The sequence below is a fragment of the Mesoplodon densirostris genome, chromosome 1 (genome assembly GCF_025265405.1).
Source record: "Mesoplodon densirostris isolate mMesDen1 chromosome 1, mMesDen1 primary haplotype, whole genome shotgun sequence".
NCBI lineage: Eukaryota > Metazoa > Chordata > Mammalia > Artiodactyla > Ziphiidae > Mesoplodon > Mesoplodon densirostris.
The window spans coordinates 107,290,307-107,496,169 of record NC_082661.1 but is presented as its reverse complement, the minus strand read 5'-3'; the positions used below and the strand labels follow the sequence as shown (position 1 = coordinate 107,496,169).

The 205,863-nt window shown below is 57.2% G+C and overlaps 7 protein-coding genes across 28 annotated transcripts in view; 3 read left to right on the top strand and 4 right to left on the bottom strand.

The window, feature by feature from the left end:
* Positions 1 to 17,209: 17,209 nt before the first annotated feature.
* Positions 17,210 to 54,804, bottom strand: CPLX1 (complexin 1). Of its 2 annotated transcripts, none has more exons than XM_060089639.1 (4): positions 54,667 to 54,804; positions 53,235 to 53,339; positions 24,483 to 24,658; positions 17,210 to 17,500 (listed from the first exon to the last, which is right to left on the bottom strand). In XM_060089639.1, the coding sequence occupies exons 2-4, from the start codon at positions 53,263 to 53,265 to the stop codon at positions 17,303 to 17,305; spliced, it is 405 nt and encodes a 134-aa protein (XP_059945622.1). In that variant the 5' UTR covers positions 53,266 to 53,339; positions 54,667 to 54,804; the 3' UTR covers positions 17,210 to 17,302. The 2 variants fall into 2 exon arrangements, with proteins under 2 accessions (XP_059945622.1, XP_059945630.1); XM_060089647.1 differs by having other exon boundaries at positions 53,235 to 53,336.
* Positions 54,805 to 66,183: 11,379 nt separating this feature from the next.
* Positions 66,184 to 119,458, bottom strand: GAK (cyclin G associated kinase). Of its 3 annotated transcripts, XM_060107449.1 has the most exons (28): positions 119,223 to 119,458; positions 108,356 to 108,417; positions 107,563 to 107,622; positions 106,544 to 106,658; positions 103,446 to 103,588; positions 99,543 to 99,668; positions 98,401 to 98,490; positions 96,939 to 97,074; positions 96,595 to 96,707; positions 95,025 to 95,097; positions 93,373 to 93,496; positions 86,136 to 86,185; positions 85,454 to 85,602; positions 84,956 to 85,078; positions 84,110 to 84,243; positions 80,856 to 81,050; positions 80,421 to 80,538; positions 80,041 to 80,120; positions 76,370 to 76,563; positions 75,549 to 75,692; positions 75,064 to 75,456; positions 74,653 to 74,826; positions 73,922 to 74,032; positions 72,840 to 72,956; positions 67,905 to 68,129; positions 67,247 to 67,395; positions 66,463 to 66,639; positions 66,184 to 66,371 (listed from the first exon to the last, which is right to left on the bottom strand). In XM_060107449.1, the coding sequence occupies exons 1-28, from the start codon at positions 119,365 to 119,367 to the stop codon at positions 66,270 to 66,272; spliced, it is 3,822 nt and encodes a 1,273-aa protein (XP_059963432.1). In that variant the 5' UTR covers positions 119,368 to 119,458; the 3' UTR covers positions 66,184 to 66,269. The 3 variants fall into 3 exon arrangements, with proteins under 3 accessions (XP_059963432.1, XP_059963433.1, XP_059963434.1); XM_060107450.1 differs by lacking the exon at positions 72,840 to 72,956; XM_060107451.1 differs by lacking the exon at positions 75,549 to 75,692.
* A 138-nt stretch (positions 119,459 to 119,596) lies between these two features.
* Positions 119,597 to 145,745, top strand: TMEM175 (transmembrane protein 175). Of its 4 annotated transcripts, XM_060107389.1 has the most exons (11): positions 119,597 to 119,964; positions 134,455 to 134,615; positions 134,789 to 134,827; positions 136,440 to 136,537; positions 137,934 to 137,985; positions 138,116 to 138,151; positions 138,814 to 138,897; positions 139,256 to 139,420; positions 142,910 to 142,988; positions 143,127 to 143,262; positions 144,923 to 145,745. In XM_060107389.1, exons 2-11 carry the CDS (start codon positions 134,463 to 134,465, stop codon positions 145,593 to 145,595), a joined length of 1,515 nt encoding a protein of 504 aa, XP_059963372.1. In that variant the 5' UTR covers positions 119,597 to 119,964; positions 134,455 to 134,462; the 3' UTR covers positions 145,596 to 145,745. The 4 variants fall into 4 exon arrangements, with proteins under 4 accessions (XP_059963372.1, XP_059963398.1, XP_059963378.1 ...); XM_060107415.1 differs by lacking the exon at positions 134,455 to 134,615; XM_060107395.1 differs by lacking the exon at positions 138,814 to 138,897.
* Positions 145,746 to 146,024: 279 nt separating this feature from the next.
* DGKQ (diacylglycerol kinase theta) lies at positions 146,025 to 159,045 on the bottom strand. Of its 6 annotated transcripts, XM_060107364.1 has the most exons (25): positions 157,253 to 157,801; positions 157,016 to 157,165; positions 155,916 to 155,995; positions 155,097 to 155,196; positions 154,596 to 154,681; positions 154,390 to 154,515; positions 153,866 to 154,019; positions 153,717 to 153,788; positions 153,517 to 153,617; positions 153,161 to 153,414; positions 152,984 to 153,074; positions 152,810 to 152,864; positions 152,621 to 152,682; positions 152,175 to 152,325; positions 151,705 to 151,743; positions 150,992 to 151,107; positions 150,334 to 150,453; positions 149,453 to 149,604; positions 149,104 to 149,252; positions 148,831 to 149,009; positions 148,450 to 148,550; positions 148,212 to 148,358; positions 148,008 to 148,119; positions 147,773 to 147,925; positions 146,025 to 147,466 (listed from the first exon to the last, which is right to left on the bottom strand). In XM_060107364.1, exons 1-25 carry the CDS (start codon positions 157,296 to 157,298, stop codon positions 147,365 to 147,367), a joined length of 2,898 nt encoding a protein of 965 aa, XP_059963347.1. In that variant the 5' UTR covers positions 157,299 to 157,801; the 3' UTR covers positions 146,025 to 147,364. The 6 variants fall into 6 exon arrangements, with proteins under 6 accessions (XP_059963347.1, XP_059963328.1, XP_059963335.1 ...); XM_060107345.1 differs by lacking the exons at positions 157,016 to 157,165; positions 157,253 to 157,801 and adding an exon at positions 157,810 to 159,045; XM_060107352.1 differs by having other exon boundaries at positions 157,016 to 157,801.
* Positions 159,046 to 168,277: 9,232 nt separating this feature from the next.
* On the top strand, positions 168,278 to 185,183 carry IDUA (alpha-L-iduronidase). Of its 10 annotated transcripts, none has more exons than XM_060107295.1 (14): positions 168,281 to 168,331; positions 168,435 to 168,535; positions 169,304 to 169,444; positions 180,028 to 180,113; positions 180,271 to 180,378; positions 180,648 to 180,743; positions 180,841 to 181,043; positions 181,208 to 181,387; positions 181,494 to 181,710; positions 182,014 to 182,455; positions 182,568 to 182,658; positions 182,736 to 182,812; positions 183,221 to 183,321; positions 183,443 to 185,183. In XM_060107295.1, exons 2-14 carry the CDS (start codon positions 168,495 to 168,497, stop codon positions 183,547 to 183,549), a joined length of 1,890 nt encoding a protein of 629 aa, XP_059963278.1. In that variant the 5' UTR covers positions 168,281 to 168,331; positions 168,435 to 168,494; the 3' UTR covers positions 183,550 to 185,183. The 10 variants fall into 10 exon arrangements, 9 of the variants coding, with proteins under 9 accessions (XP_059963313.1, XP_059963278.1, XP_059963273.1 ...); XM_060107290.1 differs by having other exon boundaries at positions 168,281 to 168,535; positions 182,014 to 182,226; positions 182,334 to 182,455; positions 182,533 to 182,658; XM_060107330.1 differs by lacking the exon at positions 168,435 to 168,535 and having other exon boundaries at positions 168,278 to 168,331.
* Positions 170,285 to 173,101, bottom strand: SLC26A1 (solute carrier family 26 member 1). The gene is made up of 2 exons (XM_060107256.1): positions 172,511 to 173,101; positions 170,285 to 171,814 (listed from the first exon to the last, which is right to left on the bottom strand). The coding sequence occupies exons 1-2, from the start codon at positions 173,099 to 173,101 to the stop codon at positions 170,285 to 170,287; spliced, it is 2,121 nt and encodes a 706-aa protein (XP_059963239.1).
* A 12,311-nt stretch (positions 185,184 to 197,494) lies between the features above and the next one.
* Positions 197,495 to 205,863, top strand: part of FGFRL1 (fibroblast growth factor receptor like 1) — a 13,337-nt gene continuing 4,968 nt past the window's right edge. Inside the window, exons 1-2 of one of the 2 annotated variants that reach the window (XM_060089616.1) lie at positions 197,495 to 197,563; positions 198,125 to 198,222. In XM_060089616.1, the coding sequence (XP_059945599.1) occupies positions 198,141 to 198,222 (82 nt within the window). In that variant the 5' untranslated portion in view covers positions 197,495 to 197,563; positions 198,125 to 198,140. Of the gene's footprint in view, positions 197,564 to 198,099; positions 198,223 to 205,863 lie in introns of both variants that reach the window. The other variant, XM_060089627.1, reaches the window with a different exon arrangement.

Sequence of the window (205,863 nt, the reverse complement as noted above, 5' to 3'; positions counted from 1 at the left end):
TGGCCAAAAAAAAGAAAAAGAGAAAAGAAACCTCTGAGCAACAGTTTCCAGACTGGCTGCCCGACTTTGCATTTCCAACTGCAAGGCCTGAGCCATTCCAGGCACCCCACATCCCAAACTGCCAGTGTTCTCTTTGATTTTAGATGAGTTTTTTTTGGTGTGTAGTGGTATGTCATTGTGGTTTGAATTTGCAGTTCCCTAATGGCTTTGATGTTGATCATCTTTTCGTGTGCTTATCTGTCATTATATCATCTTTGGTGGAGTGTCTATTCATGTCTTTTGCCTACTTTTTAACTGAGTTATTTTCTTACTGAGTTTTGAGAGTTTTTATATATTCTGGATACAAGTCCTAAGTTTGATATGTGATTTGCAAATATTTCTCCCAGTATTTATCTTGTGTTTTCATTTTCTTTACACTGCCTTTGGCAGAGCAAATGTTTTTAATTTTGATGAAGTCCAATTGATTTCTTCGTTTATGAATTATTTTATGGATTATGCTCTTGGTATCATGTCTAAGAACTCTTTGACAAAGGCCAGGTCATGAAGGTATTTTTCTGTTTTCTTACAAACATTTCATAGTTCTGTGTTTTACACTGATGTGTGATTCATTTTGAATTAATTGTAAGATGTGAGGCTTCAGTTGAGGTTCGATTATTTGCATGTGGACAATCAACCGATCAACTTTTCATCACCGTTGAAAAGGCTGTCCTTTCTCCACTGGATTCACTTGCACTGTTGTCAAAGGTCAAATGGCCATATTTATGTGGATCTGTTTCTGGACTCCTTACCATTAATTTCTGATCATTGACTGTGTATTTGTCCTTTGCTGATACGATACTGTTTGGATTGTTGTTGCTTTATGGAAAGCATTCAAATTGAGTAGAGTGATTTATCCAACTTTGTTCTTCTTTGTAAAAATTATTTTAGCTACCCTGGCTCATTTACCCTGCCATATAAATTTTATACTCTTCTTATCTATATCTAAAAAATGTTCTGCTGGGAGTTTTGGAATTGTGTTAATTCTGTAGATCACTTTGTGGGAGATTGACATCTTGACTATGTTGGTAACCGAGCAGGACCCTGGGCGGCCTTCCCGGGCCAAACATCCCCCACCATGTCCTCCACCTGCCTCTTGTTTGTAGAAAACCTTTAGCCTCCTAGGCCTTCCCTGAGTTCCAAAGAATACATTTAATCAGGGAAGTGAGAAAATGCAGAAACAAAGGAAAGCAGTCAAGCAAGACAAAATAATAATAGTTTAGTCATTAAATAGTCAAGGACCTTTAGTTCCTCCTCGAGGGCTATAGATACTATTCTGAGCCATATTCTTTTTTTTTTTTTTTTTTTTTTTTTTGCGGTATGCGGGCCTCTCACTGTTGTGGCCTCCCCCGTTGCGGAGCACAGGCTCCGGACGCGCAGGCTCCGGACGCGCAGGCTCAGCGGCCATGGCTCACGGGCCCAGCCGCTCCGCGGCATATGGGATCCTCCCAGACCGGGGCACGAACCCGTATCCCCTGCATCGGCAGGCGGACTCTCAACCACTTGTGCCACCAGGGAGGCCCCTGAGCCATATTCTTGAGCTGTCTTGCAGATTCTGAAACCCCCCACCAGGTGGAAGAATTTAACTGTATGCTGCCCACAAACACATAGACTCGAGACTGGCTGAAACCAGAAGGTTGATGATGTTGACTCCTAATTACCTCACCACAAACCAATCAGAAGAATGTCCACAAGCTGATCACACACCCCACGACCCCCCTCCCTCACCCTGTCTTTAAAACCCTTTCCCTGAAAGCCATCGGGGAGTTTGGGTCTTTTGAGCACTGGCTGCCCCGGACTCCTTGCTTGATGCCTGCAATAAATGCTGCACTTTCCTTCACCACAACCCAGTGTCAGAAGATTGGCATTACTGTGTGCTGGTGAGTGGACCCAAGTTTGGTTCAATAACATGTTGAGTCTTTCAGTCTATGAGCATGTTATGTCTCTTCATTTATGTAGGTCTTCTTTCATGTCTTTTATCAGGATTTTGTGCATACAGATCCTGTGCATGCTTGGTTAGATTTATACCTAAGTCTCTCTGTCTGCTTTTCTCTCTCTCTGTCTCTCTCTCTCTTTCTGTCTCTCTCTCTCCCTCACACATGCATTCTTTCTTTCAAGGCTGCTGTTTTTTTCAATTGCAGTTTTTAATATTTTATTGCTTTTTATTGCCTGTACATAGTAATAGGATTGATTTTTTGTGTTATCCTGTGACCATATTGTTTTAGATTAGTCTGGGATTTTCTACATAGACAGTCATGTAGTTTGTGAATAGGAAAAGTTTTGTATCTCCTTTTCCAATCTATATTACCTTTATTTCCTTTTCTTGCCTTATTGCACTGGCTGGATCCTCCAACAATGAGTAGGAGTGGTGAGAGAGGACATCTTTACCTTGTTTCTTATCTTAGGGGGAAATCATTCAGTATTTCAACGTTTAGTGTTACACAATTACACAATTCTATACATCACAATTCATAGAATTGTATACTAAAGGAAAAAGGTCTTAGTGTATCATAATTTTAAAAATAAATTTAAAAAACAGCAACTACCATCAGTAAACAATTAGAATTTGAAATTAAAAACACAATACCATTTACATTAGTACCAAAAAGAAATTAAATACATAGGTATAAATCTAACTAAATATGTATAAGATCTGCATAAGGAACTATAAAGTTCTGATGTAAGAAATCAAAGATCTAAATAGATGGAGACAGATTCCATGTTCATGGGTAGGAAGACTTAATACTGTCAAAATGTCAGTTCTTCCCAAATGGATTTATAGGTTCCATGTAGTCCCAATTAAAATCCCAGCAAGTTATCTTGCTGATATTGACAAACTCATTCTGAGGTTTATATGGAGAGGCAAAGACCCACAAAAGTCAACACAATATTGAAAGAAAAGAACAAAGTTGGAGGATTCACACTACCCTACTTCAAGACCTACTATAAAGCTACAATAACCAAGACAGTGTGGTATCAGTGAAAAAAGAGACAAACAGATCAGTGAAACAGAATAGACCAGAAACAGACCCATGCAAATATAGTCAACTGTTGACAAAGGAGCAAAGGCAATTCAATGGAGAAAAGGTAGTCTTTCCAACAAGTGGTGCTGGAGCAACTGGACACTGACATGCAAAAAAAAAAAAAAAAAAGAAAAAAGAAAAAGAAAAAAGAAACGAAACAGAGAATTTAAGCCCTTCACAGTAATTAACTTGAAATGCATCATAGCCCTACATGTAAAATTAAAAACTATAAAATTCCTAAAAAATAACATGAGAAAATCTAGATAATCCTGGATTTGGCAGCAACTTCTTAGATACAACACCAAAAAGCATGAAAGAAAAAACTCGTAAGTTGGTCTTCATTAAAATTAACAACTTATGCTTTGTGAAAGATCCCATTAAGAGAATGAAAAGACGAGCCTCAGACTGGCAGAAAATCTTTGCAAAGCACAAAACACAACACAGCTGATAAAGGATTGTTGTCTAAAATATACAAGGAACTCTTAAAACTCAACAATAAGAAAGCAACTCAAAAAATTGGCAAAAGTCCTAACAGACACATCACAAAAAACTATATACAAATGGCAAATAAGCATGTGAATAGACACTCAAAATCACATGTCATTTGAGAATTGCAAATTAAAATAATAATGAGACACCTATTAGAATGTCCAAAATCCAGGACACTGACAACACCGAATGCTGGTGAGGTTGTGGAGCAACAGGAACTCTCATCACTGCCGGTGGGAACGCCGAATGGTGCAGCCACGTTGGAAGATAGTTTGGTGGTTTCTCACAAAACTAAACATACTCTCACCATACAACCCAGCAGTCGGGCTCCTTGGTATTTTTACCCAGATGAGCTGAAAACTTTCATCCACACAAACTTCACAAATGTTTATAGCAGCTTTATTCATAGGTACCAAAACACAGAAACAACCAAGGTGTCCTTCAGAAGGTGAATGGATAAATAAACTGTGGTCCATCCAGACAGTGGAATATTATTCAGTGCTATAAAGAAATGAGCTTTCAACCCATGAAAAGACAAAGAGGAACCTTAAATGCATATGACTGAGTGAAAGAGGCCAATCTGAAAATGCTACCTACTGTATGATTCCAGCTATATGAAACTCTAGGAAAGGCAACACTATGGATACAGTAAAAAAGATCAGTGATTGGAAGGATTTGGAAGGAGGGATGAATAGGGGGAGCACAGAGGAATTTTAGGGCAGTGAAACTATTTTATATGATAATAGTGGACATGTGTCATTATGCGTTTGTCAAAACCTGTAGAATGTACAACACAAAGAATGAACCCTAATGTAAACTATGGACTTTAGTTAATAACAGTGTATCAACATAGGTTCACTGTTGTAACAAATGTACCACACTAATGCAAGATAAAAATAATAGGGGAGGGGGCTTCCCTGGTGGCGCAGTGGTTGAGAGTCCGCCTGCCGATGCAGGGGACACGGGTTCGTGCCCCTATCCCGGAAGATCCCACATGCCGCGGAGCGGCTGGGCCCGCGAGCCATGGCCGCGGAGCCTGTGTGTCCGGAGCCTGTGCTCCGCAACGGGAGAGGCCACAGCAGTGAGAGGCCCGCGTACAGCAAAAAAAAATAATAATAATAATAGGGGAAACTGGAGGGGACCTGAGGGGATGTATGGAAATTCTCTGTACTTGCCACTCAATTTTTTTGTAACTCTAAAACTGCTCCAAAAAATAAAGTCTATTAAGTTTTTAAATAGACAGCAACTGAATTTTTATTGAAATATAGTTAATTTACAATGTGTTAGTTTCAAGTGTATAGCAAAGTGATTCAGATATATAGGTATATCCTTTTTCAGATTATTTTCCATTACAGGTTATTACAAGATATTGAATATAGTTCCGTGTGCTATACAGTAGGTCCTTGTTGCTTATCTATTTTATATGTAGTATTGTGTATCTGTTAATCCTAAACTCCTAATTTATCCCTCCCCTCCTTTCCCTTTGGTAACCATAAGTTTGTTTTCTATGTCTGAGAGTCTGTTTTGTAAATAAGTTCATTTGTATCGTTTTTGTAGATTCCACATATAAGTGATATCATAGGATATTTGTCTCTCTCTGTCTGACTTACCTCACCTAGTATGATCATCTCTAGGTCTATCCGTGTTTCTGAAAATGGCATTATTTTATTTTATTTTATAGCTGAGTACATTACATTGTGTGTGTGTGTGTGTGTGCGTGTGTATCACATCTTCTTTATCCATTCATCTGTCGATAGACACTTAGGTTGTTTCCATGCCTTGCCTATTGTAAATAGTGCTGCTATGAACATTAGGGTGCATGAACCTTTCCCATTTTTAAAAATCTTTATTGGAGTATAATTGCTTCACAATACTGTGTTAGTTTCTGTTGTACACCAAAGTGAATCAGCCATATGCATACATATGTCCCCATATCTGCTCCCTCTTGAGCCTCCCTCCCACCCTCCCTATCCCACCCCTCTAGGTGGTCACAGAGCACCGAGCTGATCTCCCTGTGCTATGCGGCTGCTTCCCACTAGCTATCTATTTTACATTTGGTAGTATATATATGTCGATGCCACTCTCAATTTGCCCCAGCTTCCCCCTCCCACCCTGTGTCCTCCAGTCCATTCTCTATGTCTACTTTATTCCTGTCCTGCAACTAGGTTCATCAGTACCATTTTTTTCTAGAGAGGCACATGAAAAGACGCTCAACATCACTAATTATTAGAGAAACGCAAATCAAAACTACAATGAGGTATCACCTCACGCCAGTCAGAATGGCTATTGTCAAAAAATCTAGAAACAATAAATGCTGGAGAGGGTGTGGAGAAAAGGGAACCCTCCTGCACTGTTGGTGGGAATGTAAATTGATACAGCCACTATGGAGAACAGTATGGAGTTTCCTTAAAAAACTAAAAATAGAACTACCATATGACCGAATTTTTTTTAATGGACAAAAGATTTGATCAGAGACTTCTCAAAGGAAGATAGACAATGGCCAACAGGCACATGAGAAGTGCTCACCGTGAGCTTCAGGCAAGCAAGTTAAAGCCAAGATGAGACACCATTACACACCCACCAAAACGACTAAAACTTTAGACTGTTACAGACTGAATGTTTGTGTCACCCCCAGATTCATGAGTTGAAATCCTAAACACCAGTGTGATGATGTTAGGAGGTGGGGCCTTTCGGAGGCGATTCAATTGTGGATGGGATTAGTGTCCTTTTAGAAGAGCCCCCGTCCACCCTTCTGTCACATGAGGACACAGGGAGAAGTTGCCCTCACCAGACACCGAATCTGCTGGCACTTTGATATCGGAATTCCAGCCTCCAGAACCGTGAGAAGTAACTGTGTGTTGTTAAAGCTCCCGGTCTGCAGTGCTTTTTGAAAGCAGCTCGAACGGACTGAGAGGCTGACAGGCCAGTTGACGAAGACGTGGGACTGGTTCTCCAGGCATCGCTGGCTCCACTGACCGCCCCCAGAACAGCTCGGGTGTTTCTTCTCAGTTGGACCGGACCTGCCCACAGCCCAGCACTCCCACTCATGGGAATTTACCAAAGAGAAGCAGAGGCGGACGTCCATAAAGGGGTTCTGCTGCAGCTCTTTACGACTGAAGTGCACACGACGCCATGGTCATCCGTGGGGACACAGCGAGCGTGGGGCCTCCACATGCCCGGCTCCGCCAGGTGGGCACACCTGCCTCCAAGACACGCGGCAGTGCTGGAATCTACCACACGATCCCACTCATGTCCGGGTGAGGAACAGACAAACCAAGAGCTGGTGGTGGGAAGAAGCCCAGCAGTTGCTTCTGTCAGGGAGGATTGCGGCTGTGTGGGAAGGGGCATGGGGGAACTTTCTGGGGTGACGGACAGATCCTGCATCTTAACCAGAGGAACAGGTAACCTAGAGTTTGTCAAAAATCATTAAACTGTGCACTTAAGGTCTGTGCATATTTCTGTATGTGAATTCTTCCACGATTTAAAAAAAGAACACAAAAGGAGACTTTGGTGTCGGCGGCCCCTGGATCCCTGGGGTTTTCTCCACCCTCTCAAGCTTCCGTGCCCTGTTCTTCCCGCCTTGATGCCATGGGTCAGTGGGATGTCCTGCAGGGTGTCCAGGGGACCTGGGCACTCTTCAGACAACATGGCCACCAGGAGGAGGGTCCGCGCTGAGTGCACACTGCTGGCTGTTACAGGGAGTGCAGGCTGCCCACCCCGAGACACACTGACCAACGGCTGCGCAGCCGGTGCGGGGGCCTCGCTGACCCCTGGGGAGGAGGCCTCCTCCAGCACGGCGGCCGCTCAGCTTAAACTGTTGGTGCCTCCGGCACCTGTGAGGTCACAGGCTTGGTGAGGGTCCGGTGAAGTAAAGGGCCGTTGGGGACCACCGGCCGCATCATTCTGGAATCTGTTCTGGAATCCGCACCCTGCAGCTTGGGGTTGGGAGGGGCCCTTGCGGTGTTTGCTGGGGGCAGCTGCAGCGTCTCCATCCCATCCACGGAAGGGCACTGGTTTCCTCCACACTGCACTTTAGGACCAGCTCCAGAGTCCTTGCTGGGACTCAAATCTCAGCGCCGCAGGAGAGCACCCGCCTTGTGCCCTGCCCGCTGCCAGGCACCCTCAGACCCAGATGGCAGAGCTCGGAGTCCTGTGGCCCTGCCCCTCCAACCCAGCCCAGTCTGGCTGAGGCAGGACCCTACTCTCTGGGCCGCAGCTGCAAGAGGAGGGCGACAGCTTGAGGGGAGGTCGCCCTTCACACTCTGGCCTCCAAGGGAATGGGGTTCAAGATGGCCCCGGGCTCCCTCCGGGCACTTCCGCCCAGTGAGCTTCGTCCCCAGCAAGGCCCAACTCAGCACGGGAGAACTGGTGGCCTGCCACCATCATAGCCCTGTCCTGGGCAGCTGTAGCCGGACAAACAGGGTCTCTGGATAGGCTGCCCGAGGCCCCTTGAGTCAGGGTGTCAATGCCCTTTAGGATCCTGGTGGCACCAACAGTGACCAGCTGCCTTGCATCCTTGCCGTGGCTGTTATGGCCTTGGTGCTGGGCACATCACTAGGTGACAGGTGTGGTCACTGGGTGTAACCCTCCCCACTGGCCAAAAGCCACCCCTTCTGATCTCATCCTGAGGGCCTGCTTTCTCAGTCCACTTTTGGTGTGGACAGTTCACCCAGAAGTCATCGCCCTGGTCGTGTTTAGCAATCACAGTGTCACCCGCTAGCCCTCTCCCCTCCAGATAAGATGTACTGAGAAGCCCCATCACAGAAAGTCCCCCAGTTCCTGACAGCACCTGAGCCAGGACGAAGCCCGCTTCCTCAAACTCTCCACCCAAATCACCCACCGTCCCCCAAATCCTAGAGGTCCCTTCTCACCGAAACGCTCATCGTGTGTTTTCTCTCCCTAACTTGTTCTGCTGCAGGGCACTGCTGGAGGATTTTGGCTGCAGGACGTTGGCACAGAAGAGGCTGCTTCTTGAGCCAGCCTCATGGTGACCAAAGGTTACTCCTGTGGGGGGAGCTTGGGACTTGGGGGACACATGTGCCTTGGAGATGTTCCCTGTGTGGTTCCAGGTGGAAGGAGCTGGGGTAGCTCACCCGCATCCCCCCGCCACCCCCCAGCCGGTGCTACAGTGTCAGCTCCCTGGGACTTCTGGCTGCACACAAAGGCGGAGCCGCCGTCTGGAAAAAGGTGTCAGACGAAGCAGCAGATGCGGGCAGCTGGGAGGTGACCAGAGTGACCAGCAGAGATTCCCGGGACACAGGCGGCCACCCCGTCAGCTGCTCTGATGGCTGATGTAACTGGATATATTGGGACTTGGATTTGCCACCTTTTTTGTACTTTCTACTTGCTTCTCTCCCCACCTTGTTTCTATCGCTATTAGATTAATCAAGGTTTTTTCCATTTATTCTTCTACAAGTTGGTGAGTTAAATATACATATTTATATTCTATTCTTTCAGTTTTCTAACCAATTTATAATGACATACTAAAAACACAACGATCTATTTTTATGTCTTCTCTGTCCTATGGATAATTTAGAAGTTTAATTTCCAAACATGGGGTTTCTGAATCTCTCTTTCTTGTTAATCTCTAGACTAGCTGCCCTGAGGCTAGACCACATGTTTGGATTTTGGGGTTTTTTTTTTTTTCATTTTGCCATGCTGAGCGGCTTGTGGGATCTTAATTGCCCGACCAAAGATTGAACCCGGGCCGCCGGCAGTGAAAGCGTGGAGTCCTAACCACTGGACCACCAGGGAATTCCCCCATGTGTTCTGCTTTATGCCAGTTCCATGATTTGTTGGGACTAGCTTTATGGCCCGGTCAGCAGTTAATTTTTGTAAATATTCATGGAACTTGAAAAGAGTATGTATTTTTCTGTAGTTTTCAGTTGAGTGCAAAGTTCTAGTATGTTCAAGACGCCATTTGCTAATTGCACTCTGAATCTTCTGTATCTCTTCCTGATTTCAGCTGCTTGTTCTGTGTTCTATTTGTTACTGAAGGGATGTGTGAAGTGCTTTCCTACAGAACTTGATGGTGATTGAATTCACGTTCTTACCTTGTGTTTCCTGAGTTATTTTTCTTCGAAGGGAGGCCCGGGTGGCCGCTTGTTTGTAGCCTGGCTGCTCCTGGCCCTGCGGGCTCCCTCCGTTTTGCTCCTGCTGGGCCGGCTCTGTCGGGAATTGGGTTCCAGCTTAGACGCAGGCGAGGTTCTGCTCTCTCCCCGTCTCTGAGGCCGGTTTGCTTTTCCATCTGCGTTGGGAAGGAGGGCTGCTGGGCTTTCAAGGACCCTGCACACCTCAGTGGCCTGAGAGGTTGGCAGGGGCCAGGCCGATCAGGCGAACCTGTGCTGGACCAGGACAGCGTCAGGCCACCTGGCCCGGTTCACCCCACGGGGCGGGGCTGGGGGGCGTCATCCAGAGCCGGGAAGGAGCCAGGACTGCCCTGTGGCTTCAGGCTGTGCGGGTGCATGAACTGGCTCGGGGCTGAACCCGCGCTTCCCTCTCCTGGGTCAGTCTTTCATTCAGGGGCTGGTTTTAAATTTTAACTGAATTGGATTATGCCTTTTTCAGTAAACTTTTAGAACAGTTTTAGATTTACAGGAAAATTATGAAGATAGTGTGGAGTGTTCCCCACACCCCACCCCCAGTCTCCCCTCCTCTTAACGTCTTGTCACAACGAATGAACCAACACTGATACATTTGTATTAACTAAAGTCCATTCTGTGTTCAGATTCTCTTAGTTGTTTTACTTGATGTCCTTTTTCTGTTCCAGGATATTGTTAAGGAGCTAAACCTGGGTCCACTCGCCTGCACACAGTGAAGCCGGTCTGCTGACACCAGGCCGCGGTGAAGGGATGTGCAGCGTTCGTTGCAGGCGCCAAGCAAGGAGTCCAGGGCAGCTAGTGCTCAGAAGACCCAAATTCCCTGGTGGCTTTCAGGGAAGGGTTTTTGAAGACAGGGTGATCGAGGGGGCGTTGTCGGGTTCCTGATCAGCGGGTGGACATTCTTCTGATTGTCTGGTGGTGAGGTAACTGGGAGGCAACATCATCAGCCTCTGGTTCTAACTGATCTGGAGTCTATGTGCTTGTGGGCAGCATACATAGCTTCTCCCACCTGGTGGAGGTTTCAGTATCACCCAAACAGGTCAAAGACGTGGCTCAGAGTATTATCGATAGCCCTTGAGGAGGAACTACAGGTGCCTGACTTTGTTTAATGGCTAAACTATTATTACTTTGCCTTGATTGACTATTTTTGTTTGTCTCTGCATTTTCTCACTTCTCTGATTAAATGTATTCTTTGGAATTTAGGGAAGGCCTAGGAGGCTAAAGTTTTTCTACAAACAAGAGGCAGGTGGAGGACATGTTGGGGGGAGGTGTCTGTCCCAGGAAGGCCCCACAGGGTCCTGCTCGTTACAATGTCACATTGCATTAGTCGTCATGTCCCCTCTGGTTCCTCTGGGCTGTGAGTTTCTCAGACACTCTTTGTTTTTGGTGACCTTGACAGTATTGAGGAGCGCCGGTCAGGTGTTGTATAATGGCCCTCAGTTGGGGTCAGTCTGATGTTCTCCTCAGGGTTAGACTGGGGTTACGGGTTTGGGGAGGAGGACCCCAGAGGTAGGCTTCCTCTCTCATCACATCATGGGCACCTGCTACCAACTCGACCTGTTGCTGCTGAAAGTGACCTCGATTCCCTGGGACCTCCATCCCCTGGAGGTGGTGGTGTCAGTCAGCCTTCCCCACTGCACTTACTCTTTTAACTCCTGCTCCATACTGTGTTCTTCGACAGGAAGTCACTAGGTGGAGGCCACACCGAAGGGGCGGGGCGTTTGCTCCATCTCCTTACATGGACCCCTCTGCGTGGGAGATTTGTCTCTTCCCCCCCCCCCACTTACTTACGTGTTTAAACCATGTACCCTAGCGTGGACTCATGGGTTATTCTCCAGCACGACTTTATTTCATTGCTCACGTTGGGCCAGGTTTGGGAGCTCAGTCAGTGGCTGCTACGTCCCTTTCTCATGCCCCATCATTGTGGGTTCAGTTTGTTATTTAGCATTTCCTTATTTCCAGGCTCATCTTGTATATTTCCTGCCCCAGCCATCGGTGAATTCCTCCTGATTGGTGAATTTTGCTTACTTATTGAACTTTATTTCCGCTCACTGTATGAGGAATTAACTGCAGGAGAGAGAACCTGTACAGTGTCAGTCTCCCATCTGAGCCTGGAAGTTCTGGCCAGGTGCAGCCCCTACTATCTGGCCCCAGTCCTGGGCGGGTGAGGGAGGGGGCCAGGAGGTGTGATGGGGAGTGTCTGCCCCCCCCTTCTTGGGCCCCACGGCCCGTGCCTGGTGGACATGTGTGGACAGAGGCTGACTTCTGGCTGACAGACCCTAGAATCTAGGACTCCTTTGAGAGAATCAGGGGTTTGGCCTCCTGGACACAGAGTCCAGGGCCCTCCTGCAGGCAAGCTCTCTCTGCAGCAGCTCTGCTCAGCTGCCGGTGGAACCCACAGACTGAAGCAAATTAAAGGTCAGCACTTGGGCAGGGCTTGAAAGCCAGTGGACAACACATTAACATTTGCCTTTCCAAGAAGCCATCTTTGCACTGGGCACTTGGGAGAGAGCCAGGGAGAGGGAAAGGCAGGAGGCGTGCACAGGATCCCCCAGCCCCCGGGTCTCCCGCTGCAGCAGGGAGGCAGCCAGGAGCTTCTGCCAGGGCCTCACCCTGTCCCCTCCCAGCCTCAGGCCTTTCCCCAGCCAGGCCGGGCCCTCCTCTCTTTCCTGGCATCGTCCTTTGCCCTCTCTGCAGCATAAATCTCAATGCACTCACTCAAGGGTGCAAGAAACATTGTTTATTTTGTAGATATCAAATTAAACGTCACCTCCCATGCCTCATCTTCGGAGCTGAGAAAAATCATCCTGGGCACCATTGGAGCCTGGGGGCTGGTGCTCGGCCCTGAGTGGGGACCCTGGGGCACAGCCAGGCCCCACCCTCAGGGACAAGCTATGCGATAGCGCAGGATTCTGGGTGCCCAGGACTCTGGTTCTTCCCCAAGCCTCAAGCAGCAGAGTGAAGACCCACTAACGGCCAGCACTGCCGCTGGAGCCTACTCCACCCCCGAGCCCCCTCCTCAGCTCCAGCTCCCACGGTGCTGCAGGGACCACTGTGTGGTCCTCCCCCAGCTCTGTCCTTAGACAGGCATAAACCTCTGCTTAGCCAGCTTGGGACCACCCGGGCCTCACACCCTCACCGCCTCACCTCGGGGGGCCAGTCTGGGGGCAGGGCCCGCGGGCGGGAGGGATGACCCCACCGGGAGCTGGCTTCAGCTCCCCGGGCGAGGGTGGAGACCCTCTGCTGTCCGTTCCAGGACAAGCTGTGCGCACCAGGCTGGGCGCGTATCCTCTCCAGCGCTGGGCCTCCTAAGCACTGGGTCAGTGCCCCGCCTGGATCTCGCTGCCCTCCACCCCACCGGGCGGTCCTCTGGGACACGGGCGTCCCTCGTTTTGCCGCAGCTCAGCCTGGCCCGGGGAGGGCTCGGAGGACGCGCGGGGGGTGGGGGGTCAACAGAGAGGACACTCTGGTATCGAGGCCGAGGACAGTCCCAGACCTGCCGCAGACCACCCCTCCTGCTTTGGCGTCTCCCGGGCTCCGATTAAACAGGCTCCTGCCACGTGACCCTCTCGGAGCCAATCGCAGCGACCTGATCCGGCACGCGCTGATTGGCTCAGGCCGTCCAGGGCGGGGGCGGGGCCGGGACGGGGGCGGGGGACACAAGGGTCAGCGCGTGGCCCCGACGCCTCGACTCAGCACCCAGGTCTAGTGGCACTGGGCTGGGTCCTGCCTTGAGGCCCTTCCATCCTCCGGGCCACGTAGATGTTAACCGACACTGGCAGGCATTGCAGCAGCCCGAGCCCATCCCCAGTCCCGCCCCCAGCTCGGCCTCTCATCCTGGCTTCCCGCATCCCGCCTCCGATCCCGCCCCCAGCCGAGCCCCACCCCAAATCCCGCCTCCAGTCCCAGCCCAGCCCGCCACCCCCCAATCCCGTCTCCGATCCCGCCCCAGGTCCCGCCACCCAACCTGTCTCCCACCCCCGCCCCAGTCCTGTCCAAGCCAGGCTCCCCAGTTCGACCCCCTCAACCCCGCCCCTCGGCCCGAGGGCGAGCCCGGCTCCAAGAGACCCACCCTTCACCCGAGACGCTACCCCTCCTTTCGGACCTGACGGGAACCGGCTGAGGCGGGAGTGGAGCAGGTTCTCAATTGTGTGGACAGGTGGCCCAGACCCAGGGCTCACCGAGCCCCGCTGGCTGCGATTGTGGACGGCAGGATTGTCTAGCTGCGGATTAGCACAACTAGACAAAATGGTCCTTTATTGCCAGATCTTTAAAAATGTGTCCTGACAGCCTTGATGGTTAAGTGGCTGGTGACTCGTACAGCTGGGCGAGTGCAGGGCGCCTGAGAGGAGAGACAACAAATCCAAGCAGAGTGCTGCCCCGGGCTGGCTGCCCACAGGGACCAGGGCGAGGACCTGCCTGCCTGAGCAGTGGAGGACGTCTCTGGGGGGCCAAGTATCAAAGCGTTCTCTGCTTTGTCAAAATAAGAGTTAACTGTTCTGAAAGGAAGGAGACTCTGTGAAGAGGCAGTGTGGTCCTAAAGCAAGCCCAGGGGCAAGGGCACGGTCGGCGGAGTCCCAGTGCCACTCTGAAGTGCTCAGCTGGCTCCTGCCTCAGGGCCCTGGCGCTGCTGTTCCCTGCCTGGAATGCTCTCCCACCAGAGGCCCACGGGGCTCCCTCCTTTCTTCGTTGGGGCCTGTCTGCACATGTCACCTCTTCGGGGGTGAAATAGCTACCCTACCATCCTCTCTGCCCCCTTATCCTGCTCAATTTCCTATACGGAAGAAACCACCACCTGACTTATTATGTGTTTATCATCTGGCCACTGGAGCAATCAGTCCCTGGAGGAAGGGACCTCAATTACCCCCGGTGCCTAGAACAGAGCTCTGCACAGCATGGGGGCTCAGCAAGCCTGAAGTGAACGAGTGCCTCTCCCTAGAGTCCTGGGACCTGGCACCCAAGGGGTCTGCCCCACCAGGCACTGAGGAAGGGCTGGCTGGGGTCCCAAGGGAAGGTGATCCAGGTCACCGGCACACCTGGCTCACTGCTCAAGACTGAGATGAGTCCAGGCCAGGCTGGGGGTGGGGGGTGGGGGTGGAGACTGATGATGGGGCCTGTTTGGGGTGCCCTCCTAAGAGCAGCTATGCTGGGGACGGTGGCTCGCAGATCCCAAAACCAGAATTGGCTACAAAGGCTTCTGTCCACGTTCTGAGGCAGAGGCAAAGGGGCAATGGGTCCAGGGCAGTATTCTGGGCACAGCTCGGTGGGGAGGGGAAGAGGAATGGGGGTGGGGAGGGGGACAAGTGTGTCCTTTCTGTTTGCTGAGACTGTGCAGGTTCTACTGGAAGGCTCCCGTGCATTCTCAGCCAGCAGTGTGAGGAAGGTCACAGATACCACTTTCCAGGAGAGAGGCCCCCAGAAATGGAGGTCCAACAGAGCCTTTCTGGGGACACACGTGGCCGTGGCATCTCGGGGTGGAGTCGGGGTATCCCGGGCCAGGCTTCAGAGCCAGCAGGTCCCACGGGCACCTCGTCAGGCCTCAGCCTCGACAGGCAGGCGTGGGACACAGAGGCCTCCCTGAGGGCACAGGGAGGAGGGATGGCACCACCAGACCGACGACGGGCAGGACCCCAGGGCTGAGCCTCAGTCCCCCGCTGAGCCCAAGGTGTGGCCAGCACAGTGGGACCTGGGCCCCAGGGACCGGTATAGCCGTGGGGCGGAAAGGCCTGGGATGGGGCCTGTGCTGCAGGTGGGAGACTTGGGGGGAGGGGGCGCTGAGGAAGGGGCCGGGCTGCATTTCTGGGGGCGATGACTCTGGCCGGGACTACCTTAATGAGAAAGGGCGGTGGGGAGCCCCTGCAGCAGCGGCCCCAGCGAAAGGGGAAGGTGTTCCCATCTGGCCGGGTGCGGGGGCTAGTGGGGGTCGTCCAACAGGGCCCAAAGGGTGTGCATCCCGGCGGGCTCTGGCCCTCCCGCCATGACCCCGGCTGCACCCTCCACCCCCATCGCCTCCCAGGGAAATCAGGGCTCCGGAGGGAATGGCCACACGCATTAAATCACTGTGGTGTTTATTGGCTGTGATTCCATCCAGAGAGAACACACGCAGCGGCCCCCGACATGCAGGAGGAAGCGCAGGCGCGGGGACAGACGGACAGAGGACATCCACGGTCTACACTAAGCTCGGCTGCTCAGGCGCCCCACGCGCTGGGGACGGGATGCGGGGTTTCTACGAGACGACGCCCTGTCTGCTCAGAGCTGGCTTTTTAAAGTGTGAAAACGGGCATTTAAAAAAGACGAGGAAGCGGGAGGTGTCGGGGCGCAGCGCGGACGGCGGGGAATGGTGGGGGTGGGCGCCAGGGGTCGGTATTGCCGTCTAGTCGTTATGGCTTCTCTAAGGAGCTGGGGAAGGCTGCGCCCCGGGCCCGCAACACTGGACACGATGAACTTTTGATGTGGACAGAAAGGGCCCCAGGGACCGAGGTGATGGGCTTTCTGTCGAGATAAAACTCCTCAAACACAGAAGACCTCATTTACCTGAGATTCGACATATTGTGATGCAAATTACACAAGGGCAGAGGCCACGGGGGCACTGGGAGGTCCGCGGTCGTTTCCGTCCAACCGGGCGGGCTCTGCGGCTGGGACGACCCCCTCGAGGGCCTGCAGGGAGCGGGGCCGGCCTTCCGCGCCACACCCTCCTGCACAGCGCTCGACCCACAGGGCTCTGGGCCTCCTCTCCGGTTCTGGGTGAAGGCGTGGGTGTTCGGAGGGTGAGGGCAGGGCGTCCTCCGAGCAGCCTCGGAGGGGACAGGAGGTGCCAACCAGGGAGGGGAGTGTGCCGGGCTCAGCTGGTCTCACGGACGCCGAAGAGCTTGAGCGACAGGGGTGTATGAGGGACGGGGGTCTGAGAGTGTCCCCCTAAGCCTATCGCTTTCTCTCCCTTCTTGGAGAAGAGAACGGGCCACAGCAGTCCTAAGAAGCAAAGCCTTCCCGAGGAGGGGGCCGAGGAGGGAGCGGGCAGACACACACAGGTGGACGAAGAAGGGAAGGGGTGCAGATGGAAAGCGGTGGACGGCAGATTCAGCAACCCGGGCGTCGGTGCGGGGTAGGGCCTGGGGTCCAGGCTGACCCCGGGGGTTGAGCCTCAGGCGCCAGCTGCTCGCCTCTCCCAGCCCCCACCCCGGCCTCACGACCGCGCCCCCTACTATGGCTGTGATCCCGAGCGTGGGCCCGACAGGCGCCCACCAACGCAGGGCCGGCCCTTTTGGTGTCCCTGGCCACGGGCCCTGCTGGGTGGGCGGTGAAGGGAGGAGCGAGAAGGGGCTTCCCAGGCTCTGGGGCAGGTCCAATCCACCCGCTGCCGGAGGACGCCGTGGGCTAGTCCCCGGGGCCTGCAGCCCGGACCGCGGGGGCCGCGGGGGGCCAGGCGCCCCTCCCTCGGAGGCGGTGGCGATGGCGGTGCGGGGATGGGGTGAGAGGCGGGCGGAGGCTCCCCAGGCTTGCGGGGGCCAGGCGCGGATAGACCTAGGGCTATGGCTTATATTGGCGTTGGGGGGCTGCACTCTGCTCCCGACATCCCTTCAGGCGCCTCCGCGGAGGGCAGGACGGGGGTGGGCGAGGGGCGGGGCTCCGGGCTCCTGTCCAGCTCCAGGGGCGTTACTTCTTGAATATGTCCTGCAGCGGCCCGGGCAGGTACTTGATCACCGTGTCCAGGATGCTCTCCTCCTCTGCCTCCGGCTCGTCCCCGCAGCCCGGCGGGATGGCCTTCTTGGGCCGCGTCAGGCTGCCCTCCGCGCTGGCCTCCATGGCGGCCTGGGCCTCGGCCTCGCGCTCCTCCTTCTTCTTGATGCCGTACTGCGGGGGACAGGGCGGGAGGGCTCAGGCGGGCAGGTCCCGGCCCCGGGTCCCGGCCCCGGGAGGGGCGCTCTCGGGACCCGGGCAGGCTACACCCACCCTGCGCTTGCGCGATCGGCCGAGGGGCCTCTGGAGGCAGCACCTGCGGCTGAGAAAGGCGTGTGCGGGAGCGGACGACCACCAAGACCCCTGGCAGGGGCGGTCCCCACCCCGGAGGCTGCCGGGAGGGGCGGGGAGACCCCATCGGAGAAGGCGGGGGCGACGGGCGGGAGCCTGGACGGGGGACCCCGCTGAGGGTGGAACTGCGGGAGAGGGAGCGGGGGAGGGGGAGGACGAAAGTCGAGTTTTTCCATGGGGTCGGGGAGCTGAGGCCGTGACCCCGCCCCACCCCTGGCCCCGCCCTCCCGCGGTCCCGCCTTCCGGGGAAGTGGGCGCAGTCCTCAGCCCGCCTTGGCATGCGGTCCCGGAGCGCAGGGAGCCGGGGCAGAATGCCTGCCCACAGCGGTGGAGAACCCGCTGTTCTGTGGCTGGCGGGCCCCAGGCAGCCCAGATCCTCCGTCCGGCGACATGTGGCCACACCCTCCTGCCTGGCCAAGTATCCCCGGATGCCACCAAGACCCCAGTCCCTGGAGGGTCACTCTGCATTCTCCGTGTCCAGCGGTCACTGCCAGGTGGATGTCCTGGAACCCCATCTAGGTGTGCCCTCAGCAACACCCCTGGGCACTGCTGAGAGCCCCCAATTCTGGTTTCCCGCGTGTGTCTCTGCCCTGAACCCTCGCCCAAATCTCCCCTCCTCAGTGGATTGAATGGTGTCCCCCCCAAAATTCATGTCACCTGGAACCTCAGAATGTGACCTTATTTGGAAATAGGGTCTTTGCAATTAAGGTAAGAATAGAGATGAGCTCTTCCTGGGCCCTAAATCCAAAGCGAGTTTCCCTGTAAGAGAAAGAAGAGGATGCACAGAGTAGAAGATGAAAACGGAGAAAGGGTTCGGAACGACGTTGTCACAAGCCAAGGACACATGCATTGCTGGAAGCCCCCAGAAGCTCGAAGAGAGAAGAATTCTCCCCCTCAGGTTTCAGAGGGAGCACAGCCCTGCTGACATCTTGATTTTGGACTTCTAGCCTCCAGAACTGAGGAAGTAAATTTCTAGGAGACGAGCCCCCACCTCCGCCAGGCCCATCAGCATCCTCACCAGCCCTCCCGGATGAACAGAGCACTGATGCGTGTGCGCCTGCGGTCATGTGGCCACGAGACCAGGAAACACCTCCTGCCTTAGGGCTGGTGGGAACCAGGTGGGACCAAGCTGGCCTGGTGCGTTGGGGGGCAGATTGCCCATCTGATGGGCAGAGCTCAGGACCCGCCCAGGCTCGGGAGAAGGGTGCCCCGTGGCCAGGTCTGAGGTCCTGGCTTACACATTAGGGAATGTCTGGGAGCAGAAGCATTGATGAGGGTAAAGAGGAAGCACTGGGGAGCACGTGTGGGTGTCAGCGATGGTCGATTATCAGTTATTGACAGGCTGCAGAATCCTCCTGGGGAGCACACAGTGCAGGATTGCTGGCCCTGGGGAGGATCTCCCATGCCCGGTCATCTCTCCTCACCAGCCCCTCCTGAAAGAAGCGGTGGGCTCTGCTTCTGGTGCTCATGGCGGGTGTGTGGAGGGGAAGGGCACCCTGGCACTCCAAGAAGACCCTTCCCTCTGTTTCCAGATTGGGGGGGTGGGGGCTGGCTGTGTCCCACTCCCCAGCTTACTGAGGGAAACCTCTGCACCCACCTCCTCCCTCGAGGCTGAGGATGGCTTCAGGCATGGGGGAGGCAAGGCCCACGTTCAGCAGAGTCTGAGAGAGGGAGGCCATGCTCTTGGCCCACCGGTGACCAGAGCGCAGCCTGGGTCCCCTCAGCCACTGAGGAGGGAGGGATGAGGGGTTTGTCTACCCTTCTTCAGCAGGGGCTCTAGGCAGCCTGAAGGCACCTCTGCACCGTGAACAAGAGCCAGGAGCGGGGAAAGGGTCTCCATGCGGGGTGGGGGGTGTACGGCACCAGAGTATATTCTGAGCAGCGGCACGCTACCCAGAGGGCCTCCCCACTGAGCACCGTCAGGTCAGCTCAGGGCAGAGAGTGCGACAAGCCGACCACACTGCAGCCACTCGGGTGGACTGGCCCTAGAAGCATGGCCCTCCTCCTGGGTCACCACACCTGCCGCGACCTCCTCACCACGGGGCGCTGTGGTGGCTGAAGCCCACACACACTCACAGCAAAGGTGCACATGCTCAGGGGAACACACGGTGCTGGCAGAACGGGCGGGTGACAATGGCACACACGTAAGAGCGGGAACATGCGGTATGTGGTCGAGCAGAGGGACCTCCCTGACTCGGGGTTGGGAAGGGACCTGTGTTCCCCTCTAGGGTCCAGGAAGGAGACTCCAGGCCCCAACCCAGTTGCTCCACTGAGGCTCAAGGTCATTCCAAGGCTAACGCCACTCTGGGCGAACCTGAGGGCCACCTTACTCTCTGGGGTCCCTCCCAGAGCCTGGCTCTGATGTGGTCTGGCTGAGAGCCGGTTTGGACACCCACTATTCTCCTCAACCACTGGGACAGCAGGGCCCCACCGCACACCCTGTGGCCGGGAGGGAGCCCAGGGCGGCCAGCACCCTGGGCAATGCGGTGCTCCTTACCAGTGAGAATCCGTATGTGCCCACACCTGTTATTCTCAGCACAAACCTGGGATGTGGGGGCTGGATCGACTCGGACCCACCAGCTCAGCGCTGGCTTAAGGGTGGTTGTGGCTCGAGGCTGCGGAACGCGGGCAGCTGGAAGCACCAAACCTGGCAGTGCGGCGCAAACCAGAAGGTGGGTATGCAAATCAGGAAGAGTGTATGCAAATGACGCAGGTGGGCCAGCCTCCCCTCCGACCTGGACCCACGCAGCGCAGCGCCAGCCGGCGCGTGAGATGGTAAGTCCCGAATGCAGATGAGGTCGCCTGGGGAGCGGGGCGCCCAGACGACGCGTGACCCCGGCCTGGCCCCTCGGCCCCCATCTGATGGAGCCCTGCCGACCCGATGGGGCCCTGTACTGCGCAGCTCGATGGGATCCCGTGCCATGCAGCTCTGCACCCTCTTCTCTGACCAGCCATGAGGTCTGGGAGTGGGTGGGGAGACAGGGCACCAGGAGATGGCTGGAGGAAGTGGGTCTGGAGCCCCGGGGCCAGCGGGGGCCACTGGGGGAGCCACACCTGAAGGCCAGGGTTCCCACCTGTGGGGAGCAGGAGGGTAGTAGGGGGTTGCCTAAGCATGCCGGGTGGAGAAGGGCTCTGAGGACACGGGTGTCTGGTGGACTTCGCGGTGGCAGGGCCTGGGGGCGTGGGGAGGGGGACGGGTTGGTGGGCAGGGGCGCCAGGCACTGAGCTCCCCTCAGAGTCAGGACAGCCGGGGCTAGGGGTGTGCTCTGGCCTGCACCCTGCACCGCCAGGGGGGCCCTGGGGCTCCTGGGGCTCCAGCGTCCAGAATGCGGCAGGCCTGTCCTGAGCTGCCTCTGACCCACGAGTGGGGGCAGCTCACCATCACCCTCTTCCCTGCACACCCCCAGGCCTGGCCCAGTGGCCACCGCCTTGGTTAGCTCTGCAGTCACCCAGGAAAGGCCCCCACCCGGCGGACTCAGCTCTGGTGGTCGGGGGGCCTCGGCAGGCGTCTATGCGCTCCCCAGCACACCCCACACCGTCCCTGCAGGCCGCCCTCCAGGAACGGGCCCAGGCACACTAGTCCCGCCTCACCCCCGACAGCAGGAGAACTGCTCTGGCAGGGCCGGTGAGGAAACCTGGGCCCAGCCAGTGCGCGGGGCGGGGGCCAGCTCTGACCCCTGCCCTGGCCACTGGACTCAGCGAACACCACCCCGGCCCCTGGGTGGCTCAGATCAAACCCCGGATGTGCGCACGAAGCAGGCCCGGGCACGGTGGGATGAGGCCTGCCGCTGCGGCTGGTGGAGCCGTGGCGGGTCCGGGGGTTGGCGGGGGTTAGGAGCAGCCCGGGGCCTGTGCAGGCGGTTCAGAAGCGAAGGCGCTCACCCGCCCAACGTGGGCCCCAGATGGCGGGGTGCTCGTCTGGGAAAGCAGGACCCCTGCCCAGGGGACCCACGGGGCACAGGCTGGAGGGCCCTGGGGCTCTGCCAAGGGGTGCAGCCTTCCATGTGGCCGCCCCAGAAGCTGGGGTCCTGAGGACAGGGGAGCACATGATCCATCGCCCGTCCCTGGCTGGGGGATGGGGGTGGGTGAGGGTCACCCGGCCCCCTGGCCTCACATGGAGCTGCAGGACCTCAGCTGCCCTCAGGGTGGGGCACATCCCCACGTCCACTGGGACTCACTCTGTGACCTTTAAGTCCCACTACATGTCCCAAAGGACGAAGAGGACCCTGGAGCTGATGCCTATTCACTCACTCATTCACTCATTCATTCATTCACACACTCATTCACTCATTCATTCATTCACTCATTCATTCATTCACTCACTCATCACTCACTCACTCATTCATTCATTAACTCACTGCTAGCTTAGCATCCAAGCACCAAGTGCAAGCAGTCAAAGCTCCTGCCCTCCCCGTGAGGGAAGGACAATGAACAGCATACAAGTAAAAAGTATGAGTGCGTCAGATGAAGGCAGGTGCAGAGCAAAATAAAACAGGAAAGGAGTGGGGAAGGGGAGGGGAGGGAAGAGCCTCAGGGAGCTCCAGAGAGAAGCAGTCAGTCATGCAAAGGCCCTGGGGCAGTGGGAGCCCCGTTGCGGTTGGGGGGGAGGAAGAGGTCACTGCACACGTAGGGCTGGGGCCCTGGGAGAAATGGGGGCCACTGGCGGGTCTAGAGAGGAGGGTCAGAAGGGCCTTTCCTATTAAAGGCAAAATGAGCAGAGTGTGTTATGAACAGAAACCCACACTGTCAGCACCCGCCCCCACCCACACCCTGGCTGAGCCTTGGCCCCAACCTACGTGCATACCTGAGCCCCTGGATAGTTCCCGAGGCTTGGGGCAGGGGCTCACTGGGCACCTGGCTCACAAGGGGGGAGGCTGGAGAAGCCATGCCCAGAGCGCCACACCCCCAGGGGGCTCCGACCTGGCCACACATTGTGACCTGTTTTGGGGGCTCGAGGGCTGGGACGAATAAGTTCACCCCCCAGGATTCCCCACTAGATGTCCACCTGGGGCAAAGCCATGGCTGGCAGGCTGGCTGAACACAGATGGACAGTGGACAGATGGACCTCCCCTTCCCCCCCATCTCTCAGTCTCTGTCCCACCCTCGGGGCTACCCCCATTACTCCCCTCTCAGAAGACACTCTGCCTGGGCGGCTCCCACTCTGTCTCTGTCTCTGTCTCTCTTTCTCTCTGTCTCTCTGTTTCTGTCTGTATCTCTGTCTCTGTCTCTCTATCCTCTGACTCCCCCCAGCCCTGTCCTCCATTTCCCGATGGCTACGCTGATGTCCCCCAGCACAGCCTGAGTGGGGTCTGGCTGTCTCTGCTGTCTGATCCATGGTGCGCACTTCCTGGCTCTTCTGCAAACAGCTCAAAAAGCCTTGAGTCCTCAACTCAGGATGCAGCAGGGCTGGTCCTGGGGGTGGGGGGCTCATGAGCTGCCATCCCAGCAAAATTAACTCGAACTTTCTGCAGGTCCCAGGAAAGGTGTCCAGTGACCAGTGGGGGGACATCAGGGTGAGTGGCCCCCATGCCCCTGTCAATGTGGGGGACCCCTTGTGGGCTCAGAGACCTGCACGCGCCCCGCCTGTGTCCCCGCCTCAGCTTCTGCATCAGGCTGAGGTGCTGAGACACCAAGTAGGTGGGAGGGTTCTGCGGTCTGAGCCGTCCCGCCCCAAAGCCCGGGTACCTTGGCTGGTCCCCCTAGGGCTGGGGACTGTGGAGATGCCCTCGGGAGGCCCCCACCGCCCCCCACCTGGCCTCCTACCCACAGATTTCATCCCCAATGTCTGGGAGCGTTTCCCTAGGGCCCAGAGACGGGGGTGTAGGGGTGAGGGGCCAGGACAGAAGCAAGCGAAGCAGCACCCCCCAAACTGAGTTCCCCACCTGGGCCCCAGGATCCAGTGACTGGAATCGAGCACCTTCAACGGAGGGGCCTGGCCTGTGCGGGGCCAAGGGTGGCGGGCGAGCCCCGAGATGGTGTGGACCTTGGGAGGCCACATGGCTCAGGGACGCCCTGGGCTCCTAGGGAGGGCTCCTGTCCTCCACCTGACGCCCAGCCCAGCCCACCCCGGACAAGGCCAGAGCTGCTGCCCCACACTTGCCCTCTCCCGGCCTTTCCAGCCCTTCTGACCCAGGCGCTGGATGGGCAACTGAGGCTGGGTGGTGGACATGCCCCTGGGGCACAGCCCACCTGTGGCCTAGCTGCCGACTCAGCCTCATACACCCGCCCCTGCTCTGGGCCTCGGTTTCCGCACCTGGGACGATGCTCTCACTGCCCTTACGCACAGGGAAAGGTCACCCAGATGGTTCTGGAAAAGGTCGTGGCCTCCAGCTTGCAGCCAGCCCCCAGCCAGACCTCACAGCTCACAGACCCACTCCCCCAACACCCTGAGGCCCACCCAGGGGTGGTGAGGTGCCTCCCCCGCCCATGACGACTCACCCACCAGGGCCTGCCTGTGGGCCAGCCCCTGACTGCCCTGCCCTCCCTCTGGCGGCCCCCCGCCGGGTCCTCTGGGGCAGCCCCGGGGGTCAGCAACAGGAAGAGCTGGGTTAGGGTTGACCCCGTGTGCGGAGCCCAGGAGCATGCGAGCGGGTCCCTGCCATCAGGGCCAGGAAGGACTCGGGGCCGCACAGAGTGACCCCTGTCCCGGTAAGCCCGTGTGGCAGGTGTGCACCCTGGGGTGCGGTGACCCCAGCTGCCTGTGCCCCTCCCGCTGGCCCACCCCCCAGGTCTGTCCTAGCGCTGCAAAGAAGGGGGGCAAGGAGGTCCTCGTGCCGCAGCACCGCGTCCCCGTCCCCGCGCACACCTTGTCGCGGATGCCCTGGCGCATGGCCTCGCGCTCGGCCTCCATCTTGGCGTACTTGGCCTTGCGCTCCTCCTCCTCCTGTCGCAGCGCCTCCTGCCGCTCCTCCTCCTTCTTGGCGGCGTCAGGGTCCTTCTCCTCGTCGCCCCCGAGCATCTTGCCCATGTCCTTGGTGGCCCCTGGGCACAGGGAGGCGGCAGTCAGGCCGGGCCCACCCTCTCCCTGCCCCACTCCCGTCCAGCAGGGCGGTGGCCTCAGGCCTCTGGGCCGTGGCTGCGTGTGTGGCGCTGAGTGTGTGAGCTCCTGGGGTGCAGCGTGTGCGTCTGTCGGTGTCTGTGGGCGGCTGTGTGTGTGTGTGTGTGTGTGTGTCTTCTCTGGGCCCGAGTGCAGCAGAGGCTCAGCCTCCCCAAGGTGGCAGCGTGGCTGAGTGCACGGCTGTGTGGGCTGAGGCGCCGGGGACAGGCGACAGGCGTCTGGCGGGCTCTCGGCCACTGTGCAGGGCTGGGGGCCGGCCTTGGCCCAGAACTGCTGGCAGCTGCATGTGGCAGCACCAAGGCCATAATTTCTCTGCCTCGCCAGCCCCACTTTCCTCGTGAGCTCCTGACTCACAGGCGACAACAAACACCTCCCTGGATGCCCTCTCCAGTTCGGCCCCTGGGACAGAGATGCGTAATTACTGCCTCAGAGCGTGGTCCTGGCCCGCGGCGGCCCCAGCCCCCACTGCACCCGGATGCATGGGCGTCATGGGGAGGGGAATGCAGTGGTTAGCGCTGCGGGTCAGCTGACCTCAGCCCCTGAGGCCAGTCCCCCAGAAGCGCCCCGCACACACCCACACACGGCCGATAGGCGTGAGGCCAGCGCCCCGTCACCCCTGCACACCCCCTGGGAATCAGCCACGCTCCCGAGTGGACCCCGGGCTGGGTTGCTGCCCTGTGCCTGCCGTCCTGTCCCCCGCCTCTCCAGCCACCGGTCTCTGCAGGCCCTGCCTCTGCCCTCTCATCCCGTGATGGTCCCTCCCAAGCGCGGCCCAAGGCTAGCTGAGTCCGCACCTCGGGAACAAGCCGCGAGGTGGGTGTGTGGCTGCTGACACCACCACCCCTCTATGCCCATATCCAGGGGTGCCCCCTTCCCTGCCCTGGCTTTGAGGCCCGGCTCTGTCCTGCCCGCTTCTCTCGGAGTCTCCACTGCGCTGTTCTCAGCGCTCCAGGGACTCCTGTTCTGTTCTGAGGCTGCACAGGTCCGTGCAGCAGGGAACCTGGAGAGACTCCCTGCCCTGCAGACACCTGCACCAATGCTGTATCTGCCGGTTCCTCGGGAGTGACACCCCTCCCCCGTGTGGGCAGAGGGAGCCATTTGGTGGGAAGACGGCAACTTCTGGTCGACTGCTCTGAGCTGAAAACTATACCTCCGTCGGGCCGGGCCACGCCTGCACCACGTGGGCCTTCCTAGCTGCCGAAACTACTACAGGGTCACAGGGTAGTTGACACCACAGTCACTGCAGGGACGGGGAGCCCGCCTGGATGGGGCTCGGCCGATGGCACAGATACAGACGCTAACAGAAAACCAAGAGCCTCGCGTCAGTTTCCACCCACATCTGCAGAATTCTGCAAAGGAGATTTCAAGCCAGTGGCTCAAGGAAACTGGTCATGAACAGGGCTGCTGATACACTGTCTCATCGCTCCCTGGACGAGGGGCCGGCATCTCCCCAACTCTGGGGCCGCCATTCCTGGCAGGTGGTGGGGGAAGCAGGGGCAAGCCCCAGTCCATGAGCAGCTGCAACCTTCCCAGCCTCCCTGGCCTGGGGGCCAGCTTCTACGCAAATCTCCCCCTTGAACAAGCTTGTTCACGCTAAAGTGAGAGTGACCGACAGCTCTTTCTGCCCCCTGGAAAGTACTGGCATCTTAAGGCAGAGGTGGGTGAACCAGTCTCGTCTACATCTCTCTCCCAAGAGGGAAAGTGGGTGGAGGCTGGGGTGGGGGCTGGAGGGGCCTCCCTGCCTGGGTGGTCTGGGGCCCCAGACCTGCTCCTCCAACGTGCTGTGTGGGCTCTGGGCCTAGTGGTCCAACAGGCGTTTACTGAGCACCTGCTGTGTGCTGAGCTCTGCACACCAGGAGCCCCACCCCAGACCAGGGGTCTGGCCCTGCCCCAACTGGAGCACCAGGCTGGCCCCCCGGAAGCAGAGAGGGCCCCGGGGGAGCTACCCCAGCACGCGGAGGGGACTCTGGAGGCCGATGGTCTCTCCACGGCCAGGGCAGGGCACCAATGCTCACTCTACCTTGGTGTGGATGCCCCGGCACCAAGATCAGCACTGACACTGCAGGCCCTCCCCCGCAGCCCCCGCCTTTCACCCGACCCCGCCTCCGCACGTGGCCCCCGCCCCGTCCCCACACGGGGCGCAAGGCTGGACCGAGAGCCGCAGCCCAAGTCTCCCAAATCCCAGGCGGGGGTCCCGCAGCCGGCCGCGCCGGCCACGTAGAGGTGTGGGCACAGGGGCTGACTCCACCCCTGCCCTGGCTCTTCTCGGAGCATCAGCTTGCCAGTGACTACCAGGGAGGTGGGCGTCGGGGCGGAGGCGGCGGGTCCCAGCCCTCCTTGACAGTCAAACAAAGCCCTGGGGATAACCTCAGTGCAGGATGAGGTGGCGGCACCTTTCTAACCCTGGAGCAGGTCCCATACTTGGGTGTGGGTTACACAGAAACCCAACAGCTAGAGAGAGCTTTCTAGAACAGCGTTCGCGGGGTGCCCGCACAGGAGAAGATGGGGTCTGCCCACACCCCGGCCTGTGGATGGTGGACAGGAGCTGGCCCGGGCCTGCCCTGGCCTCCGCCTGCCGCAGCTCTGCCCCGTCCCTCAGTCCACGGCCCCCAGGCCCTCCTCCCTCCCTGACATAATACCCACCCCGACTCTGTAAGAGATGAAGATGCTAAGATTTCTCTGCAGGCCTGCAGGGGTGGGGGCGACGTAGAGTGAGGGCTGCGACGTTCCTACCTCGGGGCCTTTGCACCTGCCGTTCTGCCTTGCGCTGAATTCCCGAGCCTCCTCCTACTTGCTCCCAACCCAGGGTCTTTCCAGACAGGTTTTCCTGGGACTCCTTGTGTGCACTGGTGGCCCCTGTGGTCAAAACCCTTCTCAGCATTCACCACCTTGGCTGCATCCTATTACGCTACCTCATACATGATGGAAATGATGTCTATTTAAACAGTACGTAAATTAAAGCTGATCTCTAAAACTTCATTTTGAAATAATTTTAGGTTTACAGAAGAGTCACGCAGGTAGTCCAAGGGCTCCTGAACGCCAATGGCCAGCATCACCCCGTGTTAACCCTGGTACATTCATCAAGGCGAAAATAACCTACACTGTGCTGTCAACCAAACCACAGGCTGCATTCAGATGTCACCACTTTTTCCACTAATGTCCTTTTTCTGTTCCAGGATCCAAACCGGGGTACCATGCTGCATTTAGACTAAAGTCAATTTTTTAAAAGAGAAAAATACTTTTTAAACTTGAAATAAAACTATGGGAAAAATTATGAAATTTAATGAAAAACTAAAAAACACCTAAATAAAGAAAGATACTTGTCATGCTTATGGATGGGGAGATTCCATAATGTAATTTCTGTTCTCCACAAACTGAGTCACAGATCTGTGCAATCACACTCAGACTCTTCAAGAGCTAGAAAGGGGGGCTTCCCTGATGGCGCAGTTGTTGAGAATCTGCCTGCCAATGCAGGGGACATGGGTTCGAGCCCTGGTCTGAGAGGATCCCACATGCCGCGGAGCAACTAAGCCCATGCACCACAACTACTGAGCCTGCGCGTCTGGAGCCTGTGCTCCGCAACAAGAGAGGCCACGACAGTGAGAGGCCCGCGCACCACGATGAAGAGTGGCCCCCCTCTTGCCGCAACTGGAGAAAGCCCTCGCACAGAAACAAAGACCCAACACAGCCAAAAAAAAAAAAAAAAAAAAAAAAAAAGAGCTAGAAAGGAAATTCTGTGACAATTGGCAAGTGAAGACTGTTGCATAAAGAAATGCGAAGGCCCCTGGTCAGGAGACACCGCAGGGAGAAGCAGAGGAGGTGAGCCCGCCAGGGGCTGCCATGAGTGGGACACAGCGTGCAGGTCTGCAGGGGAGGGAGGCAGAGTGACCTAGTGGACAGACTGCCTGCAGACCCACAGACACACAGACATGGGGCTCGGACACGTGGCCAGTGACAGGAGGGGCCTCAGAACCCTGGAGAAGAGAGCCATATTTCCCTGGGGTGATTGAGCTCCTTGTGAGAAGCATGAAACTAGACGCTCACATAACGCCACGAATTTTTATTGATTATCAATCTGAATATGACCCCAAAATAAAGTGGGCAAAGAAAAACAGCCCTCACCACCTGCCGTCCCATCACCCAGCTTTATGGTCCTACATAGCCCGTCTCATTACCTGAAGTAATGTGTGTGTCAGTCTCTGCCAACAGAAGGTAAGCGCCTTGAGAGCAGGGACCCTGACTAGTGCATGGCTGTCCTCCCAACACCTGCAACAGTGCCTGGCACATAGTAGGTGCTCAGTGAATATTTGGCAAATAATGAGTTTTAAACATTTAACAGCTATGTATTATGTACTCAGCCACAAACAAAACCTTAGCAAACCCTTCAGCTAACATCATAGTCTGTGAAATACTGAACACTTTCCTCAACTCAGTGACGAGCAAAGGATGCTCCCAATCCCCTTGTACTGGAGAGTCTGGCCATTGCACTAAGACAAGAAAAGAAACAGAAGGCATGAAGACTGAAAAGGAAGAAGTAAAACTGTCTTTGTTAACAAACAACATATCATCTGTGCAGAAAAGTCAAAGGAATCTATAAAACCACTACTAGAACAAATAAGTCAATCTAGCAAGGTCACAAGATTAATAAACAAACAAATGGATTGTTATATATTAGCAGCTAACAATTGGAAAATGAAATTTAAAAACAATTCCAGGGCTTCCCTGGTGGCGCAGTGGTTGAGAGTCTGCCTGCCAATGCAGGGGATGCAGGTTCAGTCCCTGGTCAGGGAGGATCCCACAAGCTGCGGAGTGGCAGGGCCTGTGCACCACAACTACGCTCTGGAGCCTGAGAGCCACAGCTGCTGAGGCCCACGTGCCTGGAGCCCGTGCTTCGCAGTGGGAGAGGCGACCGCAATGAGTGGTCCCCACTCACCGCAACTAGAGGGGGCCCGCACACAGCAGCGAAGACCCAACGCAGACAAAAATAAATAAATAAATAAATAAATTTACTAAAAAGAAAAGTAATAAAAAATAAAAACAATTCCATTAGCAATGCTGACAAAAACATAAAAATCTCTGACTATATTATTAATAGATGTGCATGCCTGTTTTACCTAAGACTATAGAATTGTTGAGAGAAATGTGAAATGACCTCAACGAATAGAGAGATACACCATGTTCACGGGAGCAGCACTGCTGTGAGATCAGTTTTCCCGAACACTGGATTCAGTGCAACCCCAAACAAAATGCAAATAGGATTTTTTGAACAAATTTACCAGCTGATTCTAAAGTTTATATGGAAATGGCAAAAGACCTAGAATAGACAAAACAATTTTGCAAAAGGAGAACAACTTTAGAAGACTTACCCTACTTGCTTCCAAGGTCTACTATATTCCAGACAGTATGGTACTGACAGGAGAATTGACATGTGGACCCATGGAATGGAATAGACAGTCCAGAAATAGGCCCACCCATATATGGTCAAGTGAGTTTTTGACAAAGTTGCAAAGATTATTCAGTGAAGAAAGGATAGCCTTTTCACAAGAGGTACTAAAACAATGAGATATTCCTACACAAACGCACAAACAAACTCATAAATGTCTTCCCTAACCTCACACCTTATACAAAGCTCAGAAATAGACCTAATGGAAAAGCTAAAATTATAAAACTTCTAGAAGAAAGCATAAAAGAAAAATCTCTGTGACCTTGACCTAGGCAAAGATTCCTTACATAGGTGACAAAAAGCATGAGCCTTAAAAGAAAAACTGATAAATTGGACTTCATCAACAAAAAACTTTTGTTCTTCAAAAGACACTGTTAAAAAAAAAAAGAAAAAGAAAAGGCAAGACTGTGAGAATATATCTGCAGACCATACGTCTGATAAACTCTTATATCCAGAATACATAATGAACTCTTACAACTCAAGGACAAGAACACAAACCACCTGATTTTAAAAACAGAAGATGTGAATAGACATTTTACCAGAGAAGAGATACAGATGGCAAGTAAGAACCTGGAAAGATGTGCCTGCTCTTACAAGAAGCTGTCAACACGCTCGGTCGTTAGGGTGCAAACTGAACTCACAAAGCGAGACCACCAGGCGCCCACACGAGTGTCTACGATGAGAAGCACAGCATGTGCTCGGAAGCTGGGGAGGACCCAGGACTTGCGCCCATGGCTGGCAGGACGGCGGGGGTGTAGCCGCTTGGGACGGCAGTTTGACAGTTTCCTATAATTAAACGTGCACCTCCACTGCATCCCACTCCTCAGCATCTACCCAGAGAAATGGAGACGCAGTGGGAACGGCATGTGCAGCCCAATCTGTAAGAGCCCAAAAGAGAGGCCCCTCAACACCCGTCAGGAGGTGAACGGACACACGAAGGCTGGTCCGTCCACCCGAGGGCACTGATGCTCTCGGCAGTGTGGAGGAATCTCAAAACCTTTATGCTGAGTGAAAAAAGCCAGGCACAAATTCTATGACTTCACTTATGTAAACAGAAGTGCAAATCCGTGTATGGTGACTGCAAACACGTCAGGGCTGCCTGGGGCCCAGGGCAGGTGGGGGGCTGCGGGTTGCCAAGGGGCCATGCAACAGTCAGAACCCAGGGAAATGCACTTTACCCAGGCAGTGCTCACCCGGCGTCACTCACATCACAACCAAACTGATCTAAAACCCTAACAAACGAGCAATGAGATATGTTATACAGGCCATCTTCCCCAGTCATCACCCGGTCAAATCACAAATAATGAAAAGATGACCAAACCCATAACTTTACAAGTTTTAGTTTTAGAAACATGTCCCTAATTAACCCTTAAGTTGAAGGGGAAATAAAAACTGAAATTGTAAAAACTCTAGAAAGCAAAGAAAAATAAGGACGTTCTGTCTAAACTTAGGATCCATGGCTAAAACTGTTTGTGGAGGAAAAATTATAGCCTTTAATTTTAAAGAAGAAAAAGAGAAAGTTTAGGAACTTCATTATTACCTTTAAAAAATTGTTTTGCAGGGTCTACTGAATTTCATAAGGAGAAAAATTAAGGGGTATTATACTATAAAAGGAGATATCAAATTCTCTCTCTCTCCGCACCCACCTCTTTTGCCAGTGACATGATCATATACCTAAAAAACTCATGACACTCCAGTGAAAACCAACCAGAACCAATGATGGAATGTGGCAGAATGACTAAGTGCAATAGTTATAGATAAATATTAATTTTTAAAATTTGCCTCATACTATTAATAACAAGCTAGAAACATAAATGGAAACAATGGTCCATTTACAATAATTATAAATGTAGAAAATAGGAATACGTTTAACAAAGAGACCTACGGCACCTGCATGTAGAAAATATCATCTCCTTAAATGTGATGCCTTTGCACAGACTCTTGAGGTTCCTGACGGGCTGGCTCAGTGTCATGAAGATGCCAGTTCCTCCAAAGTTAATATATGATTGTACACAACCTGGGTTACGCTTCCAACGGAAACTCCAACAATTCTTTCTTTTTTCTTTTTTGGGGGTTTAGATAAAGTTAGGGTTCACATGGCAGAATAAATGTCAGAGGAGATCTGATCCAAGGTGCCTTACGGATGGGAAATGGCATCCCTGCTGTGGGTCCCGGAAACACCTGGAGAGTAACAGTGAGAAGGTCATTGATTGGAGATTTTTTTTTTTTAATTTAAAAATTTTTTATTTTATTTATTTATTTTTGGCTGCGTTGGGTCTCCGTTGCTGTGCGCGGGCTTTCTCTAGTTGCGGCGAGCAGGGGGCTACTCTTTGTTGTGGTGCGCGGGCTTCTCATTGCAGTGGCTTCTCTTGTTGTGGAGCACGGGCTCTAGGTGCGCGGGCTTCAGTAGTTGTGGCACGTGGGCTCAGTAGTTGTGGCCCGCGGGCTGTAGAGCACAGGCTCAGTAGCTGTGGTGCACGGGCTTAGCTGCTCCGTGGCATGTGGGATCTTCCCAGACCAGGGCTCAAACCCGTGTCCCCTGCACTGGCAGGTGGATTCTTAACCACTGCGCCACCGGGGAAGCCCTGGAGATGTTTTAAATGCGACCATGTCTATTGCTGGGGAGCCCAGGAAGGTGCCCCCAGAGTCTGGGTGGGGGTGTGCTCCCAGTGGGTTGGGCCGCAGTCACACTCAAGCGCATTCAGAATCCACTCACCCACCCACCCCGCCGGCCCCTCCCTACATCCATCCCAATAAACCACACCCGTCCCTGGAGGAGCCCGTGCTGAGGCCGCTGACTTGGCCTGTTTGTTTCGGTTGCGGCCCCTGCAAATGGCTGGAGACGAGCTGACCTCTAGGGCACAGGGCCATGCGGCCACGATGCCCCCATGTTAGGGAGTCCCAGGCGGCCGCGTGTGGGAGGCTCCACCATACGCTACGAGGGCCAAGTGCAGACAAGGAGAAAAAAAATCCCTGTGTACGTTTTTATGATTATCTAAAGACAGAAAACAGATTGGCAGGTTACAAACCAGGTTCATACCAAACCTAGATCCTAAAAAACACAGCCCATGATTTTTCAGACTCATGGAACATTCACAAAGAGCGATCAAATGTTCGTCACCACGAAGAGGCTCAGCTCACAGCCATCATCACGGCCGTTACTTAAAGCCCAAACAAACCAAAACCAATCCAGGGAACAAGTGTCGGCCAGGATGTGGAGAAACTGGAGGCCTGTGCACTGCTGGCGGGAACTTAAAATGGTGCAGCTGCGTGGAAAGCAGTATGGAGGTTCCTCAAAAAATTAAATATAGAATTACCATAGGATCCAGTAAATCCACTTTTGGGTATAAACTCAAAAGAACTGAAAGCAGGAACATTGAGAGAATTGAAAGTAGATGCATGTACCCCGTGCTCACAGCAGCAGCATCACAATAACGCAAAGGTGGAAACAACCCAAATGCCCACCGACAGATGACGGATAAACAAAATGTGGTCCATCCATACAATGGAATACTATGCAGCCTTTAAAAGGAATGCAGGGGGCCTCCCTGGTGGCGCAGTGGTTGAGAGTCCGCCTGCCGATGCAGGGGATACGGGTTCGTGCCCCGGTCTGGGAGGATCCCATATGCCGCGGAGCGGCTGGGCCCATGAGCCATGGCCACTGAGCCTGCGCGTCCGGAGCCTGTGCTCCGCAATGGGAGAGGCCACAACAGTGAGAGGCCCGCGTACCGCAAAAAAAAAAAAAAAAAAAAAGGAATGCAATTCTGACACATGCTACAACGCGGGTGAACTTTAAAAATATCATGCTAGGGCCTCCCTGGTGGCGCAAGTGGTTGAGAGTCCGCCTGCCGATGCAGGGGATACGGGTTCGTGCCCTGGTCTGGGAGGATCCCATATGCCGCGGAGCGGCTGGGCCCGTGAGCCATGGCCGCTGAGCCTGCGCGTCCGGAGCCTGTGCTCCGCAACGGGGGAGGCCACAACAGTGAGAGGCCCGCATACCGCAAAAAAAAAAAAAAAAAAAAAAAAAAAAATCATGCTAAATGAAACAAGCCAGACACAAAAGAACAAATACTGTACGATTCCACTTACATGAGGTCCCTAAAGTAGGCAAAATCAAAGAGACAGAAAGTAGATGGTGGGAGCCAGGGGTGGGGGAGTCAGTGCTTCATGGGGACAGAGTCTCAGTTTGGGAAGATTGAAAAGTTCTGGAAACAGATGTTGATGGCTGCACAGCAACGTGAGTGTACTTAATGCCACTGAACTGTACACTTAAGAATAGTTAAGGGACTTCCCTGGTGGCGCAGTAGTTAAGAATCCGCCTGCCAGTGCAGGGGACATGGGTTCGAGCCCTGGTCCAGGAAGAACCCACATGCCACAGAGCAACTAAGCCCGTGCACCACAACTACCCAGCCTGCGCACCTAGAGCCCGTGCTCCGCAACAAGAGAAGCCACCACAATGAGAAGCCCGCACATGGCAACAAAGAGTCGCCCCTGCTCGCCCCAACTAGAGAAAGCCCGCGCACAGCAATGAAGCCCAATGCAGCCCCACTCCCCCCAAAAATAGTTAGAATAGTAAAAATAGTTAAAACGGCAAGTTTTATGTCATGTACGTTTTATCACAATAAGAAAAGAGAAAATTTAAATCGATTTATAATCCCATGTCTCAAAAAAACATGTCAGGCTGCAGAGACAACCTCAACATGTTTTCAAAGTAGGAATGAGACCGAGTGTCTGATGGCGTCAGGAAAGCAGACAGCACGACAAACAGGGAAACTGGGAACAAGAGCCCTCCTCCCAACCCTACAGACGTGAAGTTTCTCTTATGCGTTAGAAAACACGGGTGAAACTACAGTCAGTGCATTTCTGGGAGCTTGAGTACCATGCGATGCAAGATCTAGTGAGATCTTCGGGGCAGCCAGCCTGCAAAACCCCTGGGGCCATAGGGCCTCACACATGGGCTCCAGCCTGGGGGGGGGGCGGGGGGAGGGCGAGCTCAGCCAACAGCAAGGGCACCGCCCTAAAGAGGTGGAGCTTCAAACACCGTGGACGTGGACAGGCAGGCTGCTCGGGTCGAGGGGACGGGAAAAGGGCACAAAGATACGCAAATTCAGGAAAAAATGAGGGAGAAACAGCTGCATTAGACATTAGACGTTAGAATGATCAAGTAACACCTTTACACCCTATCCATACACTTGAAAACCTGCATGAAGTAGATTTTCTAAAAAATGTTGTCAAAAACTAAGAACTATGTCTAAGAATTCACAGATGCATTCTTTCAAACAGTCAAGAAACAGATAATTCCTACGATATTTAGAACGTTCTTGGAAGGGAGGAAAAGAAGGAAATCCTCCTGGTTATTTCTGTGAAATCAGCACAAGAACGATGCCAAAACTCGGCTGGGGTGGGCCAGGCTCCCACGGAAACAGCAGTGCCAAATGCTAAGCCAGAGATGGGACTGAAGGTTGGCATTTCTTACAGAATTCTACAGAAAAGGTTCATTTTAGGGAGGCAAAGGTGGCCCGATCAGAAAGCAGTTATGTGCCGACGCTGTCGGGGCCCCCAGCCCGCCTGGTGCGGCAGGGACCGTGTGCCTGTTCCCAGCCCCCGCCTAGGGTCCCGGCTCGGCCTCTCACTTCCTCTCCTGTGGAGGGTGTTGAGCTGAGGGGGCCGCCCCGCAGGCACGAGGGCAGGGGATGAAGCTCTCATTGTCCCCGGCCCGCCTGGAAACCGGCCTCAGGCACCGTGGTCCACACACTTGACCATCCCAACGGCAGGCGTCCTCGGTAACACAACCCCTCTTAAAGCAGCTTAATGGAGGTGTAGCGGCCATACTATAAATCACGCAATTAGACAAACATGCACATCCGTGAAGCCATCACCACAGTCAGGGTACTGGACACATCTGTCCTCCCAAAGTTCCTGGTGGCCCCGTGTAATTCCTCCCACCAAACCACGTGCAGACGACCTCTGATCTCCTTTCTGTGCATGCAGGTCACTCCCCAGAATCTTATATAAATGCAGTCACAACACAGGCGGCCATCACGGGAAGGGGCTGGCTGTTCACCGAGGTGGTGCTTTGCTGAGTGCCCACCGTTCCTGCCCCTTTAGGGCTGAGAGGGTGAGCACCGAGGGTGTGTCCCGTCACCAGTAACAGACACGGGGTTGCTTCCAGTTTGGTCTTTGTGGATAAAGCCGCACAGACAAGTCTTTGTGTGCGTGCCTGCTTCATTTGTTGTGGGGGGATACCCACGTGTGGACACCGAGTCGTATGGCAAACCGAGGTTCCACTTTTCAGGAACTGTCAGTTTTCCAAAGTAGTTGTACCGTTTTAAACTCCCACCAGCGTGTACGGGGCCCCCATTGCTCCGCATTCCCGCCAACACATGCTCCTCAGTGGCCCTGAAGTTCTAACCACCACGGCGGGTGTGAAGCAGCCGCTGCCTTTCTCTCCTGAACAGGGATGTGAAGCATCTTTTTATGTGCTTAGTAGCTATTTTTATATCTTTTTTGATGGAATCCCTATTCAAATCGTTTGCACACTTTCAAAAATGCACTTTTTATTTTAGAACAATCTTAGATTTACAGAAAAAGTATGAAGAGAGGCAGTACAGAGTTCCCGCGTGCCCCGCAAACACGTAACGTTAGAGTAGCACAACTGTCACAGTCGAGGAGCCCACGTCAAGAACGTTATTACTAACTGATTTCCACAGTGTCTGCCTGAGGTTCCCTCTCTGTTCCGGGATCCTGTCCAGGGACCATATACGTCAGTCATCACACCTCCTTAGGCACCTCTGGGCTGTGACAATTTCTCAAACTTTCCTTGTTTTTGATGACCTGGCCAGCTTTGAGGAGTGCTTTTCGGGAATTTTGTATGTCTCTCAAGTAGGATTTGTCTGATGTTTTTCTCTTGATTAGACTGGGTGATGGGTTTGGGGAGGACGACCCCAGAGGATGCAATGCCCTTCTCATCCCTTCCCATCCCATCTAGGTCATGCTCTCGTTGTGACCTGCCACCCCGATCTCCCAATTTGAGCTGAGGGCTATGGTCCACCTCCTTGAGCTTCTGCCCATTTCTTTCTTTCTTTTTTTTTTTTAAAAGTCATGTGCATGATATATATATATATATTTAATAGATTTATTTATTTATTTATTTATTTATTGGCTGTGTTGGGTCTTCATTGCTGCGCGCAGGCTTTCTCTAGTTGCGGTGAGCAGGGGCTACCCTTCGTTGTGGTGCACAGGCTTCTCATTGTGGTGGCTTCTCTTGTTGCAGAGCACGGGCTCTAGGCACGCAGGCTTCAGTAGTTGTGGCATGCGGGCTTCAGTAGTTGTGGCTCGAGGGCTCTATAACACAGGCTCAGTAGTTGTAGTGCATGGGCTTAGTTGCTCTGTGGCATGTGGGATCTTCCTGGACCAGGGCTTGAACCCGTGTCCCCTGCATTGGCAGGCGGATTCTTAACCACTGCACCACTAGGGAAGCCCCTTCTGCCCATTTCTTGATTGGGTTGTTGATCTTATTATTGAATGGTAATTGGTATTCTGGATACAAGTCCAATTTTATTAATCTTCTTAACTTTTTTCATCCCCACCCCCCATTTCATTAATTTCTATTTTGATCTTTATTTCCTTTCTTCTACTTATTTTGGGTTTCACTTGATTTTCTTTTCCTAGTTTCAGATGTTAGAAGTTGAAGTTAAGGGACTTTCCTGGTGGTCCAGTGGCTGGGACTCCGCACTCCTAGTGCAGGGGGCCTGGGTTCAATCCTTGGTTGGGGAACTAGATCCCACATGCCACAACTAAGACCCGACACAGCCAAATAAAATATAAATAAATAAATATTTTTTAAAAAAGAAGTTGAAGTTAATCATTTGAGACTTTTCTTCATTTCTATTGAGGTGTTTAGTGATATAAATTTCCCTTTAAACAAGACTTTCCTGAATCCCACAAATTACCTTTTTAAAATTTCCATTCAGTTTACAACAATTTCTAATTTCCCTGTTAATCCCTTCTTGGCCCCATGGGTTGTTTAGAAGTGTGTTGTTTAGTTTCCAAATATTTGGGGGGATTTCCCAGATATCTTTCTGTTATGTATTTCTTGTTTCATCCCAATGTGGACACAGAACACATTCTGCATGACTGGAATCTTTTACGTTTATTGAGACTGGTTTTGTGGCCAAGAATAAGGTCTATCTTGGTAAATGCTCTGTGAGCTGTCATCTGAAGTGTCTGTAGAATCAGTCGGCCAGGTCAGTTGGCAGTTTGCTCAGGTCTGTGCGTCCTTCTGAGTGTCACCACCCGAACCTGCAGGTTGTCTGCTTCTCTTCTAAGTTCTACCGGTTTTTGCTCACATGTCTTGAAGCTCAGTTATTACTTGTAGAAATGGTCGGGACTGTGGTGTCCTCTTGATTAACTGGCTCCTTTCTCACTAGGATAGGGCTGTCTTCACCCTAGGTCACAATCTTTGCTCTGAAATCTACTCTGTCTGACACTGATGTGGCCCCTCCAGGCTTCTTTTGATTAATATTAACATGGCTTCTCTTTTTCCATCTTTTTACTTTTCCCTTATTTGTGTCTTTATATTTCAGGTGGGTTTCTTATAGGCCTCATAAAGTTGGGTCTTGATTTTCTACTCAATCCAACGTCTCCACCTTTTACGAGAATGCTCCCAAGAGGAAGAGCAGAAAAAGCCACAGATCACCAGGCATCCCTGAGAATAAGAAGGGACAACCTCGGTTGTGGGGAAAATTATCTTGACCCCACCTAACAAAGCTTAAAGACAAGAGAGGAAAGAATCAAACTGTCTCTAAGTAACCTGATTCCATACTGAACAAAGTGAGTATATTTAGGAAAACAAAAATATCCAGCAGCGACAGGGTGAACTAACTCACAATGTGTGGCATCCAGTGAAAATTTTCCAGGCATGCAAAGAAGTGGGAAATCACAAACCATAACGAGGAAGCACTGACAGAGATGACTATATAAATACGTATGGTGAAAATATCTAGAACATCACAGAGTTAAATGGCAAATGACAAACATGGAATGGTAAATAACAGAAAATTCACCTAAAATATATAAATCATAAATAATGGCAAATACTGGGTATTCAAAAATTTTGCTGAGTGAATTAAAGATGCTAAATCACACTGTTATCCCCAAAATGTAATTAAAAACGAGATCAACTTTATCCATCCAATCAGCAATAGTTTGACAAAACCCCATGTTGGGGAGCGTGTGTGTGATCTGCATGATGGAGCCTGGCTGTGGCATATTTTAGCAAGATCTACTTAGAGGGCAGTTTGGAAAAGTGTGGCAGAAGATTAGCCGTGCACATCCTTCTGCCGTATTGTATTCATGTCAACAAAGATATTGCGTGCTATTGATACCATGTATCAAATAGATAACTAATGAGGACCTACTGTATAGCTCAGGGAACTCTACTCAGTGCTCTGCAGTGACCTAAATGGGAAGGAAATCCAAAAAAGAGGGGATAAGGACTTGCCTGCTGGTGCAGTGACTAAGAATCCGCCTGCCAATGCAGGGGACATGGGTTCGATCCCTGGTCCGGGAAGATCCTACACTCTGCGGAGCAGCTAAGCCCGTGCGCCACAACTACTGAGCCCGCGTGCCACAACAACTGGAGTCCGTGCACCTAGAGCCTGTGCTCCACAACAAGAGAAGCCACTGCAATGAGATGCCCACGCACCACAAGGAAGAATAGCCCCCTCTCGCCACAACTAGAGAAAGCCCACGCGCAGCAACAAAGACCCAACACAGCCAAAAATAAAGAAATAAAATAAAGAAATTTTTTTAAAAAATAGGGGATATATGTATATGTATGGCTGATTCACTTTGCTGTACAGCAGAAACTAATACAACATTGTAAAGCAACTACACTCCAATGAAAATTAATTAAAAAAACCAAAACACAAGGATATCATGGTTTCCTGAAGGCCACCCTCTGCAACCACAGCACTGCTGCCTGAACACAAGAACACTCCTGAAAGACAAAGCTCCTGCTTGACTTCTCTCCCACGCGGCGCCTGAGGCCTCACGTTTAGTGTTTATTTACCTGGGTTTTGTTTATCTGTTTCCGACACTAGAATGTATGCTTCATCAGATAGAGACTCTCTGTCTGTGTGTCTGGCTTATGGTTAAGAACTCAATAAATATATATTGATTGACAGGATGTAAGTGCAGGAGCTCCCACTGCAACATTGTTTTTAAGTGCAAACAGGCTGGATGTGTGATGCATAACATTAGGTACTGGTTAAGTCAATGGTAGTGAATTCATTCAAGTGCAACGACAGGCATCTTAATACCAGACGTCCCAATGCCAGGCATCCCAATACCAGGCGTTCCAATGGCAGGCATCCTAACACCAGGCATCCTAACACCAGGCATCCTAATACCAGACATCCTAATGCCAGGCATCCCAACACTAGATGCTGAATACTACTTATCCTAATACCAAGCATCCTAACCAGGTGTCCTAATACCAGGCATCCCAATGCCATATGCCGTAATACTACTTGTCCTAATATCACCGCACCTCGTTTTACTGTGATTTGCTTTATTGTGCTTTACAGATACTGTGTTTTTCATAAATTGAAGGTCTGTGGCAACCCCGCATCAAGCAAGACTATTGGCACCATGTTTTCAATAGCATGTACTCACTTCATGTCTCTGTCACATTTTGGTAATTCTCACAATGTTTCAGACCCTCTACCAGCAAAAAAGATTATGGCTCACTGAAGGCTCGGATGATGGTTAGCAGTTTTTAGCAGTAAAAATTTTTATTCAAGATATGTGCACTTGATGTATCTCTTTTTAGACATAACGTGGGTCTCTCACTGTTGTGGCCTCTCCTGTTGCGGAGCACAGGCTCCGGACGCGCAGGCTCAGCGGCCATGGCTCACGGGCCCAGCCGCTCCGCGGCATGTGGGATCTTCCCGGCCCGGGGGACGAACCCGTGTCCCCTGCATCGGCAGGCGGACTCTCAACCACTGCGCCACCAGGGAAGCCCTAAACACATCTTTTATTTGTACTGGGAGACCAAAAAATTCACATGACTCACTTTATTGTGATATTCTTTATTGCGGTGGTCTGCAACCAAATCCGCAATATCTCTGAGGTCTGCCTGCACTGGTCTTCCCGACCCCTGGCGGGCTCACTCCAGCTAACCCTGTGCTCCGTGTCCTAATTCCAGGAGGTCTAACAACTGATGGTACCGAGTTCTAGTTAAACATGCTGGATCGAACGCATGTGCTTATCTAAACCACTTTCCACAACCCCACTAAAACTGGAGCAAGGAAATGTAAAAGTATAATCCCACAAGGACAAACAGAACAGGAGAGGACAGAACAAGGTAGCCGAGGTATCCAATTTGGGGAAATGGAGAGCAGGCGTGCAGGTGGCACCCAAGCAAGAACAGGGGGAGAGGCCACTGAGCAGCTGATGTGCTGGCAGAACCCAGGATGACTCTGGTATCAGAGGTGCTAGGTTCTGGGGGAGGTGGAGCACAAGGGAGGGGCTGAGGTCTGCATGAGGGGCACCTACACTCCACACCCTGGGGACCCACCACCCAAGTGGCAAGGGGAAATCAAAAACCCGTTTCGCTGGAGAAACTGAACCAGAGCCCCTCCAGGCTCAGACCAGTCTCAGGCACTGTGGGGGCAGAGGTGACGCATCCACCTGCAGACAGGGGTCAAGGGGATATTTATTTCCCGAAATTGGGTACCTTGCCAAGCCCCCACCTGCTGCCCTGCTCACGGAACCCACCATCCAGCCATGCAGAATCTGTTTCTGGAGAAATGGAGCCACGCCCCCCAACAAGACCGAAAGATGCTACCATCTGGGGCTCTCCAAACATAAAAGCCAGCTTCCCACATGTTTCTCCCACAGGTAAGCCAGAAGTCCCCCACAGCATGCAGGACCTCAGCCAGGCTTTCAGAACTCACCCAGAGAGCCCCTAGCATGAAGATGGCACCCAGACAGGCAAGGGTGCTCAGAGGAGACAGTACAAGGGCCAGGGGAACCCTTGAAAGGGAGGGCATTCAGAATGCATGGGAACAGATTTTGAAAGTTAAAAATATAAAATTTTTAAAAACTGAAATTTTAAAAAATTTCAGTTAAAAACTGAAATGAAAAATTCAGTTGAAGAATTAGAAAATGAAATTAAGGAAATATCCCAGAAAGTAGAACAAAAGATAAGGAGATGAACAACGGGAAAGAAAACAGAAGGAGACAGAGAATCAGAGCAGAGTGGCCCAGAGCTGAGAGGGTCAGGTGAGGGATCAGCAAGGAGGCAGCCAGAGCCCTGTCCCCGGGCTGAGTAAGTGCACCCGCAGGGGGATGAAAGAAGACCCACAGCAAGGTCCTGAGAGTTTGAAATTTCAAAATGCCAAGTCAAAGAGGAAACTGTAAAAGCCTCCAGAGAGAAAAGCAAACTGGTCATGTAAAAAGTACTGGAAGTGAGAACAGCTTGTGACTTAATAGCAACTTTAGAACCTGCAAGACAACTGAAAAAAGGCTTCAAAATTCCAAGGAGGAAATTCTTTAAAATCTACAGTTTTATACCCAGCCCAACTGGCAGTTATGCCCCAAGGCAGAATAGACTCCATGGCCCTCCCGCGCGCCCTCTGTTGGAAAGTTCCCGAAGGCCCAGCAGGAGAGGAGCGAGGAGAGGGGCCTCGTCCATGAGGTGGGGACAGTGCACAGTGCTGATGGGGTGGAATGTGCCCGAGTCCTGGGGCAGCAGCTCCAGCAGTTTCTCTGGGACCTTTAACCACGTGGGAATATTGTGAGGGGGTGGGGCTGCTGGAGCATGGGAAGAGTTAGAACACAGAAAAACAGACAAACAGGAAACGAGATACGTTAACTCAGGGCAAACCACAGGTTCAGGAGAAAAGAGTGTCGTCAAGGCGCCTGTGGCCGAGGGGACATGGGGGGAGGGGCAGGAGGTCTGTCCCAGCTCAGGGCCCCCACCCATTCCAGGAAACTAGCAGAATGTCTGAGATGATCCACGAGCGCATTACTGAGGAACAGCGGGGAGGCGTCCACAAGGACCTTTCCTTGCTGGTACTTTCCGTTCCAATGGGCTCCTTGGGTCTGGATTGGAGTTATACCTGCAGCCCCACCTCTGCCAGGAAGATGGGAGGAAGGTGGGCAAATATTTACAAACTGTTCCTGGAACTTGGAGTTAAGTCTGTACTGATTCTATAGCTCATCACCCAAAGGGCAAGTTTCGTCTAAACCTGTCTACACAGCAGACGGAAACTTCCCTGAAACACGCACTGTTCAAAGAGCTGCTGTCAGGAAATGACGCTGTCCAGCGATTTCTGTCTAAAGCTGTTTTAAACCACAGTCACCATGGCAGGCTGATCCTTCTCCCCCAGCTTTGGAATAGCCAGCTGACCCCTGAACTAGTTCTAATAAATGGACAGCATAAAGAACTTTGCAGAGTCTTTTTAAATTAGAAATAGATCTGAAGGCATTTCTCCTGGAAAAAATAATATTATTTCAAATAAGTAATGAGTGATTCTAGCAGATGAGTTTGAAAGCAACGTGGTGTCTCAATTTTCCATATCACTTCTTTATGTTTTCTGTATTATTTCAATTCCTTACATTGAACATTTATTAGTTTCATGGTAGTTAAAAAAACACACTTTCATTGTAAAAAATAAATGTGGATAAATACCTCATCAAATTGAATGCAAAGATAAAAATATGTTTATGTATTAAGAAAACATTGACTGTAATACCAAGCCTCCAGATCAAAATCACAAAGAACAGAGGTGGGTGTGGGTGAAGGCCAGACAGAGGAGCTCACAGAACTGCTGGAAGGACTTGGCAAGAGCTCGAAACACACAGCGTCGCTCACGACAGCAACAATTAGAGCTTGAATCATGTTTTCAAAGGGCGTGCGGGTTCCAAAACACTGCAGAAGGTTTTTAAAAAGAAAATTTAGTCCATGTATTAAGATTAAATAAGTGAAATAGCAAGGAAGCATTTAAAAAAGGTGAAAGTTAAGGTGACACAAGTTAGATCAGATGTTAATTGTGAAGATACACATTCAACAGTTAATGTTCTTGCAAAGCGAAACATAAAGCAAAGCCCCTCAAAGACGCCCACCCCGCTGCCCTGTGGAGGGTGCTTGGCCTGAGGGGCCTGTGGCCGGGGTCCGCGGGCACCGCCTGCCTGGCCTGCATCAGAGTCTCCTCGACACCCCGGGCCAAGGAGTAGACCAGCGTCCAAGGAGCAGCCAAATCTGTCTCGCCACCATCCACTGTCCATCATCCACCGCCCCGGGGCCCGGCTTCCAAACGCCTGTCCAGCCGCACTCCCACCCGCTGGCCAAGCTCCGAAGGAACCGGAGGAGGGTGAGTGGACTTTCTGCCTCATCCTAGCCGGCAGACAGAGCCCACCCCCTCCTGAGTGTCTCTGCCCAGCCCTCGGGGAGGGGAGGCCCAAGACATGCGGCCTGTCTCACCCTGCTGACCACCATGATCTGGCCCCAGGCCTGGCGGCCTCGCCTCCTGAAGCCGGCCCAGGGGCACGGCTCGGGGGCTGGCCGGCTAGCTGGTCATGTGGGAGGCCCCCGCTCTAGTCTTGACTAAATCAGACCCCGGCCTGCGCTGCCCCCATCTTCTGTGATGCTCCTCCTGCTTCTGTGGCCTGGAAAACCTCTTTTGCTGGTCTGGGGCACTGGTCAGATGTTCCATACCCGTTGGGGAGAGGCCCCAGGCTGCCGCTGTCCCTGCCTGCTGAGCCAGGTGCCAGGTGGCACGTCTGGCCTTGGCTTCAGGAGGGGACACGTGGAGACAGAGGCGAGATGAAAATGTCGATTAGCGAGTCCAAACAGAACTAGGATCTGAGACAGGTGGCGCGGCCGCTGGCTTCCTCGCGCCTGGACCCCAGCTCCCCTGCGCTGACCCGCTGCCCAGTCTGCCAGGGGAGGGCCCCGGGCCCTGAGGCCACCTGAGGCGGGAGCAGAGGCTCGCGAGCTTCTGCCCCCCAGCAGCCCCTCCTAGCCACCTCCACGCAGGCTCGGTGCCAGGTGCACAGACCCCCTTGACCACAGCCTGATGCACAGCTGGGGTGGGACAGCGAGGCACGGGGGCATCGGGGTGTTACTGTGTGGGGACTCAGGGACCTGGCCGTGTCTGCTCCTGCGCAGGGTGGGCTCCACCAGCAGGGTGTTGGCAGACAGCAGCCCGTGGACCAGGCGCAGAGAAGACCCATTTCCAGAGGCTTCCTTCTGAAGGATGCTAAGCGCAAGATGGTCCTCGCCCCCAAACACCCTCCAGGGCCTGAGGCTGGCAGTTTGCTGGGGCTCCGCCCTCACCTTCTGTTAAACTGTTTCTATTCTCCCTGCTTCCTCCTCCTGCCTGCAGTCCTTGCCCTTCTTCCTCTCCCAAGAGGCCCCCCACCTGTGGCCTTCCCGCCAGTTCTTGGGCCGCAGGGGGCCAGAGGGTGAAGGCAGAGGCCTGGGGCTGAGGCGGCCTGGGGTGCACGTGGTGGGCAGCACCCTCCTGGTGAAGCCCACCTCCCAGCCTAGGAAGCAAAGCTCAGCAGGCAGTTCTGACGTTTCCAGTCGGACAAGGCCACAGCTTTCCCAGGGAAATGTTAGGAGCAGCCATTAGCACCAAAAGATGCAGACCCGGGGCTGCTCTAGCCAGCTGCCCGACCCCAGGAGTCCTTGACCTTCTGAGTCTCAGTCTGCACTGGTACCCAGCACCCAGCACTAGCACTCAGAATCCAACCCACAGTACCCTCAGCACACAACACACAGCACCCTCAGAACTCAGAACATAGCACTCAGCACCTGGCACTCAGTACCCAGTACCCTAAGCCTTCCACTGGCCCCCAAGGAGGGGCCTGGCCTCAGACACTACAGTTCATGGTCTAGTCGGGACCAAAAAGGACCCATAGGGTGGGACGGGGGCTCTCCCCGACCCTGCCGGGCTGCCCCCCTAAGAAGCAGCCAGAGGTCCTGACTGACCCCGGCAGGGGTGAGAGAAGCCACATTCTACCCTCTCCAGGAGATGAAAAAAGTGAGGGCAAAGCTGGAAAACAGTGATTTGTACAGAGACCAAGCACAGGCAGGCCAGGAAGAGGTTCTGGAGGGACCCCAGCCAGAGTCCCCCGCCCTCCACCCAGACAGGATCCGGGGGCTCTGAGCAGCCGACAGCCAATGGCAGGAGCCTCAGAAGGACCCCATTCTCCTCTCCTCTGCCACGTGGGGCAGGAGCCCCGAGGGGGCTGCCTTAGGGAGGGGCCGCTCGGAGCTGCCAGGAGCCCCCTCCCCTGATCTGTTTCGACCTGGGTTTGGGTTCACGAGGCTGAGGTCTCTGAGACTTGTCAGCATTGGGATTTGCCTTGACTTGATGCTGGCTCTGAGGTTTTCATTAAGTCCCTGCCTGCTCTGTAAAATGTCCCAGCATCAGATGCAGGGCGACCCGGAGCCAGCCTGGCAGCCTCCGACGTCAGCACAAGGTTATTGAGAGCTCATCACGCAGGAACTATTCAAACAAGTGCTTTAATCCCAACCAGACGTCCTCGCCAACCAAGGCAAAAAATAAATGAGTTTATGCGTTGAAGTGCATTATATGCAGTTTATTCCCTGGTTGGGGCTAAAGCATTTATAACCTTGTGGCACCTGAATCACCAGGAGTGCTCTCTCCTGAGGGAAGGGCTGTCCAGGGCTTCGGGAGAAAAGGCAGTTTCTCTGAAGTGCCCTTTCAGCCTCTACGAAGACAAGGGGTAAGAAACGTCTTCACTGAGCCCCATGAAGTAAGCTAGCACTTTCTCGATCCAACATGGCACCTGGGAAGCCCATTCTGAATGAAAATTGGTATTTTATCTTCAAGTATTTGCCAGCCGCCTGTGGAGGAGGAGCCCGGCTCTCAGGAGTGAGCAGGGGAAGGAGAAGGCACCTCTGCCCTCTGAGAGCTCGTGGTCTTGGGGCTCCTGCACCTGGAAATCCAGGTTTCCCAAGCTGATGCAAGCTGCCTTGTTTGGAGGGTAATGTGCCTCCTTGGCCCTCACCTTCCCAGACCTTCTTGCCCATGACACGTAAATGGAAACCATCTACGAGATTCCAAAGACACACTCGCCAAGCAGACAAAGGGACTGTCTCCTTCTTCCTCCCCTAACTGTATATGTGACGCTGGAGCAGCAGCAGCCACTTTGTGACGGTGAGGAGCAAGCTGACTGCTCCACTAGGATGACAGTAGCACAATGAAAGCCAGAGCCAGGTCCCTGATGGCACCGCGAGCAGCTGAACCATTTCCTGACACCTCACCATGTGAAAAAAACAAACTTCGATTCAAATCACTCTCTGTCTGGTTCTCTGTAATGAGTCAAAAGCATTTTCCCCAGCGCAGAATTCTAGAGTTTCCCCTCCCAACCGGCTCCTTTCCCTGCAGTACAGCTCAGCTTGTGATGCTCATCCTACCAGATGCCAGAGAACCTGGCCTCCCCTGGCCAGTGTCCCAGCAGAGCAGCCCTGGGCATGTGGGAGGCCCCTGATAAGCAGAGTGAACCCTGAAACAGACAGATAGGGCAGAGGAGCCTGTGGGACCAGCCCAGGCCTCAGAACCTGGGTCTGGGACAGGATGGGGATGCCTGGCCTCGTCCTCGATGTAGAGTCCCATGGGTGGACACAGGGGGCCGGGACAGGACTGCTTCTGCGGCCCTGACCTGAGGTCTCTGGAGGCGAGGCAAGGGAGGGTCTGGGGAAGAGCCACGTCTGACTGGCAGAGACCTCGGGAGCCCCAGTTCTGGGCCCCCCAGGCAGCTGCAGACAGGCCTCAGCTGGGCGCTGCGGAGTTGGCAGCAGGGAAGGGGGGCTCTGGCTGCTGCACAGAAGAGGAAGGAGGCCCCCAACCCAGAGGTGGGGGAGGTGCTGGCCCTGAGGGAGGGGCTCCCCTGCCAGGGCTTCTGGCTCACAGAGGGGGCTTTCCCTCATGTGAGCCCCGAGGTAGGCGCTGCCCTCCCTTCTCCTGGATCTGATCCCCGTGGCCCCTACACATCTGGGAACTGATCCCCACGAGACCCCCTAGGTGTCCCGGCCGAGAGTGCATAGCCCACCACCAGCAAAGTGTGGAGGCCCCCGGCCCAGGCTCTCCCTGGGGGGTGTCAGTAGAGCACTTACCCTCCCTCCGCACAGGTCTGGGTGATAGAGCTCCTGCCGCCCGCACACGCGCAGACATGCTGGCCTCAGGACAGCGGCTGGTCATTCCCTCGTCCCCCCCACGCACTAGGCACAGGCCCCCTGCCCTCCCACACCTCAAGAGAGGGCAGCCTCTCAGCCGAGCCGAGCCCAGACCAGCCTCCCTTCCCGCAGGACGGGCCCAGGGCCGACTCACCGCAGGACACCATCCACACTGACTGAGCCCCTGGATGTGGCCAGGGCAGACCTGAGCTCGGGGAGAAGACCCCTTAGGCTTGGGCACTGGGCTGCCTTCCAAGCCCATCCCAGCCCCTACGGCCCCTGGACCTTTGCATGTACTGTGTCCCAGTCTGTCTACTCCTCCTTGGAGCCCACCTCGGACATGCCCTCCTCCATGAAATCCCCTACCCCTCACCATCCCTGAGGACCTAAGCATGTTCCAGACACAGAACATGCCACACTGAGCAGAACAATGGGACAGACAGCCACGAACCGGGTCACTTGGGCCAAAATAGACACACTGCTCCTGATTTAGTCTGATGAGCGTCTACAGGGACCACGTTAACCCGACAACTGCCCACGCTCTTGTCCACGAGGTAAATATAGCTCCAGGGCCATTCGCCACTTCCTGGTCTTGGGGGAAAACAGTTTCTTCAAATTATACCCTTGAGGACCCTGAGTCTCAGATCTGTGCAGATGCGGCCGGAGCGCCTGGCCCTGGCTCAAGGCCACTTTGCCGCAGACAAGCTCCCAAGCCATCATGTGACTGTGCATCAGTGTTTTCTTCTCTTGGGGACGGAACGCTGGCTCATTTAAATGTGGGGGTGTGTTGATGGACCTCAGGAGGCCCAACACCTGTCAAGTCCTCCAGGACGTTTCTCTCGGGGAGAACAAGTTTGCCAATAGCTGCTCACTTTCCTCGACTACTTGGCCCCAGAAGAATGCTCCCTGGCCAGCCCTGAGTGCCCCCAGCTCCCCGGGCTCAGGGCAGATGCCGGCAGAGCCACGTCCCAGGGATCACGTCTTCTGAGTCTGAAGGACCCCAGGCGCCCCGTCAGTCCACGGAGAACTCAGGCCCTAAGAGCAGACACTCCAGGGGCCCCGCCCAGTCCCATGCGGGCTGCGTTGAGAGGGAGAGAGAGAGGTGGGCCCTGAGCAGAGCCCTCCAATGTCCACTCCAGGGGCCCAGAGGCCGGGCGTCTGCGCAGACCCTGCCATCTCACCTGTCCCTTCCTCTGTGGCCCACGCCACCCACCTGCCCTCAGAGGAACAGCTCGAAGCCGGGAATCTGTGTGAAGTCACGGTTTGGGCACATTGGCCTTGCTGAGACGTGACAGGCAGGACAGCTGATGTGTCAGCACCTGAGTCCCACTGTTCACCACCCACAGCCAGGCCGCGGACAGCCCCCGCCCCCATGCCCGCAGCTTGCAGCCCGCCTGCCGGCCCCTCCCAGCGGCCCTCCCCAGCCTGCCCGCACTGCCCCCCGCGGCCCCTCATCACCACGACGTTGACACCTCCTCATCAACCCCCGCTTCCCTTCCCTCCAGCAGTAGGTGCCCCCGAGGTCTGTGCCGGCTCTGACGTGACCTGTGGTCCCCAGAGAGGTGGGCTCTGTGTCTGACCAGACAGGCCAGTGGAGGAGAGGGCCCTCAGCAAGGCCCCGCGGCAGCCACAGCGGCAGAGCCAGAAGCCCGCCGGCAGGGCAGGGGCCCCAGTACGGGCCGGGCCGCAGACACAGGGCAGGCAGGTGTCTACAGAGGGTCATGGGCAGGGCTCGCCTGGGATTCACGGCCATCCGAGTGTGAACTGGCTCTCCCTGACCCCGCGCCATCACTGTCTGTCCCGCAGCACCGGCACGCGGCCGGCTCGCCCGCGGCCCAACCCCGCCTCATGGTGCCCAGGTCATGCCGACAAGCAGGATGGATGGGGCAGAGACTGCTGGTAGAGCGGAGACCAGACGACTGAGGGAGTGAGAGGCGTGTGTGCCCTGGACAAGCCCCGTCAGTCCTCCCTGGAACGCTCAGCGCTCGAGGGCGCTGGAGGGAGGGGTGAACACGTCAGGGCCAGACGGGTGGGGGCCAGAGGTGTGGAGGGCGTGCACCTGTCCACGGCCCTGCAGGTCCCAGGCAGGTCCCAGACTGGGCTCCTCCTAAGAGCCCCAGAGTGGACAAGGCTGGGCAGACACAGGCATGCGTCTGGGGGGCTGTGGGCGCCCCATCTGTCTGTCTGTGTGATGTGGGATTCCTGAGTCCTGCAGCTGCTATCCCCACCAGGCAGTCACCTGGAAATCTCTGCCCCAACAAAGGGCTTGCCTGAGATGCAGGGCCAGGCAGATGGCCCAGCTTAATTAGGCCACACGGAGTCTTGTCCCCAGTGCAGCAAGCAAGGCCTGCCCGGGGCTCCCTCCAGGCCCGTCTCTCCCCTCATTTCCGCTGTGAGCCTTTCTCTGAGTGTGCATGTGTGTGTATGGATGTGTCTCTGCTTCTGGCCCTGACTCTATTTCTCAGTTTGTTTCTAATACATCCCTGTCTCTGTGCCTCTCTGTCTGCCTGTCTCTCTGCTTGCCTCTGTCTGTCCCTCTGTGTCTATGTCTGTCACTGTCTGTCTCCCTGTGTCTGTTTCTTGGTCTGTTTGTCTTTCTCTGTCTCCCTCTGTTTCTGTCTGTCCCTCTATGTCTCTCTGTGTCAATCTGTCTCTGTCTTCATCTCTTTGTCTGTCTGCCTCTCTGTCCTGCATTTACACTTCCTGACCTGATTCCTCGGGTTCCCCAGTCTCCGTCTCGGCCACCCGGTCTTTTCCATGATGTTTTCCTCGGCTGTCCTGTTCTGAGCCTCTAATCCCCCAGCCGCCTTCCCTGCCTGATTCCCGCAGCCTGGCTCCCGCTGCCCCACTCCTGCATCCATCTCCCTCCAGTCCCGTTTCCCCACATCTCTGTGTCTCCAGCGTCCGAGGCATTTCCCTTCGTCTTTTTCTCGGTCTGTCTCTGGCCGTATCCCCTCTGAGTTAGCGTCTCTGGACTGCGTCCGGGGTTCATCCCGCCTCTGTGTCCGGGGCTCTGGCCTGTCTCTCTTAGAATCATCTCCTGGTCTCCATCTGTCTGTCTCTCACCCACACTCATCCCGAGAGACCAAAATGACGCCCGCCAAGGGGAGAGAAAACACGGCAACAGAAAGCATGGCCTCACCTGGAGCAGCCCCTGTCCCCAGCAGCACTGGGGTGCGAACGGGGTGGGAGTTCGGGGGAACACCGGGTCTGGGGCCCCAGGGAGTAGCTGCTGCCCAAGGGGCCTCCGCTGGCAGCGCTCAGGCTCCCACACCGCTGGTGAAGCCACCCTGTCACTGTCGCAGGAGAAACTTTGGGCTGACACAGAACAAAGGGAATCCAGGCTGGCAATTACCCAGCTAATTTCAGCCATGCAGAAAGCGAAATCAGATATTTCAGTTTTCTTGCAAGCCCACCTCAGGGCCTGAATTAGCCACCTAATTAATTATCTGTAACAGCCTGGGGCTGGCTGGGTGGAACGTGGATCCCTCCTGGTGCCAGGATGCTGCTCGTCCCTGCATCACGTTCCAGTGACGTAACCATTATGATTAGACTCAACCTGCAGCCTATCCTTGACCATGAAGTCTCAGGAAATGTGGCCCCAGGCCAGGCCCAGACGTCTTTCCATTTAATTTGTGTTGAGTGGAAATGCAGTCACTCTCCAGGAGACAAGCCCACCCGTGGGGTTCCTGTCCTGGGCACGGTGGCACTGGCCCCTCTATCCTGCCTCTCGTTCCTAGCACCAGAGCCCCCATGGTGCCCCACCTCTGGTGAAGAGCTCTCCATCACTCCTGCCAAGAGGTGGCCTTGTCATGCATCACCTGACACGTGCCCGGCTGTGAAAGGTATCAGGTCAGGGTGTGACCCACAGAGGCCACGTATGGTCCCAGGGTGGTCCCGTCACACGAGGAAGACATCTCTAATGGCAGAATCAGGCAGCGGCCGCCGGCTCCCATCACAGGGAGCTCCCAGAGCTGGTGCTGCACCAGGGTAGCCAGGGTGCACAGGGCCGGCCCCGTGGGCCAGGCTGACCAGGATGCAACTATGTCAGTGTGGACCTCGATCCACTCCCCCGCCCACCTCCTGGGCCAGGGTCTCAGCTCACTGTCCTACATCATCTTCCTCTCCTGGGCCAGGCTCTCCAGCTGTGGTGATGGCCTTGACCCTAGGAGGCACAGGATTCCTTTCAAAAGCATCAGCAGGGTTGGAGGGGGGTCCCCTCCCCCAACACACAAAGAGGCTGCACTGCCTTCACGGGGACGGGGAGGTGGGGACGCAGGTGGGTACACACAAGCTACCCGGGGCCTCTTCTCTTATCCCCGTGCTCAGCCAGCCCCGGCTCCCTGTGCACGCTGGTGGCCCCTCCCTCGTGACACTGCAAAGTCCTTGCTGGATGCCACAGGTCCAGCTCTGCTCCTTACCCCCACTCTGCCTGCTGTGGCCACTCTGAGGCCTCCTGCACCTCTGCTCGTCAGAAGCAAAGTCCCCGTGGGGGGCCACCGGATCTGACCAGTGAGACTGACCCCTGATGCCCCCTGGGGTGTCCTCCCAAGGCCGACGGAGCTGCTGCTGCTCAGGACCATCTGGGGGGCTCCGCCCGGCCACAGTGCACTGGCATGCATCCTCCCCCACCCCCAAAGCTGGCCAAGGGGATTCAGGATGCACTGCTTTTGGCCCCTCCCTGTTAGTCCCCCCGCCCCACCCCCCATCCCCGGTCCAGAGGGAGCCGGCAGGCGTGAGTGCAGTGACTGTGTGGTGAAGTCCGACGGTGACCATGTGCTGCGTGGGACCCCGTGTGTCTGCGTGCTGCTGGGTGTGCGGGGTGCCCCCCTCTCCCTACCTCCCAGGGCCTGTTTCATCACGAACTCCATGGTGATGGCTTTGAGTTTTCAGCGGCTCCTCGGAGGGTCACAGCTCACATGCGACTGTGGCCAGGAGTTCTCTGCTTGGGGAGAGGAAATGGTCACAGGTCACCAACGGGGCTGGGGGAGGACTTCTTCCTTGTCCCCTCCCAACTTCCCCTAGAAGCGGGTCTGGGGTGTGAGAGAGCATCATTCGTGGTCCCCCCAACACCTGGAGGCTGGACCTCAACATGGGACAGGCACCTGGGTCTGGGAAGGTCCCTGCAAAGTGGTCTCTCTGGGCCCCTGGGGTTTGTGAAGCCGGTGTCCGGCTGCTAGCGCAGGGATGGGGGCGTGCAGCTCCGAGGAGCCTGCCTGTGAGAAGCGGGGGCAGGCCCAGGGGCGTCTGGAGGGGACTGGCACTGCTGCCTCCTTGGTGGAGCCCTGGGCCACGGGGGCGGAGACCCATCTAAAGGATGGGAAAGGTCCGTGTGGGTGGGACCTGGGTGGGAGCTCCCTTTGGCTTCGGATGGAAGTCTTGGGAGACCAGGTTTCATCCAGGGGAGAGGCCAGCACCCACTGCCCCCTGCACACAGCAGAGACTGGGGTGGAAGGAAGAAATTGCAGGGACCCCAGCCTTCGGGGGAACAAATGAAATGGCGGGCAGACCACCCCTCCACCTGCATCTGCATGGGTGGGGACCTCCAGGGTCCAGGCCAGCTGCAAGTCTGGTGAGGAGGTGCTTCCTTGTAAAATCAGCAGCTGCAGTGCCCACCCCCCCCACCCCTGTCTGGTGAGGTCTCTCCTGGCAAGGAAACCCAGGTCCCTGGAGATCCACTGTTTTATGGGGTTTTTTTTCCTTTTCAGATGAAGGAGACCCGCGTGTGTGCAGGCTGGGGAGAGATGGGGGGGCGGGCGTCCCCCTGCCTCTCCGCAAAGCGCTGGCGCGCAGGGGCGCCTTTGCCGCAAAGCAGATTCTCTTCCAAACTTCTCCCCTGCCTCCTGGTGGGGAGGGAGTCTCAGGGCCCAGCCCTGAGAGGCCGGGGCGCTGCTGGAGCTCCCCCAGTGCTCCCACCGCCCCACCGCACGGCTCAGGGCTCCCGCGGCCGCCGCACCCCTTGGCTTTGAGGGCGAGCGAGTTGCCCGGCTCTGCCAAGCGGCCCTCAGGCGGGAGAGCGCCAGGAGAAAGAAAGAAAAAGACAGAGGACGAGGGAGGGGAAGGGGAGACGCGAGAGGCAGGAGACTCGGAGAAGGAGCAAGAACGAGGGAGGGCGCGGGCCGGGACCCCTGGGCCGCTTCAGCACCGCGCCGGCGGACAGCGCCCGCCGGGGGCCGACTGAGCGCCCAGCCCGGGCCGGGTAGGGGGCATCTGGGGCCGAGTGCCCGCCCTGCGGGTCCTGAGAAGGAGCTGCGCGCGGGGACGCCGGTTACCTTCCTGGGGCCGGGGCCGGGGCGCGGGCGGGCGGGCGGTCAGTGGCAGAGCGCGCTCGGGCCGGCCAGGTCCATGTGGCGCCCCTGGAACTGCGGCTGAAGCTGAAGGGCACCGCGAGGAGGGCGCATCACATGTAGGCGCTCCCCGCCCCCCGCCCGCGTCCGAGCGTGACGAGGTGGGCGGGGCCGCGGCGGCTGGGCGGGCGCCCGCGGGAGGCGGGGACCGGAGGGGCGGAGCCGCGCCCCCCTTTCCCCTCCGAAACGCTGCCCCCGGGCCGGATTCGGGGGGATCCCAGGGCGCGAGCTCCCGAGCCAGCGCGCACGACCCCGGCCCACCCCTCAGTCCAGAGCCCCAGATACTGGCCCCAGTCCCCGCCATCCGATCCCCTCTGTGTGGACCGGGCGGGGGCCGCCCCCCCCCAACGGCGAGACAAGGTCCCGCACTCCCATCCGCTTCCGCCCGTTTGGGGCACCTAGCGTGCGGACGGATACGTGCGCAGCGCCAGGGAGCGAAGTCCTTTCTAGTCCAGCCGCTGTCGGAGGGAGCTGGGCGTCGCGGCTCTAGTCGCCATCCCACTCTCCGCCGACGCGCGCGGGAAGGGGTTCCCCGGCGCGGCCGGTGACAGCGGTCCCGACCGGGCCGAGTGCCCCTGAGCGCTGTCCTGGCCCCCGACCCCCGCCGTTCCCGGGCCTCCCGCACCGCTGGGCGTGAGAAGGGAGCTCCCAGACGCCAGAAAACCCATCCAGCCGTTGGAGGAGAGCAGCCCGCAGACCGACCAGGACCTATTTTTCTGCGTAATAGAGTCGCAGAGAAGGAGCCACGCCGTTTCATTTTAGTGGGACAGAGGCCGAGAGACCCTCGCCCCCTCGGCTGGCGGCCCCACGCCGGGCAGGAACGCGCAGAGGTCACTGCGGACCGGCCGCTCCGCTCCGTGTCCCCGCAGCCCCGCCCCCGCCGCGGTCGCCCCCTCCCCGGGGCCTCCGGGATTTCCTCTGCGCTGTTAACCGCGCTTCGGGGAGACTGGGGTCGCCGCAAGGTCGGCGGCTCGGCCTCCAGTCCCACCGCCCCTCCTGGGGTCGCAAGAGTGTTGTGGGAGGGGTCCGGGTCTCCGCTGGCCTCCTGGTTGGTGGGCGGACACCCCTGGTGGCCGCTGCATTAGCTTTCACTCTCCCCTCTCAGCTGAGGCATCAGGACTCCCTGGGCCTGGGGTGGAAGGGGCAGATCCTGGAAACCCCACCCCGGGGAGCACTCCTCATGCCGCTCCCCCAGGACAGTCCGCCTGAACTCCAGAGGGCGTGCCTGTTTCCCCCCATCTGCTTGGAGCCTGGGCTCCCAGCGCCCACCCCTCGCTGACCGTCTGCAGGCCCAACTGTGCGCATCGGTGGCCCGGCAGGGCCCCCCCAGCCGGCAGGAGTGAGGAAGGGGAGGGGGTGGAGGAGGCCAGCACAGCTTTCTGGGAGTTGGCAGGGGCACAGCCACTCTGCAGCTACTCTGGCCAGCGAGGGCCCTGCTGGCCCTGGGGGAGGCTCACATCCCAGGACGCACGGAGCTGCAGCCTCCCTGGACGCAGGGGCTGTGGGAGCTGGCCTCAGCTCTGTCCATTCCCCCTGCCGATAGCTCTTGTCACCCGAATCTGGGCAAGGAGGTGCGAGGTGGGTGCAGTGGGGCTGCTCAGAAGGGTGGCCTGGGGACCGAACACAGTGCTCAAGGCTGCAGGGAGTGCCTCTTGCTAGCCTGTGCTGGCTGACCCCTAGGAATGTTATTTCACCTCTACCGCCACCCTTCACGTGACGGGGGTCGAAGCCCCAGGCCTTTTGCAGGTCTGGGGACAGGTGCTCTGTGGAGGGAGTGGTTGCCTGTTTCCAGGTGTCTGGGGGTCTGAGGGTCCAGCCTGAGCCCTCAGAGTCTGCTCAGCCTGGCCCTTTAGTGTCCTCAGAACCTGGGTGTGGACGCCGGAGGGAGAGGTGTGGGTCCAGGAAAGAGAAGCCCCTTCTCCCCACTGAAGCCTCTGCCCTCCGCCCCTGCCACCACGTGGACCTGGGGGATGACCCACAGCTGAGTCCAGAGCAGCCCCACGACCCATGAGCCCAGCTGCCCTTACAAGCCACAGAGACTCCCTGTTGACCTTGGGGCATCCAGGCTGGGTGTGACTGGGTGTGCCCATCACCAAGACAGGAGTGTAGGGGTCCGTGCTTGGCCCACAGTTTCCATGACCCCACTGACCCTGTGACCCAGGCCTGTGCCACGTCGGAGGACAGAGGACAGGGGCCCTCCACTGGCCTCGCTGCCTGGCCCTCCATCCCTCTTTCTCTTTCTCCTCCCCTCCTTCTCCCTCCCTGTGGGGTCACCATTCAGAGGTCACCTGTGGGGTCATCACCTATCTTTCTGTCTCTGTCTCTGTGTCTCTGTGTTGTTACCCCTTTTAGACCCACCACACACATAGCTGCCTCTTCAGTTCTCACATTTGTCTAGGCCCTGGGCTGGGGTTAGGGGACCCAGCAGGGTCTCAGACCCTCCTATGGAGAAACAGACAAGGTTGGTGACAGTCCCAGGTCAGGATGACCAGCACTCTGGGAGAGGGAGAGGCCAGGTGGCTGTGGGACCTGAGGAGGACTGGAGGGTGGGGGACCAGCTCTGGGCAGGAGATGAGGGGAACGGCCTGGAACTGCCCACCAGCCAGGCCAGCCCCCATGGCAGGGAGGCAACTCAGCTCACGGCCTCTGCCCGGCCTCAGGGCCACATCCCATGTGGGCACTCACGGCCCCGTGAGCACCCAGAAGAGGACCTGGGTTCCGGTGACCAGTGCCCCAGCCTGCAGCGGCCAGAGAGACAGGAGCTGAGCGGGAGACGTCCATAACAGCAAGAAAGGCCAAGCCAAGGGCATCCGTCGGCGTCAGCGGGCTGAAGACCCAGGAGGGTGTCAGGGTGGGGGAGCTGGGTGGCGGCAGGCTGGGCTGGGCAGCAGGTGCCAGGAGCTAGAGGGGGGAGGGGTTGCGACCAAGGGGTCAGCTTCGGGGCGTGTGTGTTTGGCCACGGCCACGTCTGGGCTCTGGGACCTTGGCCGGCCGGCAGGACAGGGATAGAGCCCTGAGCTCAGTGCTCTGCGGGCTCTTCAAATGCGGAAGTCAGCCCCTGAAGGCTAGGAACCCCTGACCCAAAGCAGGGTTATGCCGAAGCCCAGGAGCATGTGGTGCTGGGTTTGAGACGCCACACCACCACCTAGAGTCCCCTCTGCAGCCCCCACAGGGTCACTCCAGGTGTCAAGAAGGGGAGGCGGCCGCCTTGCTCCAGCAACTCCCCCACCCACTCACCCCCAGCGTCCTGGAAGCCCCTGCCTGGCTCCCTGCACTCCCTCCAGGGAGGCCTGGCGCCTGCTGGTACCCTCTGTCCCGGGAGGGCCCAGGATCACTTGAAGTCCTTCTTCAATCCTGGCATGGGGTCTGGCAAGGGGGTCGCAGACCCCGCAGGAAGGGCTGGGACGGGCTCTTGGCACACATGGGCTCACCAGCAACTTCAAATACAAACTTAATAATTTAACATGATGAATAATTCAGTCCCCAGCACCAGCACCATCTGTGTTGCCATTTTCCTGCTGGATTTCATCATTATTTGCCAGGTAATATAACAGGTGAAAAGCAGAAGCAAAGCAAGCTGGAAAATCATCACTGCTGTTCCTCAGAGCTGGGCCACAACGTCTCGGCTGTGTGTGGAGGAGACCCTGTGTGCTCCCCGACTCCAAGACCCCTTCCCTGGCCACGTGGGCTCCTGAGGGCACAGGGGCAGGTGCTGGCCCGGCCTGGGGTGGCCTGCTTGTTCCTCGGACTCCTGCCCCGTCCTGGGTCAGGGTTGTGTGTCGAGATGCACTCTTCCTCATCCCCACAGAGGCTGCTCCTCGAGTTCCAGAGACACGGGGGCCCCTCGGTCACCACCCGGGAGCCCTGAGGACCAACCCCCTTGCTGAGGAGCTGGCCCAGGATCTGGGCTCAGAGCACAGTGGTGGCTCCTGTCCCCTCAATTTGCCCCTGTTCACCCCAGGCCCCAGGCCCCTGATCCTTCCACCCCTCCCCACAGGGAGAGTGTTGGAAAGGGGGAGCAGTGACTTCCAGAGATGCTCGGGGAGGGGGGCGACCACGAGGGGCTGTGGCTCCCATGCCCCCCTGTCCTTCCTGGCTGCTGCCTGGAGCCACCCCCCACCCCTCTGCTCCAAGGTAAAACTAGCAGAGTTCACAGGCCTGAAAGTGGGATTCTGCTTCTCACCGCTCTGCTGGGACGGTGACAGCCGTGGTGGTGCAGGGCTGCACAGAAGCACCAGGGTGGCCTGAGCAAGTGGGGGTCCTCGGGCACCAACAGGAGGCACGGGGGACGATGTGGGAGAAGCCATGCTTCTGAAGGCCTCTGCCTGGTGGGAGCCCAGGCCACCAGACGCCCTTGCCCCAGCCGCAGGGTCGGCTCACCCAAGCCTCACATCGGGGTCTCCATAGGCGAAAGGAAAGGGGTGTCCAGCGGAACAAGCATCCATACCCAGGATCTGGGCCCCTCTCTGTCCAGCGGTTGCTCCCTCTAACGCGTCGTGTGACCCTCCTGGGGAGAGTTCCCTGAACTGCAGACCAGGTGTCCCTGCTCTGTGAATGCCCCCCACCCATCAGCTCTGCCATCACCCCCATCCTACTCCAGAGGCCTCCTCCACCCACCATGGGCTGCCCGGACCAGCCTCGGGGACCTTTCACAGGACACTCCGTCAGAGGCCTGGCTCAGGGCCCGGACAGAGGGCGGCTGGCCTGTGCAGGTACAGGACCAAGGGAGGGTCTAGGGCCCCCGGGGTGTGCACAGGGCTCCTGCTCCGGCTGAGTGAGGCCTGGGCTGTGCCACCAGGCAGCTTCAGGTGGACGCAGTGTTCAGAGCTTCCTGCACCCCGTGTCCCTCGAGGTCCCGAGTTGGCTGCACTCTGTGTGGGTCAGGCCTGGACTCCCTCAGTCAGTGACCTGGATCCAGCAAGGACTGAGTTGGTGGACAACAGAGTTGGCCCTTGGGGGGAGTGGGCTTCAGGCTCAAGAAACCCTTCCCAGAAAGGCAGGCCATAGAGAGAAGCCACCACCCAGGAGCGCCACCCCCCTGGCCCCCCTCCTCCCTCCAGTGGCACCCAGAGTGAGGCCAGGCCTGTGTGGGTCCCACTGGAGGGTTTCACACCCAGGAGGCATGGGGAGATGCCTGTCTGCTCAGTTGGGGAAGGGTGTTCCTTTGGTCCCGGGTCGTGGCCCTCTCCTGGCTGTGCTTGTGTCTGGGGGCCTGGCAGCCCTGGTCAAGCATCGAGGGGTGGCGGTGAGGGACGGGCAGCTGAATCCAGGCCCTGTTCCGCTAGGCCCGGCATAGGGTAGGGCCCCAGGCCTGCCCCAGGGGGCAGGGAGGCCGCAGCAGCCAGGCCTGTGCAGGCCAGGGGACTGTCCAGCTGAAGAGGGCAGCATCCAGTGACTTCATAGTGGCAGCCTGGAGCGTCCGGAGAACCCCATCGGGCTTTCTCTCCTCTTTCTTCAGAAAGCCTGCCGCTAGCTCACCAGCACACCTGGAGTGGTCAGCCTGCAGCCCCGGGAGGGGAGAGGAGTCCGGGGCCCGGGCCAGCTTCTCTGGATCACGTCCACCACCTCGGAGGGGCCGACGAGGTGATGCAGGATGGCGACCCCTCATCCACTGCAGAGTCCAAGCCCCTATTGTCCCTGTCACCCACCGGTCCACCGCCGGCCAGGGGGCTGTCCTGGCGCTGTGGGGGCCGCTGAGAAAGGCAGGCGAGGCGGCGCCCTCAAAGCTTTTGCTCTCAGACGCCACTGGGTAAGCGCCATGAAGAGAATCACAGAATCAAAACAGTGGAGCCAGAGAGACTTGGAGTCTGTTAGCGCGGGTGGCCAAGCTGGGCCTCGGGCTGAGTGACCCAGTGTCCCGCGCTCCAGGCAGCAGCCCTGCAGGCGGGAAGGAGGTCGTGAGCCAGGTTGGGGAGGGCTCGTTCGTACCTCCCAGGGCCAGGCTGCCCCTCACCTGGCCCCGTACCCAGGGGTTCAGAAGGGCCTGCGTCCCACGCTGCCTCTCGGGGGTGAGAAACACCCGGAAGGTGTGATTTCCACACCTGTGCTACAGGTGCGGATGCCATGGCCCAGATGGGTGAGACCTGTGTCCGCCTTACGCGGGTGGGAGCCCTGGAGGCCCCGGGGGCATCCCCCTCCCCAGGAGAAGGAAGAGGCTGGGTAAAAGATTCCATCCCTGAAGGATGAGGAAGTGCCAGGCATCACATCGGAATTACAGCATCGCATGCAGAAAAGGAAAAATGATAGAAATGGAAGGCGTCTCAGACCACAGGGAGGAGTTCCCCGCCCCCCGCCCCCAGAGGAGCCCAGGCAGTTGCTGAATAAAGACAACTGTCAGCTGGGGAGCCGGGCTGCACCATTCCAGGCTGGTGCTTCTCGGGCCAGATAAGCAGGGGCACCGGGGCGGACCACACATTTGGGGGGATGGGCTGCTCCCCCAGACGCCATGGAAAAGGCGAAGGGGGGTCTCCCTTGATCCGGGTTGTGCCATAGATGGTCGACGCCTTGTCTTGGCCAGTGGGATGGCCTGGCAGCCTTGGGGCCGGCCCTGGTGCGGGCCGGGAGGCTCTCAAGGCCCTGGGCCTGGTGCCTGGCCTGCTGTCTGCCCAGGCCTGGCTAAGGGTCTGGAACCACTTCCTCCCCTCCCCCAGGCATCAGGGAGCCAGCCCTCCTACCCCTTCTTCCTGGCCTGGGGGCCTGGGTGTGGGAGATTCTCTGACCCAGGCCTTGCCCGAACCCGAGGTGGCCAGTGGACACGATCCCAGTTCAGGGCCAGGTGCCAGGTGTCCTCCATGAGAAGCAGGACCCTCCACCAGTGGCCCTTTAGCTGCCCACTGCCCCACCCTGTGTCTGGGCTCTGCCCCCCACACCTACGTACCCTCCCCCTGGTGAGACTCCTGGAGGACCCCAGCCCAAGTCCCCCCAAATCTACCTGTCCCCCCCACATGCTCACCCACAAGCAACACACCTGCTGGCCTCATCATGCCACCCAAGGGGCCCCTCCTGCCCCCATAACGTCCCCTTCCTGTCTCCCTCTCTCCTATCCTGATGTCGCTTTCTCCTCCTAACACCCCCCGCCAGGTTGCCCATGGGGGACACCCAAGGGTGTCCCCGGACTCTGCTGGTTGGAGGTCTATAAATGTCCACAGCTGTGTCCTTGCCCTCAGGCCAGCTGCTCCCCAGTCTGGCAGACCCAGGCCCACCCCTCCCTGGTAGCCGTGTTCTAAAGGCTCCTGGGAAAGTCAAGGCTGGCCCCCGGGAGCAGGGGGAGGTTCTGACCCCAAAATTGGGCCGTGGGGTCTGAGGGGGGCTCCCTGGTCCTGAAACATCGCTCTCAGGGACGAGGGTGCGTCCTGGGAGCACGAAGGCAGGTGGCGGGAGTGGGCAGCACATCCACGGCAGCTATAGAGACACAGATGCTTCTCCAAACCATGGATGTCACCCAGTGAGTCCTGAGGCAGTTCTGCGTGGATGAGCCTTGAAAACCTCCTGCCAATTGAAAGCAGCACCCTCCCCCACCCCCGCAAACCTCTCCTTACTCTAGGGATCCCCGCACCCCCGCCCTGCCCAGTGGGTGCTGTCCTACCCTCACACCAGGCCAGGAAGGGCCCTGCCCAGCGCAAGCAGGCAGGGTGACGTCAGGCCCCAGGGTTCCCTTCATATGAGACACTGTGCCCAGGTCTCATCCACCGCCCAGCAGGTACTCTGGCTGGACAGGGGCCGTGTCTGTAACAGAGAAAACAGCAGATGCGTGTGTCTGTCTGTGTCCTCTCTGTGCCCTCCTGGCAGCTGAGGGCCCCCCACTCCCACAGCCCGTCACTCTGGCACAGAAACCACCACACTGGGGAGAGATCTGTCACAGCACCGCAGCCCAGACAGCCACCATCACCAAGACAGGCCCGGGCTGGACCACCGGGCACAAGGCGGGGCTTGGCCAGCTCCTGGCAGGGCCCAGAGCACCTGGGGGCTGGGTGGCTGCAGAGCAAGGCGCCCGGGGGTCTGCCCAACCCCTCTGGGGGTCTGAGCTGGCTTCATACTGGACAGAGGGTCTCTCGGGCCAGGATTCCCACCCCCGCACTCCACCTTGATCCCCCAGGATCGTTCACAGGCCTGGTGACCCAGAGCTGGCCCGAGTCCCCTACACTCATCCCACGGTGCTGGGACGGGGTGATTCCTGAGGGTCTCTGTGGGGACCAGCAGCTGCCAGGCTGCCTGGGGCTTGGCCCTGAAGGGAGTGGGCTTGGCCCCAAACTGGGCAGGAAGGGAGGCCTGGTGGTGGAACCGCCACAGAGCAGGGGTCCCACATCACTTCAGTGCCCCACATGGCCTGAGGGTATCTAACCCTGGGTCCCCCCAAGGCAGAGCCTGGACTAGGGCCCGGAGCAGCAATTTGTTTCTAAGGACTCAGAGTGACCTGGGCAGGCGAGAAAGCCCTTGGAGGCTCGAGGCCGAGCTGGCCGCTCCTCGGGAGTCTTCCTGGGCCTGCTCAGTGGGCGCCGGGAAATACTCACTGAGCAGATGAGTCCTTCCCACAAAGGGGCCTTTGCCGGGAATCCGGCGGGGGCGGGAGTCCAGTCCGTCTCCGGTGCTGGAGCCAAGCGCACGGGCCTCCTGTGCTTCCCACACTGCCCAAGGACCCCCAGCCCACGAAGGGGTCCCTGCGGCAGGGAGACGCGGAAGCTTCCTCAGACCCGCGCTGCCCTGGGGGGAGGGGACCGCCCCCAGGAGCGGCGAGAACCACGCAGCAGGAACACAGCAAGGACCCACCATCGGAGTGCTTCCTGATCACAAGGACACGGCTTGATGGGCGAGGACTCACGGAGACACAGGACCCAATACCCCGGCCAGGACTCCAGGGAGGGGCGCACTCACTGCCTCTGGGAGCAGGAGGGGAGGGGCGGGGGGCTGAGGGAGGTGGGCAGGAGGGAGGTACTGCTGAGAACAGGGTCTTGTCCCTTGGTGACACCAGTCACCCAGGCTGTCCGGCACGTGCTGGGTGGGGTCCTCCACAGAACAGGGGGCGGCCGGACTAGGGGGTCCTGGGGTAACTGATGGGTGGGCAGCACCGGGAGGCATGTACTGTGCTGGGTCCCTAATCTGAGCCAGTCTCCAGACCCGACCTCTGCTGAGGAGCAAACCACCCCCAGGACCACACCCGCTTCGAGTGGGGATGGGGCCAGCAGCAGCCCAGCGCAGGGAATGCCCTGGGCCCCGAGGGGCTCACTGGAGGGGACACACGTGGTCCTTGGAGCAGCCCTGCTCGGGGTCTGTGGCCTGTAGGGATGGGGCCACCGGGGCCATCACCTCACCAAGACAGTAAATCAGAGCTGGCAGGGACGGCAGAGGGAGTGCCACACCGGAGACTCAGGGGCGGGCGGGCCCTGCAGGACCTGCGAGGGCTGCTGGCCAGTGCCCCAGAGCCACCTGGCCCTGAGCCGTGATCCAGAGCAACTTTGATGTGCAATCTTGGGCCTATTTAGGTCGTTCATTGTTTTGTTTTGCTTTTTAATAAATTTATTTATTTATTTTTGGCTGCAATGGATCTTCGCTGCCGTGCACAGGCTTTCTCTAGTTGCAGCAAGCGGGTGCCACTCTTCGTTGCGGTGCACGGGCTTCTCATCGCAGTGGCTTCTCTTGTTGTGGAGCACGGGCTCCAGGCGTGCGGGCTCAGTAGTTGCGGCACGCAGGCTCGGTAGTTGTGGCGCACAGGCCCAGATGCTCCGCAGCATGTGGGATCCTCCCAGACCAGGGCTCGAACCTGTGTCCCCTGCATCAGCAGGCAGATTCTTAATGACTGCGCCACCAGGGAAGTCCCACTGTTACTTAAAAGAGTGAGTATTCTTTGAAAAGAGGCCTCAGCCTGGGAAGAGCCAGGTTTAACCCTCCTGCCCACCCGCAGCAGCAGCCCCAACCCAGGTGGCTGGCTCACCTCATTGAGGGGACAGTGCAGAGGTCCAGGTGGCCCTCGGCCTCCTCTCCTGCTCTCTGCTCAGACCCCTGGCTGGGGCGGGGCTGGGGAGCAGCCCTAGGGGCAGAGGCCGTAGGGTTCTGGGGCCTCAGGACACAAAGCCAGAGCCCCTTCCTCCTCTGAACTTTCAGGAGGTGCAGGCCCACCCTCTGCCAGACCAACGAGGTCACTGGAGGTGGAAGGCGGGGCTCCAAGCTTCAAGTCAGAGCGTTCAGCTAACCGCTGTCCTACCTCCCAGGTGAGGCCTTGATGTGAGGATGGGTGCCTAGGAGCCTGGCACAGGGAGGGTCCTGACCCGGGTGACCCAACTCGCAAGCCCACCTGAGGGGCAGGTGGCGCACTCTTGAATCCCTGACTTGGCATCACATCTGACTCAATAACTCACATTTTGGCTAAAGAAGAGATCGCACACAGTTCTCAGAGGCCAGCCCACAGCGCTGACTGGGCTGAGGGGCAGCTTTGGCAGGGCCTGACCAAGACTGCTGTCACCACGGGGATGAGGGTCGAGGCCCACCCCATCTCCAGGGCCTGGCCAGAAGTGCCAGGCAGCCAGGAGTAGGACGAGCCCTGGGGACGGTGGACAGACACACAGGAGGCTGGGAACGTCACTTCCGACCCAAACCTCGAGTCGTGTAACTGCTGTCGTTTGTCCTGACGTGTTGTCCCCCAGAGCATGGGGCGGCTGGGGCTTCTCTAACAGGCCGTGACTCAAGGCCATTGCTTTTGCTTTGAATTCCCGGAACGAGAATCCAAAGCCCCCCACATCCTCCTGCTGTGAGGAGGAAGGACCCGGGGGACCCAGGGGGAGGGCCAGCCTCTGTGCACCTGCACCAAGACCATCTGCCTCTGCCACGTTGCAGTGGCCACAGGGCATGCCCAGCACCCGACGAGGGCCAGCCCCCAGACCAAAGCCGCAGCTCATCTGATCACTCCCCACACCTCCCGGTCCTCCTGCCTTCCTGTCATGCCTGACCACGCAGCTTGGGCTGCTGGCCGAGGCCAGACTGGGGGCCCGCAGGGGCTCAGACCAGCAGTGGTGAGGAGCCCAACTTCGCCAGGCGGGGGTCCCTGCGATTCATCTTCACGGTCAGAGCCAAGGTCAACCAGGTGACAGCAAAAGTGCAGGGAGGTGGTGTGCAGCCCCGGAGACGAGGGTCGTCAGAAAATAGTTTAATTATGTACAGGTGGTCACCAGGCTGATTACGAGGGGAGACGTGAATGTTCAGGAACGGATTCTGGAGGACAGCTGAGCAGCGCGATCTACCCAGTGGACACGCCACGGATAAAACAAATCACAGACTGTGACACGTGTGGGAGGAGTGCAAATCGTCACCTTTCCTTCAGGAGCAGAAGAGATAAAGAAAGAACTCGGAGGCTTTGGAATGCTTTCTCTTCCTGTGAAGGGAGTGGCGCTGGCTCTGGATCCGCTGAGCGTGGCGGGCGTGACGTGATGCCAGCTGCAGCCGCGCCAGCCCATGCCGCCCCGGCCCACTCACAACCCTCCAGGCCAGCCAGCAGCTTCCAGCTCCACAAGCCGCACGTGCAGCCACGACCCGTGGGCTCAGAAGAGCGGCCGGGAGCCCTGGCTCTCGAACTCGGCCCAGGCGTCGTTGAGCTCCATGAAGATCATCCGGGCATACTGCTCGTAGGGCTGCCCCCGGGCCTGCGGGCAGGCAGGACGGCAGTGGTGAGGGCCTGGCCTGCTCCCAGAACCCCGCCCCAACCCCGGCCCAGAGCCCACACCCCGTGCCCACCTTGTCCGGGTGGACCACCAGCACGGCGCGGCGGTAGTGCTTCTTCACCTGCGCAGGCGTCACCAGGTCGGCCATGCCCACGGGCGTCCAGCGGCTCTCGTCGTCCCACAGCGCCGTGTGCAGTGTGGACAGCAGGGCACGGATGTTCCTCTCCTTGCCCTCCGTCCAGTCCAGGAGCTGAAGGAGACGCCGTGCTGCTGAGGGCATGCCAGGCCCCGGCCTCTACCCACCGAGCAGCCGGCGGTCGCCCCACGGAGCAGGGATCTGACTGTGAGATGTGTGGCCCCGACGTGGACCCCCACCCCAGTTTCTGCACTGACCCCACCCAGGCATGGCCAATTCCATTCCCTAGGTCTGGCTGGACAGGACACGGAATAGACGGTGCGTGGAATCCAGGGACCCTTTCCTCCGTGGAACATTCACAGATGACCCGCCGTCACAGCCTTGCCCTGTCCGTCCTGGGGTCCAGGCACACAGACGTCCTTGTCACCCCAGGGGTCTCTGCGGCCCATGCCCCCCGACTGGGGTCACGCCTGGCTGGTGTCCAGAAGAGCAAGGAGCTTAATGAGCATGAAGCCACACGTCCCAGCCACAAGGGGACAGTTGATCTTTCACCCCAAAACTTTCAGGAGAGCAAATAAGCGTAGATGGAAGCCACTGTCCCTGCAAGCATGTCGGACAGAGGTCCTCGTGTGTGAGAGTCGGGGCCGCGTCGGCTGTGTCCCTCTCCACACGCTCCTGCCCAGGATGCCCCCCACCCTGCCCCGGCCCGAGTGCCCTGCACCTTCAGCTTGAGGGGGTCTGAGTCCCGCGCCTGGTCCTGCCTCCTCATCTCGGCGATCGTCCTCGGCCCCTTCCTGTCGGCCCGGGAGGAGAAGCCCTGGTTGGACAACAGGTCTTCGAAATCGTTCTCCGACACCCTTGGCTTTGGACCTGGAGGAGAGCAAAGGCTTCAGGGGCCACGCTAAGTGCCCACCCAACAGCCTGCCTGCTGCCTCTGTGCTGCATGGCCAGCTCGAGCACCCTCGGGGATGGCAGGATGGCCGAGAAGATGGGAAACGTCCAAAAGAGCTGCCCCGAGGCATGAGCGCACAGAGTGTGGGCGGGGTCACGGCAGGCATCGGGACCACCCCCCTCCCCCGACAAGCGAGGCAGCCAGGCCTGGGCTGACCACCCAGCTACCCGGCCAGCAGAGGCCGAGAAGTTTCCCGGACAGTGTGGCCTGGCCCACTGGGGGCAAGAGGGTCACCCACAGACATGCATCTGAAATCATTAACTTCCATCCAAAGCGGCTCCCGCTGGGTGGAAACAGACTCTGGGTCTCTTTAAACACCCTTTCCCGGGACTGGGCTCTGATCTGGACAAGGCAAAACGGGATTCACTGTAACCACTTCACAGCAAGCTCGAAAAACCACACACGCGGCGAGAGAGGAAGGACTCACCAAAGCCAGGGGCACGGACCCCCCTCTCCTCCCGGCTGCCGATCACACTGAAGCTGGAGCTGTAGTTTGGCCGTGGCTGCACACTGGCTATGGGGGTTGGCTTGGCCTGGGGGGGCCACGGGGTGCCCTGGGCTGGGGGCCGACTCATCTGCCAGGAGCCACTGGCCTTGGGAGGGGGGACTGTTTTGGGAACGAAGCCCCCAGGAGTAGGTGCAGCGGGCGAGCCTGGGGAGACAGTTCACGTGGGGGTGTCACCGACAGCCTGAGGGCGGGGCGCTGCCCCGTGGGTGCTCAGCCCTCGCAGGCAGAGGACACACCCTCGCGAAATGAACGTGTCAGGTCAGCCGCCAGGATGGGTGGCCTCTAGGTAGCCCCACAGCTGGCCCATCTGCAGGGGCTGAGCCGGGTGGGCTCCCCTCCCCACTCGCTCAAATGCAGGGCTGAGTGCAGGAAGCTCAAAACCAGCACCCAGAGCCCACAGGGCCCCCGACCAGCACCATGCAGGCTGCTGCTCCGTGAACGCAGGCATGTGCCGTGTCACGTGTGTGGTTCTGTGCCACTTCACATGCGTACATATTCACAGAAGCACTGGGTCAAGATGCCCCCTTTCTCTGTCCTGTGACCTTCACCTCAAGAACATTCTAGACGTAGAATCACAGGGCAGGCGGCCCTTGCAATGGGCTCTTCTCACCCAGGACCCACCCACCTACCCGCTTGTCGCCAGCAGCCTGGCAGGTGGACGCGCCACAGAAGGACTCCGGTGGGTTCCAGTCTGTGGTGATTACCAACAGGGTCGCCCTGAGCACTGCTGCGGAGGCTCCCTGCTCAGCCCACATGCGCCTCTGGGATAGAAAGCGGTTGCGGGTTCAGTTTTGTGAGAACCGACGCCCGCCTCGAGTAGCCGGCCTGCACGCCCGCCAGCTCTGCGCCTGGCACTGCACCCCATCGAGGCCCCCCGCGCCTCCAGGGCCGCCAGTGACACTAGACCTCTCCCCAGGCTGCCTTTCTCTTCACCACTCACCCGTTTTCAAGTTGGATGTGTTTTGCTCTGTTTTTACTGTTCTTACATATCCTAGATAGTTGTCAGATACGTGGTTCAAAGATATTTTTCCCACCCTGTAGCTTTTCATCCTGTTGAGAGTCTTTAGCAGGGCAACAGATTTCTTTTTGATCAAGTCCAATTTATCCATTTTTTGCTGATGGATCATGGTCCAGGTGACACTAAAGGCTACGTCCCCCCAATTTTCTCTTTTCTTCTGAAAGCTTTACAAATCTATGGCCAATTCTGAGTAATGGTCATCTACCTGCTGTTTAAGGTGTAAAGTTCAGGGTGAGGCCACTTTCTTGCTGCCCCAGCACCGTCATGAATGGTTTTGCACCTCTGGCAAAAGTCAGTTGGTCTTACTGGTGTGGGGCTACTTCCAGGTCGGTGATCTACGTGTCTGTCCTGCCCACAGCACGCAGGCATGGAGGAGGCCAGAGGCCTGGTGGGCTGAGTCTTAACCATCCCATTTCCCCTGACTCTCCAAATAAAGTCTACAATAAGCTCGTCTGTGTCTGCAGGAACCCTCACTGGCATTTCTGGTGAGGACTGTGCTGACCCCACTGATCACTGAAAGAGAACCTTCCTGATGTGGGTCGCCGGGCTGTGAGCTCATCTGTTTACTGAAGTCTTCCCTGACTTCTTTCCCCGTTTGGTTTTGTAGCTTCACGAGTCCTGTACGTGCTTTTTAAGAGTAATATGTTATGTTTCTTTTTTTCTTCTTTTGCAGGGATTGTAAACGGTGCTGTTCTAAATTTTGGGTTCGTTGTGCGTGTTGCTAGCAAACAGAAATACCCTCGTGGTGTCTGTTTGTTGATCCTGTGTCCTGCGACCCTCCTGAACTCACTCTGGGACCTGAAATACTTTCATAGACCCCCTGAGATTTCCCACACAGACAGCACATCGTCCACACATGACAACACTGCCTGTGTCCCTTCTGTCCCTTTCTTGCCTGCCTGCACCACCTGGGCTAACCCTGGGGAGCATGTGGTCTTCTGAAATCCAGCGCAAGCCTGGCGGCAGGACTCTGCAGGTGCTCCCTATCAAGTCCACGGGCTTCGCATTACTGGTTTGTTGAGTGTTTACCACAAGTAGGTGTTGAACTCCGGGGAATGCCTCTTCTGCACCATCGATGTGATCACACGACTTCCCTTCCTAGGCCAGTTAACGTTGTGTATACATATATATATATGTACATATATAATTTTTTAAAAAATTATTTATTTTGACTGCGTCGGGTCTTAGTTGCAGCACACGGAGTCTTCTCTAGTTGTGGTGCTCGGGCTCCAGAGCATGTGGGCTCTCTAGCTGTGTCGCGTGGGCTCCAGAGCACATGCGGGCTCAGCAGTTGTGGTAAGCGGGCTTAGTTGCCCCGCGGCATGTGGGATCTTAGTTCCCTGACCAGGGATTGAACCCACGTCCCCTGCATTGGAAGGCAGATTCTTAACCACTGGGTCACCAGGGAAGTCCCAATGTGCCGCATTCTGTTCATAGGCTTGGGGATGTTGAACCCTGCCTTGCTTCCTGGAATAAACCCTACTTGGTTGTGGTGTGTGATTGTTGTTTTTTTTTTTTTAAGATTTTTTTTGATGTGAACCATTTTTAAAGTCTCTATTGAATATGTTACAATATTGCTTCTTTGGCCACAAGGCCTGTGGGATCTTAGCTCCCTGATCAGGGATCGAACCCGCACCCCCTCCATTGGAAGGCAAAGTCTTAACCACTGGACCGCCAGGGAAGTCCCCTGTGTGATTCTTTTTATACACTGATGAGCTCTCTGTGCTGATGACTGGCTTTGATTTTTGTGTCTGTGTTCATGAGGGATGCTGCCCTGTGGTCTGTAATTTCCTTTTGTATCATCTCCATCTGGTTTTGGTATCAGAGTAATACCAGATTCATAAAATCAACTGGAAAATATTCCCTCCTCTTCCTATTTCTTGGAAAAGACTGTGCGGAATTGGTATGAATTCTTTAAACATTTGGTAAAATTCTCCTGTGAACCCAGATGGGACTGGAGATTTCCTTTATGGGAGGTTTCTAACTATGAATTCATTTTCTTTATGATTACAGACCCACTCAAACACTCTACCTCACACGGGGCACACCTGAAGAACTTGTCCACCTCACCTCAGTCCCAGGACTGGTGCTGAAACCGTAAGTCCATTTCCCTTCAGAGCCTCTGGGGTCTGTGGACATCTTGGGTTAACCTCTCTTTTTTAATCCATCTTAGCAGAGATTTGTCAACTTTACTGATCTTCTCAGAGAACTAACTTTTTGATCAACCCATTTTCTCTAGTTTTCATTTTCTATTTCATTGATTTGGGCTATTTATCATTTCCTTCCATTTGCTTTGAGCTTATTTTGCTTTTCTTTTCAAATGTCTTCAGGTGATAACTCACAATATTGACAAGTCATTTCCTCTTTTCCAAACTACACACTTAATGCTATGTGTTTCCCTCTTGGCACTGCTTTAGCTGCATAACCGAAGTTTAGACACGTCACGTTTTCATTTTCATTCTCTTCGACACGCTGTTTTATTTTCCTTGAGACTGCCTAAATAACCCGTGTTATTTAAAACTGTGTCATTCAGGACTTCCCTGGTGGCACAGTAGTTAAGAATCTGCCTGCCAATGCAGGGGACACGGGTTCAAGCCCTGGTCTAGGAAGATCCCACATGCTGCGGAGCAACTAAGCCCATGAGCCACAACTACTGAGCCTGTGCTCTAGAGCCCGTGCTCTGCAACAAGAGAAGCCACCTCAGTGAGAAGCCCGCGCACCACAACGAAGAGTAGCCCCCGCTCGCCGCAACCAGAGAAAAGCCCATGTGCAGCCTTGAAGACCTAATGCAGCCAAAAATAAATTTTTTAAAAAATTTAAAAAAAAAGTGTATCAATTTCCAAGAGTTTGAAGATTTTTCAGTTATCTCGCTGTTACCAATTTCTAGTTTGATTCCATTTGGTCACAGAATGATACGGTCTGTATGATTTCAGTTCTTTTAAATTTGTTGATGACTGTTTATGGCCCAATACATGGCCTTTCTTGGTGGTTGCTTGGGTGCAGGAGGACGTGTGTCCTGCTGCTGTCAGGCACAGTGTCCTGTGAATGTCCCACAGCTTTGCTGACTTTCTGTCTGGTGGCTCTATCTTTGTTGACAGAGGGATGCTGAGGTCTCCAACTAGAATGTGAGTTTGTCCATTTCTCCTTTCGGCTCCATCAGCTTCATGCAGGACTCTGTTTTCTGAGGGGGTGTGACAGAGGTCTGGGGTCACAGTGCAGAGCTGAGGGCTGGGCTCCATCCTGAGGACAGGCGCCCCAGATCCCGAGAATTCCTTTTCACCACAGGCAGCCCCCGAGAGGCTCTGAGTGACCCCGCCCTGTGATAGCCCAAGATAGAGGCAAAAAGCCCAGGGCAAACCCAAACTTCCAGGAATGCTCTCAGGGAGACACCAAAACCTGAAATGCCAGGAAGCGTCTGGGGAGATGTTATTTTCACCTAAAATTCCACATGCCTCCCGACTGCCAAGGGACGAGAGACACTCCTGGCCTCCAAACAATTAACGTCCCTAAAAGTTTTCTCAGAAAAATTACTGGCAGTGAATTCTGCTCCCTGGGGAGCGGGGCAGGCACTCTCCACACTCCTGTGCTGAGACCGCTCCTAGATGACCCCCAAACACTGCTATGCCTGTGGAGGGCCAGACCCCAGCACCAATTTTGGCAATTCCTGGTGTTATCTTGGTAACAAGCTCCTGGGATGAAGCAGATTGGGCCTTTCCTGGTGTCGCTGTGCCCTGGGCCTTGGTGGACAGGGTGAGGCCCCACCTCGGGTAGGTGGACACAACACCCCAGAGAGAGGCCTGGCGCTTTCCACGTGCCCGACACGGCCCTCAGGTTACCTTGGAGGCCGGAACTGAGGTCGCCGAGGTCCGCAAATGGGTCCTGGCTCTGAGACTTGGTCTGGCTGGCTGGGGGGCCAGGAGGTGCCGGCTGGCCTCCAGGAGAGATGAAGGGGCCTGGAGGAGGGCAGGGGCATTAGATCCAGCACACTGGAGTAGATGCAGCCTCTGCCCTCCTATCTCACGCTCCTGAAGGCCTCGCTCGGCGTTGTCACTGCACCTGCGACATGGCCACACTCGCAGCCCAAGCTGCCCACATTGCTCCGTGTGGGAGGTCACCTGACAGCTTGTATAAACTGTCCTGGGTTTGTCCTACCGCCTCCCGGAATCCATCTAAAGTGTGAGTGCACTCTACGACATTCGTTCATTCTAAGTACAAGGTACTGAAACGTCTAAGTAAATCACTGTCCTGCTCCTAATTCCCGTGTCATTCAAGAGTCAACTGTGAGGTCATTACAAACGATGGCAACTCATATATAAAGAGCTCTTACGAGTTAATACAAAAAAGGTGAATTTCCCGTGCAAAAAAATGATTAGAAAATGTGAAACAGTTCTCAGAAAAAATATAACCAAAAACATACAAAATAATAAACAACCTCACACATAATGAAGAAAAACAAATCGAAAAGAACTGACAGCCTATCAAACTGGCAGAATAGTATGTTTACAATTACAGCCCATAAATTAACAAACAGGACTTAAGAGAGAAGCATGTCACAGGCATCACAAACACCACTGCCTTTGAAAACAATTCACTACCGGAAACTTCCCCACGGGACAGAATCCCAACGTATGGAAAGAAGGACAGACATGATGAAAGTGAGACGCCAGAAGCACTCTTGTCCCCACAGACAGGGGACAGACCAGGATAGCCTGCAGCTTCTCGAGGGCCCTGCAGGGCACAAGGAAGCACTAAGGAACATTCTGGGTGAAAACTTCAGACAAGCCGTATGAGCGCCCACAGGAGCCGCACGGAGGGACTCGGGACAGTGGCAGGAGGCCCGGCCAGAGTGCCCCTAGGGCGCTGTTCCTGCCTCCTCCTCTTCTGGGGGCTGGGGTCACAGTTACGCCACGTGCCGTACCTTCTGCAGCTGGTACGGGGGCCGGAGCCTCAGCCCAGGCGTCCCATCCTCCCAGCAGGTCTGGGTGGCTGGTAGAGGCTGCCATCTTGCTGGGCTCTGCTGGCAGGTCACCTGGGAAGACAGCAGCGCTATCAGGTGTGTCCCCGGTGGGGGCGGGCACATGGCCTTCCCATGGCCTCCTGGGGGCCCTAGGGGACAGGCTGGCTGCAAGCCCCATCTGCGGCAGCCTTGGGGGCCGCCCTCCATACCCCCCTCCACGTGTGGGCAGGAGGCAGGATGCACACCTGACAGCCGCCCATGTGGGAGGTGGGGGGCCGAGGTGCTGGGCAGCAGCCCCTGCGGTGCTCCTGGCCTAGCAAGGCCCCAGGCAGGGCTGTGCTCACGCACCTCTGGGGCCTCCAACCGGCCTCCCTCCGCACGGGCAGAGGACACATCACACGGTCACTGCACTGACCAAGTGGATGCAGGGGGGCAGAAAGAGGAGAAGCCCACAGGGCGATGCTGAGACTAGCGTCCGCGGTCCCTCATCTGAAAGGGTCTTCAGAGAGACATCCTCCCACCATGGCTGGCCACATGCCAGTGCCCCAGAGCCTGCCTTCCCACCTCCCCTGAAACCCAGCAGGGCATACAGAGTGGACACTGGCTACGCCCCCTTTCTGGGGGAGGGAGGATCGTACTGCCCATCTCCCCCGGCCCTGTGGCCCCATCCCTGGTGTGGAGACCGCACTTACCCAGATGCAGGAAGTTGGTGCCAAGGGCCAGGGGTGGAGCGCTGTGGGTGGCAGGGAAGGATGCAGGCAGGGCGGCTGCGGAGTCCGAATTAAGAAATTCGCCGAAGAGGTCGGGCTGGGAGTGGGGCTGGGCGTCCGGGTCAGATGGCAGCAGGAGAGGGTCAAATGGGTCCGCTGTGGCAGGACACCAGGAAGCAGGTGGACGTGAGTGCAGGCACCACAGCGCATGCCCTCAGCCCAGAGGATCGGCTCCAGGATGGCCCTCCCACGACCCCATGGCCCCGAGAGGGAGGGGCAAGGCGCTGACCCCGCTGACCCCCGCCTGTCTCAGGAGGTCCTCTGGGGGCTCACGGTCTCCCTGAATGGCAGACTGCCGTGACCTCTGGGCCCACTTCTGTCGGCAGCACCTACCGGCTGGGACCGTGGTCCGTGAGCTCGGGGCAGAGGCTGGGCTGGTGAAGAGTAGGGCCGCTTCCCCGCCGAGCAGACCGCCTGCGGCACCCTCTGTATCAGCCGCAGGGGCCCCCAGGAGGCGGCTGAGCAGGTCCGCGTTGCTGGGGGGGCCCCCGCGGGCCTGCATGGGGGGCACCGGCCCTGCCTCGGAGTGCAGCCCCAGGAGGTCCACACCGTCCTCCTGCGGCAGGTCCGGGCCTGGCGTGTCCTCGTCGGCCACGTCCCCGCTCTCAGCTGAGAGCGTTGGGGCTTCCTCATCAGATGGCTCGCTCACACGTCCGTCCTCAGCCGCGGCAGACGGACCCTCCTCGGCAAGGTGACCCTCTGGGGCTGTTGCGCAGTCCCCGTCCTCTGAAAAGAAGACAACGGTGGGGCGGCTGCGGCTCAGTGCGAGAAGTCAGCACGGGCAGGCCCACGGGGCAGCGCCAGGCCCGCCTACCCACCCCGCCAGTCCAGCGTGTGCACAAAGTGGTCGGTGTCCCCGCTGCTGTGTGGCGAGTCCAACTCTGGGGGCTCGGCATCCGCAGGCCCGGCCTCGGCGTCATACTGCGCGGAGGAGCCCGGCTGCCTGGGGAGTTCTGGTTTTCCTGCAGGAAGGGGGATGTCAGGCCACCCGGCCCAGGGCAGCAGCCGGTGTGGGGCTCCAGGGCCCAGGCCCAGAGCCAGGAAGGGCTCACCACCACCAGAAACCCACACGACAACCAACCATCAGTGAATGAATCCCAGCATCGCCCAGATGCTGCCCCGGGACATGTGTGCATACGCGTACACTGGAAAGCATACATGCATGCACACACGTGCACACACGCTATTCAGGGACACTTAGCCGTCCTCACATAACAGAAAAAAATGCAAACCAAGAACATGAAGAGAATTGTTATGTGGCAAAGGAAGTCCTAAGTCCCACCCACCAGCGTGCTCCTGATGCTACTTTCAGTAAATGCTATGAAATAAGCCGACACAACCCTGCTGAGTTGCAGGGGGTTGAGGGGGTGGGGGTTGGCCAGGAACAAACTCTGCTGTGGGGCAGCCCTGCCAGCTGGTCCCAATCGAAGCCTCGACTTCTTCCAGGTCATGTTCAAAGTTGACACATGTCCAGAAAAGTGCACCCCCCCCGAAACAGCGAGTGACTCAAAGCTGACCCTCCCAGGGGTCCGACCAGCCCCGCCCAATGACCCCGGCAGGGACTGCAGGCCACGTGGCTTGGGATCCAAAAACAGACACTGGGCCACCTGCAGGCGTGCCCAGAAAACAAGGATCTCACCAAATTTAGACAGAATGTCTTGCTGCTCCTCCCGGCTGGAAAACAGGATCTTGGGGTTCAGCCCCCGCATGCTTGCACTCTCCCAGGGTGGGGCCTCGTGGCCAGGCCTATCTCTGGGCTCCACCTCCACCTCCAGGTTCACTTGGAATAAATCGGGGTATTTCTCCTGAATGTCACAAGCGTCCAGGTCATACCTGCATTTGGGAGGCGAGAAGCAGGTTAGGCACGACCATGGGCACTGCGGGTACCAGCCCAACGTTCACCGGGAGATGAGTGGGGGCGGGGCCGCATGCTCCACAGGCACCCTGGCCCTGCACTCATGCTCGGGACGTTCGAGCCGCCACCGAGCAAAGGGTCAGAGGGACCTGCAGGGCTCTGTGCGTGGTGGGGCCCGTCCACACCCGCAGAGCAGGACTCCCGCTCCTCCGTCAGGGGAGCGCTCAGCCCTCACTCCTCAGGCTCTGGAGTTCAAATCAGAGCTTAAATGCAGGTTCCCATAAAACAATGCCATCCACGCTGGCAAAATCCCCCAACTATTAACAGATGCCCATAAACCAATGCCTCTGGAATCTGGCTGCAGGGGTGGAGAGGCACTAACCTGTTCCCACTGGGTGGAACAGGGAGGGAGGTGACCTGGGGCGGCAGCCGGGGGGGCCCGGGCACGGGCGGGAGACTGGTAACAGGGCAGCCTGGCAGTGGTGACTGTGGCTGCCATGTCACTGAACTGCCCTCATGCTGTGACTCCGCATCTTTCGAGGGAATTCCTAAGATCATCTCTGGTGACAATATCGATAAACCCTAGTTCCTCAGCTAGACAACAGGTTCCAACTGCTCTTATTTTATGCTAACCTCTGTTTGCATTACTTACTGCTTTGTGCCTATAAGAAGAGTATAGCAACAAAAAGAGAAACACAGAAAAGAACGCTGGGTCCCTGAAGGTCTGAGGAGTCGAGGGAGGGGCCCTGCAATGTCCAGGAACAGCCTCCGGGCAGAGGAGGGGCCGCAGGAGTGGTCAGGGGTGGTGGTGAGGCCACAGCAAGTTTTAGTTCTTACTTCCCTGGATTCAACAAAATGGGACGAGCGAGCACGCGTGACCCAAAATCCTTCCCACTCCTCACGGACACACCCGCCCCTGTGCAAGGAGGGGAATGAGGGGTCTCTGCAGGGGCGAGGCCGGGCCTACGTGGGCGCAGGGACAGTGGCTGCACTGCCGTGTGGCCCTCTCAGGCTCCCGGCCCAGAGGCCGCCACGGGCTTCCTTCCTGTCCAGGCCAGGTGCCCATAAGAAGAAGACTACAAGAGCGACGGCTCAGCCGGGCAGGAACAGCTGGCGCGGGGACCGCAGGTGGAAAACCCGGACAGCGATGTTGGCAAAGGGGATCTGGTGGCCAGCGAGGGCCCAGGGAGGGGCCCATCCACAAGGAGCAGAGGCCAAGAAGCAAAGCAGGGAGAAGGCGCGCGGCCTCTATGAGCTCAGCTCCAGGGCAGCAGGGCCTCAGGGGCCACTCGGGGCACCATGCTGGTGGCCACCCACCCCCGCCTCCCTGCCCGGCCCAGCCCCAGGGACAGCACCCCCCAGGCCAGGGTCTGCCCACCCGTCCAGGCCAGTGAGGAAACAATGAGGTCTGTGAGCAGAGGCGCAGCCCTGCTGCCCCCAAGGGCCCGGGGTCTCAGAGGGCAGAGGGCCAGGCCCCGCTGGACAGGCCCTAAGGGGGAGCCTGCCACGCTCAGCCGGGAACAAATGCATCGGCTTTCGTCCTGGACTGTCACCCTGCCCACTCACAGGAGGCACCCGAGGAATTTCAGGTTTCTTCTGCAAAGTGTCCTCTTTCAACCGCCTGCGGGGCACCCCTTGCCTTTCTCCTATTAAACCGACGAGTCCACTTCTGGAGGCACGACATGCACAGCGAAGCACAAGCCTACGCAAGCGCCTCAGTAAAGGTTATCCTCGTGTCAACAGTCCATTCAGAATAAAAGACTGTCTCTTCCCAGACCCCAAGAAGGGCCACGCCCCGAGAGGCGGCCACTCCTCGGGCCTCCGGATGGGGCCCCACGGGAGGCCTGAGCAGACATTAACAGGGTCATGGACATATCACAGCTCACTCTCCAACCGACTGCCGATGCCATGAGGGCCTCTTCTCAGTCTGGAGACATCAAGCCTAAGGCCCTGGGTACGTGGCTAATGACGCCACGTGCACGTGGGAAGCACTGAGGCAGGAGATCTTCAAAGTTCTCATCTCAGGAAAACATCTAACTCCGCGTGGCTCCCACGGGAGCTCCCCCCCAACCCCGTTTCCTTGCCCTCGCGGCTCTAACCTGCTTCCCTGGTGATGAGGGATGTGCAGACTGGCTCAGGTGCTTGCTGGCTGTGTGGATCCGCCAGTCAAGTCCCCTGCCTGCTTTTAATGGGTGTCTTTCTCTTTTCGTTCTGTGCTTCTCTATGTGTCCATGTCTGACACATACGCTGCAAACATCTCGTCTGCCTGAAAACATCTTTGATTGGCTTTCGCTTCTGAAGGATGACTTCATAGGAGACAGAATTTCAAGTTGGCCAATGTTCTCCTCAGGCACTTCCTGAAGACGCCCCCGACTCCGGCTCCCACCCCTTGGTTAAAAGGCAGCTGCCGGTCTCCTTACTTTGAAGGTCCCTCCCCTGGGGGCTCTGAAATGGTCGTCTTTGGTTTTCATCAATTTGCAAAACGCTGAGGAAGGGGTTTCCTTCCTTCTTTTATATAAACTCCTGTTTGCTGTTTTCAGAGTTTTTGATTCTATGGTTTGATGTTTTTCATCAGTGTAACGGAATTTTTGGCCAGTGATTTTTCCAACATTGTTTCTGTTGTGTCCTCTTCTCCTTGGACTCCAAACAAAGGCACGCCTGACCATTTCCCAGCCCCCAATGACCCCTCTGTATCCATCTCTCTCTCACCGTTGCTCCTGTGTCTACTCTGCTACCGGGCACACGGCTCAATCTTCAGTTCCAGCTGTGACGTTTCTCAGTCCGAGAGTCACACCTGCCTCCTTTTCACACGTTCCAGCTCTGCGGTGAAATCCCCCTCGTACTTCCCAGAACACACGAGACAGTCGTTAATGCTGTCTCCCAGCTCCAGCATCAGATTCACCTACGGCTCTCTTGCCCAGCTCTTCCGCTTGGTCTTTAGTCAAATCTGGTCTCTGAAGAGAAATGTCTGAGGACACAAGGACACCTGAAGCGCTGGGACTACCTTCCTCCAAAGGAGAAAAAACCTGAAACCTTAAAGTGTGGCATTCTTCGTCTTTGTCACGTTGGCATGTTAAAAAAAATGCATGAGGTGCCAGTGTGGGAAACATACTAAAAGAACACGAGACTCTTAAAGGAGCAACAATGGGCAGAAACACAGACATGCCCACAGCCCACGATGCCGACGCTGTGAGGGCGGCTGGGCGGCTCTCCCTGAGCCCTTACCACAGGCAGCCCTGGCGCGGCACTGCCCTGTGTGAGCCCTCCCGGGACCCGGGGCGTCAGAGCTCACAGCCCTCTCAGAGCTCAGCACTCCCGGGGTCTCAGAGCTCAGCGCTCCCGGGACCCCTGCCAGTATCAATCACGCTGTACTTGTCTCCACACCAGCCATGGCTGGGGGTGCTTGCGCACCCCGACCCCTCTCGTCCACTCCCCTCAGTGTGACGCCAACATACTTTGCAAATTTCACAGTAGCTGCATTCCGAGGCACAAACCCTGTGTGGAACTGGATCTGGAACATCTTCATGGATGCCATCTGCAGGGAGAAAGCGAACAGAAGGTCCTCAGGCCGGGAGGGTGACGCCAGGCCCTCTTCACGGGTGACCAGCTGAGAGCCCCACACGGGGCTCCAGGGCCGGGGACACACAGAGGCTGGGGCAGTGCCCTAGCCAATAAGTGGCTCCTTGGGCCCGTGGGGAGGCCCCAGGGCCACAGCCGGGCAGGCTCAGGCTGCAGTCCCCTCTGCCTCTGCCACACAGGTGGAGACACAGAGCTCTCACTGCACTTAGAGAACCAAGCTCGCCCACGAGCCAGGGGCCGCCCGGCGCCCGCTCACCTTAGCCTGCAGCCTTCCTCCCAGGGTGGACCTCGCGTGATAGATGATGATGAGCACGTCTCCCTGGACCGTTATGCCCAGGGGAATGACCGCTTTGCCATCCTCGATTTTAAAATCCCTGGAGGACAGAACCAAGAAAAGCAGTGCACTTAGGTACGAGGTATACCGTTCTGATGAACTGCGACCCACAGCGCCAGTTTCTTCTTGCCTCGTGGGTTTTTCTGCCAAATTACGTCAGGCATGGGGGGAGAATGGTCCAGGAGAGGACTTCCAAGGATCCACCCAGCACGAAGACCCCGAGAACTCCCCCACAGGCCCCGCTGGTCCCGCCTCCAAGCCCACTGCCCAGCCGCAGCCCCAGAGCACAATTCCCTCCTCGACAGCCCCCAGAAGATGAGGCCACGGGGCAAGGAAGGGCCTGAGCCCTGAGCCCACCTCATCTTGTCGTATTCCTGGGACGTGGTAGTCACACGCTCATCCCCCACGTAGACCTCGCAGAAGGGCCGGCAGCCATTCCGCTGCTTGCTGAACAGGGGCACAGGCGTCATGACCACGGCCTTCACCAGGATGGGCTTGCTGTGGGGTATGATGGGCTCCTCTGCCACCATGTCACACATGTACTCGATGTACCTGGAGGGCAGGAGGCACACCATGTCACACACGTGTCCTGTGCAGGAAACGGGCCACGTCACATGCGTGCTCCGTGCAGCCCACACACCACACGTGTGCTCCATGTGTGCCCACGTGCCACGGCACACCCGTGCTCCATGTCTCTGGAGCCCATCAGGTCGTCAGTCTTTTCTCAATCACACGTAAGCATCTCATGCTATAAATTTCACTAAAAGCAACGTTCCAGTGTCATCTCATGAATCTTACGTTGTAATTTTCATTCAGTTCAAAATATCTTTATATTTCCCTTGAGACTTCCTCTCTGACTCACGGGCTACTCATAGGTAGATTGTTTCACTTTGAAATATTTAAGGCTCTCCAAATCCACCTTGCTGTCACTGATTTCTGGGTTAATTCCACGATGGCCTGGGAACATATCTGGTATGATTTCTATTCTTCCCAACCTGTTGCGGTTTAAGAGCCCGGAACATGACCCTTCTTCCCAAGGGCTCTGCACGCACGTTCCTGTCGTGGGTACACTCCGTGGCTCTGAACCGACCTGCCGACTTGTTCCACTGCTCACTGTGAGGGACGCTGCAGCTGCCCCCGTCCTGCTCTGTGGACCTGGAATCTGCTCCTCCGGCTCCCTTGGTGGTTCCGCGGCTCCTTTTCGTGGCACCGCCGCAGGGCGTCCGTCTCCCACACTTGTCTAACCCATCTCCCGGGGAGGGGCAGGAGCCGTGACTGACTCCAAACTGACAGCAGGCGACACTCCGTCTCGCCACAGCACTCTGGCCACTCCCGAGGTCCGCAGTGGAGACGGCTGCATGGCAGGAGACCCAGGCGCCTCTTGCTGACAGCAAGAAGCCAGGACACCATGACCCAGGTCCACAGCCCACAACCTGAGTGAGCTTGGAAGCAGATTCAAAACTGAAGGAGGAGACTGCCCTTGAGTCAAGGCTGAGCTGGACGCCTGACCCACAGGGACAGGTGTTTCAGCAGCGGAGCCTGTTGCACGTGCCCTGCACACAATCCTCCTCCGCCCCCACCATCAGTGCTATGGTGCAGGCCCGCAGGCAGTGTGTGCTCGGCGAGGGGCCCGACACACAGGTGACGCTGAACTGGCTTCCCAGCCAGCCGGCCGCCCGCCTGCCTCTCCAGCCTCGGCTTCTCCTTCCTGATCTCCTGGGTCACCCGAGCACATCCCAGGCCGCCACTTGCATCCTCTGCTGACGTAATGACGGCCCTTGAGAAGAACCTTCACTGCTTGCACCTCCACTCCCGCCGCCCACCTTCCGGAGCTCCTGTGCGTGGCTCTCGGCAGTGTGAACGCCGGAAGCTGAAGTGGGTTTTCCGTGTGTGTGTTTTGTTCTGAATCCCACTTGGTGTCCTCTGAGCTTCTTGGGTTCGACGTCTGCCGTTAATTTGGGGAAATCCTCAGCAACGCCTCCTCCGTGCTCCCCCTTCCTGCTCCGTCTCCCCCGGGGGCCCCAGTGGTGCGTCTGTCAGACCATCTGAGATGGCCTGACGGGTATTTCGGTGAATGACATCTACAGACCCCTCTGAGGTCGCGGCCCTCTCCGTTGGGGTCTTCCGTGCTCCCTCCCACCCCCAGCCCCGTCATCAGAGTCCTGAACGCACAGACCGGCGACCAACAACTCCAAATGTCCCGTCACGGTTCCGTTCTCATGCGAAGGCTGCTTCCTCCATCTGTCCCAGGAGACGACCTCATGCCCCCTGAGCAGCGGCCTCCCTCTCTGACCTGTCCTGCAGGGCACAGACCACCCCCCGCCGAGTGCCCTGTGGGTGGGTGCCTGTCCCTCCTCGGATTGGGGGTGAGCCGATGGCTCCAGGATGGCTCTTCTCCAACAGGTTTGAAAAAGTCGTGCACCTGAAGCGGGCACCGCTCTTTTATAAGCTGTTGGGCCAGGCGGGGGATGACACTCTCTACATCTGCACGTCTCCAGGGAAGCAGCCTGGAGTCTGCTGGGGGCGCCGGGGCCAGGCACACACCGGCAACAACGATACTCTGCTGGCTCTGACCCCCGACTGTGAGCGCTCCCGAGCGGCACCCCAAGCTGCAGGCACAGTTCGGGAACCCCGGGTGTGCCCAGATTACGGGAAGGTGACACGCCGAAAGGGTCGGCAGCCTGCCACCCATGCTCGGCGGCACAGCCCTTGCTCTGCCACGCCTTCTGCACGATGGACAGGCCCGCCCCCGCCCCCCCGAGCCACACGGAAGATACGACCACGTGCCGGCTGTCTCAGGGTACGCCCTGCCCCCAGGCAGCGAGCCAATGGGGTGGGCCTCACAAGCAGGAGTGGGTCAACCACCCCACGCCGCCATCAAGGCAGTGCTGCCACCCCGAGCGGAAGGAATGGCCGTACAATGGTCCCTCACCAGCCTGGATGCCTTCCCAATGCCCCCCCCCAGGGGGCCCGGCCCCGTGTTGTTCACGCCAAGGCCCTCCCCACAGAGGAAGGAGATGCTCCCCCAGTACCTGAGGGGAGTGAGCAACTCCTCAGGCCTGAGTGTGAGGCTCCCCTCTCGCTACAAGGTGGATGGAAGTGGGGAAGGCAGTCTGGGAGCAGGCAGTGGCCCCGGGGGGCAGGGGGCGGGCGGTGCCCAGCAGCAGCCTTGGGAAACCATCTCCTGTAAGTCGTCAGCAGAGACAGCCTAGAAGCTATGTGTCTCACGGACCTGACGTGGAGGACGTACAGCGGGGGCGGTGCTGCCACACAGCTCCCAGATGCCACCTCCCCTGCCGAACGGAGCCACCGGGCCACGTGTGCAGAGGTGGCACCCAAGGGCTGCCCCATCGCCAGCGAGCAAGTGGCCTCACGCGCTAGGAAGGCTGGCGCCCAGGCCCCGGGCAGAGGTGCAGCCCCGCTGCTCAGGAACCCCGACGCTCGGGAGCCCTGACAGGGCAGAGGCGCGGCTGCCCCGAATGCGCACGCGGGCCCGTGCTCCACCCAACATCGAGGTCCACACCCGCGTGAAACCCTGCCATCTACCAGCGCCCACAGCTACGGACTGGCCACGGTGACGCTGCACCCAGGCCCCATGGTGAACGCCATACCTTTTGTGGGACGGCCAGATGCCCGGTGGGCAGCGCTTCATACTGAACATGTACACGGCGGCCTCCGCGGTGCTGAAGAGCCGGCAGAAGCACAGGAAGGAGCAGACGGCCACGGCAGACGCGGCCCTCCCGTCCTGGGACAGACACACGGGGCGGGCTCAGGCGGCACTCACTCCCCCAGGAGAGTCAGGCCTGCGCTTGGGGCCGGGGCTCATCAGGGAGCTTAGGAAAACCCACCTGATGAGGTGGGAATTCAGGGAGCAAATACAGGCTCCGCAGAAGGCACGAGGCGGCCAGGCACATGCTGCTGTCAGGGTCCCCACCTGACCTTGGTCCCCACCCGACCTCAGCGCTCGGCATGTCCATGCTCACCCTCACGAACCCTCTGCAGCGCCACCCCTGGTGTGATGGTCACCCACACCAGGACGGCAGTACTGACCTTCGAGGGCGGGTTCTGGCAGGTGCCCCACTGGGTGTGATACCCACAAACCCTCAGCCCCAGGATGGGCTCAGAGACAGGGTCCCAGGGGGGCAGGTTGGCCTCCGCATGTGGGTGCTGCCACGAGGAGGCCTGCACCTTCCATAAAAGGGGTGGGGGGGACCCTCAGTGAGGGCAGTCTTCTGCCAGAAGCCCCTGCTGCCAGGGACCCGGCTGTGACCCACAGAAGGTGCCAGGAGCCGCCTGGGGGCACTGAGCCTGGGCCGCCAGCCGCAGACCCCAGGGCAGAACTGCTGCTCCCGGGGGTGGTGGGCGTCGGGGTCACCACTCGGTCAGGCCGCCCCCGCCTGACCCTCTGGATGTCCCCTCTGTCCCTTGAGTGTCCCAGGGCGGGGCAGCTTGCTCACCACGCAGTGCACCACGCAGACGTTCCCGGGGTCCTGGCGCAGCCAGGCGTGCATGCTCCTGCAGAGGCTGTACAGGCTACGGAGGCTAGGGGCCCGTCGGGCTGCCCAGCCACACTCAGAGACCTGCAGGGAAGGCAGCTCGCCAGCCAGGGCACAGACACACAGGCCCCACCCAAAGCACTCCACCACCCCCAAACCAAGCGCCCCCCCCGCCCCCCAGGCGCGCGACAGGACTCGGGAGGCAGGCTCTGGCAGACGTGGCAGAAGGAGCGCAGCACCTGCCCTGTCTGCGCTCAGGGACAGTATAAGTACTGTAAAAAGCGTCCACGTCCCGAGCATTTATCCGCCAAGGAAACTGCGTGGTCTCGCGTTCCCTCTGGAGGCACCTCAGGCTCAGCGATCCTCGGGGACCCCTGATAAGACCCCACCCCTCCTACGCAGTGTCCAGCGGGGACCAGCGCCACGCTAGGCTAAGCATCAGCCAGAGCCTGTGCTCACCCGGTTGTGGAACTTGGAGGCCCGGTATGTCCTCGGGGATAGGTTGTAGACAGCGTAGCGGCCCGGGTGCTTCGAGTCCAGAAACAACCGCACGTCTTCGATGTTGTTCTTGATGGCCGACTCCACGCCTTCCGCTGGGAATGACATCACTGCAAGAGAGGAGCCCCTGCAACCTCTACAACCACAGGCCGGACGGTCGGGCGCACACGGGGGCCTGCTCCTCGTGGCCGCTGACCCGAAGGTAAGGTGAGTCCTGAGAAGGGGCGGAGCAATGGCCTACAAGCCCCGCCCCACCACCCATCAGATCCTCTGGGATCCCCAGATGGTGCCCCAAAACCCTCCTGAGACGCAGCTTCTGCCACAGAGCCTGAAGCACCACAGGATCTCCCCAAGCATCTGGATTGTGGTTTTTGCCTGGAGACCCACATTTTAATATGTGTGGCCTCGCATTATTTCCCTCATGACCTCAGTGTTTCAGAAGGTTCCAGACCAGGGGGAGAAGCTGGGTTGACACTGGCATTATCCACCGCAGGGCCTAGAGGCACACTGGATGCAGGGATGGACACCCTAGGCCACATCTCGGGTGAGTGAGTGGCTTCCCAAGAGGCCAGAATCCCACGCACCGTCCTCAGACAGGAAAGAACCAGAAGTTCATTCTTATGGTTAAAGCTGGCAAACGTACCTGCAATTCTGGATGTGATGTAAGAAATATCCAAATCTCCCTTTGCATAACTGGAATTAAAAAAAAAAGGGCACTTGGTTATTATAGGAAATATCTACGGTTAACTCACAAGAGCTTAAACTGAACTGAAGCAAGTCCCTGAGAGGCCGGGGTGGGTGGGGGTGGCCCTCACTGTTCAGGCTGCAGCTCCCGGGAACACTGTATGTGCACGTGTCAGTGTGCACGTGTGTATCTACCTGGGTGACTGTGTGCACACACGTGTGGGCATGTGTGGAGCTGACATCTACATAAGAGGTGGATGAGAAATTACAAAATGCAAGGGGTGGAGAGGCGGGGGTCCCGATAGGAAGGGTCTTTAATTCTCTTACTACCAGAAGGTGGGACATAAGGAGCTGGTTTGGGAGAGAGATGACAACAAAAATGGAAGACAGAGTTTTCTGACCCAATACAAAATGTCTGGCTATTGAGAAAAAATTACAAGGCGCATGGAATGGCAAAAAGCAGAATCTGAAGAGACAGAACAAGCATCAGAACCAGACGTGTCAGGATGTTGGGATTATCAGACAGGGACTTAAAACAACTGTGGTCAACGTGCTGAGGGCTCTAATGATAAAGTAGACAGCATGCAGGACATATGGGGAATGTGAGCAGAGAGGTGGAAATCCTAAGGAAGAACCAAAAAGAAACGCCAGAGATCAGAGCCCTGCAGCAGAAATGAAGGTTGCCTTCGATGGGCTGATTAGACTGGACACGGCTGAGGAAGGAATCTCTGAGCGAAAGGACATCTCGACAGAGTCCCTGAAAACCCAAAAGCAAAGAGAAAAGGCTGAAAAGAACAGAACAGAACATCTAAGGCCTGTGGGGTGAAGGTGTAACATAATGGGGAATCCAGAAGGAAAACACAGAGAAGAACAGAAGAAATACTGAAACATTTTAACTGAGAATTTCCCCAAATCAATGTCAGACACCAAACCACAGATCCAGGAAGCCCAGAGAACACCCAGCAGGAAAAATGCTGGAAAGACTACACCTGGGCATGTTGGTTTCAACTTAGAGAAAATCAAAGATAAAAAAATCCCAAAGGAGCTGGGGGGTGGGAGGGGAGGGGGACACTTTACCTACAGGGGAACTGAGATAAGAATTACATCTGACCTCTCCTTAGAAACCATGCAAGCAAAGAGTGAAGCGAGATATTTACAGCATTGAGAGAAAAACCAGCAGCCCAGGATTCTGTTTGCTGAGATATTATCCTCCAGAAGTGAGGAGAAGTAAAGACTTTCTCAAACAGAAATTGGGGGAATTTGTTGCCAGTAGATCTGCCTTCTAGAAATGTTAAAAAAAAAAAAAGTTCCTTAGAAAGAAGGAAAATGATAAAGGTCGGAAACTCGATCTACTAAAGAAAGAAAGAGCATCAAAAAAGAAATAAGTGAAAGTAAAATAAAGATGTTTATTTTTCTTATTTTTAATTTATCTGATAAGTTTGTTCAAAATAATAATGGCAACAATACACCCGATAGGTATGCCTATGTACATATTTCACATATAGACACACATACTCAAACATGCCTGTGTACAAGTGAAATGAACAACAATGATACAAGAGGCAGGAGAGAGGAATTAGGATTTCTGTGGCATTATGAAGCACACCCACCACCTGGGAAGTGATAATATGCTATTTGAAAGTGAACTTGGGTTAGCTGGTAAATAGGCACACTCTAGGGCGACCACGGAAAACAGCAGAAAAAAGAAGTATAACTGATAAGGTCGAAAGGAGAGAAAAGGGATCATATAAAATGCTCAATTAAAACCACAGAACATAGGAAAAGAGTGGAAGACAAAAAAGCACCAAAGAACAACGGCAAAGACTAGAAAACAGTAACAAATAGGGTGGCTATTAATCCAACCCCAGGTGCCGTGGAGACACTGCAGGCTCGGCTGCAGCCCTGTGCAGTGAAGCAAAGGGGCCACGCAGACGGACGTTTTGGTTCCCAGCGCGTCTAAACGTTACGTTTACGCAACACTGTGGTCTATTAATGTGCAACAGTGTTATGCCCAAAAGACAGTGCCCATCCCTTTAATTAAAAATGCTTTATTGCTAAGAAATGCTAACCATTGTCTGAGCCTTCAGTGAGTCTCAGCAGTAACATCAAAGACCACTGATTACGGATACCATAACAAATACAATAATGAGGAAACGTTTGAAGTACTTCAAGAATTACCAAAACGGGACAGAGACACAAAGTGAGCAGATGCTGTTGGAAAAAGATGCTGACAGACTCGCTTGACGCGGGGTGGCCACAGACCCTCACTGCATTCCAAGTGCAGTAAAGCGGGGTCAGCCTGTGTACCAATAAACACTTTAAGCACCAATGGTCTAAATACACCAATCAACACAGAGCTTGTCAGAGTGGATCAAAATGTATGACCCAAATATGCTATCTACAAAGTAACATGAAGCTGAGCATCTCCTTGTAGTTTATTCATAGTTTGTCTTCTGTTAATTTCCTTTATGCATTTTTTCATTTTCCTATTAATTTTCATAATCCACTGTATATAATAGATACTATCCGTTTTGTGAGTTACATAGTTTGAACCTATTTACTCCCAATCAATGCCACATCTTTTTGTTAAACGTGTTTTTTCAAGGAACAGAGAATTTTTAAGTTAGTTAAATTTATTAACCATTTTCTCCATGGCTTATATATATTTTTTCACATTTAAGATATCTTCCTTACTCTGGTGTTATAAAAATGTTCCTCTATATTTTATTAGTTTTTCCTAAGAAATTGCTTTTCACAATTTGATCCTTTAACAAATCAGAACTACTTTATTTGGCTGTTATTAGATGGGACCCAATTTTTTCTTCTTCTACACAGCTACCCATGGTCTCAGCAACATAGACCCATTAGTCTGTTATTTTCTTTTAGACTCACATTTTGTGTTTTATACTATCCCTACCTAAGTACATGTCAAGCGTGAGTCTAAACACTTGTAACAACACAACAGATGTTTGAAAAAAACTGATAAAGAACAGGGTTTGTCTCTTCTTATTTTTAAAAACATTGCCGGGCATTTTAAATAACTTACATGTGAATTTTGAGACTGAAATCTGTGGAAACGACATCAGGATTTTTATTTTTATTGCAAAGAATTTATAGATTAACTGAGGAGCAACACGACCTTTACGATACGAATTCTCCTAAACGTAAAGACGGCGCACTTCCCCACCTAATGTTTTGGTCGTCAGTGTCAGCAGGGTGCAGGGGCAGCATGCGGTGCCCTCCGCAGGCCAGGCCTGGGCAGGGGTCAGCCGCGCTGCCACGGGAACACCCCCCGCCCGCCCCGTGCAGCCAGCAGAAGAGTCAGCACCATGGAGACCAACTGTCCCCAAACTGACCATGAAGTAGATAAAACGCTACACCCTCAATGACCGCACAGGCAACTTCACAGGTTTATTCCAGAATTCATGTGAAGAAACAGATGAGTGAGAACGGCCAATGTTCTTGGGGGGAGGGAGAAAGGCCTGTCGCCCAGACAACAGAGCGTGGGGCCGCGGGGCCAAGAGGGGCTCGCAGGACGACCTGGGACAGCACCCAGCTTGGTCGTCAGCAGAGGGGCTGCTCCTGTCAGGGGGAAGTGAGCAAGAATCGAGAAAAGTCCCCAGAGGGAGGTCCAGGTGGATTAAAAAGCCAAATGTGCAACAATCAAGCTATTAAAAGGTACATTTACAATAAATTCAGACATTTAAAATGTGTGTGTTTTTTTCCCGCCATGCCGCGTGGCTTGTGGGATCTTAGTTCCTTGTCCAGGGATCGAACCCAGGCCCTCGGCAGTGAAAGCATGGAGTCCTAACCACTGGACCGCCAGGGAAGTCCCTAAGATGTGTTTTAAATCAGGTCTGATCTATTTACAACTTGGGGCACGAAAGGCTTCCTAAACGAGAAGACAAAAGATGGAAAGGGAACTGTGAAAAACTTGTGTTTTAATTAAAACGAGCAACAGACAAGAAGAAAGCATTTGCCGTGTTTACCCTGTATGAAAAAGCTAGTCTATAGAATGTAATGTAAAATCAGTAAGAAAAACAAAAACCCAACATGAAAAAAAGAGAAGGATAAGAGCAGCAGTTCATGGGGACACGCGGCCAGAGGTTCGCATCCCCGGACCCACAGGCCACAGGGCTCCACGTGGGATACCTAGTGATGGGGAAGCTTGCGGGGCCCGGCCACCCACCCCGCTGTCCCCAAGGAGGGGCTGGAGCACCCGTGGCAATGGGGGGATGGGGCAGGTCAACACTGAGAGTGCAGACACCGCCGGGCTGGGAACTTGGGGTGCCTAGTGGGGGCGTCTGTGAAGACCTGGCATGGGGGCTCTAGGACGTGTGGACATGTAGGGTCTGACCTAAAACTGGTGAGAAACAAACGAGACCACAGACAGGTGAGGGCTCAGGGTCAGGCCCACAAGCCAGCCACGCCTCTTGGAGGCCACGTGGGACAGGCTGCACACGTGGGGACAGTCCTCCTCCGGATAGACCCCAGGACTCCTGGGTCCACATACCCTGAGATGAAGGTCCTGACTGCGGCCGAGGGGCTGGCAGTGGCCCTGGAGGGTCTCCATCACCAGGCCCTAACTGGACCTTCCTGTGGCAGGCCTGAAGCCCAGCGCATGGGGCTCCGCCTGGAGGACCCCCTCAGTGAGCTCAAGCACTGTGGCCGCTGTGCCTGTCTGACCCTGCAGGGTGAAGGCCATTTCCATGTGGATCTTCTGCTTGTTTGTGGATTTGGTGAACAAAGAACCAGGAAGCGTTCGCTGTAAATGTGCAAGCCTGTCGCTGTTGGGATGCTCCCCTGCTCCGGCCAGCATCCTTTGAGACCAGGTCCCCATGTCTGGGTCCTTCCCTGTGACGGGGATGGCAGTGTGGGGTGGCTTCCCTGCTTTCAGGGAAGACCCGGGGTCCAGTCCACCCCCTCCTGGCCTCATGGAGGCCACCCTTTCTGTGGGAAGGGCAGTTACAGGTCACAGTCCAGGGCCTGGGCTGTCACCGTTCCTGGGCCTTCTCAGTGGGGTGTCCCAAAACGAATGAGCTCACACTAGTATTTCTAAACCAACTTCACAAACAGGGGCTCACAGACTTCTTTCACTTCCGGCAGGCGTCCTGGGCGAAAGGCGGTACCCAGCCTGACTCTGGTCCCCAGAGGGGCTGCAGGCAAGGCTAGCCCCGGCAGGCGTCCGGCGAGAGCAGGAGGGCACTCCCCATTCTCATGACTGATAGGAGTGGCCACACGCCCCAAATGCCTGTAGAAAATGTGGTCCATGCGGAGACCTGCAGCCTGGGGGAGCTGAGGGCTCCAGTGCCCCATGAGCAGCCCCACGGGCCCTGGTCTCTGGGGCCCGGCCTCGCAGCTCGGCTGGGAATTCAGTGTGTCCATCTGTCTGTCCATGACTCCACAGGGAGCTGAGCTGTGTCCTTTCTCTGAAACAACTCGCAGCTACGAGGACCGCTTGCCAGTGGGTCTCATGTGTCCTCTGGAGATTCGGGACCCTGGGGGTGGTCTTGGGACCCGACGCATGCACCCTTCCTCTTACTCTAGGAAACCCCCGTTCCTACTCCTACGAGGACCTGCCCTTGGGTGTGTGTGGCACCATGCCACCACGTGGCCTGGTTGTGCCACCAGCCTGAGGCACGTCAGGCTCACTAACATGGCTGTGAGTCGAGTCGGGCGTGAAGGCAGCTAAATCTGGGCACAGCCCCGTCACCCCCACCCTCCCAGGCAACTCTCAGGCCCGACCATTCACCCGAAACTCTGCTTTTCAGAATACGAGCAGGTACGTGATGCCCAGCGTGCGCCACCCCCCCACCCCAGGTGCCCGTCATCATGGTTCCCGGGTGCAGAGGCCGGGGCAGCGTCCATTCTCCTCCCGGCAGCCTCCCCCAAGGCCGGGGACGTTGGGCCCATTAGAGACCTGGGGGGGCTGGGGAGATGGCGTCTCCGCCGTGTGGGAATTTGGTTTCTTTCCTTGGGCGAGGCCGAGTGGCTTCTCTCACATCCCGTTCATTGTTGTCGGGTCTGCCATTCCAGCCCGGGTCAGCCCCGAGACCCCATGATGAACCCCGCTGGGAGGAAGATGGGAGGACATGAGTGGGGCCATGGGACCCGCTGCCCTGACGTCTCCCCAGTCAGCAGAATGTATGGGGACGGCCGCGGGCCGGGGTGCGGCCACACGCATGCAGAGCAGCCTGCTCAGTGCCGTCACGTGAGATCACCCCGCCCTGGGAGTGAGGCTGCAGGAACACCATGGGCAGGTGATAGGTAAGCGCCGAGCAGTCACCTCCGCCCGTCCACGCCCCGCCCGGGACCCTCTGGCCTTCGCACCCAGAGCCTCGGTCCACATGACTGTTCCCGTCTCCGTGGACAGGACTCCGGAGAGCCGGGCACCATAAATGCACGATTGTACATCTGACCCTCCCACCAGCTACGAGGTGCAGCCCGGGATGTTGCAAAGGGCCACAGACACAGGTGTGAGCAGGCACCCTGCACTGCCGGACCCCTGCGCTCAGTGGGAATTGAGTTTCTTCTCGTCACGTAAGGTCACATCAGAGGCAAAGCACACGGGGGCCCCGGAGCCCACCGACAGCAGAACACACACGTGTGCACGCACACGCTAGCTCTCACACACAACACACGCGTGCTCCCATGCACACACATGCTCACACGTGGGCACACTCGTGCAAAAACATGTGGGCTGTTGCCTGTGTCGCCAACAGTTGTGGACACAAAACAATGATCACAGCACAAAGAAAATGAGGCCAAGGCCCACGCGGGGCTCACAGACACAACAAACACACTGCCCCTGCCGCTGGACGAGGCAGGTGACACGCCAGAGGTAACCCCGAACGCTCCCGGAAACTCCCTGGTCAAAGCCGAGACCACTCGGAGGACAGCACGAACAGGTCGTGTACTGTGGCCGTGGTCTCCTTGGACAGGGCCCCCCTTGGGGAGGGGGATGCGGCCCGGAGCCAGCGCGTCTGCTTTCCCACCGTGCTCCCTCCACTGCGGGGTCAGAAGCGCAGCCAGGGACCGATAGCTAAGCCCACGCAGGGGGGCCGGGCTGGCGCTGAGCACGGGTTGCTCACCCATGGCCCCACAAGCAGGTTCGGCCAGGCGTGCAGGCAGGGCCGCACCCAGGGTTCCGAAAGCTCACTGCAGAGAACCCACGAGCCTGTGCGCCCTCGACTCACTTGGCAACGGACTGGATGACCTTGGAGGAGGTGTCCTTGATGTTGGTGAAGAGGCGCTCGGTGCCGCCCCGCAGGATGTCCAGGAGCCCACCAGAGGACTGGTCGTACTCGGCGACCACCAGGCCTGCAAACAGAGACAAGCCTTAGGATGTGGCAGGGCCCGCCAGAGCCACCAGCACCTGCAGTGGCCACGCGTCCTCTGACCCAGCCACCAGCGCTCCGCATCCAGGCACAGCGCCCGCGGAACGTGCAGCCAGGCACCCCGGGCCCTCTCACGAGGGCAGGACCTGGACACCATCAGCACGCCAGAGCCTCTGGGCGCACATGGGCATCCCCGGCTCCAGGATGTTCACCCCACTTACTCTGAGCACTCGCTGGACACCAGCAGGGACCTCGCCACTGACAGACACGTGCCAGGGCCCAGCCAGGGCCACCAGCCCGTCCCCGGGGTACGGACACGCCAGCACACACAGAGGCCACAGACACACGGCGGAGGGGAAAGCGTGGGAGCAGGGCCCCCAGCCGGGCACAGAAAGGCCACGGGAGCCGCAGCTCAGTGGGTCTGCAGGGGAGCGGCCTCCTGGCCGTCGCCCTGACGAGACCAGAACAGTGGCCCATGAAGGCCCCGAGACCCCAGGGCCCTGGGGTGCAGGCTGCAGCGGTGGCTGAGGAGGCGCAGAGAGCGGGGGCGGTCTGCGGCCTCTCCGCCGCCTGGGCCGTGCCTGCGCGACGCCTTCGCCGGGCGCCCCACGCACGTGTGCGGCGTGGTCTTGTCTCGGTGCCTTGAGGTGGCCCCGCAGCACTGGTGGGCAAGGGGCCAGGACACGGGCTGGCCGGCTGCCGAGTGACCCCCGGGGCCGAGAGCTGCAGGAGAACCTGGGAGGTGGGCTCCATGCCCCAAAAGCGAGGTGGGCAGCGGCCCCGGGGGCACAGGGCAGAGGTAGGTCCTGGTAGGACTCCCGGAAGCTTCCCGGGCTGGGGCGCTGAGCCCTGGCTGCAGCCCACCTCCCAGTACACACTGCGTCTCATCAGCACTGGGCGCCCAGACCCACCCAGCACGCCGGACGATTGGAGTGCGAACCTCTCAGCAAACACGCCCGAGTCGTGAGAAAAGCACACCAGCCCCACTTCTCCTGCCGCCAGAACTGTCTCCCCATCTGAGCTCCTCTTCTCAACCAGTGGACTCGGACCCTCTGGCCCCCCGCAAGGTCGCTCTATTTCCTCACATACCCCCTCCCGATGTGCCCGCCCTCATGGTCGCTGTGGGCTGGCCGTGGAAGGTGCACCCCCATCTACCTGGGCAGGGACCGTGCTCACCAGTGACTTGTGGGGGCAGCTGGGCCCCTGAGGCCGAGGCGGCCACACAGGCAGGCACCCCATAGCCCTGTGGGCCAGGTGCCGGGGCTCGGAGGACCCAGGCTGCCCTGACAGCACAGGGAGGGGACAGCCAGCCCTTGGTCTCTGTCCTCCTCCCTTATTCTAAACCGCAGCCTGAGTGGAAGCCCCACTGAGTTCTGGGGGTGCTAGGGAGCCAAGAACCTGAGACTGGTCCTGGGGACCCCAAATGTGCAGTCTGCCTCTCGCTGCCGGGCCCCAAGCCCACAAGAGCAAGACTGGGTTCCCGGCGCATGGCAGGCGCAAGGAGTACTCACCTCCACCGCAGCCGCTGCCTGTGGAGCCCCCAGGAGGGGCCGCGTGCCCGTAGCCTCCATTCTGCTCCAGGAGCTGTAAGGATCCCAACGCAAGTCAGGCACAGCGCATGGCGCCACGCATTTGGGGCACATCGCCCCCCAAGTCCACCCTCCTCCACCTGATTTACTACAAAAGCCACGAAGGAACCTCCCAGAGTCTCGACAAATCTTGGACCCCAGGGCGGATCCTCGGGGTCGCCCGGGCGCACGGCTCCATTGCCTTAACAGAGGCAGCTGCCGTGAACGCCCCCACCCGCCAAGGCCACAAGCTCTGCCGTTGACACAGCGGGGCTGCAGGCTGCACAGTGAGGCGCCATCTCCCACGGGCCAAGCCCGGGGCCGGCGCCGCCTGCTGCAACGACACCAAAAACTTTGTGGAGACTTGCGGTGCCCCTGGCGACGGGCTCGGCCGACCCTGGGACGTCGGTGCTGGGCTGAGCCCCACTCGAGTGCCAGCCTTGCACTCGTCCCACTTTAGGTACGTGTAGCTCCACGGCTGCTCTGTTTATAAGTTATATAGAAGTCGCTTTGCAGTTTCTCGTGGGGTTTTAAGAAACGTTCTTTTCATCAGGTTAATGTTTTACCACGTTAGGCTCAGCAACGAGATACATGTGGTGTGGATTCCGTGCCCTGTGGTGCACTGGAGGTGACCAGTGTTAATGGAACGCTCCATGGAGCCTTACAAGTAACACGCACGCTGGCGTGAAGCAGGTGTGTCTGCCAGACCGACCGTGTCTTTTCCTCACAAACCCCCAGTTCTGTGGTTTCATCAGCTACGTGACAGCACACAGCCTCTCCCAAAGCGACTGCAGGCCGCCACACCTCCTCCAAAGTTCCAGGGAACGCGCCCCGAGGCTCGTCGGAGGACGAGTTGCTGCCTCTGGTTCTCCTGAGTCCTTCCCCACACGCCCGTTTATGGATTCAGCCCAATCTCCTAGGCAGTGCTCTCCTGGTTTCAGAGTCTGTCGGGGCCTGTGTGCCCCGTGGGGGGCTGGCTTCTCTCCCCGCGAGGCCCCGGGCAGAAGAACCCTACAGAAGGGGTTTAGCGTCTGACCTGTGGGCCCTGGGTTCTAGAAGCGCTAAGAGCACAACGTGCTCACGAGCCCCACTGCCCAGTGGCCTGCATCGTTCCATGGGCATCTCCGCCCACGCCACGGAGCAGGGCCAACGGCACACGTGCAGACTGGCTGCCCCTGGATTACAGCCCTCGCTACATCACCCGAGCCTCTGCCACCACCAGGGGCACCCATTTTCTGTAAAGGCCACTGGGCAGCCCAGGCTGACCTCTGACGGCTACTGGCCTCTATGAACCGCACATACTGGACATCCGGGTCTGCTTCCATCCCCTGCCCGGCCCCCGGCTCTGCTTCGAACTCCGGAGACCCCACATGACGGCACACTTCTCCTCAGGCGACCCCGCTGCCTGGGGGCTCCTCCCTGCAAAAGGGCCGCGAGCCCCCGGGGAGCCGGGTCACCTGGCTCTAAAGTGCCGTCGAGATGGTGGGACCACAGGCGGCACGTGGAGGCCTACCTCGGTGATAGGCGACTTGGGGTTCACGTTGCGGGCGGCCGCGATCTCCTGGAGCTGGCTCACCAGCTCCGTGATAGACAGCCGCTCCTCGGGGTTGACCCTGAGCATGGCACCTAGGGCAGAGGCAGTGTGTGCTCGTCCCGCGGGCGCCGAGGCCAGGGTCCTGGGCAGCAAGCACCACCTGCTCTGCAGGGGCAAGGGACCCCGGAGGCCCCGCATTTTGCTTACATTACTGATTTTAAAAGCAAGCGAGCGATGACAACGTGAGGAACAAAATCGCCGGAAGCAGCCACTCGGGACGTGTGTTCACAGGGGTGCCGGGGACGCCGGCAGGTGGGACTTACGGATGAGGCCGTGGAACACGGAGTAGCGTGTATCGTCGGCAGGGATCACGTACTTCCCGTTGACGATGCGAAGCTTCGCCCCATCCTCAAACGGGTGCTGCCCGAAGCAGAGCAGGTACAGAATGCAGCCCAGGGCCTGCGGGAGATGGGCAAGGCCTGCCGGGTCTGACCTGCGCCCTCACCCATCTGGTCGTGGTCCACGCTTGCCAGGCACAGAGACCATCCCGGTCAGGGCGGCCAACAAACTCCAACCCTTCACGCTCTGATCAAAAGGTCCTTCCAAGATGCAAAGTTCCTACATCCCAGTGTGGGGATCTGCTGGCCAGCCGGCTGTGTAGAGGGGCATGTGGCCAGGCGACTGCAAGGAAGGTGCCCCCACCATGCTTCTCTGGGCTAATGTGAGCGCTGGGGATGAATCTGGGGGCTGTCGAGGCTCCACGGGGTCGGCCCTGAACCCAAACGTCAGTGTCCCCGCCATGTTTCCACCACAGCACCAGCCACGGGAGCATGATGGGGAACCAAACCCAACCAGTGTGTTGGGGGAGCAGTTCATTCTGGGCCCAGATCAGGCCAAGCCCCGGCGCCAACTCCAGACCCGCCTTCCAACTCCCACACGTGTGCGTGCACGTGGTTCTTGGGCTGGGACAGGCTGAGGGCGCCCAGCTGGGGTTGACCAGCTCATGTGTCTCGAAGAGTCTCCACCTACCCCTAGGACAGGGACTCACATCCACGGCGGGGCTGTGGCCGCACTCGGGCCTGATGGGCCTAGACCATGAGCCTCGAGGCGCGGGGGTTCAGGGCCATCTGTCCCTGCTCTTAGGGACACCGGAGAGGCCACAGGACACCTCAGACGGGCAGGAGCAGTGCCGTGTGCTCGGCGCTATGCTCCCCGAGCTCTGTACCTGACTCTGAACCAAGGGGTCAGCAGATACCCACTCAGCCAGGCCCCACACTCACCGCAGAGGGACTGCCCTCCATTGATGGGACATGTTCCAGGAGACGTGAAGGGCCACCCCAAGTGTGTGGCCTGACCTCACTTTGAGACCCCCTGCAAGGCATCAGGCCCGGCCATCGCTCCAGCCATCACCAGGTCAGCATATAGCTGCAAGGCCATCTGGGAGGTCCTCTTTCTGGCCACGTGAACTGTGGCTTCATGAACCCCCAGCCCCGTGAAGGGGCTCCGACCAGGAGAGCTCAGGTCCAAGGGTGCAGGAGCGACCTGTCTCAGGGCCAGAGCCCGCGCAGCACCTGCATCCACTCTGCTACCCACCCCCCGACCCCACCCCAACCCCGTCAGCACATCTCGGCTAACAGCATCACAAGGGCCGTTGAAAAAAAGGAAGAACAAGCCAAGAGGAAAAGAGAAGGGAGGCTGAGGAGACCAGCAGGCTGGAGCCTGCGCCCCAGGGCCTTGCACCAGCTGTGGCGGGGCTGCCCACGCACTGTGGGTGAGCAGCCTTACCCAGATGTCCTGCTTCTCGCCAATCGGGAAGTTCGAGTACAAGTCCACAATCTCCGGCGTCCTGTACATGGGAGTCGTGTTCCTGGTGATCTAAATAAAGGACACAAACGTATCAGAGGAAAAGTCACAGGCGAGCGAGAGCCACTACGTTGCACGGTGGTCCCTGCGCCACGGCAGTCGGCGCCCGTCGAGAGCCCTGGCCCAGGGCGGTCCCGCGAGTGGCTCTGTGGCTGGGCCCCGCCGGGAGGGGCTCAAGGAACACGGGGGCCAGCACGAAGCATGTCTGGGGCATTTCAGCACCACAGCAACCATGGACACACAGAACCATGACCCATGAAGAGAACGGCGCCCACAAGTTCTCGTCAACAACGAACAGGTGGGGGCTCGGGGCACCAGGTGCGGGAGTGGGGTGGGGGCAGGGCTGCGCAGCTCTGCAGATCCGCCCTGGGAAATGTGACTCAGAGCCTCACCAGGCGGCTCAGCCCGGCCCCAGCCCACGCGGCCAAGGCTTTCCTCCCCCTCAATTCTGCCCACCACCTGGCAGGAAATGCGTCCGCAGCCCCGAGACGTGGGCGCACCACTGGGAGTGCAGGTCCCGAGGGACAGCAGGGCGCGGGCGGCCAGGAACGTACACCTGCCTGGCGGAGTCTCCACCCAGCACTCCTCTTCGGAACCCGGCTCCATCTCGGATCGCCCTCTTTGCTTGTGCGGCCTCCGTGGGCTGCTTATGTGCGTGGGCTGATGGTGGCACCCTCCCTCCCCTGGCCACGGCTGCAAGCGTGGGTGTCTGCGCCCGCCAAATGCTGCCCCCTGCTCACACGTGTTCGGAGTACGCCCACCCGTCTCCTCTGCGGCTCCTGTGGGAGCTGCCCAATGTCCCTTGAAGGTAGGTTTTTATGTGATTTTTAAAATTGCTGCATTTGGGATAATGAAAAAGTCCTGGAGAGGACAGAGGTGCTGTGGAGACATGAAAGTACTGAAGGCCACTGAACCACGTGCTTAAAAGTGGCTAAGGTGGTAAATTTCAGGTTACATGTTTCGCTACAACAAGAAAAGGCAAGGAATAAACAGCCAGGTGTGGGGTGCAGTGAGTGAGGGTGTTTCCCGGGCCTCCCGAGCCCCCGCCCCCGGCCCACGCTCACCTCCTCCTCCACCAGGGCCCGGCGCTGGGCGCTCCAGCTGTAGTCCGGGTAGTGCGATATGGTCGTGGCACTGCCGAAGTCGCACAGCTTAATGGTCCCCTGGTTACTGAGCAGTAAATTTTCAACCTGCGAAGTTCCAAAGATGGTCTTCATGAACTCGAGGTGCAGGCTGGACTGTGGACACGCATGGGGCGTGGCATCTGGTGGGGAGAGGCTCTGAAGGCAGAGTGGCCAGGAGGCCTCCTGGGCCTGGGGACACTTCTTTCTGACCAAAGTCGGTGCATATACCTCAAAATGGGATGCTCAGAGAAACAAACGGAAGTTAAAATCCACCACAAATCAAAGATAACTTGACCTAGTAATGTAGGATATACAATGAAAGCCTTTAAAAACCTTAGAAGATGAAAAAAATGAACATACCATTTAAAAATAATCAAACAGGGCTTCCCTGGTGGTGCAGTGGTTGAGAATCTGCCTGCCAATGCAGGGGACACGGGGACACGGGTTCAAGCCCTGATCTGGGAAGATCCCACATGCCGCGGAGCAACTAGCCCCGTGAGCCACAATTACTGAGCCTGTGCGTCTGGAGCCTGTGCTCTGCAACAAGAGAGGCCGCGATAGTGAGAGGCCCGCACACTGCGATGAGGAGTGGGCCCCCGCTCTCCGCAACTGGAGAAAGCCCTCGCACAGAAACGAAGACCCAACACAGCCATAAATAAACAAATAAATAAATAATTTTTTTAAAGGCAAAATTCCTTTAAAAAAAAATCAAACACATCAATAACTAAAGAAGAAATCTAACAAAAGATACACAAAAGACCTCTTATTCAGAAACTGTGAATAAATGAGATGAATTTTAAAATCCAAAACAAACAGGGACCCAGACTGCACTCCTAACAGGAAGGCACAGACCCACCCATGGCCCCATAAGCCAGGTCCCACCACCAGCCCACACGCTAAGCGTGGCTTTACTTTTTGAATGGTCAAAAAAAGTCAGAAGATCAGGATTCCATGACCCAGGTGAGGAGAAGCTTTACTGACCCAGCAGCCAGGACGTCTGCCGTCTGCCAGCCCCACTCTGGGGAGAGTCAAGGCAATTCCAATCAGAAGCTGATAAACTGATTCAAAAATTTACAGGCCGACCCCGCTTTACTGCACTTCTTAGACAGTGAAGGTCTGTGGCCGCCCCCCATCAAGCGAATCTGTTGGCGCCTTTTTCCAACAGCATCTGCTCACTTTGTGTCTCTGTGTCCTCTTTTGATAATTCTTGAAATACTTCAAACATTTCATCATTATCGTATCTGTTATGGTATCTGTAGTCAAGTGGTCTTTGATGTTACTACTGTGGCTCACTGAAGGCTCAGACAATGGTTAGCATTTCTTAACAACAAAACTTTTTTTTTTTTTTTTTGTGGTATGCGGGCCTCTCACTGTTGTGGCCTCTCCCGTTGCGGAGCACAGGCTCCAGACACGCAGGCTCAGCGGCCATGGCTCACGGGCCTGGCCACTCTGCGGCATGTAGGATCTTCCTGGACCGGGGCACAAACCTGTGTCCCCTGCATTGGCAGGCAGACTCTCAACCACTGCGCCACCAGGGAAGCCCAACAACAAAACATTTTTAATGAAAGGGGTGGACACTGTCTTTTGGGCATAACTCTGTTGTTAATAGACCACAGTGTCACGTAAACGTAACGTTTAGATGCGCTAGGAACCAAAATGTCCGAGTGGCCCCTTTGCTGCAGTCCCCGCTTCACTGCACAGGGCTGGAGCTCAGCCCACAGTGTCTCCTCGGCACCTGCGTGGAGACACCAAGAGCTGACAAGAGCCTCACAGTCCCAGGGGACCAGGCGCCTGCCCATCGTGAGTTCTGGTACAGAGGCCAAGGAGCACCAGGGCCAGGACCCACCGACAGCCCCAAGCGAGGCAGCGTTGTGGGAAGGAGCCTTGGATCCCACCTGGCCAGGGTGCTGAAGACCCCCATGACAAGCCCAGGACAACTCACCCCCAAACACAAAGGAATGACCAAGAGGGTGAAAATGCAGCCGGAGGAGCGAGGTCTGCCCCACCTGCACTGACATGGGGCCGCACCACAGGACACCAGGTCCCCAGGAACAGAACAAGACAGGACAAACCCCGTCATCAGAAAGAAAGTCCAGTGGAACCCACACATCTTCTGAGACCAAACACCAAGGGCCGACCAAGCGTAGGCATGGGGGCCGCCTTGAGCTGCAGTGGCAACGTCCACAGCAAAGACACACACCCTTCAGCACCCAGTGACCCAGTGGCCTGAGACAAGGGCAACCCAGGGTGCAGAGCAGCGCTGCTCAGCAGGAGCGCAGACGCAGGGACGGCCAGGCACAGCGCCCTGGCCCCACTCGGTGTGGGCTCCCCAAGATGGACAAGCCTCAAGGCACAGCGCCCTGGCCCCGCTCGGTGTGGGCTCCCGAGATGGACAAGTCTCAAAGCCTTGACGCCGAGCAAATGGACTGTAGGACTCCACTCCCACAACGCTCCAAAGAGCAAAAGGTAAATCATACTGAAGAGGACGCAAGTGCACAACTGCTACCAGTGAGTGACATGCAGCCCTGGGTGTGACACTCGTGTCTGGTACATCCCTGTGTCCTTCCTGCCCCTCCACAGAGCACCACTTGAGGACTCCCATCCACAGGGAGCACTTGCAGGGAGTCCCCCAGTACAGGGCCGGCTGCCGTGGACCCGGGCACTGAGAAGTCCAACCCAGGCTGAGCTCTCGGACACGGATTCTTTAGTGTCAACCTTCTAGTTTTTCACTTTCCTGAGATAGAGAAGGAACACAGCTGCCCCGCCCCCACCTGAGGATGGCACTGTTCCAGACCAGCAAGGAAACCAGGAAGGCTGGCTACAGACTGGACATGAGGGAAGTAGTACAGAAGTTTCTGGGAGGGAAATGGCATGTCTGGGGTCTGCTTTACAGTTTTTTTAGCAAGTAGGACTGAGGAGGGGCGGGGAAGGTGGGGAAGGGGGTTGGTGTGCTGCTACCCTGAGCCATGGTCAGAGTTGGGGCACTAACTTTGTGGATGTTGGATTATTGCTAAAATCAGGCCACAGACCAGGAGAAAATACTTGCAGCACATGTAACTTAAAAAAGACTGTTGTAAGAATGTATAAAAACCAACCAACAGGACTTCCCTGGTGGCACAGTGGTTAAGAATCCGCCTGTCAATGCAGGGGACACGGGTTCGAGCCCTGGTCCGAGAAGATCCCACACGCCGTGGAGCAACTAAGCTTGTGCACCACAACTACTGAAGCTTGCGTACCTAGAGCCCATGCTCCACAACAAGAGAAGCCACCGCAGTGAGAAGCCCGCGCACTGCAACAAAGAGCAGCCCCCACTCACCGCAACTAGAGAAAGCCCGCGCAGCAACAACGAAGACCCAACGCAGCCAAACGTAAATAAGTAAATAAATAAAACCAACAGGCGACAGAAAAACAGCAAAAACATAGCCACTTAACTGAAGAAGAAGGGGAATAAGGGCACTGATGACTATAAACACGGCAAAAGCATTCAACATCATTAATCAGGAAAAGGCAAAATCACTGAGAAGGCCCCCGACCAGGCGGCAAAATGACAAAGGGCAGCTCCACGCGCACACGGATCCCGTGTGTGCATTGGGATGGGCATGCCAGCACCCCAGCAGGGAAGTACCCCTGCCCCCGCACCAGGCAGCAGGGCTCCTGCCCCAAGGCGGGTGAGGGAAGGGCGGCAGCAAGCGCAGCCCAGGGGAGCGGTCACCTCCTCCTGGCTCCACACTGGGCCCCCGTGCCCATGACCACACCCACGCAGGCGACAACACCCAGCAGAGCAAGAGGGGCTTCATCTGGACGGAGGGCTCTTGTCCTGCAGCGGGAGCATGAAGGCGGTACCTTGAGGTCTCTGTGGATGATGGGCGGCTTTTGTCTGTGCATGTGCTGCACCGCCCTGCACGTCTGATAGAATATCTTCAGGACAGTATCGCACGAGAGCGGACCTTTAGATTCAATTTTCTTTAAAAATTCCACCAGCTGCCCTAAAAGAGACAATTAAATTCACATCACCATGGAGCTGTAAAGGCTATGCCCGCCCCAGGCCCACTGCCCTCCTAAGCCCACCGCGGGGCGGGGGGGGGGCTGCCCCGCCCTCTGGCAGTCACCAAGCCCTGCAGAGGAGTGTGCGACCTCCATCAGGGCCACAGTGAGTCACAGAGCCCTGCGTGGGAGCGCCTGCCCAGCCACCAGCAGAGGCCTCTTACCCAGGGAACCCATCGTGACGCAGCAGCTACAAGAAAAACAACCACAAGTGCGTATGTCTTTGCGAATGTCTCTAAGGAAATAATCACCGTGTTTCCTTAGGTAACAACAGTCCTCCGCTGTTAAGGAGAAATCTCCACACTGAACACGCAGACAACAAGGAGTGCAGCGTGGGAAGAGCACAGAAGTGGAGGGCAAGGCTCTGGGGCCCCATCCCAGGCCCCAGGACACCACCCTCAGGGCTCCCCACCTCAAGGCTGTTCCTTCCTGTCTCTGAGGCCCAGGCCCCAGTCCTGCTGCAACTGGCCGCAGCCCAGACTAGTGGAGCCGGCTGGGCCCCCACCACAGCAGCTCCCTCCACGACAGTGTGCCGCGTGCCGTCTCTGCCGGGCTGGCCGCCCCTTCCCTGGTCCAGGCCTCAGGCTGCCTCGGCTGCCACACTCCACAGCTCAGTTCCGCATGCTAGGGCCTGCGGTCCACTCGATGCAGCTCCAAGGGCGCCACCACACCTACAGGCCCCACAGTCAACCAGCACTCAGCCCCTCGCCCTGCAACCCTGCCTCCTGCCAACCCGCCAGCTCCCAAGCCCCTGCCACACCCTCCTGCAGCTCCCGGCACAGCTGCGCAGCCCTTCCCCACCCAGATTCTGGACTGGGGCTGGGCTCTGTCTGTGCCGTGCCCTAACCCTAACCCTCAGCGGGGGCAGGGGGCCCACAGTAGAGATGGAGTCCCAAGGGGCGATGGGGCCCTCAGGAACAGACCGCCAGCCCCCAAAGACACAGACAGGGCACAGGCCCCACGAGGTGTTGTGAGGGGTCTAGAGCAGGGATGACAGAGTGACCGCCAGGCCGTCTGGGGGAACAGGGACGAGCCGGCGCATGCACAAGGTCAGGGTTCACTGGCCTCTGACGTTCAATGAGAATCAAGAGCAGTCTTTCTAAAGATAATTTTGTAGGTGGCACAGCGGCTGAGAGGGCACCGCGGAGGACAAGTCGGGGGTCCCAGGAAGGGGCGGGGGCTCCTGGGGCGTGTATCCAGGGTGGCCACCACCAGACCAACCTTCAGCGGAACTGGTGCCCACGTGCCCCTCCCCCACCACTCCCAAAGACCCTGCGGCGCCTGGCGCTGGCACCACCGTGCCTAGTGTTCAACCTGGGCCTTGCGCGCTGGCCTAGACGGGTGGTCCTGGCAGCATGGCCAAGACTGGTGCACTCGCCAAGGTTGCTGCATTGGGGCCGCCCCCACCTCAGGCGCCACCCGAGGGCCCGCACTCGTGAAAGGCGCCCACGGCCTCCAAACCCAAGATCAAAGCGACGCCAAGGCACGGCGAGCAGCTGAACGACAAGCGGGGAGCACTGTACACGAACCTCAGCTCTCCGGAGACACCAAGGGCCCAGCGAGGGCCCTGTGGGACCAGCGCGGCCCCCACCGCCCCAGCCCATTGAGAGCCTTCCAGAGAGCGTGTGTGAACGTGTGGGCATCAGCGCAGGCGCAGCAAGCTCACAGGAAAGGACCCGGCTTCACAAGCTCCCATGTAATGCTGTCTTCAGTGAGCACGAGGCCTCTTGCAGGTAAAACCCAGCGACGCCAACCATCCGTTAAGTGGGAGAACTGGGCGCCAGACCTGAGCTGGGCAGGTTGGCACTCACCAGCTGTGGGAACTGAGGAGCCAGCACGTGGCTGGATCCCAACGCCGCTCCTGGCCAGAGCCCGGCGCTCCCACGCCACCCCGTCGGAAAGCGCCGTGAGGCCCAGGTTCTGCCTTATCTGCTCAGGATAGGGACCCCCGTCCCACTCTGCTCGCTCGGGGTGAGGATCCTGTGCACCCTGGCTCCCGGCTGCAGTCCACAGCACCCCCTCCCCTAGCAGCCCCGACACCCCGTCTCTGCTCTTCTTCGCGGCATGACTCCTGCGCTCACGGCCCCCCACCCCTCCTCCTGGGACACTCCTTGGGGGCAGTGACCCCTGGGGTTGCTTCCCTCCTGCATAGCCGCCTGCCGCAGTCTCCCCTACTCTCCCCTGGCCTCGTGGCGGCCCCACATGCGCTGCCTGTGACCGATGGACAAGCAGGATGTCTGGTGGCCCCTGCCTTAACTCCAGGCCCCGCAGCCAGTCCTCTACGCCTGCCGGGCCTCACGAGTCCTGCCCTGCCGCTTCCATCCACGAGCCCCAGGACGGGCTCCGGCCACCTCGCTCCTGCTCTTTTGCCCACACAGGTCCAGCACGGGGCAGGCGCTCAGTGCGGGGACGAGCCAAGCCCGACCCTCCAGGCGGGGGGCCTGCTTCCGCCCCAGACAGAGGCTGAGCCCACTCACTCTCCCACTCTGCCCCTAGAACTCTCTGGAAGGCATGGGCTTTCTGCTGCTGTCAGTGGACATGGGAGTCCTCCTCTCAGAACACAGCAAGTGCAAGTGTGACCGCCTCGACGCGGGTGAGGTCACAGCCTCGGGACTGGCGTAGCTGCTCAAGCCCACCTCCTCGGCCTCACCTGACCAGTTCCCAACTGAGGCGGCTTCCTGCTGCCCAAGATCCCTGACAGCACGCCTCCACCGCTTTCTCAGACCCATCTCTGCCCCCACGCCCAGCACGGGGACGAGGGGGGGATGCAGCCTCTCAAAGAGCTCCCACCGGACAGCAAGCCATGCTCTCTCCATGACAGCCACTGTGTCTCCGGCAGAGAAAACCCCAGGATCATCTCTCGACTGCTGGGCAGTCCCGAGCCATTGGAACCTCACCTCTGCAGAGTTCCATGAGCAGCAGGAACTCGGCCTGCCCGGTGTCTGACTCCTCTTTTCCTATTGACGCTGCAGAACAAAACTGGACAATATTTGCGTGGCCTGAAAGTTTTTTCTGCAGGTGTCTTGTTAAAGGAGAATGCGTAAGTCTGAACGTTTAAAAAAATATATACATAAAATTAAGACACTAAGGTCAGAACACTGAATGCAATTAGCTTACAATCTTACCGCGTCAGAGCTGGAAGAGGACAGGGAGCAGGTGGGGGGCAGCCAGGATGGCAGGAAGACGCAGGTAGGAGAGGGAAGGGGGAGGGAAGGTGGGGACAAAGACCCCCACCACGCTGGCCACGCACCTGACCACAGGCCGGGCGGGATAGCAGGTGGAGGGCGTGGCACGTGTGAGGCTGTGAGAGGTGAACGAGGCTACTGGAAACCCAGCGAGGTGAGGACCCTTGGGCCCAGGCAGCCGGCAGGCTCACAGTGGACAGAGCTTCGAGATGGAAGAGAACAGATTCTGACAGCAAAGGGCAAGACCCCAGTTCCAGGAGAACACGTGCAGGAGTGGAGAGCAGAGCAGCACCAGCCCCACAGACCAACGCTCCATGCACTGACGCCCAGGGCCCGAGCGCTCTGGGCAGGGCGACAGGGACTCGGGGAGCTGATCAGAAGTGACACAGAGGCCCATGGGAACCAGGCCTGGTGAGGGGCTGGGGGCACAGCTACTGGCCGGGCACCGTGGGCCACATCAGGTCACGAAGGACAGGCAGAAGGGCAGAGGCAGGGGGCTGCCCATCCCTGGCTTGGAGATCACTCAGCAGGAATGAGAACGCTCCCAAGGCTACAAATCTCTTATCATCACTCTGAGAGTGAAGAACAAGGAAGAAAACTCCTTCCTACTAGACACGTGCTACAGGTAAGTCCAGTGAAGCAAACACGGAGAGGGCATCACTGAGCAGCCCCTCGGCCGCGGTCAACCACAGCTCGATGCAGGCCTCCCCACGTGATCAGGAAAAGGATACCATGAAACACACTTCCTGAATGATGGCTCTGTTCTTCTCCTCTTCGTTGGACAGTAATCTCTGTATCAGGAAATAACATACGAGGAAAGAGTAGAGGCTTTATCTTTGCGCTCTGTACCCAAGAGAACAAACACAACGCATCTAAGGGCTCCCCCGCCTATGTTTTAACATATGACCCGCAGAAAAACTTGACAGAAGGTTACAGACCCTTGGAAATGGTCCTTTATGATCCAAGGACATAGAAAAAACCAAAAATAGGAGGCTTTTCTCCAAACAGGCTAGAGAAAAATGAGAAATGTGGGTCTAGTTCTGGAGTCCAAGTGCACACTGCCAGCTCGGCCGCACCCGAGACAGGCCACTGCCACCACTGCAGACAGGCCCTCTGCGAGTCTCAGGACAAGCTAGCACGCGTGCCCAGCACCCCAAGTGGTCCGGACGCCCCCTCCCACCGCACCCCCGTGACCCTTATTTATAGATACACTGTGAACGCTGTTTTACACGAGTGGCCTTCAAACTCCTGGCATTCGTGGAACCCTTACTTCGGCAGTTCTGACTCTGCTCCCCCCGGCCACCCGCTGAGTCCCAGCCCCAAAGTTTGAAACCACAGCTTTACAGTCCTCTAAAACTGCTGAGGCTTCACCATCAGAAGAAACAAGTAAAACAAATAGATACAGACTACAAAAAAGAAACAAACTAAAGAACAGGGATAAATCTCCGAAAACACTGTCACTTAGAGACTTATTTCCTTTAAGATACACCAACACCCACAAAAACATTTGTCACCCTTTATTACCTTCAATGCATACTCTCTGCCACTTCCCAGATCTTGAGCTTCATACACAAACGCAAACCCTCCTGAAAATTAGAAAAATATACGTCAGTTCAGTGTTGTGATTTTATCTAACATTAAGCTTTAAAAATATCTTTGCCTGTCTCAAATAAAATTTGAATAAGCATGGGGAAAAATATCTTTACTAAGTAAAATACAAACTGGACTTGTGGCTAGCAGTTTGTCTTCTGCAACAATGATGGCCCCGATTTATATAATGCTGCCTTCTAAATACCCTGCTTCACAGGAAGGAAGGGAATGAACATAGGAGCGAGATCAATGCGGGAAAATCAACACAACTGAGGCCAGTCCTATGAAAACAAATAAAAGACTAGTACCACACATGAATGTGGATGAAAGAATTCTTAATAAATCATTAATTCTAAATAAAATAAAATATTAACAAATCAAACTCAACAACATATAAAAAAGGATAATACATCACAACTAAGCAGAGTTGGTTTAATCAATGTAATTCAATTATTTTTAGTTTAATTTGCTTACTTTTTTCTAGCTTCCTACAGTGGAAAATTTCATCATGAAATTTAAAACTCTCAGCAAACTAGGAACAGAAGGAAACTTGCTCAACCTGATGACAGCAAACATCACTCAGCTGTGGAAGACCAGATGCTTCCCTCTAAGATCAGGGACAGGCAAACGTGTCTGTTCTCACCACTGCCATTCAGTAACACACTGGAAGTGCTGGCCAGTGCAATCAGGCAAGAAAAGAAATAAAAGGCATCCAGATTGAAAAGAAGTAAAAATGTTTTTCTTTGCAGACAACATGATCGTCTATGTAGACAAGCTTATACCTACACCCCAAAAGCTACTATCAGTAATAAACGAGTATAGAAAGGCTGTGGGATGCAAGAGCAACATACAAAAAAATCAACTTTATTTCTACAAACCCTAAGTTAGGCAAAGATTTCTTAGATATAAAAAAAAGTATGGGGGCTTCCCTGGTGGCGCAGTGGTTGAGAGTCCGCCTGCCGATGCAGGGGACACGGGTTCGTGCCCCTATCCCGGAAGATCCCACATGCCGCGGAGCGGCTGGGCCCGCGAGCCATGGCCACGGAGCCTGTGTGTCCGGAGCCTGTGCTCCGCAACGGGAGAGGCCACAGCAGTGAGAGGCCCGCGTACAGCAAAAAAAAAAAAAAAAAAAAGTATGATCCATAAATGAAAAATATGATAAATGGACTTCATTAAAGATGGTTTTACTGATTTCTGGAATACACTGTTGAGAGTGTGAAAGACAAGCCCCTAACTGAACTTTGCAAATCACACAACTGGCAAAGGACCTCTATTCAGAAAATATAAAGAAAATCCAAAGTTCAGTTCAGGGCTTCCCTGGTGGCGCAGTGGTTGAGAGTCCGCCTGCCGATGCAGGGGACATGCGTTCGTGCCCCAGTCTGGGATGATCCCACACGCCGTGGAGCAGCTGGGCCCGTGAGCCATGGCCGCTGAGCCTGCACGTACGGAGCCTGTGCTCCGCAACGGGAGAGGCCACAACAGTGAGAGGCCCGCGTACCGCAAAAAAACAAAAAAAACAAACAGACAAACAAAGTTCAGTTCAACAACATTTTAATGAGCAAAATATATGAAAAGACACTCAACCAAGATAAATAGCTAGCAAGTAAGCATATGAAAAAATGTTGTATCATTATCTACCAGGGAAACACACATGTAAACAAGGATACTACTATACACCTATTAGAACATCTAAAAGTTCTGAAACCGACCTACCAAATACTGATTAAGGTGTGCAGCAACTGCAGGCTTACACACCACTCGTGGGAACGCAGAATGGTATCATCATTTTGGAAAAGTTTGGAGATTTCTTTAAAAGTTAAACATATGCCAACTCTACAGCCCTGTCATTACACTGCTAGTATTTACCCGGGAAAAATAAAAGCACACATCCACACAAGGACTTGTGCATGAATGTTCACAGCAGCCCCATTTGTAATTGCCCAAACTGAAAACAACCCACATGTCCATCAATAGTGAATGGATAAACCAATCATCCCTGCACAGAACACAACTCATCAACAAATAGGATGGAACTATTGCTAACATGCAGCAACAGGATGACTCTCAAAACAATTATGCTGAAGAACAAAAATCAGGAAAAAAGAGTATATGTATATGTACACATGATATCATTTATGGGAGACCCTAGAAAATAGACTAATCTACAGTAACAAAAAGCAGATCAGCGGTGGCCTGGAGGTCAAGGATGGGAGGAGAGGACTGTAAGGGAAGGAGGAAAATTGTGGAGGTGATGGGTTTGTTCACCACCTTCATGACAATGACAGCTATGTAGACATATATATACACACACATATACATATATATATATACACACATGGGACATATTTAAAGTGTTTTGACATATATGCCAAGTTACTGTACGTCACTTTTATCTCAACGTAGCAGTTAAAAAAATAAATAATAAGTCAATATAAAAAAATAGATGAGGGCTTCCCTGGTGGCACAGTGGTTGAGAGTCCGCCTGCCGATGCAGGGGACACGGGTTCGTGCCCTGATCCGGGAAGATCCCACATGCCACGGAGCGGCTGGGCCCGTGAGCCATGGCCGCTGAGCCTGCGTGTCCGGAGCCTGTGCTCCGCAACGGGAGAGGCCGCAACGGGAGAGGCCACAACAGTGAGAGGCCCGTGTGCCGCAAAAAAAAAAAATCATTAGAAAATACCAGCAGTGATTCTGGCAATACATGGTAAGGATAGTACATTATGACCATGTGGGATTTACCCCAGGGATGCAAGGTTGGTTCACAGTAAAAAAGCAATCACTGTAGTATACACTATTAACAGACAGTGAGGGGCCCGCATACCGCAAAAAAAAAAAAAAAAGTGTTTTCTTTCTAAGTTCAAGAACACGCAAGGATGTCTGCTGCTCTCGGAGCATAATATAACTTTTTACTGGAGAGCCTAATCAGTGAAAGAAAGCTAGAAAAATAAAGAGCAGAAAGGTCAGAAAGGAAGAACTAAAGCTGGTCTTGCTTGCAGATGCTAAGACCATAAAGCAAACAATCCTAAGGACACTACCAAAACCTCCAGGACCGAAGGGCCACCGCAGCAAGGCTACAGGTCCTCTGGAACATCTCCTGGCCTCTGCTCAGCCCCAGCACTGGTCCCCTCGGCTGCGGCCGCACCCACACTACCGTGCTTCCTCCAGCACACCAAGCCCACTGCTACCCAGGGCCATTCCACTCGCCACAGCCCTGCATGGGCACCCTCGCCCCACGGGCATCCTCGCCCCGGACGCTGGCCCAACTCCCCCTCTTGCCACTCAGGCTCTGCTCCCCATCACCTTGCGGGCTCAGTCCTGTCCCAGCCACGCCCTATCCCCAACGCTCTTCCTTCTTCCCAGCACTTTCCAATACCTGACGCTCTATTACACATTCATTTGGATAACTGTTTACTGTCTCTCCCACTAGGCTGCAAGCTCAGTAGGCAGAAATGTCATCCAGCTTGTTCGTGTCACCAGCACTTAGGACAGAGTCTGACATATAGTGGGCAATCAGAAATGTGTGCTGAGCAAATGAGATCACGACGACAAACTCTTCAGCTATTAAAACACAGTCACGGGTTTCCCTGGTGGCGCAGTGGTTAAGAATCCACCTGCCAATGCAGGGGACACGGGTTCGAGCCCTGGTCCGGGAAGATCCCACATGCTGCGGAGCAACTAAGCCCGTGCGCCACAACTACTGAGCCTGTGCTCTGGAGTCCGTGAGCCACAACTACTGAGCCCGCGCACCTAGAGCCCGTGCTCCGCAACAGGAGAAGCCACACAATAAGCCCGCACACGGCAACCAAGAGTAGCCCCCGCTTAATGGAATATAAGAAAAAAAAAAGTCATGAAGAACCTAGGGGTAAAACAGGAATAAAGACACAGACCTACTTGAGAATGGACTTGAGGATATGGGGAGGGGGAAGGGTAAGCTGTGACAAAGCGAAAGAGAGGCATGGACATATATACAGTACCAAACGTAAGGTAGATAGATAGTGGGAAGCAGCCGCATAGCACAGGGTGGTGCTTTGTGACCGCCTGGAGGGGTGGGATAGGGAGGGCGGGAGGGAGGGAGACGCAAGAGGGAAGGGATGGGGGAACAGATGTATATGTATGACTGATTCACTTTGTTATAAAGCAGAAACTAATAATAAAAAAAAAAGAGTAGCCCCCGCTCACTGCGACTAGAGAAAGCCCATGCACAGCAACAAAGACCCAATGCAGCCAAAAATAAATAAATTAAAAAAAATACAACAACACAGTCACTTGTATTATATTTAACACCCCCGAAAGCAGGACTATGCATTGTCTGTGAACACAGCACATGCAGAGGAAACAAAAGATGAGCAGGAAGTACATGCACTAAATTCATGGTGGTGGCTGCCTCTGAAGAGAAACAGAGAAATGCAACCAGAGGGTAGGGGGTCAACAGAACCTTTAGCAACATCTGTGATGCTTCACTGTTTAGAAAAAGTCTGGAACCAAATACGACTTTTTTCAAAAAGCTAACGTTTATTAATTCTGGATAGCGGGGACAAAGGTGTCTGTTCTGTTGTTATTCTTTCTACTTTTCTGCATTTTTCCTATTTAAAAAAAAACCCTATTTCAAATTTTGTTGTCTAGCTACAGTAATCAAGACCGTGTGGCACTGGTGGAGGGACAGAGCAACAGAACAAAAGAGAAAAACCCCAGATACAGAGCCACACGAATATGCCCAAATGATTTCTGACAAAGATGCAAAAGCAATTCTGTGTTAGAAGCACTGTTTTTTCAATAAATGGTGCTGGAGCAATTGGACAGCTCCTAGCAAAACAAAGAAATTCAATCTAAACTTTACACCTTACACGACAATCAACTCAGAGCATACAAATGCAAAACCATGAGACAGCATAGGAGAGAAATCCTGGAGATGCAGAGCTTGGCAAAGAGTTCTCAGACTTGACAGCAAAAGCAGGATTCAGGAAGGAAAAGTGACAGAACAGACTTCCTGAAAGTTAAAACTTTGGATCCACAACAGACCCTGTTCAGAGGCTGGAAGACAAGCTGCAGCCTGAGAGAAAACACTTGCAAACCACACCTGACAGCGGGCTCGTATCTACAATACTCAACGAGCTCTCAAAACTCAGCAACAAAAGAGGATTCGAAAATAGGCAGAAGGGGGCTTCCCTGGTGGCTCAGTGGTTGAGAGTCCGCCTGCCGATGCAGGGGATGCAGGTTCGTGCCCTGGTCCGGGAAGATCCCACATGCCGCGGAGCGGCTGGGCCCGTGAGCCATGGCCGCTGAGTCTGCGCATCTGGAGCCTGTGCTCCGCAACGGGAGAGGCCACAACAGTGAGAGGCCCGCGTACCGCAAAAAAAAAAAGGCAGAAGGCACAAAGAGACGTTTCTTCTATGAGGATGGGCAGGTGGAAATAAGCACGGCGTTAGCCTTTAGGGAAACACAAATTAAAGCCCCAATGAGCTATCACTACACACCTGCTGAATGATCAAATGAAACCACAACACAAAATGCTGGCAAAGACTCAGAGAAACTCATCACGCTTTGTAATGGACTCGGCTGTGTCCCCCCTGAAGTCACGTGTTGAAGCTCTAACCCCCGCCCCACCAATGTGACTATAGAGGGCATTTAGGGAGATAAATAAAGTTAAGGCCCTGACCCAACCGGACTAGAGTCCTTAGAAGAAGAGACACCAGAACAGCTGAGGGAAAAGACCTCACCAGAGTCCCTGCCAGAACCTTGATCTCAGACTCCAAGCCTCCAAAATCATGAAAATGAATCTATTGTTTACACCACCTTGTCTGCAGTTTGTACAGCAGTCCGAGCAGACTAAGACACTCCCACTGCTGATGGGAATGTGAAAATAGCACAGCCACTCTAGAAAACAGGTTGGTAGTTTTCTAAGAAACAAAACATGCAACTGCCATGTGACCCAACACCTGGGCATTTATTCCACAAAAATGAAAACACAGCCACACAAAAACCTGTACATGAATGTTTATAGCAGCTTTATTTCAGATAACCAAAAAACCTGGAACAACCCAGATGTCCTTCAGTGGGTGAATGGCTGAGCAAACTATGGTACATCCACCCCACGGAGCGCTCTGCAGAAATAAAAATGAACTAGTTACAGACACAACAACCTGGATGGATCCCCAATCATGCAGAGTGAAAAAAGCCAACTCCAAGAGGCTACAGGTTGTGTGATTTCGTTTATACAGCATTCTTCAAAGGACAAATTACAGAGGCCAGATTAGTGCTTTCCAGGGGTCCAGGAGGGGCATCTGGCTGTGAAAGGCATGAGGGACCCTTGTGGGGATGGACACATCCAATCCTGGTTGTGATGGCAACTCCAGTTTTTCCAGATGCTGCCAAAGGGGGAACGGGCAGTGTACGCAGACCTCTCTGCATCTTTTCTTACAACTGCACATAAGTCTACGATGACCTCAAAATTAAAAGTCTACGTAAAAATAGTAACACTAGTGTATAAAACGCACGAAGGAATGCCATGTTGGGCACTGCTAAGACAGTGCCCTACACAGTCATTACCGTGTATGTTCTGGAATCGGGAAATGGCTGACCTCCTCTTCCCCACATATGGGGGGGCGGTGCACGTGCATGCGTGTGTGTGTGTGCGTGTGCGTGTATTACATAAAAACAGGACTCAGATGCAGAATAATAAGAAACTCCCACAACTCCTGCCCAATAAAAAATGAAAAAAAGATTTTAACAAACATTTCACACACAGAAAAGATACACAACTGGCTAATAAGCAGGTGAAAAGGTGTTGGACAGTATCATGGGGAAAATGCAGATTCGACCACTGCACCCTCTCAAGAACGGGTATAACCACAACGATAGGCGCTCACGAGCTGGTGGGGCAGAAGCTGGTGCAGCCACGGTGGAGAGGGTTTGGCCGTTTCATCTGAAGCTAACCCTACATCCAACCTAAAAGCCCGCATTCCACTACTGGGCATTTTACCCAAGAGAAAGGAAAACACACATAAACCTCATAAAAAATGTTGGCAGCTTTATTCACAAAAGCCCGAAATGGGAACACCCAAAGGTCCATGGCAGGGGAGGGACAGCAAACTGCAGCAGAAAAGGGAACCGAACTTCAAAACCATGAAGCCGCTGGTGGGAGCACCCGGGCGCGATGCCAGAGACACGCTGTCCCAGAAGAGGGGACTCAGAGCCAGCAAGCACCTGGCCGGGAGGGTGACTGGGTCCCAGAGGCTTTCTGGGGTGACAACTTTCTGCACAGGCATCTGCTACACAGGTGCGTGCATGTGTCAAAGCACCTAAAGTCTGCATCACCCCAGGTGAATGACGCAATTCAAATTATTTTTAATAAAAGAAAATAGGCACAGTATGTGACCATGCAATTCCTGAAGGGGAGCCAGAATGGCTAACAGGCACTGAAATAAGCTCAAACTCACCCATCAGAGAAGCGCAAACCAACAGAACCAGATACCACTTTTATCCACTAAAATGAGGAGGATGTGGGGAGGCTGGAGTTCAGCAGGGCCTCTGAGGAGGCTGGTGACTGTCCCTCCCACAGTGCAGGGTCACAGACAGGGTCAGGGTGAGGTGGGGCATTGCTGGCAGGACAGTGAGCACCAGGCCAGGTGGTGCAGCAGCATGGGAAGCAGGTCAGGTGATCTTAACACGTTTTCTCTCAGCATTATTGGTAAGAAGCAGACACTCCCACGGAGCAGAATTCCAGGAGCTCCACTGCACACACGTGACCGCTACCTACCCTACAGAGAGACGCCTGCTCATGCAGACGGCAGGCGGTGTCTCTGGAAACGAGCAGGCCTGGCAGAGGGAGGAAGGAGAGCACCTCCCCACAGGGAGATGTCCCCACCCCAGGACCCTCCCCGGAAGACACCCCCAAAGTGTCCGTCCCCAGGGCCACCTCCCCAGTGTCCCACTCCAGGCACCCATGCGCTGGCAGACAGACACGCACTGGAGAAGTACCACAGGCCTGGCACCACAGGCGCCCGGCGGGCAGGGCAAAGCCAGTGGCGGCCTCTGTGCTCGGCTCCCACCTGGCCCCCCAGAGGCACCACTCCAGCAGCTTCTTTTACCTTAATTTCCTCTGGACACCTATCCCTCCAGGACACACCTAAGACAACCCAGGCTATTCCTGGGACCAGAGCCTCCCCTGAGCTCCCGCCCAACTCCACCATCACCCCCCGGGGGCACTGGCAAGCTCCCGACGGCCCCGACCTCAGCACCACCATGATCACAATCCACGTGAAGCACCAGGGACTGTGCCCCCCAAGTAGCCAGGACCCCATAAGTACTGCTATGGTGATTATTACTGCTTTATGCTGGGTGCTATCACCACGGTTAAAGGCTGACCTTAAAGCTGCCAACGTGCCAGTGAAGGGTCGGGTGGGCCAGCTGAGAGGGCGATCACTCAGGCACAAGACGTGGGCCACCTCATCCCGATGGCCACAACCAGCCACCGAGCCTACGCCCCTGCTGCAAAGATCCTGGTTATCTGTGCTCTGCAGTGTCCGAAGAGGAAACGTCCCCTCGGAACCCTCCCTGGCAGAGAAGAGCCCACCTCACGGGAGTGAGTCCACAGAGCAAAGCAGCCCTACAGAGCTGGGCTGCCCGAGGGACCAAATGCTCCTAAGCAGTAGCGATCCATCCCCGTTATCCTTTCTGGCAGAAGGAAGCATGAGCATGCAGAATCCAAAACAAGAAGACACGCAGAACGTATCCTTAAGTCCACTTGGACTAGGCATCTCTGACGTTGTGGGAACTCCCAGTAATTTGCTTTAAAAAAGTGAAAATTTAGAACAAATTTTGAAAAGATTAGAAAGCTATCTGGATCACCCGACCCACAGTTCTGCCCAACAACCCATTTCAGACAAGTGCAAATTCCAAAAAGCTATGAAAACCAATGTTTTTTCCCTAAATCATTTGATAGCAAAACCTGATCTATTATAAACTCATGTGGGGCAACACCTGACATGAACTGATGTGAGGCTATCTGAAAACTTAATTATCCCACAGTGAGGATGCTTACTTATTTAATTACAGATATAGTAACACACTTGATTATGCGACACTTTCCCAACTCCCGCGGCAGTATCCCAGGACATACAGGATACACACTATCTTTCTAAAACCTGAAGAATTCTGGAATTGTCAACATAGGTACCCAAGGGTTTTGGGTTTGGGAACTTCCCCATATTTATGCAAGACAGCCTGATTTCCCACAGCCTATGTTCTAAGGTTGCTATTTTATGTGAACGACTTCATACAGGTTTCTTACCATTCCAGTTCAGAAAAAGTCTTCACGAGCTTTAGAAGCTGTGAGCTGCCAGTTCAGTTTAAGGGGAGGAAATCTACAGTTCCTAATCACAGTGGTGACTTCCAGTTCCTGGCATGCCCAGAGAGCAAAGGGAACAGGTGCTCTGCACAGCCACAGTGGCTGCTCCCCTTTCCTTGTTCTTCATCCTGGGTGTTAAGCCACAGGCAAGAGCTTCCTTCTCTCCGTGACTCACCTCCCATCCCACCCCTCCTCCCCCTGGCCCTGCCACTGCACCCAGCAGGGGTGCATCCTCACCCTCCCACCTCAGCTGGGCCCACTGTCTATCCACCCAGAGGATCCCCTGCACTGCGCTGTCCTTTGGTCATCAAAGCCTGTGTCTTACCTGAACTTCCAAAAGACAGAAACCATGTACCGTCCACTGTGAATTCCTTAAAAGAATCAAAATACTTGCCTGGTAGTTTCAGAATAAATGAATCGATCTGAGGAAACTCTCATTACTAGAGATACTGGCCCCTACCTCTGAAAGAAGAGCCTGAGGTTTTCTCACTAAATCACACCCAAAATCTCTTCGTTTCTGACAGTGGAGAAAAAGTGTGTTATGAAGCTAAGGCCAGGACATCACCTCAGGCCTTTAGGAATGAGGGCACCAGAACAGTCAGCCAGTTTCCCACCTCAAATGGAGCACAAATAGAAGCAAGAGTGCTAATGCAGGGGATACAGTTCTGCTTCAGCACCAGCCCCAAAGCCAACTGTGTTTAGCTGGTAAGCACCAAGGCTAGGGAAATCTGCCATGCCAGACAAAACAGAAAAACCCAGATGAGGAACTAGGACTGAGCCAACACTGGTGATAAATTCTGGGTGAAGAAGGAGGAGGACGTTCAGGAAGCTAGAGAGAGCACGCGGAAACACAGCCGACTAAAGATGGACCAGCCCACCCTGCAAGGTTCTGCTCCGATCACACCTGTTGGCTCAGCTTGCAGTAACTTCCGTGGGATCTCACAGAGAGGTCGGGGAGCGGGACGCTCAGGTGGTAAGAGAGGGAAGCCCGGCTACCGGACACTGCGTTGTCTGTCCCAACATCCAAGCAGGGTAGGACTGCGGTCACCCACGCCGGAGTTCCTGTCACCCGAGGAGGGCCAGCCCTACGTCCACTGCCCCACTACCGCCCTCCATGCGAGGAAAGGACCACGACTTAGACCCACGCCGCCGCAACGCCCGCCTCCGGACTCCAGCCTTCAGCCGTGCGGGGCCCCCTCGCTCCAGACCCCGCCTGCCCACCATTCCTTCCCGCCGCCACAGCCTCCGCTCCGGCCGCGGGTCAGCCCACACCTGCCGCCAAGACTACCTTGCCCCGGCCTGACCCCAAGCCTCCGACAAGGAAGTGCCCAACCCTAGGCCGGTCTCACCCTCAGCAGTGGCCTCCTGGCCGGCCGTGACCCTCCCCGCCGCGGCCATCCCCCCCCGGCCCTGACCCTCCCCCGGCCGGGCCCATGCCACCGGTCCCGGCTTCACCTTCGGCCAGGACCCGCCGCACCCGCAGACGCAGCTCGCCCATCTCCACCGTCTGCCCCACGAAATCAGTCTGGTCGCGGCCGGCAGCACCACCCAGGGAGCCCGGGCCGGCCAGGAAGTCGAGCGCAGACTGCAGCAGCGACATGGTGGTGCCCCGCGGCGGGCGCCGGACAGAGAGCTCAGCGTCCAGCCGCGTCCAGGTCCTCTCGGCAACCGCCGGCCGCGAACCGCACCAGCTTCCGCCCGACGCCGCGACGCAGGGGCGGGAGCGCGTCGCCGCCCGGAAGAGCGCCGGCGCCTCACTTCCGCCGCGCCAGCGGCCACGCATGCGCAGGGTGGGGTGCGGGGTGGGGTGGGGGTGGGGGTTGCGCGTGCGCGGTACAGCAGGCCTCGGAACGGATTTCGGGTGGCGCGCTAACAGAGGGCTGGCGGCGGTGGCAGTGGCTGTCCATGGGTGGTCTGGACCCCGGCGCGGCGCTCAACCGTCCCCACGGGGCTGTTTCCGCGGAGGCTGGTGCTCGGGGGCTCCCGGGGCTGGGCCGCACGGCGGGAGGAGCGGGTCGTGTGCTCGGAGCGCCCGGGGCCTCGCAGTGTCCGTCTTTTTAACGAGTTGGTTGCTACTGAAAGACTGAAGAGGTTAATTTTAGAAACCGAGTTTTGTAGCTTCTGTAGAAAAGTCAGATCTGGCAGCATTGGACCCAGAATACCGCGTGTCACCCATCATCTAGAGCTGCCCCCTCAGGTAAGACACCACCACTCGCCTGATCCCTTGGCTCGTTTGTGTGCCCGGCTGCTTCCTGTAGGTCCTGGTGTGGAGCGTTCATCCCCAAACTGAGAACTGGAGCTGAAAGCCCCAGACAGCATCTTAACCCACCTAGAATTTCAAGCTACTAAAAATGTCTTTCCAGACGGGCTAACGTGCGTTATCCTTATAATAAAGCAGCTTTGTTCATGCAGTGCTTTACTGCTTGCAGTATCCTTTTATGTGCTCGCCTTAATGATCCTAGATTATCTTGGAGAACGCACAGTATAGTTAATCCCGCACCCCACACCCCGCCTTTGGGTGCAAAATGTGCTCAGCAGTGTCATTACCTGGCCAGGTGGCCAGGGTCTTGTTGATACAGCTAGTGGTACAGCTAGAAGTCCACACAAGTTACGTGGCTTTTTCAGCCGGTGTGTTCGTCTGGTAAATGGAATACAAGGACTCGGGGCTCAGGAAAGAGCCCAGGCTGTACTTGGTTGTCCCTAGCATGTAGGTGGTAGTTGACTTGGAAGAGCGCACCAAGGGGACACCGTAGTTAGAAAGAGGGTACAGTCTTCAGAGGGGAGGAGCAGCCAGGGAAGCAGGAATAAAACTAAGAGAGCTTTATGTCACCGGGTCAAAGAAAGATGTTGGGGGGGTGGTAATTAAAAGTGTCAAATGTCATTTAAAAGTAAGAAAAGTAATAAAAGATGTGTGTTGGATTTAGCAACAATGAGATCTTTGGTGACCTTGCCAAGAATAAATTGTTTCATTGGAAACTCTCCATTACTCTGAGTGGAAGAATAAAGAAATGGAGAGAGAGATGGTAAGTGGAGGTAACTCAGTAAGTTTGGCTATGGAGAAGAAAGTGTGGGAGCTAGAGTTATGATGGATGTTGAGAGGTTGTAGGATCAGAGATTGCTGAGCAGCCTCCAGCTGATGGAAAGGGGCCAGTCAGTGTCTGCTGGGAAAGAAGGGACAGGTGCAAAGTGGTCTCCTAGATGGTAGGAGGGAATGCCATCCAGAGCATAGGGAAGTGTTCACTTTGGATGTAAGAAAATCGCTTTTCATCATAAAAGGAAGGGAGGAAGGTGGGTTGTAGTTGCAGGTAACTTTATGTGTTTATTGGACTGAAAGCAAAGGACTTCTCTGTTTTCTTCTGTTTTCACTGTGAATAAGGAGAAGAAAACATCTCCCGAAAATGGAAAGGGAGGTAAGAAATCTAAGATTTGAGCAGTGTGGGAAAGATCTAAAATAGCTATTGTGGAAAACCTAGTGAATAACTCACTAGAAAGCATGATGTAGTTCAGGGCTCGTTTGAGTTTGGAGGCTGTGGATTTATTCTGGTATGACCTACATTTGGGTGGAGATTTTTAATAGTGTAATTACTTTGGAGACAAGAGCCTATTCAGACTTTGTATTTCATACTGATGGAGCACTTTTTATACTGACACTGCACTAGGTACTATAGTAACAGCATCTTAATCCAGATCTGTGTCTCCAGATCACACTTCCCTCCTGAACTCTTAGACATTTGTTCTTAGGTATCTCTCGTATACATGAGATAGCTCATGTATACATGTCATATATATATATGTCTAAAACTGAATTTATAGTCCTCATCGCCATATATACATGTCTAAAACTGAATTTATAGTCTTCATCACCAAACCTGTCCTTTTGTAATAAATTTCATAACAAAAGACTATAATCAGAAGTTAAGAAGATTATTTTATAATGATGAAAGGGTAAATTCATGAAAAGACATAACAATCCTAAACAGTTCTGCCCCTGATAATAAAGCTTTTAAATACATGAAGCAAAAACTAGTAGTAGTGCAAGGAGAGATAGACAAACCCACAACTGTAGTTGGAGATTTCAATACTTCTTTCTCAGATAATGATAGAACAAATACCCAGAAAATGACCAAACGTATGGTAGAGTTGAATGACACCAGCAGCTTGATTTAATGGACATTTGTAGAATACACGTTATCAAATATATAAACAACATTTACCAAGATGGATCATATTCTGGGCAAATATGTTTTCTGACGACAATGGAATTAAGCTAGATATCAATAGCATTTATCTGGAAAATCATCCAAATATTTGAAAACTGACTGACTCACTTTTAAATTACCCATAGGTCAAAGGAGAAATCAAAAGGGAAATTAAAATTTTGAACTAAATGAAAATGCAGCATTTCAAAATTTGTGGCTAAAACACTACTAGAAGATAGGTCTCAAATCATTCATCTTAATAAACTAGAAAAATAAGAGCAAATGAAACTCAAAGTAAGTACAAAAGGAAATAATAAATATCAGCAGAAATCAATGAAATAGAAGACAAAAACAGTAGAGAAAATCAATGAAACCAAAAGCTGAGTCTTTGAGAAGATAAATGAAATAGAGAAATTTCTGGCCAGGTTGAACAAGGAAAAAAAGGTTAACAATATCATGAATGAAAGTGATGACATCATTGCCAAAAGGGTAATTGGAGAACATGAACAACTTTATGCCAATAAATTCAACGACTTGGGGCTTCCCTGGTGGCGCAGTGGTTGAGAGTCCGCCTGCCGATGTAGGGGACATGGGTTTGTGCCCCGGTCCGGGAGGGTCCCACATGCCGCGGAGCAGCTTGGCCCGTGAGCTATGGTCACTGAGCCTACGCGTCCGGAGCCTGTGCTCTGTGATGGGAGAGGCCACAACAGTGAGAGGCCCGCGTACCGCAAAAAAATAAAAAAATAAAAAAAATAAAAATTCAACGACTTGTACTAAAGGAACAAATTCCTTGGAAGACAATACCAAAACTCACTCCAGAAGAAATAGATAACCTAGATAGCTCTATAACTATTAAAACATTGAATTTGTAGTTAAAAACTTTTCCTAAAAGAAAATTCCATACCTAGATGGCTTTACTGGGAATTCTACCAAACTAAAGAAGAAATAATACCAATTCTATATAGATTCTTAAAATTGAAAGAAGGAAATATGAATGCCAGCTCATTCTATAAGGATAGCATTATTCTAATGCCGAAGTTTGACACAGGCATTACAAGAAAAGAAAACTGCAGACTAATGTTCCTCATGACAAAGATATAAAAATTCTTTTAAAACATTTTTTAGCAAAGTGAATCCAATACTATATAAAAAGGATAATACAACAACCAGGTGAGGTTCATCTTAGGAATGCAAAGTTGGCTTAGTATTAAAAAATGGATCAATGTAATTTACAGTATTACAGTGAAAAAGAAAACCAAATCGGTCATCTCAATAGACATAGAAAAAGCATTTGATAGGGACGTCCCTGGTGGTCCAGTGGTTGACTCTACACTACCACTCCCGGGAGCACGGGTTTGATCCCTGATGGGGGAACTAAGATCCCACATGCTGACCAGCACAGACGAAAAAAAAAATTAAAAGAAAAAGCATTTGACAAAATCCAGCATCCATTCCGATTAAAAAAAAAAAACTGTCAGTAAACTAGGAATAAAATGAAAACTTCCTCAACATAATAAGGACATCAATGAAAAACCTATAGTTGACCTATGGAATGATGAAAGACTGGATGTTGTTTTCCCTCCAAGATTGGGGACAAGTCTCTGGTCTCACCATTTCTATTCAACATTGTACTAGAAATTCTAGCCAATGTAATGAGGCAAGAAAAGGAAATTAGGGGCTTTCCTGATGGCTCAGTGGTTGAGAATCTGCCAGCTAATGCAGGGGACGCAGGTTCGAGCCCTGGTCTGGGAGGATCCCACATGCCATGGAGCAACTAGGCCCGTGAGCCACAGCTACTGAGCCTGTGCATCTGGAGCCTGTGCTCTGCAATGAGAGGCCACGACAGTTGCCTCTTAAAAAAAGGTGAGCTTGTTAATTTCCATCCCACTACCTTCACTCACTGAGTCCTCTGCCTTTAAAAAAAAAAATTAAAATCTTCCATATTGAAAAGGAATAAGGAAGATTGTTTATTTGAAGATCACATGATCATCCATGTCAGAGTTTTCCAACCTTGGCACTGTTGACATCGTGGACCAGATAATTCCTCATAGGGGTGGAGGGGTGGTGTTTCCAGTGCACTCTAGTATGTTTAGCAGCACCCCTACCTCTGCCCCCTAGATACTAGTACACACACTACTTGTCACAACCAAAAATGTCTCCAGGAGGGACTTCCCTGGTGGTCCAGTGGTTAAGACGTTGCCTTCCAATGCAGGGGGTGCGGGTTCGATCCCTGGTCGGGGAGCTAAGATCCCACATGACTTGCAGCCAAAACACCAAAACATAAAACAGAAGCAATATTGGAACAAATTTAATAAAGACTTTTAAAATGGTCCACATCAAAAAAAATCTTCGGAAAAAAAATGTCTCCAGGCATTGCAAATGTCCCTTGAGGGGCAAAATTGCCCTCAGTTGAGAATCATTGTTCTAGGTTAAAAAATCCATGGAAACTACAGAAAGAGCTACTAGAACTAGTGACTTTAGCAAGGTTGCAGGATACAAGGTTAATATGCAAAATAAATAAAAAGTTATTGCATATTTCTAAATAACTAGCAACAAATATTGGAAGTTGAAATTAGAAAAAAACACTATTTACAAGAGCATCAAAAGATACGAAATCTTTGGGATAAATCTGAAATCTGATAACTGAAATCTAAAGAGGTTTGCTCAGAGACACTAAAGACCTTATAAGTGGAAAGATACACAGTATTCATTAATTTAGAAAATTCAGGATCGTTAGGACATCAAATTAATCTATAGATTCAATGCCATTCCAATTAAAATCCCAGCAGACTTTTTTAAAATTGACACACTGATTTTAAAATTCATTTGGAACTGCGAAAGAGCTAGAATAGCCAAAGCAAGTTTGAACAAGGACAGATTTTTATGACTTACACTATCTAATTTCATTACTCCAAATAGTAGTCCAAATAGTGCTCCAAATAGTGTGGTGTTGGTATAAAGATATATAAGTAGGTCAGTGGAGCAGAATAAAAAGTCCAGAAATTGGCCCATGAGTATAAATATGTTCAATTGATTCTGAATAAGGAATAAAGGTAATTGGAGAAAGGATAGTCTTTTCAACAAACGATGCTGGAAGAATTGGATATCCATATGTTTAAAAAAAGAATGTTAATCCATACATTGCATCATATATGAAAAAACCCATAAAACTTATAGAAAACAATCTGTAAGAGTTTCTGATATGACACCAAAGTACAATCCATGAAAAATAGATAAACAGGCTTCCCTGGTGGCGCAGTGGTTGAGAATCTGCCTGCCAATGCTGGGGACACGGGTTCCAGCCCTGGTCCAGGAAGATCCCACATGCCGCGGAGCAACTAAGACCGTGAGCCACAACTACTGAGCCTTTGTGCTGCAACTACTGAAGCCTGCATGCCCATGGTCCACAGCAAGAGAAGCCACTGCAATGAGAAGCCCGTGCACTGCAACGAAGAGTAGCCCCCGCTCGCCGCAACTAGAGAAAACCTGCGCACAGCAACAAAGACCCAACACAGCCAAAAATAAATAAATAAAATAAATAAATTTTAAAAATAGATAAACAGGACCTCATCAAACTTAACTTCAAAATACATTGTTGCAGGTGTGCTTCAGTAGGTGAATGGATAAACTGTGGTGCATCTATAAAATGGAGTATTATTCATAATAAATAGAAATGAGCTACAAGCCACAAAAAGACACGGAGGACCTTAGAAGCACATCACCAAGTGAGAGAAGCCAGTCTGAAAATGACACATACTGTTAGATTCCAACTGCATGACATTCTGGAAAAGGCAAGACTAGAGACAGTGGAAAGGTCCATGGTTGCTAGGGGTTTCGGGGGGAGGGAGGGATGAATAGGGGGAGCATAGGGGATTTTTAGGGCTGTGAAATTGTTCTGTATGGTACTACAGTGGTGAATACAAGTCAGGCATTTCTCAACACCCATAGAACTACAACACGATGTGCCCGTGTGTCAGTGTTGGCTCATTAACTGTGCCACACTAACGTAAGATGTTAATGGTGGGGAAAAGGGCAGGGGGGATGAACGGGTATATGGGAGTTCTCTGTACTTTCCCTTCGATTATTCTGCAGACCTAAAACTGCTAAAAAAAAAGAGTCTGTTGATTTAAATATATATGTGTGTATATATATACACACACATAAATATATAAATATATATATATATATATTTTTTTACATGTTGAGAGAATGAAAAGACAGCCCATACTGGGAGAAAATATCTGATAATGGACTTGTATACGGAATATAATACATATATATATTTATATGTATGTATATAAAGAAAAGTACACAATCCCTGCATAATCTTCCCAATAATTTCCACACTCCTGAAGGAGCTTACAAGGCTCTTTGTGATTTAGTCCTGCCTTATACTTCAGGTACCCCTCCCAATTTGAGCCTGTGCTCCAGCCCAAACTCCTTGCACTTTGATGCACACCGAGCTCTCGCTATTAGACACACACACATACACACAGAGTCATTATTTGTCTTTCAATAATCCTCACAGCATTGTTTGAGAATTAGAAGAAACAGGACATATAAAGTATTTGGAACAATGCTTGGTACTTAGTAAATGTTGGACAGATGTCACATATTGTTCTCATTGTCATTTTGTCATAAATATCTCCAGACAGCACTCTGGCATTTCCCATTCTGAGCTTTCCCAGACTGAGCCCGCCCAGGACATCTCTGCCTCATCACACCCTGAGGCGTAGCCAGCACCCTGCGTGACGCTCTGCAGGGTCACGGGTCACGAGCCTTCAGTTACCTCCTTTCTGTTACAGGAATTTTCAACTTCTCCCTCTTCCTGCCATCGGAATTTAAAAATTATTCAGTCTCTTCCATCTTAAGAAAAATCATTTCTCAACTCCACTCTCCTCTACCTTCAGTCTTGTGTTCTTTCCTTCATCACCATGAGTCTTAAAAACTTGTGTGTGATGAAGGTTAGGTGTAGCTGACATGTTTTCGAACACTTACATGCCAGGTGCTTTTTTTTTTAGCCATGTAAAATGCACATAACAAAATTTACCATCTTAACCCTTTTTGAGTGCACAGTTCAGTGGCATTAAGTAATTCACATTGCTGTGCAGCCGTCACCATCATCCGTCCACAGAACTCTTCATCTTGCAAAGCTGAAACTCTGGTCCTATTAAGCAGTAACTCCCACCTCTCCCCCCAGCTCCTGCCAGCCACCCTTCTACTTTCTTTCTTTATGAACTTGACTCCTCTAGGGACCTCATATAAGTGGGATCATACAGTATTTATCCTTTTGTGACTGGCTTATTTCACTTAGCATAGTGTCCTCAAGATTCAACCATGTCATAACATGTGAGAATTTCTTTCCTTTTTAAGGTTGGATAATATTTCATTGTAGATGTAGATGCCACATTTTGTTTAGATGTTCATCTGTAGATGAACACTGGTGTTGCTTCCACCTCTTGGCTATTGCAAACAATGCTGCTGTGATCATTGGTGTACAAATATCTCTTCGAGTTTCAACTTTCCATTCCTTTGAGTATATACCCAGAAGTGGAATTGCTGGATCCTATGTTAATTCTCTGCTTAATTTTTTAAGGAACCTCCATAGTGTTTTCCACAGCAGCCGCACCATTTACATTCCCACCCAGCAGTGCACAAAGGTTCCATTTTCTCCACATCCTCACCAAGAGTTGCTGTTGTCCATCATTTATTTGTATTATGGCCATCCTGGAGGGTGACTTGTCTCGTGGTTTTGATTTGCTTTTCCCTAACGCAACCCAGTAATGTTGAACATCTTTTCATGTGCTTATTGGATACTAGAATATCTTCTTTGGAGAAATGTCTTTTCACATCCTTTGCCCATTTTTTGAATGGGATTGTCTTTTTACTGTTGAGTTGTAAGAGTTCTGTATATATTTTGGATGCTAGAGTCTTACTAGATACATGACTTGCAAATATTTTCTCCCATTCTATGGATTGTCTTTCACTTTCTTAATAGTGTCCTTTGAAGCACAAAAGGTAAAATTTCGATGAACTCCAATTTATTTTTTGTTGTTTCTTGTGCTTTTGGTGTTATATTTAAGAACTCTGCCAAATGTGAGGCCATGAAGATTTTCTCCAATGTTTTAGCTCTTACATTTAGGTCTTTGATCCATTTTTAGTTAATTTTTGTATGTGGCATGAGGTAATATCCAAATTCATTCTTTTGCATGTGGATATCCAGTTGTCCCAGCAATATTTGTTGAAAAGACTATTCTTTCCCCATTGAATGGCTTTGACACCCTATTGCAAATCAGTTAACCATAAATGTAGTGGTTTACTTCTGAACTCTCAATTCTCTTCCATTAATCTATATGTCTATCTGTATGCCGATACTGCACTGGCTTGATTACCATAGCTTTTCACTAAGTTTTGAAATTGAGAAGTGTGAGTCCTCAGCTTTGTTCTTTTTCAAGATTGTTTTGGCTACTCCTTAAATAGCCAGGGGTTCCTTAAATTTCCATATGAATTTTAGAGTCAGCTTGTAAATTTCTACATGGAAGGCAGCTGGAATTTTGATAGGGATTGCATTGAATCTGTAGATCAGTTTGGGAAGTATTGCCATGTTAACGGTATTAAATTTTCTAATCCATGAATAGAGGATGGATTTAGAGGATGTCATTTCACTCACTGGGGTCTTCTTTAATCTCTTTCAACAATGTTTTGTACTCCTTTTTTAAAAAAGATTATTTGTTATTTATTTATTTAATTTATTTATTTTTGGCTGCATCAGGTCTTAGTTGCAGCATGCGGGATCTTCGTTGAGGCATGCAGAATCTTTCCTTGGGGTGCGTGGGCTTCTCTCTAGTTGTGGCGTGTGGGTTTTCTCTCTAGTTGTGGCGCGCAGGCTCCAGGGCACGTGGGCTCTGTAGTTGTGGCACGTGGGTTCCAGAGCATGTGGGCTCTGTAGTTTGTGGTGCGCGGGCTCTAGTTGAGGTGCGCGAGCTCAGTAGTTGTGGCGTGCAAGCTTAGTTGCCCCGCGGCATGTGGGATCTTAGTTCCCTGACCAGGGATCGAACCCGTGTCCCCTGCATTGTAAGGCGGATTCTTTTTCACTGGATCACCAGGGGACTCCCTGTACTCCTTTGTTAAATTTGTTCCTAAGTATTTTTGATACTATTATAAATGTAATTGTTTTCTTAAATTTATTCTCAGATTGGTTATTGCTAGTAAATAGCAATGCAGTTATTTTATATATTGATCTTATTTCCTGCAAACTTGCTGAACTCATTTATTAGTTCTAATAGTTTTCTTGTGTGGATTCCTTAGGATTTTCTATATACGGAATCACATCATCTGCAAATAGAGATAGTTTTACTTCTTTCTTTCCAGGCTGTATGCCTTCTGTTTCATTGTCTTGCATAGTTGCCATGGTTAGAACCCCGAGCAGTGTTGAATAGATGTGCTGAGAGCAGACATCCTCGTCTTGTCACTGATCTGAGGGGGGTAGTTTTCAGTCTTACCATTGAGTGTGATATTAGCCCTGTATCAGGTTGAGGAAATTTCCTTTCATTCCTATTTTGTTGAATAGTTTTTATCATGAAGAGGTGTCAGATTTTGTCAAATGCTTTTTCTGCATTTATTAAGATGATAGTTTTTGTCTTTTTTCTATTGATATGGTGTGTTCCAATAATTGATTTTTAAATTTTAAACCAACCTTATGTTCCTGGAATAAAACTTAGCATGGTATATAATTCTTTTTATATGTTGCAGAATCCATTTGTTAACATTTTGTTGAGGATTTTTGTGTCTATATTTGATATTTACTGACTTTTTAAAAATAAAATTTAATTGAAAGAAACTTAAACATACAAAAAGTATAGAAAGCAATGTAATGGACATCTGTTTCCCCAAATTAACCCGTGCCTGATGAAACACATTAGCTTTTGTCTTATTTTTGTCAGGATGGTCTTCTTTTCCCTTTGCCCCTCCGCCTGCTCGTCTCAGCTCCTCTCTCTCCCTCCCTTCTGTAAAGTAAAGTATTAAGTTTAAGGACTTCCCTGGTGCTCCAGTGGTTAAGAATATGCCTTCCAATGCAGGGGATGCGGGTTCGATCCCCGGTCAGGGAACTAAGATCCCACATGCCACGGGGCAACGAAGCTGGTGCGCTCTAGAGCCTGTGTGCCACAACTACTGAGCCCACGTGCCACAACTAGAGAGCCTGCGTGCTGCAATGAGAGATCCCTCATGCTGCAGCTAAGACCTGACACAGCCAAATAAATAAATATTTTTTTTAAATTAAAAGAAAAAAGTATTAAGTTTAGTGCTGGCGAAGATGAGGAAGTCCCCTTCAGGCTGCCTCTCCCGCTGATTACAGGAAAAAATTTTGGACAAAATATTAAAAGAAAAAGTATGCAAAAGGCAATAGGTTGGAAAGGGCAGTTGAAACTTGAATCAGTGACCACACGTGTGAGTTTTCCATTTTTTCATTCTTCCTCCTCGTGGCTTTGACCCTAGGCCAGTTCCCAGTTGTGGGCCTGGGCAGTGAGGGCTGCTGTACCCCATCTTTCTGCCTGTAGCAACTATGAAAGGGGCCCCAACAAGCAGGGGCATGTGAGAGAGAGGCAAAGGAACTAGAATAATCCATACAGTTTTGGAAAAAAAACAAAGCTGGAGGACTCTAGCAGATATCAAGACTTACTATGAAGTTATAATCAAGGCAGTGTGAAACTGGCAAAGGATAAATGCATAATCAGTGGGACAGAATGGACACTCCCCAGATAGACCCACACAAATGTGGTCTGTTAGTTTTTGACCAAGGTGTGTGCAAAGGCAATTCAGTGGAGAAGAGACAGTCTTTTCAACAAGAAGTGTTGGAAAAACCAGACGTCCATCTGCAAGAAAGGGAAACTTGACTATACTTTGTATGTTATATAAAAATTAACTCAAAATTGATCGTAGATCAAAAGTAAAACCTCAAACTTTAAAACTTCTAAAAGAAAACAGAAAATCTTTGTGCTCTTGGGTTAAGCAAAACATTGTTAGATATGACACCAAGAGAATGATCCATAAATGAAAAGGTGGCAAGTTGGAATTCATCCAGATATAAAGATTTTTTTTTTTTTATGTGGACAATCTCCAAGGTCCCTGCTGAATTTGTCACAATGCTGCCCCTGCTTTACGTTTGGTTTCTTGGCTTTGAGTCACGCGGGATCCCAGCTCCCTGACCAGGGACTGAACCCACACCCCACACATTGGAAGGTGAAGTCTCAACCACTGGACTGCCAGGGAAGTCCCATCAGAGTTTAAAACTGACATTCTTCTGAAGACTGGTAAGAGAAGGAAAGACAAGCCACATAACTGTGAGAAAATGCCTGCGAATTACGTATCTAACAACGGACTTCTAACCACGATGTGGAAGGAGCTCTCAAAATTCAGTAAGAATACAAATAACTCCTCAAAAAAGTGAACAAAAGATTCTAGCAGACACTTTGCCACAAAAGATGTACAGTTAAGAAGTAAGAACGTGAGAATACCCAGCTGGTCAATATGAAAGTGCAAATTAAACCACAGTGAGGTAGCACATCTCTCAGCACAACTATAATTAAAAATTCATTAAATAGGGGCTTCCCTGGTGGTGCAGTGGTTGAGAGTCCGCCTGCCGATGCAGGGGACACGGGTTCGTGCCCCGGTCGAGGAAGATCCCACGTGCCGCGGAGCGGCTGGGCCCGTGGAGCCATGGCCGCTGAGCCTGCGCGTCCGGAGCCTGTGCTCCGCAACGGGAGAGGCCACAACAGTGAGAGGCCCGCGTACTGCAAAAAAAAAAAAAAAAAAGAAAAAAAATCCATTAAATTTAAAAAAGACCCTCCAAACCAAGTGCTGGCGAGGATGGGGAGCAGATGCAGCTCTCACACGCTGCTGGTGGGAATGCAGAGCGGTGCAGCTACTTTGGTAAATGGTTTGGCAGTTTCTTGTAAAGTTGACCCGTACTTACTAAATGACCCAGCAGACCCCTTCTGAGGTATTCACCCAAGAGAAATAAAACAGGTTTACACAAATACCTGTGTGTAAATCTTTATAGTGTCTTTATTCTTAACTGCTAAAACCATGAATGACCTGTTTCCCAACTGGTGGGTAGATAAACAGGTACATTCATGCAGTACAATTAACTACACAGCAGTAAAAAACATGTTACTGATACTCCCTAGACATGGGTACATCTCAGATGCATTGTGCTAAGTAAAAGAAGCCAGACTCGAGGTTCTTTGGGGTACAAGTCCATTTATGGGACAATCTGGAAAAGGCAAAATGACAGTAACAGAAAACACAAGCGGTGGCCGGGGTTTGGGTCGAGGAAGGCCTGCCCACAAAGGGACTGCTCGGGGACAGAACTGCTTTGTGACTGGGGCCATGGTTACACACCTTGTGCATTTGTCTAAATCTCAGTGCTGGGCACCAGAAGGGGTGATTCTTCCTGTGTGTAAACTTTAAAAAGTGAATCCAGTGAGAGAGAAATTAGAGATACAGATGAGAGCTAGAACCCCATCCGCACCCATCCTCCACCCCTCCCTGCCTGGGTCGCCGCAGTGCTGTCCTGTCTGTGTTACCGTGCTCTTACTGGTGTATGTGTGTACATCAGTGGTGCGACACGACGTGTGTCTTTCTGCACTTGATCCATCCCTCTCAGCGTGTGCCTCTGAGTTTATGCATGTAGGTTCTTTCATCTGTTGTCATTTACTGTCTCAGTCTGCTCTGGCTGCCACAACAAAATGGCACAGACTGGGACCTTAGACAACAGGACTTTATTTCTCACAGCCCTGGAGGCTGGAAGTCCCAGATCAGGGTGGCAGCCAGTTCAGTTTCCCGTGAGGCCACGTCCTGGCCTGCAGACACACAGCAGAGGGAGGAAGCACGCTGGTCTCCTCCTCTCAGGGCACCGATCCCATCCTGGGACCCACCCTCCCAGCCTCCTCCAACCCCAGTCACCTCCAGAGGCCCCACCTTCTATCCCATCCCCCGGTGTGGGGCGACATGCGACGCGTGCATATTCGGGGCGCAAACAGTCCCCAGCCCTGGTGGCAGCTCCCTTAGTGGTTAATAACGTGACACCTGCCAGTCAGAACGTGTGTGGCTTTCATGGTCGAGGTGAACCGCTCCACGAGGCCCGCGGTCCCCAGCTCGTGTGCGCCCCAGGGCTGGCCGCCTGGGGATGGGTGCCGCAGCCCTACCGGGCTGCTGAGTGCTCTCCCGGTGGCCCAGGTGCCCTGCACTCCCTGCCAGCTTCTGCATCCCTTACGCCCTCGCCACCCCTTAGCCCACTGACTGGTGCAAAGCTGACCGTCCTCCCATCGGTTTCCTTTGCACCTCCCGGGCTGGGCTGCTGCGTGTCTTGTACGCGTGTCCGCACTTTGTCCTTCCTGTGTCCAGAAGTCCCCGTGAGCCTTCCTTCTCCACTCTGGGGACGGGGTTCTGTTTTCCTCTTGTCCTGGGAGGCTAGGCTACACCTCGGAGCTCCGCCTCCCTCTCACTCCCCCTCGGGTTCCTGGCACTTTGCCAGGGTCAGCAGTGTTCTCTTCAGGATGAAGACCAGGGCGCCCTTTCACGTCCAGTCTTCCCTCTCGGGGGGTTTACCAGTCAGGCCACCCGTCCTGAGGGAGCCCTGGCATCCTGCGCTCCGGACGCCCCTCCTGCTCCGTCCCAGGCGCCTCAGCGTGGTGCTTCCCCCACGCCACCGCCACCCCGGGGCATCCCGTCCTCTCTGATAGCATTTGCGGGTGACTCCAGCCCCAACCTCTTTCCCGACCTCTCGATGCTGGCCCTCTGCCCAGGCAAGCTCCATGGCAGAGAACACACGCTGCCTTCAGCAAGGAGCCTGGTGCCTCCCAGGGGCCACGGCCTGCCCCCCAGAGTTCCCGCTGCGGGGCCCCGACTCCATTCCCAGGAGGCACTGGCATCTCTTCTGCCTGGAGCCCCGTCAGCTGGCACCTCGCTTGTCTTCCCAGCCCACCTCTGATACTGAATTGTCCAGGGAGCTCTGCCGTGGGGGCTTCACTGGAGGGTGCCCGACCAGTCCCCCAGGCCGCCTGCCAACAGGAGCGAGAGCGCCCTCCAGCCGGGCAGCAGCCGGTGCAGCTGGCTTTCCACGCAGGACCTTGATTCCCCCAAAGGTCGCATCACAGCTGTGATGCAGGGTGCAATGGGAGCAGGGACACGGTGGTGTCTGGTTGGGGCCAAGGGTGTCACGCCCAGCCCCGGAGCACCCACCATACGTGCCGTGTGCCTTTGCTTGCCTCTCCTGTCCCTAGAGGGGACACAGTCACAGGGTGTGTCTCCCAGGTCACAGGCCCCTCTTCTAGAAGGCTGCCTGGGAGAGGAGAACGGGGCAGAGGAAGCAGCGGCAGGGCCCCTCTGCCCAGCCCCGCCCAGCAGGGTGGCTCCTCCTAGGCCCCCCTGCCCTGTGTCACGGCCCCCAGAGCACCCCACGGGCTCAGACCTATGCTTCTTCCCAGGCACCACCATGTCTGGGCCCCGGACCCCAGAGCCGGCCCTAGATGGGCAGGGAGCCTCCTCCACGGGCTCACAGGACGAGGACATGGCTGACGGGATCCAGCACTCGCATCGCATGCTCAGCTTCAGCGACGCGCTTCTGTCCATCATTGCCACCGTGATGGTCCGTGCGGGGCCCCGCCCAGCACGGGCCCTGACCCGGGGCCCCGAGGCCACTGGGGGTGTGGGGAGGAGCAGCCCAGGACTGGCCTGTGTCCCCGGCACGTGGCATCCAGGGAGCAGTCAGTGCCCAGCCCAAGAAGTGTTCCTGGGTTCGTGTTGTGTCTGTTCTCCTAGATCCTGCCTGTGACCCACACGGAGATCTCCCCGGAACAGGTACTTGGGAACAGTCTGCAGTGTCTGGTGTGCGGTCGAGGGTCCAGGAGGCTCAGGCCCTGAGCTCGAGGCCGGGCTCCACTCGGGCGTACCTGGCTGGGAGGGCCAGGCCGTCCACCGTGTCCCCCAGCAATGCCATCCAGCCCCGGTGCCCTCGCACTGAGCCCTGAGCAAGGCAGGAGCGCCTGGAGGCTGGTGTGGACTGTGCCGGCAGGCATCGCGGGGAAGCTCCCTGGGCTCTCTGTCACGCTGGCGTGCCCCTCAGAGCAGGTGCTTGGGGAGCAGAGGGCGTCCGGCCTGCTGGGCGTGGGCCTGCGCCATGAGCAAGGAGGTGAGTGGGAAACGAGGTTTTTGTAAAGTAGAGTTTCCATTGCTAGTCAATTTGGAATATTTCCATTTTATAAGTAAAATAGCCACACGTCGCAGCACCTCAGAAACCAGACGTGATTCCAGGAGACGTTTGGAGTTTGCGGGCGTGTGTGTGTGCGAGCACGGCTCTCTGGGCCCCTCAAGCGGGTGTCACCTCTGGGCTCCAGGATGTGCAGTGCTGGCCCAGGACATGTGGCCGTGGTCTGGCTGCAGCCCAACCAGCACACTTAGCCTGGACACTGCCGGGAGTCATCTGCGGGAGGTGATATCGCTACTTCTCGTAGGGTTTGGATGAGAATTAAACAGAAATGATGGTCGAAACTGACCTTGGCAGCTGGCACCTGGCACAGTGAGCAAAGGGCCCCGTGCAGCTTCCTCTGCTCCGGGGCACCCCCTCCCCAAAGGGGGTCTGGGGGCTGCACTCCGGCCAAACTCAGGAAAGCCGTGTGCCCACCAGGGGCCTCGACGCTCTCCTGGCTGTGCCTGCTCCAGAGCCTTCTGGGGACCTCGGTGCCACCAGTCTCAGCACAAGGTGGTGGGTGTGCACGTGAGATGCGGGAGGTGATGGGATGCGCGGGCCTGGAGCTCTTTGCCTCTCTGTGGTCGGGGTCGTGACCTCTGTTGACCCATGAGAGGGCTCTGAGCCAGAAGGTTCCACGGTGGCGGGGAGACTCCTTCAGGGAAGGCGCTGAGGACCCTCCTGACATGAAGGAGAAGGTTCATCAAGGCCAGAGGACCCAGCGATCTGGACACGGTGCTCCTCACGTGGTCTCAGAGGACCAGCAGACACGAGCAAGGCACCGCTTTGCATTTGGAGTTTTTGCTGACAAAGCTTAAACCCTCTCCCGGCCTGGGGCCCAGCTTCCTGTGTAGCCCGTCACCTGGCGTCCAGACACCGCAGCCCTCTCGCCAGGCCTCGCAGTTGCTTCGGGATCACTTACCCGGCGATGCCGTGACTTCGTGTGGCTGCACGGCCTGTGGCCACCCTGCCAGGATCCTGGGAGAGGCTCGACGAAGACCTCTCTGCCTCCAGAGCTGGCATTTCGGGGGGCCTGCCATGTTGGGAAGATGGGGAGCCTCTGGAGGGGCCTCAGGGACAGCCCGGGACTGAGGCTGAGCCTTGGTGGGGGGAGGTGAGGGCTCCCAGGTACTTCTCCGGCCCCCCAGGGCCTGGTGCCTGGGGGCGGGGCCGCCGGCTGCCATGGGTGAATCTGTGTCTGATGGTGATGCTCTTCTGTTCCAGGAGTTTGACAAGAGTGTCCAGAAACTTCTAGCGACGAGGATCGCTGTGTACCTGATGACCTTCCTCATCGTGACCGTGGCCTGGGCAGCACACACGAGGTACAGGCAGGCTGGGGCCTGTTTCTGGGCTGGCAGCCACATCTTTGTGGCTGGCTGGGTGTGTGCCCGGCTGGGTGTGTGCCCAGCAGGTGTTGCCTCGCCCTGGCCGAGGGTCAGGGTGGCAGTGGGGGTGCTCTCAGCGCTGATGAGCTGTCCTCTGGGTGGATGGCGGCCCCGCCCTCTGGGGCTGAGTCACAAGGGGTCACGTTAGTGGGCTGCCCCTGACCCCCTCCTCCTCCCCTCCCCTCCTCCGGCCCTCCCTCCCGAGTCCTTGCTCAAGCCTCTGCTTTCTCCTCTGCACACTGCAGCAACAGGGCTTACACCCCAGGCCCGGGATGATGAGCGGGGTGCCAGGCGCAGCACTGCTCGGGCTGCCGTGAGCCCAGGCAGGGCAAGGGTAGGGCTGTGGGCTGACCACCTCTGCTGCACTGTGACACTCATGCTGTGCACGGCCCCTCCGTCCTGGTCCCTGGACTCTAGCGAGGAGGGTGAGGCCTCGGGACACACGCTCCAGGGCCCGAGCTCTCTGTTAAGGAGGAAAAGGTTCCTTAGGACCCAAGGGGGACAGGGCCCCAGAGCTGTGGGTGTCACCTGAGCCCCCGATGGGGCGCAAGGACCAGGAGGACCCCCGGAGATGAGTGGGGATGGGCTGGGGTGCTGATGTCTCGGTTACAAAATGCTCCCCAGTGGGTTGCTGGGGATGCAGGAAGCCAGGATCCTACAAGGCAACGGCCCTCGGGTTAAAAGTGTCTCTTAACATTTATACACCACATACTTGTTTCCAGCAAAGTGGCTGTTTCTGGTGGGGACACGTGACCCTCTTTAAAGGCTTTCCTCTCCTGCCTCCTTGTTCACGGAAAGCAAGAGGCCCAAGAGCTGGCGAGAGCCAGGGGGGCCACAGCCGCCTCTGTCCAGTCCTGCCGGCGGCCGTGCGGGCCACTGGCGTGGCCGGCTCCCCGTCAGCCCCGCCCTCCCTGCAGCATGGACAGGAGCCCACCCCGCTCTGCTGGAGGTCCTGCCTGCTGGGAGCGGCACAGACCCACCCTAGGCCTGGGGGTCAGCTGCCACCTCGGGGCCACGGCCCCTACCTCTGACTTTTAGAGAAGTGCCCGGCCCCTGAGGCTGCCTCCCGGCCGCCCTTGGCCCCTGGCCGGGTGCAGACCTCCCCAGTTGGGGGAGAAGGCCACATCCATGTGGGTCAGAACCCTGGGGGGACTGTGTGGGGGCTGGGGAGGGGCTGGGGCCTCGGGAGCTCTGCCTGCTTCCTGCCTCCGTTTTCGGGCGTCTTCCCATCTTGGTGTGAAACCGTCTCTGTCGTATGTGTGTCTGTATTTGATGCCGTTAGAACCACGTTAACTGACAGCATGACTTTTCCTGTTTTCCTTAAATTGTTGAGATTGTTCCAAGTTGTTGGGAAAATAGACGATACGCTTGCCCTGCTTAACCTGGTGAGTTTCTCCTTTGGTTTCTGCCTGTGCTCAGCTCCCCGGTGCCCCTGGGTGTGCGGGCTGGGACGCGCCCACTCCCAGGGCCCCACACACCCCCCTCAGCACCCCTTCCTCCCTCCCTCCCTCCCAGGCCTGCATGATGACCATCACCTTCCTGCCGTTCACAGTGAGTCACAGGGATTTCCGCTCCCACTTCCACCTGGGGGTGGAATGGGGGACTGCCCTCCACTGGGCAGGAGGACTCTGACCCTAAGATGCTCCCTTCTCAGAAGCTCTCAGACCACTGGGAGGTTCAGGGCCTGGACCACGGAGTTGCAGAGAGGAGAGAAATTTCCGGGGGAAAGGGCGACCCTGGGTTTCCAGGCTGGATGGAATGGGGAGGCTTCCAGGGCCCCAGGCGGGGCTCTCGGGCAGAGACCAGCCTGGCCTCCAAGGGCGCAGTGAGGGGCGCCCTCTCCATGCTCCCTAAGGCTCTCGGCTCCTGCCTGAGCCCCGGAGCCCACGGCCTCCTGGCCGACCTGGGCTCGTCCCCAGCATGTGACCCCTCTGTCTCTTTACCCCGCAGCTCCCTCTGATTCTGACAGAGTGGGGCTCTGGGTACGTAGCACGTCGCGGAGAATTGGGGTCTGGGGAGTCTATGAATCTGATAAGCGTGCAGCTTTAAAGGCTTCAGGCGCTGGGTGGAATGGCTCTTGTGAGAGAGACGCCTCCAGGGCTCTGGCCACTCCCGCCCAAGATGGCCTGCTGGCTCTGCTGCTGAGCAGGCTCGGGGACTCACGGGCCCTGGGGCCCCGCGGGTCCTGATTCTGTGGGTTTTTCTGGCTGCAGTTTTCCTTGATGGTGGCCTTCCCCGAGGTGCCTTTGGGCATCCTCCTGTTCTGTGTGTGTGTGATGGCTGTCGGGGCCGTGCAGGTAGGACACCGGCGCCCCACCCCCACACCCCGTCCTCGTGGAGCAGGAGATGTAGCGTGTGCCGGGCCACCCATGGTGGGAGCCGTGCAGACGCCACCCACCACACAGCGCCTGCCACGGGGCACCAGCGTGGGCCGCGGCAGGGCAAAGCCAGAGACGCTCGGGGCTTGGGCTTCCTGTGCTGATGGGGAGAGAGAGTGAAATGGGGCCGCCAGCACCCTCAGGCGGGGCTCTCTGAGACCCACACCTGACCCCCAGAGCAGAGCGAGGGCTCCCGTCCACTCTGCACCCCCAGAACATCCTGCAGCGAGCCCCACCCGAGACCCCGCTCGCAGCCTGCAGCCGGCTTCTCCCGCAGGCCCTGATCGTGGTCTACGCGTTCCACTTCCCCCATCTGCTGAGCCCCCAGATCGAGCACTCGGCCCACCGGGCCCTCTACCGGCAGCACATCCTGGGCATCATTCTCCGGGGCCCGGCGCTGTGCTTGGCTGCGGCCGGCTTCTCCCTCTTCTTCTACCCAGTGGTGAGTCGGGGTGGGGGGACCGGGGCCAGGGGGTTGTGCGGGGAGCCCACCGGGGGACTGCTCTGCAGGGAGGAGCCCACGTGAGCAAACACGGCGTATGCCCTGTGGGCCCGGGAGGCCGTGTGCCTTCTAAAGACGTGCGTGCGTGGGAACGTGAGCCGCCAGATGAGAGAGAAAGTGGAGAAAGAAATTCCAGAGCAGGAGAGACTGGAGTGGAGAAGAGGGAGGTGCAGGCGTGGTTGGAGCTGGGCGAGGGCCGGGCGGATGCACCCCCAGTGTCCAGGGAGAGACGGCGGCCACGCGGGCAGAGCCGTGCGGGACTCCGTCCACGGCGCCCTCGAGCCTGCAGGTTGTGCTTTTTTTTTTAAAATTAATTTATTTATTTACTTCTTTTTATTGGAGTGTAGTTGCTTTACACTGTTGTGTTTCTGCTGTACAGCAAAGTGAATCAGCTCTACGTACACATACATGCCCTCTTTTGGATTTTCTTCCCATTTAGGTCACCGCAGAGCATTGAGTAGGGTTCCTTGTAGGTTCTCATTAGTTATCTGTTATATACGTGGTATCAATAGTGTATACGGAGGGTACGTCCTGGCCGAGCTGCCGGCGTTGAGCCGGCTGACACCCAGTGTTTAGCCCACAGCTGACTTGATAGGCATATTGCTCTGGTGCAGCTTCCATCATCCAGGAAGGGGAAGGTAAACCCTCGCAAGCCGCCGTCTCAGAGCTGGTTGTAGAAGTTTGATGCACAGCTCCTGCCTTTAATTGAGCTCTAGTGAAGTAAAGTGAATCTTTACACCCACAGCATCATAAGACGTGTGAAAAAATGAACGGTTAACGTTACTTTAAACATCTAGTAAGTGTTTTAAGAGAATTCCAAGTTTAAAACAAACAGGATGGCAAGGCCTGCAGAGCCGCACCCTGGAGGATGGAGCTGGGGGCTGGGGTCCAGTGTCCAGGGTGCCCCAGGTCAGGCCACGGGTGGGTAAAGGGGAGGGTGGACGCTGGTGTGTGAGGTGGGGGCGGGCCTCGGGCTTCTGCTCGGTCCCCTCACTGTACAGTGGCTGCGCCTCTCAGGTGGGCCCTGCTCCTCTCGGGCGGGAGGGATGCTGCGGGGGCCCTTGGGGTCAGGCGGGGTGTTCCAGGGTGGGGCTGGCGAGGGGGCAGCACAGAGACAGGGCAGGACCGAGGGGCCCACTGCATCCAGGCTTCCGGTCGGACAGCCCCTCCTGACCCTGGGGACGAGGTCAGGGGCTGAGGGGCGGTGAGGGTCGTTGCGTGGAGGATGGAGGGCACAGCTGGGATGTGGTGCGTGTGGCCTGGGTCAGGAGAAGCAGGCAGAGCTGAGGTCCACGGGGGCCGTGCCCACTGGCCGGGCCTGGACACTGGCCCCGGGAAGGCCTGGAGCAGGCAGACAGGGCCCAGCGTGCTGCTGGGGGCAGTGATGAGCCTGGGCAGTGGCCACACCCTCACGGGACGACAGTAGTGGGAGGCGGGCGCTGGGCCGCCACACTGGGGAGAGGAGGGTCCTCAGTGGGGCTGGGGGGGGGGTCTGCGGCCTCGGAGGGAGCGGTCGGTCGTTTCTCTGTGCTGCGTTTTTTGCCCCTTCCTCTCCATCCCTCCTGCTCCTTCCCCACAGTAGGGGTCTGACCCCTCGTCCCCTGTGAGACGAGGCATGTCAGAGCCTCCTGGCCCTAAGGCCCACCCCCTGCAGCCTCCCCACGAGCCCACGGCCATCCTTCCAGGCGTCCTCACCAGCCCCTTCCCTCGTTTGGGACGCTGTGCGGGGTCCACCTTCCAGGGCCAGCCACTGCTCACTGCCCTGGCCCAGGCCGTCCTGACCTCCCTCTGGACCACCTTCCTCCACTGGTGACACTCGGCCTCCCATGCCAGCTTCCTGTGCCTGCTGCTCCCAGGACTCACGCTCCTCCAGACCTGGGCAGGTCCCCACGGCCATTTAGATCTCCCCCCGGCCCGGGACTCAGGTTCCCCCTCAGGCTGTTGTTCCCTCCTACCCCGCAGCGCACGTGCACACACACAACACACGCCGACCCTGCGTGGCCACCGTCGCTCCCCGGGGCCTCTGCACTCACCTGCCAGGCACCTGGGACACTCCCCCCCCTCAGTGTATGTGTGTTGAGTGATGTGTATGGTGTGGTCTTCTGACGTGTGGAGACTGCAGGTCGTAAACAGAGCTGTGATGCCGGCCGCTCCCATCTGTCCCCGAGGTGCCCGTTGTCTCCTGAGTCCCCTCACCAGGCCAGGTGCCAGGTGACCTTGAAGCATGACTGTGAAGGACGGGGTGGAAGCCCTTCACTGAGGGGGGCCACCGGCCGAGGCGACAGGGCTGGGCAAGGAGCCTTCTACGGCCACCTTGGGCCCGGGAGCACGCCTGGCTCGCCAGCCTCCCTGTTTAAAATAATTGGGTGTCCACGTAGCAAAAAATTGACCATTGTGACCATTTTATCTGCAGCGTGCAGCTCGGTGGCATTGACCGCCGACGTCGCCGTGCATCACCTCCCTCTGGTTCTGAGACTTTTCATCCCCCCAAGACAGAAACCCTGAATCCATGAGCAGCCACTCCCTGTCTCCCCACCCCTCAGTCCCGGGAAACTGCGAGTCTACTTTCTGTCTGTAGGGATTTGCTTATTCTGGTTCCTCCATATAAATGGAATCATGAAATAGGAGGCTTCTATGTCTGGCTTCTTTCACTCGGCATGTTTTCAAGGTGCATCCACGTCGCCGGTGTCAGGATTCCCTTCCTTTTCATTAGCCGGTAGTACCCCACTGTGTGGATGGGCCCCATCACCCACCCACGGACACTCGGTGGCTGCTGTGAGCATGGGTGTGCCCCTGCTTTCCGTGCTTTTGGGTGTGTGCCCAGAAGTGGACTTGCCGGGTCCTGTGGCAATTCCCCATTTAGTTTCTGAGGAACCTCCCCACTGTTCTCCAGCAGCTGCGCCATTTACATTCCCACTGAAGGCGCACAGGGCTCCAGCCCCACCCCACCCCAGCACAGCTGCTTCCTGTTCCCGCTGAGAGCGTCCCGAGGTGTGCGCTGCTCTCCTTGTGGTTGTGACTGGCGTTTCCCCGAGTGTTAGTGGTGCTGAGCGCCTGCCCACGTGTCGGGGCCGCGTCTCTCTTCTTTGGAGAAATGTCAGTTCAAGTCCGTGGCGCATTTCTCAGTTGGGTTATTTGTCTCTCCATCGTGGAGCTGTCGGGGTTCCTTATGAAGCCTGGATAGTAACCCTTACCAGGTGTGTGGTCTGCAAACATCTCCCGTTCTGTGCAATGTCTCTTCACCCCCCGGTAATGTTCTTCTATGCACAGAAGATTTCTCTCTTGAGGACGGATGATTCACCTGTTTCATCTCCTGTTGCTCAAGCTGCAGTCCCTTCCAGGCGGGCGGCTTTGGGGTGGGATTCCTGGCTGGGCCCCTCGGTGGAGGCACCACGCGCCCTGACGTGCCATGTGCCCTGTCTCGTGCAGTCGTACCTGCTGATGGCGACAGTCATCTTCCTGCCCTACGTCAGCAAGGCCGCCGGCTGGTGCAGAGCCAGGCTTGTGGGTAGGTGCCAGGCAGGGCTGGAGTGTGGGGCGTTGGTGCTGCTGTCAGGGCCCGCAGAACACGGGCCAGGCAGGCGGCGTCCCTGCGGGGCCTCCTAGCTGACCTGAGGCCCTGAGGGCTTGGCTACCCCTCCCACAGGCCCCAGGGAGCCCCCGGCTCACAACCTGGAGATCTTCACCTTTGACCTGCACGAGCCGCTCAGCAAGGAGCGGGTGGAGGCCTTCAGCGATGGGGTCTACGCCATTGTGGCCACGCTGCTCATCCTGGACATCTGGTGAGGACCCACCGGGCCGAGACTCCTCCGCCAGCCCCACAAAGGCGCTGAGGTCTCCCGGCCCACCCTCCTCCCCAAGGGCCTCCCACCTGAGAACCCACCTGAGAAGGGCCTGGTCCGCGTCCTTCCCAGAGCTGCACACGCAGGGTGGGCGGCCCCCAGCTCCCTGCGTCCACTCCTGCTCCGAGCCCGCCTCTTCCCTTCACTCCTGCTCTTCTGCTCGGCCAGGCAGCCTCTGCAGTCTGTCACAGTTCCAACCTTAGTTGTTGTAATTTTATTTCTAAGTGTTTTATCTGCTGCTTTTTCAAGTCTTCCATCTTTTTTTTGAAAGCCTTTTATTCCTTGGTCATACTTCAGCACATTCTTATTTTGTTAACGTTAGAATGCTCTGATTTTATGTTCTGTAACTGATCACCTAAGGTCTTTTTTTAAAATATAAATTTATTTATTTATTTATTTTTGGCTGCCTTGGGTCTTCGTTGCTGCACGCGGGCTTTCTCTAGTTGCGGCGAGCGGGGGCCACTCTCCGTTGTGGTGCACGGGCTTCTCATTGCAGCGGCTTCTCTTGTTGCAGAGCACGGGCTCCAGGCGCGCAGGCTTCAGTAGTTGCGGCACGTGGGCTCAGTAGTTGTGGCTCGCGGGCTCTAGAGCGCAGGTTCAGTAGTTGTGGTGCATGGGCTTAGTTGCTCCGCGGCATGTGGGATCTTCCCGGACCAGGACTCAAACCCGTGTCCCCTGTATTGGCAGGAGGATTCTTAACCACTGTGCCACCAGGGAAGTCCCTCACCTAAGGTCTTGAGGCTCCTAAATTTCTCTTAGTAGCTTTTTCCTACTGTAATTTGTGAATTTTTAAAAATTGGGAGCAAATGTCCATTGGTACCAATATCTGAGACCTAGACCTAAGGTTCTGGGGCGATCTGGCTTTGCTTCTGCCCTGCAGCCAGGCCATGCTGGCTTGGGTCCCCTGCTGGGTGGCAGCAAGGAGCAGTTGTGGCTGGGAACCCGGGGCGGGGGGCAGTCAGGGTTCTTTCCTCCACCCAGAGCCACAGCCCCGAGGACCCAGGTGGGGATCCCCAGGAAGCCCCCAGGCTCTGTCTCCTGCCCCCAGCCCCACCAGCACGCACGCAGCTGCCATCGTGGGCACAGAGCTGTGTCTGGGCTGCGTGGCTGCAGGGCGGCAGCCCCATGACCTCAGTGGGGAGAAGCCTGGGCCAGATGTGCCTTAGAATCGCTCCTTAAAATAAAGTTCTGCCCAGGAATCTGAGGACCTCGGAGGCAAAGCCCTTCAGGTCTGTGGTACCGCTCCCGAAGTGGACAGGCCGCTGCAGGACGGTGGGCAGACCTCAGGAGCACCCACCCGTGGGCACCAGAGGGGCTGTGGGCTCAGGGCCCGTGCTGCTTACCAGCCCAGGGTCCGGCGGGCAGGGCTGCAGTCAGCCAAGGAAACACAGGCTGCAGTTGAATTTGAACTTCAGGTGAATGGCGCTGTGTGTGTGAACACAGATGCGTGCAATCTCAGTGTATGCCGTTCGTTCATCTGAAGTTCAAGTGTGCGGGGGGCCGGCAGCCCGCGCAGGGGCTGGGACAGGGTGGGGGCAGGCAGCCTGGAACGGACACCCGAGGTGGGGCCGCTGCAGATGCTGTGTATCTCACCCCTCAGTGAGGACAACGTCCCGGACTCCAAGGATGTGAAGGAAAAGTTCCACGGCAGCCTAGTGGCGGCGCTGGGCGCGTCTGGGCCGCACTTCCTGGCCTACTTCGGCTCCTTCGCCACAGTGGGCTTGCTCTGGTTCGCCCACCACTCGCTCTTCCTGCACATCCGCAAGGCCACACAGCCCATGGGGCTGCTCAACACACTCTCGCTGGCCTTCGTGGGCGGCCTGCCCCTGGCCTACCAGCAGACATCAGCCTTCGCAAGGCGGCCCCATGACGAGCTGGAGAGCGTACGAGTCAGCTGCGCCATCATCTTCTTCGCCAGCATCTTCCAGTTCGCCATCTGGACCACGGCGCTGCTGCAGGAGAGGGAGACACTGCAGCCCTCAGCGCGGTTCGGGGGCCGGGAGCACGCGTTCATGTTCGCCAAGCTCGTGCTATACCCCTGTGCAAGCCTGCTGGCCTTCGCCTGCACCTGTGTGCTGGGCAGGTTCAGCACGGCCATCTTCCACATCATGCAGATCGCCGTGCCCTTCGCCTTCCTCCTGCTGCGGCTTCTGGTGCGCCTGGCGCTGGCCGCCCTGCGGGGCCTGCGGGGTCTGGCCCGGCCCACACACGCCCGGCCGGTGCCTGGGGCCATGGACGACGCGCAGTCCCCGCTCCTCCCTGCTCCCTGCTAGTGCAGCCCTGGTCCCCCGCCTGAGGTCCGAGGGTCCGGCTGGTGGCCCAGCCTCGGGTTTTGTCTTCCTTGTGAAGTTTCGTGCTCTACTTCAGCTCCTCAGATTGTCTTCCACCGTTGCAGAGAAGAGTCTCGCAGGAGTGTCACTGTGTCCCATGTGCCTGTTGTCTGCCTCGACCAAGTGGAGATGAGCCGTGGGGGGACCGCAGGCAGTGGGTGGTTCTGGGGCAGCCGGGGTGCAGCCCCGTGGTGGGTGTGGGTGTGCGATGTGGCCCCGGGTCCTCAACAGGCAGCATGTCCTGCAACTCTGCCCACGTCCCATGGGCAGAGGGCCCTGGCAGCTGCTGGGCTGCCCAACCGGCCCCCACACCCCAGCCCTCCTCCCCCAACACACTGGCCTCAGGCACAGACGCAGGAGACGGCAGCAGGACAGGATGCCCAGACTATATTTGTCCCAGATATAAATTACGGTCACCTTCAGGTGATAAGTTACACACGAGGGAGGGGGTGCAGAGCCCACGCAGCCCCTCCGGGTGCACAGACTCACGCACGCACAGAGGACACGTTCACCTGAACCACATTTTACAAGACAGTTCAAATCGACCAACGGGGCCCGTAAAGCAAAAGCTGATGCCGCCCCCAGGACGCAGACCTGGGGGACGCACACCAGCTACTAGAGGCATGTGGCGAGGACAGGCCACCACCCACGGCTGTTCCGATGCACGTGTCTGGGCAGTTTTGGCACGAGCTTGGCGGGTACAGGGCTGGGCAGGGCCATGTCCAAGGTTGAGGCCGAATGTCAGGGCAAGGCCACCACCCAGGGTGCGAGGGCCCAGTGGCAAGACAGCGCCAAAGGCAAAGAGACCAGACAATCGGGAGAGGGGCTTGTGGACCCTTCTCGGGGGCTTTGGGGGCTCCCAAGCAGCTGGGGTCGGGCTCTTCTGGGGGCCAAGTCGGGACTCTGGGCCGGCTGAACTCTGGGGCTCTGTGGTAGGGGCTCTGCGAGTGGCCCACCAGACAGCCACGTTTGCATCCTGTGTCGCCGAGTCTCCACGTGGAGAAGCACAGAGACCATACGAGTCCCGTCTGCCCGGCAGCGGACACGGCACCCGTGGGCTGACTATCGGCAAATGGGAGGCCGAGTGCCGCGGTGATCACGTACCGCGTTGACCTTGCTGATTAAAGCAGCTCCGCTGCACGCTCTCCGCACTTCCTCTGGGCTCCCAGTCAGGCTCCTGCTACCTCCTGGGCACCACCTGGCCTCTGCGGGGCCCTCCTGTCCCAGCCCTGTCACTCCAGGGCCACCAGCCAGGTTCCGACTGGGCCGGCCAGACACCACCCAGGCCTGGAGAGGCATGTCCCCCAGGACAGCCCTCAGTGGAGAGGTGAGGCCAAAGAGCTAGTGGCCAGGGTGTCCCGTGTCTGTGCTGGGCAACCCCAGGGCCCAGAGAGCCAGCTGCCCTGTAGGAGCATCCGGGGGGACAGCCCGGGGGGACAGCCCAGGGGGCATGAGGTGAGGCACAGCACTGCCTGGCTGGAGGGGGCAGAGAGGGCAGAGGGACCTGGGGAGGAGTATGTGCCCTCCAGGACAGTGGCCTGGGCCCCAGAGAGCCCCGTGCCCACCCATCACTGGTACGAAGGCCAGAGGGGAAGTGCCCACTACCCACCAGCAGTTTCTGTGTGGCACAGGGACGGGACAAGAGGGAAACACCCAAGGTCAGGGCTGTGGGCGAGTATATCCACCAGCGAGCGCTGCTCCAGGACCCGCTTCTACTTGGAGTCCCCCTCAGGGGCAGGCGCCCCATCTGCTCGCATATCCTTGGGGGTCCCCGCCTTCCTGGGCTTCTGCTTGGCCTTCCTGAGCATGTGGACCTGTCCCGAGACAGGCAAGGTCTGAGGGCTGTGCAATACTGCAGGCCACCTGGTGCCGGGTCTGAGGATGGCCGCTGACATCTCAGCCCATCTTACAGAAGGGGAAAGAGCGGGGCATGCTGTGACCGCGGCTTGTGGGGAGGGGGCTCCCTAAGGGCTGGCTGGCCTCATCCAGCCTCATGACCTCCCCGAGTCAGGGAAGAACCAGCCGCAACAGGACCGCTGGGCACCAAGGCCATGCCGGCCACTCTGCGCAGGCGAGGCCTGCCGGCAGCGAGCCCCCTGCCCACCCCACACCTGGCATACCTTCGGGCCTGCGGCTGAGATGATCATGTGCCCGGGAGCCTGGACCCAGGGCTCGCCATCCACCTGCACGGGTGTGGCCTTGAGGAGGGTGACACGGAAGTAGGACCCCTGGGCAATGCGGATGCCGGAGCGCAGCCCACCCTGGACCTGACCCTGGTGGGGGAGAGGGGGAGCCACGCTCAGCGGGCCCCCAGCGCCACAGCCCAGCCCCCCAGTCCCCCGCCCCCGTGCTCACCATGTGCACGACGCCCGTCACCCCCACCACCTCCAGCAGCCCGTCATCCATGCGCGGCTTCTCGAATCTCGAGTCACTGTCGGAGCCCCACAGGTCGGCCCCCGAGCCCCAGCTGCACCAAGAGAGAGGGGCACACAGGTCAGGGTGAGGCCGGACGGGAGGCTGGAGGGGGGCCGGAGCCCCGGGAGCCCCACGTGCAGGCACCTGGGGATGTTGATGAAGATGAGCCCCTCGATGCTGGGCAGCTGCACCTCCTGCTGGTCCACCTGCAGCCGCAGGGCCCTGTGCAGGCCGCGGGAGTGGCTCATCTTCTGCAGCCCAGCCCGCACATACACGCCCTTGTTGTGGAACCTGGCGGGGGGACCTACAGTCACAGGGGCGAACCCCCAGGAAGTACGTGGTTGCCAGGGGCAGCCCCGCACCCACTCCTGCCCCACGGCACCTGCTCGTGAACTTGCCGGGCTCTTCCTCTCGTGCCTGGTGGAAGTCCAGGCTTAGCTCCGCGTCGATGCCAATCCCACAGTAGTTACTCATGTGCACGATCTGAGAACAAGACGCCTTCTCCCTTGGCCCCAGTCGGCCCCCACCAGGTGCTCCCCGCCGCCCCCACGGTGGGCCCGGCCTCCTGTCACAGAGCTGCTCTGTCCAGTGACTGCCCCACACTCAGGTTCTGAGCCAGTCATCCTCAGGCCCGGCACCCATGTCCACGAGGGGACAGTGCTGGCGCCAACGCCAAGGCATGGCTGGGATGAGGACCAACACCTGGACAGACGTGGTAGAGACACACACCGGGTGCACCACCCCTGCCCGGGCACACCAGTACCTTGGGGGGCTCTGCGTCTGCCACGCTGTTCTCCCCACTGCCGGCCTCATGAGCATCCAGCAGGATGGTCCAGCGGTCCACGAGCACAGCATCTGCCTCGTCCACCGACACCAGCACAGAGAACGGGTCCTCTCCACTGTAGCCCGCCCCCCAGCGGAGGACCCGGCCAAGGTCATTCCCTGGACACCAGCAAGACACATGCTGACTTTCCACACCCACCCCTCGCCCCTCCAAGCCCGGGGCCCCATCCCCCAACGTGCCAGCTGACCCCACCTGTGCCCAGGGGCAGGATGGCCACGGCAGGCTCTGGGCAAGCCAGGCGGTGCCGCATCTCCTCCAGGGCAGCGAGCACCCAGCCCACGGTGCCGTCCCCGCCACACACCAGCACCCGGAAGCAGGGCACCTGGGAGAACACGTGGAACCTGGTGGCAGGGAGACAGGACGTGTCCCGGCACTGGCCACGGCCACGAACAAGCAGGGACAGGAGGTCACCCCTGGGGCAGAAGGGGCTGCAGCTCATCCCCACCCAGGGTGCCCTCAAGGGTTCCGACCCACCAAACCCCAACCTGTTCCTGCTAGCCGGGGGGCGGGCACAGGCAGGTACCCCTTCTGGCAGGCTCACCCGGGCAGCGGCCCCCCGTTGGTCAGCTCAAAGACCTGGTGGGGGTTGAGCAGCTTCCGGAAACTGCAGAGCAGGTCACGGCCCTTGAGGCCTCCGCTTCTGGGGTTCACAAACACCAGCAGGGGGCAGCAGTCTGGGGGCAGCTTCAGGTGCTGACAGATGGGGCTGCGTTAGGGCGGGCTGGCCGGCCCCCCGGAGACAGAGCCGGGCCTCCCCCAGCACGCGGCCTGGCAGTGGCGGCCCCTGCCCCTCAGGCCACCTGCCTGAGCCAGTCTGGGGCCGGCCCCTCCAGAGGAAGGCCACGCGGCCACCCCACCTCACCATTGCCTGCTTGGGCTGCATCCCACAGCAGAAGGGGCGCCCACAGACCCCTGGCCAGTGGGGCGGGAAGACACTGGCCAGCCTGGAGCTCTGAGCACATCGACCACCAGAGCTGCCACGCCACGTGTCCTCAGACCACGCCCACCACCAGACCCACGTGGCCCACGAGCCTAGGCTGGAAGCCCACGCAGGACCCCGCCTGCCCCTCTGAGAGCCAGCCCGCTGCCAGGCCCCTGCCCACCCACACGGCAGTCAGGAGGAGCAGCCTGGCTCGCAGGGCGGCCCCACACCTCCCCTGGGCCACGGGACAAAGCCTGCCCCCAAACACAACGGCAGAAACAGTGCCCGCGAGAGTGGGCAGGGGGCAGGGAGCAGGGTTCCCCACGTGGTGAGGACGGGGGCTGGGGTCCCCATGACGGGGGTTGCTGGGTGACAGGAGACAAACAGGCGCAGACACAGTGGGCAGCGGCCGCACACGGGCTCGGCCGTGGCTCAAGGCCGAGGACACACTGGGGTGACGTGTGAGCCACCGGGCCGAGCTGCCTGCGGTCACCACTTACCTGCTCAGCCCAGGGCAGGCAGCTGCCAGGAGAGAGAAAGTGCATGTCGGCATCACCCACCCGTCTCTGCCCGTGGAGCCGGCGGAGGGGTACCCTGACCTGCAGTGGCCGCCTCCTTGTCTGGATGGTAGGACAGGGCAGCAGAAACCTGAAGACGTGGCTCACCCAGTCACAGACCCTGAACTCATTCTGCTCTAATTCTGCTTGGCCTGAACTGGGGTCCGGTCATCTCAGGGGGTCCTTGGGGGCCAGCAGGGCCAAGGACCAGAAGCTACTACTAGGGCACACAGCGCAGGGCGGGGTCTGGAGCACTGCTGGGGCTTTGGGACAGCCTCCAGGGTCAGGGAGCATCACCTACTGGCCAGAGAAGGCCCAGGGTGCGAGCAGGGCTCCACAGGCCTCCAGGGCAGGAAAAGCGGGGCCAGGGCCCACGACTCTGCGAGGGCCGCGCACACAGCCACAAACACAGGCCAGCCCTGAAGAGGCGGCCACTGCAGGGCCAGTCAACCGGCGTGCAGGCCTCTCACCATTGGATCTCGGGCCCCTCCCTCGGTGTGAATCAGCCGTGCACAGACTCGGACTTTGCTCCAACTGACCAGGTATTAGACAAACTGGCCGTGGAAGCTATGGCCCCAGGCCCCGCCCCGGCGCCACTCACCAGCACGTCTGGGAGCACCAGGGCTGTCAGCGGCCGGCCGTGCACAGCCGTGTCCCTGATCAGCATGTATAGCCGCTCGGCCTCCGCAAAGCAGTCCACGTCCAGCACCACGGCACCTGCGGCAGGTGGGCCGTGAGCTCAGTTACGTGTCCTGCCCCGACCCTCACGGTGTCCGGGCTGCAGCCTCGCCTCCTCCCGCAGCTGAATGGCCCCAGTTCTGGCCACAGCCCACCTCAGGCCAGCCTGTCCCAAGGTGTCCCCGCAGTGCGTGACTCCCTCCCCCAGGGGGAGCCTCCAAGGACAGCCGGGCTCAGAGACAGGAGATGCTGGGTGGACAGAGCAAGGCCACCTGGAGGCAGGGTGGAGCAGACACACACCCACCCAGGACCCGCGAGGGGCATGGAGGACATTGGTAAGTGCTATGGACCCACAGAGGGGAGACGGGCCTCATGGTACTGTTCTCCCACTGGGGAGACCTAAGTTTCCCGCCATAAAAGATGGAACCCATGAGCACAAGAAGTTGTGGAGAAAACATTCTCTGCACCTCAGTCATGTTTTAGCAAAAGCATCACAGCCGTGAACCAGGAAACGAAACACCACCGTTTCCCTGGCCCACGGGTCCTAAACAAGGTGAAGCAAGAGGGCAAGGCTGCTCCACCTACTCCAGGGAGTGACCTCAGACCCAAGCTGACCACAATCCGTGGGAGGCTCACCTTGTGTGGAGTAGACGTGGCTCACGGACACCAGGCCAGCTGCGAAGATGGGGGTGCGGGGCGGCAGGCTGCAGTCGGACGCCAGGGACCTGCCCCCCAGGCCCCCAACCCAGGGCCGCCACCCCAGGCAGCCCCACCCGGCCTCCCAGGCCAAGAGTAAGTTCACACCACCCAACAGCGCAGCTCTCCCAGGAAGTGCCCCCCCCACTCCAGGCACAGGGCACCCCCCCAGGGCCCAGAGCAGGGGGCTCAGAACCTCCTCAGAGGAGGTGATGGGGTCTGGGCCCCAGAGGTGAGGACAGAGACCCTCTGGGCCAGGAACCAGCTCGGCAAAGGCTCAGCCAGTGCCTGCGGGGAGCGGGGCAGCCGGAGGACGCAGCCTCGGCCCGGCAGCCCACACACCTGCTCTCAGGACTCCCGCCCTGCCACCCACCTGGCCAAGCGCCCCAGACCAGCCCAGGCAGTCGCACCTTTGCTGGCCACAGCCTCTTCCAGCAGACTGCTATACTCCTGGGGGGACTGGCCAGGGGGCAGACCACCCACAAACAGAGAGACACGTGGGGCCACCACTCTGCTCTCAGCCACATAGAACCGCGTCTGGCTCATCTGCCGCAGGGACGTCTGCGGGGAGGGGGGGAACGCTGAGCAGAGCACGAGGGGATGGGCCTCCCCACCCCCCGTCCACAAAGGGGGCCAAAGGGAAGACGCCCCAGGCTGAACGCCACCAAGATGGGAAAGGAGAGGAGAGAAAGGACACACAGGGAACTTGCGAAGGGGAGGCACTGCTGGCCGGGACGCTTAGCTGCCCGCCAGCATGGCCTTGTGTCCTAAGGGAAGACAGACTCCCTCTCTACGAGGTAGAAGCCATGGCCAAAGGCCAGCCATTCCCCAGGGGCCAGTGTCCACACCCACTGACCTGCCGGATCTCACGAAGCCGATCAAGCAAGGGCTCCTCGTCCGCCAGCACCATGCGCTGGACTGCAGAGTTGAGAGACACCACTATTAGCCCCATGCCCTGCGGCCACCTCCAAAAGCACCTGCCCTGGGACCCCGGGCACCTAGGGGTAGGACTGGTCAGGGCTTTGACTCCAGGCTGCCCACTCACCTTGCCTGCTGCCCATGAGTACCTCCACCAGCTGGAAGCTCTTCAGCCCCTCGGTCTGTTGGGGTGGAGTTCAGGGCATCAAGCCTGGACCAGCCCTAACGCACCCCCGACCCCAGCCTCCCGAAGACCCACATGGGGCCACCACGCCAGGCAGGGCGGGCCCAGCACACATACCTGGCGTCCGAGCAGCGGGAGGACCTCCAGCACCACAGTCCGGGCAGTGCTCTGCGGGGTCACACGCATGGACACGTAGGCCACACCCACCCTGCAGGGGACAAGCTCAGGAGCTGGAGTCGCACAGCCCCCACCCCTCCCTCCCTCCGCGGACCCTACCGGGGACCTGGGTCTCACTTGAGCCAGGCAGGGTAGATCTTCAGGACCTCCTGGGTGCGGGGCAGAGCGCGAATGATCCAGGCCTCGGGAATGCGAGTGATGCTGGGAACGTCTCGGGCCCCTGGGCCTCTACTGCCTTCCTCCTCGGTGGTCCCACCACTCCAGACCTTCCCCGAGGCCCCGGTGTCACCAGTCAGAGCGGGTGCAGGGAGCGCCTGCAGCTGGAAGCCCTGAGGGTCCTCCGTGATGTAGTAGGCCCGCAGCGCCACCTCCTTGGAGGGGGGTGTGGGTGGGCGTGAGCGGAGCCAGGCCACGCTGGGTCCCCGCAGCCCCCCAGGGACGGGCCTGCGAGGCAGCTGCGGGGTCCCTCTTACCAGCACCTCCTGACTCTTGGCCAGGCGGGGGACGGTGATGACACGAAAGTGGTTTCGCTGCACCGCGTCGTTGCCGTCAAAGATCTTCAGAGTCTGCTTGCCTGGGCCACAGGGAAGTGGGTGCAAATCCGTGGAACGAGGCACGGGATGGGGGAACGGGGCATGGGATGGGGGGTTGGGCACAGCTAAGGGGCACTTACTGGACTCTAGTGCCATCACCTCTCTTCCTGGGCCGGCGGGGGCGCTTCCGTCCACGCTGTCTTCTCCCTCCCCTATGGGACGGTCACAGCTGGCCTCAGTCAAGGCCCGGCCCCCACCCCAGACGCCCGCTCCCCGCCGCCCTGCTCACCCGGCTCAGGGGCCGTGCTCTCGGAGATCCGAAAGCAGTGCATCTTGCTGAAGTTGCGGGACAGCAGGCGCACGCACGCCGGCGGCAGGACCATGGTGCGCAGGCGCCCGAAAGTGCACTCGGGGGCGAGAGCCGCGGAGCAGACCGAGTGGGCCTGGGGGAGAGGGCACGGGCTCGAGCCTGGGGTCCTGGTACAGGAGAGGGCCTGGGTCCAGGCCGGCCCTCAGTGATTCCCCGGGGGCCCACATTGAGTTCCCACGGGCCGGCGGCGCCACCCCCAACCAGAGAGAGCCCTGAGTCTCCCCTGCACGAACCCCCACCCCAAAAGCCGGAAAACACCCCAATCCAAACGAGATGTCCCCAGAACCCCCGCCCCCCATCCTGCTTTGCCACTGGACGATGCAGCCTGCCCCAAGGGTCTTGGCCCCGACCTCCATCCCGCCCCGCCCCCAGGGCCCCCGCCCCCGCCTCACGCGTACCCGCGCCTCTCCCGCCCCGCCCTCAGGGCCTCCGCCCCGCCCTACCTGGACGCCGCACCACTCGCAGCGCACGCCGGCCAGCACGTCGGACGAGCCGCAAGTCTTTCGGCAGACCTCGCAGCGCGCGCCCGAGGGCAGATTTCCCTCGCGCCAGTGGTGGAGGTGCGTGTCCTGCGGAGAGGGCTGTCAGCAGGCTCGGCGGAGCCTCCCCCACCTCCCCGGCCCTCCGGCCCCCGGCCCAGCGCACTCACGTGGTCCCGGTGCCCGTCCTGGTGGCACTGGCGGCAGTCGCTGCAGGCGAAGGGCACACAGTCGGGGTGAACGTGCAGCTCACACACTGGGGGGCGGGCAGGGTTAGGGGCCTCTCGCCGCTGCCCACCGACCCTGCCAGACCCCTTCTCGCTGGCCTCTCTGCTCCCGTCTGGGGCCGCCCCTCCCCTGACCGCACATTCTTTAAACTTTTGGGGTCCGACGTGCGAGACAGAAGCAGTCCCCCCTCCCTCGGCGGGATGGGGACCAGCTTCTCCGCTTCTCTACCCTCCGGGCCCACCTCAACATGCAGCCTGCGCCCCTCCGGTCCCCTGCATCCGCCTCCCCGCCTCCCCGTGCGGGCAGCTCCATAATCCCCGAACCCCACCCTAGAGCTACCGCCTGACCGCAGGGAGGGCTGGGCCACCCTGGGCAGCAGAGGCAAGGTCCCTGGTGAGGAGGGAGTTAGACCCCAGAAGAGCCAGGCAGGCTCCTGGCGGTACCTTCGCAGCGAACCCCGGGTGCCTCCAGGCCCTTTCGGCACACGGCACAGAACCTGCGCTTGTAGAGCCCCCGGGGGCCAAAGCAGTGGGCCACCGGGACCTGGAAGGAGCAGAGCTCGGCCTCAGCCTGGGCCCTAAGGCCTGGCAACCGGGTCCCCAAGCCCCACTTCCTCTCTGTTCCAGGGAGCTCTCATCACCAGCCCTGGCCACCTGCCTGACCACTATACACCCCTCAGTCCTCCCGAGCACGATTAACAGGATGCTGTGTGTGCCTCTCACCCCTCGGTGCTCCCAAGGGGTCCTGCTGGGGACTGCCCTGCATGCTGACCTCCCCATTCCCTGCATGCACAACCAACTCAGGGCTGCCTGGGCCGTGATCTCAGACAGCCCCTGCTGCAGCTCAGGCCCAGGCTGGTCCTGCCCAGGCCTGATCCAGCTGCACAGGTGCTGACCACTCCCCCAGGCCTATTCCCCTCCGTGATACACTTCAGGCCACCCGGATAAATTACAGGTGGAGGAGGCCCACCAACAGGCAGGAGAGGCAGTGCTGGGTATCAGGGACCCTGGAGAAGACAGGGTCAGAACCATCGGGAAGTGAGGCCCAGCTGCTGCCCTGGGAGGGGCTCACAGGCAGGGATGCAGTCTGCAGCTCAGGGACCCAGACCAGCACAAGGGAACACTCCCACCCCAGCCCCCCAGTGCTTGGGCCACTGCCCACCCCATCCGACATGCTGGCCTGACTCACCACCACAAAAGCTGGCCTCCCTGACCCTCCGCACCCTCCCCCCGTAGGTGCAGTAGCCCATGCTCCATACGCACGCGGACCAGGCTGGGTGCCACGCTCGTACACGGGGTCTTCACGTGCTTCAGGCACTTCTCGTGGGACATGAAGTTGCAGACTATGGGAATGAGAGCCCCGTGAGTTGGCCCCTGTCCTGCCCGGGAATCAAAAGACCCTAGGTCTTGGCACACAGGAGGGAGGCCGCAGCCAGGGGGACCGCCAAGGGCCGTGGTAGGGTGCCAGCATTCTGTGACGGGGCAGATGGCCTATGGCAGTGGGCCCACCCTCCCAAAGCTTCCTAACCCTAGCCCTAGTCATAGGGGCAGGGAGAGGGCATGGAGACAACCTGATCCTCTGTCCCACCCCAGAGAGCCCAGAGCGGGGAGCAGGGCCCTGGTGGCTCTGACCGTCCTGGATGACGGTGTGTTCTGGTGTCCCGAGAGTCCCCCGTCCAGCGCCCTATACACGCACGCACACACAGGCCCAGTTCTTTCAAGTCTCTGCTGGGGGTGGGTGGGCAGGCGGGCACTTGGCCAGCTCCTGCGCCTCTACCTACTCCCTACACCAGCTTCACCAGGGACACTCTTCCCTCACTCCCCACAACTGCATACACCCCTAATTACCCTTCCCACGCACGATGTGCCTGCCCAGAGCACAGCCAGTCTGTGATAGACCAGGATCCCCCCAGCACCCCGAGGCAGGCAGGGTGGCTGGCCCAATGAGGGCTGCACCTGCCCCAGCCCAGGGAGTACAGCCCAGAGGCTCCAACAGTGGTGATCTATGCTCACAAGGCCCACAGGGGCAGCAAGGGGGCACCCTACCCATCCTGGGGAGGCATGGGGCCGGGTGAGGCACCCAGCCTGGCTCGGCTGCGGGCAGGCGGCACCCAGCTTCCTCCTCTGGCCCATGCAGATAGCCCCTGCTCCCCCCACATGCTGGGTGCTCCCTGGCAGGGGAAGGGGCTCTTCCTCCCATGCCCTTGTCAGGCCCCTCTGCTTGCTGAGGTCACCAGCTCATTCTCCAGAGTTGGGGAGAATGTCCACACAGCTGCCCAGTGAAGGCCTCCACATCACCCCCATTTCCCTTCCATGAGCTTCTTCGCCCCTCAGACCTAGTGCCCACCTTCAGGAGGCCATACCCGCGAGGGGGACCTGCCACTTCCCCTGGCAGAAGGCATCCTGTGTGAGGCGCCCAGTCTCCTCTGCAGGCTCCAGCCTGAGTGCTCCCTCTGTCCCCAGAGCCAAAGGCCCGTCTCCCTGAGCAGGGTAGAGGCTCCCCGCCCCGTCCCCTGCGGAAATGAGCAGGATTAGAAGAGCCGACCCTGGAAGCACACGTGTCAGCTGCCCAGGAGCCAGAGGAGGGAGGGCCTCCTCACCCAGCCAGGCCGGCTTGGCAGCGGGGTGTGAGCCCTGTTGGGGCATGTCACACTCGGGGTGGCAGGCCTGGCCCAGCTCTCTGGGAGTCTGAGCCTGGGCAGCGCCAGCACTCAGGCCCTGTGGGCAGCAGTGTGCACCCAGGAGAGAATGGACCAGCACCAGCCCAGGGGAGCCAGTGGCCCAGGCCAGCCCTGCCTGGCCACACTGCTGCCCCTTGCACCTGCTCAGGGTTGGCTGGCCTCATCCCCAGTCACTGCACCTGCCCTGCGCAGCCACGACGTTCTTTCCCCACTGGATCCCAAGCCAGGTGGGGGCGCCTAGGGAGCAGATCTTTCCACCGTCCTGGGGGAGGGGCCGCGGCCACTGGACGCCCCCAGACCCCCGCAGGAGCTGGTCCTCATCACCTCCACGGGGAGGTCTGGGCCTGGCACACTCCTGCCCCGAGGGGCAAGGGGCTCTATCCTGGGGAGGCCATTGCTGGAAGTGCAGAGGTCAGAGGTGAGGTGCCCGTTCTGGCCCAGGTACTGGGGTCTGCGATGGGGTCGCGGGCGCTCACCGTCACACAGGATGCCGGCCAGCCCCCAGATGAAATCGGAGCAGAGGTGGCAGAAGGTGGGCTTGGTGAGCGTCACCTTCCTGAAGCTGTGACCCGGCGCGGCGGGGCCCAGGGGCCTAGCGCCCGCCCGCTCCGGCCCCGACCCCGGCCCGGACCCCGGCCCCGACCCCGGCCCGGACCCCGGCCCCGACCGCGAGCTGCTTCCGGCGCCCAGCTCCGGGCTGGAGGTCGGGCTGCCCTGGCGCGGGGAGCCGCTGCCAAGCCAGGCGCGGGCCCCGGGTTCGGCCGCCGCCGCCATCCCCGGCCAGGGCGGCCCGAGCCCCAGTGGAGGACGACTGCGGGGTCGGCACTGCGGGCAAGAGGGGCAGCCGTCCCCAGCTGTGCCCCACGGTCCGCGCCGTGCTTCCGACTGCGCCTGCCGTTACTGCGCAGGCGCGCATCCGCGGGGCGGGGCCTGGGGCGGGGTCACGGCCCTTGGGCGGGGCCGGGGTGGGGCCTGCGGGATGGGGGCGGGGCACGAGCGGGGCGGGCCTGCGGAGCAGTGGGTGGGCCGAGGTCCGAGCTCGGCGGCCTGCCGGGCAGGTGGATGGGTCTGGTGGCCCGACGAGACAGGCACACGACCTGCAGACACCGGCGCGAGGTGTTTGCACCTACGGTGCCCGGGCACGCGCCTGCGCAGACGGACGCCTCCCACGCGGCACCGGGATGCTGCTCACGGCTCGCGGTTGCTCAGGGCGACCTGGCAAACGTGCGGCACTGCCCCAGCTCCCCAGAGTGGCGTCTGGAGGCCAGGCCCTGCCCTAGGGGGGCCCCGTCTGGAGTCAGAGGGGCGGGGAAGGGTTTGGGGTCTCGGGGTGGGGGGTCCCAGGGTGAGGTCCGGGGAGGAGCCAGGCCCTCTGGGCCCCAGTCTGGGCGTCCATGGTGGAGGAGGAAGGCTATGGAGATGGCTCTGGGGCTGGGACGGCCTGTCTGCCCTGTGTGCTCCCACCAGCCGTGCATGGGCGGCTCAGTCTGCGGGATCTTCGGAGGCGTGGACCCTGCCCCGCCGCGAGCAACCCCAGGCGCCCGGCCCCTGTCCTCATCACAGACGGGGGGGTTCCTTTCAGGAGGAGCTCCCTCCCATCATCTCTCACTTGGGAAGCCCGAGGGGCTGGCATCCTTCCCTCTGGACCCCGACCTCGTGGGCGACCTAAAGCGACCCCACCCCGGGCCTTCCGGACCCTTCCCCGCTGTGAAAGACCCGCCCCCCACCGCACTCCCAGGGAAGGCAGTGAATCCAGCCCTTGCCCTGCCCCCCAGCGTTGTCTCGAGGACGTGTGGGGGTCGCGTCCACGCGGGTCACCCTGCCCCATCGCCTGACAGTGCTCCGGGGTCCCCGCCCCTGTGGGCCTGACCGCGGATTGTAATGAGCGTAGCCGAGCCGGGCGTCGTGGGCCAAGGCGCTTCCCGGGGAACTTCCTGATCCCTGCTGCGTCGTTGTGGGCTGCCCTCCCTCGAGACAGGCCCCGGCACGGCAGGGTGAGCAGGGGCTGCAGGGCCCCAGAGGAGGAGGAGAACGGGGCAGGGGACACAACCAGGGGAGGATAATGTCCGGGGAGGGCGAAGTAAGGAGGAAATGCCTGAAGTGTGTTAGGCCTGCTGGGAGGGGCTGCGGAGGCTGGAGAGAGGGAGGGCAGGGCCAGGGAGGGGCCCAAAGACCGGAGCCAACCCCTGAGGGTGGGGGGGACTCGGCTCCCAATCCTGTTGGAGCACCGGCTGTGCACCGAGGCGCTGGGCTGGCACCCCTGCCCACCCTGGGGCTGAGTTCTGGGGCAGACAGACAAGAGCAAACTGAAAAATAAGGCAGGAAACGCCACTTGGTATCTCAGTGCCTGGCCGTGGACGGAAGGAGCCAGGACTGAGCTACCAGGAAGACAAATATACAAACGGGAAATGGGGTGCAAAGCCCTGGGGCAGTGATGTTGAAAAGGCAAGGACATCCCTTCGCCTGGGGCTCCCCAGACGGGCCCCTGCGCCCTGGAGCATTTAGCTCACTGCCAGCCCTCCCCACGTCCTAAGGCCACAGGGCCCACACTCCTCCTCTCCTCAGCAACCCCCAGCCAGCCCCAGGCCAACCTGCTTCTTGGCCCCGGGAGGGTTGTGACCCAGCCATGGTGCCTGTAAGAAGCCGAGGTTTCTATTGAAGCCCACTCCCCATAATCCAAACCAGCTGACTTCTAAGGACGCAGGATTTCAGGACATATCTTTCTCCATTTGTGAGAAAGTGGAGTACAGGAAAAACATCTTGAAAAGAAAAATCCACGTCTGACCATTTCTGCAGACTTTAACTGCTTTCTGATACAGCATAGTAACTAAAATGGCAAACATACTTCCACCAAACTGTCCCCTGACCTCCTTGGAATACCTTCCAAAATAATTAGCAGCTTCTAGATGAAGCTTAAATCTAAACCTCTGCTTGGGACACATAACAAAATTCCAGACAGGCAGCTTAAACAACAGACATTTATCTTGGTTCTGGAGGCTGGAAGTTGGAGATCAGGGTGCTAGTGTGGTTGGTTCTGGTGAGGGCCCGCTTCCTGGCCTGCAGACACCATCTTTTGCCTGTGCTGGCACATGGGGGTGGGGACACTAATCCCATCATGGGGCCCCACCCTCATGACCTCATCCAATCCTAATTATCCTCAAAGGCCCACCTCCAAATGCCATTACATGGGGGCTAGAGTTTCAGCATATTAATCAATGGGAGAATCAACGTTGTTTAAGTCACCCAGCTTGTGGTGCTTTGTGTGGGAACCCAGGCAAACTAATGTACACACAGACCTGCCAGCCTGCCTGGAAGGCCCAGAAACAGCCACTCCTGCATTGTTTGGTGACTGGCCTGTGTCACCCAACGTTTGTCTTGAGTTCCACTGAAGGTCTTTTTGTTGCTGCTCACGTCACGGGCATGTGAGGGTCTGGTCCGCCGTTGGGGTCCTGCCTCTCAGTGCTTCTGCAAGAGCGGGCTTGGGGGTTGGTGCCAGACTTTGGCTGTTATGGAAAATGCTTCTGGGCACATTCTCGTCCATGTATGGATACCACACATATATGTCCTTGTGTCTGATGAAGTAGGACGTGCTATGTTCACTTGTAGAAAATAATGCCAAACAGCTTTCCAAGAATCCACACAAAAATAAAAGTTCATACTTCCACCAGCAATGTGGGAGACTTTTGCCAACCCTGGACACTAACAGTGTCACAATTTCAGCCTTTCTGGTAAGGGTGCAGAGGTGTCTGTGTGGCTGTGGCTCTTGTCCAGTGGCGGTGGTGAGAGAGGCCTGCAGCTCGTCCTGGGTCTGTCTGTCATCTGCAGCTCTTCCTGTGAGGCTTGGTTAGATGCCTTGGTCACCTTTCTATTGAGCGTCTTTTTCTTATTGATTTGTAGGAGTTCTTTATATATTCTGGAGGTGATTCTTTTATTGGTTACAGTCAATTGTCAGTATTCTCAAAGTCATGCTCTATGTGGTCTCTGCAAACTCTTACCCATGGCTCCTGGGGAAACACTGGGCTGCTTCCTGCCAGCCTCTCCTCACGGCGTTTTCCCTGACGAGTCAACACAAAAAGACCACTTAGTGAACAGACACCATCGTTGGCTCGTTAAGCACTGACCCGGCCGGCAGCGCTGTCCCTCGGCCTGGACGGAGCTTGCCCGGCACACGGGTTCCTCCGCGGGGCACATCCCGGCCTCCCGCGCTCAGGACTCCGGATGTGAAGAGCCCTCGGCTGGGGGCCACAGAAGCCTCAGAATCACCACCGAAAGCACAAGAGCGGAAACGCGGCACCGAACGGGCAGGAAGAGGGCTCGCTCACGGGTGAGCAGAAGCGAGAAGCAGGGCCCGTCGCCGCTGCTCTGCGCACGTCCATCCGTGGACAGCCTCGAAGGCGCTGCCAGCGTTGACGACGGTGGGACAAGTGGGTCTTCGCGAGCAGGCGGACTCGCAAAGACAGGCTCCGCGAATATTGCGAGGGACTGTGTCTGCATCCCCCCCACACCTGGCTGGTCCTGCCACCTGCTCAGTGGTGGCTCTTAGTGAAGGCCACCTTTGTTTCCTCTCGGCCAGCTGGGCAGCCTTTTCCCTTCTGGGGAGGGCCTTTGAGTCCTGCTCCACGAGCACCTGCCCGCCCTGAGATGGCGAAGGTGCCCGTGTCTCAGGAAGAGGGCGGCGTGGTGTGCAGCCTCGGGCGCATCTCCACTTGGCCGACGTACCACCAGGTAAATGTGGGGCTGGGCCTGCCCAGGTGTGGGGCAGCCTGGAGTCAATGGGACTCTCTTTAAGAAAAAATGCAGAATTATTTTGATAAAATTAGAAACACACTTATTCAGAATGAGAGAAAAAAATCACAACAAATTAAACATGAAAAATATCAATAAATGGCACAAACATCACAAAATCTAGAAAAAGCCTGCAGCTTTTATTCATAACTGCCTGCTACTCCACTGTGATTCTTTTTTCATCCACGTTCTTAAAATTTTTTTTTGTCCCTGCTGCGTGGCTTGTGGATCTTAGTTCCCCAACCAAGAATTGAACCTAGGCCCTCGACAGTGAAAGCCCAGAGTCCTAACCACTGGACCGCCAGGGAATTCCCTCATCTACATTTTTAATTGTCTCTTTTTAAAACAATTTTGCAATATCATTGTCCAGGGAGAAAAGAAAAAGATAATTTAGTCCCTCCAGCATAACTGATTGAAAACAATTGTAACTGCTATTTTACAAGACTTTCCGCGTGACAACTCGTTACTGGTTGTATTGCATACATTATTAGGACTACTGTCGCAGCTGGAGAGAACTTCGTCAAGTTTCTTCCATAAGCTGGGAAGCCTCAGGGTCGTGTGCTTTTCCTGGGCCATGACTAATCTAAAATGTCCCTGCTGACCTGATGAAACTTCTTACATCATGTCCTTGTCACATTGGCTGTTAGGGTCCACGTTATCTTGTCAATGTCAGCGTTTCCTGTTAAATCAGCGGATGTTTAATCCTTTTCCAAAAGTTAGGGTGATTCACTCCTTCCTCCTGGTTAGTTGCCACGGGTGTTCCCGGAAGCTGTTTTCTACGCCAGGATGTCTGGCAGTAACTTCCTAACCAAGTGGCTGGGGAGGACGTGTGTTCTCCACTGACCCCCAACCCATGTTCCCACAACTCAACTTCCCCTTGGCCAGATCCCGAGAGTGCCACCCCCAGAGCCACTCCAGCCAGAGGGGAAGTATGACGGGGGACCTGAGAGAGTATGGGAACTGCTGTGGTCACATTGTCCTCATTTGGCAAAAGTTACAAAACCTTCTGGGCATATGAAGGCCCTGTATGAACCCAGGAGACTGCATGGACCCATGGCCTCCCTGTGGTGCCTGTGTCCATCTGTGCCCAGGGCCCCACTGTCCCCACCACTCTGGCGTCATAGCCCCTGTCTCCATAGCAGAAGCCCCTGCGCGTGTTCAAGGTGTGGGCGGGACCACATTCCCTCCACTCTGGGCTGCTGGCCTCCAGCTTCTAGAGCCACGTTCCTGGCATTCCTGAGCAGCACTGCACCTTTGTTCTAAAATTTGTGCCCAGGGGACTTCCTTGGTGGCACAGTGGTTAAGAATCCGCCCGCCAATGCAGGGGACACGGGTTCGAGCCCTGGTCCGGGAAGATCCCACGTGCCGTGGAGCAACTAAGCCTGTGCGCCACAACTACTGAGCGTGTGCTGTAGAGCCTGCAAGCCACAACTACTGAACCCGTGTGCCACAACTACTGAAGCCCGTGCGCCTAGAGCCCGTGCTCCACAACAAGAGAAGGCACCTCAATGAGAAGCCCGCACACTGCAATGAAGGGTAGCCCCAACTCGCCGCAACTAGAGAAAGTCCATGCACAGCAACAAAGACCCAACGTAGCCAAAACTAAATAAATAAATTTATTTTAAAATTAATTAATTAATTAATTAAAATAAAATTTGTGCCCAGGATTTGTTTTTTTTTTTTTTTTTTTTTTTTTTTTTTTGCTGTACGCGGGCCTCTCACTGCTGTGGCCTCTCCCATTGCGGAGCACAGGCTCCGGACACACAGGCTCCGCGGCCATGGCTCGCGGGCCCAGCCGCTCCGCGGCATGTGGGATCTTCCGGGATAGGGGCACGAACCCGTGTCCCCTGCATCGGCAGGCGGACTCCCAACCACTGCGCCACCAGGGAAGCCCCCAGGATTTGTTTTAATCACCTATGATAAGGTGACAGAAACGGAGACAACTGCCTTTGAAGAAAGAACTTTTTTTTCAGTTTTTATTTATTTATTTTTACATCTTTATTGGAGTATAATTGCTCTACAATGGTGTGTTAGTTTCTGCTTTATAACAAAGTGAATCAGCTATACATATACATATGTCCCCATATCCCCTCCCTCTTGTGTCTCCCTCCCACCCTCCCCATCCCACCCCTCTAGGTGGTCACAGAGCACCGAGCAGATCTCCCTGTGCTCTGCGGCTGCTTCCCACTAGCTAGCTATTTTACATTTGGTCGTGTATATATATGTCCATGCCACCCTCTCATTTCTTCCCAGCTTCCCCCCCTCCACCCCGTGTCCTTAAGTCCATTCTCTACGTCTGCCTTGAAGGAAGAATTTATTATTCACACTTCTCAAGAGAAGGGGCCGCCCCATCAGGAGCATAGGTTTGGGTCAGGAGGCAGAAGCAGAAGGGAAGAGAATGTGGCCCAGAGCCTTAACTGGGGTTTTCACAGGAAGGAATGGGTGAGGCAGCGCAGGTACACATGGCAAATTTCGGATTGGACAGTTTGAACAACTCTGGCGGCCTGAGCGCTAGGGGCAGTGCTGCTTGTCCAGTGCCCAGCTCTGAGGGGGTCTGGGGCAGGGGGCATGTCGGCGCAGTGGGTGAGAGTGGCTGAGGGGCCAGTTCGCTGTGGGGAGGCTCAGACTGGGAGGGCTGTCTCTCCAGGACCAAGGCCCCAAATGCCAGCGCACCAAGAATACAGAAAATAAGCAAATATAGCCAATACAGTCCGAGACAGATATGGGGTGGGGGGCGGATAGAAGGAAACCGTTCTTCCCTGCTTAGAGATACAGGACAGGTTTTTTATTTTTTATTTTTATTTGTATATTTTTTGCGGTATGCGGGCCTCTCACTGTTGTGGCCTCTCCCGTTGCGGAGCACAGGCTCCGGACGCACAGGCTCAGCGGCCATGGCTCACGGGCCCAGCCGCTCCGTGGCATGTGGGACCTTCCCGGACCGGGGCACGAACCTGTGTCCCCTGCATCGGCAGGCGGACTCAACCACTGCGCCATCAGGGAAGCCCTAGGCCAGGTTTTATTTGAGAAAAAACAGGCTTTTGTTTAAAAGAAGGAAGAGGGAGAAAGATTGACAGTACTGCCAGCAGGGCCCCTGGTCCTCTTACCAGTCAGAGACAGGGAGGAAAAGCCTAACAGAAAAATAAATGAAGAAATAAATGAAGAGAGAGAAAAGGATGAAAGAAAAAACCAATATAAGGGCACAGAGGGGAGAAAATAAGGTCTAGTTCTGCCCGTTCTTTTCCCTGTAAAAGTTAAGGGTCGCTCCCGGTGGAAAAGCACCCCGTGCAGCTGTGGTCCCGCTGTTAGGGCCCCACACCAGAAACCCACACTGCCAACACCATGGCCTCCACCGACCAGCGACCAGACACTTTGCTCAGTGGGTGCCTCTCCCCACCGCTGGCTCCACCCTGAAGGGGCGGCCACGCCTCTCCAGGCCACCCTGGCACCTGGCCGCCTTCCAGCACGCACCGTCCTGGCAGGCGAGCCCTTGACCAACCTTGACCAATGGCAGACGCCTTTCTCCAGGAGCACAGGTGTGGCCTCGCCGTGATGACGTCCTCCTCCAAGGACAGCCACTGGACACACAGGTCCAACATCTTCTAGTCCTTGTTGAGTTCTGGTGGCCACATATTCTTCCCCCAGACCCCCTGGCTACCTGGGGAGCCCCTTAGGATGACCTGAGTAGCAGCGGCAGGAGTCTGTACTGTGTGAACAGCACTGCCAGCTACCCCACATGACGAGGTTCCTCCCGTGCCTCAGCCCTGAAGACGGACGGATCCAGAGGTCCATCCAGACACCGGCTGGTCTTCACGCAGCTGTCTTAGCAGCGGGTGCCCTGAACAAGTGGCCCATCTGCACATTGATCATAGACTGTCCAACCATCACCTAAAAATCGCCCCCTTCAGAGGTGAGAACCCTAGGAATCTCTTGTCTCACAGACTCCCAAATATATATTAAAATTACACGTTTCCACGTGCACTAAGGCCACGACGTGAGGTGTGGCCAGGACATGCTACACATGTCACTTCTCAAAGTATAGTCCCTGAGGGCTCCCAGAGGGCCTGTGTGGCTGAGACAAAGATTGGTCTCCTCAAACACCCCTTTTCAAATTCCAGTCCAGCAAGTGGAACCCTAGATGGGCCTCTGTCTTGTCCCAGGCCTTAATCTCTCTTAATTCAAGGACCGTGGCTCACTCACACCTCACGCCAAGTTTCAAAGCTTTTCCACTGCCCTTTCCTCTGTTAAAGGGGACCTGTCCTGCCTTTGGGCACTAAAGACTCTTTGCACATAAGGATACTTTAATAATGCCCATCCCCTCCCTCCGCCTCCCCATGTGGTCCTGCCTCCTATTTCTAGGGATCTGTGTCCGTCTGTCTAAGCACACATGATTAAAACAAGTCCTGAGTGCAAATTTTAGGACAATCTTCAGATGGCTTTCTTTCTTCTGAAGTCACCACACAGCCTCTTTCGTGTCAAATCTCCCTCTGCCTCCCCCTTACAAGGACACTCAGAACCCGCTCGGATGATCCAGGGTCATCTCCCTATCTCAAGACCATTAACTTAGTCCCACCTGCAAAGTCCCTTCACGGTAGAAGCTCCCACTCAGAGGACGTGGGGGGCCAGCCGCTCACACACCGTGTGCCCCTCACAATCCCTGGGCTACTACTGTTGTCATATACTTCAGTCTCTGGATATATTTCGAGCCCCATGAGCTGTTATTATTGCCGTGTTATGTGTCACTCTTCATTAGACTTATAGACAATAGACCTTTCTGCTGCGTTTCCTTCCTTCCTGCCCCTCTGGGCTGCAAGGATCACCATTCTTCTAGAAGAACACCAGTTACCGTTTCCGTAAAGGAGGGTCAGAGGTGACAAGTGTTCTCAGAGTTGGATTCTCTGAAGCGTCTTTATTTGACCTCCATTTCAAAGCATGCTTTTTGCTGGATCGAGATGTCCTGGCTAACAGTGGTTTAGTTTGAAGTTTTCCTTTCCTTGGCTGCTGGTTCTGGCCGCTTCTGTTGGAAAGTCAGTGTTCTTTCTTGCTGTTTTGCACTTTGAGGGTAACGGGTCCTTTCCCCCTCAAGCTGCTTTGAAGGCTTTCCCTTCAGCTTTGGTTTCAGCATTTCACTAGGACCCGCCTGGGTTCTGCTGCCTTTGTACTTTTCCTCGGCCTACGGAGCACGTCTTCATTCTGTGACTGGATGTCGTCCATCACTTTTAGAGCTCCTCTCTCTTCAGCCCAAGGGACTGGTGACACTGGTTGACTCTGGGGCGGGGTTCTGCTGTCCGAGGGAGGACAGTGCAAGGACAGAGGCTCTTCCCCGAGTCCTGAGACGCTTGATTGGTGGAGGATGTGATGCTGTACGACCTACAGTATATGTAGTTATACACACACGTAGTACATGTGCAGTTTGAAGCTTAAACATTCACCGCTGACCCCACCTCCCCCAACACCCAGGCCGCGCTGCCCATCTGCCCATAGAAATGTCCACTTGGTTTCTCAAAGGCAGCTTAGCCCCCTGACCACCCCCGTTGCTTTACAACAGCCCTCCTCTCAGAAAACGTCACATCCGCACGCTGCTCCAGCCAAATTCCTAAGAGCCACCAGTCCACCTTCCAAATGTGTCCCACTTCTGACCACCTTCCACTGAGCAGCCGCCTGGCCCGCGCGTTAGGATACTTGCCGGCCCGCGAGCCGACCTTCCGAAGCTTTAACAGACGACGGATTTCACAAGAGCGGCTGAAGGCCGAGCGCTTTCCGAGCGCCGCCCAGTCCCCGCAGTCTGCTCGGCGCGGGAGGGAACGGAAGGGAGCAAACTGCCGGGAAGGGGTTCCAGGTTGGGGCGGGGGGATGGCAGCCTGAGGGCAGCTGGGCAGAGCCCACTGTCTTGAGAAGCGCTCCAGATTCCGGGGCTGCGGGAGCCCCCCGCCCCGCCACCCAGCCCCACACCCACGGCCCCGGGCCTGCCTCCACGGCCACCTCCCGCCAGACCCCGCCCACGCCTCCTGCTTTCCCCTCCCGGCCACGCCCCTCCCACAGCCCCCCTCTACGCCCACCGCTCCGGCCACACCCACCTCCCGCTGCCCGCCAGACCCCCGCCCGGCCCGGTCCTGCTGAGGCCCCGCCCCGTGCCGGCGGTCACGTGGCGCGCGACCCGGAGGCGGAACCGGCGGGCGGGGCGCGGACCTCGGCTCCCGGAGCGCGGAGGGTCGGGTGAGTCTCCCGGGATTGGGGTGCTCCCGTGCCCGGGGCTTGCGTCCCCCGCGCCCCCGCCATGCGCCCACCTCGGCCCCGCGCCGCGCTGCTCGCGCTCCAGGTCGTGTCCCTTGCGGCCGCCGAGGCTCCGCACCTGGTGCGCGTGGACGCGGCCCGCGCGATGCGTCCCCTGCAGCCCTTCTGGAGGAGCACCGGCTTCTGGTGAGCGCTCCGCGGGGGACACTGAGGTCGGAGCGGCCCAGCACGCCCCTGCTCGCTGCGCGCTCTTCCCAAACCGCGGCCGCGCACCCCGCCCCCGGCCTCCGGGACCCCCGTGTCGCACCTGGAGAGACCTGCAGTAGGCGCTCCGAAGTGAGGAGGGCCGCGGCTCGCTCCTTCCTTTCGTGTCCAGCCTCAGAGTGGGGATCTCCTCTCTGTCCGCTGGCTCTATGCGGTGTTTCCAGTGCTGCGGAGGTTTTCTAGCTGAGCGGCTGCCCCGTGTGGTGGGGGCCTGGGGCCAGGTCCTGAGTGTGTCTGGTCACCCCCCAGAGGCTGAAGAGCCTGGTGGCCAACCACGGCAGCCCAGGCTGCAGGAGGGGCTGTGGCCCAGGACACTACTCTTTGGCGCAGACCGGGACCCCCTCGAGGGGGCAACCCCAGAATGTTCGACGTCCCTGCAGTGGGACCTGTCCCCGTCCCTGGTGTCCCCGATTGCCTCTGTCAGGCTTGGAGCTGATATCTCCCGGCCGGTGGGGCAGGGAGCAGGGTGGGAATGTGATCTCTCTGGGAGCCCCCGACCCCCATAAACCTGAGACTTCATCACAGTCCTGGCCCTAGGGGGCAGTTTATTACCTCAGGGACAGTAAAATTCATCAGCAGACACGCCCCGGTCCTTGCCCTGAGTTTGTAGGTGTGGGGCCTGTGCTGAGGCCCCTCCGCTGGCCCCATCAAGGGGACTAATGCCTCCGCTCCCCCTTGTTTTGTGCCCAGTCCCCCACTGCCGCACAGCCAGGCTGACCGGTATGACCTCAGCTGGGACCAGCAGCTCAACCTGGCCTACGTGGGTGCCGTCCCTCATGGTGGCATCGAACAGGTTCGGACCCACTGGCTGCTGGACCTCATCACGGCCAGGTGGGTGATGGAGGGGATGGGCAGCCTGGGGGCAGCTGGGCAGAGCCCAGTGTATGGAGATGCAGATGGAGACTAAGAGGAAGTGGCGTATGGGTGTGGAGGACTGTGCAGTACCGGGCCATGGCGGGGTCACGGGGTGGGGGACTCCTGCTCCAAGAAGCCATTGCCGCTGTGCTGCTCGGCCAAGCATCCTGGGGGCAGGGGAGAATGGAGGGCACCCTCCTGGCGGCACAGGCGCTGTGGGTGCTGGGGCAGCCCCTGGATCAGGCACAGCTGGACCCTGCAACGGCGAGTGGGCACCCTCGCTCTGTGCTCAGACTGTAGGGATGCCATGCCAGGGGCCGGGCTGAGGTCGTGTTGGTCACATCTGCCTTTGGCCCTGCCAGCCCCTGTGGGGGCTGAGGCACAGGGTGTAAGAGACACTTGGGTGTGTGCATTGCGGGGTTTCCTAGACACAGAGACTCTCACACCCCTGGCCAGAGCTGCTAGCTCTCACTTGGGGGGCGGCGGGCTAGCGGGCCAAGGGACCAACGTCCTTTTGGCACCTTGGAGGCCACGTGACTGCCTCAGGGTCCTTGTTCAAGTAAGACAGGACACTGACTGTCAGACCGGCTCCACAGACCACAGATGCACAGCACTGGGCCCAAGTTGGCACCGAGGCAGCGTTTGTCTCCAAGGTGCAGTTGAGGGTTCTCAAGTGTCTGGGTCCTTGTGTGTGTTCACTGCCACCCTCCATCCCATTTGGGGTTCCCTGGGCCCTCTAGATTGGAGGCACCAGGCGACAGCAAGATTGCAGTGATGGATGGTGGGAATGGAGGCTGGCGGCAGGTGCCGGCTCTGTTAGAGGGTGTAGTTGGTGGCTACCAGTTCCTGGCAGCGGGCTCGGGCCGCCTGCACGGCACAGTGCACGCTGGGGAACAGCTGCCCCTCCTCGGCCGCGTCCCCCTGGTCCTCCCCGAGGAAGCCGCCTCTCCTCAGGGTGTCCCTTACTGAGGGGCTGCAGCAGGCCAGGAGCAGGGTGATGCCCAAGGCCCCGTAGTCTCGGCGCAGGTCCTGCAGCGTGGCCAGGCCGGCAGCATCCAGGAACAGCAGCGGGGCACAGTCAATGACCACTGCGTGGAAGCAGGTTGCCGAGGGCACCAGCGCAGCTGTGCTGCTCCCGGGACCCAGGTCCCTGCCTTCGACAGGCTCTCCCTCGCCAGCCCCCACCCCCGGGCCCTGCTCCTTCCTCCTGGTGGCTGCATACCCAGCGTTCAGCCCAGTGAGGCTGTAGAGTGACCACAGGAAGAAGTCCTTATTGGCGTAGTAGAGGGGCCCCGTGAAGCGGAACACCTGCACACCAGGCTCGGGGACCAGGCCCTCAAATTCTGCTGGGTCCCCATAGAAGGTGGAATCCCCGGCGCGGGCGAGCAGGGCAGCGCGTGGGTGCCGTGTGCGGCCGGCCAGGCTGAGCAGTGAGAGGAGAATGCCGGCCAGGAGCCCGGCCTCGGTGCTGACCAGCACGCAGGTGGCCGCCGTGGCCACCCAGACCAGAGCATCGGCAGGGCTGAGCCGCCATAGCCGCGGGACGTCCCGCACCTTGCGCAGGGCCCCACGCAGGCTGACGATGATGATGCAGGCCAGCACGCTCCGCTGCAGGTCCCGGAACAGGGGCGCTAGCGCCAGCACCACCAGCAGCACCACAGCGGCGCTGACCGCGCTGGACAGCTGCGTGCGGCAGCCGGTGGCTGTCTTCACCAGGCTCTTGGCCAGGGCAGCGCTGGTGGCAAAACAGTGGAAGAAGGCAGGCAGCACATTGCAGCAGCCCACAGCCAGCAGCTCCTGGTTGGCGCGCACAGAGTAGCCATGGCTGCGGGCGAACATCTCTGCCAGCGAGATGGAGAAGGCGGAGCCCACCAGGGCCAGGGACACGGCGTCCAGCGCCACGTGCCCCACTAGCGCCGGGTCTGGCACATGCGGGGCCATGAAGCCAGTGGGGATGTCGCCAGCCACACTGGAGCCGAAGCGCTCGTGGAACTGCCCGAAGTGGGACACGAGCGTGGCCGCCCCGATGACCAGCAGTTCTGCAGGCAGCGGCACCTTCAAGTGGTGCCGGTAGCGGTCCGAGAGCTCCTTGGCCGCCAGCAGCACGGCCAGGCATGCGGCACTGGTGAGCACGTCGCACAGGTTGGCCTGCCCGGCACTGCGCATCAGGCTCAGCCATGTGCTGACCACCAGGCCCGGCCCCTGGTGCCGCGGGACCCGCACACCCAGCAGGTGTCGGAGCTGGGAGGTCAGGATGGTCACTGAGGCCCCCATGGCGAAGCCGTCCAGCAGCGGCTGCGAGAGGTAGGCGGACACGAAGCCCAGCCCGAGGACGCCCATGAGGACCTGCAGACAGAGTGTGGTCAGGGCTGCAGGGTGCGGGCACAGCACAGAGCCGGACCTCCCTCCCTCGCATTGCTTATTTCCCACGTGGACCCCATCCGCGGCTGCCTGCACATGTGTGTGCGCGCACAGGCACAGCAGACGCCGGAGTGCACGCTGTGGCCACGACACTCACCGTGGTCTCACACACGCGGGCTCTGGGCATCGGAAGGCAGCTCCTTTCTCTGCCCTGTCCACAGCACCGCCCCCCTCCCGGGGGACCTGGAGCTGAGGGGAAGGACCTGAGGTGGCCCTTGGGAGGGGGCGACATTGGGGTGGACAGTCCTGGTCCAGGGAGGGCTGGGTGCAGGGAGGCAATGGGAAGGCAGGCGGGCAGGCAGTTCCCAGGATCCCACTTGGGACAGGAAGCTGGGGAGGATGTGCAGACCAGGTGGGGGCACATTTGGGCCCGAGGCCACACTCTGCAGCTGGCCAGGCAGGCTCCCCACCCCGGGCACCCTCAGCCCCTCTTGTGCCCCGACCTGGGGTGCTGTCACGCACTCACTTCTGCCTGTGCCCTGTTCTCTCCTTGCGGGTTAAGCCACCGCCCTGACCTCCTGTCTCCCCCGGGCTTGGCCCTTGCAGAGGGGCGACCAGTACCTGAAGGGGCTGCTCTGAGTGGCTGAGCCAGCCTGTCTAGGCCCAGGCCCAGCTCCTCACCTGGTAAATCCCGGCCAGCAGCGTGAGGGCAGTGGCCACGCGGATGGCGTAGCAGTCCCGGCTGCAGTCCTGTAGCCCAAGCGCCAGCGTGGTGGCCGAGGCGTTGAGGGCGCTGTGGTTGGCCCCGGGCCCCGGGCCGTCCTGGGCGGGGTCGAAGCCGGCCAGCAGGAGCTCGCGGTCCACCACCTGGCCCACCATGAGGCAGAGCAGGCTGAAGATACCCACGGAGACGTGGCGTGAGGTGCCCATGAGGAAGTAGATGAGGTTCGCAAAGAAGGACGTGTAGAGGCTGTAGATGGGCTGCAGCCCGGCCAGCAGTGAGTAGGCGATGGCCTGAGGGACCAGGATGATGCCGATGACCAGCCCAGATACGACGTCACCTGCCAGGTCCTCCCGAGGCTGGTACTGGCGGAGCCAGCGCGTTGCGGGGAGCAGGTCCTGCAGCAGTGCCCAGGCCCCCTGCACGCTGCACGCACAGCTCCGCCGCAGCCGGGCCTTCAGAACCTCTCGCAGGCCCGGGGGTGCGGGGGGCCGCCGGCGAACCAGCACCAGCCCCCTGCCCTGCTGTGTGCACTCAGGGGACACTTCCATCTTGGGGCACCAGCCCACCCCCCGAGAAAACCTGCAAAGTGGGCAGAAGTGGGTGTCATTGCTTGGGTGGCAAGACGTGTTAGAGTCAGAGGGCGTCACGGAGACCCAGACTCGCGTGGCCAGAACAAGCTCCGCTGCTCTCTGTCCACGCCAGAGGCCCCTCTGCTCTGCCGTCCAGACCACCATAGTCCCCTCTGGTCGTCCCTCCATCACCTCTGCACTGCCGCCCTGCTGGCAGGAAGAGCCTTGCAGATGCCAGGACCCCAAATCTGTGCTGCAGCAGCGCCTGCCACTGCCCGGTCCTTGCGGCAGAATTCCTGGAACGTGCTTTGAGGGGCCGGCTGGGAGGGGAGCGGGGGTGACTGGTGTCCATCGCCTGCAGGATGTTCTGGGACAGCAGGCCCCTTTCCCAGTGCGTGTTAACGCTTCTGGGTTTTGGCTGGTGTTTCAGGCTGCACAGGCGCACCGCAGAACACACGTGCCAACCGTCCCTGCTGTCCAGAGGGCAGCCTGCCACCCAGCCCAGGCTGACCTTGCCTCTGTGCTCAGCGAGTGCCAGGGCGTCCCGTTCACAGCTGTGCTGAGGTCTGCCGGGACTTCAGCTCTTGCTGTCCCCCTCATGGTGACATGAAGCAGATGGTCTCTGCTTCCTCAGAGCCTGGTCACCCTGGCGCGGTGTGTGCACTGGCCGGGGATGCGGGGCCTGGGGTGTCCCCGGGTGTGGAGGATGGGCGCTCGTCCTGGCCTGGTGTGAGGTGTGGGCAGGCGGACGCTGCCCTCCGGGCTCGAGTGGCAGGCCTGTCCTTTGGGGGATGCTAGGGGAGCTGTTTCTTTCCTTTGAAGACCTCACCACACAGGGGTCCCTGGACACCTTGAGCTCAGCCAGCCCCCGAGGTCCAGGTGTGTTGACTGACTGACTGTTTAAACAATGGGGAGTCCACAAAAGAAACACTGGAATTGGGCTTTTCCACTCACGGTGTCCTGCCCCTCCGCTCCATCCAGGGAGCTGGCCTCTGCTGTGGCTGAGTTGTCTAGAGCCCTCGCTGCCCTGCCGCAGGGTCCCAGGGGGACTCTTACCTGAGGGGGCCCCTCACGGGCTTGGAAGATAGTGCGGGCCTAGCTTGTCTGTCCCCGGGGCCTCTGGCTCAGTTAGCAGGTGGGCATGCAGGTGGTGTGCTCAGGCACAGAGCTGGCCTGGCACTGACCGGTGGGCAGCGCTCTGTGCTTAGCATCTGACTGCTCGGCTGTGCTGGGCTTGCAGTTAAATCATTTACTCCAAAGATTGCTGAGTCATAGGTTCCCCCAGATGAGCATTACCTGGGCGGCTAATACGGGGGAGTTGTACTGTAATCAGAGGCTCACAGATAATTACACTTGTGTGGGACTCTTACAAGCTTCCAGCCTCCCAGGAGCAGGGCTCCAGGTGCGGGACAGGTGGGCTGGGGCATTGAGTGGCTGGAGCGGGAAGCTTGGACTCTGGGCCCCTCGGGGAGGCAGAAAGCTCAGGAGCCTGGCCAATTGTGCTGGGGGAGGGGGTGGGGAACAGGCAGCGTGCTACCCCTCGGCTCTGGGGCCCAGTGCACAGCTTGCAGGACCCTGGAGTGTGGGCAAGGATGGGGGTCCGAGGGAGGGGCTGGTCTCCGAGCCCCATCCCTGGACATCCTGTCTGCCAGGAGATGGGTCTGGTCCGCGCAGGAGCCAGCTGGGCCCAGAGTAGCCACATGTTGGCTTCTGCTCTGTGTCCTTGTGTGGAAAGCAGGCACAAGGCCACTGCGGGGGGTGGTGGCCGAGGACTGGAGGGCTGCCAGGCATCGAGATACAATTAGCACAGGTGTGCCCTTCCTGCTGCAGGGACAGGGGTCCTGGTTCTGTCCCCTGGAGCCCCACCACCTGGATCCCAGCCAGGTGCTGGCCCGGTGCGGTGGGTGGCCGCCTGGCCTCGCCACGCCTCCATCCACTCCTCCAGGGCCAGTGGGACCTGCCTCACAGGGCCGGTGTTAAGGTAAACGGTCCCTTTAGACGACTACCCTCATGTCCCACGTACAGTTAACTAAGAGTGCGCTGCTGTTTTTAAAATTACTCAGAACCTCAGTTCTCCCATCTTTAAAATGAACAAGTGGGTGCCTGAGGGGCAACGTGGGGAAAGAACACCACAGCCCCGAGTGTTCTCCATCCTGGAGGGGAGGCCTGAGAGGCTGCGAGGGGCCCCTTTGACGGGACTGCAGGGCTGAGCTGGCCTGCGCCTGCTGTCTCCCAAAGCCCAGGGCAGGGGGAGGGGGGAGCTCCATCCAGGCACCTCCCACATTCAGCCTCACTTTGGGACCTCCCTCCAGAGCCTCCCTGAAAGTTCTGCCACATCCGTGGCCTGGATGGGAAAGACCAGAGGCCCCATTTGGGGGTAGAGGTGGGAGTGGAACCCCAGGGTGGCTGGGGGGATAGCCAGAGAGTGGGAGGGTCTCTGCACACCTGCATCAAGGGGGAGGAGTGGTCAGGGCCGAGGCCCCACTGCGATGCCACGTCCATCTCCAGATCTGATTCCTTGTTCTTGAAGAGTCTGTGTTGGGCCCCAAGATCTCGCCCTGCCCTCCGGAGTCTGAACCCAACCCCCCAGGGCAGAGCCTGGGGCCTCCCGGAACGGCCCCTTCCCGCCGAGTCCTGCGCAGTACCTACTCAGTCCTGGGGGGGTGCTGTTTGCCCAAGGATGTGGTTTACAGGAGCCACCGCCCAGAGGGCCGGCGGGACAAGTCACAGCAGTTCAGGGGCAGATAAGACTCCTCTCAGGGCTGGAGTGGAGGGGCCACCGAGGGGTCATAACACGCTGTCTTCCAACCCAGCTACCGGCGGAGCGGCAGTGTGGGAACTCCCTGCATGACACATGTGGGCAGAGGTGGCGGCTGGGCCCACCGTCGGGGAGGGGAGGGGTGAATGGGGGCGGCGGCCCCTCCCCCTCTCAGAAGGTGGGGACAGGGCTTTCGGGGGCCGCCTAGGTTTGGAGCACCTGTGGTGGGGTTTTAGGCAGGTGGAGATAATTGATATTTCAGGGAGGGGCTGTTCTCAGTGCTGCAGCACCCATTTCCCTCGTCCATCTGCACCGCAGGGGCCTGGCCTTGGCTGCCTTGGTGGCAGGGACTGGGCCTCTACTCCCCCAGCCCCTGCCCAGGCTGGGTGTCTAAGCAGGTGAAGAGATACAACTGAAAGAGAACTGCAGGACCCCGGGGTCTAAGCGCCCCCCCCCCCACCTGTCCCTCTGTGCTTTGAGGACTGTGGTCTTCATGCTGCCATCTGACCAGGCACACAGGCGAGCGTCTTGGGTCCTGGGGCCTTGCTGGCCGAGGCCCACTGTCCCCCTTCACCTCAGCGGGCCCACTGCAGACTCCTCCACTGGGGCAGGGGGGCAGCAGGACCCTGGCGCGGGTTAACCAGCATGGGGCGTGGGGTCTCCAGCACCTCCGCCTGCGGGAACCGCCCTCATCTTGCCTCCTGCCCAGTCCTGTGCCACATGGTTGTTATTTTAATATTGGTCTTTAAATCACCATTTTAAGACACTGAGTACACTTATTTGGAAAGGAGCCATGTATCCCCACAAGTGAAAAGAGGCTGGGCTGCAAGCCCGTTCTCATCTCCAGGCCCCCGAGAACCAGACCCCAGCGCTCCCAGTTCCAGAAGAGCGACTCTCCTGCCTCCCCGGCCAGCACCTTCACAGCCCCGGACTCTGACTGTGGCTGCCGGTTCCCACAGCGGCGGGTCTGTGTCTCCCCCTCTGAGCACTCTCGCCCCGCCCCATGTATTTCCCCACCCCAGCCCCGAGCCCCGCCATCCCTGCCGACCACGCGCGCCCCGGGTTCCCACTCCGTGCATTTCCACATGCACCCCCGCTCTGCGCCTCCTCCCACGGGTGCGCCCCCCAAGCCAAGCACGCGCGGCCCGGGCCCCACCCAGCACATTTCCATCCGCCCTGCGCCCCCTCCCACGGGTGCGTCCCTCCCCTTGCCAGAAGAGCAAGCGCGGCCCCATCTGCACCCGGCCCGATCCCCACCCTGTGTTCCCCAGATTCCACGCCCGAGCACGCGAGGCCTGGGGCCCCGCCCCGCGCACCCGAGCACTCACCAGTCCTGGGTGCTGCTGGGTCCTCGCGGCGCACGCGCTCAGGCCCAGGGATGGGGGGGGGGCGTTCCTGGTGCAGGCGTTCCTGACAGCCGCCGGCATGCAGTGAATAAAGTCGTTGTGCAGCCTCGGCTGCAAGTGCCGGGCCAGGAGCCGGAGGCGACGCTGCCTGTGCCTCGCGCCCAGGTTCGGCCCCCTGCGTGGCTGGAGGACGGAGAGGCTCTCGGGCTGGACTGCGTCTGTGACCCAGGCCTCTGCAGGGGGAGTGCAGGGGTGGGCTGCGCACTACACCTTCTGGCTCAGCCCCCTCACTAGCTTTGATCTCTCAAATTCCCCTCCCAACGGAGGCTGAGACGAATGGAGACCTAGGCACCGACAGTGGGGCCCGAGGACTGCTCCCCGGGGTTTCTGGGCCTGGGATTACCCCAAGGTTGGGTTTTCTGGTCCCCGGGGGGCAGGTTACTGACTCCTAGGGCATTTCTGGGTGCCGACGCTGGATGGGTCAGCGGACACTCAAGTCCACTCAGAGTGACAGGCTGAGATCGGCTCTGCGGATGGGGCTCCCCTGGTGACACCCTGCTGGCCCAGGACACTGAGCGCCGGAACAGCATTTACCCGAGGCCTGATGTGCTCCCGCCCCAAGTCGGCCCAGCGCTGCCAGGATCTGCAGAGAAAGCCTGGCACCCGTCCCCAGGCCTCCACTGTACAGGCGTCGCCCATCACCCACGCCTGCTCCCCCACCCCCATCTGTGGGACTTTGGAACCCGTCCGCTGCCACGCCATTTAATTTTTACCCGAGCGCTTAAGTTTTTTTTTTCTTTGCTACCGGTGGTGACCTTTGGAGGGGGGAGGGGCGGACCCCCTCTGTGCACGTGCTGTGGGTTTGGGCTCCGGAGGTGGGAAGACGCAGCCTGGCCTGGTGAGAGCTGGAGGCACCCTGTCTGCGTGGTGGCTCGGCCTTGACCTTGTGCAGTGACGAATGGGGCAGAGGCCCGGAAGGGAGGTGCTGACTTGTCCAGACCCTCGCTGTCCCTCAGGGGGACAGCGCTGTGCTGGCCAGACTTGCGTGAGACTGACTGGGAGACTTAGACCCAGAGCGGTTCAGGGCCAGATTCCACCTTGATCCCTCGTCGCCCCTCCCTCGCCGCCGCCGCCGCAAGGCGGGACGCACCTGGCTGCCACTAGAGGGCGCAGCTGCACGCCCTCTGGAACGTGTCCGCCCTCCCCCTCAGATCTGTGGATGGACCAGGCGTGCCCTCAGGGGAAGCCCTCAGACCCTCTGCCGGCCCACCCGTCTGGGCCACCCCAGGCTGCCGCATCAGCCGCAGGCTCGGTGCTCTACTCCGCCTGCCTCGCCCTCCTTGCCTTGGCCTGAAGGCTGAGCACTAGTTTCCTCACCCAGCCCCCGACCCCAGGTGCACCACCTCCACGCCAGCGCATTCGAGACCCATCTTACTCCCCCGCGTGCCTCTGCCAACTGCACGCACCCCCAGGTGCTCAAGCGAAATCCACGGTTGTGCAGAACCCCCCCCCCTTCCCAGCTCCCCTCCAGTCCGGCAGTGGATGCTGGCCCCTCTGCCTCCTAAATCCATCCGCTCCAGCTCCCCCTTGCTGCTGCACCGACACCACCCAGTCCGGGCACCATACCTCCCCCGGGGAACCGTCTTCCAGCTCCCACTCTGGCTCCAATGGGCCGATGAAGGGATCCTTTCAAAACACGGCAAAGGCAAAACTATGGAGACAGTAAACACGTCAGGGGTTTGGGGTGGGGGGAGGATAAAGAGGTGAGGCATAGAGGATTTTTAGGTCAGTAAAAATACTTTGTGTGATACTACAGTGGTAGATACATGCCATTATACATTTTCCAAACCCATAGAATGTACATCACCAGGTGAGCCCTAATGTGGACTGTGGATTTGGGGTGACTATGATGTCAGTGTAGGTCCATCAGTTGTAATAGAAGTCCCACTCTGGGATGTTGATCATGGGGGAGGCTGTGCATGTGGGGAGGGAGCGTGGCTGGAGGTAAATGGGAAATCTCAGTACCTCCATCTCAATTTTGCTGTGAATCCAAAACTGTTCTAAAAAAATTGTCTTACAAACACATAAACAAAAGAAGTCATGGTGCTGCTCTGCCTCAATCCCTGAGAGGACTCCCCATGTCACCCTGGGTCCCATCCTGAGTCAGGATTCCATCCTCACCGTTGTCACAAGGCCTCGTGTGACTGCATCTCTCACAACCCACACCCTTCTGCCCCAGGCCCACTAGCTGCTTTTCTGCTGCTTGATTATCATGAGTTCATTTCTACCTCAGGGATGAGTGCAGGGCGGGGAGGCTGCCCTTCTCCCTCTCTGCCTGTCCACATTGCCTCTCAGAGTGTGGAAGGGGGGCAGGGGCAGTGTTGAGCCAAGTCTGGGGCCCTGGCCTCCAGGAGGTGCAGGGAAGCAGGATATGGCACCACAGGGCCCTGCCAGGCTCACCCCACAGCCTCCCGCTTCACTGTCAGCTGTCTTTAGGATGCCTATTCTTCCCCCCTCCATCCTGTTGTACCTTTCCCAAAAGACCTGCCTGCCCCCTCCCACAGGCTATTCTGAGCCCCTGAAGGCTTGAGGGTGGGATTTCGGTACAGACACCCTAGTTCATACTAGGCTGTGAGTGACTAATAGGCTTACATAGTTACGTTTTCTGAGGAGAGGGGCCAGCTGAGTCTGGAGCCTAGTCCTGCATGGCACCTTGCAGGTTTCTTAGCTGCTTGAATGTGGCCACAGTTCCGGTCCCAGGCCCACCTTCTCCCATCCTGACATTGAGTGTCCTTCTACAGGGGGTCAGCCAGGCACGGCCTGAGCTACAACTTCACCCACCTGGACCGGTACCTGGACCTTCTCAGGGAGAATCAGCTCTTCCCAGGTAAGCCGCCAGCCTCGCCCTTGTACTGCTGGCCCCACCCCCTCCCCTTGGCCTGGCCCTTCTGGGTCCTCCTGGTTGCCCACTCAGGGCCTACCCCAGTGTGGCCTGGTGGAGACAGGCAGGTGAGCAGTGGGACAGCCACTCTCATGTGCTGCAGGCTTTGAGCTGATGGGAAGCCCCTCCGGACGCTTCACTGACTTTGAGGACAAGCAGCAGGTGTTCGAGTGGAAGAACCTGGTCTCCCTCCTGGCCAGGAGATACATCGGTGGGCTGGGCGCATGCCCTGCGGGGACAGGGAGGGCACTCCTGGGCAGGCTCTGCTCCCACACCCATCCAGGCCACCTCCTGGTCTTCTCATCATGAACCCACTGAACCAGGGCCTCCTGATGGGGGAGGGGGGCAACTCATAGGGAATCAGACACTCCGGTCACATCCAAACCCCCCACCATGGTTGCCCCTCCCTGGGGATCCCCATGAGCCCATGACCCTGCCCCAGGGGAGGGGCCCTCTCACCACAGTAGAGACCCTCTGCAGGTAGGTACGGCCTCAAGCACGTTTCCAAGTGGAATTTTGAGACGTGGAATGAGCCGGACCACCATGACTTTGACAACGTGTCCATGACCTTGCAAGGTGGGCAGGCCGGCCTCCTGGGGTCCTGCGGATCTGAGAGGGGGTGGCAGCCGCCCCTCCGGAGTGGGGGTGTGGACTCAGTGTCCCTCCCGCCCAGGCTTCTTGAACTACTACGACGCCTGCTCCGAGGGTCTGCGAGCCGCCAGCTCGGCTCTGCGCCTGGGCGGCCCCGGAGACTCCTTCCACCCGCTGCCGCGCTCCCCGCTCTGCTGGGGCCTCCTGGGGCACTGCCACAACGGCACCAACTTCTTCACCGGGGAGGTGGGCGTGAGGCTGGACTACATCGCCCTCCACAAGAAGGTCCAGCCCGGGATCCCCGCCCTTCCGTCCGTCCCCGCCCCCAACCCAGCGCCTACGCGGGGGTACCCCGCACGCGGCAACCCCAGAATCCCCGCCTGCTGCCTGCAGCCCCGCTGCCCCTCCGCGGCGGTCTCGGGGGTTGCTCAGGCGGGGCCTCTGCGCAGGGCGCGGGCAGCTCCATCTACATTCTGGAGCAGGAGGCGGCGGTCGTGCGGCAGATACAGCGGCTCTTCCCGAAGTTCGCGGACACCCCCGTTTACAACGACGAGGCCGACCCGCTGGTGGGCTGGTCCCTGCCGCAGCCCTGGAGGGCCGACGTGACCTACGCTGCCATGGTCGTGAAGGTGGGCCCACCGCCAGGCCCGCCCCCGGGGGAGGCGTTTCTCCGGGGTGGGAGGGACGGGCAGGCGGCCCCCGCGGTCGTGTTGCCAGCCACCCTGATGCCCGCAGGTCATCGCACAGCACCAGAACCTGCTGGTGGCCAACAGCAGCTCCTCCGTCCGCTACGCGCTCCTAAGCAACGACAACGCCTTCCTGAGTTACCACCCGCACCCCTTCTCTCAGCGCACGCTCACCGCGCGCTTCCAGGTCAACGACACGCGCCCGCCGCACGTGCAGCTGCTGCGCAAGCCGGTGCTCACAGCGATGGCCCTGCTGGCCCTGCTGGGTGAGCCGCGTGCCGGGTTCCTTGTCACTTCCTGCAAGGGCGGGGCCAGGATGAGGCCTCAGTTGGACGGGGATGTCGTTCTAGGCCAGGAGTAGCTTTTGCAAAGGCCCGCAGAAGGATGTGCCCTGCTGGGGAGCCGGGAGCATGTTTCTTGTCCCTCCCCACCCTTCCCCAGCTCCGTGGGCCACAGAGGTTGTGGTGTGGCTGGGGACCTCCAGTGGAGGAGGGCAAATGGTGGGAAGCCGGGCCCTGGGAGGGTCGAGGGGCGACGACTCTGCGTGGTGACCCCTCTAACACCCATAGACGGTGAGCAGCTCTGGGCTGAGGTGTCGCGGGACGGGACGGTGCTGGACAGCAACCACACGGTGGGCGTCCTGGCCAGCACCCACCACCCCACTGGCCCCGCCAACGCCTGGCGCGCCACGGTGCTGGTCTACGCGAGCGACGACACCCGCGCGCACGCCAACCGCAGCGTACCCTTGACTCTAAGCCTGCACGGGGTGCCCCCGGGCCCGGGTAAGCAGGGCTCCCAGAGAGGGTGCTCCAGCCCCTGCGGTGGGGGTAGCTCTGGCGGGGCGGGGCCTGGAGGAGGCGAGACCCGGCCCCAGCATCCCGCTCCGCAGAGGTCGTCTTTGTCCAGCTCTACATGGACAACTGGCTCTGCAGCCCCTACGGCGAGTGGCGGCGCCTGGGCAGGCCCGTCTACCCCTCTGCTGAGCAGTTCCGGCACATGCGCGCAGCCGAGGTCCGCGGGGAACGTGGGGTATGGGGCGGGGCGGCTCCCGAGGTCCGAGGGCCCTGAGCCCCTGACTCTGTCCCCAGGACCCGGTGGCCATGATGCCGCTCCCTTTTCCCAGCAGCGGCCGCCTGACGCTGCGCCCTGAGCTTCCTCTGCCCTCGCTCTGGCTGGTGCACGTGTGCGCGCGCCCGGAGGAGCCGCCGGGGCAGGCAAGTGGCAGTTCCCTTCCCTGCCGGCACCCCGGTCACCCCCGCCCCCAACCAGTCTTGGTGCCTCACTCCCCCAGGTGACCCGGCTCCGTGCTCTCCCCTTGACCCACGGGCAGCTGCTTTTGGTCTGGTCCGATGAGCGTGTGGGCTCCAAGTGCGTGAGTGCCGTCACCACCCCTACCCCTGCCCCCACCCACGCGCCCTTGGTCCCCAGGTTCTCCGGGCTGTAGCGCCCACGTGGCCACTCTCTGTGGCCCTTTGGCCACCCAACGCGGACTGTGCTCTCTGCCGCCCATACAGCTGCCCCCACTGTTGGCACAAATGGCCCATGACTTTGTACCTCTGTGATGTAGGGTGGGGGCACCTACACAGACCATTTGCCCCTGGCACGTGTGCTCCAGACCCTTCCTCTCAGCCTGTGTGGCCCTTTGTCATTGCAGGAAGAGTGTCCTGGGCCCCGGGGAGGGGCCAGGAAGGGGGCTGGAGGGGAGTAGGGCTCTGGGCGCCCCCTGCCTGCCAGGCCCCCTGGACCCCAGCCCTGGTCCTGCCTGACCTTCCCCAGGTGCCTGTGGACCTATGAGATCCAGTTCTCCCCGGAGGGTGTGGTGTACCTGCCCATCAGCAGGAAGCCTTCGACCTTTAACCTCTTCGTGTTCAGCCCAGGTGTGCCTGCTGCCTCAGCACAGTCCCTGTGGGGAGGGGTCCAGGGCCTTCCGGCACCTGGAGTTTGGGGGGATCAGAGGGATTCAGCTTCAAGAGCAGGCACGTACCTTTGTGTCCTCAGACACGGCTGTTGTCTCCGGCTCCTACCGGGTTCGTGCTGTGGACTACTGGGCCCGACCGGGCCCCTTCTCGAGCCCCGTGTGGTACCTGGGGGTCCCTGCCCCGTGAGGGCCACTGCTGCCTCGCGACTGGACCTGTGCTGACCGTGAGCCTGGGCGGCCAGAAGCCATGCTGGGCCAGACTGCCGTCAGCCTCTCAGCCAGTCATCCCCTCTGTTTGTCCCCTCCTGCCCCTCATTCACCCCCTTAAAGTGCCTTTCCACACACAGTAATGGGGACGGCCTTCGTGGTGGGCACTGGGCAGACACGAGGCCTGGCTGGAGTGAGGCCATCCCCGCCTCGCCCCACCCCTGCCTGTGGGAGCCGGGATGGGACTCGGGTGAAGCGCAGACAGGTGTGAGTTGCCACTGGGGTGCCTGCCCTGTGTGCCTGGGGTCTCTGGTGTCACCGCTGGGTGCAGCAGGCCCCATTCCCAGCCCCTGCTCCAGGAGGGCCCAGAGGGTTCCCACTTCCTGAGGCCCAGCCAGGCTGCCCCCTGCACCCTGCCTGCCCAGACTGTCCCCAATGGCAGGAAAGGCTGGCAGTGTCCACTCCTGCGGTCATCCGGGCTCCTTATCTGGGCCCAGGAGGAAACAGCACGCCCAGACGAGGGCGACTTGGGGACTGTGGATGGACATGTGGACAGGGGGCAGGGAAGCCACGAGGGGTGGTGTGGAGCCCTGGAGCTCCTCCCCAACCCCCCATGCCCACCCCAGGGCAGGTGGAGCTGACAGAGAACCGTGTGAAGAGGCCACCTGGTGAGGCCACGTGGCGAGGAGCAGGGGTGCAGCCAGTCTGGGGCGATGCAAGCAGGAGTGGGGGCCCCGACCCACCCTCCTCTCTCTGCTGCCCTTCGAGCTGCCTGGGCTCAGGGATGGGGGGGGGCAGGCCTGGCAGGGCACATGGAAGGCAAGGCCCAGTCACCCCCAGCTCCTGTCCACATGGAAAGGGTGGGGCACCAGGGCCCACCAGCTGCCTCATCCTTGGCTGGGGATGGCAGTGTGAGCATTCTCCACCTGAACCCCAAAGCCATCACCTGTCCCCATTGCCCTTGGCCGCTGGGGGAGGCTTCAGGGCTTGGTGCCTGGGGCCCCACTGTTACCATACAAGGGGTGTTGGGGTGCCCGGTGGGCCTCCGGTTTCTGGGTGTTGTCTTCCTGCCTCGTCAGGAAGCTCTGCCTGGATGTGGCTATGTGACCAATCACCACGGTGTGCAGGCGGCCCATACGGCAGACGCTCATTCTCTCACATCCTGGAGGCCGCAGCCTGAGGGCAGGGGTTCCTCCTGAGGGCTCTCTCCTTGCCTGGCAGATGGCCACCTCCTCCCCGTGTCCTCACATGGTCGTCCCTTTGTGTGTGTCTGTGTCCTAATCTCCTCTTACAAGGACACCAGCCATGTGGGATTCAGGCCCACCCATATGACCTCATTTTAATCACCTCTTTAAAGGCTCCCTCTCCAAATACAGTCACTTCTGAGGTACTGGGGGTGAGAACGTCCGTGTATGAATTGGAGGAATCCAGTCCAGTCGGTAACGAGCACCAACCCTATTTCTTCGTGGTGGTAGGAATGCATCACCCTGGCGTTAAAGCAGCCTCTTCTTTTTGGGATACAGGCTGCTATATATAAAATATAAACAATAGGCCCTACTGTATAGCACAGGAAACTATATTCAATATCTTGTAATAAACGGTAATACAAAAGAATGTGAAAAGGAATATATATATTGGGTTGGCCAAAAAGTTCATTTGGATTTTTCTGTCACGTCGTATGGCAAAACCCGAACGAACTTTCTGGCCAAACCTGTATATACATATATACAACTGAATCACTTTGTGGTACACGAGAAATGAATGGAACATTGTAAATTACCTATACTTCAATTAAAAAAAATTTTTTAAAGCAGCCTTTTCTCTACCTGCTGGTTAGGTAGCCTGAGGACCCCTGATGGTCAGGGGCCATCTCACCCTGCAGCTTACTGGGAGGGGTACTGGGTTCCCCGGTTCCTTCCTTGGACACTGCACACTCCACAGCACAACCTACTGAGCAGAGATCTCAGATGGGCCCCTCCTTTGGAGACAGTGGCAGTCAGTGGGGATTTGGCACTGGCACTCGCGTCTTGGCCAGGACAGCAAAGCCACAGCTGTCTCCAGGGGTAAGTCACTATCTCTACTTTTATTGTGGCTTGTGTGTTGTCAGGCGGCCGGCCACCGGGTTACTGGCATGTCCCCATCCTCTGACCATGTTCTGGTCTTTGCTGGTTTGGGCTTGGGCTGAGAGCTGTGGTGAGAGTTCAGGAAGTCCACGTAATTGGCCCATGCACGTCCTCCGTCCCTGCTGTCATGGCCACTTTGCACCTGGGCCCATGGAGTGGTCACGGATGGCAGAAAGAGGCTGACATCGACATGACCCGTTTATGAGCCCCTGCTGTAGGGGACACTTCCTGGATCAGTGTAGCTTTTCTGCAGGACACAGCACCCTCTCTGTCCCTCTCCCCAGACCTCTTTGTCCCCAAGTGTCCTGTCTTCATCGCTCTGAGTCTGGCCCACCGGCTGACCTGTTGGATGCTGCCTGCTTGAGCCAGACGTGCACCTTGGTTCTGCATGCCGGGGGACGCCGGTGCATGTGCACACGCGCCTGCAAACCGCATCCCTCACGCGGCTGGCAGGAAGCTCTTCGTGCAGCCCTGGGCGTGGGTTGAGGGAGAGGCAGCAAGCAGCTCAGGAGGAGCTGGAGGCTCCAGTCATATGACTCGCTTTCAGATGCGCTTGGGCCCAGGCTCTGACATTTAAATTTGGGACAGTGCTGTGTGCACCGTCTTCGCACTGGGCCCTTGGGTCACGTGGCCACTTGGTAAATGGAGTTGGACCTGCCCCAGAGCTCAGGGGCAGACCTGGAGCTGCTCTTCAAGTGGAGAGTTGTGTTTGACGCAGGAGGAGATGGACTTGCTCCAGGATGCCAGGGCACTGGGCTAGAGGCGTTTGCCACAGGTGTCTGCCACAGATGCTCCAGGCTGCGTGGGGTCTCGTGGGCTACCCACCCAAGGGGTGAGTGGCTTGGGGCCCAGGAGATGGGTGAGAACAGCACATGCAGATGCGGTGTGGGCCGCTCCCCCACCCAGAGCCGCACTGAGCGCTGTGCCTCCTAGAAGTGGTCCTGCACACGCCCACGTTGCCAGACCGTCGTACCCCCAAACTTCTCTGGACTTTCAGCGGGTTTACCTCTCACCCTGCGGGAGGCATGGGCTTTACTGAGGCCTCTAGGGCACTTGTCATCTCTTGGCCGCCCTGTCTAATCGCCATAATGTCATCAAGGGAACCAAGATCCCTGGATCGTGTTAAGATGGTGGGAGCGTGGTGCCATCAGGCAGACTCTGAAGGTGTGCTGCCGTGCCTGCCATGTGTGGGAGCCTGCTGGCCTCCTTCCTCGAGGGGGATAGAAAAGCCAGCTGTGCCGCATACTGGCGCCACGGACCGTGTGATTTTGTCCAGTAAAGGTACACATCCAGACCTCAGCTGGTTGGTGTTGCCCTAGGTTATGCTGTGATCATTTGTCACTCAGCACCCATCTGGCAAGTGATATGGAGAACAGAGAAGGAATCCCCACCCTCACATCTCCCCAGTTCCTGATGTTGGACCTAATCCCCAGAAACATGGTGTTATTTTTGGTTTAGCCTGGAGGGCAGGCCTGGGGGCTTCCATGATAGCACCCCATGCAGCAGCCGGGGGCCAGTGTGGGGCTGTGGCTGCTCGCTGAGTATGAATGGCCCACTCTACATTCTGCGGAGATCGAAACACCTACAGGAAGGGTCTGAAAACCCATGGGCTCACAGACTCAGGCCCGTGCCCCGTGTGACCAGCGATGGTGGCTTTCTGGTGTGTGAGGGTTGGCCCCACTTCAGAGCCATCATCTAGGAATCCCCTCCATAGGGCAGTCACTGAGGGTGCTGCAGGTGCCCCTTACGTAACTGGGGCCATAGGCTAGTGACTGTATAGGCAGTTCTTTGTCAGGGGGACCAGCCTCCCCTCCATCAAGGGCTCTGGGTCCTGCCCATGAGGCCCTAGCCTCACTATGACAAGGGGCTTCAGAGACCTGCCAACGGACCTACAATTTTCTGCCTATATGTGCCTCAAGCAGCACTTCAGAAGCTGCCCACCTGTTTCATTTCTCGAGACTCTGCATGTAATCGGCCATCTCATGTTTGCCAAGTCCCCTGAGGGCCCATGGCTGCAAACACTTGCATGTGTGAGTCACCTGGGGTCTTGTTAAGACGTGGGTCTGACTCTAGTCTGTCTGGGATGGGGCCTGAGACTGCATTTCCAACCACCCACGTGCTGCTGGTCCCAGGGGCTAGCCCCAGGCCCGCGGCCCAGTGACTGCGGTGCACTGCCAGGTGCTTACCAGGCTCCTGCTGGCCGATCCTCGAGGTTGGGGCTCCCTCTTCCCAGAACGTGTCCGACAGGCTGTGCGGGCAGAAGAACAGCCCACGTGCACACGTGGACAGGCTGTACAGGGGTGTGTGTGGCTGTCCTGCCCATCTGTCCCCGTTTCCCTTCCTCGCAAATTGCTGCTCCTGAGCAGAAAGGGCCCCGGCGGGTTCTTGGGGTGGGGTGAGCGCGGGTGGTTCGGTCCGGCAGCAGCACGTAGAACCGGCCCTGTGGCCACAGGAGCCAAGCCAGGAGGCCTCTGTCCCCGCGTGCCCCGGGCTCTCAGTTCTGCCTCTTCCCTTTCAAGGGAGAAGGAGGGACGCCTGGTCTTTAGAAGCAGGGCTGTTGCCATAGCAACCAGCCTCTTCCTCTGCCGCACTTGCCCAGCTCGAGGCCACCCATCCCTACGGTGTCTGTGACTGAGAGTCGCCGGCAGCACCCCCAGTGTCCCTCGGGGAGGAGGGGTCCCTCCCGCAGTGGTCCCAGCACAGGCGCAGGAGTGGCCAGCCCCATGCGTGGGGAGGCTCCAGTGAGGCCCCAGGAGAGAAGGCGAAACCAAAAAGAGGTCTCTCGTGCATTTTAAAGTCTAAAGTGATGTCACCCCTGTTCACACTTCGTGTGTTCGCTCAGCGGCCCAGGCCGAGCCTATCACCTCAGCGGCCTCCCCGGTCCCTCCACACAGGCCTCTCATCTGTCCGTCTGTCTGTCTAGCAGATCAACCTGATTTGTTTTTTTAAATAACAACTTTATTGAGACATAATTGACACTATTTAGAGCATATGATTTGATACGTTTTGACCTGTTTCTGTCCATGAAACTCTGACCACAATCTAGACAGTGGCTGTTCCCATCACCCCCAGAGATCGTCTCACGCCCCCTCCCAGCCCCGACCCAGGCAGCCCCACGTCTGCCTCGGTCACTGTAGACCCACTGGCTCTTTCTAGAATGTGGTACGGACGCCATCACACAGTTCGCACGCCTTTTCCACCAGCACAGTTACCTTCAGACTCACCTGCGTCATTGCCAAGTGTCGACGGATGGTTCACGGCTTTTTATGGCTGATCACGTCCCATTGTGTGGACCTAGGACGGTTTGCCCCGTCACTTGTTGACGGACATTTGGGTAGTTCCCGGTTCGGGGCTGTTACAAATAAAGCCACTGTGAACATTTGTGTGCAAATTTGTGTGGACATGTACCTCCTTTACTGTTGGGTAAATACCTGCGAGTGGGACGCTCGTCATGTGACTCGATTACGTGTGTGCTTGGCTCTTTGGAAACTTGTTGCTTGCAGCTGGTTGTGTCTCGCCACCTTGCTAAGTGCACTAATACTGTTCATTTTGGTGACTTCTTTTCTTGTAGGGTCCATAGAATTGTCCACATAGATGATCTTGTCATTTACAAATCAGGGGCATTTTACTTCTTTCCAGTCTGAACTGGCTTGACCCTCCAGCACCATGTGACTAGCAGGAAGAGAGCAAACCCCAGGTCTGGTTCTAATTTAAGGGGTGAGCGTCATTCTTTAACAATTAAGTATGATGTTAGCTGTAATGTTTTTGTAGATGCCTTTTCTCAGCTGGAGGATGTCCTTTTCTTTGCCAGTTTGCTGAGAGTTTTTTTTTTTTTTTTTAACATCAGGAATGGGTGTTGGATTCTGTCCAGTTCTCTTTCTGCATCTACTGAGATAATCATATTTTTTTCTTTCTGTTGATATGGTAAGTTATGTTGATTGATTTTCAAATGTTAAACCAACTTTGCATCCCTGGGATAAACCCCACCTGATCATGATGTATTATCCTTTTTTTGTTGGATTTGATTAACCAAAACTTAAGGTGTTTTGCATCTGTGTTCATGACCGATACTGTTCTGTTCTGTAGGTTTCTGTTCTTGTCATTCTGGATTTGGCCTCATGGAATGAGTCAAGAGGTAGCCCCTTCTCTTCCCTTTGATGGGAGTGTTTGCGTAGAATGGGTGTTATTTCCTCCTTAAATGTTTTGTAGAATTTGTCAGTGAAGCCATCTGGGCCTGGTGTTTTCTTTTTTTTCTTTTCTTATCAATAAAGAAAATGAATTAATAGTTTAAAATTTATTCACACATAAGCACACAGGCACACAGCCACATACATACATAAATATACCCACAAAAAAATCCAACCTCAAATAATTCCTTGGGTAAGTTCTACCAAACACTGAAGGAACAGATATTTTCAATCTTATTCAAATTGTTTTACAAAACAGAGAAAGAGGAAATGCCCCCCACTCATTTTATGAGAGTGGCATATCCTTTTTCTTTTGAATTTTGTTTATTTATTTTTTATACAGCAGATTCTTATTAGTTATCTATTGTATACGTATTAGTGTATGTATGTCAATCCCAGTCTCCCAATTCATCACACCACCACCATCCTCCCTGGGCCTGGTGTTTTCTCTGTGGGAAGATTTTTAACTAAAAATTCAAATTATTTAATAAATACATTCAGGTTTTCTACTTCTTCTAGAGTGAGCTTTGGTAGTTTTTGTTTTTCAGTGAATTTGTCCAGTTCTTCTAAGGTGTCAAATGTATTGGCATAAATTTATTCACAATATTCCCTATTCTTCTTTTTTAAAAAAAAATTTATTGGGGTATAGTTGATTTACACTGTTCTTAATTTCAGGTATACAGCAAAGTGAATCTGTTACACATATACATATATCCACTCTTTTTTAGATTCTTTTCCCATATAGGCCATTACAGAGTACTGAGTAGAGTTCCCTGTGCTCTACAGTAGGTCCTTATTAGTTATCTGTTTTATATACAGTAGTGTGTATGTGTCAATCCCAATCTTCCAATTTATCCTTCTCCTCCTTACCCCCACGGTAAGGGGTTTATTTTCTACATCTGTAACTGTATTTCTGTTTTGTAGATAAGTTCATTTGTAGCCTTTTTTTTAGATCCCACATATAAGCAATATCATATGATATTTGTCTTTCTGTCTGACTTACTTCACTCAGTATGATAATCTCTAGGTTCACCCATGTTGCTGCAAATAGCATTATTTCATTCTTTTTAATGGCTGAGTAATGTTCCATTGTATATATGTACCACATCTTCTTTATCCATTCGTCTGTTGATGGACATTTAGGTTGTTTCCACGTCTTGGGTATTGTAAATAGTGCTGCAGTGAACATGTATCTTTTCAAATTCTGGTCCTATTCTTCTTCTAATGTGTGTAGAATTTGTAGTAACGTTGCGTCTCTTGTTCCTAATATTGATAATCTGTGTCTTTTCTCTTTTTTTTCCAGATCCATGTATAAAAGGTTTATGGGTTTTATTGATCTTCTCAAAGAACCAGCTTTTGGTTTCATTAATTTTCTCTATTTTTTAATTTTTGTTTTGTTTTCTATTTCATTGATTTCTAACGTGATCTTTCCTGTTTGCCTTCTTCTGCTTACTTGGGGTTTCATCTTTTCTCATGTTTTCTAGTTCCTTTGGAAGGAAACTGAGGCCATTGATCTGAGCCCTGTCTTCTCTAATTAGGTGCTTAGTGCCATAAATTTCTAAGTACTGCTTTAACTGTGTTCCACAGTTTTTTATATGTTCTCTTTTCATTTCCATTCAGTTCAAAATAATTCTTAATTTTCCCTTGGTTTCTTCTTCAATGTATGGGAAATTAAGAAGTGGATTATTGGGACTTCCCTAGTGGTCCAGTGGCTAAGACTCTGCACTCCCAATGCAGGGGGCCTGGGTTCGATCCCTGGTCAGGGAACTAGATCCCACACACCGCAACTAAGAGTCTGCATGCTGCAACGAAAGATCCTGCATGCTGCAAGAAAGACCTGGCACAGCCGGGTCTTTTTAATAAATAAAATATTAAAAAAAAGAAGTGGATTATTGGTTTGCAAACATTTGAGGATTTCCCAGATATCTTTTGTTAGTGATTTCTAGTATAATTCCAATGTGGTCAGACAACATTCTTTGAATGACTTGAATTATTTAAAAAATATTGCCACTTGTGGCTCAGGAAATGTTTGACTGCTCTGTAAATATCAACCAGGCCAAGTTAGGTGATAGTGTTCAAGTCTTCTATATTCCTGATGATCTTCTGTCTACTTGTTGAATCACATTTGGGCGAAGAGTGTTGAAATCTCTGAGTATAATTGTGGATTTGCCCATTTCTCCTAATCGGCTTTTGCTTCATGGATTCTTACCATGTGCCATCGGGTACATGCATATTTAGGACTGTTACATCCTTCTGATGATTTTATTTTCTTTATTTTTTTAATTTTTATTTATTTATTTTTGTGGTATGCGGGCCTCTCACTGTTGTGGCCTCTCCCGTTGCGGAGCACAGGCTCCGGACGCACAGGCTCAGCGGCCATGGCTCACGGGCCCAGCTGCTCCACGGCATGTGGGATCTTCCCGGACCGGGGCATGAACCCGTGTCCCCTGCATCAGCAGGCAGACTCTCAACCACTGCGCCACCAGGGAAGCCCCCTTTTGATGATTTTAGAACTTTGTCATTATGAAATGGCCCAATTTTTCTCTGGTCATATTCTTGCTCTGAACTTTACTTTGATATTAATACATCAGCCACTCAGTTATTTTGTTGAGTGTTAGCCAATTTATCTTTTCCCACCCCTTTACTTTTAACCAATTTGTGTCTGTATTTGAAGTGTGCTCTGTGTGGGCAGCATATAGTTGAATCTTGCTTTTTTTTTTTTAACCCAATCTGGTAACCTCTGCCTTTTATTGGGATGTTTCAATCATTTACATTTAATGTGATTATTGATATGATTGGGTTTAAATCTACATCTTGCTATTTATCTTTTATTCATCTCATCTGTTCTTTTCTCCTTTTTTCCTGCCCTTTTTTAAATTATTTTTTAAAATTATCCCATTTGTCTCTTTTGTTGCCTTCTTAGCTGTAATTCTTTGTTCGGTTATTTTAGTGGTTGCATTGGGATTTATACTATACATTTTTTAACTTGTCAATATCCACTGTTGAGTGAGATCATACCAACTCATATGTAGTAAGAGAACCTTAAAACACCATTTCTGATTTTCCCCTCCCAGCCTTTGTACTCCTGTGGTCATACATTTTAACTTTTCATATGATAGAGACCACACAATACATTGTTGTTATTTCTGCTGTAAGCAGATAATTGATTATCTTTTAAAGAGATTTAAATCATTAAAAAAGCATTCCTTACAGCGACTTACATTCCTTACAGTCTCCCTTTCTGGGGCCCTTCACTTCTCTGTGTGGCTCCTGGTTTCCCTCTGGTCCCATCTTCCTTCTACTTGGAGGATGTCTTTTCATGTTTCTGGTAGTACAGATCTGCCAGTGACTAATTCTTCCAGCTTCTTATGTCTGAAAAAGCCCTGTTTCACCCTTGTTTTCAGAGGACACTTTTGCTGGTAAAGAGTGCAGGTTGGTGGGTTTCTTTTCCTTGTATTTTAAAGATATTGCTCCACTGTCTTCTTGGGTGCATTGTTTTCATTCAAGACATCAACCAATCATCCTTTTCTTTGTTCCTGTATAAAAATGTGCCTTTTTTCTCTGGATGCTTTTAAGCTATTCTCTTTATAACTGGTTTTCAGCATTTTGAGGAGGATGGTCCTTGGTGTAGTTTTCTTCATGTTTCTTGTGCTTAAATTTTGTTGAGCTTTTGGGAACTGTGGGTTTATGTTTTTCACTACATTTTGAAAAATTCTGGCCACTTTTTCTTAAAATATTCTTTCTTTTCCACCTCTGTGTCCTCTCCCTTCGGGCTCCAGTTCCAGGTGTATTTCACTACCTGAAGCTGTCCCCCAACTCACGGATGCTTTGTTCATTCTTTTCAGTCATTTTTCTCTCTATGTTTCATTTGCATAGTTTCTATAGTTCTGCCTTCAAGTTCACAACCTTTTCTTTCACAGTGTTCTCTTGATCCCGTTCAGTGTATTCTTTATCTGCCATTTTGATTGTCCTCCCTGGAGTTCAGTTTGAGGCTTTAGAAAAATCTTCCATGTCTCTACTTAACATACTTAGCCTCGCCGCTGGCATCTTGTGTATGTGGAATATAGTCACAGGAAGTATGCATGATGTTTTTGTCCACTAATTCTGTTGTTTTTGTCATTTCTGGCTTCTTTTTGATTATTTTTCTCCCCTCAGTACAGGTTATCATTTTCTGCTTCTTTTCATGCTAATAATTTTTGGTTGGATGTCAAACATTGTGTGTTCTACCTTGTTGGGTGCTGGATAGTTTTGTATTCCTATAAATATTCTTGCATTTGTTTCTGGGACGCAGTTAAGTGACTTGGAAACTGTGTGATCCTTTAGGTCTTGTTTTTAAGCTTTGCTGGGCAGGACCAGAAATGCATTTAGTTTAGAGTTGATTTTTCCCTTCTACTGAGGCAAGACCCTTCTTTCTACTCTATCTGACACTGCTTGAATTACTAGGTTCTCAGCTCTGGCTGTTGAATGCAGGTACTGTGTTCCTGCCCTGTGGGCTCCCATCCTTCTGGGTGGTTTTTCCCCAGCCTTGGATGGTTCCTTTTCACTTCTGGACTGATCTGTACTCCACTGAAGCCTCGAGGGTGACCCTCTGCGGGCCTCTGGGGCTACCTGTCTGCACAGCTCTCTCCTCTCCAGGACTCTGCCCTGTGAACCACAGCCGTCTTGCCTTCCCGGGACTCCCCCTCCCTCTGGGCTCTGCCTGGGTCCCCACTGCCAGCACTGCGCCCAGGAAACTGCAGGGAGGGAGCCGGGACTATTTAAGTCTTCCTTCATTTGTTTGCCGTCTCGCAAGGATCGCTGTCTCCTGTTGCGTGATGTCTTGGCTGCTGCTTTTCACATGTATTTATCTCTGAATTTTTTATTTTTTATTTTTTAACATGTGGAGAGCATGTAAATCTGGTCTCTGTCATTTCATCTGGAGCAGAAGCAGAAGCCTGTATGTCAGGGGCTTCAATTCCCTGGCAAGCACTTTCCATCATTAGAGGCGTTTCTCTTAGTCCCTACACTTGCTACTAAGATGCCTTCTCTCTCAGGGCTGCGAACACGCCCTCCTTGCCCACCCTCACCCGTCCCGGTCTCGCACAGAGCCAGGGCTCAGCTTCTCGTGGTTGACTGACGATTGTATGAAGAGCAGATAAATACTTCTTGGGGCTCGCTGTGTCCGGCAGGTGGGAGACAGAAACTCTTGCAATCCCCAGGATAATTCCATGGGGTCTGATTGCAGACGGGAGGATTGAGATCGGGAGGTTAAAAGGACAGTGTTTGAACAGGTTCCGTATTCCGGGCCCGTTGTCATGAAGGGGAAGTGGGAGCCCGCTGGTGGGAGGGTTTCGTGGAGGAGGCGGCTTTGGAGATGCGCTCAGGCTGGCCTGGCGCCGGCGTGGGGAGCGCAGCGTCCTGCACGGAGAGGCGGCCGCGGGTCCCAGGGAGGGAGGGAGGGGAGCCAGGCGGGCCTCGGGGGCCGCCACGCTCCGAGCCTCCGCCAGGGGGCAGCGCGTCCCCGCTCAGGGAGGTGAGCCCCGCCCGGGACGCGCCCCTTCCCACGCGAACACCAGGCCACGGCCCCTCGCCCGCCAGCAGGGACTGCCACCCCCACCTGGCGCTGCTCACCTGGCGGAGACCCCTCCCCACGGTCCACCTCATCCCGCACACCGGCGCGGGGCCGCCTCGCCCTCGGCCCACTTCCTGTTTCCGAACCCCCCCCCCCCCCCGGTTCAGAGCCACCTTTCACACAGCTGCCCCTGGCATCCTCCCACCTGCCGCAGCTCTTCACGCCCCGGTGGCGTCTCCTCATAACCCTGCCCGCGCAGCCCGCCACTAGCCCCCGACCTCTTCACCCACATGCCCGTTTTGTCCCAGAGCACCTGTCTGTGACCCCCAGCGCCGCTGGCACCGTCCTTAGGTGGGCACTGAACCCGCTCTCCTGGCTTCTCGCTGCGGGGCCTGACTCCAAGTGCAGGGGGGCTACTCGGGTCTGTCAACGTCTGGGCCTTCACCCCGCGTGCGGGCAGGATGGGGGGCATGCCTGGCTCACCACCACCCTCCCACGAGGTGCCCACCCGGGCCCAGAGACAGGATTTGGGAACCGCCTTCTCACTGGCTTGGAAGAGGTGCGCAGCCGGGGTCTCACCGGGCCCCAAACCCTGATGGCTCACACCCTCACCCAGGTCTCCTCTGCCCTGGCGATTCGGACCTGCAAGGCCTCTCCAGTTCTAGTGTTCCCTGGAAGGCTTCCTGGGAGAGGGAGCTCCTGAGAGGAGAGAGGCTGTTCCAGGCAGGGTTCCCGAGGGAATAGCATGGGCAAAGGTCCAGAGGGGATGGAGGGAGGGCTGCAGGGGGTGGGGGTGGGAGCTGGATAGGACCCAGGCATCCAGGGCCTCAAGGGTGATGGGGTTTGTGTTGAGGGCACTGGGGAGCCAGAGACGTGTCAAGGCTGTGTTTTAAATGATGATTCTCCGTTCCAGAGATGTGACAGTGGAGGGGGAGCCAGGGGAGCCTGGCCCACTGATTCAGGCCAGAGAGGATGGGGGTTGCTCAGGAAGACCCTGATGGATGGAAATAGGGGAGGCATGGGAGCCAGTGTGTGCACGTTGCTGAACAGGAAAGGGAAGGGCAGTGGGGCAGTGTGGAGAAAGATCCCCAGGAGAGCTGGATTCTGCAGCGTGTGGTTCCAGTCCTGGGCATGCCAAGTGCTGCCTTGGAAATCTTGGGTAAATTACCTGACTTCTCTGTGCCTGCGTTTCTTCATCTGCACAGGACCTCAGTACCCCACATCACATGCGACTTGGCCCTCCCTGGAGTCTCTTGGGGCCAGAGCGGGGTCTTGGATCTCCCCTCCGCTCCCACGACAATCGGGGGCTCAGACCTCGGGGCCCTGACGGCCCAGCTGGTGCGCGGGGTGTTGGTGGCCTGAAGTTGTGTGCTCAGACACGGGAGCCAACGGGTGTAGCTGTGAGGTGGGCGCCGCGGGACCTGGAGGTGCGCAAAACTGGGCTGGGCCTGGGCGGGGCTCGGCGGATGGCCGTGAGGGGGCGCGGTGTGTTGGACCTGGCTGGGGAGGGTGGGAACAGCTGGGGGCGGGGCTAGGGGCGGGCCGTGCGGGGGCGTGGCTGGGCTAGGGCCGGCCGGGGCGGGGGCGGGGCCGCGCCCCGGGGAGCCGACCCGCCCGCGGGCCGCCCGCACCGCGAGGGTTAAGGCGGGGAGCCAGTCGGGCGGGGAGGGCGCGCACGACGATTGGCGGAAAGTTCGGGCGCGGGGCGGGACGAGGGGCGGGAAGATGGGCGGGACAAGGGGGCGGGACGCGGCGGCCTCGGCGTGCCGATTGGCAGGAAGTTGTGTCGGGGCGGGGCGCGCGGCGGGCTCGGCGCTCGCTCCGGGAGAGTTGACAAAGCCCCGCAGGGAAGGACGCCTCGCGGCGCGGCGCCCCGGGCCCCTCGCCCCGCCGCCCCGGGACCCCGGCCCCGGCCCCCGGACCGACCCCGACGCCCGCCCCGCCCCCAGGCCCCAGCCCGCGGCTCCCGCCCCGGCCCCGACCCGAGCCGCCCGCGCCCAGGTAGCGCCGCCCCGTCCCGAGGCCGGGCCCCGGGGCGCGGGGCGGCGGGGTGCGGCGCCCGGGGCGGCGATGACCGCGCAGCGCGCCCCGCGGGCCCGGCCCTGAGCCCCGCCGCCCGCGAGCTCCGCCGAGGTGAGCCCCTCCGCGCGCCCGCGATCCCCGGGGCAGACTGGGCGGGCCGACTCGGGAGGGCCGGGGGCCGGGGCCGGGGGCGGGGGCCCGGGCTGAGAACGTCCGGGTTCCCGCTCTGCGGTGGGGAGCCGCCGGCACCGGCACGCGCCGCCGCCGCTCTCGCCTGGCCCGAGGTCCTGCCAGTGCCCCGCCCCCGCCCCGTACCCCACGTGGGCCCCCCCAACGCAAATTTGTCCGCTAATGGCGCAGGCGATTATCTGCGGGGCCGCCGGTGTTGTGTGTCCCGCGGGCAGGGCCCGAGTTACAAGAGCCAGGAATCCAGACGGTGTTTGGAGGGGGGGCGGGGGAGGTCGGTAATTAGTGTAAACCCTTTGTCTGCCTTTGATAACCACGGTTCCCCCGCCGCCGCTTCCTCCGCCCGGAGCGCGGCAGGGAAGGCGGGGCGGCCCGCACCCCGGTCCCCGCGACCCAGGGCTGGGGTGCGGGCGGCTCCGGGGCCCAAGGCGGGGGGCGGGGCGACCCCCACCCCCACGCAGTGACCGGCGTCTGAATACACCCCAGGTCCGCACTGGCCGAGATGACGCCGAGCCCCGCGTTGGTGCTGCTGCTGCCGCTGCTGCTGCTGCTGGGGGCCCTCCCGCCGGCCACCGCCGCCCGAGGTGAGTGCTGGCGCCCAGCCCGGCGCCCCGGCCTCCGCCAGCGCCGCCCCTTTCCCTCCGGCCCTGAACCCTGCCACAGTGCCCGCCTGGCGCGCGTGCCTGCGCCCCGCCCCTGCTGGCCCCGCTCTGCCCGCCCTTCACCGGCGGGGCGCCCCAGTGCACCCATGGGACACTCCAGCTCACCCGCGGGCCCCCCTCACCCACGTGGCTCCCCAGCTACCTGTGGGGCACCCCTCACCTATGGGGCATCCCCATCTCACCCATGAGGTCCCTCCAGCTCTCCCAAAGGGTTACCCCTCACCCTCAGGGCACCCCCAGCTCATCCGTGGGGCCCCACGCTTGCTGGCAGGGTGGGCTCTGGCCCCAGTTCCCCTCAGGACACAAGCACACATCCACACACACATCCCTGCAGTTGCGGGCAGCTGCTCACGGTGGATTCATGAGTGATGGGCTGTTTGGCCACATTGGACCGAATTAGGCCCCTGGGAACCTGCAGAGATCCCCCTGGTGGCCAGGGTTGGGTGTGGGGACAGTGGGGACATTCTTGGCCTCTGGGACTAATGACCCAGCCCTGTGCCCTAGGCCTGCCTGTCTCTAGGGAGGTACAGGGTGGGGGCTGGGAGACTGAGTGCCCAGTGCATGGGGTCACTGCATGGTGGAGGGTAGAGGCCTGTCTTAAGGCAGACCCTGAGAGCACCTACTTCCGGCTACACACTACGTCTCTTGGCGTGCACCACACCAGGGCCTGGACGTGGGCTCACGCACCTGCTGTGCAAGCGGGCAGGCCCAGATGCCTCCGGAGGGACCCCTGCCCCTGCAACCAGCCCCAGCAAGGGGCGTCCTTGGCTGATGGGTGATGCGTGCCCGCAGACTCCCACTGCCATGCTCAGTGCTGGCCTCCCTCAGCTAGGCGGGACCTGCAGCCAGGCCAGCCCTTTGGGTGTGTTGACCACTCAGGATCGTCCTTGCCCTGTCTACCAGTCCTCTGAGGCTTCGCACCCCTCCCCCGCGCCGCTGCCGCCCAGCGGGCGCACTGAGACCAACCCGGCCTTATATGGCCACGTTCGGGTGTGGGGTGGCGGGCGGCGGCCCAGGTGGGCCTCATGCCACGGTACCCACCCCCACCCCCGGCCCCGCCTGCCCCGCCAGGGACTGGCTGGCTCGCTTGAGGGTGGGGGCTGCCCAGGCGTGGCTGGGACGGGCAGTGTCCAGGGTACTGCGGACACTCAGGTCATGCCCAGCAAGGCCCCCCCTCTGCCAGTGGCCAGCGGCCTGGACTCTGATTGCTCTTTTATCTGCTTGGACTCCCCCATCCACGCACCTGCCGGTCCTCTGGCCACTCGGCCAGGGAGGCTCTGGAGGCCACTGGCCTGGCCTGGTTGTTGGCTGGAGCCGGAGGTGGAGTGGCGGGTGGCAGCGGGCTGTGGATGGCAGTGGGCGGTAGGGCCTGCCTCGGCGCCGAGGGGTCCCAGAGGGACCACAGCCTGCTCTGTGCCCCTTGGCTGAGGCCTTGGGCTGCATGGTGAGGGCCCTGGCGGCAGTAGGGAGGTGGGAGCCCCTTTCCAAGGGCAAGGGCCTCTGTGGTTTTGGGGGTGCGGGGGGCAGTGCTCTTCCTGAATTGTGCTGGCTTCTCCACCAGGCCTGGACTGGAGGGCAGAGTTGTTTCAGGCCCTTCCCACTTGGCGAGTGAACAGGCTGAGCGTGGACCTTCTTTAGGCTGACAAACCAGCGCAGAGAGAGTTTGGGTGGTTTTTTGAAAGCCGTTTTCCCCGTGGTGTCACAATTTCTGGAATCGGTACATTTCTAGACTCCAATCATATTTTTAAAGTTCCCCTTTTCCCAAAGTTTCACAATCTTGGTGGGTTTGTCTTAAACTGTTTTTGTTTTTTTTTTTTCAAATTTGAAAAAAGAATTTGGCTTTCTCCATTTCCATTTTATTTCTCACAGTGGGAGCTCTGAGAGGTTCCGAATGAAATACCTTTTACAAATTACTTTGGAAGAAGTCATTTCAGGGTTTTCTGAGAAGTGCCACGTGTGAACTTCTCTGAGGATGGTGGTGCAGTGGACGGTCTCTGAGCAGCCAGCCCTGGAGGTCCCTCCCTGTCCCCTGGACCTGGCCGGTGTACCCGGGTGCCCTACCTCCTGCGGGATGGCGAGGACTTGGGGCTGCCCTGCCTTGGGGCTGTGGTGGGAAGGGTCTGCTGGGGTGTGTGAGTCGTTGGGGAAGCATGTGGCCGTCAGGGCGGCTGTGGCGTGTGCATGTGCGTTGTCTGACCTCGGCCTCTGGCCAGGCTGCAGGGGGCCTCCTCCTCTCCTCTAGATCCCTGCAGGCCTTGCTGGCCAGTGTGCGGCCAGGGCTGAGGTGGACTTGTGGGAGCCCGGCCCAGGCTCTGCGAGCTGGGGATGTGGGCCAGCGGCCCCATTTACGTCTTGTCTTGGGCCCCACTCCTGGAAGGGAAAATAAATCACTGTCTCCTCTGGGGGGGAGGAGGGAGCTGAACAAAGTGGCCTTTGGCTGGGCCAGGCTGAGCCTGGGCTGCCCGCAGGCTCTGTCTCCATGGCGGGGGGGATCAGTGGGCCTCCGGCTCCCGCCCGGCTCCGCAGCCCTAACGGGGGACATGTTGGCTTTCCCCAGCAGCAGCCTCAGCCTCCGATCACCTGGGCGGCTCAGGCTCACTGACGTGCTGGGGGAGGTGGGCTGTGGCTGCCTACCCGCTATGTGGCCATCCACGTTGGCCTCATTTGCCCCATGCTGTGCCTTGCCTGGTGACTGCAGCCCTGGTGCGTCCAGGTGACGGCCTCCGTCAGCAGGGCAGCATGTGGAAGGAAGGCGTGCCCGTGCCCATGCCACCGTTCCCAGACCCCAGGGATGCTGCAGCCAGTGTGGCCCCACCTACCTTGCCCGCCACCCGCTCTTCCTAGTGGTGGCCACCAGGTGCTCCTGGTCAAGCCCAGGCTCGCTTCTCTCCGGGCCCCTGGAGAGCAGGGGCCACGGTCCTGGGCTACCTCAGGTGGGGTCGCAGCCCGGGGTCCACTGGAGGGAGGTGGAATGCAGAGGCGTGGGCGTCACCCCAGGGCCTGGAAGGAGAGGTGGGTGCTGGTCAGGGTAGGCAAGGACAGGCCTCCAGCTGGGGGGATGTTGTGGGCAGAGGTGGGCAGCTCACCGGGGCCAGAGTGGACATCCAGTGGACATGGGCGCCTTGGTGTAGTGAGGTAGGGGCCTTGAGTGGGGAAGGGCTGGGCGGAGAGGCTGGTCAGCTAAGGGGGTGTCCTGGGGGCTTTTCCACCAGGACGTTGTGGCCAGCCTTCCTGGCTCCGGCCAGGAGTCCTGGGGCCTCCATCCACCCCCTGTGCCCCCACTGAGTGGCTGGGGGTGGGGCCTGGAGGCAGGCAGGGGGTGGGGTAGGTGCCTACCCACCATGAGCACAGACTGGCCCCCTTGAGGAGAACTGGCCCAGGGTGGGGTTTCTAGGAGCTGTCCCTGAAGCACTGCAGGAGTTGCTCCAGCCTAAGGGCTGCTGAAATCCAGGGTTTCCCATCTTGGCAGGAAACACAATTGCTTTTCTTCCTGCCGGGGAGTTTATTTCATGAGAGATTTACACAAGCTGTGCGCTGTTGAGTGGCTGAGGAGTGAATAACTGGGCCTGGGGCAGCAGGCGGGGAGGAGGGACCCCCTCTGGCTCCCATGATCCTGAGCCCCGGAGGAGCCGGGGCCTGCGGAGCACACTCTCCTGATCCAGGGCCACTGCCAGTGGCTTCAGGGCTGCCCTCTGCACTCGTGCAGCAGCCTGTCCGGGTTCCGGCGGGGACTGGGGCTGACTCTCGAGCTCAGCCTGACACAGCGTGTGCGCCTTGAGGGCCAGGTAGCCTGCCCCGTGGCCTCCAGGGGCCTGGGGGCGCCTAGTCTGGGCTGGCCTGCTCAGGCCCCATGGCCTCAGTCCTCGCCTCAAGAAGCCCGCCGTGGGCATGGGCTGTCATGGAGCAGGTATGGGTGGGAGGGAGGGGCTCTGGCCTGGGGTCGCGCAGGCCGGGCTGCTGGGTGCGTTGGGTCTTTTGCTGCCATAGCCATCGCCCTCACCCTCGAGGTTCTGCTTAAACGCCCAGGGGCTCCAGGCTCAGGAAAATGTCCTCATCTCCCCTCCGAGGTGACTCTGGTACTTGGATCGGGGCCCCCTGGGGCGGGGCCCCTGGGGTGGTCTGGGCCCCGCGGCGCGTTACCCTGTGCTCTGGGTCCAGTGCCGGCAGGTGTGGGAGGTCCCACTGGACAAGGGCCTTCTCGGTCCTTTGGCAGCTGGGAGAGGGTCTGGGTCAAGTGACGCTGGTGAGGTGGGGGTGGATGGCGGGGTGGGCAGGGTTGGGGTGAGACAGTGTTGAGTCTGGTGGGCCTAGTGAGATCTGGACACCCGATGGGGCTGCCCGGTGTTCAGCTGAGTCCCTTGGGGAGGGCCCGGGCGGTGGGTCTGGTTGCTTTCTGGTCACTGTCCCGTTGGCAGCTCACATGGGTCCCCCCCAGGAAGTGGCACTGTCAGGGTGATGCTCTGGGCCTCCCGTGTCGGTCCTGGGGGTGGTGAGGGTTAGGCGGAGGAGCTCTGAAGCTGGGGGGCCACTGGAGGTCCATCTGGGGGCCTCCCGAGAAGAGAACAGACCTGGAGGCCCCCGGTCTGCCCGCCCCCTGGTGCGCGGCTGGGCAGCCGGTGGAGGGGACGCTCCCGCCGGCTTGCTCGGTGGGTCAGCCCGTCCCTTTGCCACGCCCAGAATGGCCTGGTTTCTGGGGCAACCACCTGTCCTGCGGGTCCTACCAGTTCCACCACAGATCCCGTGGGTCCAGCCCCCGGGGGCCGCCCTGGGCCGGCTGGTGACCGGGAGCCTGTGTGCGAGTGCGGGTGTGCACGTGTGCTGAGCCTGCCCCCCTCGTGGCAGCCTTGGGGTGGTCCTCACCTGTGCCCCCGCCCTGGGGTGTTCCTGTCCTTCCCCCCCAAGCTTCGCCTTCTTGGGGAGGGTGCTGGCCCTACGGCCTTCCCAGCTCACCCAGCTGTGCCCGGTCCTCACTGTGAGGGACACCTTGGGCGCCCGCAACCCCCAGAGAGTGCCTACTTGCCCTGCCTGGTGCCAGGTGCCCAGGCAGGCCGGGTGGACCTTCCCCCTTCCGGCCCCCCAGCCAGGGCCCAGCGCCCCTCCCCACGCTGCTCACTTAGTTTGGCCTGCACAGCAGGACGGTGGCTCCTGGCTGGCCGCCCTCACCCCACGGCCAGGCCCATGCTGGTTAGCCCGATGCTCCCCCCACCTCCCCCGCCCCCTGCCAGAGAATTCCTTCCAGGCTGGAAACTTCTGGGCCTTCGCAGGGCTTGTGCGGGACAGAGCTGCCCTGATGAGCCGGCCGGTGCTTCATGCACCCTCATCCTTACCTGTGTTTGCGGCTTCACGGGGTGACGGCTGAGACCACCGGTGCCTCTGTGGCCCCTGCTGGTCTCTGACACATGGGCCGTGGAAGAGGGGCGACGTCTGGCCCAGCCCCTCTTGAAGGGAGCTTGGGGTCGGCAAGCCAGGGCCCACAGAACACCCTGGGTGGTGGGGAGGGGTGGAGCCGATACTTGGGATCCCTCTCACCCCTGCCACGGCCAAGCCCCTGACAGACGGTGAACAGAGCGGGAGTGCGGGTCCAGATGGAGTGGCCAGGGCAGGCCACCGTGCCCCTGGTGTGGGGAGGGGGAAGGGGGTGTCGGGAAGGTGCGCCAGGCTGGGCGGAGGCCGCAGGGCAGTGAGGTGTGGGGTGCTGAGCTTCGGGGCGGCCCCGAGGGCCTGTGAAGATGGCTTGGGGGTACGGGGTGGTGGGCATGGGGTGGGCCACAGCTGGGGGTCCCTTCTCTGTCCCTGCCAGCATCTTTGCCTCCCTGGGCCCCGGGGCAGGAGGGGTATCAGCTGGGGTTGCAGCCGGGTCTTGTTATACTAAACTGGGGAAAGCAGTGCTCCTGGCCAGGCAGGGGGAGGGTCTGTGGGCCTGGGCGTCTGGAGTGCTCAGAGGTGGGGTGTGTGTGGCAGGGAGTCTGCATCCACTGTTGGGGTGTGCATCTGGGGGTCGGTGTGACAGGGTCTGTGTGTGACAGCAGCTCTGGATGGCGGCTGGGAATCCAAGCTGGGTTTGTGGGGCCCTCGGAGCGGCTGCCCCCCATCCCCGCTACTACCCCCATTCCTGACCATGTTTTCACAGCTAAGGGTGGAGGAGGATGGAGGAGAGGAAGGGGCGACACCGTCCCTGCCCGTTACCTTGACATTCAGCCCCCCTCTTGGGGCGAGACCCTGCCCCAACCTGCCTTTGCCCCGCGTCTGCCCTGCCTGCGCCATGTGCATCCTGCCTGTGCCCGCAGCTTCCTAGGGCTGTGACTGCAGGTGGGTGCAGGGTTGGGGCTTCCTGGAGGAGGTGCTCACGGGGAAGGCGCTAAGGCTCTTGTCAGCTGCCCCCACCCACACGCCCTCCTGGTCTCCAGCTCAGGCCTCAGTTTCCCCGTGGCTGAGGAGTGGGAGGCCTTGTCCAGGTGGAACAACAGGGCTTGTGTTTCCCAGGCTAAATATAGAGCTGCAGCAGCCGTGCTGGCGGCCAAAATTCCCAGGAATCTGGGGGGCCAGGCCTCCCACTGGTGAGCCTGCTGGGGGGTCTCTTGCAGAGGCTGGGGTGGGGGGCAGGAACCCGGCCTCGTGTCTGGGTTCCCCGGAGCACAGGTGGGGGTGGAGAGGGGTGAGGCTGGCCACAGAGGGGAGGGGGACTGTTTGCTTTAGGATAAGGCTGGCTCCAGCCGGGGCCTCTGGACGGGCGCTGCCGTGTCCCCCTCATTGCTCACAGGCCGGCCCGTGGGGCCACACTTCCGGCACATCTGGCCGTCACTTGGCTCTGTCCCTTCACTCCACAGGACCGAGGGTGGCGTCCCTGCCACCCAGTAGGTGCCCCCCAACAAGGCCTCCTCTGGAGGGTGGGGAGAGGGAGGGGCCGCACTGTCAGGCTGGCGCTTTCTCTGCCACTGAGGCGGGCTCCTTCCGGGGTCGGGGGTGTTTGAACCAGCCGCCAGTGGTGCCCCCACAATGCTGCTGGGACAGGCAGAGTCCCAGCAGGGAGGGATGCTGTTCCTCGTGCGGGCACCGTCCTCCCCACATGCTTTCCGGACCATTGCGTGTGTCTGTGTGGACATGTGTGGGTCCTTGTGCCTGTGCTTGTGTGTGTGTGTGATCCTTGCACCCAGGTGTCAGCCCGGGAAGGGCTGGGGGGTGCCCTTTTGTCCTGCAGCCTGGGAGGCCCCTGTGAATGGTGGAATTTCAGGCAGTGACAGGTGGTGGACAGGGTCTGCCTGGGAATGAGGCCTGGATCCTGGGCGGCCTGGGGGGCCTCAGAAGGTCCACTTGTCTGGGGGCCCTGAAGCCTCTCCCACTGCGATCTGGGTAGGTGCCTGGGGGGCCCTGGAGACGAGTGATTAGGGAGAGGCGGGTATCAGGAAGCCAGAGGGCTGGCTGGCTGGCTGGCACCTCTGGCATGGCCCACTGTCCAGAGGCTGTCTGGAGGGGGTGGGGCCACCCGAATGGGGCAGGATGTGGAGAGGGGAGGCTGTAGAGGGAAGGTGCCTAGTGTCTCTGTGTCCCTCACACCCCAGTCCC

What these genes read in the sequence shown, in the direction of transcription:
- TMEM175 (XM_060107389.1), top strand. Translation starts at nt 134,463, where the DNA reads ATGTCTGGGCCCCGGACCCCAGAGCCGGCCCTAGATGGGCAGGGAGCC. An exon ending in CCATCATTGCCACCGTGATG is followed by an intron (nt 134,616 to 134,788) that starts GTCCGTGCGGGG and finishes CTGTTCTCCTAG; the next exon opens with ATCCTGCCTGTGACCCACAC. An exon ending in TGGCTGTCGGGGCCGTGCAG is followed by an intron (nt 138,898 to 139,255) that starts GTAGGACACCGG and finishes CTTCTCCCGCAG; the next exon opens with GCCCTGATCGTGGTCTACGC.
- GAK (XM_060107449.1), bottom strand. Translation starts at nt 119,367, where the DNA reads ATGTCGCTGCTGCAGTCTGCGCTCGACTTCCTGGCCGGCCCGGGCTCC. An exon ending in GCGAGAAGCAGGACATCTGG is followed by an intron (nt 97,075 to 98,400) that starts GTAAGGCTGCTC and finishes CATCTCCCGCAG; the next exon opens with GCCCTGGGCTGCATTCTGTA. An exon ending in GAGGAAGGCTGCAGGCTAAG is followed by an intron (nt 80,121 to 80,420) that starts GTGAGCGGGCGC and finishes TTCTCCCTGCAG; the next exon opens with ATGGCATCCATGAAGATGTT.
- SLC26A1 (XM_060107256.1), bottom strand. Translation starts at nt 173,101, where the DNA reads ATGGAAGTGTCCCCTGAGTGCACACAGCAGGGCAGGGGGCTGGTGCTG. An exon ending in TGCTGGCCGGGATTTACCAG is followed by an intron (nt 171,815 to 172,510) that starts GTGAGGAGCTGG and finishes CTCTGTCTGCAG; the next exon opens with GTCCTCATGGGCGTCCTCGG.
- CPLX1 (XM_060089639.1), bottom strand. Translation starts at nt 53,265, where the DNA reads ATGGAGTTCGTGATGAAACAGGCCCTGGGAG. An exon ending in GATGAAACAGGCCCTGGGAG is followed by an intron (nt 24,659 to 53,234) that starts GTAGGGAGAGGG and finishes CCCTGTGCCCAG; the next exon opens with GGGCCACCAAGGACATGGGC. An exon ending in GCCAGGGCATCCGCGACAAG is followed by an intron (nt 17,501 to 24,482) that starts GTGTGCGCGGGG and finishes TGTCCCCCGCAG; the next exon opens with TACGGCATCAAGAAGAAGGA.
- DGKQ (XM_060107345.1), bottom strand. Translation starts at nt 158,107, where the DNA reads ATGGCGGCGGCGGCCGAACCCGGGGCCCGCGCCTGGCTTGGCAGCGGC. An exon ending in ACCCGGGGTTCGCTGCGAAG is followed by an intron (nt 154,682 to 155,096) that starts GTACCGCCAGGA and finishes CCCGCCCCCCAG; the next exon opens with TGTGTGAGCTGCACGTTCAC. An exon ending in GCGAGTGGTGCGGCGTCCAG is followed by an intron (nt 154,020 to 154,389) that starts GTAGGGCGGGGC and finishes CCTCTCCCCCAG; the next exon opens with GCCCACTCGGTCTGCTCCGC.
- IDUA (XM_060107268.1), top strand. Translation starts at nt 168,393, where the DNA reads ATGCGCCCACCTCGGCCCCGCGCCGCGCTGCTCGCGCTCCAGGTCGTG. An exon ending in CTGGACCTCATCACGGCCAG is followed by an intron (nt 169,445 to 180,027) that starts GTGGGTGATGGA and finishes GTCCTTCTACAG; the next exon opens with GGGGTCAGCCAGGCACGGCC. An exon ending in GGCCCTGCTGGCCCTGCTGG is followed by an intron (nt 181,711 to 182,013) that starts GTGAGCCGCGTG and finishes TAACACCCATAG; the next exon opens with ACGGTGAGCAGCTCTGGGCT.